This window comes from Lethenteron reissneri, chromosome 36, assembly GCF_015708825.2.
Source record: "Lethenteron reissneri isolate LAM-NWPU_2019-01 chromosome 36, ASM1570882v1, whole genome shotgun sequence".
Classification (NCBI taxonomy): domain Eukaryota; kingdom Metazoa; phylum Chordata; class Hyperoartia; order Petromyzontiformes; family Petromyzontidae; genus Lethenteron; species Lethenteron reissneri.
The window spans coordinates 12,789,308-13,076,412 of record NC_083814.1 but is presented as its reverse complement, the minus strand read 5'-3'; the positions used below and the strand labels follow the sequence as shown (position 1 = coordinate 13,076,412).

Here is a 287,105-nt window from a genome sequence, read left to right as displayed (position 1 = left end):
TAAACCGGTCATGGGCCTCCCCTAGTACGACTCAGCCTTAAACGAGTACCTGGTACGGTGCGGTGTTTAAAACATCAGAACCGGGGAGACAAAGGCGGCCGGGCGTGGTGTTGGCCACCCACCCCATCGTGTATCGTGGCAGCTTTCATCGGTGCTCGCTAACAGCACTTGCCCCAACAGTTTGTGAAAGGCTACACGGTGTGTCTTTGTCCCTCTGGCTGGAGAATCCGTGATCACACAAACACGTGGGGCTCAATCATCCTCGACACCCGGGGGCTCCGTTCACGTGGAGTCTCAACGAGCATAAATCACCCTCCACACCGCGACCGCGAGGATGGTGTGGTCACAACTGTCACACCGAGTCACCGACTCTCATCGCTGGGAACAAAGTTGCTACCTCGCACCGGTCCCATGCAACTCAAATGCTGACGCAATAACATGTTGAGTAAAATACGTCACAATTATCAATTATAACAATAATAATAATTATTATTTACAGCCCGCTGTCAAGCCTCTCCAAAAAAACCCCTGTCGGTCACGTGGAGTTGTTTGACCATACTTCCCCACGATGGTCAGGGCGGGTTTATTGTGCAGTGTGCCAACCGCTGTGCCAGCGCTCCCTTGTAACGTATTACACAATAATGCAATTCCATATGTTTTCTAAATGTTGCTCCGACGAGCGGCCCATGCATGGTGTAGAGAGAGAGAGAGTACGTGCCAATGCATGCCGGTAAACCAGCGGATTTTATTTCGCACGCCTCACTACTGATGAGCCCCAGAAGAGGGGAACCCTGCCCGTGTTGAAAGGCGTGCTGCGAATCGCAGCGTGGAAGGCCGACGGCGGGTCGATGGAACTGAACATCGTTCGATTTCGGGTGGTGGGAGAGACGCACCGGGAGGTGATTTCACGGCGGTGTCAGCGCACCGAGACCGGAGAAGCCGCGCCGTGGGGGATGCGATGACATGCGCGCATGTCATCGCATGTATGTACGCATGTCATTGCATGCATGTATGTGTATACGCATGTCATTGCATGTATGTATGTATGTAGAGAGCGGTGGTGCAGTGGTTCGCGCACCCCGCTACAAATTGAGTTCGATTCCCGCTTACGGCCAACATCGGTGACGATTTTCTGAACCACTCCCCCAAGTCGACTCAGCCTTACGCGAATACTTGATGCGGTGTGTAAACATCAGAAACTGCGGGAAACAAAGGCGGCCAGGCGTGGTGTTGGCGCACCCAGCCCCGCGTGTGCCGTGCCGATCTTCAAAAGGTGTTCGCGAACAGCACTTGCCCCGACAGTCTGTTAAAGGCTACCCGGGGGATCTTTGTCTGTGTCGTACAACACTTGTGTTCCACGCGAATTACCGCGCCCACTCAGGGTGGCATGAGGATGTTGTACGCGAACGGCACCCACACCGGCACACACCAGCGGACCTCCATAGGCGCTCGCTTACAGCACTTGCCCCAGGAGCCGTAAGCAGCCTACACGGGGGATCTTTGTCTTTGTGACATGTATACGCGGTACGTGGTGTGATGGTTGATGAGCTCTGCGAGAGAGATGACGACGTTGCCGCCACCACCACCACAAAGATTCCACGCAGAGCCTCGCACAGACTGTTGGGGCACTACCATCATCATCAACAACAATTACGGCAAATCGCCGAGGGGGTGCGATGTGTGTCGGCTGTTGATGTGGCCGAACGCGCATGTGTACACATGCACCTGTACACATGCGTGTGCACGCGGGTGCACGTGTGTGTGTGTGTCACACGTGTTTCTTTTGCGATGCTGCTGCGTTGACAGCGGTGCATACACGCGGACACAACACTCAGCACGTAGGTTCGTAACATTGTCATCTTTTAAAGGGAGGGGTTAATATAAGTATATATACAATAGACGACGTTTCGGCCAACGGCCCATTTTTATTCGTAAGTAACGCGTAGCGAGTTTTTAAATGCAGAGTCTAACTTTGTGAACTTGACTCGTGTGGCTGTTTGTCCATACTTCGTCGCGCTGGTCAATGCGGCGAAGAGGGGAATATGCACCGATAATGCGTTTCTTCGCCGATGGGAAATGTGACATTGTAGGCGTGTGCACACGTGTGTACGCGTCTGTGTGTATTGTGTATGCAGGTATGTATGTATGCATAGGTGTATATATATGTGTGTGTACGTGTTTGTATTTAACAGCACTTGCCCCTACAGTCTGTTAGGCTAAATGGGGGATCTTTATCTTTGTGTTTGTGTATATGTTTGTCTATGTGTAGGTGTGTATATGCGTGTGAAACTGCGTATGTGTAAATGTGTGTAAATATGCAAGAGCATATGTTTTGTGTGTATGTTTTTATGTATGTTTATGTGTGTGTAAATGTGTAAGTGCACGTGTGTTTGTCTATGTATGGGTGTATGCGTGGTGTGAGCTTATAGTATGTGCATGCATGTGTGCACATAATACGTATCCGTCTTTATGTCTATGCATAAGTGTGTATATAGTTTGTGTATTATATGCCAAAGTGTGTATGCATGCTTGTGTGTATTTGGGTATATGTATATATGCGTATGGGCGTTGTGCTGGTCACCGACCCCCTCGTGTGCCGTTCCGGCCTTCATTAGGTGCTGCTCGCCAACAGCACTTGCCCCTGCGATCTGTGAAGGCTACGCAGGGGATCTTTATTTGTGTAAATATGATCACGCGTATTTCCCGCACAGGCTGTTGGGGCGAGTGCTGTTCACGAGCACCGATTGGGTACCATATTCTACGGCGCACGAGGGTGTGATGCGGCAGAGTTCATGCTCGGCCGCCTTTGTCTCCCCCAGTGCTGACGTCAGCATACCGCACCAGGTTTACTCGTCGAACCGGGGAAGGGCCAGGTCAAGATCTGAGACAACTCGCCACTGATGTGAGCCGTGGTCGGGGATCAAACTCAGGTGCTCGAGTTCGTTGCCGAGGTCGCGATCCACACGGTCTGTATCGCACGTGTGTGTGTGTACAGGTCACTAACAGCACTTGCCCCAACATCATGTGGAGGCTATACGGGGGGGGGGGGGGTCTTTGTCTTAATTATGTGTGCGCGTGTGCTGGAGCGGTTAGCGCACTGCGCTACAAATCCGGCTACCCGAGTTCAATTCCCGCTCATGGCCAACGCCAGTTGCGAAAATCTAAACCGGTTCTGGGCTTCCTCTAGGTCGATTCGGCCTCAAATGAGTACCTGGTGCGGTGTGTAGAAAACATCAGCACCGGGGAGACAAAGGCGGCCGGGCGTGGTGCTGGCCACCGACCCCTTCGTGTGCTGTGCCGGCCTTCATTAGGTGCTCGCGAACAGCGCTTACCCCAACAGTCTGTGAAGGCGACACGGAGGGGATCTTTGTCTGTGTGTTTTATCGTTGTAGACGCCGTCTCTCTCCCCGATGTTTGTAGACTCGGAAACTGAGAGCCTGAATCGGAGTCTCCGCTCCGCGCGATCATCGCGGAGAAGTGTGAATGGGAATGAAGGGGGCCGCGATTGGCGATTGCATCTGTAATCATCTTTGTTATGTTTTTTTGTTAACTTTCTAAAGCGATGATTCGCTATTTATTTATTTGTCTTAAACTTCCAACCGAACGGCGGGGAGGCGCTTCTTCTTCGCTATTAAAACCCCGCTTTTGTGGCGCGTTTAAATCGGCGTTTCGTTCAGGTCGCTATTAAAATAACAGCGTCTGCTAAATAAAGGTTACGCAGTTTTAGCTCACCGCTGGGACAATTAGCGACAATTCGAGATGCCCCGCAGTAATTTCTCACAATTATTTACCCATTTTTCGCTGACAAATTAAAAGGCGGGGAGGAGGAGGATGCGCGCGCGGGGTGAATTCTCAGATTTCACGAAAAAAAGTCTCTCCCCTCGATCCGCGTATTGCAGAGGACACCCCCCCCCTCGTCCCTCCACCCACCCACCACGGAACGAACACCAACAGCGCTACCCAGTGTGACTGTCACAGGCAGACTCACAGCCGCAGTGACACCCAGCGTGACTGTCACAGGCAGACTCACAGCCGCAGTGACACTCAGCGTGACTGTCACAGGCAGACTCAGAGCCGCAGTGACACTCAGCGTGACTGTCACAGGCAGACTCACAGCCGCACTGACACCCAGCGTGACTGTCACAGGCAGACTCACAACCGCAGTGACACCCAGCGTGACTGTCACAGGCAGACTCACAGCCGCAGAGACACCACTCAGCGTGACTGTCACAGGCAGACTCACAGCCGCAGAGACACCACTCAGCGTGACTGTCACAGGCAGACTCACAGCCGCAGAGACACCACTCAGCGTGACTGTCACAGGCAGACTCACAGCCGCAGAGACACCACTCAGCGTGACTGTCACAGGCAGACTCACAGCCGCAGAGACACCCAGCGTGACTGTCACAGGCAGACTCACAGCCGCAGAGACACCCAGCGTGACTGTCTGTCACAGGCAGACTCACAGCCGCAGAGACACCACTCAGCGTGACTGTCACAGGCAGACTCACAGCCGCAGAGACACCACTCAGCGTGACTGTCTCTGTCACAGGCAGACTCACAGCCGCTGTGACACTCAGCGTGACTGTCACAGGCAGACTCACAGCCGCTGTGACACTCAGCGTGACTGTCACAGGCAGACTCACAGCCGCAGAAACACCCAGAGTGACTGTCTCAGGCAGACTCACAGCCGCAGTGACACCACTCAGCGTGACTGTCACAGGCAGACTCACAGCCGCAGAGACACCACTCAGCGTGACTGTCACAGGCAGACTCACAGCCGCAGAGACACCACTCAGCGTGACTGTCACAGGCAGACTCACAGCCGCAGAGACACCACTCAGCGTGACTGTCACAGGCAGACTCACAGCCGCAGAGACACCACTCAGCGTGACTGTCTGTCACAGGCAGACTCACAGCCGCAGAGACACCACTCAGCGTGACTGTCACAGGCAGACTCACAGCCGCAGAGACACCACTCAGCGTGACTGTCACAGGCAGACTCACAGCCGCAGAGACACCACTCAGCGTGACTGTCACAGGCAGACTCACAGCCGCAGAGACACCCAGCGTGACTGTCTCTGTCACAGGCAGACTCACAGCCGCAGTGACACCCAGCGTGACTGTCTCTGTCACAGGCCGACTCACAGCCGCAGAGACACTCAGCGTGACTGTCTCTGTCACAGGCAGACTCACAGCCGCAGTGACACCCAGCGTGACTGTCTCTGTCACAGGCCGACTCACAGCCGCAGAGACACCCAGCGTGACTGTCACAGGCAGACTCACAGCCGCAGACACATCAAGGGGTCACCCACCCTGTGGGCTGGACACGTTGTTTGGGGCAAGTTCTGTTCGCGAGTAGCACCTGTAAAGGCCAACACCGCGGTACACGATGGGGTGGGTGGCCTCAACTACGCCCGGCCGCCTTTGTCTCCCCACTGCTCATATTTACCCCCCACCGGCCCCGCCCCTCCGCCGCTGCGTAAGCCGCGGCGTTGGGAACGCAGCGAGACTCCGACTCCAGCGCGCCCAGGGAGTGGTGTGATGCGTGATGTGGTGTGGTGCGTGATGTGGTGTGGTGCGGTGTGATGCGTGTGTTTTTATGTGACGCGTGGTGTGGTGAGTGATGTGACTTGACGCATGGCGTGATACGTGTTGATGGTGCGTAATGAGATACGTGCTGCGTGGGATGCAGTGTGTGTGTGATGCGGTGTGTGTGTGTGTGATGCGGTGTGCGTGTGGTGTGTGGGTGGTGTGTGTGATGCGGTGTGCGTGTGGTGTGTGGGTGGTGTGTGGGATGCGGTGTGTGTGTGTGTGTGATGCGGTGTGCGTGTGGTGTGTGGGATGCGGTGTGTGGGATGCGGTGTGTGTGTGGTGTGTGGTATGTGGTGCGTGGGATGCGGTGCGTGTGGTGTGTGTGTGTGGTGTGGTGTGTGTGTGGTGCGTGAGATGCGGTGTGTGTAGTGTGGTGTGGGATGCGGTGTGTGTGTGATGTGTGGGATGCGGCGTGTGTGTGGTGTGTGTGTGGTGTGTGGAATGCGGTGTGTGGAATGCGGTGTGTGGGATGCGGTGTGTGTGTGGTGTGTGGGATGCGGTGTGTGTGGTGTGTTGGATGCGGTGTGTGTGGTGTGGGATGCGGTGTGTGTGGTGTGGGATGCGGTGTGTGTGGTCCGTGGGATGCGGTGTGTGGTTGTTATACGGTACGTGTGGTGTGTGGTGTGATGGGAATTGTGCAGGGTGTGATCTGTGATGTGTCACGTGATGTATGGTGTGCCGTATGATTACAAAGACAAAGATCTCCCGTGTATCCTACATTGACTGTTGGGCCAAGTGCTGTTAGCAAACACCTTTGATGGTCAGCATGGTACACGCACGCACGGCTGCTGTGGTTGGGACTTCGCACGACGGCATTTGCCTCTTAAGTCTTTAGACACAGCAACATTATTCTTTGGTTCTTTCGGTAAAGTCACGTATAAAGATAAAATAATAAATTAAATACTAGCATACGACATGTTCATATGTAAGGCTGAGTAGACCTAGGGGAAGCCCAGTGCGAGTTGCGATACCACTTGCAACCGATTTTAGCCCTAGCCGAGAATTGAACTTTGTGTGCACTGGTGAACCCTGCGACCTGAGACACGCAAGGATAGGAATGGTTGAGATCCGAAATAGTTTGAGGACGATGTTGCACATGATGAATTACAATCGAGGCTCCACATCTCACTCAGTATTTTCCGGAACGCTGCTACGACTCGGCTTGTAGGAGGACAGACCGGCGTAAGGCACTACCACTGCGCTATAAAGGGGTGCCTCTCCATAACAATCATAAACGTATGTTCTTGCACCAGATATTCCTGCATCCCCGCCACCGCACAGCCCCACGGCGGCGTCACGGGGACAGAGCAAGTGTGGCTGTCCCGGCTGGGTCGGGCAGCACTGACGTCGCACGAAGCGCGGATGCGGTCACGCGGCGCGTTCCGACACCGCGGATACCGAGGGACGGGCAACGGCGGAACGGCGACACTTTCGCCGTCAGCACCGTGGGGCCATACAACGCACAATGGGATCGGCGACCTTGCTCGCAATGTCCCTTCTCTACCTCTCTCGCCTCTGTGTGTGCTGTGTGCGTTTGTGTGTGCTGTGTGCGTTTGTGTGTGCTGTGAAAAAGGGGCATTGCCCGAAACGTCGTCTCGAATATACGCTTTGTGTTAAGGCCTCAGGGCAATTGACGAATATAATATTAAGTTAGATTTTACAAGCATATGTCGGAGTTTTGTTCGGTTGTTGTATATATCGTATATTATATTGTGTGTATTTAATTATCATCATTTGTGAAGACGTTCTGTTTTTTATAACAATGTATTTGTATTATTAATATCAATTTGCGTATTGAGTGACCCAAAAGTCCGGGCACATTTAAAATAAATAAAAGCGTTCTTTTATTTATTTGAACTATTAAAAATGACTGCGATTAACATTAATGCACGATGCATGAATTATCTTTAGACATTATCGGACCTTTTAGATCACAGTCGGTGTAATCTTTGAACACTCATCAATTATTCATGAGAAAGGTTTTTGGGTAAGATGGCGTGAGTCGAAATGCGTCGTAGCCCGCCACCACCCGGCACAGCCAAGCGCTACAATATTGGTCGTGAGGCCTCCGTGTTAAACCGACTCGTCGATTCTGTTGTGTGGTCTCAATTCATTCAGGGGTCTTGGTCGAGTTTCGTAAGCGACGGGTTTGAGGTGAACCCCACATAGGACGCAGAAGATAAATAAATATTAATCATAGATAAAATATAAACTTAAAGAATAAACAATTAAACTGTTTTAATGCCAGTGTGAACATAAATTAAATAACCCTATGCGTCCTGAGTGTTGGACCACACTGTATTGCAATGGGTGTGCATGGAATAGTAGTGGAGCGGTAGCGTAGTGGTTATCGCGCCGTGCTACGAACCCGGCTACCCGAGTTCGATTCCCGCTCACGACCACCAACGACGATTTTCTCAACCGGTCCTTGGCCTCCTCTAGCTCGACTCAGCCTCAAATGAGTACCTGGTGCGATGTGTAAACTAGGGGAGACAAAGGCGGCCGGGAGTGATGCTGGCCACCCACCCCTCGTGTGCCGTGCCAACCTTCATAGGTGCTCGCCTTACAGCAGGGACAGCATTCATAGAGCCACAGCTCATTTGCCAACCACTGCTGGATGAAGGCTTCCCCATGCCATTTGGATCTTTGGCAATCATTCCTTACGCGCTAGTCAGTGCGGGTCAGTCAGTGCGTGTCAGTCAGTCAGTGCGGGGATGGGGGGGGGGGTGAGAGTCCAGATTTTGCACTCGCCAGGCGAGAGGGGGGAGAATTCAACTCTGGGCACTTGGGTTCATTGCGGCTGAGTGCGCCAACCGCTGCGCCACCGCTCCTCCGCGCCCGAAAATGTTGTCGTTGGAAAGGCACGTGCATCATGGCGCGATCTCGGTAATTAAGCGCAGCGTTTTTGTTGACACAACTAAAGAGCTGCGCGCATTATATCGGGCAAATATTAGCGTGCAGGCGTAGCGAGTGTGTAATCTGAGCTACACATCCTACATCTGATTACGTTTCAATTACATTTCAACACTCAGACGCGTGCATTCCTGCTCACGACTCGTGCCCAACACGGTCCTTGTGTACACATCTGGCAAGGGCGACGGCATCGCTTGAAACGCGAGCCTGACACTGCTGACGAGACCCGAAACGTCGAACCCGGTGCAGTCTGCTTGCTTACTGGCTTGAGGATACTTTGTCTGGCGAGGCCACTCACTGGGCTGGCGAACGCTGCTGCTGCTGCTGTCTGCGTGGAGACACGGAACGGAGCTCTGCTTGCATCGGATTCCACCCACAACTTATCCGCAGAAAAGCAGTGAGCTTGTGTTCAACACAACGCTGATGGTGAAGATCGTTTCGATGATGATGAGTATGATGATTCTTGTAATCATGACAATGATGCCTGTGATTGTGATGATGACATGTATCATTGTCGATGTTGATGATGTGATATAAATGAAGTTCATGGCGATAGTGTTGTGATGATGATTGTCACGTTAATGGGTGTTGTAGTGGCGACGATTATAAACATGACAGCGTCAACAATTGTAGCAGTGTCTAGTTTTAGAGTGAACGTCATCGGTCATGCAAATCCTCGTCATCACAGTCGCAGATGAACCACCGCGAACGAGCGGGAAGGCAGCATCAGCCAGCCGGCGAGGAGCCGGCGCTACCATCAATTGTCCAAGCTCTGGAGCCCTCGACGTGTCAAGATGGTTATTCAGAAAGTTCATCGAGCACGCGCACGCCGACTGAATTCATCGCTTCATCTCCTCCGTGGACGTCCTCGAGGACGCGTTCCGACCCGTGGCCGCGAGTCGTCTCGACGCCGCGTGGAGCCGCGGCGCTCACGTCCCTCGAGCGAGTGGACGGGCCACGGATCCCGCGTGCTCCTCTCCTCGTCTCCAGCACGGTGACGCGCACGCAACGAATCGCGAGCGGTTATCGTCGACGCTTCTATAATCCGTAGCATTGTTGCACGCGGTTTCCCGTACACGTAACGATGCCTCCATTAAATAAACCCGATTGCTATTCTCAAGAACAATTAATGGATCGATTGTGTACGTTGAACTTCTTTCGCACCGTACGTAGACAACCATGCGGGCGGGGAGGGAAGACAAACTAAAACACAACGAGACAGAGATCCCGAGACGAGACAGAGATCCCGAGAGATCCCAGAAGCACAACAGGGTCGAGCCTGGTGGTGGGGACCACGTGGATGGGCAGAGCGGCCCCCAGGGTACCGGCGAATCGGGGCGACCGCCCCGGGCCCCGCGCTTCGACGTTCCGGTGCGAGACGTCAGACTGCTGCTTAGTCTGAAGGCGTTGGGGGCAGGGGGGGGGCCCTGTGGATCGGTGACCACCACCACCGCCGGGGCTTGCCAGGTGTTGTAGGCTGCGAGGTGCGGCCAGGAGACGGCAATGCCAAGTGCCCCCCCCCCTCGCCGCTGGGGTCTCTCCCCACACGAACCAACACGCGTCTCACTATTCATGGCCAAACATCCCAACGCGTGGCAGGACCCGCCTGGGCTCGTGTCTTGAGACTCGTCGAGGCTTTCCCGAGTGAGTGAATGTTATTGTGGGCGCTGCGGGAGTCTACATCGTGGGGGGGGGGGGGGGAGGGGGCTCCTCCTGTGTGGTAGCGTGGGGGGCTGCGTGTGCGCGAGAATGCGGGGCCTCCTCTGCCCGCTCCGATTTATTAGCTCCGCTAAGCGATGCCCGATGCGGCGCTGCTCGCAGCTGTGCGCCGCGCACCCCCCATGGCCGTGTCTGTGTCCGTGGGGGGTTGGGGGGAGCGGTGGTGGAGTGGTTAGCGCACCGCGCTACGAACCCGACGAAGCGGAGTTCGAGTCCCGCTCGCGGTCATCACCAGACACGATTTTCTGAACCGGCTCTAGACCTCCCCTAGGTCGACTCGGCCTCAAATGATTGGTTTGGTGTGGAGTGTAAACATCGCTGCTAGGTTCATATTCTTAGGTTTTTTCGGTAAAGTCACGTAGGTAAAACATTAAAATCAATAAAAGTAAAATAAAATAAAAATCACGACGTTTCGGAGGCAACACAAGCTTCCGTCTTCAGGTGGAACCGTCACAGCCACGACAGCTGTATCAAGTAAATGAGAGATTGCAAGAGCTACCACTCCGTATATATATATTTTTTTATTTTATTTTACTTTTATTAATTTTAATGTTTTACCTACGTGACTTTACCGAAAAAACCTAAGAATATGAATCCTTGCAGTCAAGAAAGCTTCAAATCTAGAATCGCTGCTAGGAAGAAACACGAGGGCGGGCGTTGTGTTGTTTGGGCACCCCCTCGTGTGCCGTGCCGGCCTTCATGAGGCAAGTGCTGTTAGAGAGCGCCTAACAGCCTGCTAAGGCTATACGGGAGATCTTTGTCTTTACCAGGCATCGCCCTGATGAGGTGACGTCCATGCCCATAGCCAATCTCAGCGCAATTAGCGAGCATCAATTAGCGCGCATCTTATCAGCCACAGCCATCAGCATCATCCGCTCCAAGTGTCAGTTACCGTCAGCCCTTCATAACACTGTAGTTGCCAATCTACTGCTGGATGGAGGCCTCGTCCTGCTTGACGTCTGCCATTGGGTATTTTGACCATACTTCATCCTTTGGGTTAAACGGGGGGGTGGGGGGGAAAAAGCCCAGTCCGATTCAGAAACCACTCGTCACGCGTATTGGGTTTATAACGCAGCGGGCCAACCACAGTACCACCGCTCCAGCCCCCTGATTGGGACAAATAAAGTGAATAGTTAGACGTGTCACTATTCACGCCGTTGGAATAGAGCGTAGCGAGCGGAGTCGAGCGACTAACCCCGGCACCAGATTTATATTCCCGCTCACGTCCAACAAGTGGCGAATGTGTCGGCCCTGGGTCTCCCCTAGGTCGACTTAGCCTTAAATGAGGGCCTGGTGCGGTAACATCTGCACTGGAGAGACAAAGGCGGCCATGCATTGCCCCGGCCACCCAACCACTTCCCCAACACGTGCCCCGACAGTTGTGGACTCTACGCGAGGTCTCGGTGCGTGCATGAGTCTCAACCCACTCGCACGACGCGACTGCTGCTGCTGCTGCTGCCGCTGATGACCCTTCACCACAGCTTATTTTGAGATCCGTGCCTCCCGGCGTCCATCAGTGGCCACTGACGGACAATCCCGCACAATGACCCGCTATTGCTATTCCTCTCTTGGCATCAAAGTGGCACCTTACGGCTCCTCAATGGGAGCTATTGTGCCAAACCACCGCACCCCCCCTCTTCCTCCTCCTCCTCCTCCCCCCCTTGCTCACACAAACCTAGCCCCCAGCCACCCCCAATCAACCCCCCACACTACCCCTATACATCTTTAACCCCCCCCCCACCATCCACTCCTCCCCTCCTCATAGCCCACAAAGCGAAGCGTGTGACCGGGTGGGTGCGTGAGTCCATCACGTGGAGTCTGTGGCTGCAGGGAGAGTCGCGTGACTCTGATATCAACCTCAGACCCCCTCCCTCCAGCAGACCACAAACCCCTCAAACCCCCGCCCCTCCCATAGACAAAGATGCCCCGTATAGCCTTAACAGACTGTTGGGGCAAGTGCTGTTAGCGAGCACCTACGAAGGCTGGCACGGCACACGAGGGGATTGGTGGCTAGCACCACGCCCGGCCGACTGTCTTCCTAGTAACGCTGCTTACGGATCAGCTAATTAATCACTAAACAAACTTAACCCCGCTTATCATTGTGCTCTTCGATTACCACTGGATGTACTATACAGGACCCACCATTGCCACCTCCACTTCAAATCCAATCTCACGTCACTGGATGCAAGAATAAATCCACATTTGGCCCGGTTCATCCATAACATCTTTTTGACAAATCTGCGCTACTCGGCTAATTTATTATCCCCATTTTCAAACTTAAGAAAACTCAGGCGTCCATCCGATTGCCTCCAAGTATCTCAAGAACAAGATATTCCAATAGGTGGCAAAGCCTTTGCAGCACCAACTCTTTTGCCGAACTTCGTTTCCTCCCATACCATCGTAAAATTGCCTTTAAAATATATCCTGCAGCAGGACATTAGTGCCGGATACAACCACAGCCAATGTTTTTTTTGTAACTTTGATCCTTACCCGTCTATCTACAGCTCAGTTTTAATGTGCAGTTTTATTGAGGGACTGTTGCCTTGGTGTGGTCTGAGTTTTTGTCGTTTTGCTGCCTTGCCCCAAGCTTGCGTTCAGTGTTGACGAATCGCCATGAATTTATGTATTTGCACAAATTGTACTTCAGCATCGTTTTCGCGACTTGCGAACCATATTGCAGTCTTCGTCGTCTTCCTCTTCTTCCTCTTCCACGCGTTTCTCGCAGTCGTGTGGAGTCCCCGCCGTCTTCGCCAACCTGTGTCCCATCGCACCACATCCCCCCCCCCCCACCTCTTCTTCTGCCTTCTTCCTCTCTTTTTCCTTCCACTTGCACCTTCTAACCCACAATTGTACTTGCATTCGTTTTTTTGTGTTGTCTGTCAAAAATTCACCGACCTCACCCCTCCTGGACATCTGTGAGAGAGCGCTTCGTAACGCATCAGATTCCTACAGTCCATATCGTCGGATCAAGATTCGGATTACAAACTGCATCGGGTACGAAGACAACACCAGCCCCATGCCGAGCCCGTGTGGCTGGTGGGATGGTGTGCGCAACGATATGATAGTTTTTATTCCAAGCGAGAGGCCAGCTATGCCAAGGAGGCGAACTTGCCTGCCGATGAAACTGCTCGCAGTCATCACGACTCTGCGACCGGCTACTCCACCGCCACCGTCACCAGGGTCACCGATTCTGTGCGGCGTCTTGAAGATTCTCGTGGCTTTTACACGCCACGTGACCGCCCTTGTACGATAATGACCATCACGCCAGCGGGTGGGTGACGGGGGTTATTAAAGCATACTTCACCGCGCCCGTCAGTACGGGCTGCAAGTCCGGTGGAGCATCGTGCACAGTTCTAACGGCAATGTAGCCCCGAAGCAGCCGACGGCAACTCTGCGTAACAGACGGAGCCCAGCAAAGCGCTCACCAGGCTGAGCTTCGGAGATTGACATCGCGGGCGATTCGGGCGGCAGGGGTTGTTCTAAGTTGCAGAACCGTCCCCTACCCCGTTCCATCAGTCTTGACATTGCTCCCTAAAAACAACTTTGTATTCGTCGAGTGAACGGCGCCAAGTGCGGGGAGACGAAGTGGGGATCGTTCCACTCCGCCAGGAGACGGAGCGGATTGCCGCCCGGAGCAGGAGCGCCGCCTGGTGGCTCGAACCCGCACCACGCACCCACGCGCTCAGCCCACGTCCCTCGCGACTCGGCGAATAGTCACGGATTCGAATCCCGATCATCGTCTGGGCTCTCGTCTGGTGCAGTCTCCCCGACCATGCCATGGCCGCACCGGCACGCCGCTTTTCGTCATCGCGAACGGCGCAAATGCACGCGACGCAGCGCACAATAAAACGCCATCTTCCGTTTTGTTTGTGCCTAATATCGGTCCCATTCCTCCAGTCACGACGTCACGCACGCGTCTACGCCACGACCTCGCACGGTTACAGTTGAAGCATCGCGACCGCTGCACATTCACATTGAGGTGGTCAAGCCAGGCGACTGCGTTGGGAGCAGCGGCGTGGTAAACCATCGGTGGGAGGCTCATCCTTCGTACCTGTGAGTCGCGAAGAGAGTCGTCATGTTCCACGGCAACAAGTCTCCGGACACTCACCGGATGGATTCGTGTTTTGTTTCCCGCGTGTGCGTAACCATCATCATCATCAGCAGCAGCACGTGGTGGCAATGGAACAATGGATGGTCACGTGTCGCGTGTGGATTGATTGGCGCCGATGAGATGATGATGGGGGGGGGGGGGGTAGCACGTGGCGATATTAGATAACTAATATGCTGATGATGATTTACGGCGTACGATGACGGTAGCTCATGCAGCAATAGAAGATGATGTCGACGATCATGCAGAGCGTGTTACAATTACTTTTGTGGAAATCGTTTTTTTTACGAAGATGTCGGAAGAGGGTATACTGTTAATAGCTCATGCAAAAATCTCAAGATGATAATCGAGTAGATATGGTACTTAGTAACGTCAATCCACTGTTGCATGGATAATCGAGACTTAACTGTATCATCATCAGCCATGGTAAATCTACAACTGCATGGATATCCAGACTTAACTCTGTATGAAGAGATTACCCCCAGATACCGACACGAACACGCCATCTGAGACGTCACGCTCGCTCGGGTAGAGTGAGTTCACGTGAATGCCAACGTTCAGTTTCAGTTTCATGTATTAGGTATAACCTTGTGGGCCATGCGGCTCTTGACTCGGGTGCCACCACAACAAAACAAAAACATGAACAAGAAACATCTTAAAATGACTACACGCAACAGAAAAATCCTGGAAAAAACAGCAAAGTCTTCCAGAAAAAACACCGTATTTCAACGCTGAGTGCAAAAATCCCAGTGGGATGCAAGTCAAACAATAACAACTATAAGACAATTTAGATTAAAGTTATCAGGCTAACTCTGTACTACAACAAACACACATGGCTAAACCAATACGTTTTCAAAATCACTCAAATAAAGCTATAAAAACAATGTAACAGTGATCATAGGAACTGTGATTCAAATTTAACAATAAACGATCTACATAACATGTGCGAACAAAACACGTCCAAGCTCGCTTCGTGTAACCAGGTGGCGAGAACTCGAAAGAGACCAGGGAGGAGAGAAGTCGCATTTGCAAGGTGACCTGCGCCTTGAGTCTGCAGCCGGTAGAGGGCGCTGATTGCGACTACGCTGCGTGTGGCATCCCGAATGGAGTCGTTTTCGATGTCATTTTCTCACGTGGAAAATGTTGACCGTGACACCGACACGCAATGAGGTGCTCTTGCGAATGACGCCACGGGGGAGGGGGGGGGGCTGTGACGTGCACGGTGAGTGAAGCAGACGGCGTGGAGCAGTAGAATCGGTGCGCTACTGCACCCGCAGTGATAACCAGGGCGGCCACTGGGACATCGATCCGCGGCGAGATTCCTGCCACGCGCGAGACGAGAGGCGGCGCCAGCTGCCCACCTCGCCGTGCAACCATCGTGGAGGATGTTACAAAAGGCATCAAAAAGGTAAACGGATCATTCATCGCCTTCCCATAAAATCATATATGTGTCTCCAAGTCACGTGCCGTATTTCGCACCCATCCCATCAGCCGCACGCCCTCCTGGGAGCGCGCGGTGTCGGCAGAATTGACTCGGCACAAGCAAAACTCTCGACCGGTTTCGCCACTCAGTGTCTCAGCAGCAGAGTTCCAGGCTCTGCTTGAATCAATGCTGGCGAGCTGCCAGATGGCTATCGGCAAGGCCCTGCGCGACACGGGTGCTGCGCTTCGACGCTCCCTGCCTTCACCACCAACCCGCACACCGCCCAGCGTGGTGAAGTATGGTCAAATAACCCCCCGCGACGCGCACGTCATGGGGAGGGACCTCGTCCAGCAGTGGATTGACCAAGGGCCGTAGATGACGACACATGTGACAGCAGCAGCAGCACGATTGCAGCAGAGAACCGCGTGTTGTTGTTGTGTTGTTGTTTGTTGTTGTTGTTGTCCTTCCCCCGCACCTTCGAGTAGCACGGTTGACTACATACGGCACGAAAGAGGTTCTGCATATTCCACATACACACAGAGATGGCGAGAGAGACGAGTTTACAAATCGTGTATGATCTCCGTGCTGGTAATATACAAATTACCTGGGAGGATAAAACACTGTTTAGTTTTACTTGTATATGCATATTTAAGTGCTTTGTTTACCTCTCATATTCTTGCACTCCTGTTGTGTTTTGGTATTGTTTGTTGCTGTAACTTTCTGTCTCGTCTGTGAAAAACAAATATTTACAGCTCATGGGATTCCTCGTGCGGTATCAATCTTCTGCTCTGCGAGCCGCCAGGCCCTGACGGCACCGCGCGCTCCGAGTCGCCGCTAGGGGGCGGTGACGCTCCTCGGTGCGATGGCTGAGAGCCCAGGGCATTCCATTCTGTTTACAATAAAAAAAAATAACAACAACAATTATTATTAATTGATTATCCAGGAGAGCCACGCTTGAGGCGTAAGACTCTTTTCCAAAAGGGTTATGCTGCTGCTACATTGGGTTTGTATTTGAAAATTACTTTTTAAAGCCAACTAATGATGAGACGTGTCTATTATCAATATATACGTGGGGAGCAAACCGGAGCACCGGGAGAAAATCCAAGCATTGTGCGAGGGGGCAATACTGTATCCCCGTAAAAATAGAAACAGATGGCGATTTGTCCACTTTCTGTACTTGTGCGTGTGAAGGTCGATGATTTGTGCCACACACAAACGGGTTGTGTGGATGTTCTCCGGGTCCTCCGGCATTTCCCTCGACATTTAGAAACACGCGTTTCGAGTGTTTGGCTGCTAATACATTTCCTCATTATAATCCACTTCGCTGAGCTATCATGTATAGCCAGGTCGCTTCTTAAAACAGCTCCATGGCTCTGCGAGCCTTACCTGGTGAAATATTTGTTTTTAAGTGTTTAGTTTACTTAAGAGTCTCCAGCACGGCGCCAGCGGTTGATCTGCGTCGCTTTCACTGCACGGAGCCCACGGCTCTGCGGCCCCCCCCCCCCGCGACCCCTGGAGGCCAAGGCGCTCGCACTCGATAGAAACTTCAAGTCTCGACTGAAGACCCCACCGCCTGTGTGGGGAGACCCTCTCCTCTCTTCTCTCTTCTCTCGCTCTCTTGCTGCTCTCATGAGTCTCGCTCTCTCCCCGGTTACTTCTCACCCATTCCTTCCTGTTTTACACGCACGCCACTCTGACTGACATCCGTTTATTATGGGCGCCTTACAAATCGAATTTATTATGATTATCAGTTTAATTAAAATCATCCCGGAACTGCGTGCGATCTCGACAGCTAAGCAGGTGTGAGCCCGGGCAAGGCTCGGATGTGCGGCGATCACCGCCGTGCATAACAGGTGCTATAGGCTGCTGCAGGGACCGCGTGACGGTCGGCAAAGGGCAGTGCTGCGAATTCCATCGCTGAACTGAACTCATACGGCCATCGCCAGCCCATCTCCGCGAGAGGCCGCACCGGCGAGCGGAATGACTGCCGCATGGCCGAGTAACCCAGCGCGATGACTCGCACGGCGCGGGGCAAGCAAGTGGCCTGGCACAGAGCGAGAGGACTGCCCCAGCACGCGAGTGCAGTGTGGGGCCGTCCATAAATGACGTCACGCGATTTTGGACGATTTTTGACCCCCCCCCCCTCGTCACACGACGTCACAAAGTCAGACCCCCCCCCCTCAAATATGACGTCACGAAGCTCTGCCACCCCCCCCCCCCTTAAATAAAATAAAACATGCTTTAAATCGCTTTAAACTATTGTCATTGTAGTGCGTATTTAATGTGGCGCTGCACTCTGATGTTGTAGGAGAAAACATTTATTAAAAAGTCTATTTAATTAAGTAGAACGTGTTGCCTATATTTATTTAAAGTTGCGCATTTTGATGTAACGTCACATTTCACAACCCTCCCCCTCGTCACACATCGTCACAAATGTCTGACCCCCCCTCCCTAGGTGCGTGACGTCATTTATGGACGGCCCCTGTGTGTGCCCGTGCGGAATGTCTGACCCTTGCTCTGCGTCTCTGCCTCGCTGCAGCTCGTGGGCTTCGTGGGGGATGGTGGGGGGTGGAGGGAGGGGGTAGTGGGGGATGGTGGGGGGTGGAGGGAGGGGGTGGTGGGGGGTGGTGGGAGGGGGTGGTGGGGGGATGGAGGGAGGGAGTGGTGAGTCATGGCGGTGGGGGGAGAGTGAGTCATGGGGGTGGAGTGGTGGAGCGGGGGGGGGAGAGACACGTGACTGGACCGGTCTTAACTTCGGGTGACTTCACTCAGAGCAGGTGTGCTGCGGCGCTCTGCCCCAGTACAGGTGTGAGTGAGTTCGACACAGGTGTGAGGGTAGAAGTACAGGTGCGAGGGTAGAAGTACAGGTGCGAGGGTAGTGTCGGTGTAAAGCTTAGGACAGGTGTGTGTCTGTGTGTCCCGCGGTGTCGTTTGAACGGCTCTTGTGGTTTCCGACAGTTCACGCGTAGAGTTGAGCCAGGCCATCGTAGCCCTGTCGGGTGAAGCTGATTGGAGGCGATGCCGAGTTGGCTGTAAGAGGCCAGCGCTGTTCGACCTCGCTCGTCGCTCTTTGCTCGGCCAGGCAGTGACGGCGGCTCTCGCGCTCACGGCGGGACATGGGGAACTCCATCGCGCAGTGGCAGGACCCGCGACTCGTGGCGGACTTCCAACGCTTCTGCGGGCTGGAGGCGACCTGGGAATCATCTCCCAAGAACAACGGCACCCTGCATCATCACGGGATCACCAGTCATGGGACGCAGAATCATGGGATCGTCAATAATGGAATCGCCAATAATGGGATCTCGGATCATGGAATACAGAATAATGATAATGGAATCACGGATCATGCGATTACGAATCACGAGACGCAGAATAATGGAATCGCCCTTAATGGAATCACGAATCATGGCACACAGAGTAATGGGACTCAGAATAATGGGATCCAGAGTAATGGGGTCACCGCTCATGGAATCAACAATCATGGGATCGCAAATCACGCGGACGCGGGTCCTCGGCTGCGTTCCGGGCACCGAGGAAGGCGGCGACGGCGCGCGGTTGCAGAACGGGAGCGGCGAGCACAAGCCTGGGGTGGTGAGTAGGCGAGGTGTGTGTGTGTAGGCGAGGAGTGTGCACGGCTCCAGGCTCCAGGCGCAGCCCTGCAGCTGCCCGCTCACGCCATTGCCGGTGGAAGGGCCGATGCTCAAGGGAGCTCGAGAGAGAGTGGGGTGGTGGGGGAGGGTATTTGGCCTGCTCTTCCACGTTGACCAGACGTCTTGGAAGAGGTGGGAGTAACCCACACTTTACCACGCCGCAAGCGAGCGATCGGCTGGCTGTGGTTTGTGAAGCCACGAACTCTGCTGCTGCTGCTGGGTGGACAGAGGTGGCGGTGGGGAGGGGATAAGAAGTTCGCTCCCGTCGTTTCTTCTGCCGCGTCGGGAGGTTGAATCGAACCGGTGCCCTCTGCGTGGCGAGTGCAGCGTGCGGACCATCACACCGAGGCAGCAATGATGACTATTGATATGAATGTTTTAATTGTTTTCACTATTACAGTGTGTTGCGAATTACGATACTAAATTATGACGAATCAAAGGGCCATTGGTGGAAATGTCCCGTTCACACGACGGGACCCAGTACATCCCAAGAACGACTACTTCACGAATATTGATTCGTGTGCTGTGAAGAAGGCCCATTGCCCGAAACGTCGGCTATTATCATTCTTAATTTGAGGCCACGGTGTTATTGGACACGGAACCGTGTTGTCGTTGACCGCGCTTGTGCACCACCGCCTGTTGTGTGGAGAGAGGAGGGGAGATAGACATGTCTGTGGATGTGAGGTGGTGACGGGTGAGGAGCTAGGAGGTTGAGAGGAGAAGGCGGTGGGGGGGGGGGTGTCTAAGCCACCGCGCCTCACGTGGAGCGTCTCAGCCGCGCTCACGCCTCATTTCACTCACAGCCAGCGTCCCAGAATCCACTTCTCATTTTACAGCGCAGCTCAAAGACTCACGGTTCGCACAGAAACGCTTCTCTTAATGGCATATAATGTATGCGGCGATGGGATGTTTTATCTAATTACAATATTGCTCATCGAACGAGTTATGCTAATTAAACACACATTTAACAGCAGCAGCAACAACACGTGCAGTAGCTCATGGGCACATTGGGAAATCACGCGGCGCCGCGTGACGTGCGGAGAGATGCAGAGGAGGACACGGGAGAGCGCGAGCGTGAAGGAAGAGAAAGCGACTCTCCCACTCACTTGCTTCTCAATTACCCCCCCGCCGCCCACTCACCCACTTACCCACTCACTCACATACCCACTCACCCACTTACCCACTCACATACCCACTCACTCACGAACCCACTCACCCACTTACTCACTCACCCACTTACCCACTCACGAACCCACTCACCCACTTACCCACTCACCCACTTACCCACTCACTCACTTACCCACTCACTCACATACCCACTCGCATACCCACTCACTCACGAACCCACTCACCCACTTATCTACTTATTTACCTTCCCACTCACTCACCCTCTCGCTCACGAACCCACTCGCTCACCTGCCCACTCACTAACCCTCCCGCTTACCCATACACTCACCCCCTAATTTACTCACTAACTTTAAAACTAATTTACCCATTCACACACACACACACTTAGTCGCCCACTTATCCTGTCACTTACCCGTCCATTCACGAACGAACCCACTCAATTACCCACTCATTTAGTCACTCACGTTTTCAATCATTTACCCACTCACCCTGTCACTCACTTGCCCACTCACTCACTTGTCCACTCACTCACTTACCCACTGATTAATTTTCCCACGTCATTTACCAGCTCGTTCGCTCACACAAAGGAAGCACAATGCAGGGTGTGTAAAGGCGCGGGGTTGATAAAGCCGGGAGAGGATAAAGGAGACATTTAAATGCAGAGGGAGAAGGTGGGGTGGGGGTGCAGGCGGAGTGGCCCAGGAAGGGAGCTCTAGTGCTGAGATTATTCAGTGTGTTGTTATTAGCTGTTGTTGTTGTTTGCCTCTCAGCCCTCAAAACCTGAAGCATCTGATGAGGCCATGAAGGTATAAACCGGTCCTAGCCTTTGCCTCCTTAGACAAACACAGTACAGTGCTGCTGGATGGATGAAGACATTGCTCGGAAGGTCGTGGAACGCTTGCCAACACGAGCCTGTCCTGGCACGCGTTGGCGCATTTGCCAAGTACTTTATTCCTTTTAGCTCTGGATCTAGTCCCACGCATCTCGGGTATTGATTTGATCAATGTGGCCGGGTTTCTCCAAGTCGAGTTCCCAATAACAATGCCACTTTCCTGCAAAGTTTCGCTCGCATTGGACCAACTTGACGCCAGTGATGGTGACCCCACGATACGGGCGGACGGCGCTAGTGCACACACACGCGCACGCACGCGCGCACACACGCACACGCGCACGCACACACGCACGCACGCACACACGCGCACACACGCGCACGCACGCACGCACGCACACACGCGCGCACACACGCGCGCACACACGCACGCACACACGCGCACACACGCGCACGCACGCGCACGCACGCACACACGCACACACGCACGCACACACGTGCGCACACACGCACGCACACACGCGCACACACGCGCACGCACGCACACACACACGCGCACACACGCTTCCAAGCCTCGCCGGGGACAGCGTCCAAAACATTCTCTCTCTTTTCTCTCCGCGGTTTGAAGGAAGCAGCTAAACGTGTTTACTTAACCGGGTCTCAATATCCCAGTCGCCGTGGTTGCGCGGTGGCTGTGAGCGGCGGTTGGGCGCCGTGAGCGTTGCGGGGCTCCCTCGGGGCTCCCTCGAGGCTCCCTCGGGGCTCCCTCGGGGCTCCCTCGGGGCTCCCTCGGGACTCCCTCGGGACTCCCTCGGGGCCGAGAGGAGAAGCCGCGTCCACTGACGCCGAGCGCACCGCTCACCACCCCCCCCCCCCGGCTACGAGTCGCTCCATCTCCACGGCGGAACGACACGGACCCCCAAACAGCCAACTCCAGAGCTGTCAACCCCTTCTCGGTGCCCTACATTGTTGCAGACCATTTCAGGACATTATTAGTCACCCAGTGCCCTTTCAATCTCAACGTTCATCCTACAAAGTCCCATCGCAAAGTACAAACACAAACAAATAGCCAACAAAAACATGTTGCCGTATTGACACGGCTGCACGCCGTATGGACCTGGAAACGCAGTTTCCCTGTATAAGAATAGGGGGTAAACCGTGTGGGTTGACTGCTATGCAACTATGTTGCCCGACCCCCCACGTAGTTCCGTCTCCACAAACAGACACACAGACACACACTGTCACACACACAGACATACACACAGACACTGTCACACACACAGACATAGTCACACACATAGACATACAAAGATCCCCCGTATAGCCTTAACAGACTGTAGGGGCAAGTGCTATTAGCGAGCACCTATGAAGGCCAGAACGGTACACGAGGGGGTTGGGTGGCGAGCACCACTCCCGACCGCCTTTGTCTCCGCAGTGGTGATGTTTACACACCGCACCAGGTACTCATTTAAGGCTGAGTCGACCTAGGGGAGGCCCAGGACCGGTTCAGACAATCGTCACTGGTGTTGGCCGTGAGCGGGAATCGAACCCGGATCGCCAGGTTCATAGCGCAGCGTAGCGCTAACCGCTACACTACCGCTCCCCAACATACACACACACACAGACATAGTCACACACACAGACATACAACAACAACCGCCATTCGCCACTAAGTGGCGGTGACGTCACCACGATGCTTGTGCCAGGCCAAGTGCACCTTGAGGCCACGTGAAGTGTCGAAAGCCCGCTGGCAGGAGGTCACGGGGCAGACCCAGGTGCCACTGGTCGACTGACCGAGATGACCGAGATGACTGGCTGATGCACCACCTGTGCCCCCTACTGTGCCAACTTGCTGTGCTTTAGCCACCCGGCGCTCCGCTCGTTGTTGTGAGCGTCGCTCCTCCGCCCTCCGTTGTTGTTGGAGGGCGACTGCCTCCAACTGCCCAGTAGCATCCTTCACGAGCCTCCTCCACTGAGGCCAATCTTGACACCGCTGGTACCAGTCATCGGCAAGTCCACTCAGCTCCACGTCCTCCTGTACCACATCACTCCATCTCTTCTCCAGCCCGTGCCGCGCCCGTCTAGCCCCCTCGATCCGGCCGAACAAAAGCTGTTTAGGCATGCGGTGGCTGGGCATGCGGGCTACATGACCCAGCCAACGCAGCCTTGCCTGCCGGAGGAGCTCACTGATGGGACTTTGCCCAGATCTTTCAAGGATTTGTGAGCTCCTCACACAATCCAGCCTGGTTAAACCCAGGATGGATCGTAGGCAGGCCAGCCTAAATGTTTCCAACCGGCGAAGATGCTCCACCAGGGGGGTCCACGTCTCGCAAGCGTAGAGAAGGGAGGGAATGACCGTGGCCGAGAAGACCTGAAGCTTCGTGCGGAGCGACAGACCAGGTAGCTTCCACACAGCGTTACGCAACCGATGAAAAGATATTGCCGCTCGACTGATTCGGAGTGAGACCTCTGCTGATAGACTGGAGCCGGTCATAAGCACACTGCCCAGGTATGGGAAACTCTCCACTCTCTCCACAACTGCCCCATCACCAATTGGGAGTTGTGGGGGTGGAGTGTCCGATGGTACAAAATACCCAGGCAGGTGCTTGGTTTTGGTGGGGCTGATGGTAAGGCCCCACCTCTTAGTGGCACGCTCCAGTCTCAGCAGCAGCGCCTCCAACTCCTCTTCTGAATGAGCAGCTATTACCAAATCATCGGCATACATAACGTGGTTGACCAATAGGGAGCCATCCCTTGATCGCACCCGGGCGTCGATCAGCCTCCCATTATATCTGTACCAAACGGAAATTCCCCCGGTACAGCTATTGAAGGCTTCACGAACTACGCGGTCAAAATAGATGTTAAATAATGTGGGAGCCAGAGGACATCCCTGTCGCACCCCAAGGTGTACAGGGAAAGGCTCCGACTCCCGGCCACGTAGTTTTACCCGGGCCCGCTCACCATCATGAAGGTCCTTAATGATCGTGAGCAGAGGGTCAGGGACTCCGAAAGCACGAAGAACAACCCAGAGTCCAGTCCTACTGATGGTATCATAGGCCTTGACCAGGTCAATAAAGCAGAGATGTAGGTCTTTTTGGAATTCCCTACACCTCTGCTGTAGCAGACGGACAGAAAATATGGCATCTGTGCAGGACCGCCCTTTCCTGAAACCGCATTGGGGCTCCGCAAGCCCCTCCTCAGCGTGCCTAGCAAGGCGATGTTGAATAATCCTTGCCAGGACCTTACCCGGCACACTGAGGAGTGAGATGCCCCTGTAGTTGTTACAGTCTGTGCGGTCCCCCTTCTTAAAGAGGGGGACCACCAGGGCATCCTTCCAGTCCTGCGGAACCCGTCCAGTGGTCCAGACTGTTGTTATGATGTCATATAGGGCAGTCTGTGCACAAACGCCACCCTCCCTCAGCATTTCGCTTGGGAGATCATCTCTGCCCGGTGCCTTCCCTGGTCTCAGACTCCGGATCGCCCTCAGTACTTCCTCAACAGCTGGAACCTCAGCCAGCCACTCACAGGGGGTGACCTCTTCCAATATTTGAGGCACTGCAGCCTCAGCAGGGTTATCCCCACTTTGTGCCATGATGTTTTCCTGGCTGAGAGAATTTCCCTCCCCCAGGACCTCACAGAAATGCTCAGCAAATCTGCAAACCTGTTCCTGGGGGTCGGAGATTGGATCACCGTTTCCTGCACGCGACTACAGACTACAGACCCCCGGCCCCCGGCCCTTCTGTGGCTGTGACGCCGCCCGGCGCAGAGCCCCGTCGCTCTGCTGAGGGCGGTCGGTGTGAGGCCTCTGGCTGAGCCCCTCCGTGCTTCGTCTGCTGCGCGCTCGTCACGTTCACTGTCACTGTCGGCGTCACTCGCGGCCGCGTCTCTTCCCCCCCCCCCCCCCCCCCCCCATGGTGTGGCCAGCGAGGAGGAACTGCTGGGATTCGGGTCTCGGAGTCGTACGATTTTGTCACGCGGGGAGAATGCGATGAGCTATAAAGCTCTTTTTGACAAATGTCAAGAAGGGGCGGGTCAGAACGTTACAACAACAAGCAATGTAAAAACATACACAATAGGAGTGCAAAGCAAAAGTAAACAAATCACTTAAACAATAAACAACAAAATAATACAGCAGCACTGACGCGCACCCTGTGGGAGCGAGCAGGGTAAATCTCAGGAGGGTAAATTTCCAGTAGGGTAAATCTCAGGAGGGTAAATCTCAGGAGGGTAAATCTCAGGAGGGTAAATCTAAGGAGGGTAAATCTCAGGAGGGTAAATCACAGGAGGGTAAATCACAGTCGCAGGCAAAGTCGGCACCGTCGCAAGCGACCCCCCGCCACGGCGAGGAAAGCCGAGGAGGCTGCCCGCTGCTGTTTGCTGAGCTGTAATCCGCCGCCGTCGACACACAGCGCACACACACACACGGATACAGTCGCAGGCAAATATCCCCCCCCCCCCCCCCGTCTAGCCCGGCCACGCTTATGGGCCAAGCGCTGTGAGCGAGGAGCACCGATGAAGGCGGCACGGCACACGAGGGGGGGGGGGAGGGTGGCCAGCACCACGCCCGGCCGCCTTTGTCTCCCGAGTGGCGATGTTTTGCACATTGCAGCAGGTACTCGTTTGAGGTTGAGTCAACCTAGGGGAGGCCCAGGACCGGTTCAAATAATCGTGACTGGTGTAGACCGTGCTCGGGAATCGAAGCCGGGTCGCCAGGTTCATAGCGCAGCACGCTAACCACTACAATACCGCTACCACACACATACACACGTACACACACATGCACAAACATGCACACGTACACACATGCACACGTACACACATGCACACGCACACACATACACACATGCACACACACACATGCACACACGCACACACATGCACACATACACACATGCGTACACACGTACACACGTACACACATGCACACGTACACACACACACACGTACAAATAGCGAGACCCCGACAGCCGAGTGGGCTCTCTGGCGATACCAAGCCGTGAGCGAGCGTCGTGGTGTAAACCCAGCGCCGGTGTTTGCACAGCTCGCTGCGTTTATTCTTGCCAAGCCGAGTCCACCTCGAGCTGCGGTGGGTTTGGGGGTTGACGGGGGTCGAGCATTGCTGTGGAGAGCGACGCGGGTCCACCGCTTCGCTCTCCAGTGCAAGGCCCGCGGGCACATGACGGGCCCCTGGTGGCCTTCAGCGTGGCCCCCCACAAAACACGAATGGTGAACACACAACCCCATCGTCAGCGTCATCAGCGTCGTGGTGATGCCGTCACAAACCCCCAATGGTTTCAAATGGCGTGGCGGCCCTCGCCACACTGGTGACGTCTTAGCGGCGAAAATGGCCTTCCCCTCTAAAAATGAGTGAAGCACGCTGTTGCAGATGTTGTCGGTTTGAACTCGACGGGCCGCCCTGGTTCAATCCGCAGTGGCGCGTGTGCAGCACCAACAGTGAAATACTACCACGCGGCATCTGCTTCGCAGTGGACATTCAATATCCCGTGGCAGCACATGTCGACGGGTAGGCCATGGTGTTCCGGCTCCACGGTGACTATTTTCCAAATTCCCCGCAAATGATGACGTTGGGAAACATCGCGATCGTCACCCCTCCCCCCACTACCGCGACAACCTCGCAGGACCCTCCTGCGAGAAGAGGCCGGACTGTCGCCCGCCCCAGAGAGTAGATAAACGGGAGTACCCACCGTTTACTCCACCGCACACGCCACCCTCGCCTAAGGACTAACGGCGCACACGCGACGCGCTGCGCGAGCTGAGCAATCGACGTGAATCTGTTTTCTGTTCTCCCTTCATTTAAATCACCATTTGGGGGGGGGGGGTGAGGGCACGGGTGGGTGTCGAGGGGGGTGTCGTCTTCGTGGAAGCGCGAGGCCGGGATGCCGTCCCACCGTTGCGTCACCGTGGCCGGGGGGCCACCATCGGCCCGCTGGGTGTGCGACGCATCACGGCGGTGGGCCTCCTCCACGCTCTCCTCGTCTCGGCCCCGTGGCGGCTGTGGGACGTTTACACCGCTGCGTTCAAACTGACGATGTTGATTGTAGTCCTTCCCCCGCACCTTCGATTAGCACGGTTAGCTACGTACGGTGTGAAAGAAGTTCAACATGCGTACAGGCAGACATGGTTATTTTTGTTCTTCCCCGAAACCTGCACGAGTATTGTTGTTACAACAGATTATACCGGTGATGATGCTGCTGCTGCATTGGCAGTGGTGCATAAATAACAACAATAACACACTGAACACATTCCATGTCAACAACAACCTACTATGTGACCTTAAAATGATAACATAATAAGCAATGGTTTGTGCAACGGGCCTTCACTATGTATGCATGTATGTTGAACTTCTTTCGCACCATACATAGCCAACCGTGCCAATCAGAGGTGCGCTCTGAAGAACGGACTGTTGGCTGAAACGTCGCCCGCTATCTATATTTTGTTCCACTTGAGGAGCTGTTGACAGTCGCGACATTCTGTTATGAGGGTGGTTCCTTGGTTGTGATTCATGGGCTCGGCGCGATCGGCACCGTGGTTGAGCTGTTCGCTTTGTCGGCTCACAAATCCGTTCCCGGGTTCGCCACTCGACGAAGTCCGGAGCGGGGCGGTCGAGGCGTCTCTCCCGCCTCGATTCATGCGCCCGCCCGCTCGCAGCTCTCCCAGCACCGCAGTTGTCGGTTAACGGTGTGGGGGGGGGGGGGGTCTTTGTCGTCGCCCAGGTCCTCACCTACAAGGTGCGGAGCCGCTTCCTCTACTGGCTATTCCTGGCGGGCGCCACGCTGGGCCGCGAGGTCTTCTACATCACCTTCATGCCCTTCTGCTTCTGGAACTTCGACCCCTTCGTGGCGCGCAGACTGCTCGGCGTGTGGATGGTGGGTGTACCCCCCCCCCCTACCCCACGGCCTCTACTGCCCAGCGGATCTGAGCAGCCAGGCCCCCCTCCGCTCGTGAAGCCGACGTGGCCCCCATACCTCACCGGCCCCCGGCCATGAGAGGAGCACACAAGCACCCGTGACAAAATGTGTTTTAGTCCGTCGGCCGATTTATTGGTTTTAAAACCAAATAGGAACAACCGGCATTTGTTTCAGCAAGCAGACAAACTCTGGACCGGTTTTGAGTCTCTGGGTTGTCTCTCATCAGCCGAGTCGTGCTTGTCACCCACGCGCCGCTGGATTACCAGATGTCATTGGCGAGAGCGCTCCGTTCAAATTACGGCCCTCCCTACATTCAACGCAATTTGCGATACCGTGCCCTCAGCGGAAGCCCGCGGAGGGCATGTTGCAGAGGGGCAAGCTGGCGCAATCCGCGAACACGTGCGGTTCCAGTTAACGAGGCAGTGTCACGTTCAGAAACCAGGTCGTAAGGTCACCACGACCGCCGCCACCACCAGCAGTGGAGCGCCATAGACCGACGCGTCCGAGGGTTCACACATCGCGTCGGGTTGCTCGTGGTGGCAGCGTTCGCCTCTCGTTGCCGAGGTTCGTCGTTCAATCCACGGGGAGCACGGCCGTTGCGTTCCGGCGTCACCGTAATTTTTTTTCAAACATTACCCACGAATTACTCAATTGGGATCGCACACTGCAGTGGCAGCAGCGGCAGCAGCAGCATCACCCCCTTCCTGGTAAAGCTTGGCAGGACCCCTCCTGGCAGAGAGTCACGAGGCTCGGTGAGGCCTCCCCTCCTGGGTGAAACAACAGTGGTGGCGCCGCGAACCACCGCGTCTCCGAGAGCTTCCACTGCAGCGGCTGTGTTTCAATAAAGCAAGCGGCCTGTCAGCCTGAGCCAGCCACCGGCCAAGCTAATCTGAGCCACCCAGCACCTCGTATGTATGGTCTGAAAGAAGTTCAGCGTACATGAAACAGATGGTGGGTGGCTCTCGCTAATAGCATCTCGCAATCCAACAGCAGTTGTACAAGCCCGACTGCTGATGAGACCCAGAAGGTCTGGAGATCACTTGCCTAACAACATTCTGATGGACTAACACACACTGTGTTTTACTCAGAGGGACAAAATGGAGTTCTGCTTGGCCTGTGTCCACGGATGGATTTGGTCGTTATAAATCCAAGTTTAGAACCAGGCACTTATCGCGATGGGGCTCGGGGTGGGGGGACGCACGCCGGGTTCACGAGCGGTGGCCCGGGCGGGGCCCCATCGTGACGGAGAGCGCGGCCGCTCCGAGAGCACGGCACGTCGGGGCTCAAAGTCCGAAGGTTCGGTAGACGCGTCACGGCCGCTCGATATCGCGCGTCTCTCGCACGGTGGATGATCGGTCAATCTGTCACGGGCTGTGACCAGGTGAGCGGCGCGCTGCACGCGCCCCGTTTTACGAGAGAGAGGGGAGAGAGCGGACATAAAAAAATATGAGGAGAGTTAATGCGGTGCGAAAATTCACCGTGGCAAGGGTCGTGAGGGTGGCGAGGATGGTGCGGGAGTGTGGTGAGGATGGTGAGAGTGTGTGGTGAGGGTGGTGAGGGTGGTGGAGTGTGTGGTGAGGGAGTATGGTGAGAGTGTGTGGTGAGGGTGGTGAGGGTGGTGAGAGTATGTGGTGAGGGTGGTGAGGGAGTGTGGTGAGGGTGGTGAGAGTGTGTGGTGAGGGTGGCGAGGGTGGGGCCGGAGTGTGGTGAGGGAGTGTGGCGAGGGTGGTGAGAGTGTGTGGCGAGGGTGGTGAGGGAGTGTGACGAGAGTGGTGAGAGTGTGTGGTGAAGGTGGCGAGGGTGAGGTGGGAGTGTGGTGAGGGAGTGTGGCGAGGGTGGTGAGAGTGTGTGGCGAGGGTGGTGAGGGAGTGTGACGAGGGTGGTGAGAGTGTGTGGCGAGGGTGGTGAGAGTGTGTGGCGAGGGTTTGTTTAAGCCGAGATGTTCTGGGTTCACGCTCCCCACGCGCCGTGCGTGTCAGAGTGCAGCGTAGCACCCAAGCCGGAGCTGCCGCTTATGATCGCGTGAGAGCCCAGCACAAAAGGCACTTTCGCAAGGGGGAACTCGGGTGTTAATAAGTACTACGCAACAACAAAGACTTGGGCAGAGATCCATTAACTCATAGACACCATAAACGCACACGGAGAACCATTCATTCATAGAGAGACCTTAGACTCGCGTAGAGACCCATTAACAGGTTTTGAGTGTGCGTCTCTCTTCCCCTGGTCGCGTAGATTTTTCTCCATGTCCTACACTTTTTCCCTCCACGGTTAGAATCAACGTGCGTTTAGAGTATTTGGCTGCAATAAATGTCCACGTGACGATGATAAGCCACTTCGTTGAGCTATCATTTGTGTCCGTGTCGCTTTTTAAAAGAGCTGTATAACTCTGTGGGCCTTATCCGGTGAGATAAAATAAAAACACTGTTTCGTTTTAGTATAGAGGACCCATAACGCCTACGAAGAGAACTGAAGGTCAAACGCAAACGACCTTTATGGGCAGGTGAGATGAGAGTGAGAAGGAAGAGCTGGATCTTGCGGCGCATGCTGCCACAGACTGATAGGGGCAGGCGTAGACTGGCACGGACTTAACACGCGAGACCCACAGACCTGCGCAGTTTTTTATTTTTTGTTTTGCATAGACATCAGAACAGGTTGAGCACACGGCCCGTCAACGGGAAGTTTAAATCAGACAGTTAAATGTCATACACTTAGCCGAGACCGAGTTTACGATGTGGGGGTGAGGCCGTGCACGGATTCTGTCCCGCAAAGTACTACAGAGGCGTGGCTCGCCTCGACAGACGCCCTCCGTTCGTCCACGATCAGCCGCGATAATCGTTTGTGTCGCTTCACGTGAGAGGGCCTGAGAAAGCAGCCCACACTTTACCCCACCACACGCGGTCCCGCCGTGCCACAGACTGCGCTATGTCCATTCACACCGCTGAGTGGAACGTGGTAGAAATTAAGCGGTTGATAATTTAAACGAAAAAAATTGTATTATGTACGCATGTTGAGCTTCTTTCGCGCCGCCTACTCAGTGGCGAGGAACTTTGGAAGTCTGCGCCAAATTTGGGAAGCGTTTTGTTTGTGTTGTTTTGCTGGCGCCCACGAAGAGGTTAAAGATTAACAGCAGTGTTGCTCTGGAGCACAAAGTAATGGGGCCTAGGCTGCGGCCTCCACCTCGGCAACCACAAGCCGGGTCGCCGTGGTTACGGGGCCCACAGGCAGACACGAGAACTGAAGCCTGGCATTCTTCCATCTACAAGCGGCCTGCTAGGGTTGAGATAACAACGAAACACACACATAGGCATATAGACAACACGTCTCCTTCTCAAATGTGTCGCTGCACATAAAAGAAATATGTATAAAAGTGTTTTACACAACCCACCAACCGCCCAGAGCCTGACTGCTGTCGAGCCAATGATGCCGCAACCGGTCCAGAGTATGCGAGCTATCATCCCTTAATTCTAGATTTTAAGCTTTCGTGACTGCAAGGATTCATACGCTTAAGTTTTTTCGGTAAAGTCATCCCTTGCCACCCTTAACGGGCGATGGCCAACAGCACACGGACAGCTTCTGTAAGGGGACCTTTGCACTTGTCAAAGTGATTTCCCGCTCAAGTGAACATCGGGGCGTTGGTGCACTCATCTCTGGTGTACAACGCTAAGTAGCCGGTGGAAATCCCACCTTCCTATGGCAGGAGCGACTCTGTTCATTTGACAACCGATGTTGGCTTCCCCACAGAGTGGTTACTGATTTTATCGACCCCGGAGGGAAGATGGGTTGAGTCGACCCCTAACCAGGAATTTAACTCATGACCTTCTGATTGCTGCAAGCCACCAGCCCGGTGTACAATACATACAGTACAGACAACCCTACGCAGCAGTTAAAATTTAATAACTTCAATAGTTGGTGCACAGTTTCCATGAACGTAAAAAAACAGGAAGCCAATTATATCTCGATTTTGCAAGTGTCAAAACATGTACAGTAATCCTCCCGTACACATCCCACTGGGAGCTCCTGAGCAGCACGAGCTCGCATCAGAAGACGGCCCAGCAAGAGGACGTCACAGAACCGCTTCTGAAGCCACGCGAACAGCCTCTTCATGCCCACTCGCCAAACGACTTTTTACGTGCCTCACAGAATGTTGTAACACCAAGCGCCCGGAACTTGCCTCGCCAGGCCGATACGATCAGCTCGCGACACTGGGGGACCCGGTTTAGTCGTGGCCGCAACCTGGATTCGGACCCAGGATGCTGAGAGCTTCGCCTGCATCGGGCGGCGTGGCCTTGGGTCAAACAGGGCTCAGCCCCCTCGAGCCGGCTGACCCAAAATGACAACACCCCAGCAATCTGCTGCTGCTGCTTGTGACGGTGGTAGTGGTGGTAGAGTGATTGTGGTGCTGTTTGTGGTGATGATGATGGTGGTGGTAGAGTGATTGTGGCGCTTCTTGTGGTGGTGGTGGTGCTGCTGCTGTTTGTGGTGGTTTAGTGCACATAGCCTGGCACGAGCGCCGTGTTGACATCACCGCCACTAATTGGCGAATGGCAGTTGTTGTTGTTGCTGTTCGTGATTGTGATGGTTGTGATGGTTGTGATGATGATGATGATGATGTTACAAGACTAAACACGCACAGTGGCCGTCAGAATGGGTGCCCCGTCGAGCATCGCAAAACCAACCTCCTCAAGGGAAAGTCATTTAAAGTCCACTGCGCAACGAAGTGTTGAGTCTCAAAACAATGTCTGGGCCGCCCCGAGGGATATCACCAACGTGACCGCGGTAGCCGGCCGGCCGGTCGCCCGGGGTGACGCGGCGCGAGCGTCGTCCCGCGGGCTCTTGTTGCGCGTGGATCTCGCATCTCGGGTTTCGCGGGGCCTCCGTGTCCCACCGTGACCTGCACCCTCTCCCCACGCCATCTCCACCGCCACCTCCCTGCCAGGCGAGCCCGTCTTGAGTTTCCTTTCTCGTCGATTCACTTCGTGAGCTCGATTCGGTTGTCACATTTGTCCTGCCATCTCCCCGCGTCCCCAGGTGGTGATGTACGTGGGCCAGGCCTCCAAGGACGTGCTGCGCTGGCCCCGACCGCCCTCCCCGCCGGTGGTGAAGCTGGAGACGCGCGTGGACGCCGAGTACGGCATGCCCTCCACGCACGCCATGGCCGCCACCGCCATCCCCTTCTGCTTCCTGCTGGCCACCGTCGGTCGCTACCAGGTGGGAGGGGAGGGGGCGGGCAACTCGGCATCGCACTGCAGCACTGCCGGCATCACCTTCCTTGCACGACCGGCATCAATTTGCGCTACCGACGTTAATACACACTACACCAAATATTAATTTGAGGCTGAGAAGACCTAGGGCCATTCCTCGGACCGGTTCAGATATTAGTCACTGGTGGCCCTAAGCTGGAAAAATCAAACCGGGGTCTCCGGTTTCGTAGCGCAGCGCGTTAACCGCTACGCCACCGCACATAGTATCAGTGACAGCAGCACATGCACACGCACATACCTGTCTGTCTGTCTGCAGGTGCTTGCCCAGTTGGGCATGCCACATTCTGATACGTTATGCACCCCCCACCCCCCCACCCCATTCTCAGTACTCGTACGGATGGGGGCTGCTCGTGGCCGTTCTGGTGTGCGCGCTCGTGTCGCTGAGCCGGCTCTACACGGGCATGCACACGGTGCTGGTGAGGATCCCCGCACAACAGACAGAGGCACCAGGGTTAGCCGCCATCGGCCGACGGGGCCGTCTAGCGAGCACCCGGCGATGGCCATGGTTGCGATTCGCGCCATCCCCTCCCTCGCCGCGCTCTCCCGGGCGATCCAATCTCGTCGCTCCATCTCGTCGCGGCTGGACGTGCACCGATGAACCCGGCGCGACCCCCAGGTGGAGGTCGAACCCTTGGACGGGTCAAGCTCGACGGCTGCCACCTTTTTTTTTGGTTTAGCGCCGATTTTGGGTTTTCGTGTTGTTTCTTCTCACACCGTTTTGTATTTCTGGGCAGAAGGTACAGGTACAACTGGTTCTGGCGAGCACAGCCGCCGCTGCAGGTAACCGCGGAGCCAAGGGTTGGGCAATGGCGTTGTGCGGCTTCGTAATTCATTATTTATATAGCGCCCGGCCACGCACGGGCGCTGGCGAGACACAAGCAGGATAGGAAGGAGCGCAGGGGCGGGAGGGTGAGTAGGCATACTGGCTGAGGAAGGGAGGGTGAGTGTATAGTGAGGGTGAGTGTATAGGGAGGGTGAGTGTATAGAGGTGAGCAAGCGGGGAGGGTGAGCGAGGAGGAGCCATGTGCGAGGAGCTCGGTGGCTTCGGAGCGCCCAGGTTGAGTTCCCCCCCCCAGCGCATTCCCCCCTTTAGCCGACGCTCATTCCACTGCCAAGTACGAGTGTAGCTGGTTGCCAAGAATGACAACAAGGTGAGGTAGCCACGTGGGTCAGGGGTCAGAGCACTGAGCCGGCACCGCTGAGGACATGGGTTTGTATCATGGTCAAAGCCACCGCGAGATAAGCACCTCTGCCGGTCACCGTTGCCTGCAACGCAAAAAAAAACATTTGCGTGAAATTTGGTTCCGCGCATTATTTTACTTCCAGCTTCTTAGAGTTACAAATATCGGTTCTGTTTCCTGCTCGAATGAGCACTGAGGCATTGGTGTTCATGGCACCGCTTAAAACTCTGAGCCAGTGGTGGAAATTCCACATTTTTTTTATCAGAATCAGAAACGGTTTTAATCGCCATGTAAGTTGCACAAACAAGGAATTCACTATGGCGGGATGGTGTATACATTGAACAAGTAGGAATATTAACTTATATAAGGTTATCCAGCGAGACGACCGGCTATGTCAACCCCCATCCAAGATTTGATCTCGCACCCTTTCCAAGAGCGATAGAGAGAGAGATAGATACAGAAGGAGAATGCAATTATGCATGGGGGTGTAAGTCTGGCCCACTGCCTGGGAACGCCATGCGCCCTCAGGTGGAGTGAGATGACGTTCTCCGGGTAGAGAAGACACCTCCTGTCCACGATCGTGAGAGCTCCAAGGCCGGGTTGGCTCGGGGGGAGGAGGGGGGGGGGGCGACGGGGGTGACGGGGTTCAGCAGGGCGCCACCCGGCCCGGTGTTTCGGGTTGAACTGGGTGGACGAGAAAGCCGACGGGACACGTTCGCCGTGACGCAACTACTCCTGCGGGCATTGGGGAACGCGCCAGGCAGGTCGCAAGACGTCGTCCGGGCGGGCGGGCGAGGAGAGCGACCGATCGTGCCCATGGGAGTGGCGGCCCGGTCGGGGGGCGGGGCGGTGGCGCCCGGCACTGCGTCCGAGATGGAGTGGTGGGATCGTTACGCCGCGGGCCGTGAGCGATGGTGAACGATGCGGACAGTGAGGACGATGAGCGGTCCTCTGGGTGTCACAGTGTGATGGGGCGAGTGGTCACACAGTGGTCCGCGTGCCGCGCTGCGAACCGCAGCCGACCGCGGTTGTGAGTTGTATCTGATCCCGTCCCGGGTCCCCCAATCTATACTGACCGCAGTGGTGAAGTATGGTCAAGCAAACCCGACGGCTGACGTAATGTGGCGCATCCTTCATCTGTCGGTCTATCCTCTTGTCTGTTCATCTGCCCACCTGCTGACGTCAGTCCATCCAACCATTTATCAACCTGTCCGTCTGTCTGTCCAGCTATCCATCTGTTCATCTACCAGTATGTCCCCCTGTCCATCTACCCACCCACCCACCTATCCACCTACCCACCCACCCACCCACGGTGCTGCGTGTGCTGCGTGTGCTGCGTGTGCAGGACGTGGTGAGCGGCGTGACGATCACGGCGGTGATGATCGCCGTGTCCTACCCGCTGTGGGACGTGCTGGACGAGCTGGTGCTGTCGTCGCCGCTCTCCCCGGCCTTCGTGCTGCTGGCGCCCTTCCTGCTGTGCCTCTACTACCCCGAGCTGGACCACTGGAGCACGGCGCGCGGCGACACCACCATCATCATGGGCGCCGGCGCCGGCGGCCTCCTCGCCGGCTGGCTCACGCGGCGCCTGGGTTACGACGTGGAGCCGCACGGCCCGGTGGCGGCGCCGTTGGCGCTGCCCGACATCACGCCGCACGGCGTGGTGCGGGCACTCGCCAGGTTCGGCATCGGCATCGCCGTGGTGGTCGTCACGAGACAGGTAAAGCTCTGCGTCTTCGTCGTCGTCGTCGGCACCCATGATTGATGCTGTCGGTCTAAACGTGAGATTAAGGTGGACCCCCCTAGGGCCCCCGTGTAGATGGTGAAGTCTGTGTACCCCCCCCCCCGTGTCCCCCCCTCCCGTGTCCCCCCGCCCCCCCCCCGTGTAGGTTGTGAAGTCGGTGTGTCTCCGCGCCGTGTGCCGCGCGTGCCGCGTGTCCCCGCTGGATGGCGAGTCGCGCCGCCGCCTGCAGGTGGAGGTCCCCTACAAGTTTGTGACGTACGCCACCATCGGAGTCACCGCCGTGGGCGGCGTGCCCATCCTGCTGCAGAGCCTGGGGCTCGGGTAGACACGGGGCGGGCACCCTCACCACCCTCACCAGCCTCACCACCCTCACCAGCCTCGCCAGCCTCACCAGCCTCGCCACCCTCACCACCCTCACCATCCTCGCCACCCTCACCACCCTCACCAGCCTCGCCACCCTCACCAGCCTCGCCACCCTCACCAGCCTCGCCACCCTCACCAGCCTCGCCACCCTCACCAGCCTCGCCACCCTCGCCACCCTCACCAGCCTCGCCACCCTCACCATCCTCACCACCCTCACCAGCCTCGCCACCCTCACCAGCCTCGCCACCCTCACCAGCCTCGCCACCCTCACCAGCCTCGCCACCCTCACCAGCCTCGCCACCCTCACCAGCCTCGCCACCCTCGCCACCCTCGCCACCCTCGCCATCCTCGCCACCCTCACCATCCTCGCCACCCTCACCAGCCTCGCCACCCTCACCAGCCTCGCCACCCTCACCAGCCTCGCCACCCTCACCAGCCTCACCACCCTCGCCACCCTCACCACCCTCACCAGCCTCGCCACCCTCACCAGCCTCGCCACCCTCACCAGCCTCACCAGCCTCACCATCCTCACCACCCTTACCATCCTCACCACCCTCACTATCCTCATCACCCTCACCACCCTCACCACCCTCACCAGCCTCAACACCCTCACCACCCCCACCATCCCGAGTATCCTCACCACGATCACTCGCCATGTTCCCGAAGACCCTCATCCTCGCCACGACCCTCACCCTCACCATCCAGCCCTCCCCCTCATTAGACGCCTCACCCTCACTGCTCACATCTTATCCTCGCGCTCACCCTCATCCTCGCCCTCACCACAAACCCTCACCACAAACCCTCACCCTCACCACCCTCACCCTCACCACCCCCACCACCCTCACCCTCACCACCCTCACCCTCACCACCCTCACCACCCTCACCACTGGGCAAGACGGAAGGGCAGCGAGGGTCTCTGCTCGGACGTCACCGAGGGGCCGAGCGGACGGCGTCGGTGTGACGCGCCGAGTGGGTACCCCATCCTGGACACCGGACACGCTAAGGACACGCTAAGGACACGCTAAGGACATGCCGTGGATGTACCCCCGTGAAGGCTGCGTGTGCGGCACGTGGAGGTGGAGTTGGCGGCCGTGCTCTCCGCTCATGAAGCGTGTCCGCCATCACCGGCGATCGCTAGCCGAATGCTGCACCACTTTTACCAAATTGATATTTTGATTTTTTGAACAACAAAACTGTCAGTGTACACGTATGTATTTGTTGGCATATGTTAATGAGCACTAATTTATTGAATGGCATTTTTTTCTCTTATTAAAATGCAGGGAGTGGATGCGCCGTGCGTTGTGTGCGGGTTGTTTTGCGCGTAGCATCAACGATGTACCTGAATGCCGAACTTCTTTCGCGCCGTACGTAGCCAACCGCGCTAATCGGCGGTGCGACGGGGGATGGCCCCACGATGCACGCCCTCGCACCGGGGCCTGGCACGCGTCAACTGCACCGGCGCTGCCCTCGAGCACAGCGTTGTCTATCGGGCCGACGTTTCGGGCAACGGACCTCCTTTGGAGCGGACACGTCACGCTCCGTTTGCGCCACCAGGGAGCGCTGTGACCACGTGGGGTGACGGCCGCGCAGCTGCTGCTGCTCGCGGCTGCCCGTGAACCAACACGCCGTGTGGAGGCGGCAGCAGCAGCGAGGGTTGGTGGATCGCACGCAGGTGTTGTGAGATTCCCTTGCCGTGGGTGTCGGGGACGTGCCATACGCCTGGCTCGCCTGGAGAAGCCGGCAGAGACAAGACGTCGACTCCGCCTGCCCCGTCTTGTGCGGGATCGAGTGTTTCCCCCTCGTTCACACGCATAGGCTTTCTCCGGTTTCCTCCCACGTGAAAAGACCCGTTAATCGGCTGAAAACGCAATAATATATAGAGGTCCACAGAACTTGGGCAATTGTTGGCGCCGACTCTCTCCATTCGAGAGCGAGCGAACTTCTGTGCGGTGGCAGCGTGTGCCGAGTTGACAGTGATGATGGCGATGTACGTTGAACTTCTTTCACCCCGTAGGTTGCCAGCCGTGCTTATCGAAGGTGCGGATAAGTGGGGGGGGGGGTGAGATTTAAACAACGGTGAACGAGCAACCGGAATTGAGCCATGCCCTATCTGCTGCTGAGTGGAGGTCTCCGTTACGAGGGCAGTGGGGACACGGCCCATCGTCTCACTGCCCCCCCCCCCCCCACCGTGAGAGCGCCGTGCGGGTCTGGGTGAAGTTCCTCCGCTGGGTGAGGGCGCCCTCTGGTGGCGCTTCCTGGTGGCGCCTTCTAGTGGCGCGCCGCTCTCGTCCCTTTGATTCCTGTGTCCACAACTGTAGACTCACCTGTACACACACCTGTACACACACTTGTAGACTCACCTGTACACACCTGTATACTAACCTGCAGTTATAGCAGTGCACCCACCTGAACCCACTCACCTGTGCATATTCGTACACCCTCAGCTTTCTCACCTGCACACTCATCTCTACACGCTCACCTATTGCATGGCTCTGCTCCTCCGACACGTTGGGGTCTAGGTTCGAGTTCAGGTATCGGCTGCTTGCGCGTGTTAGTAGGGGCGTGTGCGTGGCGTCATTGCGTGTGTATGACGTCATCACGCACGCTACACCCACACACGGGACATGGCTCACGCCAGCGTGACGTCACCACGCACGTGACTTGGCGACGCTTATCCCTGGGTTGGGCAACATTGCAGCATAATCGGCATCGTTGTGGAGCATCTCAACCACAAGCAGACAATTCGACTCCTTCCTTCACAGGTCTGTCACTCCACACGGCCCTCTGGGAGTGAGTGCACGATTTCAGGCAGCACTGGTTCAACACGCAAAAACTCCAGATCGATTTCGACAATCGGTGTCTCATCAGCGGGGTGGGTTACCAGGCTTGTTTGAACCAATGCTGGCGAAATGTCAGCTGTTTATCGGCAAGGACCCTCTCGGTTGGATATGGGTACAAGTTCAATGTAAACTCATACAATCATTAACAATGATGAATTACAGCACTCCGTGCCATCCACACTGCACCCTCCCAAGGGGTCCCCCCTTACCCCCCCCCTACCCCCCCCTCCTCGTGAAGAGAAACCCCCTCGCAGGGTCCCACTGGTTCGCGTCCAGCTCCCCTGTTGAGTGATGTCCAAGACCAACAAGGGAATTGTACAGAGCCACGGACAACACAACTCCACTACTCTTCATCCTTAAGAAGCAAATCCATTTTATTTGAAAAGTCTTAAATGTATACAGTTCCACAAAAATATATTCCACATCTCAATTCCGCACGTCACTCCAAAATAAGAATTCCAGTGAAAAACTCGGTGACGCGACATACGTGGGCGAGTGGCAGTGTTGGTCCGTCACAGTTGCTGCTTCAGCAGTGCACGCGATCACGGATCTTTGTTTTTTTTACCAATTATGAACGAGTAAAAGTGGATTGACAATTACAAATAGGTAACAATGGCATTGGCTAATTGTGGCAGACTTAAAGCCCACTTACAAATCATCACCGCCAGCAGTCCAACCATCCTTGGGTTACAACCCGCACACAACTTCCATCCTTGGGTTATCCACGATCCGTGAGCGCGTCCAAAGCTGGCATCATCATAACAGCTGTGCAAGTTCACCGTCGCGTTCACGTATTTCTCTGCGATGTAAACACAACGATAGGAACATCACACAGCACTTGCCCCGACAGTCTACGAGGCTACAGGGCAATCTTTTACTTTGTTACATGGCAAGACCGTGAGAGATGAAAGGCCTCCATCCAGCAGCGTTTAGACCACGGCCGGCGGCGATGTTCTCGGCCGAGTGCGAGAGTCACGGCACAGTAACGTGGACAAGCGCTCGACGGATGGCGGCGCCGCCACCGTCCCCACCCCCCCGCCCCCCGTGCCGTCGAGGCCACCTCCCGCGCGCTTGCCAGGCCTCAGGCTTGCGCCAGCAGCACGATGTCCACGTGGTCGTGAGCGCCCTGCAGCAGCACCTCGCCATCGTAGGTCACCAGCTTGCGGCGCTTGGCGGCGCGCAGCGTCCCCACCAGCGCCTCGAACAGGTTGGCGCAGCGGTCGTCCGCAAACAGCGTCCCGAACTTCACCCGCACGAGGCCGTCCTGGCCTGGGGAGCGGCGGCGTGGGGGGGGGGGTGGAGGAGAGACGGTGAGGGTGAGGTGAGGTGGAGGACGGGGTGAGTAGAGAGGTGGGGAGAGCGTGGGGTGGTGATGAGGTGTCGGTGAGGTTGGATAAGGTGACGAGGGAGGAGGTGCAGGTGATGTCAGGATGGGGTGATGTCAGGTGGAGGACGGTGTATGGGATGCGGTGAGGAACGTGAGGTGATGAGGTGGAGTGGAGGTGCTCTCGGTGCCGTTGATCAACGGCTGCACACAAAACGACCTTACACATTGAATTTGCTTCTGTACTTCAATTGGATTAAGTCCTAGCTCTGATTATCCAATTTCTGTACAAACTGCCACACCATGAGCAGAGCTCTCGGTGGCAGGGTGCGTGGGGGCGGTGAGTGGGGGCGGTGAGTGGGGCAGTGCTGCCCTCTACTGGGCGGGCTGAGTGGGGGCAGTGAGTGAGGGGGTGAGTGAGGGGGGTGAGTGGGGGCAGTGAGTGAGGGGGTGAGTAGGGGTAGTGAGTGAGTGGGGGCAGTGAGTGTGGAGGGTGAGTGGGGGCAGTGAATGAGGGGGCTGAGTGGGGGGAAGAGCGAGAGAGCGAGAGAGCGAGAGAGAGAGCGAGGGAGAGCGAGAGAGAGGTGTGGTGGTGGGATCGTGGCTCGTCTCGCGATACACAACCAGGGGAAGGGCCCCGTGAGAGCCACAGCGAGAGTCACAGCGAGAGCCACAGCGAGAGTCACAGCGAGAGCCACAGCGAGAGTCACAGCGGCAGCCGTACCGGGCGCTCCCAGCCGCCTGATCTCCTCCAGCAGCAGCGACACCTCGTGGTCCACGTTCATAGCGACGGCGCTAGCGCACACACACACAACACAAACGAGACAGAGATCCCCCGGCGTAGCCTTCGCGGACTGCTGGGGGCAAGTGCTGTGAGCGAGAGCATCAGCAGCAGCAGCAGCGATGGAGGGCGGCACGGCACGCCGAGCGGCTGGGTGGGTGACCACGTGCTGCTCTCTCTCTGCCGTGCCGGTGCTCGGCGTTCTCACGTCGTGCTGCCCTCTAGGGGTGATCAAAGCGAAGCACATCGGGGTCAGCACACGCCTTGTGACTCCCCCCTGCCAGAGGTCACAGCACCTTGACCACAACAAGGCGGAGCGTAGCGATGGATCCACTGTTACCATCTCGTTCCTTGTGGTCCATTAAAGCGGTTACCGTTCCATCGCTTGGACATATCCGTGTTAATACAATACGTTTGTATTTCATGGCAATATTTGATGAGATACATACACGTGCTGTTATGAATGTGCAAATACTGTAGCTCTGTATCACCCAAAGCAATGAGGCCTTGCCAGAATGTGCTTGCAAGGTACATCAGCGGTTTAATGCATTGGCTACCTCCAGTGTGCCGGACGGCACGCTCGGATTGTGTGAGATTCACTAAAGCAGCGTGGTGATGTTCACTACGCCAGTTTGACTGTAAATACAAATCAGTCGATCTTTGTGACCCAGTTTGCAAAAGTATACATTGTTGTAGGCGCATGTGTTCAAGTGTTCAAGAGCGGAATGAATGCTCTCATCTCTTTCCTTTCATTCCAACCGGAGTCCAACTCATTCCAACTTTGACCTCATTCATTTCTACCAATCGTTACCAAACCTAATTCACTACGGACCGATGCAAGGGCGGTTCTTTCAATCCAACATCACGGTGTTCAGATCATCCTGACGCTGCCGTACGTTGCTGCACCGTTGTGTTCAACTGTTTAGTCGGATAGTGGCGCGCGCGACAATGGCAGAACACCCTGCCCGGCCGCCTTTGTCTCCCAAGTGCTGATGTTATTTATACACCGCACCAGTGCAGTACTCACTTGTGGCCCAATCGAAGTAGGGGAGACCCCGGCAACGACTCAGATCACCGTCACTGCTATTGGCCGTGAGCGGGAATCTAACTCGGGTGGCCAGGTTCGTGAGCGTAGTGCGCTAACCACTGCGCCACCGCTCCCCGCTGTTGACACGCGCGCACACGGAGAGGATTTTGTCCTCTCGCGGAGCCTCCTGCCGGGTTCTCGCGGCAGGGGGCGATGCTGCTGCGCGTGAGAGCAGCAGCTTCGAGATGGCAACCAGGAACCAGCTTTGGCCGGGGGAGGGAGGACGGCCTTCATCCAGCAGTGGATTGACAATGGAGGGAGGGGGGTGAACGCATTTTAACCTCCACCAGCCACCCCCGTAGACCTGGTTTGCCTCCATCTTCTCCTGGCACACGCCGTCCAGTCTCCCGTGGCTGCTGCTGCCGCTCCACAGCCGTGCGAGCGTCTCGCCCAGCTTAGCGGCGAGCCGGCGAATTACCCAAAAGTAACTTCCGCACGAGACACAACGCCACCTATCCAGGTAGTTTGTAGGCTTTCATCCAGCAGTGGATAAACCATGGCTGGCGGTGATGATGATGGGCGAACGGCGCTTGTGCCCCACGGTAACGTAAGAGTCGCTGCCCCCACTGCTGCTGCTGACGGTCATGGTGGTGGTGGTGGTTTCTATTCAACGAATTGTTTGGGGCACAGGTTGGGTGACTCTTACACAACTCTGAGACCACGACCCTCTGGCGCAGCCTTCAGAGTTCTCTCTCTCTCTCTCTCACCTTGGGTCGCGCAAACAGAAACACACTCGCGAACGTGGAGTCTGGCTGCTGAGGTCCCGTGGGCGAGGTTCGCGTCCAGGCTGTGGTTGAGCAGGAAGAGGAGGAAGCTGCCGCGCCCAGTCACGAGGAGGAGGAGAGCCTCCTCCTCCTCCCCGTGAGCACGAGGGGGGAGGGGCAACTGGGAGGGTCTCCTCCCCCCTCCCACGCCATGGACAAGCCGGGCGGGGGGGGACGAGGTTGGTTCCTCTGAACCCCTGCCAGCCCGGTTAGATTCCCGCTCGCGGCCACCACCACCACCACCAGAGGCGATCATCTCAACCGGTTCTGGCGCCTCCCCTAGGTAGACTCAGCCTCAAACGAGTGCCTGGTGCGGTGGAGACAAAGGCGGCCGGGAGACGTGGTGCTGGTCAACCCACTTCACGCCCTCGCGTGCCGCGTGCCGACTCGTCACAGGAGTCTGCACGGTCCGAGCCGTCCTCTATCCACTGCTCGATGCGAGCGACCCCAGTCTGGCTGGCAGCAGCATCCTGCCCGCCACGCGCGGCCGTGGTTATGTAATCGAGGCAATGGTCCCCCCCCTCCCCCCGCTCACCCGCAGCAGACTGAAGGGGGCGACTCCACTTTTCGTCATCGGCAGCGGCAGCAGCAGCAGCATGAGGCCCATTGTCTCATACTGCTGGTGGAAGGCCATCTCAAGACCCTGGACGAGAATCAGTCACCGTACCAGCTAATCTCTTCTCCAGCACGTAGTGCAGCACGCAATCACAAGGGCCTTGCTCAATTCAAGGGCAGTTTTACAACTTTCATGTTACTGTACAACTTTCGTAAGTGTGTTGCTGGCCGCTGGTACACAAATACACGGATTCATATACGCGAATGGACAAAGACAAATGTCACCTAGATAGCCTTGACTGATTGTTGGGGCAAGTGGCGTTAGCGAGCACCTTTTAAGGCCGGCACGGTATATGAGCGGGTGGGGGACCAGTACCCCACGCCCAGCCGCCTTTGTCTCCCCAGTGGAAATGTTCTCATCGCACCAGGTACTAATTTCAGGCTGAGTCGACCTAGGGGAGGCCCAGGACCGGTTCGGGTTGCCGGGTTCGGAGCGCAGTGGCGCTAACGGCGGCACCACCGCTCCCCACAGACAGCACTCACAACCGTAACCCACAACAAGACAAAGTTCCCCCGTGTAGCCTCACAGGACCGTAGCAGCAAGTGCTGTTGTACCATTGTATAATACCGGCAAGGCACGCTAGTGGGCGGTGTGGTCAGTACCTCGCCCGGCCGCCTTTGTCTCCCCAACGCTTAAGGCGTCGCTGGTCATCTCTGAGCAGCGCTGTGCACGGCAGTAACGCGTTACTCTCGTCAAAGTAATCCCGTTACTCGGCACGACCGCTTCACTTTCACCAACTACAATGATCACGTCACCATTTCAAACCAGCGACGTGTAAACCTTGGTGTCCGACGCACAGGCTGCAGTCCGAGTAAGGAAATCGCAGCAAGCTAAATAAGTAATGGGATGATGTTACTTCGAGAAGAGATCCGACTGGAACGTGTCACATCGTGACGAGCCGGTACCCTTTGAGTGGTCTCCGAACCAGAAGTGTGCTCACACACGCGCGCGCACGTGTGCATGCATGCACACACAAGGCAAAGACTCCCCGGATAGCCTTACACAGACTGTTGGGGCAAGTGTTGTTAGCGAGCACCTATGAAGGCCCGGAACAGCACATGAGGGTGGCCAACACCACGCCGGGCCGCCTTTGTCTCCCCAGTGCTGATTTTTAATACACACTGCACCAGGTACTAATTTGAGGCTGAGTCGACCTAGGGGAGACCCGGGACTCGTTCAGATATTCTTAACTGGTGGTGGACGTGTGCTGGAGTCGAACTCGAGTCCACACGTGCACGCGTACACGTATATACACGCATACGTGTACGCAAACACGCCTGTGTGTACGTGTGCACACGTGTCTTTACACGCCATGTACGCACATACGTGTGCACACACCGTGTGCACACACACGGGCAGCAGGAATAACAGCAGCGCCCGGGGTTTATCGAGGCGAAGCCAAAGGAATGCCCGGAACGCAACAAGGCGGCGCATCTCTGGTGAGAGACAGAGACACGCGGAGAGAGGCAGAGAGACAGAGAACGCCTCACGAATATACCGGCAGAGACACGGAGAGACAGGCATAGAGACAGAGAGACAGAAAGACAGAGAGACAGAGACAATCAGACAGAGATTCAGACGGACAGACAGAGACAGACGGATACGCATCAAACGCAGACGTACAGATAGACAGACACCATCACCTCCATACAAAGATTGCCCCAATAGACTGTTGGGGCAAGTGCTGTCCGCGTCATGCTCGACCGCCTTTGTCTCCCAGTGCTGATGTTTACACACCGCCCTGGGCACTCGTTTAAGGCTGAGTCAACTTAGGGACACGCACCTGAACATACAAACCGGGTTCTGATGAGAAAGAGATGTGGGAAGGGGTGTGTGGAGGGTGGGAGAGAAGGCGGCGTGGATCGAGGGATGGGTAGAGGAAAGGAGCGAGCGATGGAGGGAAGACGGTGGGAGGGGAGACGGTGGGGGGGAGACTGAGGGAGGGAGATGGAGAGAGGGAGGGAGTGAAGGAGGGGAGCGAGGCGAGGGTTATTTATCCGGAGGAGTGAAGGAGGGGAGGAGTGAAGGAGGGGAGGAGTGGGTGGTGGGCCGTGTGGACACACACACGCACGCACGTGGTGTCTCTTCTCGAGCCCGGGCACGGGCTGGAGGAGAGATGGAGCCGACGTGGTACAGTCCGATGTAGAGTGGACTTGCCGATGACTGGTACCAGCGGCGTCAAGGTCGACTTCTGTGGAGGAGGCTCGTGAAGGACGCTGCTACTGGGCAGTTGGAGGCAGTCGCCCTCCAACAAAAGCGGAAGGCGGAGGAGCGACACTCACAACAACGAGCGAAGCGCCGGACGGATTAAACGCAGCAAATTGGCGCAGTGGGGAGCACAGGTGATGCATCGGCCAATCATCCCATTCAGCCCATGGCACCTGGGTCTGTCCCGTTACCTCTGCCAGCGAGCTTTGGACGATTCACGTGGCCTCAAAGTGCACGTGGCCTGGCACAGGCGCCGTGGTGACGTCACCGCCACTTATGTGGCGAATGGGGTTGTTGTGTGTTGTCTTCGTTGTTGTGCGTTCGTGTTCATGCGTGGTGATAGAATGACCATCGTGAGTCTCCGCCTCCGCGTGGCGCGGGGCGATGTCCTGGACACTGTCCAGATGACGGCCCCGGAGCAGAGGGGGGGGGGGGGGCGGGGAGGCGGTTGTGGTTGTGCGTGTTTCGGGTGGAGTGGGGTGGTGGTGGTGGGTTTAGTCGGGTGGTGGTGGGTAGGTGGGTGGAGGTGGCTCTGAGCGGTGGGCTGGGATTAAGGAACCGTTATCTGAGTTTATAAAACGCCCGGGCGGCAGCATCGCGCGGCACATCACGCGAGCGGTCCCACCCAGGGGTCCCACCAAGGGGTCTCAGCGAGGGGTCTCACCGAGGGGATCTCAAGCGCGCCGCGGCCGTGCAAAGAGGGGGGAGGGTGCAGGGAGCTTCTGTCGGGGTCCCCTGGGCGAGGTCCAGCCAAAGCAGGTAACACCCCGCGCGGAGTGACCACTGGTTTTGGGGCAGCATAGAGAGGGGCTGGCCCTACAACTCGAATCACAATACCGCTAGACGCGCCCCTGCCCTCACCAGCCACTCACCAGCCACGCTCATCACCCTCCCCCCTCCTCCTCACGGCCACAACCTTCATCCGGCCAGCACCTCCTCCCCCACCCCAAACCTCCTCTGATCGTCCGTTTACGAGCCAGAATCTTCAGCCAGCACCTCCAGCCACCACCTCCTCCTCCTCCTCCGCGCATCCACTCTCAGCCAGGACCTTCAACCATCCAGCAACTCCTGTTCCATCTCGCCGACAGCACCAACTTGGTCTACCAGAGACGCCTTCCTCCAGCCAGCACACCTCCTTCTCGCCATCAATCTCCTTCACCAGTAGCTTTAGCCAGCAATCTCGTCCACGTACAGCCAGGACCTACCGCCCCACCTCCACCACCACCACCGCTTCATCCACCTCCGCTTGCTCCTCCATCTACCACCAGCCCACCGGCCCCCCTCCCACCACCCATCCCCCCTTGCTCCAGGCATGGGCGCCTCGTGCTTCCAGCTGCTGGGGGTGTCGCTGGGCCTACTGGGCTGGGTGGCCCTGGTGGTGGCCACGGCCACCAACGACTGGGTGTTGCTCTGCTCCTACGGCTTCACGGCGTGCGTGCGCTTCGAGGACATGGGCAGCAAGGGCCTCTGGGCTCAGTGCATCAGCAACAACGGCATCGACCACTGCAAGCCCTTCGCGGAGATATTATCCCTGCCAGGTACGTCCACGCATGTGCACCTCTGTGCGTGTGTGGGTTGCGGCGGTGGTGGCGGGGAGCGGTGGCGCAGTGGTTAGCGTATTGCGCTACGGAACCACCGAGCTGAGTTCGATTCCCGCTCACAGCCATCACCAGAAGCAACCATCTGATTCGATCTGGTACCTCCCCTAGGTTGACTCAGCCCTAAATGGATACCTGGTACGGTGTGAACTTAATCAATAGGGGAGACAAAGGCGGTAGGGTTGAGGCGCGCCGTGCCGACCTCAATAGGTGTCCGATAACGCCACTTGCCCTAAAAGTCGTAATGAGAATCTTTATTTTGACTGCAAGAGGAGGAATCCGATGAGCTATGAAGCTCTTCTACACAGATGTCCAGTAAGGGCGGGTCAGCAAGTTACAACAGCAAACAATACAAACACACGATAGGCGTGCAAAGTAGAGAGAGGGTGGTAGTAAGCAAGTTACTAAATAAAAATAATAAAGGGAAATGAAAATCATTATATAAGTCCAATTTATCAAGGCTGGGCAAGGCGGCTAAAACAACAACAGCAGTCCGAGGCAACGCCACACGGCATTAGTAGCCCCTCTCTAGACGGCGCATTAACAATATTGAACTATCGAAACCGCACAGGTCGTGATCAACTCTGTGCGCCTTTTGCGGGGGCTCTTTGCCGTTGTCGATCGGGAGCGGTGGCGCTGTGCTCCGCGCACTGCGATCCCCCATCCGCCGTGGTGGCTCGGAGATGTTGACTACCTCGCCTGGTATACAGGAGGTCGTGGGTTCGATGGTGAGATGTTAACTACCTCGCCTGGTATACAGGAAGTCGTGGGTTCGATGGTGAGATGTTGACTACCTCGCCTGGTATACAGGAGGTCGTGGGTTCGATGGTGAGATGTTAACTACCTCGCCTGGTATACAGGAAGTCGTGGGTTCGATGGTGAGATGTTGACTACCTCGCCTGGTATACAGGAGGTCGTGGGTTCGATGGTGAGATGTTAACTACCTCGCCTGGTATACAGGAAGTCGTGGGTTCGATGGTGAGATGTTGACTACCTCGCCTGGTATACAGGAGGTCTTGGGTTCGATGGCGAGATGCTAACTACTTCACCTGGTCTACATGAGGTCGTGGGTTCGATGGTGAGATGTTGACTACTTAGCCTGGTATACAGGAGGTCGTGGGTTCGATCCCCAACCTGACGCCTGCTGTATATTTGGAGTGTGCGTGCCTCTCTCCCCGTAGTCGCGTGGATTTTCTCCGAGGCCTCCGGTTTTTCCCTCCGCATTTGGAATTAACATCACGCGATTAAAGTATTTGCCAACTTTACCTTTCCACGTGACGACAAGCCACTTCATTGAGCTATCATTTATGGCCAGGTCGCTTCTGACCCGCGCCTACCAGGCATCTGTGAAGAAGAGCTTTATAGCTCTTCGGATTCCTCCGGCGGCGAGCGATGTGTACGAGCTGCCGCCGCCCCGCTCACAAACCCGCGTGGTCAAACAAGAGAAGCGAGAGACGAAACACGCCAGACACACACACACCATGCACACACCATGCATACACCATGCACACACCAGGCACACACACCATGTACACACACCATGCACACACCATGCACACACCATGCACACATCATGCACACACACCATGCACACACCATGCACACACCATGCACACACCATGCACACATCATGCACACACACCATGCACACACCATGCACACACATCATGCACACACCATGCACACACACCATGCACACACCATGCACACACACCATGCACACACCATGCACACACACCATGCACACACCATGCACACACCATGCACACATCATGCACACACCATGCACACACCATGCACACACCATGCACACACCATGCACACACCATGCACACACCATGCACACATCATGCACACACCATGCACACACACCATGCACACACCATGCACACACACCAATGCACACACCATGCACACACCATGCACACACACCATGCGCACACCATGCACACACACCATGCACACACCATCTCTCTCACTCCGTCTCCACATCGAAAACAACGACAACGGTTGCGTTAGAAAAAATAGGCGGTGGACTCGAGTGTTGTTTGTTGGGGGGAGGCGGGCGGGGGGGGAGGGATTCTACGCGACCCCCCCCCCCCCACCAAATCCTCTCTAGAGTGGTGTGTCGCAAATTGCCCCGATGTTGTCTAAAAACAAAAATCTAAACTTATAAATAACTTGGCTCCGTCGTTAAAAATTGCCCCGAAAACACGGGAAAAGCAATCGCATTACCCCCCCAAATTGCGGCGTTCCGCTGGAGCGTGCGTGGTAGCATTAAGCGGTGCCCCCCCCCCCCCCCCCCCGAGGAAGCGCACCCGCCCCCTGTTTGTTTTCGTTCCTCTGTGTGGGGAGCGGTGGGCGCAGTGGTTTTGGTTCGCCGCGCTGCGTACGAAGCCCGCGCCCTGGATTACACCCCACGGCTAACATCAGTGGCGAGTGCAAATCTGAACCGGCCCTGGACCCCATCGCCCCACAACCTTCCCCTGGTGCGGTGTTTCGGCATCGGCACTGGGAAGACAAAGGCGGTTTGGTGGTGCTGGCCACCCACCCCTTCTCGTGTGCCGTGCAGGCCTTCAGAGGTCCTGCTGCTGCTGCGACTCGCTGACATCGCTTGCCCCTGCATCCTATGAAAGGCTACTCGGGGATCTTTGTCTATCTTTGTGTTAGTGCATCATCCCTGGGGTGACGATGGGATGAGTTATTTGGCCGGAGCAGGGCGGATGATGTAATCGCGAGTTTAGATTGTTGCTCGGCCATCAACATTTTTAATTCCTTAATGAGATGTTAATCGTTTATTTATGCGGTCGCAATAAAACATCCAAACTATGTCCATGCACGATTACAGTATAGGTAACCGTCCTAGTTGCTGTGCTACCAGGCATTTCCCCGTGGCCACAAACCACGCAGCCCAGGCTGGGATTGGCAATTTACACGGTACGTCGCGATGATGATGCTGCTGCTGCTGCTGTTGTTGTTGATGATGATTAGGATGATGATGATGATTACCAAAACCGTTACGTGGTTTATAATGGCCACCTCCTGTGTACCTGTGTGGAATGCCGCACGTGCAACCAATGAGGATTGGAATGCGCGGCTGCTGCTGCGAGTGTGGGGAGGGGTGGGATGAGTGAGTGTGGATTTGAGGGACGCGACGTGCGTGTGAGCGAGTGAGTGTGTGCCTGAGTGTTTGATCTCTCACCTGCTCCGAATTAGAACCGCTGCACTACCGCACCCCACGCCCTGTCGGGAGCGGTGGCGCAGCGGTTAGGGCTATGCTGCGCTACGAACCCGGCCACCCGGGTTCGATTCTCGCTCACGGCCAATACCAATTACGATTATCTGAAGCGGTCCTAGGCTTCCCCTAGGTCGACTCAGCCTCAAAGGAGTACCTGGTGCGGTGTGTAAACATCACCACTGGGGCGACAAAGGCGGCCGGGCGTGGTGCTGGCCACCCACCTCCTCGTGTTTCGTGCCGGCCTTCATAGGTGCTCGCTAACCGCACTTGCCCCTACAGTCTGTTAAAGGCTATATGGGGGATCTTTGTCTTTGTGAGTGTGTGATCTCTCACCTGCTCCGTATTATAGAGGTGCGCGCCCTCGTTATAGCGCGCGCCTGTCACTGAGTGGGGTTGGTGGATCGCACAGAGATCACGTGCCGTCACGTGCCGTCACGTGCAGTCACGTGCTGTCACGTGCTGTCCGAGTGGAGCCAGTGTGAGCGTGAGAGGGGGTAGGCGGATGGTCGTACTGGCCCAGAGAGGGGGGGAGGGGTGATCGTGAACCCGTCTGTGTGCAACTCCGCGTGTTAATCGGAGGTGAGGTTTTCTCCCGGGGTGTTCCCCACGCGGGAGACAAGCTGCTTCAGAATTGGCCAAGCATCCCAATGTAGGAGCCTCGTGATGACGAATCTGGAAGATCATTCTCGACAGCGAGACCCGGTGGCTCGTTTCATTATACAAATATAAACGCCGGCACTCTCAGGCGGCCACTTTGCAAGAGTCCACGAGATCAACAACAATCAACAATAAAAACAACAACTTCAATACCAACACCAATCAACAACAATAAACAACAACAACCCACATCAATCAACATCAATTGACGGCGACGTCTCAGCGAGGCGACACGCTCGCAGGGGGACACGTGTGGTGTGCAGGGTGGTGGTGATAGTGGAGGTAGTAATAGTTGTGGTGGTGATAGGGGTGGTGGTGATAATGGTGGTGGTGGTAGGCCTTCATAGGTGCTCGCTAACAGCACTTGCCCCTCCAGTCTGTGAAGGCTACACGGGGCACATTTGTCTTTGGTGGAGAGACTTACGAGGTATTTGGCGCCATCAATGGCATCGCCGGTTGACGTCGCCGCAATCTCCCTATCTATGAGTTTGTATACTCTGTCGAGTATTTGAGTTTGTTTTTACTGCAGAGTATTTCAGTTTGTTTTTACTGTAGAGTATTTCTATGAGTCTCGATGCATATCTATGTGTCGTTATGATCCGCTAGCCCACAAGCTGCATAGCCATAATCACACACGGCGGCGGCTTTGTAAAGAAACGTTTATCGAGCATTTTGACCTGTTCTCAGAAACCATGATTTTTAAAAATATATATACAGTGTACAAAGTATATAGAAGTCTGAGCCCCCCAGGGGCAAGGCGGAATGGTTTTGGGGGTGAATGTTTACGCGGTAATTGCTCAAATTAATGTCTCGCGTTATCGTAGTCATCGCTAGAGACCCAGGCGCGTGAGTCAATGCGATTTGTGGGATTAGTTGCGCCCACTCACTCACTCCTCACTCACTCACTCACTTGCCCACTAACTCCTCACTCACTCCTCACTCACTCACTCCCCACTCACTCACTCCTCACTCACTCACTCACTCCTCACTCACTCACTCCTCACTCACTTACTCCTCACTCACTCACTCCTCACTCACTCCTCACTCACTCACTTGCCCACTAACTCCTCACTCACTCCTCACTCACTTACTCACTCCACTCACTCACTCACTCCCCACTCACTCGCTCGCTCGTCCACTCACTCCTCACTCACTCCTCACTCACTCCTCACTCACTTACTTGCCCACTAACTCCTAACTCACTCCTCACTCACTCCTCACTCCACTCACTCGCTCGCTCGTCCACTTATTCCTCACTCACTCCTCACTCCACTCACTCACTCCTCAGTCACTCACTCGCTCTTCCACTCACTCCTCACTCACTCACTTGCGCACTCACTCATCACTCGCGCACTCACTCCTCAATCGCGCACTCACTCGCTCGCCCACTCGCTCGCCCACTCCACTCACTCACTCCTCACTCCACTCACTCGCCCACTCACTCACTCGCTTGCCCGCTCACTCACTCCTCACTCGCCCACTCACTCGCCCACTCACTCACTGGCTTTCCCGCTCGCCCACTCACTCCTAATTCACTCACTCGCCCACTCACTCCTCACTCACTCACTCGCTCGCCCGCCCACTCACTCATTCGCCCGCTCGCTCACTCCTCACTCGCGAGCACAGCAGTCGCAGCAGCAACAGCCCCCGGTTGTTATTGTGTGTGTGTACAAGTGTGTTTGCGTGTGTGGGGCCTTTCCAATCAGCCCCCCTAAATCTAAGCACCTGCCTGGGTATTTTGTACCATCGGACACTCCACCCCCATAACTCCCAATCGGTAATGTGGCAGTTGCGGAGAGAGTGGACAGTTTTCCATACCTGGGCAGTGTGCTCATGCCCGGCTCCGATTTGACAGCAGAGGTCTCACTCCGAATCAGTCGAACGGCATTATATTTTCATCGGTCGCGTAACACTGTGTGGAAGCTACTTGGTCTGTCGCTCCGCACGAAGCTTCAGGTCTTCTCGGCCACGGTCATTCCCTCCCTTCTCTACGCTTGCGAAACGTGGACCCCCCTAATGGAACATTTTCGCCGGTTAGAAACATTTAGGCTGGCCTGCCTACGATCCATCCTGGGTTTAACCAGGCTGGATTGTGTGAGGAGCTCACAAATCCTTGAAAGATCTGGGCAAAGTCCCATCGGTGAGCTCCTCCGGCAGGCAAGGCTGCGTTGGCTGGGTCATGTAGCCCGCATGCCCAGCCACCGCATGCCTTAACAGCTTTTGTTCGGCCGGATCGAGGGGGCTAAACGGGCGCGGCACGGGTTAGAGAAGAGATGGAGTGATGTGGTACAGGAGGACGTGGAGCTGAGTGGACTTGCCAATGACTGGTACCAGCGGTGTCAAGATCGGCCTCTGTGGAGGAGGCTCGTGAAGGACGCTACCGGGCAGTTGGAGGCAGTCGCCCTCCAACAACAACGGAGGGCGGAGGAGCGACGCTCACAACAACGAGCGGAGCGCCGGGTGGCTAAAGCACAGCAAGTTGGCACAGTAGGGGGCACAGGTGGTGCATCAGCCAGTCATCTCGGTCATCTCGGTCAGTCGACCCGTGGCACCTGCTGGGTCTGCCTCTTGACCTCCTGCCAGCGGGCGTTCAACACTTCACGTGGCCTCAAGGTGCACTTGGCCTGGCACAAACGTCGTGGTGACGTCACCGCCACTTAGTGGCGAATGGCGGTTGTTGTTATACAGGTTTGTGGGTGTCAGTGTACATACAGGTGTGTGTGTGTCAGTGTACATACAGGTGTGTGTGTGTCAGTGTACATACAGGTGTGTGTGTGTCAGTGTACATACAGGTGTGTGAGTGTCAGTGTACATACAAGTGTGTGTGTGTATCAGTGTACATACAAGTGTGTGTGTGTCAGTGTACATACAGGTGTGTGTGTGTCAGTGTACATACAGGTGTGTGTGTGTCAGTGTACATACCGGTGTGTGTGTGTCAGTGTACATACAGGTGTGTGTGTGTGTGTGTCAGTGTACATACAGGTGTGTGTGTGTATCAGTGTACATACAGGTGTGCCGGGCACTCATGGTGGTGGCCTGCGTGCTGGGCCTGCCGGCCATCCTGCTCGCCAGCACGGGCCTCAAGTGCATCCGCCTGGGCGAAGAGACGGCCTCCGAGAAGGCGCAGAGGGTGGTGGCCGGCGGAGTGATGCTCATCCTCGTGGGTGAGTGCGTTGATGCTCGTTGCTGCTCATCCTCGTGGATGAGTGCGTTGATGCTCACCCGCGTGCCGCGCGCTCGCCCAGTGAAATCAACACGGTGCGAGTCGCAAGGTTCTTGATTCAGGAGGGTCCTGGCCACGTTTGCCGCGCACGGGGTGTTGGGGGGTGGGCGACGGCGATGTCGCTGCGCTCGCAGTGCAGGAGTCAGTGGCAGTCGAGGTCGGCTGGGCAGCAAGTACTGAATGATGATGATGATGATCGATCGGGACGCGCAGTGACACAGACACCCATCGATTCACGTGGAGATCCATAGACTCGCAGGAAGACACATAGACTCGCACAGAGACACAGATATAGAGAACCCCCCGAAGAGCCGCACAGAGACTCACATAGAGACCAAGACGACTCATAGAGAGAGCCATCGACTCACATAGAACCCTGGTGGCATTCCAAGGTCGTGACTGCTGCTACGTTTCTTCACAGCTGCTTTGTGTGTTTAGTTTGTTATCCTTCCCCCGCACCTCCGATGAGCACGGTTGGCTACGTACGGTGCGAAAGAAGTTCAACACACATACAGACGTGTGCGAGTGGCGATATCACGCGAGACTTTACGAAGACGACGATGGTGGATGATGATGATGATTATGATGGGATTGCGAGCGACGGCCTAATGACCTATACTAACCTCACGACCGTAACCCTGCAGGCCTGTGCACCCTGGTGGCCACCACGTGGTTCCCCGTGGGCACGCACAAGGAGAGCCTCAAGGGGGTGGTGAACTTTGGCTACTCGCTCTTCGCGGGCTGGGTGGGCACTGCGCTGGCCATCGTGAGCGGCGCGCTGCTCTGCTGCTGCTCGGGCGGCAAGGAGGAGCGCTACTACGCCTACCCGGCCACCGCCACCGCCACCGCCGCCGTCGCCGCCACCGCCAGCAACAACGTCGGCCCGGCCAGCCACGCCAAAAGCTCCCACGTGTGAGCCCGGCGCGTCGGAGAGGAAAGCGACTGTGGCGCGACCCGGAGAGGCGCTCGCTTCTCTCTCTCTCTCGGTTTCTGAGTTCGTGGCCCCGTGTTCCCGAAGCCACGCGAGAGCCACATTTGTGAAGTGTACCCCAAACATGTATCCATCTCGCCCACCTGCCCAGTGTTGTTTTGTACCCAAGCGAGAGGCACATTTATACAGTGAAATTTTTGCAAAGTGTACCCCAAACAACCCAACCCAGTGGCATTTTTCCAAAACGTACATAATTTGTACACGACCCAAGGGAACCTTTCGTTGAATGTTCCCCATATCAATGCGGTGTGTCCCTTAGCATAGGGGACTCAAAAAGAGAAACCGACCCAACCGCGCCTTGACAAAGAGTCTCCTTTGTGCCTGGGCGACTCAGCGTGGACAACGTCTCGCAGCTTCATTGTGGAACGGCCCTGTTCTCCAGCTTGTAGGACGCGACGCGGTGTCAAAGGAGCTCCGCATATCCCGTCTCACTCGCACGCTCGTGTTAAAATGCAGCGGAATAAAGTGCGTCTTACAATCCGGAGAATACGGCAATGCGCGGATGTAACGCTGCAGCTCTCCGTTGCTCAGATCTACCGCCAACCATAAAACCGGTTCCGCTTCGCACAGCGCGTCGCGTTCTACGGGGCCAGCACCGGCGCGTTGCAGACGCTGCAGCGATAACGATAATCGATAACGATAATCGATAATGATCATCGATAATGAGCATCAATGATCGTTGGCGCCGGCGTTGAGAATACAAAATAACGAGCAGAGAATTCGCCTCCTTCGCGTCTGTACCCTCCACCCTCCACATTTTTTATTGAAATACAAATTTTAAATTTAAAAAAATTAGATTTTTTTATTGGGCCAATAATAAGTGTTTTAGAAATCCCGTAAGCCACTTCGTCTTCTGGGAGTGCATAACTCAATCGGCCATTGATTGGTTCAACACAATCAGAGTGGATTAGTAGCGATTGGTTCCACTGGATGTTTAAACCGGTTCGGAGTTTTGCTTGCGTTGAACCGCAATCTACTTTATTATATATACAATGTGTGTGTGTTGTTTATGGAGGGGAATGTGTTTGGGTCGTAATGTCTGCTTATTTGTGTTGTTCGGTTAGGGCGACTGTTGCCAGCAACTCGCAATCCGCGGCCCCCCATCCCACACCCTACAGGGTAACGGGGCCTCTCTTAGCACAGTGTTAGGGTTTGAGTCCGGGTTAGGGTCTGACTGCATTGGGGACACCAGTCGACCAATCATGAATCGACGAGCCCAGCGGGTGTCCAAACTGTGGTTGCGCGAAGGGCGCTCGAGAAATCGTCCGTGGAACTGTGGCAGATGCCACGACGTTCAGTCGCTCTCACTTGGAAAACATCATTTTGTTGTTGTTGTTGGTGGTGGTGGTGGTGGTCCATTGTGGGATTACGGTTGACCCGCCCACACGGACAGGTCCATCAAGGTTTGGAAACCCCTTCGGTGAGACTGTAACGGTTCGAATCGGGGCTGAGATCAGAGTTGATTGATTGGGCCAATACAAGCTTGGCAATTTTAGTTGCGCGCGCGTGTATATATATATAATGTGTGTCATATAAACTAGCAAAGACCGTGATAGTGCTGTTAGCGAGCACCTATTATTAAGGCCGACACGGCACACCCGAGGGGTTGGTGTGGTCAGAACCAAGCTCGGCTACCATTGCCCCCCTGTGCCGAGGTTCACGGCGCACGTCGGAATGTTTCTTTGTGTCCCAGTCGAGCCTAGGGAGTGTCAGGAAATGTTTGTTCAGTTAATTGGCCACCACTGATGTTAGCCGTGGCCGGGATTTGAACTCGGGTCGCCGATTTTGAAGCGCATAGCGCTAACCGCTACACTACCGCTCCCCACGTACACGCACAGACTAACACTAACACACTAACACACACACACGTCACCCCACTGCACACACAGCTCTGTCTCTAACAGTTGCGCAAACAAACATACACACACGTGTTCACTCGTACACACACACGTGTACACACACACACGTGTACACACACACATTTGTACACGCACACGTGTGCACTCGTACACACACGTGTACACACACACGTGTACACTCGTACACACACGTGTGCACTCGTACACACACACGTGTACACACACACACGTGTACACACACACACGTGTACACACACACGTGTACACACATTTTTACACACACACGTGTGCACTCGTACACACACGTGTACACACACACGTGTACACTCGTACACACACGTGTGCACTCGTACACACACACTCGTACACACACACGTGTACACACACACACACGTGTACACACACACACGTGTACACACACACACGTGTACACAAATACACGTGTACACACACACACGTCATCCCCGCCTGTACCCGCCGGCCCTCTCGGAGTCACGGCGGCGGCTGTCGTCTCGTCGCGCGCACCTCGTCACCACCTCGTCGTCATCACCTCGTCGCACTCGTCAATAAACGGCCTCGTCACGTTACCTCCTCGCTCTGTTGCCTCCTTGTCCGTTGCCTTTGGCCACACTTCGGAGGTGCTCCGACGAGGCGGCCCCTGCGTGGTGGGCGCTCTGCCCGGGGCCACGCCGGATCCACCACCCGGGGGACGTGCACGGCAAGGCGCTCCCTCGGGCGGCGCGCTCATTGTGTGCGCTGCCGAGACGAAGAAACCTCTGGGCTGCGTTGTCGCCAGCAGCGCTCGACTCGTCAACAAGTCCACCCCGACCCAATTGTCTCATCAGCTTCAGCGCCTAAATGAGCTCATTCGCTTCATGGCCCTCGACGTTTTCTATGGGTCTCTGTGTACTGTGTCTCTGTGTCTCTGTGTGTCTCTATGGTTCTCTAAGGGTCTCTGTTTACTGTGTTTCTATGTGTCTCTATGGTTCTCTATGGGTCTCTGTGTGTCTCTATGTGTCTCTATGGGTATCTGTGTGTCTCTGTGTGTCTCTATGGTTCTCTATGGGTCTCTGTGTACTGTGTCTCTGTGTGTCTCTATGTGTCTCCATGGGTCTCTGTGTGTCTCTATGTGTCTCTATGGAGTCACGATAGGGTCCGTAGTGTTGGGGCGTATGGCCACAATCGCACGACTGCGGCTGTGTCTTTAAGGTGTCCGTGATCCTGTGGAGGTGCGGGTTGGTGGATCACGCGGGGAGTTCTGCAGTTGCCTCGAACTCGCCCAGTGAGCTGCTGGGGATGGTGGGGTCAGGAGGAGTGGCGTGGTGAGGTGAGGCGTGGTGAGGTGTTGCGGGGTGAGGAGTGAGTGTGAGCCAGGCGGCCGAGTTGACGAGATATCCGTTTATTGAGTTCTGCAGTGCAGGTTACATCAGCAAGAAGACCCGCGAGTAGAAACAGGTACAAAATTAGTAGAACGCCACAATATACACACCTTGAGCTCTCTGGGATTACAAAACGCTCCCAAATATAGGGGGGGGGGCAGGGAGGGAGTGGCGCAGGGCCCCCGCCCCGACACTCACCTGCCCAGCCCGACCCTCACCTGCCCAGCCCGACCCTCACCTGCCCAACACTCACCTGCCCAGCCTCCAGCCCGACACTCACCTCCCAGCCCGACCCTCACCTGCCCGACACTCACCTCCCAGCCCGACCCTCACCTGCCCAGCCTCCAGTCCGACCCTCACCTGCCCGACACTCACCTCCCAGCCCGACCCTCACCTGCCCGACACTCACCTGCCCAGCCCCCAGCCCGTCACTCACCTGCCCAGCCCGACCCTCACCTGCCCGACACTCACCTGCCCAGCCCGACCCTCACCTGCCCGACACTCAGTGCTCCCCCGACTCACAACGACGACGGTCAATGGCAAACGCGCTCGCGGCAACAACAACAACACAACAATAATAATACAAATAATAATAACGACGACGACGACGATCACGACGATAACGCAGTGTTAACAGGCAGGCGCGTTCCCTGGCGACGGTGTAGGTTAGGCGATGATTAGGAGCCGATTCGTGGTGACTTGGTGGTGGTGGTGGCGAGGGGGGATGGATGAGTGAATTTGGGGGGCTGTCCCAAGCCCCCCCCTCCAACCTCAACACCCTCGCGTGGCTAGCGACGGGCAGAGGGGGGAGGCTGCTTGGGACAGACTCTCGATGAAGAACGGCCCGGACATGGCGTCATCCCGGCTGGGTCGTGCCGGGCGCCTCGACTCCCAAGGTGGACGGCGCGGCAGTGGCGGCAGGGACAGCCCCACGGCTACAATCAGCTGGGCTCGATCCCCAACTACTCGGGATGCCCTCCCGTATGGAGGATGCACTCCCCCCCCCACCCTCCTGGTCTGCGCACGGCTTCCCTGCGGGTTCCTCGGGGAGTTTTTCTCCCACGGCCAAAAGTGACAGGACCCCCCCCACCCCCCACCGGACGACGACTGTCGAGACCGGGGTTGCTCATAATCCCCCCACCCCTCCCCCCCAACAGCGTCCCCCACGGCACCTCCGATCCGCTGTGTGCCAGAGGCGCCGAGCTCCTTGGAGGGGGACCGACTGCCCCCCCCCCCCCGAGCTCCAAACTGCCGCGCGTCCACTCGGAGCGACTTCTGCGGAGTGAACGCAGCTCCATAGACACCGCGTCGCATCTTACACTCCCCCCCGCGCGAGGAGCGGTGGCGTAGTGGTTAGCGCACTCGTGCCACGAACCCGGCGAAGCCGAGCTCGATTCCCGGCCACGGCTGACGTCAGTGGTGATTATCGCGACCGGTACGTGGGGTGTGTAACCATTGGCACTGGGAGAGACAAAGGCGGCCGGGCGTGGTGCTGGCCACCACACCACCCCCTCGTGTGCCGTCAGGACTTCACAGGTGCTTGCTAATGGCACTTGCCCCAAAGAGCCGTTTCGGCTTACAAAGGGGCTCTTTGTCCGCGTGTGCGCTGTGTGTGTGTGGAAATGAGTGCGTATCGGCGTGCGCGTCATTAAAGAATTAAAATTTAATCATCAGTGATTTAACGATTCAACCTCTCCACGATTCGATCGACCAATCGATCCTTTGCGGTGCGTGTAGAATCTACAGTGGTATGAATATATAATCTATAGTGGTATAAAAAACATGAGTAAAAAATAATCAACTCTTACGCAGACGATTCTATGAATGCACCGTGGGCATAAGAATCGATTTTAACCGATGAATCGATGCGTCCCTCCTGATGACAAATTTCCCCATCCGTCGTGCACGTCAATCATGCGCATCCGAGCTGCACATTTACAGAGCGTACCCAAAAAAACACGCGCATCACCCCCCCCACCTCACCCCCATTCCACTATGCACAGTGCACCTAGACGCTCGCTAACCAATAAAAACGCGCATGGGCCTGCCTGATTTTTATGGAGGGAAAAAAACATACAAGAGGCCAATTGTATATTTTTCTCCTTCCCTTTAAGGCGACAGTGTTGTTACCGACACGGAACGTGTTGAGTTTATTTTTTGTTAATTGTGCTTGTGCACCAATGCAGTGTCACAAAAAAATATCAATTACATTTTATTGGGTGCACTTTGTAAATGTGTAGCTGCTAAGAACACTGGATCAGCATTCACAATGAGGAATGGGTGGAGCCAGCTGGAGCCAGGTGGAGCTTGGAGTAATTGGGTGGAGCAGTTGGAGCTGAGAGGTCTCCGTGTGGCATCCAGGAACCCAAGGGGAGCGCTCCACGCATATGACCCTGCACCACCAGGCACCACGAGCAGAATCATCAGTGTGTGTGTGAGAATGTGTGTGTGCCAATATTTGTGTATGTGGTCATGCAGTCTGCATGCCCAGCCACCGCATGCCTAAACAGCTTTTGTTCGGCCGGAATAGAGGGGGCTAAACGGACGCAGCACGGACTAGAGAAGAGATGTAGTGATGTTGTACAGGAGGATGTGGAGCTGAGTGGAGTTGCCGATGGCTGGTACCAGCGGTGTCAAGATCGGCCTCTGTGGAAGAGGCTCATGAAGGACGCTACTGGGCAGTTGGAGGAAGTCGCCTTCCAGCAACAACAGAGGGCTACACTCACAACGAGCACCAGGCGACTAAAACACAGCAAGCTGGCATAGCAGGGGGCACAGGTGGTGCATCGGCCACTCATCTCAGTCAGTCAACCCATGGCACCTGGGTCTGTCCCGTGACCTTCTGCCAGTGGGCGTTCGATACTTCACGTGGCCTTAACATGCACACAGCCTGGGACAAGCGCCATGGTGACTTCACCACCACTCGGGGCGAATGGCGGCTGCTGTTGTGTGTGAACGTGCGTGTACGTGTGCGTACGCGAGCGTGTGTGTAGTTGAGCGTACGTGTGTACGTGAGCGTACCGGAGCGTCACAGTGGGGGTGGTCAGCGCGAGGAGGAGCAGTGGAGCAGCGGGGGCCGGTGGAGGGCGTCAGCGAGGAGGTCCACGGGGTGGCCCCCCACCTCGAGGTCGCGCACGCAGCCCACGAGGCCCACGGTGGAGCCGGGCGGCAGGCGCGGCGCACGGCGCCGCTCCGCCGTACCGCCTGCACGGCACACGGCACGCGTTATCACGTGGCACGCGTCACGTGGTACATTGTCACACGGCACGACGTCACACGGCATGAGTCATCACACGGCACATGGTCACACGGTACAACGTCACAAAGCACATCATCACACGACACAATCAGTGGACGAGTGAGTGAGTTGGCGGATGAGTGGATGACACGGTTGGTGAGTGAGACAGGTGGATGCCACGGTTGGTGAGTGCACGAGCCAGTGACCGAGTTGGTGAGTGAGTGGGGGGTGTGAGTGGGGTCGAGTGAACGGGCAGGAAAGTGGACGTGCCGTGTGTGTCACGCGGTGTGTGTCACGTGGTGTGTGTCGCGGTGTGTGTCGCGGTGTGTGTCACGCGGTGTGTGTCACGCGGTGTGTGTCACGCGGTGTGTGTCACGCGGTGTGTGTCGCGGTGTGTGTCACGCGGTGTGTGTCACGCGGTGTGTGTCACGCGGTGTGTGTCACGCGGTGTGTGTCACGGTGTGTGTCACGCGGTGTGTGTCACGTGGTGTGTGTCACGCGGTGTGTGTCACGCGGTGTGTGTCACGTGGTGTGTGTCACGCGGTGTGTGTCTGCGTGCGGGGCGTGCAACGTGCCGAGCCAGAGGGCCCCGTCCGTGTCGAGCTGCGTGGCTCCGCCCGCGGCCGTCCCCGTCACGGCCTCCGCGTCTCCGACCTGCAGCCACCCGTCCTGCTGGTGCCTGCAGCACAGTACAGTGCAATAAACAGCAATATAGACAAAGATCCCCCATGTAGCCTTAACAGACTGTTCTGGCAAGTACTGTCAGCGAGCATCAATGAAGGCAGGCACGGCACACAAGGAGGTGGGTGGCCAGCACCAAGCCCAGCCGCCTTTGTCTTCCCAGTGCTGATGTTTACACAACGCAGCAGGTACTGATTTTAGACTGAGTCGACCTCAGAGAAGCCGAGGACCGGTTGGCCATGAGCGCGAATCGAACTCGGGTCGCCGGGTTCGCAGTGCAGCGCGCTAACCGCTGCCTGACCGCTCCCTACAATTGCAACATGGACACACACGCAGACCCAGAGCGGTTCACCACCGCCACTACCACGGAGGCCGCACGCGCCACCACCGCGCCACGTACCTCCAGGCCTTGATGCGGACCCAGGCCTTGGAGTCGGCGGGCAGCGGGGCGGACAGCAGGCCCGGGCGGGAGCCCAGGTACCAGGTGAAGTGCACGCGGCCGCCGCTCAGCGCGAGGCCCAGGTAATCGGAGCCCTCGCGGGCCTTGCCCTGCCACAGCAGCAGGCCCGGCCTGCCGCCGGCGCGCACGCTCAGCGCCAGCGAGTTGTTCTGCTGCGACTTCACGCTGCGCACGCACGCACACACGTGGTGACGCACACACACACACGCACACACGTGGTGACACACGCACACGTGGTGACACACACGCACACACGTGGTGACACACACACACGTGGTGACACACACGCACACACGTGGTGACACACACGCACACACGTGGTAACACACACGTGGTGACACACACGCACGTGGTGACACACACACACACACGTGGTGACACACACACACACACGTGGTTACACACACGCACACACGTGGTAAAACACACGCACACACGTGGTGACACACATGCACGCGTGGCGACACACACGTGAATACGGGGTGATGCACGCGTACGCGTGGCGACATTCCACAGGTATGTAAAGCATCGTATGATTAAGTCGTACCTGTGCTTGATTGCGTTGTAAAACTCCACGTGAGTTTTCCCATCGAACGCAATCGCGACGCTGTCGCTCTGATCCCGCTGCTCCAGGGCTGTTGGCGTAACCACAACAACAACGACAATTAAACACAACAACAACAACAACAAACAAATCCGGCGATTATCCTGCCGGAATTTCCAGTTTTGTCCCTTCGAAGGTCATTACTCTGGGGGGGGGTCAAGGGGCAGATGCAGAAATTAAATGGTGGCCGCACAAACACCACCACCACCACCGCGTCCACGGGCCTCACCGTTTTCACAGGTGCGGCCGGAGAACCCGCGCGGACACAGGCACTCGTAGAGCTCCAGCTGGGGCCGGCACTGCCCGCCGTTGCGGCACGGGTTCTGGCCGGACGTGCACGGGTGCTGCACGAAGTTGGTGATGTCCACGGCGGCGCGGTGCCCCTCGGTGAGGCTCGGCACGACCGTGCCGCCGATCGAGAGCTGCGGGGGAGCGAGCGCAGCGGAGGGGGAGAGGAGGAGGAGGAAGGTTCCTTCGTTGTCTGTGACGGTCGGCGGTTAAACCCTCGCGGGAGGGGCGTGGGGGAGGATGTACGACGTGATGGTCCATCCAGAACGGCATTCCAAGTCGGTGTTCTGGAATTGGTTTTGGTAGCGGGCGGAACGCGTTTGCTTGATACAGTACCGGCGTGTCCGCCACTACGTAGGCGGACACGTAGGCGGCCAGGCGTGGTGCTAGCCACCACCCCCTCGTGTGCTGTGCCGGCCTTCATAAATGCTCGCTGACAGCTCTTGCCCCAACAGTCTGTTCAGGCTACATGGGGGATCTTTGTTGTAAACCAGGGCACGAGCATCCCTTTGGCAAGGGCTAACAAACAAATCAAATCTGGTGGAGAAATCTCACGAAACCAACACAAACATCAACAAACCATTCCAGGAAGATTTCCTGAAAAGTATTTTTTTCCACCCATCCACATCCCTGCCCCCTTCACGTCTCACAAACATACAAAGACAAAGATCCCCCATATAGCCCGAACAGACTTTTGTTGGGGCAAGTGTTGTTAGCGAGCACCTATGCAGACCGACACAGCACACGGGGGGAGGGTGGGGGTGTGGACAGTAGCTCGTCCGGCAGATATTCGTGACACTGGTGTTGGCCATGAGCGGAGTCGGTGTACGGTACGTCCAGTAGACGTACAACCACAACTTTCCACCGATGTTAGCCAAACGTTTCCCAGGTGCCGTAATCACTGCACTTTACCGCAGGGGAGACAAAGGTGGCCGAAAATTTGTTCTGACCAGGCGCTCGCTAACAGCACCATCACCATCATCGGTCACGGCCATTAGTTTCCTGCTCACGGCTAACATCAGTGGCGGGCCGATATGAGACACGGTCCCGGACCTCCCCTAGATCGACTCGGCCTTAAAGTCCCGGCGTGGCGGGTGCGGCGCACCTGCTGGATGGCGCCTGTGAGCCCCGTGGTGATGGCGGCCGCCCGTGCAAACTTCTTAAAGTCGGGCGCTCCCCCGACGTAGAATGGCTCCTTCACGTTGAGTGACGTGTGGGGGCTCTATGGGGGGGCGGGGGGGGGGGGAGAGACAGGGGCACAGCATGGTCCGTGCGGTATTTGTGGATGCTTTAAGGTTGAGAGTGTTAATGCGATAGTAACGGGGGAGGCGGGAGGCGGGGGGGGCACGGTGAAGGGTCGTGACGACGATCCGCCGGGGACGCCGATCGCCCCGGACGGCCACTCCTCGGCTTCCGTGGCGCAGATTAAAAACCTCCGACGACAAACGCGACGGAAAATCCGCGGGTGGTTGGTGAATCTGGACGCTGACGCGGTCGCGTGTGTGCGTGTGGACGTGTGTGCGTGTTTGCGTGTGGATGGGCCGCGTGTCTGTGAGTGCGAGTCCATCCGTGCGTGTGCGTTCGTGCTCACCGGGGATTCCCCGGTGAGCGGGCGGCCCTGGTTGATGGTCATGGAGCCGGAGCGGCCGCTGCGCTGCACACGCACCACGTGCCACACGCCCAGCGGGAGCCGCTCGGCGCTCCTGCTCGTCACACCACGGCACGTGCACACGCACGCGGGCACACACACACGCACCACGCACGCGCACACGCACACGGGCATACACACACCACGCACGTGCACAAGCGGGCACACGCGGGTACACACACGGGCATACATATACGTGAGTAGACACATACAGAAAGACAAAGATCCCCATATAGCCGCACCAGGTACTAATCTTAGACTGAGTCGACCTAGGAGAGGCCCTGGACCAGTACAGATGATCGTCACCGGTATTGGTGGTGGCCTTGAGCGAGACTCAAAGCCAGCTTCCCACGTACACACAAGCGCGTACACACAGGCGCGTACACACAGGCGCGTACTCGCACACGGCAACAGCGGCACGCTCTGCTTGGCATGGGAAGCCGCCGACCGCCCCCCCCCCCCCCCCCGGTGTCCCTCGAGGCGGCAGCACCCCGCACCTGATGACGGCGGGGCCCTTGCCCAGGTCGAACTTGAACTCCAGGAAGCCGTTGACGAGGTTGAGGGACACAAAGTCCCCGCGCCCGTCCGTCTGGTGGCCGTTGTAGAAGATCATGCCGTCCTTCTCCTGGCTCAGGAAGGACACATCCAGCGTCAGCTTGCTCCTGCGGTGGAAGGGGGGGCGGGGGAGGGAGGGGGATTCGTCACCGTCGAGAGAAGAGAAGACGGCCGGCGTGGTCGAGACTACCGACGGAGTTGCGGCCGATGGCGGGAACCGCACGGCCGCCGCCAATTCCAGAACGCCGTTTGCTGGAATATTCCTCCTCCTCTCCCCCTCCTCGCTCGCTCCCCCGCAGCTGTCACAGCCGTCCCGAGCCTCACCGAGGGACACCGCTCGCGCACAGGAGCCGGATGGATCGTGGCATCGCGAGGCCGTGAGAGATGACGACGGCTTGGCGAGGCCTTCACCCGACCACCACCACGACGACGACGACGACGATGATGATGTGTGCGGGATGACGTGGCGGCTGGGATGCGAGGGCGACGCTTCCCGATGGCACGCGGGCGGCGGAGTAGCGCGCGTGCCCCCCCCCAACCCAGCCCCACTCACTGGTGCGTGGAGCTGACGGATTCCAGGCTCTCGCGCTCGATGTACGACGTGAGGCCGTTGAAGGCCGGGATGAAGGCCGCGGTCTTGTCCACCGCCACGTCTGGGAGGAGGGGACAGGGCACGTGAGCTGCGGCTCGCTCGCCACGCAAGTTAACGCGGAGCTCGACCGTAACCTCGGCGCCAGGGCCTCGGCCTGACTCGGTGGCACAGCTAAAAAGACAAAAAACCCCGTCGAGTCTTCAACAGACTGTCGGGGCAAATTCTCTCAACACGAGGGAGTGGGTGGCCAACACCACGCCCGGCCGCTTTTGTTTCCCCAATGCTCATGTTATTTGTGCATCGCACCAGGTACTCATTTGAGGCTGAGTCGACCTAGTGGATGCCCAGGACCCCGATCAGGTATTCATCACCGATGTTGGCTATAAGTGGGAATCGAACACGGGTCGCCGGGTTCGTGGCGCAGCGCGCCAACCGCCACGCCACCGCTCCGCGGAGCGACACGCACACGCACACACGCGCACGCACACACGCGTCACACACACACACACACACGTGCATACGCACGACCCGTGTCACACGCACACACACGCACGCACGACCCGTGTCACACACACACGCACACACGACCCGCGTCACGCACACACATGGGCACACGCGCACACGCACGACCCGCGTGACGCACACGCGCACACACGCGCTGCCCGCCCCCACCGCCCCCCCCACGCCCCGCGCACCTCGGTCACAGAGCTTGCCCTCGCGCCCCAGCGGGCACTCGCACTTGAAGCCGCCCTGCGGCACAATGAGGCAGCGCGACGCCGGGTGGCACGGGCTGGGCTCACACGCGCTGCTCGCGTTGGCACACGTCGGGCCTGGGGGGATAAACAAGAGGCGGTGGACGTGGTGGTGGACGTGGTGGTGGTGGTGGTTGCGGTGGTAGAGGTGGTGGTGGAGAATGCATGTCCGTGCATGGGTACATTTGAGTGTGAGGTGCAGTGTGCACGTGTGTGCATGTGTGTGTGTGTGCATGTGTGCGTGCGTGTGTGTGCGTGTGTGCGTGCGTGCGTGTGTCTGCGTGTGTGTGTGCGCATGTGTGTGTGCGTGTGTGTGCGTGTGTGTACGTGTGTGTGCGCGTGTGTGTGTGTGTGTGTGCGTGTGTGTGCGTGTGTGGGCGCGTGTGTGTGTGTGCGTGTGTGTGCATGTGTGTGCGTGTGTGTGCGTGTGTATGCGCGTGTGTGTGCGCGTGCGTGTGTGTGTGCGTGTGCGCGTGTGTGCGTGTCTGTGCGTGTGCGTGCTCACCGGTGAACCCTTCGTGGCAGAAGCACTGGTACGCCTCGGCTTCCCTCATCCGGCACACGGCCTTGTTGCGGCACGGGTTGGGGCGGCACGGATTGTTGCCGCACTCCCCGATGCCCTGGCCGTACCGCACCTCGCCGCCCTGGATCTGCACAACGGCGCCAGCGTGAGCGCCGGCGACAACCGCCCCGTGGCTCGCAAGCGACGCGCAAGATCGCGAGGTCATATCCTGTTCAGGGGCGGTTGACTCAGCCAAACATCATCATCATCCCTCCGGGGTGGATAATACGAGTACTACTTTGTGGGGAAGTCAACAGCAGTTATCCTGTGGATATACTCAACCCCATCATAGGCATGTGGAATTTACACCACTGGCTTTGCAGGGCTGTAAACGGGAGATGAGCACGAATGTGTCAATGCTCATTTCAGCCAGGAACTCACTCCTGTCTTGTTTCCACACACACACACACCACACCACACGCACACGCACACACGCACACACATGCGTGTGTGCGCGTGTGTGTGCGTGTGGAACTTCTCTCCCACCGTAAATAGCCAACCGTGCTCATCGGAGGCGCGGGGAAGGGACGACAAACACATTCAGACGCATTCCCATCATGCACACACACAAAAGGCAAAGATCCCGCCCCGTTTCGCCTCAACACCCTGTTGGGGCAAGTGCTGTCAGCGAGCGCCTATTGATGCATACGCGAGAGGGCGGGCGGCGCGAGCGACGCTACCTGCAGGTTGTAGGCGACGTCGTTGACGAGCAGCTGAGTCAGGCAGCCCGTGAGTCCCCGCTGCACCAGCGCCTGCTGCTTTACACTGGTGGGGGGCAGCGATGGGTGGGGGGGGCAGTGATGCCGGGGGGGGGGCAGGGGACGCAGAGGGATTGGTGGGGCAGCGATCGGAGGTCTGTGCAGCCGTGACAATTTGTTTTGTATGCCACGGTTTGCCGGGTGCAAGGCCCGAAAAGGCGCAAGCTGTGAAAAGCGGCCAGCAACAATTGGTACCATCAGGGCTATTGTCACCATCGTTGTCGTTGTTGTTCTCAGAGCGAGGGGGAGGGAAGAACGCACCAGGGCTTCGCTTGAGCCGGCACACCACATCCGGCATGCCGCTCGCCTTGTGCACGTGGCTACTGGTTTACGACGCGGTGAGAAATTAAGGCGCAGTAACCACCCCTCCAGTCCACCAACCCACACCGCCCCCCCTCCCCGCCCCAGGCCCCCCGCCCCCCGCGGTTTGCGCTCACGTTTGCATGACGTTGGCGGGTGCCCCCCCTATGAAGAGGTCGCTGTCGAGGTTGAGACCCTCGGAGCCGGGGGGGCTCTCTCCCTCCACAGGGACCTCCTTCTCCACGGAGAGGGAGCCGGTGCGCCGGGTGCGCTGCACTTCCACGCGGAACCAGCGGCCCAGCTGCAGCCTCAAGCGGCTCGTGATCACCGCCATGCCCGAGCCCAGGTTGTACCTGAGAGAGGGGGGGGGGGGGGATGACGAAGATTGTCAGATGCGCTTCCGAGGCCGTCTGGAACGCTCTTTCCTTCCGATATTAGGAGGCCATTGGAGCTGTGCACTTTGAAATCGTCTAGAATCTAGATTGCCAAACTCGTTTCTTCACAGCTGCTTTGTGTGTTTAGTTTGTTGTCCTTCCCCCGCACTCGCGATTAGCACGGATGGCGACGTGCTGTGTGAAAGAAGTCAAATCTGCATACAAAAACATGTTCATAGTCAAAGCTGTTCATTCACAGATTTTACTTTCGCGAAATTCGATTATTCTCGGCGTTATCTTTATAATATCTCTCTCAGAGTGAGAATCTTTATTTGTTCTGGACGAGGAATCCGATGAGCTATGAAGCTCTTTCTCACAGATGTCCAGTAGAGGCGGGTCAATGAGTTAAAACAACAACAACACACACAACAACACAACAACACATATCAACGATATGAGTGCAAAGCAGATAAAAGGTAGGCAAGGCACTAAAAATAAGTGAATAAGTGACTACATAATTTGCTCCCGATTTTTCAACACTAAAAACGCGCCTTCTAAGTTGAAAATTAATGTCTTTATAAACCTTACCTCTGATTCACGCGGTTGGCTACGCATGGCGCGAGACAAGGTCTACACAGCACGTGCAAGCCTGGGCAAGGCGCCACGTGGCCTGCAACCGAGCACTGTGGAGGCGAGGGTTGGCGGGTCACCGTGCACATTTTAATTCATTTGCATCGAATAAAAGTTGTTTTTTTGCGGGGGGTGGGGGGTCAGGGGGGCTGGGTGGTCGCTGACCGCAGCTGGACGACTCCGTTGACGAGCGCAATCGAGAAGAAGTCGCGGACTTGCGCCTGGCCGCTGTAGAGCAGGAGGCCCGAGGGCCGCATCGAGCGGAACAGCAGGCTCACGCGCACCGTGTGGAAGGCCTCGATCGGTTCGAAGGCCAGGAAGGAATCTCCACCGAACGCCGGCTGGTGGTAGTGGACCTCTGCGGAGCACCGCCGACAGTGGGGTTGGAACGTCGCGTTCGCAACGCAAACGTACACAAACGTGAATCCAGCATCGGCTTGCGGGCGCCGCTCACTAAAGGCGCTGTTAAAAGCTATACGGGGAGTCTTTGTACGAGTGTAACGATCTGTGCATGTACAACTGTATCAGGCGATTGGGGCCACTGCCAGAAACGTCGCCTATGATTTTAATAATAATTTACTATCATTTTAATTGTAAGGCGACTGCCAATGCAGTATGACCTATGAACGCATCAACGAGGGGAACAGGGGGTGCTGGACCTGCCTTGTTCACAGACGGCGCCGCCACGCCCGACGGGGCAGATGCAGGTGTAACCCGAGGGCTTCTCGGGGCGGCACTGGCCCCAGTGGAGGCACGGGTTGGTGGCGCAGTCGTCGCTCTCCTGCGGCCCGGGCCGCCGCTGCTTCGGTGACGGAGCCGCGGACGGCGCCGCCGGAGGAGCGGCGGAAGGAGCGGGAGGAGCGGGAGGAGGAGCGCGCTGCCGAGTTACCGCGGAGACGGTCGCCGCCGCGGCCGGGAGCGAGGAGACGGTGGCGGCCGCAGGGGGCGGCGTCGCTGGGAGGGGGAGAGATGTCGCGCGTCGGTCGCGGGGATCTCCGTGTCTGACCTGGTGAGCGCTGGGCGCAAAATCCCATACGATCCCCCGCGATCCCCCGCGATCCCGCGCGATCTCCCACGATCCCGTGGCGTGCGGGCCGTACCGGGCGTGAGGAGCGAGACGTGTCCGTGCTCGGGCTTCGTCACGACGATGCCTCTCTTCCTCTGCGAGCGCAGCACCTTGAGCAGCGCCCTCCGCACCGCCTCCGCCGAGACGCGCGAGTCTGGGGGGTGTGGAGACGCGGGGCGCAGGGTCAGAGTGCGAGCGCTGCTACCGCTACCGCTGCTGCCACCACTACATAAAATCACCACTACTCTTACTACGACCGCTGGCAACGCTTATTCCCGCACCACCACCAACACCACCATTAACGCCACCACGAAAAACCACAACCACCATCGCAACGACCACCACCGCCAGTGGAGCATTCTCGCTGTGCTATCCTGTGCCGCGTCCGATTGGCTCTTACTGGGGTCAAAGTGCAACTCCACGTCGGCCTGGACGTGGCCGTTGGAAGGCGCAGACGCGAAGCGGAGCACGCGGGCGCTGCGGAACCATTTTTGCACCTCCGAGTGCAGCAGCATGTCGCTGAGCTGCACATGCAACACACAAAGACAAAGACCCCCGCCCACAGGGTAGCCTTGACAAACCGTCGGGGCAAGTGTTGTTCGCGAGTAGCACCTATGAAGGCTGGAACGGCACATGCGGGGGATTGGTGGCCGGCACCACGCCTGGCCGCCTTTGTCTCTCCATTGGCGATGTTTACACACCGCACCAGGTACTCGTTTAAGGCTGCATCGACCTGGAGGTAGGCCCAGGACCGGTTCAGATATTTGTCGGCAGTGTTAGGTGTAAGAGGGACTCAAACTTGCGTTGCTTGGTTCAACGCACAGTGCCCTGACCACACACGCACACGCACGCTCACACGCATGCTCACACGCGCGCACACACGTGCACGCGTGCTCACACACACGCAACGCTCACACGCATGCTCACACGCACACACGCACACGCACGCTCACACGCACACGCATGCTCACACGCACATGCACGCTCACACACGCGCGCACACACGCGCACGCGCGTGCACACTCACGCCGTTCTCGGTGCTGCTCCGCATCTCCGCGAACTGCTCGGACGTTGGGTCCGAGAGCCACGGTCCGAACGTCGTCTCGGTGCCCTCCAGCTCCTCGATGGACAGCTGGGCCAGCACGACGCGCGTCGCTGCACACGACCGCGCACGTGCACACACACACACATACGCGCACACACAGACACGCGCACACGCGTACACACACACACGCGCACACATACGCGCACACCGCCACGGCACACGTTCACGTGAAGACGTGCTCACTGACGCGGCAAGCAAGTATGCGAAACTGGTTCGCTCACTCGTTCGCACACTCACTCATCATCACCCTCTTACCTCTGCGCGTCGTCCCCAAGTTACCCCCAACACGTTGTCACGTCACCACCACGTGACCACCACCACGTCACCACCACGTGACCACCACGTCACAACCACGTCACCCCCACGTCACCACCACGTGACTAATACGTGACCCCCACGTCACCCCCACGTGACCCCCACGTCACCACCACGTGACCCCCACGTCACCCCCACGTGACCTCCACGTCACCACCACGTCACCCCCACGTCACCCCTACGTGACCCCCACGTCACCACCACGTCACCACCACCACCACGTCACACCCACGTGACCCCCACGTCACACCCACGTCACCCCCACGTCACCACCACGTCACACTCACGTCACCACCACGTCACCACCACGTCATCCCCACGTCACCCCCACATCACCACCACGTGACCCCCACATTGCCGCGTGGCCCCCGGCACCTGGGCAGGTGGAGGCGGCGGGGTCGGTGGCCAGGGTGCGCCCATCGGGGCAGCAGCCGAAGGCGGAGTTCTCGCAGGAGGAGCGCTCCGCGATGGAGCCGTTGGCGGCCGGCACGGGGACCGGCTTCACCGCTCCTTCCCCGGTGGCTACCGGTGCGGCGCGGGGGGAGGGGGGCCGGTGCAGAGACAGAGAGAGATGCGAGCGGTGAACCACAAAAGTGGCCGTGTGAGATCGCATTTTGAGCCCGGTAGATAATCTATAATTAGTGTCCCTGTGATTATTGTTATGGTTGTGATCTGACGATGGCACAGAGGCAAGAACGATTACACAACACAAAGAGACCGGCACGGAGACACAATCACAACTGTGCCGACTGCCACCACTGTGCGGGACTGTCTGTGTGTGTGTGCGCCGCTGTGTGTGCGCCGCCGTGTGTGCGGCGCTGTGTGTGTGCCGCCGTGTGCGGTCGCACGCCGGGACGCGCTGTCTCACCCGTGCCGCTGGCTGTGCCGCCACCGCCGCCACTGCCCTCCTGGTCCGAGCCATCGCCGCTGTTCGAGCCACTGCCCTCCTCCTCCGGTGGGGGCAGCGCCTCCACCTCGTCCTGGCACACGGCGCCGGTGACACCATCAGTATCGCCGACGTGCGTCTCTGTATGTGCGTGTGTCTCTGTATGTGTGTTTCCGTGTGCGTGTGTCTCTGTATGTGTGTTTCCGAGTGCGTGTCTTCATGTGTCTCCATGTGTCTGCGCATGTGTGCCTACGTACGTGTCTCCGCGTGCGTCTCCGTGTATCTCCGTATGTCTTTGTCTCCGTGTGTGCGTGTGTCTGTGCGCGTGCATCTTTGTGTCTCTGTGCATCTCCGTGTGTCGTTCTCACCTCTTTCTGCTGCCCTATGGCCGCGGTGCTGGCGCCGTGCGGGGAGGCGGTGTGGGAGGCCCTGGCCGCCGGGGTGGTGGGGGTCCAGGGCGCCTGCTTGGGCAGCGTCACCACCGCGGAGTGGGGGGGGCGGCCCGTGGTGGGGGGAGGCAGCAGCGGCCCCACGTGGGGGTCCCCCACTTGGAACGGGGGGACGGGCTCTGCGGACGACGACAGGGAGACGCTCACTGTGACAACGACGGTGGCGGCGAACGTGATGGCGACGGTGGAGCGAGCGAGTGTTTTTTAGTGAGCAAGTGTTTTTGAGCGAGCGAGTGTTTTTGTGAGAGAGTGTTTTTAGTGAGAGAGTGTTTTTAGTGAGAGAGTGTTTTTAGTGAGAGAGTGTTTTAGTGAGAGAGTGTTTTTAGTGAGCGCGTATTTTGAGTGCTTTTGAGCGAGTGTTTTTAGTGAGCGAGCGAGTGTTTTTAGTGAGCGAGCGAGTGCTTTTAGTGAGAGAGTGTTTTTAGTGAGAGAGTGTTTTTGAGCGAGTGTTTTTAGTGAGCGCGTATTTTGAGTGCTTTTGAGCAAGCGAATGTTTTTAGCGAGCGAGTGTTTTTAGTGAGAGTGTGTTTTTTGAGCAAGCGAGTGTTTTTAGCGAGCGAGTGTTTTTTGAGCGAGCGAGTGTTTTTAGCGAGCGAGTGTTTTTGACGGAGCACGCCGCCTGCGAGACCTGGGCAGGGCCCGTGGGACGCGATGGAAATGGCTGTGCCCTGGCGGCATGCGATGGTGAAGAGCTGGCACCGATCGGCGTACGTCACCCCGTCCGTGCCGCACACCTACACGCATGCACGCACACGCGTGACTGCAGGCGCGCGCACGACAGAGCGTGGCTTGACGACGACATGACAGGTTGCTGCCAGAAAGAAGCGGCCACTACTTGAGCACATTGGCACTGCAAGGCAACTGACGAAACGCCCAGCGGACACCTACGGGGCTATCTGCCCACGGATTGTGATGACGACGGCAATCACGCGAGCAAGCGGGGGTCGGGGGGTCGAGGGGTTGGGGGGTGGCGGCGGCTCACCCTGGTGAGGTTTCGCTCGGAGCACGCGGTGGGGCACTCGCAGCGAGCGGCGCCGCCCTCCTCCACGCACACGGCGCCGAAGCGGCACGACAGCAGCCCGCAGGAGGCCGGGGTCGGCTCTGCGGGTCACGCGCACGGTCGTGGACACCCACGTAGTCACTTAAACAACTACACAGAATTACTTGAGACAGCACAGACGAGGCAGAGGCGTATACACTGGGAGACGCACAATAATCAGGTCTAGAATCGTGACCTCGAATCGCTACAAGTCACCGGACTATGGAACGCCAGAATCGTCACGGGTGTTCCCGCACACGCGTGCCTCACACAGACGGTGGCTGCTGCCCTTGAGGGCCCTGCCCCAACTCCGACCACCCCCCCCCCCCCCCCCCCCCACCGCTGCTGCCCCCCTCCCCGTACCTTCCCGGCAGCCCGCGGGCCCCATGGCTTCCCCGGGCGGGCACTGGCTGCATTTGGGCCCCAGGATGCCGTCCTTGCAGGAGCAGCGTCCGGTCATCTGCTCGCAGTCGTCCCGCACGGAGCCGGCTGGGTCGCACTTGCACGCTGGGCAGCAACGGGGGCAGCAGAGCAACCGCATCATCATCGTCACCTCCATCATCATCATCGTCGTCACCTCCACCAACACCATCATCATCATCATCATCAGATCCACCGCCTACACCACTATCACCACCTTAACGACCACCATCATCACCTCCACTACAATCACCATCATCACCACCACCACCATTACCACTTCAACAACCACCATCATCGACTCCACCACCATCATCACCTCCACAATCATCATCATCAACACCACCACCACATCACCGCATCACCGCATCACCGCATCACCACCACCACGCCTCCGTACGTATGCATCCGGGCTGCTCCTCCACCACGATGCCGCGGAAGTTCCAGAAGCTGGGCTCGCAGCGGTCGCACTTGAGGCCCCCGACGCCCGGCTTGCAGGAGCACTGGGCCGTCGCCGCGTCGCAGCTCGCGCCGTACGCGCCGTGCCGGTTACACGCGCACGTGCCTGAGTGGCCACACGCGAGGGACACGTGCGAGGGCGTGTGCGTGAGCGTGCAGCGTGGCACGAGTAAAATTTCACAAAACGATTTGGATTCACTAAATACAACCGTCACGTACAACACGTCCCGCGTGACAGCTCGAGCGTGACGCCCCGTGCGTCGCGTCGTGTGCGCGTCACGTCGCGTGCGCGTCACCGCGAGCCCCCACTCACTGGGGCAGCCAGCGAGCCCCACGCCGAGGGCAGCTGTCTGGTTGTCGGGGCAGCAGCCGTACACCGATTGGCTGCAGTGGGCCACGGGGTCGGCGGAGGTCGTGGGAACGGGGGCAGGCTCTGTGGGGGGGTATGGGGGAGGAGTTTCGCGTGCGTCAACGTGCGTGAACACGCGCACACAAACCCATACGCACGCACACTCACACGTGCACCCAAACCCATACGCACGCACACTCACACGTGCACACAAACCCATACGCACGCACACTCACACACTCACACGTGTGCAGCACAGCTTCGCGCAACGGGGCACTATTCCATGTTGAGTCTGGAGAGATGAAGGTTTGTTTGGTAATTTGTTCCCCACAATCCTCTGCAATGACAAATACAAAGACTCCGAGTATAGCATTGAACAGATTGTTGGGCAAGTGCTGTTAGCGAGTACCTATAAAGGTCGGCACGGCACACGAGGGGGTGGGTGGCCAGCACCACGCCCGGCCGCCTGTGTCTCCCCAGTGATGATGTTGTAGACTGAAACAGGTACTTAAGGCTAACACTACCTAGAAGAGGCCCAGGACTGGTTAAAATATTCGCCATTTGTTGATCGTGAGCAGAAAGCCTGATTCGCCGGGTTCAAAGTTTAAGCGCGCTAACCGCTGCGCCACCACTCCGCATGTGCATTTACAGTACACGCACACGCATGTGCATATACAGTACACGCACACGCATGTGCATATACAGTACACGCACACGCATGTGCATATACAGTGCACGCACACGCATGTGTGTATACCGTACATGCACACGCATGTGCGTATACAGTACACGCACACGCATGCGCATATACAGTACACGCACACGCATGTGCGTATACAGTACCCGCACACGCACGCACTCACCCCTGATGCAGAGTCCGAGCCGTGCTAAGGTGAGGTCCGTCTGCCGGTCGCAGCGCGCCTTCTTCAGCTCGCACTCACTGCCGTACGTCACCCCGTCCGAGCCGCACACCTGCAAGCACGCATGAAGACAAAGATCCCCCGTGTAGCCTCAACACACCGTCGGGGCAAGTGCTGTCAGCGAGCAGCACCCACGAAGGCCGACGCCGCAAACGACGGGGTGGGCGCCCAACACCAGCGGCGATGTTTACGCACTGGCTACTCATTTGAGGCTGAGTGCACCTAGGGGAGGCCCACGACCAGTTAAAATAGTCGTCACCGGGAATTGAACTCGGGTCGCCGGTTTCGTTGCGCGGCGTGGCGGGGGGGGGCCCTCACCGGGCTGAGCGCGACGCTGCGGCAGGCGAAGTCGCAGAGGCAGCGCGAGTCCTCCACGTCGTCGTCCCACTGGCCCCCGAAGCGCAGGCAGCGCTCCTCCAGGCACACGTCGCCCGACGAGCCCGAGCCCGACACGCCGCCCTCGCCCCCCTCCTCCTCACAGTCTGGGAACGCGCACGCAGCACACACGCAGCACGCACGCGCACGCAGCACGCATGCACGCACGCGCACGCAGGCACGAACAGACAGATCCGCACAGACACACATGCACGTACGGACGCACAGATGTACACACACGGACAAATGTACGTTGGGATATCGTCAGATTGATGGTGGCATGGACAGACAGACAGGAACCACTGGTTTTCGAAGAGAGAGCGCGACTGAGAGGCGCGAGATTAGCAGCGGCCACGCGGTGCTACCAACAATTGCCTCTATATATGAATGCGTTATCGGCCAATAGACGAGTGTTTACATGTTAGGAGGAAATCAGAGCACCCGGAGAAAACCCAGGCGTGTGAGGGAGAAACACTCTATCCCCGTACAACTGGAACAGGTGGAGTCCACATTTCTGCCACGGGGGCGATCCACCGACCCTTCATTGCCTCCACAGCGCTGCTGGATTATGGGCCAGGCAATTAAAATTGGCCAAGATAAATGAAGAACGCGACCCCCGGTGACCCCCGCCCCCCGTAGGACGAGGGCCTGCGGGGGGCGTACCGTCGCAGGCGCCGTCGTGGGTGACGTTGAGGGCCTCGCGCAGGCGGCAGGCTGTGGCGCGCAGCTCGCAGGCGCTGGGGTGCGTGCGCCCGTCGCTGCCGCACACGGGGGGGCCGCGCTCCCCCGGAGGGCACGGGGGGCACGAGCAGCGCCCCGACAGGCACACGGCGCCAAACGAGCACACCTCGCCGCCGCACGTCTCTGTCGGGGCGGGGGGAGGGGTGGGGGCGGGAGGGGCGTGCACGCATAGAGGCGTTGACGTGCGCGGACGCGCGGAGACACGGACACGCGGACACGCGGGAGTATACAAAAGCACGTACGCACACGCAGCGGACACGCGCCCTGACACATGGACGCCGCACACGCGCGCGCAGTCGCACAAGTGTGGACACGCAAATGAACATACAAACACGCGGGCACGCGTATCGACACATACACACGTGCTTGGGTTGGCTTTTGGACACGTGTACGCGTGGTGCCGGGGTCTTTGTTGCTCAACTGCATTGCAACTCGGAGCAACGTTGTGCATTCGCGAGACTCGGAGACTCGGCCGGTGAGGCCGCATCGAGCAGCTCCGTCAGAAGGACGACCACAGCCCAAGAGCATCGGCAGTGACGGCGGCTACAGCAGGGCATCGCGGGGAGGGAGGGGACGTGCCAACTAGCCAGCGCACGACGGGGCAGCGCATAGAAACCGCCCTCTGCCAGAGCAATGTGGAATTCCAGCACCGCGGGACACTTACTGCACTCGCCGCGCGACGCCACGGCGATGTGGCGCTGCTCCGCGCACGCGCGCACGTTCATGTCGCACTCGCTCGCGTACGTGCGCCCGTCCGTGCCGCACACGGGGCTGCGGGCGCCCGCGCACACGCCGGGGCACACGCAGCGCCCCGCCTCGCCGTCGCACACCGCGCCGAACCGGCAGCCCGAGCAGCGGTCTGCGCCGATCGGCGGTGCGGGGACGGCCGGGGTCGAGACGACAGGCCGGGTGGGCCGGGCGGGCCGGGCGGGCGAGGGAGGCGGGCGGGCGGGCGCGGTCCAGCGGGGGGTGGGGGGGGTCACAGCCGTGCAGCGTCACCGCCAAGGAGGGTCGGTCGTAACGGTGTCACGGAGTCGGGCAAACGGCCACACGCACGCACGCACGGACAGACAGACGAGCGGACGGGCAGTTAGACAGGCAGTTAAATAGGCAGTTAGACAGGCATGTAAGCAAGTCAGTCGTTCAGGCAGACGCGCAGACCCACAGTCAACGAGCTGGCCGCCTGGCCAAGCGGCCGGAATTGCATGGAAATTAAGAATCGCGAACTTGGCTGGAAATCAGGCAGGCGCTCTGCAGGTCATGTGCCTAACCAGGTGCCTAGTTAGGCAGGCACGCGGCTAGCCAGGCTCCCAGCCAGGCACCTTGCTAGTTCAGGCAGCCGGCCAGAGGCAAGGTTCATGGCACAGTTAGTACGGGAAACACAGCGGGAGCAGCAGTGCAACAGCTTAGGGTGTAAGCCGCGCCGTCGCGACGCGCAGAGAACAGAAAACAAAGCGGAGCGGCTCATGCGGAGACGCGCTGAGCTCAGGCCCACGATGGCATCTCCATCGCACCGGATCGCCGGCTCAGCCACTGGGTGAGATTTGCCAAAACACGGAGCGGACGCCGAGACCGCGGTTTAACGAGATGCGAACGGCGGGGACGTCACGGGAACACGCCGACGGGCACGAGCGAGCGGAGGCGCACCGTGGGGTGAGTGGGGGGGGGAGCGAAGGAGGAGCCGACGCCCCGCGCCGTATAATCGGGATTTACGGAGTAAACAAGCGCGGCCGGGCCGGGCCCCCGTCGGCTCGTAACTCACGGGGGTCGGGGGGAGACGACGTTTACGGTGCCTCCGCGCGGGCGCACCGGGGTCTGGTTTACGCGTCGCGGTCGGGCCGCCCGAGGGTCTGGCGACCGTGGCACCGGAGGCCTGAGCGCCGGGGGAAGGGCCGTCGCGTGCCGCCACCACCATCTCTGGCGGGCCACGCTTTGGGGGTTGCTTCAGGGGCCGCGTGGGCCGAGTCGCCGACGTCGAAACTCTGACTGAGGGGCCGTCGGTGGCCGAGCAGCGGCTTCTCACGCGACATTCGACAATCGTCGTTTGTCCATAATAGAGGTTTTCTCGTTTCTTGTTCCTAACCCGGTTTTTGACCGTGGAACCACGCGAGCCTTCGTGGGGAAGTCTATCTCGGAAGCGTTCCTGGGTACACCGCAATGAGTGAAACCCTCCTCGCGTGCCGTGCGTGCGGTGTGCCGCGTGCGTAGCTGCGAGCCGCGAGCTTGCCGCTCGTGCGCCAAGCGTGCCGCGTGAGCCCTCACCGCAGGCCCCGCGGTGGCGCACGCCGATGGTGCGCTGCATGGCGCAGGCCATGCTCTCGAGCTCGCAGGTGCTGGCGTAGGTGTGGTTGTCGGCGCCGCACACCGGCTCGTAAACGTGCGACGGGCACACGGCCTGGCACTCGCACACCGGCGCGCCGCCCTTGAGCACGCAGCGAGCGCCCGTCCCGCACCGCATGCCCTGGCACGGGCTCGCCAGCAGCGGCTCTGCGGGCGGGGGGGGGGGGGGCACGAGACGGTGGGGGCACCGCACACAGGATTGGCGGGGGTGAGCGTGCCTGGGGGGGACGCGGGCACATCTGGGGGTGCGGGGGGGGTGGCATCGCGAGGACGAGAGCAGAAGGATGTCGATGAGCACCAATGCATCGAGGCCTTGTGGCTCATTTCCCGTTTACAGCCTTGCAGAGATAGTGGTGGAAATTCCACATTCCCATGGCAGCAGCAAGTCCATCCATAGGACAACCACCGTTGACTCCCTAATAAAGTGGTGCCTATTTTATTGACCCCAAATGGATAATGATGGACGAGCCCACACGGCGGTTGTCAATACAGAATGAGAGCGTGCGTGTGAATAACGCCTGTGGCTACGCTTTGAGCCAGCACCATGCCTCTGAATCGTTTTCCGCGCCCTCCGATCCGAGGGCGGCGAACGAATACCCGTGGTGCGCTTTGCAATCTCTCAAGTCATTAATTTAAAACTCAACTATTTTTTATTTTTCCAGGTAAGGCCCCCTGCGCTGCTATGTAGCTCTTTTTCAGAAGCGATCTGGCTAGCATAAAAGATCGCTCAACGAAGTGGCTTATCACGTGGAAATTGATAGCAGCCAACTCTCATGTTCCTAAACATGGAGGGGAAAACCGGAGGGCCTGGAAAAAAATCCACGCGACCACGGGGAGAGAGACACGCGACTACTCGAAATATACAACAGGCGTCCGGGTCGCGATCGAACCCACGACGCGAGACCGCCCGCGTTGGCCGCCGCGGTACTCACTGCAGGGCCCGTCGTGTTCCACGGGGACGTCGGCCCCCTCCAGGCAGGCGGCGCGCTGCCGCTCGCATCCGTTGCCGAAGGTGCGCCCGTCGGCGGAGCACAACGGGCGGAAGGCGCCGTCGCACACAATGCGCTCGCACGAGCAGCGCGCCACCCCGCCAGAGACCGCGCAGAGAGCGCCGTGCTGGCACGGGTGTGGGCACCGCTCTGAGATGGCGGGGAAGAGGGAGGGGAGAGGTGGCGGGGGGGGGGGGGTTATCATCACCGGGCGATGCGGCCGCATCGCCCGGCGCTGTGGGGTTTTGGTGCGCGGGGTTCTGGGGGTCGTGCTCAGCGCGGCTCTGGCAGGTGGTCCCCGACCGCTGCCACTCTTCTATCAGGATAATTCCCGTCATCGTCGTCATCGCCACAACCGTCATCGCTATGATCGTCACAATCATCATCTACCTTGTCAACAGCATCATCATTATCATCGTCAACGACGCTGACAATTTTGTCACCGTAATCATGACCATCCCCATTATTATCAATCAGTCTCATCAACCTCGCCATCATCGTCGTCCACGCCAACCGTGCTGTTACATTGTCACCATTATCCATGCCGCCCGCGTCATCACCGCGTCGTTGCCGTGGCATGGGTACCGTGCTGGGCGCACTGCCCGCCGTGGAGCCTGCGCAGCCTCAGGCCGGCCCGCGCCCCCGCGCGCTCCAAGTGGCACTCGCTGGCGTAGGTGACGCCGTCGTCCCCGCACACGGCAGCCGCGTCGCCCTCGGGGCACGACTCCGGCGGCGGCAGCAGCACCGCCTCGCGGGACCGCGGTGCCACGCGGCACAGCTCGTCGGGGCCCGGCGTCACGGCCGCGCACGGGTCTACCGAGGGGGAGCGGAGAGGGTGGGTAGCATAACAAAGCTGTCTCTCTGGTGTGGACCAATCAGTTTCAAATATATTATCAGAATATGTGTTTTTTATTTGCATTTTGACCACAAGTATTGTGTTAATGCAGACATGATTCCTTGTAAAAGGTTTCAGTTTGGTGTTTTAACAACTTCACACCTGTTTTTTTGCCAGATAAAAGGGTAAAAACGTATTCTCATTAAAAATGTAATCTGCGAGGACACACGATGATCCAGACGAATTTGTGTCTTGGGTCGCATGGCCACCGTGGCTCCATTGGTAAAGGAGACGTGCGCAGTGGCGTGTTGATGTTCTGATGTGGTTGATGGTTCCACTAGTGGTGCGTGGGTGAGTGGGTGGGTGAGTTGATGGTTCCACCAGTGGTGCGTGGGTGAGTGGGTGGGTGGGTGAGTGGGTGGGTGGGTGAGTGGGTGGGTGGGTGAGTTGATGGTTCCACTAGCAGTGTCTACGAGGAGGAAAGTCGAAACTGAGAGGTGTGTGACGTGTGGATCTCCAACCAGGAGGTTATGTTGGACTTGGCAGCGCCCATCTCCGCGTGACCCACCAACCAGCCTTACGGCACTCACCGCATTCCCCGGCGAACTTGTAGCGGATGTCGGTGGCCGTCTCGCACGCGCGTTTGTTCATGTCGCACACGCTGCGGTACGTGGTGCCGTCCGTGCCGCACACGCTGGCGTTGGCAGCGCCGGCGCACGAGGAAGGGCACACGCAGCGTGGCGGCGAGCCGTCCGGCACCGACACGCAGGAGGCGCCCAGGCCGCAGGCCACGCCACTGCACGGCTCGCGTGCGCCTGCGAGAGACAGAAGATCCCCCGCGTGGCCTTCAGGATAAGCGCCGATCGTGAGCTGCGCCTACGAAGCCCGGCATGGCGCGCGAGGAGGTTGGGCGGTCAGTGCCGATGTTTTGTACATACCCCACCGGGCACTCGTCTAAGGTGGAGTCGACCTACGGGAGGCCCAAGATCGGTTCTAATATTCGTCACCATTATTGGTCGCGAGTGGGGAATCGAACTCGTGCCGTCGAGGTTCGCGGCGCGACGCGCTAACCGCCTCGCCCCACCGATCCTCGTACGCAAGCACAAAGACAAAGATCTGAGCGCCGTCCGAGCCGGGTCAGCGTGGGGTCGTGGCGACTCTGCAGGCCGGGCAGTCCCCATTGCGGTGTCTCTGTAAACACGGAGCGGGGCGCTTGACGACTCCCTCCTGGGCGACCTCGTCTAGGACGGGTGCCGCTCGCCCAGCTGTGATTGCTTCCTTCGCCCTCGGCTAAGCGACGGCCTCCGCTAACACGCACGCCCCCCCCCCTCCCCCGCCGATGGGGCCGGGGTCCGGGCCCACTCAGGGTGGCACAGCGACAGCTGGGAGGCCGCTCAAGGACAGCACGGTGATACCCGGTGCCCACCGCTGCCGCCACCGCCGCTGTGGCTGCTGGGGAATCGCGAGGAGAGGTGAGCGTGGGATGGCGGGTCGGAGGGGGGGGGAGGAGGAGGGAGTGAGGAGGTTGCCAGCTCTGACTGAAGCTATGCCCGGGAGATTTTATTGTTTTCAACATCACGAAATGTGATTAAGTGTACTGTTCGACCCGTTCGCAATATCAAGCCGTTCTTTTATTGTGTGTGGGAGTCAGGAGTGTCATTGATTAAAGTGAACTTCTTTATAAAGTATGTGCATTCATTGTAGGATTTATATTTCCTGATATCTTGCAAGGTGCACTGAGATCCCTGGATGAATTGCGCCTTAGATATGTAAATTATGACAATCATTTATTTGATTAAAGTATCCTCCTCGGCCCAGCGGCGGAGCCGTTTGCTGGAGAGGCTCGAGGGTGGAAAACTCGTGGAATAAAAAAAAAATAACCAAAAACAGACAGACGGACGGACAGACGGACGGATGGACGGACGTGACATCCCCCAACACGGACCGGCGAACGGCGACGCCACTCACCGCAGGGCCCGCGGCTGCTGACGCGGATGCGGCGCTGCTGCGTGCACTGGGCGCGCTCCAGCTCGCACTCGTTGGCGTAGGTGGCGCCGTCCGAGCCGCACACGGGCGCCACCACGGCCAGGCAGTCGGCGCGGCGGCACGCGCACACCCCGCGGGCCGGTTCCTCGGGGTCGCGCTCGCACACCGCGCCAAACCCGCACAGCACGGGGCGGCACACTGCGGCGGGTCGGGGGGGGGGTCGGAGGTCGGGGGGCAGGGGTCAGGGGGCAGTGGTCGGGGGGGAGGGATGGGAGCAGGGGTCGGGGGGGCAGGGGTCAAATGGCAAGGGTCGAGGGGCAGGCCAAAGGAGGAGACAGTGTTAGTGGACACACGATACCATGAGGTGCCCAAGTTTGACTACTCCGGGCGGCAGGGTGGAGGCGGAGCGGCGGCGACTCCTCGTGCCTCGCAGTGAGGAGGGCCCTCATTGTGCTCAGGCTCAGTTGGTACGGTCCGGGTCTTGGAGTGGTCCGGTGGGGGGGCGAATCAAATCATAGGTGGGGTGAATTGTGACAAGCCTGGTCGCATTTGTATTCCCTGGTTCTGATCACAGCACCAGGTACTTAATTATGGCTGAATCCATCTAGGGGAGGCCCCAGGCAGGGTCAGACACCACTCGCCGCTGATGCTGTCCATGACGAAGAATGGAATCCAGGTCATTGGCTTCGTAGTGCAGTGAACGATTACACTACTGCTCCCCACACACACACACAAGGCAAAGATCCCCCATACAGCCCACAGGTTGCCCCGGCAAGTGTTGTTAGCGACCACCTATTAAGGACGGCAGGGCACACGAGTGGACTGCACCACGCCGGGCCGCCTTTGCCTTCCCAGTGCTGAAATTTGCACATTGCAACAGATATACATTTTAAGGCTGAGGCGACCTAGGAGAAGACCGAAACTTGGCAGTGTCTTTTTTTGGAGGAAGGAATGGGGGTCCGAAACCGGTTCAGATATCGCTCACACCTGATGTTAACCGTGGTCGGGTCTCCACGTTTGTGGTAGCGCAGCGCATGCTCTCTCTCTCTCTCTCACCGCTCCACACACATAAACACACAGCATCAAGGACAAAGACCTCCCGCAGAGCCTGGAACGAGTGCTGTTAGCGAGCACCTACGAAGGCCGCCTTTGTCTCATTTGAGGCTGAGTCGACCTAGGGGAGGCACAGGACCGGTTCATATGATCGTCACTGCTGTTAACCGTGAGCGGTAAACACCTCCACACACACGTGATACCCCCCCCCCCCCGCATCCCCCACAACGCCGTGATCCATGCTCCAGTCAGCACCGTTCCGCAAAAAATGCGGGGTTATCTGAAAACACAGAGACAACATCCGTCATGCAGACTGTGTGCAGGGCTCACGCCAGCGACGCAAACGCACACGCCGGCGGACACGCCAACGCGCACGCTAATGGACAAGCTAACGGACACGCCAACGCACGCGCTAACAGACACGCACACGCCGGCGGACACGCCAACGCGCACGCTAATGGACACGCTAACAGACACGCACACGCCGGCGGACACGCAAGCGGGACACGTCCCGCGAAGCCGTGCGCACAGCCCCCCCGCGTCCCCCGCCCGCAGAGGAGGAGTCAAGTGGTTAATGGACTCGCGCCGCCCGCTCTGTCGAGGAGACTCACAGCTGCACTCCTCTGTTTATGTTTCTACTATTTATTATGTTTTGTGTGGCCTTGCTTAAGCACTGCTATTTACTCCTTTAGCCGCAATGTGACATCATCGTATACTTTGGATGAATTATAAATAGTATTACGTTAATAATATTAAGCGAAAGAATCAGATCTCATTTGGGCAAGCGTTGAATGGGTGGGTGCCTCTGCACTCGGCAGAGTTGGGCTCGCTTGAGCCAAGGCTGGCGAACTGCCCATATGTTGAGTGTCAAGGGCTCTCTCTGTCAGATATGGGTCTGTGTTCGAGGAAAAACTGTATTGTACGCAACACAAAAACATGATTTGCATTGATGCGGACAATATCAGTCACATTACGGATATTATTCACAAGCACGCAAATTGATATATCGTGTTGCGGCACAGTACATGGTGTAAATCAATAGAATGGCGGTTATTTTACCCAGGAAAATCCCGCCGAGTCTCAAGACACATCTTCAGGAGGGTGCTGCTACATTGGGATGTTTGGCCAGCTCTGCGGCCTGGAACTCCCTTTCCACCCCAGCCGTCCGTAAGCCGCCGACTCCCTGCCACTGTTCAAGCCCAAGGCTCAAGGCCTCTCTCCTCATCTGCTCTTTCATTAAATAAATATCCCCACTGACATGCAGCCACATCTCGCAGTATAAATACACTCACTGCGATTGTAATTCAATAGAATATTCCTCACCAGCCGCTCTCCACCACTGTGCCCCCGCTGCCCTCTGCTCTGCTCACCCTTCACGCACGCCGCCCCCTCTCTCACGACCTCCCTGCCCAGCTCCCCCCCAACTCTCACCGCACGCCCCCCCCCCCCCACACCCAAAGATAACGCCCCGAGACGCAGGATCAGAGCGAGACGCCGGGGGATCAAAGGGAGACCCGACGGCTGAAAATGAAAACAAAAACAGAGAATAATCCCGACCCCCGACCCGCGGGGGCTTCTTCATCAGCGGCGCTGCGCTAAATCAATTGCAGGTGGCGCGCGGAGACGCGGGGAGAGCCATCTGCCCAGCGTTTTCCCAACTGCCGGGGAGAGGCGGAGGCACCTCTGTCTCGCGGGGACGTTGGCCGTGACGCAAGCTGGCAAAGGGGGGCCTCCGTTTCATGGTGGCCGAGATGTGAACTACCTCACCTGGTAAACAGGAATTACATTTTTTACCTACGTGACTTTAACCGAAAAAACCTAAGAATATGAATCCTTGCAGTCACGAAAGCTTCAGATCTAGAAGGATTTCGTGGGTTCGATCCCGACCCTGACGCCTGCTGCTGTATATTTGGAGTTTGCGTGTCTCTCTCTCTCCTCGTGGTCGTGTGGATTTTTTCTCCGGGTCCCCCGGTTTTACCCTCCACATTTAGAAACACGCGTTTAGAGTATTTGGCATGAGCCACTTGGTTGAGCTATCATTTGTGAAAGGCAGGTCGCTTCTGAAAAATAGCTTAAATAGCAGCTCAGTGGGCCTGACGTGGCAAAATAAAATTTTAAAAAGTTTAGTTTTCAGTTTCGGTGGAGGATTCGGCCTTGCGGAGAGGACATCGCTCGAGAAGAGAGGCTCAGGCAGAGACACGCACGGCGCCGGCCACGTGACTGCCCCACGACGGGCGTATGGATGGGAGTCGCACCTTTCCTGCCTATCCAGAGTAGAAGCTTCGCATGTGCCAGTCTGTTAAATGTTATTCACGCAATATTTTAACTGTGTAGTGATCTACTCAGGAAATCCACACTCCCCTTTTTTCAGGAAGGCCCCACTACTTTGGGATGCTTGGCCAACACCACCGACATCGCACGTTTCAGCTCGGGGAAGAAACCAGAGAACCCCGAGGAAACCAACGCGGAACAGTGGGGGAGAGGACCTGCAGACCCCACACAGTCAGCAATCGAACCCAGGCCCTTGTTGCTGTGGGGCACAGAGGTGTTACAAAGCGTCCCCACTGGGCTACCAACAGGCACGCATGCTCCCGCCGTGACGGGGGCTTCTCACCACCTACAGCAGCACAAAGCCTTTGGAGTTGAATCTCATGTCGAGGTTCAAACTGCCGAGGCTGCTGCTGAGGCTGTTGCGGCTGAGGTTGTTGTTGCTGCTGAGGCTGTTGCGGCTGCTGCTGCTGCCGAGGTTGTTGCTGGTGAGGCTGCTGCTGAGGCTGCTGCTGCTGCTGAGGTTGTTGCTGAGGTTGTTGCTACTGAGGCTGAGGTTGTTGTTGCTGCTGAGGTTGTTGTTGCTGCTGAGGCTGTTGCTGCCGAGGTTGTTGCTGCTGTTGCTGCTGTTGCTACTGAGGCTGAGGTTGTTTCTGCTGCTGAGGCTGCTGCTGCTGCTGTCGAGGCTGCAGCTGCTGGCGTTTAAGGCGCTGGAAGCTCTGCTTGCTCATCAAGTGCGATTATATATTTTTCCAAACGTCTCTGTTTATTTATCTCGGCGGCCGCGCGGGTTAATGACCTCCACCTGCGCGGAATAAGTCACGGCCGGTGTGTTTACGCGCCGTGTCTGCTTCTTTTTTCCCTTCCCGCGAGGAGCGCGTGGAGAACAGCGCCGCCTCCGCTGCTTCAGAGTTCGTTCCCGCTTGGCGGAATGTCGACCCCTGGCTCTCGACCCCTGCGGCCCCACGCCCGCATTGCGACGGCTCAGCCCCACGCAAATCGCTCGCGCGCCCAAGTCCCGCACGCACGCTCTGCCGCACTTAGCTCACCGATTAGGTCATTTGCGGGCGGACCGCGCGGTTGTGGTTGCTGGTGGTGGGGTAAAGTGCGGGTATCGCCGCGAACAAATGCTCCGAGGCCGCGTGAGTGGTGGGTGCGGGTGTGCGGGGACGAGGCCGCGGTGTTCCCCCGCAGAATGTGCGATGTGCCGTTGCTCTGTGGTGGAAATTTCTACATTGCGATTCCAGGGCCGAGCATGACAATGGAACGATGCCTGTTGACTTGGGAGTGATCAGTGGGTGTCTGACTGGAAGCGTCAGAACGACTTTTGGGCTGTGGTACGCACACCCCCCCCCTCCCCGTAGAGTCTCAACAGGCTGTTGGGTCAAATGCTGTTAGCGAGTAGCACCTATGAAGGCCGGCATAGCGCACGAGGGGGTGGGCGGCCAGCACCCCGCCCGGCCGCTTTTGTCTCCCCAGTGCTGATATTTACACACCGCACCAGGTACCCATTTAAGGCTGAGTCGGCCTCGGGCAGGTCCAGGATGAGTTCAAGTATAAACACACACAGAGAATACACACAGGCACATACAATACGCAGTGAATACACACACACACGAGCACGGTTGGCTACGAAAGGTGCGAAAGAAGTTCAATATACGTACACACACGGAGAACACATAGATATCCGCTACATCTAAAACAAGGTCAGTTCTGTGGTTAATTCAGCTATGCTGGGAAGTCAATCCAGACCTGCTAAGAAACTACGGCTGGCGGAGGAGGTGCTACAGCTTGCTGACAGGATGCAGGAGGCCCACTCCCACCGTCTCCAGCATCTCACTCCCGAGAATGAGGAGGCTTACCGCAGCCCATGTCCACAAGTTCGGAGCGTCCTTGGGGCGCCGTAAGGATGCACGCTGGCGGTCGCGGGTCGACCACCAGCGCAACTCCCACTAATGTGATCATGCCGGGGAAGAACAGCGATCCGATATCCGACGCCCACCCACAAGTCTGTAGATTTGCGGAGCAATTTTGTAAGGTCCCGGTGGAGGGGGAAACCCTCGGTCCAAACAACATCATCCGGGGGCAATGGGGAGTGCGATACTGCGACAGTTGTGGAGCCTCATAGATTGAGGGAAGTAGCCCAACCTCTGTGAGGTCAAGTTTATTTTGTTTAACCGGATGAGAACTACAGAGAATTTTCGTAACCGACCGGGGCATTAGTCCGTCCGGTGATGGTTGTCCCCTCTGCCGAGGAAGTGTGAAGAGTGATCCGGAGCATGAGAGCCGGTAAATCACGAGGCAGAGATGACCCCCAGAGCAAGTCAGTAGATAAGGGAGGCGACAGTGTGCAGGCTGCCTTGCGTGCCGTTATCGTACCTGTTTGTACCACAACACGATTGTAACAAGGACTGGGAAATATCCCTCCTCAGCGTGAGGGCAGAAAGGTCCTGGCACGGATTATCCAACATCGCCATGCCAGGCAGCACACGGAGAAGCTTGAGGAGCCCCGATGTGGTTTCAGGCCAGGGCGGTGCTGTACGAATGCCGTAATCTCTGTCCATCTCCTACAGCGGAGCTGCGGGCAATTCCAACTGGGCCGACATCTCCAACTAGCACGGTTGGCCACGGACGGTGCGAAAGAAGTTCAACCTCCAGACATACAAATGCACAGTTACACACAAAGACACGCGTACCGATGCACACATCGTCCCTTTTCCTCGGCTCGCGCAACTATTGTAACTATAACGGTGATGATTGTTGCTGGCCGCTTCACGTCTAAGGGAGATGTGGGTTGAGTGTAAACAAACACAGACACAAAGACAAAGGTCGCCCATATAGCCTGAAACAAATTGATGGGGCAAGTGCTGTTAGCGAGCACCTACGGAGGCCGGCATGGCACCCTAAGGGGTGGGTGGCCAGCACCACGCCCGGCCGCCTTTGTCTCCCCAGTGGCGATGCTTACACACCGCACTTGGTACTCACTTGAGGCTGATTCGACCTAGGAAAGGCCCAAGACCGGTTCAGATAATCGCCACTGGTGTTGGCCATGAGCGGGAATCGAACCTCTCTCACGGGCTTTGTAGTGGGGTGTGCTAACCACTGGGGCACCGCTCCCCAACGTGCACAGGAGCGCACGGCGCAGACGCACGGAGAGGGCTGGTCGCCAGCTCTCGGCGTGGAAGGCAAATGAAAGGGGCCTCGTTTGAAGTGCAGCCACAGGGAACAAAGTGTTTCTCTAATGCGAGTCGCATGGCGCACACACCTGCGGTGCCAGCGCGCCCACGTGCGCCCGCTACCTCAGAGGCAGGGGGCGTGGGGGCGGGGAGGCGGTACGAGCCAGACCGTCGTCCCGCACCTTGCCCTCTGACCCAAAGCGCACTCTGACCGCGGACGACGCTGCCAGCGAGCGCTCTCTCGACCTATCTTCGTCTCTCCCCCCTAGGTCGACTCGGCCTTAAGTGGGAACTTTGTTCGGCATGCGAACATCGGCCGGGGCGTGCGCTCCGGCCACAACGCCTCCCTTGTGTGCCACGCCGGCCTTAATAGGCGCTCCCCAACAGCGCTCGCCCCCATCGTTCTATTCTGGCCGGATGCGCCGGCGTCCCAGCAATCCGGCCTCAATTCCTGGCCACGCCACGTCAGAGTCAATTAGTGCCCGAGCCTCCCCTAGGTCGGCTCAGTGGAAATGTTTGGCTTTACGCAACGAGGCACGGTGAATGTGGAACCCGAGCGCCATCCTCGGTGATCGCGCCCTTCAAACAAATCGCTCGGTTGTTGGCCCTGAGCCAGCGGTGGAAATTCCACATTCCTATGGCAAGGTCGAGATGACGAACCAACAGCTGTGGACTTGGTGCCTATGAGGTGGCACTCCGTTAACCGACCCTCAGTGACGATGCCCACGACGAGTGTCAATTCTCGTGCGTCGCACTCAGGCCCCGCCGGCGAATGTGGGGGGGGGGGGTTCTCCTGAAAGAGTCCCGGGAGACTCGGCAAGGCTCTGGCGAATGGCGGACAACTTCAGCGTGCGATTACATCGTCCGGCCCGCGAGCTGGAGTCGAACTCGCAACCCCTGCGCTCGCGAGCCGGGTGCAGCCGCTCGCAGCTGCGCTTTACAAAAAAAAAGTGCACGCGTGAAAACAAATTTCTGAAAAATACCGAAGATGAGCAAAGATGAAAAGAAGCCATCCTGCAAGAACCAAAACATTCCTCTACCCAGCGCCCCCCCCCCCGCATCCCGCCCCCCCCTCCCTGCAACCCCCAGGGCAGCACTGCCCTCTGTTCCTGAGCCAGAGACATAGGAGAGGGGATTAAGATCACGTGACCATGCCCATCCCCCTCCACAACTCCACACACTCCCCCCCCCTCCGCCCCCCGAACCCCCCTCGACAAAATAAAAACCCCCCACAGAATGGGATTTACGACGGAAAACATTGCGAAGCGTCTAGCAGTGGTGGTGCGGTGGGGGTGAGGGTCTGGTTGAGATAAGGGGCTGGGGATAAGATATGGAACTCGCGCGGGGGGGGGGGGGTCAGGTTAGAGTTGAGATTTAGAGTTCGAGCTGGGGTTAGGGTTAAGGGGGGGGGGGTTAGGGTTAGAGTTGAGGTTAAGGTTAGAGATAGAGCTGGGGTTAGGGTTAGAGTTGAGGTTAAGGTTAGGGATAGAGTTGGGGTTAGGCTTCGAGCTGGGGTTGGGTAGGGTTAGAGTTGGGGTTTGGTGTAGAGTTGAGTTTAGGACTGAGTTTAGAACTGGAGCTGAGGTTCGAGACGGGGTTCAGGTGAAGGCTGATGCTGCTGCCTTCCTGCACCATACCGATGTCTGCCCCTCGGGCAACAGAAACTAAACCCTGGTGCTCTTGTTCCTGACAACCACGGAGATCTTCCTGTAGAGTCGCTCAAGCAGCAGCAGCAGCAGCAGCAGAGAGCGAGCAAGCGTGCTCCCGCCTGTAGCTGGCTCAAGGCTTCAGGGTGGAGCAGACTGCTACCCACGGTGGGTGGGAGCTGCAGGATAGAGTTGGCGGGGCACGGTAGGGTGGAGGGTCAGTGGTGGAGTGAGGGGGGCGGGTGAGGGTTTTCAACGGGGCAGTTGGATGAGCAAACCGTGAGTGATTGAGTGAGTGGTGCTGACTCTGAGTCACGATCTGGGTACAGATCGTCTCATACCAGAGATGACTTTTCGCGACAAAATCCAAAACACATTTCCTCTGTTGACCGCTGTCGCCCCCCCCCACCCACACCTCCGCCCCCCCCCCCAACTGAACTTTTTCACTCCATCACCCCCCCCCCCCCCGGCACACACGTGCGGCAATGATATTAGGGACGCTCGATTACACGAGCGATGAGACGCGAGTGATCAGCCCCCGGGGGCCTCGCCCCGCGGGCAAAATAACAGGAAGCTAATCCCGAGAGGTGGACACGGAGACCCCAGTGCCGGCCCACAGATTGCAAACTCGACTCTCAATTTCGTACGGAATTCGAAAAGCAACTGGCAAAACATTCGAGCCGTGCGTTGACTGCAGCCGTACCCCTAACTCTAACAACCACGGCCAAGCAGTCACTCGCCCTACGTGAGTGAGTTGGTTGGTGAGTGGGTTGATGAATGAGTGGCTGAGTGATTTAATAATCGATTGGGTGAGTGAATGCGTTGCTTGTTGGGTTGATTGTTGAGTGGGTGGCTCTCTGTGTGCGAGCGCGCGTAACTGTGTGACGGCCTCGCCAGGTGAGTGTAGGTAAGTGTGGTGGGTGAGTGTGGGTGAGTGAGTGTGGGTGAGTGAGTGTGGGTGAGTGAGTGAGTGAGGGTGAGTGGAGCTCACCTTCCACGACGCTGGGAGGGGTTTGAGGCAGATCCTTTACGGGTTTATCTGCAACAACAACAACAGCAGCAGCAGCAGCGGTCAGTGAGCATCGCAGGTACGGCAGGGCACACGGGTCGAGCGTTCTTTCATTGAAATCCTTCACCTGGGCAATCGCCTCTCGAGATGGGACCTCTCGTGTGAGATGGGACGTCTCGTGCGAGATGGGACGTCTCAATCTAGATTTGAGGTTTTCGTGACTGCAGGGATCCATACTCATTGGTTTTTTCGGTAAAGTCACGTAGGTAGAAAATAAAATAAATTAAATCACGACGTTTCGATTGCAACACAAGCAATCGTCATCAGGTGGGAAAACCACAGCAAGAAAATGTTCTCCCACTTCAGCAAAACATTTTCTTGCTGTGGTTTTCCCACCTGATGACGATTGCTTGTGTTGCAATCGAAACGTCGTGATTTAATTTATTTCATTTTCTACCTACGTGACTTTACCGAAAGAACCAAAGAGTATGGGACGTCTTGTTTGCAAGGGTGTCCCGGTGTCGTACACAGCAAACCCATAATGACACGTGTGTATGTTCACACTCTCATACAAATATATGAAAGATCCCTCGTTTTGTCTCAACAGACAATTGGGGCAAGTGCTGTTCGCGAGCGCCTATGAATAAGGCCAACCCGGCACACGAGGGGTGGGTGGCCAACCCCACGCCAGGCCGCCTTTGCCTGCCCAGTGCTGGTGTTTTCTCACTGCGCAAGGTAGTCATTTGAGGCTGAGTCGACTTTAGGGAAACCCAGGACAGGTTCACACATTCGCCACTGGTATTATGTGGCGTACACTCCTGGTTCGTGTAGAATGTTCTCCATCTCTAACGGCTGCAGCGTGTGTTGTGTGCGAGTGAGTTTTAAACGCAGTGCAGATGTCAATAAGCCAAAACTAACATGGCACATTACAGCGCGGCCAGCGAGCGGTGGGTGGGTGAGCGGCAGGAGACACGGGGCGTGCGTGGGGGATGAGTGGAGTGGGTGAGTGGGTGAGCAGTGGAGTGGGTGAGTGGGTGAGGAGTGGAGTGGGTGAGTGGGCGAGTGGGTGAGTGGGTGAGCAGTGGAGTGAGCGAGTGGGTGAGTGGGTGAGTGGGTGCATGGGTGAGCAGTGGAGTGGGTGAGTGGGTGAGCAGTGGAGTGGGTGAGTGGGTGAGCAGTGGAGTGGGTGAGTGGGTGCGTGGGTGAGTGGGTGAGCAGTGGAGTGGGTGAGTGGGTGAGCAGTGGAGTGGGTGAGTGGTGAGCAGTGGAGTGGGTGAGTGGGTGAGTGGGTGAGCAGTGTATTGGGTGAGTGCGTGCGTGGGTGAGTGACATGGTGGCCCGTGAGTGAGTGAGGTTTCGGTGATTTCAATTTTTCGGAAAAAGCGAGTTTTCAAACACGAATGTTCAAATCAATCGGGTGGTCGGGTGGCCTCAGAGCGCCGAGTCGGTACCAGAACATGCCAAGCTGTGTAAACAGGGTACTGCCTCAATATGTAAATATCTATTCAGCGCGGTGTATCTGGAAATATCAAAAACATACCAATTTTCGTGATGTTAAGGCGGGGGGTGGGGGGGGGTGCCATTGCCCCCTGCTTGGACCCACCCCTGATGAGTCAACACCCCACCAGCTCCCTGATGTGCTGAATGATGGTGAACAAACAATGCAGCACCGGCTAAGGGGTAAGAAGTACGGAATGACGCAGCCACGGCGGCGGTCGTGTCACCGGGTTCAGAGGAAGTGGCCGCATCCCGACCCCCCCGGGTTTCAGATCGAACCCCCGGTCGGGCGTTGCTGACCGCCACAGTGAGACGCGGGGCATTTAATGGCATCGCCGCTACGAGTGCGCAGATATCAGATCGTGTCCGTGCAACAAATTCGAGAGCGGGAACACAAACAGGAAGCATTTACAGAGCTCACGTGCGACGGGAGTAACGCGTGTGCGCGTTTTCCTTGACTCGTTGGAAAGGAACGCCGTGCGTCTTGCTCGTAAACACACAGCAAACACGCGCGATCCACGCACAACACGCGCACCCCACACACACCACGCACAACACACACAACACGCCCTCCACACACACCACGCGCGCTCCACGCACAACACGCGCACCCCACGCACACCACGCACAACACGCACAACACGCACAACACGCGCGCTCCACGCACACCACGCACAACATGCACACCACGCACACCACGCACACCACGCACAACACGCACAACACGCACACCACGCGCACCACGCGCACCACGCGCACAACACGCACGCTCCACGCACACCACGCACATCACGCACACCACGCACACCACGCGCACCACACGCACAACACGCACGCTCCACGCACGCAACACGCGCTCCACGCACACCACGCGCGCGCTTGCGCACGTCCTGGAACAAGACAACGCCCCGTGAGGGATGAGCCAAAACACTCACGAGCAAGAGCCACCTGAGGAGGAGCCTTGAGACTCTCAGCGAGGCTCGCAGGGTAAACAACGAATACCCATTACTGATTCGCGTTGGCATACAAGAGGTCGTGGGTTCAGTCCCGACCCTGGCACTTGCTGTATAGTTGGAGATGCGGTGTCTCTCTCGCCGTGGTCACGTGGACTTTTCTCCAGGTCCTCCGTTGTTCTTCCCCTCCACATTTAGAAACATAGGTTTAGAGTATTTGGCTTCTATAAATTTTCACATGATGGTAAGCCACTAAGTTGAGCTATCATTTGTGGCCAAATGATAGCTCAGTGGACCTCACCTGGTGAAATGAAAATAGTTTAATTGAGCTTCAGATTCACAGAATGTCTAAATCAGGAAATATTTCTATGTATGTGTGTGTCCGTGTGCCTGTGTGTGCGTCTGATTACGCGTTTATCTTTACGTCTGTGTGTCTGTACATCTGTCTTCGTCCTTCCTTTTTGCTTATCTGTCCATCTGCCCGTGTGGATGCCTGTCCCATGAATCAGCGACTGGCACAGCGAGCGAGAGAGAGAGAGCGGAGACGCCACGGTCACCGTGCCCTGGGCCTTGGACGCGGTGACCCACCGGAGCGGGTCACGGGGTTCGTTCGGCAACGAGCCGCGACGTGGGACATTTTGCTCCTCCGTCAAACCGCTCCTCTTCTCCAGAGTCTCACTTCCTCCCGGCCTGCATGCCCGAGGCGCCACGCGAACCTTGAACCCGCGCCAAGCACCGCTTTCATTTGCCAGATCCCAATGCCATGCCTCGCCGAGTCATGGCGTGGTGGGTGGTGGTCGTGGTGGTGGTGGAGGTGGTGGTGAGGGGCGAGTCGGGATGAGGCTGGAGGGGAGGGCAGTGCGATGGGAAGTGCGGCACGGAGACAGACGGAGCCTGGGAGGAGATGGACGGGCGAGGTACCTCAAGCTACGGGGATGACGCCCACGCAACGATCCGCTTGCCGCTGTAACCAAGTTGCAACTCACGCTGGCCTACAGGCGCAGCAGGCTTTCGTCTAAGAAATGAAACGGACCCCCCCCCCCCCCAAGCCTCCCGCCCTGTCCAAATTACCCCACCCCCATCCCCAACACTCTTTGTAGCGCGGTGCCTGGGCTCCTCCGGCCCATGGGCCCCCGGTGCAGTTGCACCGCCTGCGCGCTCGATCGTCTTAATGATGCGGCGGTCGTGGCCGGGCTGGCAGGGTGGCTAGGCCTGGAGCCGCCCGTGGCGTGGCTGCCGCTGGGCACGAGGTTGCGACCCTGCAGCGCCAACGCGGCGGACGAGGCGATGAGTTCCTGGCCCGGGGTGAGGGCCGCTACCACCTCCTGGCGGGGGGGGGGGGGGAGCCAATGCTGGCCGATCGTGGCTAATGGAATATGATGGCTGGGAGGTAAATGGCACGCGAGCCCATTAATTGGCAAAATAAGATGCTTCGCAGCTGCGCTTTGGCCTACATTGTTGAGGCGGGGGGAGGGGGGCAGGGGGAGATGCGCGCCACTACGTAAATGGTTGTGATTGTGTCGCTTTTGTTTATCGTTCGTGCAACTTCACGGCAAATTTAACCGCGTTACAGCCACGTCGTAGATATGGCACGAAGCTACGAATACGGCTCCTAACAACAGCAATTACCGATTGCAATCGCGTTCCAACCAGCGGCCACTGAAGCCAAACTCGCGTTACCGTCTCACAAACCCCACTCCCAACCCGACAACAACAAGCCCCCACACCTTGCCCCAGCACGGGCGACCTGCCAGGAACCCGCCTAGCGAGCTACCGCTCGCATCAAGGATGACAGTCGCAAGGAACGAGCTCGCGTATCCGGTATCGTTGATACCGGTATCGGCCAGACTCGCCGTTGAAACGTGGAACATTCATTGGCCGTAAGTTTCCACGGCGGTTCCATGCGGCCGAGCAGGCCCCATGGACCCTCCAAATCCACGCAAGAATAACCAAACTCCTAATACCCAAACTCCTAATACCAAAACTCCTAATACCCAAACTCCCAATACCCAAACTCCTATTACCCAAACACCTAATACCCAATCTCCTAATACCCAAACTCCAAATACCAAAACTCCTAATACCCAAACTCCTAATACCCAAAATCCAAATACCAAAAATCCAAATAGACAGCAGCAGGCATCAGGGTGGGGATCAATCCCACGACCTCCTGTAGACCAGGCGAGGAAGTTAACATCTCGCCTGAGCCTGGCCAGCGTGCTCGGATGGGTGATCCACCGCCTTGTCACGTGGCAACGTGGTGGACAGCAGAGGGGCAGTGCAGTAACATCAATTGTTAGACCATACTTCTGTGCTCCGCACTTGCTCCCCTTAAACAACAAAAAATTATTTTGGTACCATAGATCACAGCAGGCTTCCGTTTTGGGGTGGGGTGGTTCTTCCACCGAGTTATGAAGCCAGCGACCTGGGTTTGATTCGCAGCGACGGCTACCAATGGCAAGTGATATCTTATCTGCTCATGGACCTCCGTCCCCACCAAAACTTCACTGACCAGTGCGATTTACAGTAAGAAGAGTCATGGACAGGCCCTAATCCAGCAATAAAGTGACATACGTGGCGTACTGCGTGTGTGTATGTTTGTACTGCATACTCTACATACTTGTGTGGAGCGGTAGTCTAAGTGGTTAGCCCGATGAAAACGGCGACCCGAGTTCGATTCCCGCTCATGGCCAACATCAGGGACGAATATCTGAACTGGTCCTGGGCCTACCCGAGGCCGACTAGGCCGTAAATGAGTACCTGGTGCGGTGTGTAAACATCGCCACTCACAACCACCGGGCGTGGTGCTGGCCACCCTCCGCTCCTTGTGCACCATGCCAGCCTTCAAAGGTGCTTACGAATAGCACTTGCCCAAAGAGTTTGTTAAGGCTGTGCGGGGGATATTTGTATCAATAACATGCACATGAGCATTCACTGCGAAAACAAAACTGTCAATTCCAAAGGAAGAAAACACATGGCCAACGTTTTGGGTAACGGCCCTTCTTTATAGCACGTAAGAAAGGGCCATCGCCCCCAAAGTGTTTTTGTTGCACTGTTGCATCTGTGCCATCGCCCAGCATCGCCAAATCACGGGGCAGCTACAGACGGGAGCCGCCGGAGCGGCGAGCTACCCGGGCGGGCACCGTGCTGCCCTGGCCGCGCGGCCCGCGAGCGGCCGCGACCGGGCGCCGGGCGGCGGAGTGGCGGGAGGCGAGGGGGTGCGGGGGAGCCGTCCGCCTTACACTGCGTGAACATGATCACGGCGAAGCACAGCGTGGCGGCCGCCAGGCCGACGAGCAGCGCGTTGCAGCAGCTGAGAAGGCAGCGCCACCCGCGCCGCCTCCCGCCGGGCGGAGGCCTCCACGGCGCGACCGGCGTCTTTGTCGTCGTCGTCGTCATCATCGTCATCGCGTCTGCCTGGCCCCCCGCCCAGATCCCCGGGGCGCCCGGCCAGCCGACCCCCCGGCCCCCCCGGACCGCCCGTTTGCCCGCCACCTTGGCCGATCCCCGAGCGGCCATGCCCACGTCTGGCTCCCTGCGCAGATGCCAACACGGCCGTGTCCTCCTGGCCGAGTCTCGATGCCGCCTTTGGCCGTCTTTGGTTGTCTCTGCTGCCTCTTGCTGTCTCTGTTGTCTCGAAGGCGTCTGCTGTCTCGACGTTGTCTCTGGCCGGTGAACTCGGAGCAGGGCGAGGTTCCTGTGCCCAGGCCGTGTTCCCGAGCCAGTGGATGCGTGGACACGCGGCGTAGGCCTGGCGGTGTCACTTCACGGCCTCGAAGCGACAGGGGCGTCACGGAGTCACGTGCTTGCGCAGTGACACGTACAGTGACGCACAATTGCGCACGCGGTGACGCGCGCAGGCGAAACGTGACAGGTGTGCACGCTGACGCAGACGCACACAGTCTCACGCGACGACCCAGGTGTTCACGCACTCGCAAAATGACACGGACGCACACTCAACTGCACGCGCAGTTGAGTGTGCTTAAACCCGCCACGCGTCTTCGTGGAGTCTCCCTTCAGAAGGAGACGATGACATCAGCGACGGAGCAGAGCGCAGCTCTTAATTCCCCACGCTCCCCCCGTGTCCTCTTCAATCTCGTTACCGCCGCTCTCTCCCTCCCCTCCGTCAAGCCCCTCCGGCTAATCGCGTTATGGCCCAGGCTGCGCCCGGTCCCCTCCGCCGTCCACGCCCGCTGCTGCCGCCACCGCCGCTGCTGCTGACACCGCGACCTCGAGGCAGGGTTCGGATCGCGACACGGCCACCACCGTGTCGCCGACGCCGCGCCGCGGCCTTCCCAAGCTGCGGCTGCTGTTCCCCCGCGGGCTCGAATCGACGCGATCCCCAGGTCTTCTTGAGTCGCAGGACTACGAGCGACGAAGGCCACGGCTCGGGTTAGAAGACTCGGGCTGGGCAGGAAGCGTGGGCGCGGGGTCGACGAGTTTGAACGGCGCGGCAGGAATTCCCGAGTTCGAGTTTAGAAACGTGGCGGAGTTTTCATGAAGGAGTCACGGCCCACAACGGAGTCTCGCGCAACCTTCGGCTCGCTCCGCTTTGACCCCGCCAGGCCTCCCACGCGGACCCCGCGATCTCTGACACCATCGACGCCAACGTCACGGTCGCGGTGCTCTCCGAGTCGCGCGAGACGCGGCGAGTTTCAAACCTCGCGGGGCCAAAAAGACGCGGCCGACGACGTCACCGGCGACAGCGGCGCCCGGACGGAACGGGCCCCCCTCCCCCTCCTCGCGAAGTAGAGGAGAGGAAAAAAATTTACAAAAACAAAAACTCCCCGAGAAATTTAAACGAAACTAAAATCGCACCGAACAAACCCACGGACGGCTCAGCGGGCTCGAGACGCAGCCTCCGGTCGTGGCGCGTCGAGCGGCGAGTGCCGGAGGTGGCGGCCGGCCGGGAGAGGCCGCCGCTCACAAGGGGGGTCCCTGGGGGCCCCGCGCGGCGTGGGGGGAGGGGAGCCGGGTTGAGAGGGGGGGGGGTGCGCCTCGTTTGGCTTAACGAGGGGCCCCGGGTGGCGCGGTGCCGCTCGCGCAGCCGCGGCGACGGCGACGGACACGCGGCCCCACGTGTCGTCGCGACGACCGTCGACGCTCGCCCCTTTGCTTCGTTGCGCCACTCCGAACCGTGGCACGCCACGCCACGCCGTGCCACGCCACGCCACGCCACGTTAAAGCACGTGACATCAATCCCACACACCGCGTCGCTCTCGGGCATCACACCCCATCGGTGTGAACCTTCACCAGAATCTCTGCTGCCTAGCCGGGGGAAAAGGGGGGGGGGCAGGGGCTGCACCCCGTCGACAGAATACAAAACTCTAAACAAGCATCAGCATCGTCGTGGAGAATCTAAGTAACAAAATGAATAAGCAGGCAAACGCCTCCTTCTCATTTTACACCTCCCAGTAGCCACACACTCACACCCCCGCAAACCCTCACACACCCACACAACCCACAAACCCACACACCCACACACCCACACAACCCACAAACCCACAAATCTTCACAACCCACACCGCCACACCTCCACACACCCTCACACACCCACACACCCACACACTCACACACCCACTTCCTTTCTTCTGGGGGTGTTAAATTTCAGCAACGTCGGTTCAAAACAAGGGACATTCTGGACCGGTTTCGACATTCAGTGCCTCATCGGTAGAGTCTGGCTCGCTTGAACCAACGCTGGTGACCTGCCACGTGTGTATGGGCGAGGGCCCACTCTAAAGAAGAGATTCTCAGTTTGGGGATGTTTAGCATCGGTCGATCGCATGTCTCCCCTCCCTGCGGGAGGCTTCCTCCGGGGATACGAGCTGTAAGTGGGCAGTGTGGCAGGATGTAAGGGGAGGAAGACGGGGGTGGAGTGCTTGTTGATCTTTCTGGGGAAATTGCGAGGAGACGGCGGCGAGTGGGTGGTGGTGGTGGTGGTGTGTGGGGTTCGGCTCTCAACGCGAGCAGATACAATAATGCCACCAACGTGGTTATCGAATAAAGCATCGAATGGCTCTCCTGGAGGCTCCTCTGCAGACCCCCGACTGATGACGGACCATCAGACAAACACGGTGGAAATACAGACGGAGAGATGCGTTGAATAAATAATCAAAGTCAAATTGATTGAGGAATCATTGGTGTTCACAGCCACGAGTCAGTGATGGAGATTCCACATTGCTATGGCAGAGTATCTCCGCTGGACAACCTTGGAGGGAGGGGCTACTCGCCCCTCTCCCCAAACCCAACCCACGATGTTTAATTGCGCGGAATAAAAGGACCCCGTGGTGAGTGGAAGCAATTAAAGCTGCGCGGTTTCTCTGCTCCGTGTTTGTGTTTGGGAGTTTGCACGAATCGGGAGCCCGGGGAGGAAACGCAGCTCGCCCGCAGAGGGAGAGCCGAGTCTGAGTTTGTCCTTCAGATGGGCCATGTGGTCGTGAGGCTCCGTGCCGTTCGAAGTTTAAACAAGAACACACGCTCGCGTACACACTCCCAGACACGTGCAAACATGAAACCTCTACCAAAGCTTCCAAAAAAAAAAATCTCTGGCTGATCCATTTAAAGATAAAAAAAAATAACAAAAATAATAATCGTGCACTTTATTTACCCAGAAAAGCCTCACTGAGTGAGACGACTCTATTTCAGGTGGGCCCTGCCAATCCTTGGGATGTTTGGCCAATCCACTCATGAGTGTTTGGGAACGCCGATGTTAACTGAGAAAACCAAACACACATACAATGGGTGACACTCAAAACCTCCGCACAGATGGATTGAATAATTCACCGATGTACTGGCATCTCCTGGCCACCTGGGAGTTCGGACGCCTGTTTAGCTTTCGAGATCTGGGTGAGTATCTGCAAGACGGAGGAGGCGAGCAGAGCGACAGAGAAGCAGGGACACTGCCCCGGTGGGAGATGAGTTTCCTTCTCTCCCCGGCCCCAGTCGATTGCTGAAGTGAGTTCAGTTCTCAAAGTGGAGTTTACTAAATCGGGCACTAAGCCCTACAAGCTGGCCAACCAGACACGAACCCGAGCCAGCTAGCCAATCAGACACTGGCCCTAATCCCAACCCATAACAATCTGGCCAATCAGACACTAACCATAATCCTAACAAGCTAGCCATTCGCACAATCACCCTAACAAAGTAGCGAACCAGACCCAAGCACTCACCCGAACAAAACAGCCATCCACACCCCAGGGCTCATCGTAAACCACGACCCCCAACCCGAGCCCTCTACGTCGCTCCCACTCCACTCTCGGCCTTTCACCCGTGATGCTCACCGAGCGGCGCGGCATGATTCGATTTGAACGAATCCGCTCCTTAATTACGATCGCCATTCTCTCTGCGGAGGGGGTCGTGAGCACCGCGGTGGCGGTGGGGGGGGGGCAAGGCAGGGCGAGGATCACAGCTGTTGGGTTCTGAACAAATCACAGTAATGGCCTCTGTCCCTCTCCGGGCAGGGGGAGCAGCAGCAGCAGCAGGAGGAGGAGGAATGCGCCACTCGGAGTCACCCCGCGTGGCTGTCACGCGCCGCGCGCCCTCGGGACCGCGCGCTAATGCATTTAGGCATTCCGCGAGCGCCGCTCTCTCTCTCTGTGTAACTATCACTGTGTCTTTGTCTCTCTGTGTGTCTTTGTCTCTCTGTGTCTCTCTCTGTGTAACTATCTGTGTGTCTTTGTCTCTCTGTGTGTCTCTCTCTGTGTAACTCTGTGTGTCTCTCTGTGTGTCTGTGTCTCTCTATGTGTCTCTCAGTGTGTCTCTGTCTCGCTGTGTGTCTCTGTCTCTCTGTGTGTCTCTCTCTGTGTGTATCTGTCTCTCAGTGTGTCTGTGTCTCTCCGTGTATCTGTCTATCGTGCAACTGTCCCTCTGTGCAGCTGTGTATCTCTCTTCATCACGTGTGTCTCTGTGTGTGTCTTTGTCTCTCTTTGTGTCTCCCCAAGTCTCTGTCTATTGTGTATCTCTCTTACTCACGTGTGTCTCTCTGTCATCTCTGCCTCCTTCCCTCTCCGTGTCTCTGCGTCTCTCCACACATACTCAATTTCTCTCCACACACACTCAATGTCTCTCTGTGTGTCTCTGTCTCTCAATGTCTCTCTGTACATATCTGCGTTGCTCAGTGCCAGTATCTCTCCACGCGTCTCTCTCTCTCTCTCTGGTGATCTCGTTCATCCCGTCTCTCCATTTGTGTGCACGCCTCGATCAATATCTGTCTCTCTCCATGTCACCAGAGGCCACACCTCCCATCATCATCATCGTCGTTGCCCTCCGTGTATCACCAGGCGAGGTTGGTAAACTGCGCAACACGTGAGAGTCACTCTACACGTGTTAAGTGTCCATCTCTGACACAACAGCGCCGATCGCCGTGTCACCGCGTGCGTGTGTGCGTCACACGTGTGTGCGTGTGTGCGTCACACGTGTGTGCGTGTGTGCCTCCCACGTGTGTGCGTCACACGTGTGTGCGTCACACGTGTGTGCCTCACACGTGTGTGCGTGTGTGTGCGTCACACGTGTGTGCGTCACACGTGTGTGCGTGTGTGCGTCACACGTGTGTGCGTGTGTGACTCACACGTGTGTGCCTCACACGTGTGTGCGTGTGTGGGTCACACGTGTGTGCGTGTGTGACTCACACGTGTGTGCGTCACACGTGTGTGTGTGTGACTCACGCGTGTGTGCGTGTGTGCGTCACACGTGTGTGTGTGCGTCACACGTGTGTGCGTGTGTGCGTTACACGTGTGTGCGTCACACGTGTGTGCCTCACACGTGTGTGCGTCACACGTGTGTGCCTCACACGTGTGTGCGTCACACGTGTGTGCGTCACACGTGTGTGCTCACAGCCAACACGGCCAACGACAGTGACGGTTATCCGAACCGGTCAAAGGCCTCCGCTAGGTCGACTCAGCCTCAAATGAGTACTTGGTGCGATGTATAAACATCGCCACTGGGGAGACAAAGGCGGTCGGGCGTGGTTCTGGCCACCCACCCCCTCGTGTGCCGTGCCGGCCTTCATAGCTGCTACTCGCTCACATATAGCACTTGCCCCAGCAGTCTGCCACAGGCTATACGGGGGATCTTTGTATTTGTGCTCACAAACACAGAGCGCCCCGTGTGCGTTCCGTCCCGTGGCCACAGGCCGTGACGTCTGCGAGTTCAGAGGCCTCCCGATCGCCACGGTTCACTCGCACGCGTGAACGAGACCACGCCACGTCACCCCGACAGGCCGACTCCTCCACCGGCTCCCAATCCAATCCCCGATCAATGTCGCGATCGCACCACACGCCATGGACTCTCCCCTGCCTACCTCTGCCCTCTCATCTCACTCCACTCCCCTCCACGCACGCTCCTACGCTCCCCTCTCATCTCACTCCACTCCCCTCCACGCACGCTCCAACCTCTCCCCTCTCATCTCACTCCATTCCTCTCCACGCACTCTCCTACCTCCCCCCACTCATCTCGTACCTCTCCCTCTACTTTTACTCCACTCCACACATTCTCCACTCACCCCCGGCCATAGAAACGTGACATTTCCACGACTGGCTCAGGGATGTAAACAGTAGATACGCACCAATACCACAACGCTCACTTGAGCCAGGACATCACTTTGGCTGAATTAAATACTCAATGAATCTTCACAATTCAGGGCCACGTTACGATTTAGGATTTCGATTTTTTTTTCCGTCATTTTTTTTTTTTGCTCAGTTTTATTTGCTTCTTCTCGTCTGCACCGTCGACTCAAAAATGCCCTGACAGAGGCGCGTGCCACGATTCGGCAGCCGCACAGAGAGCACGCGGCACAGCCGTCTGTTGCCGAGCTGAGACAGCAGCAGCAGCAGCGGCCTTGCGTGTCGCTGCTGCTGCTGCTGCGACTGCTCCGCTCGGTTTTTTTTGGGAGCGTTCCGCGTTATTTTGAATAACCGCTCATGGGCAGCTGTCCACGGCGCGTCCGTCAGCGAGTGGCGGTCATGAGGGCGCGAGAACTTGACGCCTTGACGGTTTTGGCTCTGGCTGACGAAAGGGTGGCGGTTTAAAAAAAAAGTCTTCAAGGTTAAGGCGAAGAAAGCGCGGCTTATGCGAGTCTTGCGCGCGCGTCTATGTTTAAGCCACGTGTCTGTGTGCCGCACGTCTCCCTCTGCGCTTTCGAGCGAGGAGATTCTCATGGCTGGAATCGCAATTCCATTCAGAGAACCGAATACGATCCCACCCATCCCAGGATCATGACATCATGGAGGGGGTCGCCAGGCTGTGCGGAGTCTCGGTGTGGTGATTCACGCAGGAAGGGAGGACCCGTGTCGGGCTGGCCGGCCTAGTGGGATCACGATTGGCCGATGTGCCTCTGTAATACATTTAATTGGAGATGCAACTCGAAACCGTGACATCCAGGCCCCATGGACCCTCCCCTCTTGCCTACACGCCACTCTGGAATCGGGCCGGCGATACCATCACGAGCCCACGGCACCTGCTTGTTCTTCAGGCATTCAGAGTCCCGGTCCTTTTGGTGGAGATCATTCAGGGTCGTGGCGATGGTGGACAGACACAGGTAAAGATACGAAGCCAAAATCCAGAGCTATTCCCTGTTCATGTTGGGGTGCAACAGGGATGTGCTTTGGCTCTTATGCTGGGATTTAGTGGCGCAATTTCCATTTCGTACAATTCATCCTGAGTCTAAGCAGCCTGGCTTTGGGGAGCTCACAGATCCTTGTGAGATCTGGACACAGTCCCATCAGTGAGCCCCTCCGGCAGGAGAGACTGCATTGGCTGAGTCACGGAGCCCGCTTTCCCAGCCGCCGCATGCCAAAGCAGCTTTTGTTTGCCCAGACTTAGGGGGCTAAAGTGGCGGGGCACCGGCTAGAGAAGAGGCGGAGCTGATGCGGTACAGGAGGATGTCGAGCTCAGTGGACTTGCTGATGACTGGTACCAGCGATGTCAACATCGGCCTCTGTGGAGGAGGAGGTTCGTGAAGGACGCCACAACTGAGAGGTTGGAGGCAGCCGCTCTGCAGCAACAATAGAGTGTGGAGGAGCGTCGCTCACAACAACGAGCGGAGCGCCGGACGGCTAAAACGCAGCAACCTGTGTGGCCAAATAACCCTCGTGACGCACATGACGTGGGAAGATCCTCATCCAGCAGTGCAATGTACATGTGTGTATGCGAATATAATGTGTGTATATATGTATCTGTGTGTCTGTGTGTCTGTGCACACTTTTCAATCTCCGACCTCCTCCCAACCCCTGACCTTGGACCCCGCGCTCGCTCTCCCCAGTCCCTCTGCTCCCAACCCCCTGACTCGACTCGTGGTCCCCGGACTCCGCACCGCTCAGTCCCCTCGACCCCCTCTCAGCTGCGGCCTCCATCGCTCATCACGGCGTCACCCGCCCCGCCGCCACTTTGAAGTTGAGTGTGTGGGTGGGTGAGTGTATGGGTGGGTGGGTGGTTGGGTGAGTGGTTGGGTGCGTGAGTGTATGGGTGGGTGAGTGTATGGGTGTGTGGGTGGGTGGATGGGTGTCTGAGTGTGTGGGTGGGTGGATGGGTGGGTAAGTGTATGGGTGGGTTGGTGGGTGGATGGGTGTCTGAGTGTATGGGTGGCTGGATGGGTGGGTGAGTATATTGGTGGGTTTGTGGGTGGTTTGGTGTCTGAGTGTATGGGTGGGTGAGTGTATGGGTGGGTTGGTGGGTGGATGGGTGTCTGAGTGTATGGGCTGAGTGTATGGGTTGAGTGGATGGGTGCGTGGCTGAGTGGGTAATTGCATTGGTTGATGGTTGGATTGGTGTGCAAGATAGTGTTTGGGTGAGTGTGTGGATGCGCATACGTGTGCGAGTGTATGTGTGTGAGTGTATGTGTAAGTCAGCGCGTGTGCATGTCTTTGTGTTTGAGTAAGTGGCGAGTGTTCGTGTGGATGGGTGCATTCGGGCATTGTGCTGGCCACCCACCCCCTCGTGTGCCGTGCCGGCCTTCATAGGTGCTCGCTAACAGCACTTGCCCCAAAAGCCTGTTCAGGCTATAAGGGGGGATATTTATCTTTGTGTAGGTGAACATGTGTGTGTGTGGGTGGATGGGGTCACACTTTGATTCCCTGCCAAATGACTCGGCTATACTAACGCGCGCACACCAACACGTGCACACGCATGAAAGCCGGCATGAGCTGTAATAACACATGGTAGGTATGACTACCCGTGTATGTCTCTGTGTGTATGTATGTCCGTGTGGGAATGTAGCGGTTCGCGCGCAGCGCTACGAACCCGGCGAGTTCGACTCTCGTGCACGGCCAAGACCAATGACGATTATCTGAACCGGTCCTGGGCCTCACCTAGGTCTACTCAGCCTCAAATGAGTACCTGTTGCAGTGTGGACTTCGCCACTGGGGTGCTGGACACCCACCTCCTCGTGCGCCGATCCGGCCTTTATAGTTGCTCGCTAACAGCACTTGACCCAACAGTCTGTTAAAGCCTATTCGGGTGATCTTTGTATTTGTGTATGTTTGGTGGAGAGAGGTGGCACATTGTTCAACCCCCTGCACTACGAACTCGGTCACCTGAGTTCGATTCCCAGGCTCGGCTAACCTCAGTGGCGAGCGATATGAGTTCTGCACCGGTCCTGAACGACCAAGCTGGTATGGCGAGGCATTCATCCAGCAGTGGATTGACAAAGGGTTATCGGCGATTATTCTCGGATACCAGGGTACCCACAATTCTGCGTGCACGCACCCATTCAATCACGAACGGCCCAGATGATTGGTTTCATATCGTCTGGGGTGCTGACCTAAAATCACCATTCCTCGAAGACCCTGGCATAGCCATCAACCACCGCATCGAAACGTCGTCAGGCCGATGCGTACATCTCCTCCACGAATGTCAAATCAAAGACACAGGCCACGTGAGTGCGATCGTGGGCCCGTAGCCCAGACTACGGCGATAAAATAAACCCACTGCGCTCTGAGATCCTTCGACAGAAGAGGAGGAGGAGAAGTCCACCCACTCTGCTGAAGCCCTCTCGTCGTGGCCAGACATTGGCAACTGACTCCAGGACACGTTTCCATCACACGCAACAAGGATAGAATGGGTTTTTCTTTCTAAATCTAAAGTATTGTCTTTTAAAAATAAAATGTATTCCTCCCACACAGTTGGGGGGTGGGGTGGGGATAATACGAGTGAGGGGCGTTGGCACGAGCCCCTGCTGGACCCGGCTGACCACGTGGGGCACGGGGCCCGGGCGAACCGCGCCGCCACCCACGAGCCCACGGCGGGGAGTGCGCGCACGCGTGCGTGTGTGTGCCTGCGTGTGTGTCCGTATGTGTGCCTGCGTGTGTGAGCCTGCGTGTGTGTGGAGCGGTAGTGTAGCGGTTAGCGCGCTGCACTACGAACCTGGCGACCCGGGTTCGATTACCGCTCACGGCAAACACCAGTGACGATTATCTGAACCGATCCTGGGCCTCCCCTAGGTCGACTCAGCCTCAAATGAGGGAGACAAAGGCGGTCGGGCGTGGCGCTGGCCACCCCCCCCCCCCTCGTGTATCGTTGTGGCCTCCATAGGTGCTCGCTAACAGCACTTGCCCCTACAATCTGTTAAGGCTATATGGGGTGTCTGTGTCGTGTCTGTGTCGCGTCTGTGTCTGTGTCTAGGTGCTCGCTTACAACACTTGCCAAGCAAAGTCCGCAACGTTTGTCGTTGTGGGGTGTGGAGGTGTGTGCACGAATGTGTCTTTGTTGACGGGATGTATTATGGAGAGCGGTGGCGCAGTGGTTAGCACACTGCTGTACGAACACGGCAACCTGAGTTTGACATCCGGCCCCGACTAACATCGGCACAGCATAGCCAGTGATATCTGAACCGGTCCTGGACCTCCCTGAGGTTCACTCAGCCTTAAATCAGTACCTAGTGCGGTGTGTAAACTTAGACCCTGGAGAGACAAACAGGGCCTGGCGCGATCACTTGCCACACCGCCCCATCATGCGCCACACCGGACTTCACCGCTGCTCACGAACAACATCTTCCCCAGAAGTCTACACGGCTGCAGTGTTGACGTGCCGTGCGGTCACAGAGCCCATCGCGATGTCACCACGTCTCGCTGCAGCATCAATCCCTGCCACCTGAACACTGGTGGCAATTCCCGTACGGGCGGCAACCCTCGCTGCAAATGCACGTAGCCGGTGGCGCTCGCTGGTGGCTACGCTGCTGCGGCTGCTGCTGCTGCGGCTGCTGCTGCTGCGGCTGCTGCTGCTGCGGCTGCTGCTGCTGCGGCTGCTGCTGCTGCGGCTGCTGCTGCTGCTGTGATCCAGTAATGTGGAGGCAGCAGCGAGGGTTGGTGGATCACACACAGATGGGCGGCGAAACTCCCATTACCCAGGTTCGCCGCAGGATGCGGTACGTGCAGCGAAGAGTGGGATAAACTCCGCGTGGGGTTTCTCCGGGTGCTCTGCTTCCCACCACACGTATCGACACTCATTAATTGGCTGAAAACTATCCGACTATATTTTCACGATGCAGCTGAGGCTGCTGCATAAACAAACTGGCCATTGTGATGAAGCACGCTTCGTTGGAGGTAAACACACTTCCAGACCAGCACTTGCCTCCAGGTCTTCTCCAGGCGCTGGACTGATGGTGCTGCATTGCCCTCTAGTGGACAATCAAAGAGACCGCTCTCGGTCTCATGTTCTCTCCAGTCCCACTCATCTCCTGTCCCACTGATCTCCCGTCCCACTGATCTCCCGTCCCACTGATCTCCTGTCCCACTAATCTCCTGTCCCACTGATCTTCTGTCCCACTGATCACCTGTCCCACTAATCTCCTGTCCCACTGATCTTCTGTCCCACTGATCTCCTGTCCCACTAATCTCCTGTCCCACTGATCTTCTGTCCCACTGATCTTGTCCCACTGATCTCCTGTCACACTGATCTCCTGTCCTATCTATCTCCTGTGCCATCTGTCTCCTTCCCCACTGATCTCCCGTCCTTCTCCGCGTGTAATGATCCACACCACGCAACCCACGAGTCGATTCATTGTCACGATTCTGAAGGCGCAGGGCGGCTGTCATGGGGGGGTGGGTCCCCTCGGGGGCTCAGCAAGAGAAGCGCCGCCAGGGTGGCCACTGGGCCGAGTGGCACGAGACACGTGACGGCGGCAGGCGCTCCGAGATGCCGGGATATTGAAGCGTGCGCCACCCTTAGCACCGATCGTGTACGCTGTGCCGTCTGGCCTGTTGCTGGGCTGGCGACGTACGGTGCGAAAGAAGTTCACCGTGCGTACGTGCTGCAATGCCGTCATGTCGGTGCTGCCACTCACGTGTACTCGTTTGTACTGCCTGAACTGTCTAAAGTGTCCTCTGTCTCGTGTGTGCTGCGCGTACTCTGTGATTGTTACTGTCCGCTACAACGCAGCCTGAAGTCAAACATCCCCAGTGGAACACGCAGGAGGCTTTCGCGACCAATATTATCCATAAGAGGTGTTTGGGTTAGATCGCGTAGATATAAATCATCGTATCGTTAAACCCGCCACCACCCGACACAGCCGATTAGTAAGGGATGCGTCACGTCAACAGAACGTGCCAATTCGTTACTAGTTCACCACACCGGATGTGTGTTGGAGAGTAAAACCACAACTTTTACAATTCGAGTACGACGTTTCAAATATTCCCAACTGCTGAAATCCACATTCGTCCAGAAGGAGCCGATTCTGCAGCACGATTCCACATGCAGTAACATTGCCGTGTACTGGAGGTCTAAGAATCGATTATAATCGATACGAGCCCGGCACCGCCCCCATCCTCCCCAGCAGTGGTCACGTGCTGCTCCCTCGTGGACAGAGCGAGAACGTCAACGCCACGCCGCTCATTTCTGCCTCAAAGGAGTCACACTGAAGCTCATCACCTCCCACATTCCATACGAGTTCATCCATAGGGGCCAATTAATTGTGAGTCACAAGCCATCTGCAGCACCCTGTAGCATGGCAAAAGGCAATTGCGTGCAATATCCACGGATCTAAATAAACAAGAATCGCTGCTCACGAGCCGCCCTGAGTCCACGCGTGATGCGTGAGCGTGCGATCGCCATCGACGATCACACGAATCGCGAGATGCCGAGCTGAGCTGAGCGCATGTTTTAACGAGTGCTCTCGCTACGGCTCGTCCGCTCAACAACACGCGCCTCGGATCGCGCGCGCGAGGTCGACGATTGACGTTGGTGAACGGAGGTCACTCACGGGTTCACGTCACACACTGGCGGAGCGAGTTGGAGGGGTGGGGTGGGGTGGCACGTGCCCCCCCCCAATCGGATCATTGGGGTTTATTAGTAATAAATCGGCATTTTGCGACCCCCACTGCCACTGTGTAGCGTATTACTACGTGCCAGGGACTCTATGAGATGATAGGACAATAGTCTGAGTCCATAATTGTTAATAATTAACGGCAAAGCAGTTATAAGTGACTCACATAATTGTGCGCAGTTGCGTATACAGTCCACGACTTCCCTGAAGGCATCAACACCTTCAGCGAGCGCGAAGCCGATCACACGACGCGGTTCGAATTCGACCCTCGATCGATGGCTGCGCCATCGCCGCACACGCGTCGAGTAAAAAGCCAGAGACAAGTCCTTACTTACTAACAACTCCTTACTTACTAACAACTTCTTAGTTACTAACAACTCCTTACTAACAACTCCTTACTTACTAACAACTTCTTTGTTACTAACAACTCCTTACTTACTAACAACTCCTCTATCATTTTTCATTGCTGGAGGGGTTGCCCCCTCCCTGAAAATCCTGGCTCCACCATTGATCACGCCTGCATCCACAAGTGGCCGTTAACCTTCACGATCAGCCAGCCAGCGAGCAAACCGGTTTGGCCTGACACAGTTACGAAATTGTCGCCGACGTGTTCAGATTCAATCGCGATTCTCTCGGCATGGCTTGGGATCACGGGGATCACGGCTGCAGTCCGCAGCTTGGTCCGACGCAGGAGGTCGCGGCGGTGATGCGGTCGGACTGCGGCGCCTTCCCGCTGCGTTCACGGGGCTGGGGCGGCGAGAGAGGAGGGGGCGAGGGGAGGGGGCGAGGGGAAGGGGGTGTCCGCCCTTCTCTTACAAGACGGAGCGATCTCAATCATGGTCGCTGTCATTCTTGGGTCGCTTGAAAACGCAGCGACCGGTCGGGTCGGGTCGGGCGGTGGCGCCGTGGGCCTGCGGCAGCGCGTTCGCCACTGGTCTGCAGAGGTTCACGGTTCGAATCCAGAGGGCCGCCCTGGCCAATGCTGTGGGTGCAATGACCACGATAATAACGCGTGCCGTCCGCTTTGCTCAAAGTGGATGTTCGAGATCTCCTGACGGCACTCGCAAGAGGACGCCATTGTGTGCCGGCGTGAGGGCCCACATTTGCCAAATTCAAAAAATCACACCGCAGATGACCCACTCGAGGGTCACACACACACACACACACCCCCAGCAATCACCGTCCCATCGTGGCGGTAGCAGACTCACGCCCCAGCCCACTGTCGAGTTCTCGACTGGTTTAACGAAATAAACTTGAAACCTGAAGCGGCGCTGTGCTAAACAGTCACAACCCACAGATAACAATAAGAACTGTAATAATATAATTAAACATTTAAGGGACGCGCTATCGTGCCGGGACATCTCCAAGCGGCCCCGATGTCACGAGAGCAACACTTGAGTGTAACTCTCAAATCTCTTTCGTCTTCTTCTTCTCTTTAACTCAGCGTCAATCTCACGTGCGGGTCGGGGGGCTGGGGGCTCGTGGGGCTCGCCAGCTACAAGATAAGAGCCTCCGCGTCGACCGTCTCCTCGCTCTGTAATCGCCGCATCGGAGCGGGAGGAGAGCGAAACGCGTGGCTGAGCTCCCGGAATGGAGCCCCATCCGTGGCTGAACGCTTTCACCGCCGTGTGCTCGATCTCACACACGGAGGTGGAGGTGGTGGTGGGGGTGGTGCCGAGCCGCCACTGGCCCGTACCTGGGCTCGAATCCGGGTTCTTCAACCACTGCCCATGGTGATTAAAGCCGGGTTCTCTAGTGCGGCGAGCTGATCGTCTCACTCCGGAAAGCGTTGACTGCTCAAGAACGCCGTGCTATTAAAAACAAATCTCGTTTTCATTTTAGCTTCAGTAACCCCCCCCCCCCGCGAAGGGTTGGGCTTGATTGACGTGAGACGAACGCCACTTTGCAGAGCGTACAAAAAATGTGTCCCTACTGCAGATGGAGATATCTGTTGAAGTGGGCCTAGGATGTCGTTCTGCAAGGTCATGTCCCAGACAAGGCAATGCACTGCTCACTCTGAGTATTCCAAATGTAAATTCCTTCATCTCATCTTAAAAAAACACGACCCCAAAATCGCAATTACAAAAAACAACAACCAGAAACGAATTCTTCGCTTTCCTGCTGCCCGCCAATCCTCACGAACAGTGTTCCATCTAGAGGAATTCTGCAGCTAAAGGTATATTGCTCAAAATACAAAACAAATATATACACGTAGAAAAATAACAATCAAAGTTTTAAATGAATCAGAATCTTTATTTAGACTGGAGGAATCCTATGAGCTATAAAGCTCTTCATCACGGATGTCCGGTAGGGGCAGGTGGGTGAGCGACTTACAGAGGAGCCCCGCGCGTGTCCGGAGTGCGCGGCGAGAGGGCGACATTCACCACCACCTCTACCACCACCACCACCACCTCTATCACCTCCGCCACTACCACTACTATCACCACCACTATCACCTCCGCCACCACTACCACGACTATCACCACCACTACCACTACTATCACCACCACTATCATCGCCACCGCTACCACCTCCGCCGCCACCACCACTATCACCACCACTACCACCACAACTCCTAGCACTACCACCGCGAGAGGCAGATGCACCCCGAACACGGCACACAGCCGTGAAAACAGCGCCTCATAGCTCATCGGATTCTTCCAGAATAAATCAAGATCCTCACTCTGACTTGTCTCTAGGCCCAGCGACGTTGACGTCAGTGGAGCTGCGATGCGCGCGCCGCGCAGCTCGCAGATCTCGGCGTAAAGAAACATCAGCTGCCCCCGAATAATTGCTTCCCCTGGAATAAATGTCCGCTGGAATATTTGTACACCCCCGGGGAAATGAATGTTAGCTCCCACCAGTGCACATCTGCTCTGCTTTGTGGTAAATGCCATTAATGAGCGGCTGGGAGGCCACGAATCGATGACGAATAAATCCTCCGCCTCGGTGAACAGCGACGGAAGCGCCAGAGATCGCCACTCCACGAGCAGCGTGGGAACGATTTCCTGCTTTTGATAATACAAAGTTAAAGTCAAGAGTTAATGACTAACCCTCCGACATCCATCGCTTCCTTCCTCATGTCAGATGTCTTAGCGGTTCCACAGTCGACGCTTGACTGCTTCTCCAAGGTCTGCTCCTACAGCCGCATCTCCACCACCACCACCACGTGGCTTGAGATTCTCTCTCCTCCATGACCACCAACCTCTGGGTACGACTCCTGTGCCCTTCTCGGTGACATGCGCTCCCTCCACCCTGCACACGTGTCCCGCCCATCAAAGCCTCCTCTTCTGCGATGCTCTCCTGCCACGAACCTCCAAGTCGCTTGCTCTCACACAAGCCGAGTTCAAGTGTGTTGACCATACTTCACCACGCTGATCAGTGCGGGTTCGTGGATGGGAGGACCCAGAAGCAACTCAGATATCCCTGGCCCGGGGATTGAACTCGGGTAGCCGGTTCCACGCCCGGTGCTTTAGCCACCGCCCCAACACTTCCCATGTTGCTCAACTCTCAACAAAGGTAGAAGCGCAGCCCTGGCATCGATCGCTCACGCTCCTGCCGGCGAAAGCGCCTCCACGAGAGGGAGCCCCAGTCTCTCTAGACTGCTCGAGACTGCTCGTGGGGGTATTTGCTGACCAGCTGTCGTGGGGGTACCCCCACATTCTACCCAGCCACACGCGACCTGCCGATCGACTAACTCTGGTGGCACCCATCGACACCGCCGAGTGAACAGAGGCCGCGTAAGGAGATCGAATCGTCGAAGTGTGCTGGCCGTGACCCCACCGTGGCACGCTCGTCTCTGGCTCAAGCCAGTGAGCCGGCTCACACTCGTCTCTGGCTCAAGCCAGTGAGCCGGCTCACACTCGTCTCTGGCTCAAGCCAGTGAGCCGGCTCACACTCGTCTCTGGCTCAAGCCAGTGAGCCGGCTCACACTCGTCTCTGGCTCAAGCCAGTGAGCCGGCTCACACTCGTCTCTGGCTCAAGCCAGTGAGCCAACTCACACTCGTCTCTGGCTCAAGCCAGTGAGCCGGCTCACACTCGTCTCTGGCTCAAGCCAGTGAGCCGACTCACACTCGTCTCTGGCTCAAGCCAGTGAGCCGACTCACACTCGTCTCTGGCTCAAGCCAGTGAGCCGGCTCAGACTCGGCTCTGGCTCAAGCCAGTGAGCCGGCTCAAAGTCGTGCTGAACTCGATCCGGCTCGGAGGCCGTGGTCCCCAGGTACGGTCACGATTTCATTGCCCCCAACCTGAGCCTGAGCCGAGCCACGTTCTGCTCCGCTCACTGAACGTTGAAAGCCGAACCATCAAAGTCTCTCGTGGCCGGGTACCGCGTGTGTGGCGCGGACGACGAGGAGGGGGGAGGAGAGGTATGTGCGATGTTTTTGATGTACAGCCCATGCGGCGGCTATCACTGTTTAAATCTACACTCAAGCCCGACCTGTTCCACCAAAGCTCAAATATACATCTCAAATGTCTTCTCAGCTCAGCGTGCGCGTCACAAGTGTGGGTGGGAAGCGGCGGCGTGGTGGTTGGGGCACTGCGCTACGAAGCGCAGCGACATCGGTGGCGAGCGAGTGTTGTCTGAGACCAGTCCTGGGTCCCACCATTGGCACTGGGCGTTAAGCGAGTCACAGCGTCGCACGGCTGGCTGTGACGACGTCGCGCACACGGCTCCCTCCTACAGGCGTGCCGTGCCAGCCTTCATAGGTGTTTGCTCGCAGCGTCCCATGCCCCAAACAGTCCGCACGGCGACACGGGGAATCTTTGGTGTTGCTGGGTGCGTGGGGAGCAGAGAGCCGAGTTCAATTCCCGCTCATGGCCACCAACGCCAGTGACCAATATCTGAACCTGTGCTGGGCCTTCTCCTAGGTCGACTCAGCCACAAATGAGTGCCTGGTGCGGAGTGTAAACATCGCCACGAGAGAGACAAAGGCGGCTGTACGTGGTTCTGGCCACACACCCCTCGTGTGCCATGCCGCCCTTCATGATTTCTCGTCAACAGCACTTGCCCCAACAATCTATTAAAAAATACACGGGAGATCTTTCTTTGTGTATCCATGCAAACGTGGGTCTGTCCCGTGACCTTCTGCCAGCGAGATTTCGACACTTTACGTGACCTCAATGGTGCACCTAGCCTGGCACAAGCGCCGTGGAGACTTCACCGCACCTCCGATCAGCACTGTTCGCGACGCACGGTGCGAAAGAAGTTCAGCATGCAGTAAAGTGTTGTCTCTGCTGCGTAGCCCCGGCAGTGGCACCGGGGCGCTGCGATCGACAGAGACGCTCGGCGTGGTGGGGCCAGGCGAGGCGGGGCCCTCCCCTCACCTGCTTGAGCTCTCGGACTTTGAAGAATTCGCCGTCGCTCAGGTGCGGAGCGCAAACAGCCAATGGAAGAGAGGCACACCTGCTCAGCACACCTGGCTCCAAGGAACGCCCACATCCCCCCCGCACCTCCGTACCCCCACCCCCACTGTGACCCTGAGCCTGCCGATGTTTCGGCTGAGTGACCCGGAGAGGCGAAGTGGTCATCGGGAGGAGCGCGAAATGACGACTCGGGCTCCTGTGGTCGATTTCTCAACGCCAGCGGCGCTGCAACCAAATCTCGATCGGAATCAGAATCGTAATTTAGACTGCAGGAGGACGAATCCCCCATGAGCGAGGAAGTTATTTTGCGCAGATGTTCAGTATGGGCGGGTCAGCAGGTTACAACATCAAACAATACAACAACAGTCAGGAGTGCGAAGTCGAGACAAGTGTAAGCAAGCCACGTAATGTAAGTCAATAATACATTCATTCGTGATATAAGTCCGATTCATCAAGCTTACGCAAGGCAGCAAAAATAACAAATCCAACTCGTTGCGTCAGAATACTTTAACTACTTACAAATCACAGGCGGGAGAGGAATGCAAAGTGTCCCTTCAGGCTCGTGCGATGAACGAGACGGATCGGAACGGAGCGAGCGAACGCCGCAGACGCGGCAGAGGAGCCGGACACTTTGTTGCGTGTCCAACTCTCGAGCGGAGCCCGGCGACTCGTGGTCAACGACCTCGGCAGGCCGAGTCGGCACTGACCCCGTCACCCCGACTGCACGAGCCCGGGAGGAGGCGTCACTGTCGCGGTTGGCATTCTGTTTTGTTTTGTATCTGTGCGGCCAATGATTGGGTGAACGATGCGATGCCGACGTGACACGAGAGGCGGTCACCGAGTCACCTCCACTGCACGTGGCCGTGTGGGTGAAGCTTCGCCACCGCGGACGGCACCGACGTCTTGCCTCGACCCGTGGGCTACCTGCACCGCTGCTCTCCTCTCCCCTTCTCGCGTGCCCCACCTACCCCCCCCCCCCCCGCGTCCAGGTGCGGCTTCAAGGCCACGCGGCGGCGGCGGCGGTCGGCATCAAAGGGCGAGGCGAAGGCAGAGTGCCGTGACGCGGACGTCGCCGAGAGAGAGAGCGCACACAACACACACACACCACAGACAACACACACACACATCACACAGACAACACAAAACAGCAAGAGCCGCGAGAAGAAACAACGCGAGGAACGCGCCCAGACGAGGAGCCGGGCTCACGCACACGCCGCAAAGACAAAGAATCCCCAGCACTTGCCCCTAGCGAGTCGTTAGGGGCAAGTGCTGTTCACGAGTAGCACCTGTGCAAGGTCCCGCACGGCACACGAGGGGTGGCTGGGTGGCCAGGACCACGCCCGAACGCCTTTGTGTCCCAAGCGGCGATGTTTACACATCGGACCGGTTCAGATAATCGTCACTGATGGTGTTGGTGGCCGTGAGCGGGAATCGAACTCGGGGTTTGTGCCGGGTTCGTAGCGCTAACCCCGTCGCACACACACACACAACCTCTATATATACACAAGCAAGTACACTCGCTTGTGTATATATTTATCCGAGGCGTCCTGGCTAATGGCTGTGTCACATTCCTGTGCCAACTGTCCCAATATGTGTTCAGGACAGCTGCTCCCCGTGGCAGCGTGCACCTCGTGGCCGCGTGTGCAAGTCGGCTAATCACGCGCCGAACCAGCAGCGGACTAACCACACGCAACACCCACGAGCAGACATCACGCGCGCTGCCCGTATCTGTCTCGCCACGTTAAAACAACAAAACACACCGAACGCCACGCAACGCTCTGGAGTGAACTATTTCAGCAGCGTCCGTTCAACACAGGCGACATGGTTTCGATATTCAGTGTCTCGTCGGCAGCTTTCTGGCTCGCTTGAGCTCCCACAATATATATGGGTCTTAGTTGGACATAAAACTACGTAACGCGTAACACAACGTAATTTTTTGCGCCATTGTGGCGATTATAAACAGCAATATTAACATCAGTAGCACTGTTAATATGAGCACCAATATTGATACGAGTACAAATATGAGTGTTGAAGTAACAATATTACTTGGTGGGAAACCCGCAGAAAGGAAGTCATGGCAGCGAAACAGCAAGTTCTCATTTTAAGATCACTCTCATTTCATTGTTGGTATCATCCAGAATATATAACAGTATTTATTTTGTATGTATTCATCTTTAAAACACTTTTAAATAATCTCGATTGAGAGCGCGTTTCTTTAGAACTGCTTGTTGAGCTTAGTTTGTTGTCCTTCCCCCGGATCTCCGATTAGCACGGTTGGCTACGTACGGTGCGAAAGAAGTTCCACAGTACACCGTGACCAACAGCGGCACACCAGCTCGTGCGGAGCGGTGGTGCAGCGGTGAGCGCGCTGCGCTCCGCCACCCACGGCTCACGCGAGTTGCGAGTCACATCAGCACGCGGTCCACAGCCACACCGCTCCCGTGCTCAAGTGGGCCGAGCCTTCATAGGGGCTCGCCAACTGCACTTGCCCTAGCAGCTTGTTCAGGGCCATATGGGGGACCTTTGTCTGTGTTACGTCTTGCTAAATATATCGCTGTGTGTGTGTGTGTCTGTGTGTTCGCGAAGAGTTGTTCATTCTGCCGGGGCCTTGGCGGAGGCCACGGGGTCACGGGCCGGGCCGGGTTGCCGCGTCTGATCGCCGCAACTTGTCGAGCACACGCGATGCGCTCGGCAAACAGCCGCGGCAAGCGGCAGCCGCGGGGAGAGCACGCGGCGGGTTCACGCCGCGGTGTGGCGTAGCCCGGCACACACAGCGGGTACACCAAATACACAGGCATCGGTTACACCCCAACCACACCGCGCTCTCCACAACCACACCGCGCACTCCACAACCACACCACACACACCACAACCATACCACACACACCACAACCACACCACACACACCACAACCACTCCACACACACCACAACCACACCGCACACACCCCAACCACACCGCACACACCCCAACCACACCGCACACACCCCAACCACACCGCGCACTCCACAACCACACCACACACACCACAACCACACCACACACCCCAACCACACCACACACACCACAACCACACCACACACACCACAACCACTCCACACACACCACAACCACACACACCACAACCACACCGCACACACCCCAACCACACCGCACACACCCCAACCACACCGCGCACTCCACAACCACACCACACACACCACAACCACACCGCACACACCACAACCACACCACACACACCACAACCACACCACACACACCACAACCATACCACACACACCACAACCACACCACACACCCCAACCACACCGCACACACCACAACCACACCGCACACACCACAACCACACCACACACACCACAACCACACCACACACACCACAACCATACCACACACTCCACAACCACACCGCACACACCACAACCACACCGCACACACCACAACCACACCGCACACACCACAACCACACCGCACACACCACAACCACACCACACACACCACAACCATACCACACACACCACAACCACTCCACACACACCACAACCACACCACACACCCCAACCACACCGCACACACCAACCACACCGCACACACGCCAACCACACACACCACAACCACACCACACACACCCCAACCACACCACACACACCACAACCACACCACACACACCACAACCACACCACACACACCACAACCACACCACACACACCACAACCACACACCAGCACAGGTAGAGAGCCCTTCGCTCATTCTGTCATCAAGTCTGTGGACGCGGTCTCGCGGTCCAGCAGAAGAGAGGGAGAGAACACAAACTCCACACGCAGAGAGGCGCCCAGGTCGCGAATCGAACCCGGGTCCTTTGTCGCTGCGAGGCAAGGCTGCTACCACTGCGCTGCCGCGCGAGGTCGATCAGATCTGTACAGTATGCTGTACACAAACTATTCAACAACATCGTTGTGAAGAATGTAAACAAAACATAGATAAGCGGACCGTACCTCTCCATCACGTGCCTGCATCTCCGCATAAAAAACTGAAGGTATTTCTTGACCCATCCCATCAGCCCCACGGCCTTCTGGGACAAGTGGCTAATCGGAGCCGCCACTGGCTCCGAACAAGGAACGCTCCGGAGCGGTTTCCAAGCGGATTCAGGATCCAGTAGCCAGAGCCGTCCCTAGGCGATGGCGAATCGGAGCGACCGCCCCGGGCCCCGCGCTTGGGGGGCAGGCGCGCTTCGACGTCAACGGTCTCGGGTGTTAATCCTCCCGGCTTATTGTTCTGTATGTATGTCGTTAGCATGTTGAACTTCTTTCGCACCGCACGTAGCCAACCGCGGAGCCATTGCCCCCGCACCCCCTATGGACCGCCCTGCCGGTAGCAAAGGCGGACACAGCAGCTGCCACGCGGGCACGCGGGCTGGGTCCAGAGCCATCGCTGCGGCGACACGCGGCACGCAGGCGCCGGCTGCCGGGACAGGGGGCGACCCGGGCAGGGACGCCCGCGTCGGGCGAGGCTGAAGGGGGGGTGGGGGGTGGGGGGGGTCTGCGGAGTCGTCCGTGTGGGGGTCTCGGGCGGCACCGGGAGTCGCACGCGGTCACGCGGGCGGCGGCGAGGAATTCGTCTTCGCGCAGAGCGATGTTTGGGGAACGAAGTGGAGGATAGCGAACCAACACAAATGTAATATTTCACGACACCGGCGCGCCAGAGATTGACCGGTTACTGACATCTCTAGCAGCAGGTTCCGTGAACGAGCGTCTTGTGATGGAGAGAGATGGAGGTGAGGGACAGGGGGGAGAGATGTTGGTGAGGGACAGGGGGAGAGATGGAGGTGAGAGAGAGGGGGGAGAGATGGAGGTGAGAGAGAGGGGGGAGAGATGTTGGTGAGGGAGAGGGGTGAGAGATGTTTGTGAGGGAGAGGGGGGGAGAGATGTTGGTGAGGGAGAGGGGGGGGGATGTTGGTGAGGGAGAGGGGGGGGATGTTGGTGAGGGAGAGGGGGGGGATGGAGGTGAGGGAGAGGGGGGGGAGGGGGGGGAGATGGAGGTGAGGGAGAGGGGGGAGATGGAGGTGAGGGAGAGGGGGGGATGTTGGTGAGGGAGAGGGGGGGGATGTTGGTGAGGGAGAGGGGGGGGATGTTGGTGAGGGAGAGGGGGGGGATGGAGGTGAGGGAGAGGGGGGGGGATGTTGGTGAGGGAGAGGGGGGGGATGTTGGTGAGGGAGAGGGGGGGGGATGTTGGTGAGGGAGAGGGGGGGGGATGTTGGTGAGGGAGAGGGGGGGGATGTTGGTGAGGGAGAGGGGGGGGGATGGAGGTGAGGGAGAGGGGGGGGATGTTGGTGAGGGAGAGGGGGGGGGATGGAGGTGAGGGAGAGGGGGGGGATGTTGGTGAGGGAGAGGGGGGGGGATGGAGGTGAGGGAGAGGGGGGGGATGTTGGTGAGGGAGAGGGGGGGGAGGGGGGGGAGATGGAGGTGAGGGAGAGGGGGGAGATGGAGGTGAGGGAGAGGAGGGGGAGGGGGAGATGGAGGTGAGGGAGAGGGGGGGGGAGATGGAGGTGAGGGAGAGGGGTGAGAGATGTTGGTGAGGGAGAGGGGGGGAGAGATGTTGGTGAGGGAGAGGGGGGGGGATGTTGGTGAGAGAGAGGGGGGGGAGATGGAGGTGAGGGAGAGGGGGGGGAGATGGAGGTGAGGGAGAGGGGGAGGGAGCGAGGTTAGAGAGACGAGGGAGTGAGGTGAGGGAGGGAGGGAGGGGAGGTGAGAAGATGGGAGGTGAGAGATGTTAAAAGAGAAGGAGGAGAGAGGGGGTGAGAAGAGAGGGTGGGAGGGGAGGGAGGTTGTGGAGGGAGCGAGGGAGGGAGAGAGACGGCGTCAGGCATGAAAAGCGCAAAGCTCCGTGAAGCTGAACGACTTTTGACCCCCGACTCCCCTTCACCCCCCGCCCCGCCCCGCGCGATATCGCCCAGCGACTCATTAACATGGGAGACCGGCACAGCCCCGCACCCCCCACACAACAAGGTAAAGATCCCCCGTACAGCCTTCACAGACTTGTGGGGCAAGTGCTGCTAGCGAGCAGCACCTATGAAGGCCGTCACGGCACACGAGGGGGGCGGGTGGCCAGCACCACGCCCGACCGCCTTTGTCTCCCCAGTGGCGATGTTTTACACACCGCACCGAAAACTCATTTGAGGCCGAGTCGACCTAGGGGAGGCCCAGGACCGGTTCTGATATACTCGCTGTCACCGGTGTTGGAGGCCGTGAGCGGGAATCGAACTCGGGTGGCCGGGTTCGTGTCGCAGCGCGGCGCTAACCGCTGCGCCACCGCTCCCCAACACGCCGGCGCCGCCTCAAGTCAGACGTTTCGTGTCAGGCTGGAGGCGACGGCAGTCGACGACGAGGGAGGGAAACACAAACAGACGGGGCCCGCCACGAAAGCGCGCCAATCATTCACCCGGCGGCAGCGGCAGCAGCAGCACTGAATCACCACCACAACAACAACAACATCAGCAGCAACAACAACAACATCAGCAGGCGGCTTCAGGGGCCGAGATGGAGACGAGAACAGGAGGAGGAGGTCGACGAAGCGACCGCAAACTCTCCACGATGTACCATCGACAGCTCTCGTCGTGTCACTGCGTGTGTCACTGTGTGTGTCACTGTGTCACTGTGTGTTACTGTGTGTGTCACTGTGTCACTGCGTGTGTCACTGTGTGTGTCACTGCATGTGTCACTGTGTCACTGTGTGTCACTGTGTGTTACTGTGTGTGTCACTGTGTCACTGCGTGTGTCACTGTGTGTGTCACTGCGTGTATCACTGTGTCACTGTGTGACTGTGTGTGTGTCACTGTGTGTGTCACTGTGTGACTGTGTGTGTGTGTCACTGTGTGTCACTGCGTGTGTCACTGTGTGTGACTGCGTGTCACTGTATGTGTTTGTCACTGTGTGTGCCACTGTGTGTGTGTGTGTCACTGTGTGTCACTGTGTGTGTCACTGTGTGTGTGTCACTGTGTGTGTCACTGTGTGTCACTGTGTGTGTCACTGTGTGTGTCACTGTGTGTGTGTGTCACTGTGTGTGTCACTGCCTGTGTCACTGTGTGACTGTGTGTGTCAGTGTGACTGTGTGTGTCACTGTGTGTGTCACTGTGTGTGTCACTGCCTGTGTCACTGTGTGACTGTGTGTGTCACTGTGTGTGTCACTGTATGACTGTGTGTGTCACTGTGTGTGTGTGTCACTGTGTTTGTCACTGTGTGTGTGTCACTGTGTCTCACTGTGTGTGTCACTGCGTGTGTGTCACTGTGTGTCACTGTGTGTGTCACTGCGTGTTCCACTGTGTGTCACTGTGCGTGTCACTGTGTGTGTCAGTGTCACTGTGTGGGCAGCGGCAGTGTTCCGGTTTTAGCGCGCTGCGCTACGCACCCGAGTTGGATTCCCGCTCACGGCCAATACCCGTGACGTATATATTAACCGGCCCTGGGTCTCCCCTAGGTCGTCTCAGCCTCAAATGAGTACCCTGTGCGGCGTGTAAACATCGCCATTGGGGAGACAAAGGCGGCCCGGCGTGGTGCTGGCCACTCACCCCCTCGTGTGCCATGCCGGCCCTCATAGCTGCTCGCGAACAGCACTTGCCCCAACAGTCTGTTACAGGCTATACGGGGGATCTTTGTCTTTGTGTGTCACTCTGTGTTAATGTTTATCCTTATAGGTGCGCCGTGCACCTTCAAAGGTGCTCGCTAACAGCCCTTACCCCCAACAGTATGTAGTCTTCACAGGGTATGTTTATATGTGTGTCACGGTGTGTGTGTGTGTCAGGGTGTGTGTGTCAGGGTGTGTGTCACGTTGGGTGTGTGTCAGGGCGTGTGTGTCAGGGCGTGTGTCGTCCGGGTGTGTGTCAAGGTTTGTGTGTGCCAGGGTGTGTGTGTGTCACGGTGTGTGTGTGTCAGGGTATGTGTGTCAGGTTAGAAACATTTAGGTTGGCCTGCCTACGATCCATCCTGGGTTTAACCAGGCTGGATTGTGTGAGGAGCTCACAAATCCTTGAAAGATCTGGGCAAAGTCCCATCGGTGAGCTCCTCCGGCAGGCAAGGCTGCGTTGGCTGGGTCATGTAGCCCGCATGCCCAGCCACCGCATGCCTAAACAGCTTTTGTTCGGCCGGATCGAGGGGGCTAAGCGGGCGCGGCACGGGCTAGAGAAGAGATGGAGTGATGTGGTACAGGAGGACGTGGAGCTGAGTGGACTTGCCGATGACTGGTACCAGCGGTGTCAAGATCGGCCTCAGTGGAGGAGGCTCGTGAAGGACGCTACTGGGCATTTGGAGGCAGTCGCCCTCCAACAACAACGGAGGGCGGAGGAGCGACGCTCACAACAACGAGCGGAGCGCCGGGTGGCTAAAGCACAACAAGTTGGTACAGTAGGTGGCAAAGGTGGTGCATCAGCCAGTCATCTCGGTCATCTCGGTCAGTCTAACCGTGGCACCTGCTGGGTCTAACCCCGTCACCTCCTGCCAGCGGACGTTCGACACTTCACGTGGCCTCAAGGTGCACTTGGCCTGGCACAAGCGTCGTGGTGACGTCACCGCCACTTAGTGGCGAATGGCGGTTGTTGTTGTTGTTGTGTCAGGGTGTGTGTGTGTGTCAGGGCGTGTGTGTCAGGGTGTGTGCGTCAGGGTGTGTGTGTGTCAGGGCGTGTGTGTCAGGGTGTGTGTCAGGGCGTGTGTGTCACGGCGTGTGTGTCAGGGCGTATATGTCCAGGTACAGTATGTGTCGTTCGGGTGTGTGTCAAGGTGTGTGTGTCACGGTTTGTGTGTGTCAATGTGTGTGTGTGTGTGTCACGGTGTGTGTGTGTCAGGGTGTGTGTGTCGTGGGGGTGTGCGTCAGACACGAACGCCATAATCCACAGCACAGCTGAGCCGACACACAGCGGGACCCCCCCCACCTCTCCCCGCCCCCGCCTCCCCTCTCGCCCCCCGCCCCCCGCTTCTGATCTGGGCTCCGCTCTCCAACTCGTCCTACCAAGGGGCAGGAAGCAGAGCGGCGGCTCAGGGGGGGTGCAATCAGTCGGACAGCGACGGCCAGGCAGCCTCCAGCCACAACAAATAGTCACACACACAGACACACACAGACACACGCGCACACACACAAACACTAACCCCTACACTACACACACAAAAACACACATCATGCGAATTTGCATACTTGTAAATAGTTTTCGCGCTGGATTAAGTCTGTAAGCTTTGATCCATTTGACTGATTTTCAACAACGAGACAACTACATAATTTTGTGCTACGAAGAAGGGCAATTGCCCGAAACGTCGTACGATTATTTATTTTCTTTCAAGGCCACAACGTTGTCGGGTGGCACACCAACAGCCCCCACGCATCCAGGTCGCTCCACTGCTGGATGAAGGGCCTCCCCACGCCCGCGCCGGTCGCACGCGTTACGTGTCCAGACTCCACCGCGCCGGTCAACGCGGCTTGGCGAAGGCGGGGGGAGCATAGACGCGGTACAGTACAGCTGACCGAGCTGACCGAGCTGCACCGTCCACCACCACGTAGGCCCGCAGCAGCCTATAGCAACCTGCCGTGAGTTCGGACGTCGACCCATCCGAGCGCTGTCCAGGCTCGACACCTGCTTAGCTTCCGAGATCTGACGACCCCGGGGACGCGCATTACGGGAGGTTCGCTCGCAGGCTGCGCGGAGCCATTCACGGGCCGCTCACCTACACCGTGACCCCCCCGCCCCTCTCCCCCCACCACCTCCACCGTGACCCCCCCGCCCCTCTCCCCCCACCACCTCCACCGTGACTCCCCCGCCCCCCCCTCTCCCCCCACCACCTCCACCGTGACCCCCCCGCCCCTCTCCCCCCACCACCTCCACCGTGACCCCCCCGCCCCTCTCCCCCCACCACCTCCACCGTGACCCCCCCCCCGCCCCTCTCCCCCCACCACCTCCACCGTGACCCCCCCCGCCCCTCTCCCCCCACCACCTCCACCGAGACCCCCCCACCCCTCTCCCCCCACCACCTCCACCGAGACCCCCGAGGCCCGCCCGCTCGCCCCCTCCCCCTGCCGCCCCGGGGCCACGAGAAGTGAGAGGAGCCAGGCCCCGAGCGACGGAGGAGAAACAACAAAACAAGAGGGGCTCTTTGTGTCTTCCTCCTCCTCCCTTAAGCCCCGTGGCCGCTCGCTAATCGTAGCGGCGGTAAGTGTTTAAGAAGACTGGGGGGGAGGGGGAGGGGGGGATAGAGGGGGGGTGAGAGCCGCCTGGTTTGTCCCCCCCGCTACCCCCCGGAGGAAGCTCCACAACGACCCCGCCCGCACACCCGCGGGGTTCACAGTCGTTGGACGCGGGGGGCGGGGGGCACCGCTGGCAGCTCGCCACGGCCCGGAGGTGGTCACCCACTCGCCCGACGATCCGTGCGTCTCCCCGTGCGTCTCCGCGTGCGTCGCGAAACGCGTTCACCGCTCCCTCCTCTGCGGCGCTGGTTTGTTGACGCCGCGGCAAGTCGGATCTCCAGGCGCGGTAGTTGAAGCAACGTCCCCGTCCACTCCCCCCGCCGCCTCTGTCCGCCCAGCAGCGTCAACGGACGCACCGCGCCCCGCGACTCCGTCGCTCGGCGGCTCGCGTGTGTTGCGGTAACGTCCTGGGTATGCTCCCCCACGACGTTTCAAGCCGTCTGAGCGGGATGAAAAAGTCGCCCAAATACTCCCCAATGCTGCCTGTAGTGGGCAGGCCGCTATCCGCCAGCAGTGGCGTGATCGGGCAGTCGCGGGGCAGCGCCTTGGTATTGCACGCGAGAGGCCGCGGGGTCGCGTTGGGCCCTCGCTTGACCACGGCGAGAGGCCGTCTTCCCACGCGCCTCGCGACCTCGCCATTCCGACAAATCCGCACACGTGCGTGGGTGAACGCGTTTGTTTGGCGCTCGCGAACAGCACTTGCCCCCCCCCCCCCCATGGGGCTCTCTCACCACAGCATCACGACAGTGCCTCTCCCACAGAGGCAGCTGCTGCTCCCCGCCACAGGAATGTGCAATTTCCACTTATGCTTCCAGATCTCAAACGGAGTCGATGCCCGTTTGATGAGCACGTTGTGGTTAAACTCGTGACATCAACCACCATGACGGTGAGGTGGAGTGCATCGCCGTTACCCCCCCCCCCCACGCACACACCACTACCACCGGCGGCGGCAGCGTGGCACGGGTGGCCATCATCCAGCAGTGGAGATTGGGAAGGGCGCTGCGCGTACTCACGCACCCGCTTGCGATGTTGTGGGCGAGGAGAATAAACATCGCTGGGGGTCACGGACAAGGCGAGCGAGACACAATGGGGGCGGGGGGGGTGTCTCCGTGTGGCCTGATAAGGAAAAGTATAAGATAGAGGTGACGTTTCGGGCAATGAGGCTTATTCATAGCGAATTACGGAGGCCACAGAGGTGGTCGGAAGCCTCAGCTTTACGTGGCTGGGTGATGAATGTGAGTGATGTTATGAATACGTTTGTTGAGTCATAATACTTTGTGATTATTGAAGGGAATGACTGTGTCTCAGTAACTACTATGAGTGCAACTGTTCGTATGCCGATTAAAAAAATTGTTAATCAGAAAACATTTTCAAAACGTTATTAGCATCAGACCTCTATGTTTGTGTGCCGTGAAGAAGGGCAATCGCCCGAAACTTCACCTATCTTATAACTGTCAAAGGCCACTGACACAGAACGTGTTGAGTTGTTGTTTGTGCACCACTGCCACTGGAGCTCACAGCAGCAGCAGCAGCAGCAGCAACTCATTTGTGGTCTCAGCGGGAGTTCTGAGCTCGTGATATAACGCGTGATGACGACGACGATGATGGCGGTGATGATGATCATGACAGCATTTCCAGAAGAAGACAGCTGATGGTGATGACGATGATGGTGATGATGAACACACTAACGGGAGATTACTGCTTCTGCTGCTGATGCTGATGATGGTGGTGGTGGTGGCCATAACTGCTGGTGACGACTCCTTCGCTGGGAGCGCGCGTTAGGACTCACTCCGCGTGGTGTTTGTAGGACTCACTCCCCGTGGTGCTTGTGGGACTCACTCCCCGTGGTGTTTGTGGGACTCACCCCTCGTGGTGTTTGTGGGACTCACTCCCCGTGGTGTTTGTGGGACTCACTCCCCGTGGTGTTTGTGGGACTCACTCCCCGTGGTGCTTGTGGGACTCACTCCCCGTGGTGTTTGTGGGACTCACTCCCCGTGGTGTTTGTGGGACTCACTCCCCGTGGTGTTTGTGGGACTCACTCCCCGTGGTGCTTGTGGGACTCACTCCCCGTGGTGTTTGTGGGACTCACTCCCCGTGGTGTTTGTGGGACTCACTCCCCGTGGTGCTTGTGGGACCTACTCCGCGTGGTGTTTGTGGATATTCCCCGAGTGACTGAGCGCTTTCCAAGCTGTGCGTCGTCTCAACACCGGGGTTACGGCGGGGTCAGATCGGTCGTGATTGTCGGGAAGGGGGCGGGTGCGTGGAGAGGGGGATGGGGGGGGGGGGTCAGCGGCGGAGATCGCTGCGCTTGTCCCTTGTCCTCGATCGTAAATAGAACGTGGGGAGAGACCCAGAGAGAGAGGCACAGAGAGACAGAGAGAGACACAGAGAGAGAGAGACACACACAGAGAGAGACAGAGAGAGACACACAGAGAGACAGCGACAGATGAAGCCCCCGAGACGGCGCGGGCGAGCTGGGTGGAGTGGATGGTTTCACGCTCCCCACCCAACCCCAGAATTAGCGGCGGCTCCACGGCACCGAAGGGCCCCTTCGCTCTGCCACTCCAAGGGCTCTGCGCGGGGATTTCGGAAGAGCGTCCTTCACTCAGACTACACGAGTGGGCGCGCCGGGGATTTGTTGTGGGGGTGCTGGTGGGTGGGGGTGCTGGTGGGTGGGTGGTGGGGGTGCTGGTGGGTGGGTGGGAGTGCTGGTGGGTGGAGGTGCTGGTGGGTGGGGGTGCTGGTGGGCGGGTGGGTGGGTGGGTGCGGCAGAACAGTGCTGCTCTACGAATCCGGCGGCCGGAGTTCGATTCCCGCTCACGGCCAAAACCAGTGACGAATATCTTAACCGGTCCTGGGCCTCCCCTAGGTCGACTCAGCCTCAATTGATGACCTTGCATTGTGTTTAAAAGTATCGCCGCTGGGGGAGACAAAGGCGGCCGGGCGTGGTGCTGGCCACCCACCCACTCGCGTGCTGTGCCAGCCTTCGTAGATGCTCCTCGCTAACACATAGCCACTTGTCCCAACAAGGAGGCTCTTTGTGCTTTGGTTTTGGTGGGCGGGTTGGGTTGGGTGCGGGGAGTGGCGCCTGCCTCTGACCGGGGCTCTAATCCCGGTCACTCTCTCGGGGAAATCCCCGCGCACTTCGCGCTTCCTCCGCCTCCTCTCACTCCCTCCGGATTACGTCCCGCGGACGTAACGAGACGCGGATTAAAAGGCGATTCTCGCGTTACCCGGCGCGAGCCGCGGCGTCGGGGCCGCGTCTCGGATCGAGGCAAATGTCAAACTTTGGGGGGGAGGAGAGGGGGGAGTGAGCGAGCGTGAGCAGCGCAGGTGGCCGTGGTCGAGACCGGCTACGGAGTGGCAGTCAAAGGAGGGGAAAGTCTCCCGGGAGGACGCCCACTGCAGAAACGAAAGCAAATGACATGGGGCACGTATCGGGCGCCTCGGCAGAAGGCGCCAGAAACTGTGAGCGTTGGCGACGCAGGCGGTCTGTGGAGGCATTCATCCAGCAGCGGTGAATCATGGCCGGTGATGACGACGATGATCAATCGAATCGGAGTTGTTTGGGCGCGCAGCAGCAGCAGTAGCAGCAGCAGCGGCAGCGGCAGCGGCGGCAGCGGCAGCAGCAGTAGCAGCAGCAGCGGCTGCGGCAGCGGCAGCAGCAGCAGCAGCGGCAGCAGCAGCAGCAGCAGCAGCGGCAGCGGCAGCAGCAGCGGCAGCAGCGGCAGCAGCAGCAGCAGCGCTCGTAACATCGGGGATCCAGAGCCGGTGGTGACAATTCCACGTTCTCACAACGTGGTCAAGTTGATCCAAGGGACCGCTTGTCTGACTTCCCACAAAGTGTTGCTCATTTCACGACCCCTGGGGGCTGATGATGATAACAAAAGGAGACAAACAACTGCAGCATAAATAACGCTGCTGCTGCTGTTTGCTGCGTCGTGGGAAACACTCGGCTCGCAGGTGCCTCGCTAAGTAATCTCGCAGCCAGATCCGCCTCTGGGATCAGTAAAAGCGGCTTTAGAATCGTCTCGACGCGCGCCGCCTTCCCCCCACCACCACCACCGCCACCACCGCCGCCATCTCCCCCCGTCCAGCGATCGATCCATCCATCGATGCGGCGGCGGCGGTGACAGAGTCCTCTCCACGCGTCTGGGCCCAGAGAGTGTTTGGGGAATACCGCGCACCGTGTTCATCACGAGGGGCATGCCACGTGTTAATCTCGAGTGGCGTGCTGTGTTCATCACGAGTGGCGCTCACGGTGTTCATCACGAGTGGCGCTCACCGTGTTCATCACGAGTGGTGTTCACCGTGTTCATCACGAGTGGTGCACCGTGTTCATCACGAGTGGCGTGCATCGTGTTCATCACGAGGGGCGTGCACCGTGCTCATCACGAGTGGCGCGCACCGTGTTCATCACGAGTGGCGCCCACCGTGTTCATCACGAGTGGCGTGCACCGTGTTCATCACGAGTGGCGTGCACCGTGTTCATCACGAGTGGCGTGCACCGTGTTCATCACGAGTGGCGTGCACCGTGCTCATCACGAGGGGCGTGCACCGTGCTCATCACGAGTGGCGTGCACCGTGCTCATCACGAGGGGCGTGCACCGTGTTCATCACGAGTGGCGTGCACCGTGTTCATCACGAGTGGCGTGCACCGTGCTCATCACGAGTGGCGTGCACCGTGTTCATCACGAGTGGCGCGCACCGTGTTCATCACGAGTGGCGTGCACCGTGCTCATCACGAGTGGCGTGCACCGTGTTCATCACGAGTGGCGTGCACCGTGCTCATCACGAGTGGCGTGCACCGTGTTCATCACGAGTGGCGTGCACCGTGTTCATCACGAGTGGCGTGCACCGTGTTCATCACGAGTGGCGTGCACCGTGTTCATCACGAGTGGCGCCCACCGTGTTCATCACGAGTGGCGTGCACCGTGTTCATCACGAGTGGCGTGCACCGTGTTCATCACGAGTGGCGTGCACCGTGTTCATCACGAGGGGCGTGCACCGTGTTCATCACGAGGGGCGTGCACCGTGTTCATCACGAGTGGCGTGCACCGTGTTCATCACGAGTGGCGTGCACCGTGTTCATCACGAGGGGCGTGCACCGTGTTCATCACGAGTGGCGTGCACCGTGTTCATCACGAGGGGCGTGCACCGTGTTCATCACGAGTGGCGTGCACCGTGTTCATCACGAGTGGCGTGCACCGTGTTCATCACGAGTGGCGTGCACCGTGTTCATCACGAGGGGCGTGCACCGTGTTCATCACGAGGGGCGCGCGCCGTGCTCATCACGAGTGGCGCGCGCACGAAGATAAAGATCCCCCGTATAGTCTTAACAGACTGTTGGGGCAAGTGCTGTTAGCGAGCACCTATGAAGGCCGGAACGGCACACGAGGGGGTGGGTGGCCAGCACCACGCCCGACCGCCTTTGTCTCCCCAGTGGCGATGTTGACATCGCGCTATGTACTCCTTTGAGGCTGAGTCGACCGAGGGGATATTCATGACAGGTTCAGATAAACGTCACCGGTGTTGGCCGTGAGCGGAAATCGAACTCGGGTTGTCGGGTTCGTAGCGCAGCGCACTAACCGCTGCGCCACCGTTCCCCCCAGACACAACCACAGACTCGCACACGCACCGCCAGATCGAGTGGCTTTCCACTCTCACAACCTCAGCGATAAAGCACAAGCCCTCGCTGTTCCACGGAGACCCTTCGACGCTATCTCGGCGAGCGCTGCGCTCTGTCGAGATTGGGTAAATGTCGCAACACAGAGGGCGGCTGTTGTGGGAAGCGCCGCTGGAAGGTCCCCGCGGGACTGCGAGTTGAGTGCGAGTCGGCGGAGACGGCGGCCGCGTGGGAGGCAGAGCGTGAGGTTCGTGGTGAGATCATCCCGAATATCCCCGACACCAACACACACACAAACACACACAAAGACCCCCGTATAGCCTTAACAGACTGTAGGGGCAAGTGCTGTTAGCGAGCACTTAGAAATGCTGGCATAGCACACGTGGGGGTGGGTCGACAACACCACGTCCGACCGCCTTTGTCTCTCTAGTGACGATGTTTACTACACATCGCACCAGGTATTAAATTGAGGCTAATTCGACCGAGAGGAGGCCCAAGGACTGGTTCAGATTATCGGCACTGATGGTGTTTGCCGTGAGCGGGAATCGAACCTGGGTCGCCTAGTTCGTAGCGCAGCGTAGCGCTAACTGATACACTACACACAGACACACACCAACACCAACACTCACAAACTAACACACACACACACCAACACATACCAACACACACACACCGATACACTCACTAACACTCACACACACCAACACACCAACACTCACACACACCAACACTCACACACACACCGACACACTAACCAACACTCACACACACACCAACACTCACACACACCAACACTCACACACACCAACACTCACACACACCAACACACACACACAGACACGAACCAACTCCAACACTCATACACAAACACTCACACAAACCAACCCTCACACACAGACACGCACCAACACCAACACTCATACACAAACACTCACACAAACCAACACTCACAAACACCAACACTCACACACACCAACACTCACACAGACACACACCAATACCAACACTCACACACCAACACACACAGACACACACCGACACACACACCAACACTCACACACACCAACACTCACACACACCAACACTCACACACACCAACACTCACACACACCAACACTCACACACTCACACACACCAACACTCACACACATCAACACTCACACACACCAACACTCACACACACCAACACTCACACACACCAACACTCACACACACACACCAACACACACCAACACTCACACACACCAACACCAACACACACACACCGACACACTCACTAACACTCACACACACCAACACACCAACACTCACACACACCAACACTCACACACACACCGACACACTAACCAACACTCACACACACACCAACACTCACACACACCAACACTCACACACACCAACACTCACACACACCAACACACACACACAGACACGAACCAACTCCAACACTCATACACAAACACTCACACAAACCAACACTCACACACAGACACGCACCAATACCAACACTCATACACAAACACTCACACAAACCAACACTCACAAACACCAACACTCACACACACCAACACTCACACAGACACACACCAATACCAACACTCACACACCAACACACACAGACACACACCGACACACACACCAACACTCACACACACCAACACTCACACACACCAACACTCACACACACCAACACTCACACACACCAACACTCACACACTCACACACACCAACACTCACACACATCAACACTCACACACACCAACACTCACACACACCAACACTCACACACACCAACACTCACACACACACACCAACACACACCAACACTCACACACACCAACACTCACACACACACACCAACACACAACAACACTCACACACACCAACACTCACACACACCAACACTCACACACACACACCTGCTGCCCTCCCGGGCACCACGCGCTCAGCCACAGGGCACAACGAGACGCGCGGGGAGAGGGGAGAGACAGGGGAGTGATGGAGGGGGAGAGAGGAGAGAGAGGGCAGAGAGAGAGGAGAGAAATGGAGGGGGGGGGTGATGTACGGAGAGGGGTAGAGAGAGGGGGGTGATGTAGGGAAAGAGAGATAGAGAGAGGGCAGAGTGAGGCGAGAGCGAGGGAGAGGAGTTGGTAGAGAGATGGGGGAACGGCGTGGGGAGAGTGACAGAGATGAAAGAGAGACGTCAGAGAAAGAGCAAACGAGAAATGAGAGCGACGAGGGTGGAGGGGAGAGATAGGAGACAGCGGGGAGAGGGGGGGGAGAAGCAAGGGGAGAGTGGAATAAACTAAAGAGAGAAATGTGAGAAAGAGAGGGGGAAGAGAAGTGGGAGGGGGACACTGGGGGAGAGAGGAGGAGGGGGGGATTAGAGAGGGGGGGATAGATGACGGACATACGAGTAGAGAGACAGAGGAAGACTCAGATGCGCGGACAGACACACAGAGAGAGATAAGCTGACAGACAGAGACCGAGGTGACGAGAGAGAGGGGGGGTGTAGAGAGATAGAGGGATGGGGTAAGGAGAGCAGAGCGTGACATATATTGTGAAATCTTTCATTTAAAAAAAGGGGGGGGAGGGGTTTACTTAAGCAAAGCATTCAAAAAACAAATAAACTAAATGATGAACGAAGCAAAGTGCCGACAACACCGAGCATCTTCTTGTTTCCTCTGATCGTGAGAAAAGGGAGAGAGAGAAACGCCACGAAACTCCAGCGATGGGAGAGAAGAGAACCGAGGCAGTGGGGAGAGGGAGGAGAGGGGGGAGAGGGAGGAGAGAGCTCACAAAAGAGTGGGGGAGGGAGAGCGAAATCTGCCTCGCTGTTGCTTAGCGACCCCACGAAAGAGAGGTTTTGTGGCGACCGCTACTGCATGCCCCTGTCTCTCTCCCACTCTCCATCGCTCTCCCCCACTCTCTCTCCCACTCTCTCTCCCACTCTCTCCATCGCTCTCCCCCACTCTCTCCCCCACTCTCTCCCGCACTCTCTCCCACTCTCTCTTCCTCTCTCTCCCACTCGAGTGTTCCCTCCTTAGCGTCTCTCTCCCACTCTCCTTGCTCTCATTAATCCATGCCCATCTCCCCCCCTCCTCCTCACTCACCCCCCACTTGGCCTGGCACTCTCCCTGGCAAATGAACGTGAACCTGGAGCGGGATGCTTCGAGGTTAACTCGGCCTAAAACGATAGGTGCTCGCACTCACCACACACCCCACCAACAGCAACACTAAACTCACCACACCAATGCTGAGTTCTGCAAAGCTATTTTAGTAATATTCTCCCAGCTTGAATAATTATTCACACGAGTGCACACACACACACAAAGACAAAGATCCCCTGTATAGCCTGAACAGACTGTAGGGGCTCAGTGCTGTTAGCGAGCACCTATGAAGACCGGCACGACACGCGAGGGGGTGGGTTGGCAGCACCACGCCCGGCCGCCTTTATCTCCCCAGTGCTGATAATTATACAACATACCAGGTACGTTACTCATTTGAGGCTGAGTCGACTTAGGGAAGGCCCAGGACCCGTTGATAAAATCGTCACTGTATGTAGGTATGTTGAACTTCTTTCGCACCGTACGTAGCCGACCGTGCTCATTGGAGGTGCGGGGGAAAGACAAACATCTAAACACAAAAACTAATTTCTCAAGAAATTAGTTTTCAATCTCCATTCAAAAGGGCCCAAACTCCAGTGGCCGTGAGCGGGAATCGAACTCGGGCCACCGGGTTTCGCAACGCACACACATGGGTAACGGCACGCACGCACCAGCGCACGTCAACCCGAGCGTTCATCCATCGCAAACGCGTCATGACCTGTCTCTGTGACAGCCATAGTGACGGTCATCTCCACTCCCCCCCCCCCCCACACAAAATAAATAAATGGACAAAGCGACTCGTGGCTCCACAGGGCCACAAACCATGGCAGGAGATGAGGATGGTGCCCCATGACGCACGAATGGAAACTGAAAAAGTCTCCGGTAGTCGTGTGATGGTCATCCAGAACAGAGACCGCAGCACAACGCAGGAGAGCGCGAGAGCGAGAGAGACATCGCGGCGATGGTGACGCGACTGCTGCTCCGCTACTCCTGACGCGGGTGTCTGGGCTTGGCCACTTGCACGTGACATTGAGGTCGTCGTCTCTGCGGCGACATCAGCGGCCGCACCAAAGAACGAAAGAACGAAGACGCGGCCACGGCCACAAGACAGACGCTCGCTCACGACGTGCACCGCGTGGGACGCGGGGGACGACTCGCCGCACGCGTCTGTCCCACGTGACCCCTGCCAGCTTCTTGCACACTGCACGCGAAGCCCTCAAAGTGCACCTAGCCTGGCACAAGAGCTCTGCGGCGACATCACCGTCACTCATGGTGATGTGCTGAACGGCGGCGGCTGCTGTTGTTGTTGATGACGATGATGATGTGGTATCTGTATGTGCGGTGTGTCAGCATCAGCAGCTGGGGGAGACAAAGGCGGCCGGGGCGCCGTGTTGGCCACCCACCCCCTTCGTGTGCCGCGCCGACCTCAATAGGCGCTCGCTAACAGCACTTGCCCCAGCAGTCTGTACGTATGGCTGCACGAGGGTTGTCTGTGATTGTTACTTGTGTGTGTGTGTGTCTGCCGAGTGCGGTAACTTACCTGAACACAGGAACATGAGCAGCAGCAGCAGCAGCGGTGGTGTTCATGGGGGAGGAGAGAGGAGAGGGGAGAGGGAGACGGGGGGAGACACAAACACATTCATTAATTCATAATATGTATTTCAGAATCAGAATGTGTATTTACACGATAAATCCCTTTTTCACGGATGTCCAGTAGAGTAATTGAGACGTCACAGCGCACATGGCACCGCGCACGCGGCGTGGATTATCAACAACAGCAAACTCGTCATCGCTGTGACAGAGATGACCTATGACCTTTGCGTGCAGCCGCGTGCGCTGGGAGCCAGGGCATTCCACGGAGGGATAGGGTAAGCGACTTGTAGCTGTGGTTGTGATGAGGTGGAGGAGGTTGTGATGGGTGGGACACGTGGTGTGCAGGGTGAAGGATGGGCGGGTCACCGAGATGGGCATTGGAGTGGAACTCGGCCATTGGCGGCCAAGGGGAAGAAAATACCAAAAGGCACGTGGTGGTGGTGGTGTTGGTGATGATGATGATGACATCAAGAGCAGCGTTCTCAGTCGCCGGTCTGGCTCGGCATCTAACGCTCAGGTTCAGCTGTGGCTCAGCTCAGGCTCGAGCCGCTCAGATGCTTCCGCAGCCGCGTGACTGAACGCATCAGACGTGGTTCGACCCACGCTCAGTCCACAGAAATGCAACGCATGGCTTGGGGCCGTGGCTCAGAGCAGGCGGCTCAAGTTGACTGTTGGCCCTGGGCCGTGACTCTCAATACAGAGCCAAGAGCGGTCTTTGGATGGGGATGGGCTGACCTCTGCGACAAGCGTGCGATCTGGCAGAAGGAAGGGAGAGACGTCCTCTTGGCGTTGAGGACCTAACTTTGGCAACAAATTTTTTTTTTAAGCCACGTGCTTTACAAACGCATGTGGCGGCAGCGGCGTCGCGTGCGAGGGAGCGGGCACGAGATACAAAAAAAATGCGAACGATTTCGCTGGCGAGATGGCAGCGACTTTTCTGGCAATCGTCAACTCTGATGGTCGCGCTCGCGAAGCCCCCGGAGGGAGGGGGGGGGGCTACTTCCGTACCGACACGAGCGCCTCGACCAGTCTCAAGGCTCGTTGATAAGGAGGGTGCTGGATGGGGGTATTTGGCGGAACGATAATGCCCGGGACTCGGACGCACGGGACTATAACAGTGGCACTATAACGGAGGGGACTAGGATGGGCGCACGGCTATTTGCCCGCTCCTGCACCTCTAGACGGTCATCATCACCACTCCCACCACTCCCTTCCGTGGGCCTAGCCCCGAGTTGATCATTACGGGTCCCACCACAGCACCAGCTGCTGGGTTCAGAGGAAAACAATCATCATCATCATCATCACCACCATCATCACCACCATCACCACCATCACCACCATCACCACCACCATCATCACCACCATCACCACCATCACCACCACCATCATCACCACCATCACCACCATCACCACCACCATCATCACCACCATCATCACCATCATCACCATCATCACATCATCACCATCATCACCATCACCACCACCATCATCACCACCATCACCACCATCACCACGATCATCACATCATCACCATCATCTCATCATCACCATCACCACCATCACCACCACCATCATCATCACCACCATCATCACCATCATCACCATCACCACCATCATCACCATCACCACCATCATCACCACCATCACCACCACTATCACCACCATCATCACCACCACCACCATCATCATCATCACCACCATCATCACCACCACCATTACCACCATCATCACATCATCACCATCACCACCATCACCACCAACATCATCATCACCACCATCATCACCATCACCACCATCACCACCATCATCACCATCACCACCATCATCACCACCATCACCACCACTATCACCACCATCATCACCACCACCATCATCATCATCACCACCATCATCACCACCATCATCACCACCACCATCATCATCATCACCACCATCATCACCACCATCATCACCACCATCATCACCACCACCATCATCATCATCATCACCACCATCATCACCACCATCATCACCACCATCATCACCACCACCATCATCATCATCATCATCACCACCATCATCATCACCACCATCATCACCACCACCATCATCATCATCACCACCATCATCATCATCACCACCATCATCACCACCATCATCACCACCATCATCACCACCACCATCACCACCATCATCATCACCACCATCATCATCACCACCATCATCACCACCATCATCACCACCACCATCATCATCATCACCACCATCATCACCACCATCATCACCACCATCATCACCACCACCATCACCACCATCATCATCACCACCATCATCATCACCACCATCATCGCCACCATCATCACCACCATCATCACCACCATCATCGCCATCATCATCACCATCACCACCACCATCACCACCACCATCATCACCACCATCATCACCACCATCATCACCATCACCACCACCATCACCACCATCATCATCACCACCATCATCACCACCATCACCACCATCATCATCATCATCACCACCATCATCACCACCATCATCACCACCATCATCACCACCACCATCACCATCATCACCACCACCATCATCACCACCATCACCACCACCATCACCACCATCACCACCATCACCACCACCATCATCACAATCACCATCATCACCATCATCACCACCATCACCACCATCATCACCATCACCACCACCATCATCACCACCATCACCACCATCACCACCATCATCACCATCATCATCACCACCATCATCACCACCATCATCACCATCATCACCACCATCATCACCATCACCACATCTTCGAGCAATTATCCTGCCTGAGGGGTGGGGGTCTGGGGGGAGGGGCCGGGGTGTTTGAGCCCCTGCACAAACTTGTGTGCAAGGTGGCGAAGCCAACGCCGATCACTCGCGAGCAGCGCGACTCCAATTCGCACGGTTGGCTACGTACGGTGCCAACGAAGTTCAACATGCATCCATCTCAACGAGCGACAACGCAAGCGTCAGCAGCAGCAGCCGCCACTTCTCAAAGCAGATGCTGGCGGAGCACCAATCCCTGTCCACGGCAGCAGAAGCCGGCGGCTTCCTTGGCCGCCCCTCCGCCAACGCGAGGGGTGTCAGGAATCTGCCTCCCCTCTCTCTGGCGGGGCACGAGGCGCTCGCCGCGTTACCAATTTGTTCGCAGCCGCGATCTGGTTCGGGGTTGGGGGTTGGGGGGTGTGGATGGGGGGGGGTCTCAAGCCATCGGCCGCACAACGCCCGGGAGATGAACACATCTGTTGGCACTTTGTGGCGATGGTGGCGGTCGCGGTAGCGTGAACTTCTGTGAAACTACCACGGCACGAGGTGCCAGGCCCGGCGCGCACCCCCCCCCCCCGCTCCTCCTGCTGCTGCTGTCACGACGGTCAGAGGGGCCCGGAGGCGCAGGGCGTGTAGGTGGAGGGTGACGAGTCAATCATCGGTGACGGAGGTGCCCCCGCGTAGCCTGCACGGGCTGCCGGGGCGAGCGCTGCTCGCGAGCGCGTAACGAGCAGACACACGCGTGTCTGTGTGTGTGTGCACGTTAGACACGTGTGTGTGTGTGTGCACGCACGGAGGTGTGCCCCCCACTCTCCGCCGCCCACCCCCCCAAACGAGCCATCCCAGCACCACACGCTCCCCCACCTACCGCTCCCAACAATCCCACTTACCAACAATCCCCCCAGGCCCTGGCCCCGACACAAGGCTCTCTCTCCTTAGCGCTTAACCCTCCAGCGCCCCTTTCATTCTGTGACCCGCACCCCCGTCCATCACGGGATCGCGCGCGCCGTGAAGCAGAGGATTGTGGGGGTGGCGGAGGGGCTGGGGGGGGGGGTGCTGCATGGGTGGCCGTGCCGTCTGGTGGGTCCAGCCCCCCACCCGCACCCCCACGGCCGCACAAATGAATGCATCGATTAGCTCGGGCATCCTCGACCAATCCCTCGACTCATCACCCCTCCATCTCTCTGTCCGTCCGTCTATCTCGATGCATCTATGTATTCACCCTTTCATCTCTACATCCACCCCTCGCTCTCGACATCCTCTCGCATCTCTCTATCCTTCACTCTATCTCTCCATTCCTATGTACACCAAACCAGACTCCCTCTCCCCCTCCTCCCCGTGAATTGGCAACGATCGGTATCAGGCGGTGACCGCGCACGGGCGGAGACAAAACATCGCCCGAGTTGACTCGCCGCCACCGGAGGGCGGCGTGAGAGGGAGAACGCCGCCTGACCCCCCCGACCCCCCCCCGCCCCCCCCCCCCACCTCGCTTCCTGTTTTGCGGCGGGCGGGGGTCGCGTGCCGCGGGTGACGACGGCGGCGTCGCGATTGTGACGTCAGCGCCCCTCTTGCCCGCCACGTGGCCGAGCCTCTCGATCCGCGGCGAGTTACGTCCGCGAGACGTCGTGCGCGTTACGAATCGCGCCATCGTTTGTTGCTGTTGTTATTGCTGTTGTTTGTTTTGAGACGCGTGAGGGTGGAGAAGTGGGCGAGCGGGTCAATTGCATATCCTGTTTGCGTGAGAAGTCCACTGGCTCTAGGATGTTACACACACACAGAGTTGTTGTTACATCTGCCCCCTCTCAAGTTACCAAACAACTCCGTAATGGAATAAACAGCAGTGGATCTGCAGCAGGAAAGGAAACGAACGCCGGAAAGCTGAGCAGCTGACGGGATGAGTCGAAGCCCCGCCGCCGTGCGTGCGCTGACCGCAGAGAAATTCCGGAGTAAATTAATAAATAATATTTTCGAATTTTTCCCTGAAAGCTATCCAGATGTTGCTATCCACACCGCAGCGCGGGCGTTCGTGCTTGCGGACCAACGACGGCCCGTGGAAGTGGCTATCGCAGAACTACGTCTGATGAGGTCCATTCAAAGCGACCCTCTGGGTGTTGAGCCCTAAATGCTGCGCTTGGTAGTGGATGTGGGTGGGGGGGGCACACGGAAGCTGCCCCCCTCCTCAACTCTGCCCCCCCCCCCCACTCACCCCCCTCGTGAGTGGGGGGGGTGGCATACAGAGTAACAACTCGGGGCCTTCAGGTGCGCTCGTGTGACGCCCACGAGCTTTGTGTTGCGTGTGTGCAGTCATCGGTGTACTCGGTCATTGTGGGGAGCGGTGGTGCAGCGGTTAGCGCGCTGCGCTACGAGCCAGGCTACCCGCGTTCGATTCCCGCTCACAGCCAACACCAGTGACGATTACCTGAACCGGTCCTGGGCCTCCCCTAGGTCTGAGTCTTAAATGAGTGCCTGGCGCACCCCCTCGTGTGCCGTGTCGGCCTTCATAGGCGTTAGTGGCTAACAGCACTTGCCCCAACAGTCTGTTAAGGCTACACGGGGGAACTTTGTCTCTGTTGGTGTGCATGTTGGAGTGAGTGAGTGATGTTGTGTGTTGGAGTGAGTGATTGATGGTGTGTGTGTTGGAGTGAGTGATGGGGTGTGTGTGTGTGGTGGAGTGAGTGAGTGATAGTGTGTGTGGTGGAGTGAGGGAGTGATGGTGTGTGTGTTGGAGTGAGTGATGGTTTGTGTGTTGGAATGAGTGAGTGATGGTGTGTGTGTGGTGCAGTGAGTCAGTGAGCGATGGTGTGTGTGTGTTGGAGTGAGTGAGTGATGGTGTGTGTGTTGGAGTGAGTGATGGGGTGTGTGTGGTGGAGTGAGTGAGTGATGGTGTGTGTGTGTGTGGTGGAGTGAGTGATGGTGTGTGTGTTGGAGTGAGTGAGTGAGTGATGGTGTGTGTGTGTGTTGGAGTTAGTGATGGTGTGTGTGTATTGGTGTGAGTGAGTGATGGTGTGTGTGTGTTGGAGTGAGTGATGTTGTGTGTGTTGGAGTGAGTGTGTGAGTGATGTTGTGTGTGGTGGAGTGAGTGAGTGATGCTTTCTGGTGGTGGTCATCACGGGCACTGGGTCTACACAGCAGCTGCTGCTACTCGCGGTGGATTCCCCGTGAGCTCCGTGAACGCGCGCGATCATCATCAGCATCATCATCAGCACCAGGAGTGAGGAGCGTGAAGCAGCACGTGGCGCGAGACAAACGCCGCGTTTGTGCACGCGCCCGGTTCGCGCCTCGGTGGCTCGGAGTGGGGGGGGGAGCCTCATCCCCTCGCCCGCCGAGCGCTGAGCCAGCCCAGCTGAGATCCCCGGGTGTCAATCCCAGGCCCCTGGCTCATCTGGCTGCTCCAGGGCAAGCGAGTTGATGGTTTCAGCCTTCAGAGACTGTTGGCGTCCATAGGTGCTGTTCGCGAGCACCTATGAAGGCCGGAACGGCACACGAAGGGTTGGGTGGACAACACCACGCTCGGCGGCCTTTGTCTCCCTCATGGCGATGTTTATACACCACACCAGGTACTGATTTGAGGCTGAGTCGACCTTGGGGAGGCCCATGACCGGTGCAGATAATCGTCCTGGTGTTGGCCGTGAGCGAGAGGAGCAGTAGTGCACTGACCGCTACACTACCGCTCCCCACAACGACCTCGACACAGCAACCACACACCACCCAAGAACAACAACTGCCGGTTGCCACGAAGTGGTGACGTCATTACAGGGCTTGTGCCAGGCTAGGTGCACCTTGACACCACGTGAACCACCACCACTCACCACTACACAACCACCACACGTGAACCCATCACTGACAACACAACCGTGTGACAACATTATTCAGTTACTGCCGCTGTTACTCATAATCTCCATGAGTTAAGCGCTCCAGAGTCTCGTGTCGATCCCATGCTGCTGAAATGACGCCCTCCCAGAAGTACGGCGGCGTGGCTGACGTGATGTGTAGAATAACGCTGCTCAATATGTAAATACACAGTGCTAACGTTGAGCGACGGATGTGTGAATGAGGCGTACAGTCGGCTTATTTATTTTGAAACCCTTGGAAGGTACGAAGTGAAACGAAGCAGGAGAGAAAGGCCCTCGCTCCACTCGCCACTCATTCCCTCCCCCCCCTCACACATTCCTGTGTCCACATCGATGAACCGCAGCGCGGCACCGAGGCCCGGCGTGACCCCGACTGGGGTCGAACCTCGCCGGCCAAGGAGGAGGGAGATGGGGATGTGGGGAGGAGAAATCGGTGTGCAGCATCATCATCAGCACCACCAATACCACCATCATCATCATCATCCAAGTCAGCAAAATTAGCATCGGCATCATCGTCAATTCTATCAGCAGCAACAGCAGCAGCATCGGTATCGACGTCAAACTCAGCATGGGGATCCGCAACAGCGGTCAGTGCCGTCAGCAGCGGCAGCGACATTCGCCAGCATTGCCAACACGACAGCTCGCTCGTGAACCACGCCGTGACCCCCAACGGCAACAATCCGTTCCAGCAGAAGTAGCGTGGTTGGGGGCTGGCTCATGGATACGGCCCGAGTCCATTATATTATATTGTTACATTATTAATATATGATTATTATAGCGGGGCAGAGGGGGCTCTGTTTCAAAGCACAGCGCTGAGGACAGACAGGGTGGAGATGATGGTCGTGGGGGGCGTTAGAAACCTCGAGGCCAGGCCTCGCTGCGCTTGATGTCTCTATGGATGCAACCTGGGGGCAATTTACTTCGCATTAGCGCGTCAATTGACCCCGGGTTAGCCTCACCTGGGGGTCGTGTTATCACGTGGTCGTGTTATCACGTGGTCGTGTTATCACAGGGGGTCGTGTTCGTGCTCGAGTGATGGGACGGCGCTGTTGAGATAGCCCTTGAACTCGAGCGGCTGTGAGGATGATCTCATGGGTGGAGCAGCCAGTGTCCGTTCGTCTGTCTCTCTCTCTCTCTTGTCCGCCTGCTGCCTGTCTGGCTGTCTCTCTGTGTCCAGTGGCAGAGTGTGGATGCCACGGACTCTGATGCAAGGGATACAACACCCATCCCCCCCCCGCCTCGCTAACCCCCCCCCCCCCACGCGCTGCGGTCAAGGTGGCGAGGGGGGGTACAGACCCCCCCACACTCGGGAGTCGTGCGGCGTGGACGGGGTTAAGTCTCAGGAAGCACCCCCCCCCCCAGCCCATATATACCACAACTACCACCACCACCATGATACATAGCCGGTACACCGCCACTACCACCACTACCACCACCACCACCACAATACCAGGCCCGCTGTTGCTGGTAGGAGGGCACAGGACAGACCCAGGTGCTTTGGGTTGACTGACTGAGATGACTGACAGACGCACAAGCACCCACAAAGCCAAAGATCCCCCGTGTAGCCTTAACAGACTGTAGGGGCAATTGCTGTTAGCGAGCACCTATGAAGGCCGGAACGGTACACGAGGGGGTGGGTGGCCAGCACCACGCCCGACCGCCTTTGTCTCCCCAGTGGCGATGTTTACATACCGCACCAGGCACTAATTTGAGGCTGAGTCGACCTAAGGGAGGCCCAGGACCGGTTCAGATAATCGTCACTGGTGTTGGCCGTGAGCGGGAATCGAACCCGGGTCGCCAGGTACGTAGCGCAGCGCGCTAACCGCTACACTACCGCTCCCCACACACACACGCACACACACGCACACACACACACGCACACACACGCACACACACGCACACACACGCACACACGCACACACACACGCACGCACACACACGCACACACACGCACACACACGCACACACACGCACACACACGCACACACATGTGCTCGCGGAGTACACGGCCTCAACATATGGAAGCAATCGGCCTTTACATCTTAGCCCTGGGACTCTGATATTCCCTACACACAAAGGCAAAGATCCCCCGTATAGCCTTAACAGACTGTTGGGAGCAAGTGCTGTTAGCGAGTAGCACCTATGAAGGCCGGAACGGTACACGACGAAGTAAGTGACCAGAATCACGCCCGGCCGCCTTTGTCTCCCCAGTGGCGATGCGCAGCGTGCTAACCGACACACTCCCCCCCCCCCACACACACACAACGCAACATTGCCAGACGCACGCTCAGGGAATGAGCCCGTGTGTGCGGAACGAGCAGCGGAAGGCGTTGTTGGAGGCTCGGTATTGTTTAGCCCGACGCGTGTTTACACAAACTAGATATGAACAAAACAAACTGAACAGCGCTGGGATTAGGAAATCCTATTGTTCCCTTTGTGGGGGGCCACGACCCCCCCCCCCCGTCACTCCCTCCCCACCTCCGACATTCCTGCAGACGCCGGTAACTCAACAGCGAGGGCTGTAGATGCCGTGTACGCCTGCCAGTTGGCTACGTGCGATGCGAAAGAAGTGCAACGTACATAGCGACGTGGGTCCGTCCGTGCACAACGTGGGCCCCACGGCCATCTCCCGTGACGCGGGTTGGATAGGAACGACCCCGGGGCTCCGTGCGAGTCGTGGGCCCCGTCGCAAGGCGCCCGCGTCGACCCAGAGCGTGGCCCACAGACTTGGGGAGACCCAAAGCGCAGCAACGCGAACCAGCCGCCAATGAATTCTGTCCTGAAAGCTTCCCGTGCCGAGAGAGGGTTAACACGCTGCTGCTGCTACTGCTGCTACTACTACTGCTGCTACTGCTGCTGCTGCTACTGCCGATGCTGCTGCTGCTATTGCTGCTGCTACTGCTGCTACTGCTGCTACTGCTACTACTGCTACTACTGCTACTACTGCTGCTGCTGCTGCTACTACTGCTACTGCTGCTGCTACTGCTGCTGCTGCTATTGCTACTGCTGATACTGCTGCTACTGCTGCTACTACTGCTGCTGCTACAGTTGACATCGTAGAACTAGTTCCAAATCATAGCCAATAGATCCCAGTCTTGGTAGCTGGTGGCGCAGTCCGTCGCTCCGTTCCTCGTGGATCTCCCGGGGCTGTGCGCACCACTTCCCACGGTCACTCCTCATTTTCTCCACCTCCTCTCCGCAGCTGGGAATTGCCGCGAGGTTGCGGCTACTTCCAAGCGGCGGTTTTATCCCTGCTCTATAATCTTTGGTTCTTTCGGTAAAGTCACGGAGGTAGAAATAAAATAAAACAAATAACGACGTTTCGATTGTATCCCTGCTCGCGAACTCTGCCGATGAGCAACGCTCGAGCAGCGGCTGTCAACTTGAGATTGTTTTCTAATTTGTCTCAAAGCAGGAACCGTGCCAAATCATTTGAAGAACAACGCCACATTTAATCTGCTTTATTCGTGCACTCATTTGGTAAATGGGTCGAGGCCATGAACTCGCTACCACTTGAGAACCGGTAGGGTTTTTATACCGTTGGCGGCTGAAACCTGGATTTGAACCCAGGCTCCTCAGCGTCCGCGTGCGAGGGGAGGGCGGCGCGCGCGGTGTTTGCTCGCCTCTCGCTTGCGGCCAAAGGGCGAGAGGTCAAAAGAGCGACGAGCCGGGGGTTCGTCCGTGACGATTCCACGAGTTCAAGGTCGCTTCCCCGGCCCTCACCGCCAACCCCCAGCGTACGTCCCTACCCCCGAGCCAGCCAGGACCCTCCTCACTCGGGAGTCTTGAGACTCTCCTCGATAACCTGTCGGCGGTGGCTACGCAACGTGGTTCGTAATTTGCGAGGGTTGGTGGCTCACCGCACGCATGCGGCGTGAAACTCCCTCGCCGCGGGCAGGCGTCGAGGAGGAGCCGCGTCCCTGGACGGAGTTGGAGGCCACCCCTGGGGGCAAGTCGAGTCTTGCCCCGCCACAACAGAACGGGCGAATTCGCGCACGCAGGACTCTCGCGCTCAAGCAGAGGAACACGCTGGGCAAATACACAGGAGACAAAGCCCCCCCCCCCCCCCCCGTGGAGCTTTAACTGGCCGTTGGGGCTAAGTGCTGTTGGTTTCCGTCCTACACGAAGCAAAAAAATCCATCGGATGCAACTGGGCTGACATTCCAACGTGGCAGAAACCTCCTGAAAAGAGCCCGAAGGCCTTTGTCCGTCAATCAAAGCCATCATCATCATCATCAATCCACTGCTGGATGGCGGCCTCTCCACGCCGCGCCGGTCATGGGCGTTGATTGACCATACTTCACCACGCTGGTCAGTGGTGGTTGGTGACGTGGATTGCGGAGGGTAGTGTGCTAACCACTGCACCACCGCTCCATCGCTTTCATTATTATCATCGATCTAAAAGGCAGGTCAAGCCTCCCGTAAATCACGTGACTTCCATGTGGCCACCCCGACTTTAAGCCCCTCCCCTCTCCCCGCCCACTGTGAGAACAGACGCCGCTCCGTGCAGCAGCAATACGCCACTTCAGTGGGCTATCATTTGTGATTGCCAGGTCGCTTGTGAAATAGAGCTCTGTAGCTCAGTGGGCCTCACCTGGTAAAGTCAAAATAATTGTTGTTGTTGTCGGCAGCAGCGTCGAAGCCCTGACGCAGCCTCTCCCGCCCCTCTCCTCGTCTTTGATGACCCATGCGCTCCCGTTTCTCCGTTCCTACTCGATCCTTCCCCTCTCATTCCCCATTCGTTCCCTCATTCTCCTCTCTTCCTTCTCCTGTCCCTTGCTCTGTTCCCCACGCATCACATCTCCGGGCTCGACAGCCCTTCCCCGTGGTGTAGCCCCGTGCGACGGGCGGACAGCCTACAGGGATCTATGCGTGTCGTGTGTGTTGTGTGCGTGTTGCGGTGTTGTGTGTGTCGTGCGTGTATTGCGCGTGTGTGTTGTGTGTGCATGTGGCGTCTGTGTATGTTGTGTGTGTGTGTGTTTCATGTCTGTGTGTTGTGTGTGTTTTGTGTGGTATGTTGTGTACGTGTTGCGTGTGTTGTGTGTCACGTGTGTGTTGTGTGTGTGTGGTGTGCGCGTGTGTGTGTTGTATGTGTGCGCGTGTGTGTGTTGTGTGTGTGGTGTGCATGTGTGTGTGTTGTGTTGTGTGTGTGCGCGTGTGTGTGTTGTGTGTGTGTGGTGTGCATGTGTGTGTGTTGTGTGTGTGGCGTGTGTGTGTTGTGTGTGGCGTGTGTGTGTGTGTGTGTGGTGTGCGCGTGTGTGTGTTGCGCGTGTATGTGTTGTGTTGTGTGTGTGTTGTGTGGGTGTGTGGCGTGTGTGCGTGTTTTATTTTCCGGGAGCCGGTCCATCCGGGACTGAGCGAGACCTTCGGGGAGTTCGGGAGGAAGTTCTCGTTTTCTGCCCGACTTGGCTCTGCCGGGAGAGCCCCCCCCCCCCTAATTAATTTTAATTATGCGGCAGCCGTCATGTCTCCCTCGACGACCTGGGAGCAATGAGGCGAGAGGCGGGAGGGGGGTGAGGGGTGGGGGGTGTGGGGTGGAGGCGCTTCTCTTTTTCAATGGAATTTTTGCCGACTCCGCGTCCCGAGGTGCGGCAGCGAGATTCCCACCGAGCCGAAAGGGGCAACGACTTCCAGGGAGTAAAGCGCCGTGTAGCCTCAAGACACTTTGGGGGAAGGTTCCTGTTCGCGAGTTGTCCCTATGAAGGCCCGGAACGGCAAGCGAGCGGGGCGGCTGGTCAGCACCTCGGCCGACCGCCTTTGTCTCCACAGTGGCGATACGCACGCGCGCACGCAGAAGCACACACACACACACAGAGAAGACAAAGATTCCCCTGTAGCCTTAACAGACTGTTGGGGCAAGTGCTGTTAGCGACCACCTATGAAGGCCGGCACGGCACACGAGGGGATGGGTAGCTAGCACCACGCCGGGCCACCTTTGTCTCCCTAGTAGCGATGTTTACACACTGCACCAGGTACTTGAGGCAGAGTGGACATAGGGGATGCCCAGGTTTGGTTCAGATAATCGAACCCGGATGGCCAAGTTCGAAGGGCAGCGCGCTATCCGCCACACTACCGCTCCCCATAGTGCTGTTTACACACACCGACACACCGACACAGCGAGACACACACACACACAGCGAGACACACACACGCACACACAGCGAGACACACACACGCACACAGTGAGACACACGCGCGCACACGGCCGAGAGCGCACAGACGCTGCTGTCAGTCCGCACAGGAAGCCGCGTCCGGTGACAGAAGCCCCCCAGGGTCCCGCAAAAACCACGCAAGCCGCTCGAACGCCGCGCGGGCCGAGAGAGAGAGGGGGGGGGGTGAGGGGCACGGCCCGGCCCACGTGGGGCCAGGGTAGCACGGCCCCATGCATCAGAGTCAACGTTATGATCGTCATGATTTATCCACCGCTGGATGAAAGCTCCCCCACCGCCGCCCTCCCCCGAGCCCCCGAGTATGTCGCCATCTGTCACAATCTGGCATATGCGGCTCGCGGGCAGCCTGGCTGTGCGCGAGCCGATTCCGTCGCTCCGTCTCCGCGGCGGACGTCGTCTGCGGAGCGCTGCGGCTCCTTCGGCTGCCACCGCACCGCGAGCCGCAGGCAACGCGCCATTGACCCCTCCAGCGACGCGCCCTGCCCACGCTCGCTCTACTTGACAGCCATCACGATCTCCACCGTGTGTGTGTGTGTATGTACGGTGAACTTCTTTCGCACCGTACGTTGCCAACCGTGTTAATCATAACACGCATACGGTCACCGACCCACGTGCTCCTCTGCCTGCCTCGCAGCGTAATGCCAATCACGTGACACTCCGTGCTTCTTTGCGCACTCTCCAGCTGTTGTTCCATCCCCTGCGTCAATATCGAAGTTTCTGATGCGTGGATCGTGGCAGGCCACGTACCAGGGGCGCCGCCGTGGCGAGATGTTATCTCCCTCGCCTGGCATGGAGGAGGTCGTAGGTTCGATCTCAATCCTGATGCGGGAATCGAACTTGGGTCGCTAGGTTTGCAGCGTAGCACGCTGACCGCTCCACTCACTCACTCTCTGTCACTCATTCTCACTCACTCTGCAGAACAGGGGGATAATAGAATCCAGGCGCTTATTGGTGTGTGGCACGAACCTCACCACTGCGCAGCCACCGTGCCGCGGGCTGGCACCTCGTGCCGCAGGCTGCCACCTCTGCCTTCCTTCTTGGGACGTAAGCAAAATAAAAATAAGTAAAACCTCTTCTTAAAAGATGGAGCGCTAAGCAAGCGACTACGTCGGCAGCTACGGCGCGAGACGGAGCCGGGCGAGCGATGGGCGGCGAGTTGGACATCTGTGAAAAAAAGTGCTTGAGAGCTCATCGGATTCCTCCCGTGTAAATACAGATTCTGAATTGGCGGCTCCGCGAGCCCTGCTCGGGTGAGCCAGGGAGCGACCGCGCGCGGTGATGGTGGGGGCGCGGTGATGGAGGGGCGCGAGTGATGGTGATCACTTTCCCTGTGGGCACCCAACAACACGGCACCCAGGAGCTCGACCTCCCCCCCCACCCCCCGGGCTCCTCTCATCAGGAGCAGCAGCGACCAAAGAGAAACAAGGAACGTGGCCCGGAGTGAGAGAGAGAGGGAGAGAGAGAAAAACTTTTTTTTAAACCCCCAACCTGAGCAAGGCAATCTGTTAAAAGTATTTAGCCATAAATAAGCGGACCCGGGGGTGCGTGGCAAGCCTTCCCTCGGTGGTGCTCAGGGCACAGGTCACATCCGAGATGTGGGGAGGGGGTGGCGGTGAGGTGCGGGAGGGGGGGGGTGATTAGGGTTTCTGGGGTGAGTGATTTGTGGTTACGGGCGAGAAAGCCACCCGCTCCCACCACCCCCTCCCGCCCCGTCGCAGCACCAGGCCGCAGCGAACCGCGCCGAATGGATTGAGGCCACGCCGGTCCGCCGAGTGTGAAGCGACCACAAATCACTCGGCAGTCGACCGCGGCCATCCCCCAGCAGAGCGACGCCGCCGCAGGCCTCGCGAAGCTACCGTCGACCGTGCGAGGCCACGGGTGTAACGTCACGAGCCACTCAACCACGGCCACATTGTCTAGCCCCGCCCTCAAACAAGTGATTGTTTTGCTTAAATGGCCATTGAGGTGGTGCTAATTTCCCGTTTACAGTCCTGAACCGGTGGTGAAAATTCCACGTCCATATAACCGAGGGTTCGTCTGTCCACAGGGCAGCTGAGGTTAACTTCCACACGTAAGTGGTACTTTGCGTAATTGGCCCCTGATGGAGGAAAAGGAGGCTCAGTCCACCACCGGTCCGGATGCGAACTCGCAACTTTCTGGTGTCGAGGCTGCCCGGTGCGCTGTAACCCCCACCAAGAGGCAACACCACCACGCCGTCACCACCACGCCGTCACCACCACGCCGTCACCACCACGCCGTCACCACCGCCCGGCCACACCACGCTCACGATAACAAGCCACGAGTGGGGGGCACCTTAACACGTCGCCAGCCACAGTTGGGCCAACCCAGGCCAAGGTGTCGACAGGACACTCCACAGCGCCCCGAGCCACAACACCACAATCATCGAGCCACACCACCACAATCATCCTGCCACACCACCACCACCGTCGTCATCATCGGTCAAACGCGACGACCAACAACACCGCGACGAGACGGCGCGACGCTCCCGAAGGGCACTGCGTCTCAGGCCGCGGTTGTAGAAACTCCTGGAAACCCCGGGGAGAAGAAAGGAAAATCGTGAACATTAAACGAGACGATAGCCCACAGGCAGGAGGTCGCTCGTTTTATTACGGGACGCGCTCCGTTTGTTCTCGGGAGGGATTTTTGATTCCCCCCCCCGCCCCTCGACCCGAGAGTGCCGCTCAGAGGGCGAGAGGCTTCGTTTCGGATTCGCGAAGACGCCACCTCCAGCCACCTCCAGCCACCTCCAGTCACCTCCACCCACCTCCAGCGATGTTCCGGAGCAGCCCCCTTCGCTTCCCTCTCCCACCCCCCACTCGCCTCCAATCCCGCCGTCATACTTGACGGCTGTTTTAAGCTTTGTCTTCTTCGTTTATTGTCAAAAGCTTTTTGTCAGTCGCTGTCTGGCCGTGTTCGTGGGGGTGATAGCGGCTGGGTGAGGGGCGGGGTGGTGTGGGGGAAGGGGGGGGGCGTGGGAATGTGGTGGAGCCGCGCCCTCCCCTCCCACCTCCCCTCCCCCCCTGCCCCCCCCCCTGCCCCCCCTGCCCCCCCGTTCCTGACCCCAACTCATCCCCCGCGGCTCTGCGACCCCATTGTCTCGGGGGCTACGCTGGGGGGTATTGTCGCCCCATTGTTTGTCTTGTGTTGTGATTCCTTTGTATGGCTTGTGTGGACTCGGATCCACAAACACAGCTGCGGCCGAGAGGACGTTAAAGACCCCGAGGCAGAAGGGGCCGCGATTTGTAAACTCACGAAAGCGTCTGACTCGCGAAATGGGATCCCCGCATTCTCGACACGGAGGTCGATCACTCACTCACGCACACCCATCACTCACTCAGACACATCACACACTCACACCCATTAAATCGTATTTTCTTTCTCTATAATAATGCTTTAGTTATTTGCTCACATTTCCTATAGTCATCACTGCTTTGGTGGTTTTTTGTTTGTACCGATTTTTCTTGCAACTTTCTTACCCCGCCTCCCCCGACTTCTGTTCAAAAAGCGCTTCATAGCTCATCGGATTCCTCCTGCTGCAGTCCAAATAAAGAAATCTCACTCTGCCCGAGACCGCACAGAGGGGCCTCGTCAACCATCGCACGAGGCCGCCTCGGGCAGCCACCCCACCGAGCCGGCCAGCCGGAGGCGACTGTTTAGATGCACGGATGAATGCACTGTACGCTGAACTTCTTTCGCACCGTACGTCGCCCACCGCGCTAATCGGAGGTGCGCGGGAACGGCAACACAAGGAAAGGCACAGAGAGGCGTTCTCAAGAAATGAGATGTCAATGTCAAGAGGACGCCACTCCGTCGGTGGCGCTCGACGCAGGCGACGGAGCCACAGGGCGCTGGAATCGCGAGAGACCCCCAGGCTGCGGGGACTCGGGCGTGAGTTTTTGTTATTTTTATGTCACGAAACAAACTCCCGTCGCAAAAGCATTCTCGTGGTGACCACCACCCCTCACCATCGCCGTGTCCGCTCACCACCACGCCTGGTGACCACCACACGAGAAGGCCACCACCACCACCCGCACACCCGCCCCGAGTGTGCGCGCATCACAGATCTGATCGGGGCCGCCTCAAAGGCGCAGTGAGCGAGGCGGAGGCTGGCGGCGTGGGGGGCGATGCTATCGGCGCTGCTCGCCACTCTCACAGCTCCGTCGTCGACTCGGCCCCCGGACTCGCTCACCTTTGTTCCAGCATCTCAAAGGGCCCCGCTATTACTATTATTATCTAAAAACGATTATCACCACTACCACCACCGCGGTCGCACACCACCGCTACCACCACGACCACCATCGCCACGGACTCCAGACGCCCCCCCCCCCCCGTGCATCCCGCAGCCTCCCTCCCCCCGAGCATCGTGGCTCGCGTGGGTGGCCACGGCAGAGGCCGCGACGCAGCAGGCTTCGTGTGAGCAGGCCTGATAGTGATGGGCACGGGTGGCTATCAGGAATGGTGACCATACGTGTGAGCGTGTGTCGACTCAGCCTCAAATTAGTGCCTGGAGCGGTGTGTAAACATCGCCAACAGGGAGACAAAGGCTGCCGGGCGTGGTGCTGACCACCCGTGCGCTGTACCAGCCTTCATAGGTGCTGCTCGCTAACAGCACTTGACCCAACAGACTGGTAGAGGCTATACGGGGGGTCTTTGTCTTTCTTCTGTCAACGTGGGGAGTGGCAGTGGAGCGGTTCGCGCGCTGCCGCTACGAACCCGGCGACCCAAATTCGATTCCCGCTCACGGCAAACACCGGTGACGATTATATGAACCGGTCCCGGGTCTCCCCGAGGTCGACTCAGTCTTACATGAGTACCTCCCCTAGGTCGACTAATGAAACAAAGGCGGTCGAGCGTGGTGCTATCCACCCACACCCTCGTGCGCCATGCCGGCCTTCATTCGCTAACGGCACTCGCCCCAACAGACTGGTAGAGGCTATACGGGAAATTATCGTCTTTGTCGTTGTGTGTCCACGTATCTCGTCTATGTGTGTACACGCACACGGCAATGTACACCGCCCCTACACTACGGTCGTCACCTGTACTCACACACGCACACACGTAGAGGAGAGTATGTGCACTGTGTGTGTGTGTGTATTGCCGGAGTGTTGGGCTCACACAGAGGCGCGCACACCCACAGAGCTCTGTGCGTGTGGACACAGCCACCGCGCACAGCCCACTTCCTACAGCCCCCCCCCTCTCGACCGTGCCCCCAGAGACCGCTCCTCGCCACTCGCCACACCGCCAAGCCAATGCCAACACAAGCGACATTCGCCACGAAGTGACGGAGACGTCACCACGGCGCCTCTTTCATTTTTTCAGTTTTCACTTTCATGTATTAGGTGGGGCCCTGTAAGCCATTCGGATCTTGAATCGGGTGCAACCGCAACAAACAAAAACACGAACAAAAACATCTTAAAGTGACGGTGCGCAAACAGGAAAAGCCAGGAAAAAACAGCAAAGTCTTCCAGAAAAAGCACCGTGTATCAACGCAGAGTGCAAAAATCCCAGTGCGATGCAAGTCCAACAATAACAACCATAAGACAATTTAGATTAAAGATATCAGTCTAACTCTGTACTACAAAACACAAACATGGCTAATCCAAAAGTTTTCGAAATCACCAAAATAAAGCTATAAAAGCAATGTAACAGTGATCATAGGAACTGTGATTGAAATTTTACAATAAACGATATACATAACATGTGCCAGGCCAGGTGCACTTTGAGGCCACGTGAAGTGTCGAAGGCTCGCTGCTGACAGGAGGAGGTCTCGGGACAGACCCAGCAGGTGCCACAGGTTGGCTGAATGAGATGACTGGCAGATGCACCACCATATGTACCCCCTACTGTGCCAACTTTCTGTTGTGAGCGTCGCTCCTCTGCCCTCCGCTGTTGCTGGAGGGCGACTGCCTCCAATTGCATAGTAGCGGCAGCGTCCTTCACGATCCTCCTCCATAGACACCGTTTGACCATACTTCACCACGCTGGTCAATGCGGGTTGGTGAGGGCGAGGGAGGGGCTACCCAGGACCGGATCGGATATCACGCTCCACTGGAAGTCATACTCTTAGTTTTTTCGGTAAAGTCACGTAGGTAAAAAATGAAATTTAAATGAATAAAAATAAAATAATAATAAATTTAAATCACGACGTTTCGGAGGCAACACAAGTCTCCGTCATCAGGTGGGACCGTCACAGCCAGATTTGCTGTATCAAGATACGTCGTGATTTTTTTTTAATTTTTATTTCATTTTTTACCGACGTGACTTTACCGAAAAAAAAAAAGTATGAATCCTTGCAGTCACGAAAGCTTCAAATCTAGAATCCACTGGAAGTGTCTGGGAATCGAACTCAGGTGGCCGGGGATTGTGGCAGCCCCCCTCCCCCCTCCAACCCCCGGGCCCCCCAAACGCGTGGAGCTCCGTGGGGGGACGGGCGGCGCGCGGCATCTCGGGACGCGGCAATGGGAGCGCGGCGCGCGCCGAGTCGGGAAGCGCCACTTCACATTCCACTCACTCCGGTGGTGCCGGGGGTCACATTCCACTCACTCCGGGGACGCGAGCGGGGAGAGAGCCGGGCAGAGAGAGAGAGACGGGGGTGGGGTGGGGGGTAAGAGACGGAGGTGGCGTGGAGAGATAATGATTATCATTAACGCGTCGCCCACTCGCAGCGTCGCTTCGCGGCACTCCGCGCCACTTTGTGGAATCTCGCGGCTTAAAACAATAAAACGACCCCCGGGCACCTAAAAGCGCCGGACAAATTTGCCTTTTATTTAAAACCAAACAGGGCCCCGGCTGTTTGTTGATGCAAGGCGGCCGAGAGAGAGAGAGAGAGGAGGGAGGGAGGGAGGAGGGAGGGAGGGAGAGACGCCACCGCTCAGGGCTGACCTCTGAGCGGTAGGGCGATTTCTTCCCTTAAGGGCCCGGAGTGGGGGGCCCGGAGTGGGGGGCGGGCGATGGAGACGCTGCGCGAGACGGCGGCACGACCAGAAGGCTCGCGCAAGTTGATTTGCTGTCACCAAACGACCGCACAAATAAGATGCTGACAAGCTCACACTGTCGGCTGTTCGCTTCAGCTCACGACGGCGCCTCCCCGGGGTTCATCGTCGCTGTGTCTCGTCACTGCCACGCGAACGAAGCCGATCAGCAGGCGGGGGTTCGGTGGCCACCTTCAAGGAGGGGACATTCACAAGGTGATGCACTGCTCGCCGCGGGACGGACTCAGGGGCCATCCTCCCGTCGGCTCCGTGAGCCCAGGCCGGACGGGGCACTGCACTCGTCGGTGCCACCAGAGGCGGCATCGCTTTGACCCCCCCCCCCATTGCCAGCGCCTCTGTGCGGCCAACAAGCCGTGACCTCTGCGACCTCGGGCCGGTGTGAGCACCCCACGCCGCCAGTGGCTCGGGACGCAGCGCGAGGCGCCTCCGCGTGGACAACCTCCACGTCCCGTCGGGGGTCTTCACGACACCCCCACGCTGCAGCTGGGGGGGGGGGGGGGGCTCTGTACGAACCAAGTTCGGCGGGGGCCTCTCCGAGCGCTGCTCGTGGCTACCGCGTGGCTCGCTGCTGCCGCGTGAAAGTCCACGTGGCACGAGCGGATCATCAGGCGATGGCGCTCCCATTGGCCGGGTTAATGATGCACGGGGACGGCTAACGTTGAGCTGCTGCGTTAGATGAGGCTAGGGGGGGAGGGGGGGGACGTGGGGGGGGGGTCCCGGTGTCTGTTCTACTTCTCGTCACGTCATCACGCTCGCTGGCTACGCACGCGGCTAAGCGCGAGGGATGTCCGAGCGCCTGTCGCGGCCACGTTTCACTGCGCTGATCTGAAATGATCCCACTCTGAACCCCCCTCACCTCCCCCCTACAACGTTGTGGGGGGGGGGGGGGGTAGAGGGGGGTTTAGAAGGGAGGGGGGCTGCCTCCGCAGCCAAAACACGGGGCTCGCGTTATCAGTCGGGCGGATCACTGAGAACAAAAGACTCTGCCAGTGGGAGTGGGAAGATAAGGCAACACACGCGCACACACACGCTGATAGGGACTCACAAAGACAAAGGTCCCCATGTAGCCCACACCTGCTATCGAGGGCAAGTGTTGTTTGGCAGCAGATACGAAGGCGGCACCGCGAACGAGGTAGAGGTTTTGTGCTTAGCTCCACGCACAGCCGTCTTTGTCTCCCCATTGTCGATGATTACACACGACACCAAAGACTAATTTTTGTTACTGCCGAGTTGACCTAAGAGCGGCCCCAGGACCGGTTCAGATTTTCGTCACCGAAGTTGGCCGTGAGCGGGAATCGCCGGGTTATTGTGCAGTGCGCTAACCACTTCGCCACCGCTCCCCCAAGGGGACATACGTGCACACACACATACAAGCGAAGAGATATGTTTACATCGCGACGAGATGTACTCCGAGCGAACACCATCCATACATCATTCATCGTAGCCAAATGACCCCACCAGATCACGGAAGGCAAGCCGGGCTGAGCGTGGATGGTGCTTGACTGAGTCGCCGCGGTGCATGCCAGGCTGACATCGGTTGTGCTGATCAGCAGACGGGGGCAATGCTACAACATCCAATGCTGTGATGAATCAATGTCGGCTCACCGGGTTCGTGGCGCACTGCGGCGCCAACGCTCACCGCACATACAAAGATAAAGATCCCCCGTATAGCATCAATATACTTTTGGGGCAAGTGCTGTTAGCGAGTGTGCACCTATGAGTGCCGGCACGGCACACAAGGGGGTGGGTGGCTAGCACGACGCACGGACGCCTTTGTCTCTCTCGTGACCATGTTCGCACACCGTGCAAGGCACTCAGTTGAGGCCGAGTCGACCTAGTGGTGGCCCAGGATCGGTTCAGACAAATCGTTACTGGTGTTGGTGGCCGTGAGCGGGAATCGAACTCGGGTGGTCGGCTTCGTTGCGCAGCGCGCTAACCGCCACACTACCGCTCCGCATGCACATACAAAACTCATAGAAAGACAAAGATCCCCCGTATAGCCTCAACATAATGTTGGGGCAAGTGCTGTCAGCGAGTGCGCACCTATGAATGCGGGCTCGGCACACGAGGGGGTGGGTGGCCAGCACCACGTTAGCACATATACGCACACACACACACATATAAACACACGTATGTATGTGTGTATGTATGTGTGTGTATGTATGTGTGTGTATGTATGTGTATGTCAGTTCAGTCATCTCAGTCAGTCGACCCGTGGCACCTGGGTCTGCCCCGTGACCTCCTGCCAGCGGGCGTTCGACACTTCACGTGGCCTCAAGGTGCACATGGCCTGGCACAAGCGTCGTGGTGACGTCACCGCCACTTAGTGGCGAATGTACGCATGTGTGTGTATGTATGTGTGTGTGTATGTATGTGTATGTATGTGTGTGTATGTATGTGTGTGTATGTGTATGTATGTATGTGTATGTATGTGTGTGTAATGTAGTGCACGGGGTAGCCAGAAATCTCTCAACGCAAGAGCTGGAAACTGGAACTCCGCAGCAGCTGCCCTCACCTCCCTCGGTGTGCGTGTGATGGTGGTGATGGTGGTGATGGTGGTGCCGTGAGCTGGCGCGCGTTAGAGAGTGTGGACGTATGTGCCAGTGTGTACGTGAGTGTGAGAGCGTTCGTGCGTGTCAGTGAGTGTGTGAATTGATGTGTGTTTGTCAGTGAGTGTGTGAATTGATGTGTGTGTGTGTATGTCAGTGAGTGTGTGAATGGATGTGTGTGTGTCAGTGAGTGTGTGAATTGATGTGTGTGTCAGTGAGTGTGTGAATTTATGTGTGTGTGTGTGTGTCAGTGAGTGTGTGAATTGATGCGTGTGTATGTCAGTGAGTGTGTGAATTGATGTGTGTGTTCGGCCGGATCGAGGGGGCTAAACGGGCGGGGCACGAGCTAGAGAAGAGATGGAGTGATGTGGTACAGGAGGACGTGGAGCTGAGTGGACTTGCCGATGACTGGTACCAGCGGTGTCAAGATCGGCCTCAGTGGAGGAGGCTCGTGAAGGACGCTACTGGGCAGTTGGAGGCAGTCGCCCTACAACAACAACGGAGGGCGGAGGAGCAACGCTCACAACAACGAGCGGAGCGCCGGGTGGCTAAAGCACAGCAAGTTTGTACAGTAGGGGGCAAAGGTGGTGCATCAGCTAGTCATCTCGGTCATCTCGGTCAGTCGACCCGTGGCACCTGCTGGGTCTGCCCCGTGACCTCGTGCCAGCGGGCGTTCGACACTTCACGTGGCCTCAAGGTGCACTTGGCCTGGCACAAGCGTCGTGGTGACGTCACCGCCACTTAGTGGCGAATGGCGATTGTTGTTGTTGTTGTGTGAATTGATGTGTGTGTGTATGTCAGTGAGTGTGTGCATTGATGTGTGTGTGTCAGTGATTGTGTGAATTGATGTGTGTGCGTGTCAGTGAGTGTGTGAATTGATGTGTGTATGTCAGTGAGTGTGTGCATTGATGTGTGTATGTCAGTGAGTGTGTGCATTGATATGTGTGTGTATGTCAGTGAGTGTGTGAATTGATGTGTGTGTGTCAGTGATTATGTGAATTGATGTGTGCGCGTGTCAGTGAGTGTGTGAATTGATGTGTGTATGTCAGTGAGTGTGTGAATTGATGTGTGTATGTCAGTGAGTGTGTGAAAAGGAGGAGTGGTGGTGTAGCGGTTAGCGCGGCCAACCCCAGTGACGATTATCTGAACCTTATGTCGACTCATCCTGGTGTGGTGTGTAAACACCACTGGGAAGACAAAGGCGGCCGAGCGAGGTGCTGGCCACCCACCCCGTTGTGTGCCGTACCGACCTGAATAGGTGCTCGCTAACAGCGCTTGGAGCTACATCCTACAGGCTGGACATCTTTGTCACAACACACCAGTGGTGCCAATCAACGGCGTGATTGTGGCCAATAAAGTTAATTACGTGGCGACAGCCACTCAACTTAGCAGCGGAGCTCACAGCGCGACGATCCGCCACTCCCGTGCCTGCCACCACCCCCTCCCCAGCCGCCACGCTGCTGGTGGTGCTGCTGGTGGTGGTGCTGGTGGTGCTGGTGGTGCTGCTGGTGGTGGTGATGCTGGTGGTGCTGGTGGTGCTGGTGGTGGTGCTGCTGGTGGTGCTGGTGGTGCTGCTGGTGGTGGTGGTGCTGGTGGTGGTGGTGCTGGTGTTGGTGGTGCTGCTGGTGGTGGTGCTGGTGGTGCTGCTGGTGGTGGTGCTGGTGGTGGTGCTGCTGGTGGTGCTGGTGGTGTTGCTGCTGGTGCTGCTGCTGGTGCTGCTGCTGGTGCTGCTGGTGGTATTGCTGGTGGTGCTGGTGGTGCTGCTGGTGGTGGTGCTGGTGGTGCTGGTGGTGCTGCTGGTGGTGGTGCTGGTGGTGGTGCTGGTGGTGCTGCTGGTGGTGGTGGTGGTGCTGGTGGTGGTGCTGCTGGTGCTGGTGGTAGTGGTTCTGGTGCTGGTGGTAGTGGTTCTGGTGGTAGTGCTGGTAGTGGTTCTGGTGGTAGTGCTGGTAGTGGTTCTGCTGGTAGTGCTGGTAGTGGTTCTGCTGGTGGTGGTGCTGGTGGTGGTGCCGAGGAGTTTTTGATGTCCACTCCGCCTCGCACCCCAGCGCCCCCCGGCACGGCTCGGTTAAAGTTCCGCTTTTGTTCTTGGGGGAATTTGGTAATCGCCGACAAACCCCGCGCAGAGGAGCCACGCCGACTCCTCCACACAAAGCGAACACGTGGTGACAATGCCCCCCCTCCCTCCCTCCTCCTCCCCCCTCTATCTGTGGTCTAGAATAGCTGCCCCGAGGCCTCATTACAAGCTGGGCAGGGGCAGCGACTGGTTAATGGGAACGCGGTTCTGAGACGTTCCCCCCGGCCCACCGGCACATAGCGAGGGTGGACACGCGGACTCGAGGAGACACGTGGACTTTTATCAGAATCTTAATTGAGCCTGGAGGAATCCGATGAGCCATGAAGCTTTCTTTCACACGCGTCCAGTCGGTTTCACAGATGCTCAGATGTCCAATAGGACATCTGAAGAGGCACGAGGGGACGCACAGAGAGACCCAAGGAGACACGGGAGCGGGTGGGTGGCATGGACTGAGACAGACTCGAGGAGAAGGGATGGCACTCGTGGACACGGGGAGACATGACGGACTTCTGGAGCGACTTCAACTGGACTCAAACCGTCACGTCTACGAGTGAGTGGCCGAACCCGCAAGCAGAGGGCTGTGGGACGGGGGAGGGGAGCTGCACACCGCGGGACGTCGCCTCCCTGCCGGCTGCCCCCCCCCCCCCCCCCCACTGCGCGGGGTTGATGATTGGAGGGAGAGGATGGCCTGGGGAGCGGGCGGATCAGAGCGATCGCCATCGCCTCCTGCACCCCCCGCGGGGCGAGGGGGCCGCGCGGGCGGGGTGAGCAGGGGAGATGAAGGAGAGAGCTGCTGGGGTGGAGACATCAACACCAACACCACCACTACCATCACCACCACCAACACCACCAACACCACCACTACCAACATCACCACCATCATCACCAACAACACCACCACCACTACCAACATCACCACCACCACCACCAACATCACCATCACCACCATCACCACCACTACCAACATCACCACCACTACCAACATCACAACCACCACTACCAACATCACCACCATCATCATCACCACCATCACCACCACTACCAACATCACCACCATCATCACCAACAACACCACCATCACTACCATCACTACCACTATCAACATCACCACCACTACCAACATCACCACCATCATCATCACTACCATCACCACCACCAATAACCGCCATTCGCCACTAAGTGACGGTGACGTCACCACGACGCCTGTGCCAGGCTAGGTGCACTTTGAAGCCACGTGAAGTGTCGAAGGCTCGCTGACAGGAGTGGGTCTCGGGGCAGACCCAGCAGGTGCCATGAGTTGGCTGACCGAGATGACCGGCAGATGCACTACCAGCTGTGACCCCTACCGTGCCAACTTGCTGCGTTTCAGCCGCCCGGCGCCACCGCCACCACCAACGAGCGACACGGCCACGATGGAGACCAGCATCAGCAGACCTCACATCGGCTTTCACGATCATGACTCTGTTACTATTGCTGCTGCTGCTGTTGTTATTATTGATATCTGCCAGTCATCTCAGTAAGTCCACGCATGGCACCTGGGTCTGCCCCGTGACCTCCGCCTGCCAGCGAGCCTTCGACACTCCACGTGGCCTCAACGTGCACCTAGCCTGGCACAGGCGCCGTGGTGACGCCTCTGTCACTTGGTGGCGATTGGCGCGGGTGTTGGTGCTGATATTTGGGAAAGAGCTGTTTAGCTCAGTCGGCTCTACTCGGGTATTCAAGTTCGCCCAATGCTGCTGCAGACGATGATGATTACGCTGCTGTTGATGATGATGATGTTGCTTCTGCTGATGATAATGACGGGACTACTTTTCTTGCCGTTGTTGATGTCGATCACGATGCTGTGAAATCCTTGCTGCTGTCATTGATCAACAGTTCAACATACATGACGCTGACGCTGCTGCTGCTGATTATACTGCAGCTATTACTTGCATTACCAAAAGTGCCGCGAACCCAAACCGCCGCAGGTCGCCTGGGAGAAGCTGAGAAAGGAGGGCGCGTGTGAGAGGAGGAGGAGGAGGAGGGAGGGAGTGTATTTGTCTAATCCCAGCACGAGGAGGATGAGGAGTGGGCGAAGTTTGATGGATGGGGAACCCCTCCACCCCTCCCCCTCTAGCCCCCCTCCACACCCCCCACGCAGATGCGACCCGCGATGCTGGAACACTATGCGCGCACTGCAGACGGAAGCGACTCCCCCTGCCTCTGGCTATTGCTGCATGCGCTGTTTTGATCCCGCGAGGCACCTCCATTGCTGCATCCCCGGATGCTGCGGCCGTCTGGAACCCCGGGCACGGCACGCGGCACGCACGGAGCCCCGCGGAGTCACCGGGCGGATTCCTCCTGCACCTCTTCACCGCCCAACCTCTTCATCTCCCTGTCCACTCCTCTTCCTGTCCATTTATCGCTCAACTCTCCATCTCTCTGTACCTCTTCATATATCTATTCACCTCCTCATCGATCCAACCACCTTCACATATCACCTTGCCAGTCGATCTCTCCACCGACTCGTTGGTTCTTTCGGTAAAGTCACGTGGGTAGAAAACTAAATAGATCACGACGTTTCGGTCGCAACACAAGCGACCGTCATCAGGTGAGACAATCACAGCAGGGGAACCGCTGAAACAATTTATATCCTCTCTATTTTAACACGGAGTCGGCTTTCGCGTGAAACAGTTTCAGCAGTTTACCGGCTGTGATTGTCTCGCCTGATGACGGTCGCTTGTGTTGAGATCGAAACGTCGTGATCTATTTTATTTCTACCCACGTGACTTTACCGAAAGAACCAAAGAGTATAGATTCCTGCAGTCACGAAAGCTTACATTCCAGATTATATCTCCGTTTGTTATTTCAATTCACCTTTTCATCGACCTAACCACCTGTTCATCCATCTCTCAACTTATCTCATCTTTTTTTCTCTCAACGTCATCGTCTGTCTCACCATCTCTCTCTATCCCCTCTGTTTTAACACGTAGTAGGCTTTCGCGACCAATATCATCGATAATAGAGGTTTTTGGGTTAGATCGCGTAAATATATAATTGTGTCGTTAAACCCGCAACCACCCGACACAGCCAACTAGTAAGGGTTGTCACGTAAACAGAACGTGCCAATTCGTCACGAGTACAGCACACCGGTGTGTTGGAGAGCCAAGCCACAACATTTACAATCAGAGTACGACGTTTCGCCAGTAATTACAACTAGCTTCATCAGGCGACAGCCAGATTTGTCTGTCGCCCGATTAATCCATATTTGCATTTTCTTCCACAAGCATGATGTTTGGTTAATGCAGACATGATGATGCCTTGCAATAGATGTCTATTTGGTGTTTGAACGTCTTCACACCTCCTCTATTATTGCCGGCAAGGGTGAAGCCCATTCTTCTCAATCAATCCATGTTCATCACGTCCAGAGGCACTATGAGAATGATGTTGACTATGACGCCGATTCATCTCTCACTTAGGGCGCGACACGAGGCTCAGAGCATGCGCTGCTGCATCCGGCCTCTGCGTTATTCCTTCTCCTGCTGCTGCTGCTGCTCCTCTCGCTCAAGCCAGAACAATTCTCGACTCGGGCAGAACGCGGCTTCGTCACCCACACGCGCACATAGTACAACACCCGTGGCAGCTCCTCCGGCCCCGTGCTGTCGTCTCGCGCTACCCTGGGCTCTGCGGAGTGACTCCCACGGCGTTGACTGCCAACGAGTTCAAGGCCTCCCTTTGGTTTGGCAGTGGTCAGCAATCGGGGCCATCGACTGCTTCTTTTACACGCGGCCTTGAACCTACAAAGTGGAGTTCGGCTCCGGACCCAGGATAATTACGCTGATCATTTGGGCGGTTGCCACCTCTGGCAGATGAAAGTGACGCAATGCAAGAAGGGCGGGGTTACGACACGTGAATGCATCGTCTTGAGCCGTGAACGATTTAATAATTATTGTTGTTATAATTGCACGACAGTTCTGCCAAAAAAAACAGAACTGCGAATGCCCTGGGAGAGATTAGCTCGGAAAGCTGCTGCCTTCACCACAAGTGGAGGATTCCGGGATAACCAGGACTGGTGGCAACTCGAGTGGCCATGCATATTGGTAAAACATAAATAAGCCATACATGTCCCTGTACATCAAACAAATATGAAGTTGACGTTGCCTGCAGCTGCCATTGGTTCAACGCAAGCAAACTCCGGCCTCCGTGTCACAGGTTCAGCGTCTCGTCAGCAGAGACAATTGCCATTTGTGCAGAGGCGAGGACGCTCCCTCTCTCTCTGCCATGGCTCCCAGGTACACAGTCGTACATAGCACGCCTCCTGTCACCGCCTTGGGACACTCCGAGGCGGACTCAGCCCGAAACGTGGTACCTGTTAACCTCGGGGAGGGGGGGGGGGCACAAGCGCTGTCGAGATCGCTGCGTGGGCTGTAAAACGACCTTAATAGGTGCTCGCTAACTGTGCTAATGCCTTGATGCTCTAACCGCAAGCCTAGCCCCGCATAGAGGGATCTTTGTGCGGCCCCAGTGGGGGTCTGGGGACTTTGTGAGGCTCGGAGCATTCCTCAGTGATTCCGACACTAACACCCCCCCCCTCATCCCGCCCCTGCAGAGCTGATGGAGGTGAGGGGTGTGGGGGCAGGGTGTGGCGTGTGTGTATGTGAGTGTGTGTGTATGTGAGTGTGTGTATGTGGGGAGCGGTGGGGTAGCGGTTAGCGCACTTTGCTGCAAACCCGGCGAACCCAGTTCGATTCCCGCCACAGTGACGATTATCTGAACCGGTTCAGGGTCTCCCCTAGGTCGACTCAGTCTCAAATGAGTACCTGGTGCGGTGCATGCACATCGCCACCGGGGAGACAAAGGCGGCCGGGCGTGGTGTTGGCCACCCACCCCCTCGTGTCCAGTTTCGGCCTTCATAGGTGCTCGCTAAAAGCACTTGCCCCAACAGTCTGTTAAGGCTACACGGGGGATCTTTGTCTTTGTATGTGAGTGTGTGTATGTCGACTCAGCCTCAAAATGAGTATCTGGTTGCAGCAGTGTATGTAAACATCACCACGAGGGGATACAAAGGCGAACCCGGCGACACGAGTTCGATTCCTGCTCACGGCCAACACCAGTGACGATTGTCTGACCAAGTCCTGGACTTCCCCTAGGTGGACTCAGCCTCAAATGAGTACCTCCCCTAGGTCGACTAGGGAAATAAAGGCGGCCGAGCGTGGTGCTGTCCACCAAGACTCTCAAGTGCCGTGGCGACCTTCATCAGTGCTAGCTAACGGCACTTGCCCCAACAGTCTGGCAGAGGCAATACGGGGGATCTTTGTCTTTGTGAGTGCGTGAATGTGGCTGTGTGTGTGTTTCTGTGTGTAAGTTAGGGCTCTAAGTGGGACTGCGGGAACGCTGTCTCAGCGTGCGTGTCTGTACATAAGTGTGCCCCTGCACACGCGTGTGTGTGTACATGTGTCAGTGTGTGTGTGTATCACGGCTTCCTAACAGCACTTGCTTCAATTGTTTATGTAGGCTACACAGGGACCTTTGTCACTGTAAATGTGTTATGTGTGTGTGTGTGCCAGTGTATGCAAGTCTGTGTATGTATTTGTGGGCATGCGTGCCTCCTTTGTGATGGCGTGCGTCTGTACAGAATGTGCGTATGAGTGAGAATCTGTCTTTGCAAATGTGTGTCTGTACCACGCGTTTGTGTGTGTGTCTGTATCGTATTAAATGTGGTTGCATACGAGTGTGGGTATGCTCGTCTTGGGGAGCGGTAGTGTAGTGGCTAGCGCACTGCTATCACCACGAGTTCGATTCACGCTCACGGCCGACACCAGTGGCGATTATCTCAACCGCTCCTGGACCTCCCCCCTAGGTCGGCTCAGCCTCGAATGAGTACCCGGTGCGGTGTGCAGTAGGTGATACTAAACAGCACTTGCCCCAAAGGCTACACGAGGGATATTTGTCTTTATATGTGTGTGTGTGTGTTTAGACTATTAGTTGGCAAAAGCAATGAATGTACCTTCATAATGAGTTTTTCCCAGCGGCAGAACGGTGTCCCTGACTCTTAAACGGTTCCGTTTCAGACAAATATTAACTAACGACTCTGCGACTCAAGTGAGGGCAGGTTTATAGCGTCTGTGTGTGTATGTACGCCTTGTGTGTGTGTGTACGCCTTGTGTGTGTATGTACGCCTTGTGTGTGTGTGTGTGCACGTCTCGTGTGTGTGTGTGTGTACGCCTTGTGTGTGTGTGTGTACGTATTGTGTGTGTGTACGCCTTGTGTGTGTATGTACGCCTTGTGTGTGTGTACGCCTTGTATGTGTGTACGTCTTGTGTATGTGTGTACGTATTGTGTGTGTGTGTACGCCTTGTTTGTGTATGTATGCCTTGTGTGTGTGTGTACGCCTTGTGTGTGTGTACGTCTTGTGTGTGTGTGTGTACGCCTTATGTGTGTGTACGCCTTGTGTGTGTATCTATGTGTGTATCTATGTATGTATCTATGTATGTATGTATCTATGTATGTGTCTATGTATGTGTCTGTGGCGTAACGGTGGCGTAGTGGTTAGCGCACTGCCTCTACGAACCCGGTGCCCCGAGTTAGAATCCCGGCCACGGCTAACATCAGTGGCGAGCGATGTCTGGATGTCTTCTGGGCGTTCCGTAAGTTTACTCGGCCACAATACACACAGCACACAGCACACACCACGCAGCACACACCACACAGCACACACCACGCAGCACACACCACACAATACACACCACACAGCACACACCACACAGCACACACCACGCAGCACACACCACACAATACACACCACACAGCACACACCACGCAGCACACACCACACAGCACACACCACGCAGCACACACCACACAATACACACCACACAGCACACACCACACAGCACACACCACGCAGCACACACCACACAATACACACCACACAGCACACACCACGCAGCACACACCACACAGCACACACCACGCAGCACACACCACACAATACACACCACACAGCACACACCACACAGCACACACCACACAGCACACACCACGCAGCACACAGAACACACCACGCAGCACACACCACGCAGCACACACCACACAGCACACACCACACAGCACACACCACACAGCACACACCACGCAGCACACAGCACACACCACGCAGCACACACCACACAATACACACAGCACACAGCACACATCACACAGCACACACCACGCAGCACACACCACGCAGCACACACCACGCAGCACACACCACACAGCACACACCACACAGCACACACCACACAGCACACACCACGCAGCACACAGAACACACCACGCAGCACACACCACACAGCACACACCACACAGCACACACCACGCAGCACACACCACGCAGCACACACCACGCAGCACACACCACGCAGCACACACCACGCAGCACACACCACGCAGCACACACCACGCAGCACACAACACACAGCACACAGCACACACCACGCAGCACACAGAACACACCAGGCAGAACACACGGACACAGAACACCCCTCGACCAAAAACAAAGATCCCCCGTGTGGCCTTAGCCGGCTGTTGGGGCAAGTGCTGTCACACGCCGTGCAGAGCCCAGCAGAGACGCCGCAGGAGGGAGCGACAGAGAGGAGAGCGGCGAGAGCGGCGGGGGCCGCAGTCTCCCGGCACGACTCCGCCAGCAAGCGGGCGGCCTCCTGCAGTGAAGAGGAGGAGGATGACGACGAGGAGGATGACGAGGACCAAGAACGAGGAACCGCAGGAAAGAGAAGTGCCACTTGTGCGGGAATGACAACATTGTAGGAAGCCACCAGACTCGCCCCGTCCATAGGAATGTGGAGTTCCCACCACTGTCTCAATGGCTGTAAATTGACAAAATACCCCCCCCCCCCCCCACTGTATTCTCCACATCAATGGCGATCACCGTGCGCGTGAAATGCGAGGCCTGGCGCCGCGTTGCCACCCGTCCCGGTGTGGCCGGTACAGCGGGACAAGGCGCAGTGACGATGGTGGTGGTGGTGGTGATGGTAGCCCGAGTGGCGACTGAGGAATGCGTCCGGGTTTGGTTCGCAGTGGCAAGGGTGGCAACCCTAGGATGAGTGTGGGGAGGAACAGCCGGAGTGTGGAGGATGCACGTGGGTGGGTGGGTGCGGGTGGGTGGGTCCAGGTGGGTGCACGTGGTGCAGGTGGGTGCACGTGGTGCACGTGGGTGCACGTGGGTCCAGGTGGGTGCACGTGGTGGGGGTAGGTGGGTCCAGGTGGTTGCAGGTGGGTGCAGGTGGGTGCACGTGGTGCAGGTGGGTGCACGTGGGTGCAGGTGGGTGCAGGTCGGGGTGGGGCACGAGGGGGTAGCAAGGGGGAGGGGGCCGCTGGGACGAGAGGGGGATGTGGGGAGGAGCGAGGGAATGTGAACCCGACCACAGCATTCCAGTGACAGCGAGCCAGACATAACAGGGGGATGAGGGGTGCTCAGGTGAGTGAGACTCTCCAGTGAGTGTGAGACACATTCAGGTGAGACAGGTGATACACAGGTACGTTTGAAACATAGGTGAGTCATAGGTGAGTGTGAGACACAGATGTGAACCTATCCTTAGACAGGCATGCCACCACCACCGCCAACATCACTGCAACCGCTACCACCGTGGTGGTGGTCGTCGTTGTGGTCATAGTAGTGGTCATAGTGGTGGTCATAGTGGTGGTGGTGGTCGTGGTGGTCGTGGTGGTGGTGAGGCTTGCTACTTGGCCTGGCACCGGGTGGCGAGCCCTCGCTCCGGGCTGAGCAGGGTACACAGGGCACGCTTTGGGCTTTACATTCCTCGGTGATTGTGAGTGTAGGGGAACTAATTGATCATTATGATCATTATAGATAGATACGGACCGCACAGTGCTGTACACTCCTTCAACTGAGGAGGAGCGACACGACACGAACTCTCTCTCTATCTCTCTGTCTCTCTCTGCTGAAGCCCTCTCGTCGTGTCCAGCAGCAGCACACCTAGACGTTTAGCTCCTGAACCACATCGCTGCTGCCATCACACGCAATCATAAATTGGTAAATGGCACACAGAAGCAAAGGGTAGTAATTCCAGTTTCTAAATCTCCTTGTGAGTCCCTGGATCTCTGCGTGAGTTAATATAGATGCAGAGCAACACCTGCAGTGTCACATGCACGTGGTCAAGCCACACAACCGCATCTGGGGACAGCCGAGTAGTGTGTCGCTGGATGGATGACGATGATGGATGGATGATGGTGGATGATGAAGATGGTGGTGGATGATGGTGGATGGATGCTGATGGATGATGATGATGGTGGATGATGTTGATGATGATGATGTCCGATGATGATGATGATGATGGTTGATGATGATGATGATGATGGTGGATGATGGTGATGTGTGCAGGCGGTGCAACTGCAACGGGGCCCAGGCGCCGCGTTACAAAATACAGGGAGGAATTTGGACAATGGGGGTGGGTTACGTACGTCGAACTTCCTTCGCATCGTACGTAGCCAACCATGCTAATTGGAGGTGCGGGGTTAGGGGCAGAAGGACCCATCCCGCACCTCGCAACACGTGCCGCGTCAACCACCCCGACCACGCCACTCACTGCCCCCCCACCCACCCCACCGCTGAAGAAAGAAAAATTCTCAGAAAAAAATGTCGACACCAAAAACTGAAATCCCCTTTCAAGTTGCGACGGCGCGGAGACGACTCCCGTCCCGCCACGAACTTTTGTCGCTCCCTCGACTCCCTCGCGACTCGCTGCAGCGGCGGCGGTGGCAGCGAAGATCATCAAAGAGGGAGTGGGCGGGGGGGGCGCGGGGGAGGGGAGGGGCTCTCAACCCACGAGCCGCGCATCTCACAAACCTCGCGATTGTGTCCCGGGGGGGGGGGCGAGAGAGGGGGGGGGGGTCCCCGCGAATAATGAAGGGCGAATCGAACGTTTTGCATTCCGCGTAGGCCGCGGCGCGGAAAACGGCGGTCCGTTCCAAACGCTGCCGCTGCATCGGCGACCTCCTCTCTCTCTCATTCTCTCTCATTCCCTCTCTCATTCTCTCTCCCACTCTCTCTCTCTCTCATTCTCTCTCTCATTCTCTCTCTCCCATTCTTTCTCTCATTCTCTCTCCCACTCTCTCTCTCTCCCCGCGCTGTCAGATTAGCGAGTGACGTCTCACGTCAATAATCGCCGGCGCCCGGCGTGGCGATGCCACCACGACGCGTGGAGGCGTTCGCCAAGTGCCCCCTCGGCCGCGGCGAGCTCACACCACCGAGACCCTCCCTCCCCGCCCTGCAGCAGGGGCCTCCTCCGAAACGTTAGGTCATGGCGGATGTACGGACAGACAGATCAGATTGGAATGGAAGAGTGTGGGCTGGGGGAAGTTAGGAGGCATGAGTGGGTGAGTAGACTTACTGTTAGATATCAGGGATGGAGAAGCCGTGAGCACGCTATGTGCACGCTATGTGCACGCTATGTGCACGCTATGCGCACGCTATGCGCACGCTATGCGCACGCTATGTGCACGCTATGCGCACGCTATGTGCACGCTATGCGCACGCTATGTGCACGCTATGTGCACGCTATGCACCGTGCTATGACTGTGGCTGCGTGCAGCTATGAGCAGAGGGCATAATTGGCCACGCGCATTGAAGTTGGCGATGATGGAACAGCTCAGATTCCGGACATTCCTCCTCACTCTATCGCCACGGAAACCTGTCCTGGGTGGGGGCCACCGCCTCCCCCCCCCCACCGACTGTAGAATCTCCCCCTCGTCTCCTGCCCCCTCTGACCCCGCACAGGCACCGAGCGCGGTGAGACATCCCACCCCACCCATCCCACCCGCGGTGCCCGCGACGATTCGAATCTTTACTCGCCCCACACCCCCAACTCCCGCTCCATCGCTCTCCGCCGCTGCCACCACCATCACCACGACCACAACCACCACCACCATCACGACGACGACCACCACCACCACCACGACCACCACCACGACCACCACCACGACCACCACCACGACCACCACCACGACCACCACCACGACCACGACCACCACCACGACCACCACGACCACCACGACCACTACGACGACGACCCCGGCGTGTCGCTCTCCGCGATGATGCCGCCTGAACGGGCGCGGCAGCGGCGCCCAACGCTGTCCACGATGCCGCGGCGGACATCACGGTTGGGGTTGCCACCTTCAACGCTGAGCGCAGTGTAGAGCAAAGCCCGGACGCATTCCTCGGTCAGCGCGAAGGTCTATCAGCACCCACTGCGCATTGTCCTGGAGTAGAGTTCGACACAGCGACACCCGCGGGTATCACAGATCTCGGCCACTGGAACACAGCCGCTAAGTCCCGGGATGTACCGGTCAAACCCGGACAGGTGGCAACCCGAGTGCCAGGCCTTGCGTTGCATTAGTACTGTGGTCGTTATTAATGGAGAGAAAACAGCGAGGAGAGGTTTTGCCACTTGACCGTCCCGAGTGGTGGAAATTCCACATTCTTTTGACGGGAGCGAGTGCGATGGCTTCCGACAATGCAAAGGAGAGTCATGTCATCTCTGGACGTTTGGTAAATTTTATTCATGAATTTCATTCATGAATTTCATTCATTGGCCGCGTAGCTTCGTGTTGGAGGGAGCCGGAGGAAGCCCACGTGGGGCGGGGGGGGGAGGCACGACTCAACCCACGACACCCAGGGGCGTCTCTCGGCAGACTCCCGCCTCGACCCTGCATAGCTCGGGAGATCGCATGAGATCGGATGAGATCGCATAAGACCTGATAGTGCGTTATCTTTCTTCTGTTCACCTTTTGGCGTCCTCTGACACTGTGTGAGACTAGGCTCTAAAGAAAGCTGTCTCTGGTGTGGACCAATCGGTTTCAAATACAACGCATCATCATCTACTCTCAGAGCATGTGTTTTTCTGTTTACATGTTCACCACAAGCACTGCGTGTGGTTAATGCAGACTTTGCCCCTTGCAAAAAGGTTTCTGTTTGGTGTTTGAACATCTGAACACAGCTGCTTTATTGCCAGAATGGGTAAAACCTGTTCTTATCGTTTGATATTGGCAAGGGAGGTCCCGTGATGAGATTGGACGCGATTGAATTGGGACGAGGTTGGTCGATATCGGACGAGATCGAACGCATTCAGGATGATTTGGCCATTAGCAGCACAGGACCGGGTCCCTTGGGACCAGGACCCGGGGGCCCGTGGAATCCAGAACCCGAAGTCCCCAGGGCCCATCGGGACTGGGACCCCCCACGAAGCCGTCGCCTGGGCCTCGTGACCCTCGAGTAACCCCAGGGGCCCGTGCATCGGCCCTCACGCTTCTAGCCCCTGCGATGATTTTTTTTTTATCAAAGAGAGGGAAGATGGGGGGGGGGGGGCAAGTGGAGAAACAAGGCGACACAGGGAGAGATACAAAAAAACCAGAGCTACCCCACAGATGCGGCGGAGTGATTGAGTACATGATGTATTGCGTGGGATTGTGTTAACTCATGCAGTCGTCATTCAATCAATCAATCTGCATTCAACTCTTGACCATTTCACTAATTTATTGTCCAATTCGAGTATTGATTAATTCAACTGTTCACCATTTCACTCATTCACTTGCTAAACCCTTGACTAACTCCACTCATTAAGTCACTAATTTGCTCCTTCATTTGACCAGCTGTCAGCTGGGTGTGGTGGCACAAGTATGTGAGCTGGTGCCTTGGAGGCAAGGGTTGGTGGATTCCGTAGAGATTTGGGAAACTGACAACCCCGCTGAGTTGTGCGGTGGAAAAGTAGATGGCAGTACAGCAAGTGGGTTAATGAACCTGTCAATACATAGTTTGCCCAGCACATCACCTTTTTGCAACTGGGCCACATATTGGCCAGTCAGTGTGTGTCCGAGTGTGGGCAGCGGTGGCGCAGCGATAAGCGCACTGCACTGCAAACCCTGCGACCAGAGTTCCCAGTCTTGCTTCTGCCCAACATCAGTGACACGTGGTTCCTGAACCTGTCCTGGGGTTCTCCTACATCGGCGTATGGAGGTGCCTTGGTGGCCGAGACTTCGCGTGCGAATTAATAAAACAATGTAGAGAATGTGGGGTAAATAAATGATAAAAAGCAAAATTGTTACAAAACCACCGGGCCTGGTACGGGGAGGCAACTTTCCCCGAGACAGCAGATGGCACCGTCCATGCAGCCAACGTCGACAGACGCATCATCGGCACGAGCAACTCGTCACCGGCAACTTGTCACTGGCAACTTGTCACCAGCAACTCGTCACCGGCAACTCGACACTAGCAACTTGACACGAGCACACGAGCAGCTCGTTGCCAGAAACTCATCACCAGCAACTTGAACAAGGTGTTTACTAACCCTCCCCACCCTGGGCAAAATAGACAAAAAGGTAAGCAGGTCACTATAATTAAACAGAGCTATGTTAAAATTTCAAAAGTACTAAAATTCCTGCCGATTGGTCAACACCAAATGCAAGCTTTGGCAAGGCAACAACAACAGTCCCAGACTGCACCAAGACAACAACACACAGTCCCTGAATAAAACTGCACATTCAAATTGATCAATCGATCTAATTGAACTATACACAGGGCACGGGCCAGTAGATTAGCGTGGGTGGCAGGGGATGAGATCGAGGCCCATCTCTACATAGCCCGGCAGCTGGACACCCCCCCCCCCCCCTCCCACGGGGCACGGCTGTGGAGCGCGCGGCTCTCGGTTCCCATCTGCGGCGTTGACTCGAGAGCGTCCGCGGCGGAGACATTCCCCTGGCTCCGGATCTGCAGCCGTGAGCACGAAACGCTCCCTAGAAATTAATGCCCCACCGCAGTCGGATTTTTGTTGTTTTTTCATTTTATATTTTACGATCAGTGTTGGCGCCGGCTGCTGCTGCCGCCGCCGCTGCTTCGCGCCGTCACGTGGCCCAGCTGGACCGCTGTGACGGCACGTGGCCCTCGGCTCACGATGTCGAGAATCGAAAATCCCGGTTGGAGGATCCACTCATCATCAACCTCAATACCATCATCATCACCACTACCATCGTTCGTATGGGGTGAATACATTGAAAGCCACTTCATGGGAGGTCCGCAGTGATGGTGCGAGCGAGAGAGAGACTGGCCCCTGACACACTAATGTGGATATTATTACATTTGTCTCAGGGCCATCAAGAGCGATGAACACCACCCCCACGCTCCTCGGAGCCGAGAGAGGCCCGTTGACCGTCTCCTTCGTTTCTCCCAATCGCGTTTGTCCCGGAGTAAAGATCGACGCACGGCGCGCAGCGGCAGCGTCATCACCACCGCGTGTGGGAAAATGGTCCCCGGAAATGACGTCACAAAGCTTCTTCTGAGGTCTCTGCAATTCCGTACTTAGCCACGCGTTTTTAAACGTCCCGCAAACGAAGCGATTCAACTCTCCCGAGCTGGAACTGTTCAACGTAAAGTGGTGTTTTACTTTTGTGCAGCCATCGACAACCGGGCTGAGACCATCAACTCGTGACGACCGAGAAACCAGTTTAAACACGGACGGTTGAAACCTGGATTCCAACCCAGGCCCTCGGCGTTGCCGGTTCTGGCAAGTGTTCACTCGCTCTGGATGCCAGAGAGCGAAGGGATGACTCAGAGACACGAGGAGGGGGAGGAGGAACCACAGTCCGAGCGTGAAGGCAGCAGCCACTTTCTAAGAAGCCGGTGCTACCAACAATTGCCCAAGTTCTGCGATCCTCTATGAATTCGGATATTTGGGTTCCGGATCACGGATCGAAGGTCACGTCAATCCGAATACCCCCGTCAGGTGAAGCGAGCGAGCGAGCAAGGTGATCGAGGTGATCGAAATGTGCGTGGAGGTGATTGACTTGCCCGGCGCTGCCTGCTCGGCACTCGGCCTCCAACACATTCCACCCCCGTCAACTCCGCACCGCTCTTTCCAAAATAAAATTAATCCACGCACTACGTACCGCGCGTCGCGCACGTTGCCGCACACATTTTTCAAATTCCCAGCACAGCAGCGCCAGCTGTCCGCTGAGAAGTGACCCACGGCGTCTGTGCTGCGGAACACGCGCGGGGGGACGGGGCCGAGGATGCGAGCGAGAGAGCGAGCGCATCTCCTGGTGGTGTGGGTGGTGGATCTCCTGGTGGTGTGTGTGCTGGATCTCCTGGTGGAGTGGGTGGTGGATCTCCTGGTGGTGGGGGTGGTGGATCTCCTGGTGGTGTGGGTGGTGGATCTCCTGGTGGTGTGGGTGGTGGATCTCCTGGTGGTGTGGCTGCTGGATCTCCTGGTGGTGTGTGTGGTGAATTTCCTGGTGGTGTGGGTGGTGGATCTCCTGGTGGTGTGGGTGCTGGATCTCCTGGTGGTGTGGGTGCTGGATCTCCTGATGGTGTGTGTGGTGAATCTCCTGGTGGTATGGGTGCTGGATCTCCTGGTGGTGTGTGTGGTGGATCTCCTGGTGGTGGGGGTGGTGGATCTCCTGGTGGTGTGGGTGGTGGATCACCTCGTGGTGGGGGTGGTGGATCTCCTGGTGGTGTGGGTAGTGGATCACCTAGTGGTGTGAGTCATGTAACTCTTGGTGGAACAGATGGTGGACCTCCCGAGTGGTGGAGATGATGGCACTCCTGGTAGTACAGGTGGTGGAACTCATGGTGGCCTCAAGTGATGAACCTCTGTGCGGTGCAGACGATGGAACTAATTCATGTTCACCATCGACGGTGGGCCTTGTGGCGGGGGAGCACCCGGCGGAACGCGCGGACGCCTGGGCGTCACTCACCTTGCACGGCGAGCTCCACCTTCTCGAGGTTGCGCAGGGAGATGCGGATGAGGCTCGAGTTGAGCTGGAGCAGCTCCTGGTGCTCGGGCCACAGCTCGTTGGCGGAGGGGTTGAGCAGGAAGATGCGCGTGTCGCCCGTCGACACCTGGTTGTCACAGATGCTCGGCTCACCGAAGCCGCCCACCATCACCTTGCGGCCGCCGTCCATGAGCGCGCTCGGGGACAGGATCTCGCGGCCCTTGAGGAAGCGCCACACGCGCACCTGGGGACGCACACACGCAGAGAGAGGCGAGATGTTAACTGCCTCGTCGGGTATGTAGAAGCTCGTTGGTTCGATCCCGACCCCTGATGCCTGCTGTATATATGGAGTTTGCGCGTATCTCGCTCTCTCTCCCAGTGGTCACATCGATTTTTCTGCGGGTTCTACAGCTTTTCCCTCCACATTTAGACTCAACGTCACATTTAGACTCAACGTCACTCAACGAGTATTTGGCCACCATACATTTCCCACACGATAAGCCCCTTCGTTAAGCCATCATTTGTGATAGCCAGGTTGCTTCTGAAAGAGAGCTGTGTAGCCTGAGTGGTGCGCCTTACCTGGTCAAATAAAGGAATAGTTTAATTGTTTAGATTACTCGCGGACTCGCCTCTCCAGTGCAGAGGGCCCCACTAGAGGTGAGCCTCGGGGAATGACACCGATGCCCCCACCGAGGGTGACGCAATCGGTCACCGTGAGCCAGAGCCCTTCTCACCTCTCAAGGTGCCTCGTGCCACCGCCAGCCGCTGACCGCACGCAAACGTCGCGGGCTGCCATCGAGGAGTGTGGGTGAGCGACGACAAACCGGACACCACGGAGTCGTGTTCTCCAATAAAATAAAAACGCACTCGCATGTTTATTTACTTACTTGCCCCTGGTCCGGCGGGGCCTCCTGAACGTGAAGCATCTCAACAGCCAAGGCTCGGGCGCCACGGTATATTGAGCGTGATAGATGTTGACTCTGTTTATAACAGCGCCAGTGTTACGTCGCCATGTATAGAGCGAGGAGAGTACATTGTGGTAGAGTGTGGGGAGCGGTCGTGCTCACAGTCAACACCGGTGACGATTATCTGCACCGGTCCTGGGCCTCCCCAAGGTCGACTCGGCGTCAAATCGGTACCTGGTGTGGTGTGTAAACATCGCCACTAGGGAGACAAAGGCGACCGGGCGTTGTGTTGACCATCCACCCCTCGTGTGCCATGCTCGCTAACAGCACTTGCCCCAACAGCCTGTTTGGGGTTGGAGAAAAGATGGATTGATGCGGCACAGACAGATGTCGAGCTGATGGGACTTGCTGATGCTTGGTTCTAGTAGTGCACGATCGGCCTCTGTGGAGGAGACTCGTGAAGGACGCTGCTGCTGCTGGGCAGTTGGAGGCAGTCGCCCTCCAACAAGAACGGAGGTCAGAGGAGCGACGCTCACAACAACGAGCGGAGCGCCGGGTGGCTAAATCGCAACAAGTTTGCACAATGCGGTGCACAGGTGGTGGGAGCATCATCTGCCAGTCATCGCAGTCGACCCATGACACCTGCGTCTGTTACGTGACCTTCCTGTTCAGCCAGCAGCGAGAGCCTTCGACACTTGGCGGCAACGCCTCCTCGTGGTGCACCTAGCCTGGCACAAGCGCCGTGGTGGCGTCACCGCAGCTGAGTGGTTGTTGTTGTTGTTGGTGTGTACGTGTGTGTGCTCCCACACTGGGCTGGCGGGACACTGTACGGAGTTTAGAGCCTCTTGCCTCCTCCTCCGCCTCCTCCGCTCCGAGCGAAGGTTGCGCGAGCCGCGCGTCACGCGGGGATGGATTTTTTGGGGTTAAAATCCGCGAGTGGCAACTTGGAGTTACCCGTTGGTTCTTTCGGTAAAGTGACTGTAGAAAGAAAATAAATTAAATAATAGAATACGACCTTTCGATTGCAACACAAGCAACCGTCATCAGGTAGAACTAAATTTGAGAGAGGGACAAAACACAGACACGGAGACACACAGACAGACACACACGCAGACAGAGACAATACAGAGACACACAGAGAGAGACACACACAACATAGACACACAGAGACAACACAGAGACACAGAGAGAGACACACAGACAACACACAGAGAGACACACAAAACATAGATACACAGAGACAATACAGAGACACACAGAGATAGACACACACAACATAGACACACAGAGACAGAGAGAGAGAGACACAACATAGACACACAGAGACAACACAGAGACACAAGCAGAGAGACACACAACATAGACACACAGAGACACACAGAGAGAGACACACAACATAGAGACACACAGAGCCAACACAGAGACACAGAGAGAGAGAGACACACAACATAGACACACAGAGAACCAATGCTTCTGTCGAAACCAAAGAGTAATTCCTGCAGTCACGAAAGCTTCAAATCAACTTGGGGTTGTTAAAAGTCGCTTAGTTTGCTTTTACTGCCTATGACCGCAAGACGGGGGAACAAACCGGTTAATTCCGGGTTTGCCCCAACGTATGAAACAAAAGTGTTTAGAAGTCAACATCGGACTGGAGAAGTCCGATGAGCTATGAAGCTCTTATTTCACAGATGTCCAAGAGGACATCACCATTGTCGCCTCTTGAGCCGTGAAACGAATGGAGGAGGCTGCTGCTGCTGCCGCTGGCCCGACAGGGGCTCGCAGCGTGCCGTGCGTCGGTTCCATTCGACCTCTCGGCGCGGCAGCTTGAAGAGTGAAGCAAGTTCCTTAAACCCACTGCTCCCTCTCTCTCTCTTTGCCGGTAGTTGTTTCATGGGGCACAGTACAAGCACGGCTCCATTCTCTTCCAAGACGTCTGCTGCGCGTGGAAGATTAGGCCAAACGTCGCCCTCCACTCGGTGCATTCATCACCAACATTCCACTGGAATCGATTGCCGGGCCCTGCCGTTTTGGATGGATTTCAAAAAACGGTTACCGGTTTTGTTGTTGTTGTTGTGTTTGTTTGTCGATCATCGTTATGAAGAATCAAACTTCGCGTCGAGGGAGACCGGGCGCAGCCGCGTGACCAGAGACGGCTTCCCTCTCATCCCGGAGCGTGGCCACGTGGGAGTTTGAATTGGTGGTCGAGTCGTCACCATAACGACAGCCACGTGGGGGGGGGCACGTGACTGTCGTCACCATGACGACAGCCACGTGGGGGGGGAGCACATGGCCTGCACCGCTCACACGCCGTGGCTGCCCTGCGCGCGACCTCGTCGCGATCGACGCTGCAAATTTTGTTGCTCCTGCTTGGAACACAGTTTTCGTCAACGTCATCATCATTATCATCAGCCATTAATGATCTATCCACTGCTGGATGAAGGATTTCCTGCCCCCCCCCCACCCCAAGCTACTGCGATCTCTCACTGTCGAGGCTGCGACGCAACAGCGAGCGTGACAGCGAGCGTGACAGCGATCGTGACAGCGAGCGCGCGTGAACGTGACACTCCGCTCCATGTCCGCGGGCTGCACGTCCTCTCTCGGGCGTATTTAGCTCCTCGTGGGTGCCACTCCGTGGTCGCCAGCAACCTCCGAGTTCATCAGCGCGACATCCCTCTTCACGGACGCGTTCCATTCGTTTGGCTGCCACTCGGTTGTTCGTCTCGACCACAGGACCACCACCACCACCATTCCCTCGTCTCGCCATGACGCGTCCTGCCAAATCCCACGAGCCTCTTGACGGTCACTGCGTCGCTTTCAGATGCGCTTCCGCGGCCGTCTGGAACGCTCTTCGCTTGGAGCTGTGCACTTTTAAATCATCACTTAGATTGACAAACTCGTTTCTTTAGTTTTCGATTTAAAGCTTTCGTGACTGCAGGGATTCATATTCTTGGTTCTTTCGGTAAAGTGACTTAGAAGGGAAATAATAAAATAATAAAAATAAAACAATACAATTCTCACGACGTTTCGATTGCAACACAAGCAATCATCATCAGGTGTGAAAACCACGGCAAGAAAATTTGAAAAAAGTGGCGGTTCAAATTTCCTTGCTGTGGTTTTCACACCTGATGATGATTGCTTGTGTTGCAATCGAAACGTGAGAATTTTATTGTTTTCTTTTATTCTTTCCCTTCTACGTGACTTTACCGAAAGAACCAAGAACATAGCTTCTTTAGAACGACGTTTTAGTGTTTAGTTCGTCGTCCTTCCCCCGCTCCTTCGATCAGCGCGGTTGGCTACGTACATACTCAACCCACGCGTGTCTGCGCTCTGATGCACGCGATGGCACACCTGGACAAATCTCTTCCGTGACTGCCGATATCTTTAATAAATAAATAAACATTGGCGAGGCGGTGCAGGGACAGGCGCTCGTTTGGACCGTCAAAAAAAGAGTTGCCGGAAACATTTTTTTCAATAATTATTATTATACCGGAACATGCATCTCAACTCAATATGGAAGCATGTCACTTTGCCTGCGGGGAGTGAGATTGATCTGTCACGCATCGACGACTTCTCCACGCCGGAGAATTCCACGTTTCCACGACGATCGACGCTCTGAAGAAGGGCCCATTGCCCGGAACGTCGCCTATTAAATTTAGCAGCGTTCCTTGAAAGGCCACACACGGACACACACAGAGAGGCGTTGTCCTTCTGTCAATCTACTGCTGGATAAGGACCTCCCCACGCCGTGCGGGAGGCAGGGGAGGGTGGGGGGGTGGGGCATTTGACCATACTTCGCCACGCTGGTCAGTGCGGCTTGGTGATGGTGGGGGGAGCACGGACAGACCCAGGCCGCGCAGAAGTACAGTACAACTACGGAGTCTGCTGCACCACCCTCTGCTGCCCGCCAAGAGGGAGCAAAATAAAAACGTTGCGGCTCCATCGTTCGGTCCCCCACTGCTGGGTCTCCGTGACCCCCCACTCCTGGTTCTCCGTGCCCCCCGCCACCAAGATCCCCGCTGTGTCCACGTGAGTCCACGTGTGTGTGCCCCCCCCCCCCGTGTGTGCCCCCCCCCCCGTGTGTGCCCCCCCGCGTCTCACCATGCCCGCGTAGGTGTGCAGCACGGGGTCCCTGTGGAGGATCTCCTCCACGGTCCCCGTGAGGACCACGTTGGCCGCCTCCTCGCGCAGCTCGAGGGCCGCGTCCCCGCGCACGCAGTCGGCGCTGGCGAACCAGCGGAGCCGCGCCGCGTGGCTCCCCCCGCTCAGCGCCAGCAGCACCAACAGCAGCAGCAGCGGTGCTGGCAAGGGGCACCCCCAGCGGCAGTAGCGGGAAGGCGACATGGTGCCCACACCGCCCACGTCTGCGCGTGTCTCTCTCTCTCCGTGTCCGCGCGCCTCTCGTCCCCCACGTCTCCGCGTGGCTGTCGATCTGCGTGTCCGTTTGCGTGTCTACGAATCGGCGTCCGTAACGTCCCGTCTGTGATCACCGTGTGTGTCTCCCTGACTCCGTGTGTGTCTCCGTGTGTCTCCCTGTCTGTTTCCCTGTCTCCCTGTCTGTCTCCCTGTCTCTGTGTGTGTCTCCCCCCTGTCTCCGTGGGTGTCTCCCTGTCTCCGTGTGCCCGCCCGCGTCTCCGCTCACCCCTCGCCTCTTTACCTGAGCGCTGTCTCAGACAGTACCCCCACCCCACCCTACCTGTCCCCGTGTCCCCGCGTCTCACTCGGACTCCCTCTCTCTCTCCCTGCCGTCTCGCGGTGTCTCTCCCCCACCGCTCCACTCAACTGGCAGCGTCTCCCGCTCCGTCTCCCCGCGTCTCTCGTCGCATCCGCAACTTCTCCCCGCACGCAGTTCCCGGGTCTCGGACGCGACTCCGACGCGCAGGGTGATGCAGGGTGATGCAGGGCGGTGCAGGCTGCGCCACTTTCTCAACTCGCGGCACCAGCGCCTCGCCTGCGAGTGGAAGGGTCCCGTGCGGAGCCCCGATGTAGCTGGGGAGGGCTCAGGAGGAGGCGGCGGGCTGGGGGAGCCCGCGGTGTCCGCAGCGGCGACTCGAGCTCTCGGGAGCCGGCAGAGCGGGGACGCGGAGAGTGAAGCGATGGGGGCTTCGCTTCATTTGCATAACTTATGCGGCTCTCCAGCGGGCAACGGGCACGCCCAGCCTCGCCGCCTCCTCCTCCTCCTCTCTTTGACCTCTCTCTCTCTCGCTTCTCCTTCTCTCCCTTCGCTCTCTCTCTCTCGCCTCTCCTGCCGTCTCTCCCTTCCCTCTCCTCCTGCTCTCTGCGCGTACTACCTATCCCTTCTCTCTGTCTCACTTACCTCTCTCCCCCCGCTCCCCCCTCTCTCTCTCTGCCTTCTGGTCCTCGCTTCGCCTCTTCTTCCTCATCCACGCTCTCTCTCCGTGTTCTTTTCGTGTAAACATAGGTACCCCTACCTCAACCACACACACAAACTACAATCACACCTGTAACACACAGACACACACTCCCACCACCATCACACCTGTAACACACACACAGACACACACCCCCACCATCATAACACCTGTAGCACACACAGACACACACTCCCACCATCATCACACCTGTAACACACACACAGACACACACCCCCACCATCATAACACCTGTAGCACACACAGACACACACTCCCACCATCATCACACCTGTAACACACACACAGCCACATACTCCCACCATCATTACACCTGTAACACACACACAGACACACACTCCCACCATCATCACACTTGTAACACACACACAGACACACACTCCCACCATCATAACACCTGTAGCACACACAGACACACACTCCCACCATCATCACACCTGTAACACACACACAGCCACACACTCCCACCATCATTACACCTGTAACACACACACACACTCCCACCATCATCGCACCTGGAACACACACACAGACACACTCCCACCATCATCACACCTGTAACACACACACAGACACACACTTCCACCATCATCACACCTGTAACACAGACACACACTCCCACCATCATCACACCTGCAGCACACACACAGACACACACTCCCACCATCATCACACCTGTAACACACACACTCCCACCATCATCACACCTGTAGCACACACAGCCACACACTCCCACCATCATCACACCTGTAACACACACAGACACGCACTCCCACCATCATCACACCTGTAGCACACACACACACTCCCACCATCATCACACCTGTAACACACACACAGACACACACTCCCACCATCATCACACCTGTAACACACACACACAGACACACACTCCCACCATCATCACACCTGTAACACACACAGACACACACTCCCACCATCATCACACCTGTAACACACACACACAGACACACACTCCCACCATCATCACATCTGTAACACACACACAGACACACACTCCCACCATCATCACACCTGTAACACACACACACACACACTCCCACCATCATCACACCTGTAACACACACACACAGACACACACTCCCACCATCATCACACCTGTAACACACACACACAATCTCAAACCCACACACAGTGCTCCACCACAACCATGTTTCCTCGCCTCCCTTGTGTATGTTGAACTTCTTTCACACTCTACGTAGCCAACCATGCTGATCTGAGGTGTGGGAAAGGACAAGATGCCTTTACACGGGCTTTACAATGAACGACTCGAGTGCATGAACGATGAATGCATTTCTAAGCCATCTGCTCTGTAATTCGTTCATCAGCCCCGAATCCATCACCCCCCCCGCCCCAAGCGGCACCCTTCCACTTCTCACCGCCAGGCGGAGCTGCGTCTCACAAGCGATGGGTCGATTCCTCAATCGATTATTCGATCCATGAATCGATTACGTTAAAATAAACCCATTGCGTTGAATGCAGCGCCCTCTAGCGGCTGTAGAAGTCACGTGAGCCCATTACGTACACGACCATCACCACCGGAACATGCTCAATCCACTGCTTGACAAGCTCTTCCCCGAGCCGTCGCAATCATCTCTCACGGCCCCGACTGGACGTCTGTGAAAGAGCTTTGTAGCTCACCGGATTCCTCCTGCAGTAACAAGTCTGATCCCGGCGTGCACACGAGCCGATCCCATCGCTCAATCTCCCTTCCTGAACGTTAATCTCGGACGCGTGCCATTCCTTGGCTGCTACTCCGTTGTTAGTCTCGCCACGCGTCCTGTCAAAGCCCACTCACGCTTCCTAACAACGCAATTAGACTCGACTACGGCCTATATTTAAACTTAACATTGCAGTGGGTATGAAGGGCGAATGGAAAAAAACGCAGGTCAGGCCTGTGAACAGAGTGCTTTGGAATGTACTAGAACTTTAAACACGAGCGTGTATTTGAAATACCAATGTGTCTGTTCCGTTCCTGAAAGCAAATCGAGATGAATGTACCCCGTGCCACTATGGACGCCAAAGTGGCGGTGGCAACGCCTGTGCCTCACACCACGTGACTGAGTTCGATTACCGACCCGGGTGGCTGTGTGGAACTCGTGAACTCTCCCTCGCTCCGCGCGAGTTTATTCCAGATTCTCTGCAGTCTCCCCAAGGCCAAAACAAGCAGGCAACGTAAACTGTGCTCGCCAGGCATAGAAACGCACAAGAACTCGATTGGGATCACGCTGCGGCAACGGCGATCCTCCCTTCAAGTCTTAGAACTCGAAGGCAAATGTGGGGATACATTTGGACGCCGCATGTGGAGGAAACTGGAGCGTTGCAAGTCCCACTGGGGATGCTGGACGTGAATTTCAATCTATCGCGAAGCCAAACAGACCAGCCTAAAAATTAGGGTTGGTGGAAACATGCGTCGGCAAATTCCACCCACCAGGCAGTGCGCGCAATGTCAGGTGTTGTTCTGGTTCATCGTTCACGCGTTCCCATTGCACCTCTCCCGAGGGTAACATTGACAAATCTTTGATTCAATGGGGTTATCGTCTTGCCTGAAAACCTCCCAACGGATTCGGAAAATATATAAAATGCGCCTAGACATTTTCGCCATTTAAGGATTCATTAAGTGATGGCCATTGCGATTCAAGTCACCGTACACAATAATCCAAATTACCAAAAATCGGAATGCAATTGGAACAAGAATATTATTTAAGACCGACTACCTTGGGCGGGCTGCACATTAACAAATCTCGGTCACCTGCAGCAGCTAAGCAGGAGACCCTCAGTGACAGACGCGACTGAGTACAGCACTGAAGTTAGAAAGCATCGCAAAGTCAAAACCATCCCCCCTAAAGCCCTCGATTAGTGTGGCCAAGATGCCTGCAGTGACATGGGGAAATTTTCTAGTTAAAGACTCTTCTATGTGGCAGGCCTGATGTGGTGCAGGCTGTCGATCGACCACCCGATGCAAAGACAATGCCCACGTACGGCAGCACAACAGGCCAACAGGTGATGGCAACACGTGGCGCCACACCCAGCGCTGTGGCGTCATTCCACGGCCACCCCGTTGATGTGAATTAAGGCCGAGTTGACCTATGGAGGCCCAGGATCAATCATGTTACCACTTGCAACTGACGGCAATATTTCCAGCTTCGCGGCGCATGAACCACTGCACGTTGAACTTCTTTCGCACCATACATAGCCAACTGCGCTAAATCGTAGGTGCGGGCAAGGAAAACTAAACCGTATGTACTTAATAAACATCTTTCGCACCGTGGACAACCTCGCCCGATCAGGCAATCACAACACAAGACGGCTCCGTCTCAAACTCCACGAGTCATTTTTATTGGCATTGCGCGGCCAACAACCGGACAGCGAGCAGAACGAGGGGGGCACGCCCAGTGCTTAGTCCTCTTCGTCTTCCTCCTCCTCGTCCTGGTTGATCTGGAAGTAGCGCAGCTCGTAAGAGTCCTTGCTGGCGGCGACCACACGCAGCCAGTCCCGCAGGTTGTTCTTCTTCAGGTACTTCTTCGTCAGGTACTTGAGGTACCTGCAAGGTGTCGAGGGGCAGGATTGGGTACGTCACACATGCTGCCGGCGCCAAACAAACACAACGGACAACGCCGTGGGGACCTCGCGCACCGCGGTCGACCCATCGTGCACGCCTGGCTGTCAGACTGCTGCGCGGCTGTGCTACGATGTGGGCAAAGGAGGAGGGCCGTGCATCGAAGGTAATTGTATTTTAAGCTTCATACGCTCCACGTCTTCACCAACCAGTGCAGGTCAACTAACCCGCACGGTCACCCGCGTAGCGTGGCCCTCAGCCAGTGGTGGAATGACCAAACATGGCTTCATCTATATATATGAAAAAGGGAAACTTGTGAATGTGTCTGTTCAAAATGTTTACATACTTCCCAACATACAACAAACTTAAAATGTGGCATGTGGGGGCGCAATAATAGATCTATTTTGCACGGCAGGTGAGCGGTGACTTCACATCCGTGATGTCACCCGTATGTGGCAGCGTCACAGTGTGCCTGCTGATTCACGGCCTCCGTTTAGGCCGTGAATTAATCCAAAACAAGAATCCAAGTCTCGGGCGAAGCTGGGTAGTAAGGCTAGTGTTACTTATTTTAGGCAGTGACGGCACAAAGGCTATTGCCACTTGGCAAGGCCAGTGCTCTGAAATGGTAATTGATCCCCATAGAATTAAAACCCTGGGGTTAGACAATTATTTACAACTCCTCCCAGAGTAATTTAACTAACCAGCCTAATTCTGACCCTGTCGGGGAGGGGGGTAATTTCTATAGTAATATTTGTATCCTAGGGTTCAACAAATAAAGTATTCTAAGCCCAGGGTGCGAATGTCCATGTGGGTGTAAGTGGACAGTGCGCGCCCTCCTCACCGCTTGGAGAAGGGGATCTCGGAGGAGACGGTGATCTTGCTCTTGCTGCGCTCCACCGTCACGGCCGAGTGCTCGCTCACTTTGCCCGTCTTGCCGTCCACCTTGATGCGCTCCTTCAGGAACTGCTCCTGTTGCCCGTGACACAGCGCACCATGGGTGCTAGGGAAGAGCACCCTAGACTGGACTAGGGAAGGTGGCCCTAGTCCCACAGCCACGTTCAGTGCCGTGCGAATGACCCGCAACACACCAGGCCACCTCCACACCGCCATGCCAGGTCACCATGCAACGCCACACCAGGTCACCATGCAACGCCACACCAGGCCACTCCGCAACGCCACGCCAGGCCACTCCGCAACACCACACCACACCAGGCCACCCGCAACGCCACACCAGGCCACTCCGCAACGCCACACCAGGTCACACGCAACGCCACACCAGGTCACACGCAACGCCACACCAGGTCACACGCAACGCCACACCAGGTCACACGCAACGCCACACCAGGCCACTCCGCAACGCCACACCAGGTCACACGCAACGCCACACCAGGCCACTCCGCAACGCCACACCAGGTCACACGCAACGCCACACCAGGCCACTCCGCAACGCCACACCAGTTCACACGCAACGCCACACCAGGCCACTCCGCAACGCCACACCAGGCCACTCCGCAACGCCACACCAGGTCACACGCAACGCCACACCAGGTCACACGCAACGCCACACCAGGTCACACGCAACGCCACACCAGGCCACTCCGCAACACCACACCACACCAGGCCCCCCGCAACGCCACACCAGGCCACTCCGCAACGCCACACCAGGTCACACGCAACGCCACACCAGGCCACTCCGCAACGCCACACCAGGCCACCCGCAACGCCACACCAGGCCACTCCGCAACGCCACACCAGGTCACACGCAACGCCACACCAGGTCACACGCAACGCCACACCAGGTCACACGCAACGCCACACCAGGCCACTCCGCAACGCCACACCAGGCCACACGCAACGCCACACCAGGCCACTCCGCAACGCCACACCAGGCCACTCCGCAACGCCACACCAGGCCACTCCGCAACGCCACACCAGGCCACTCCGCAACTACACACCAGGCCACTCCGCAACGCCACACCACACCAGGCCACCCGCAACGCCACCCCAGGCCACTCCGCAACGCCACACCAGGTCACACGCAATGCCACACCAGGCCACTCCACAACGCCACACCAGGTCACACGCAACGCCACACCAGGCCACACGCAACGCCACACCAGGCCACTCCACAACGCCACACCAGGCCACCACGCACCGCCACACCAGGTCACACGCAACGCCACACCAGGCCACTCTACAACGCCACACCAGGTCACCACGCAACGCCACACCAGGCCACCCCGCAACCCTGGCAGCTGCTATAACTACTACACAAGGAACCCCCCCCAACAAAATTGATCTCTTTACATAATTTTATTGCAATTGTGCTACCAGTGACATCAAACTCAGCGGAACTTGCAGAACAGTATCACTGCGTGGTCGAGCATGGACCACAGGTGACAGAAATAGGTCTGAGATCTCTTCAAATCTCCACTTATCTACAGGAGAGAGCTGCTGCTGCACTCTGTTATGGATCTGTTCCATCACACATGGAAGGAAATAAAATAAAAATTCTCTCAGCTGAAATCGGCCCGACTAAATAGAAATCAAATGTAATTGAGTTTTTTACCGCAGTATTTTTTTTTACGAAACCGAGGTCATCAAATCATTACACAACCCGGTTTAATAACTGGCACTGAAATCCCGATTTTTAACCCAGGATTTTAGTGGAGTCTGCTCATTGCTCCGACCCAAACCAATCAACCACTTCAGGAGAAGTGTAATTTAATGTGGAGAGCCTTCAGCAAAGTTGAACTCAGCTATGAAAGTGTCTTAAAATGTTACTTAATCTAAATTACAAACATTAACACTTTATTATGGAGAATAACATTTATAGAAATGAATTTACTTTACTGTTTAGGTAAAGATTGTGTAATAACGTGAACCTCTTTGGGCTTTATTATGTTGTACAAAATTAAGATGCTTTTGTGCATTAGTTTGTTCGAGAAATAACCATGTTTCCTGTCCCCCTCTCTACCTTTAGTGTAACACACTACATGGGGTATGAATCTATGGAATGAACGAATATGCAGTAGCCCACAACCACCAATCAAGCAGCATGAACGTATATATGGTGCGCTTTAGAATCATCAATGAACGTGTACGTTCCGAATGTGTACGATGTAGATGGTGAACGTTCGTGGTTTAACAATAATTCCAATTTATAACTTGTACAGTATTCAATCACTCTCGAAGAGGACTCAGACGTGGAAGGAACCATTGGCAAGCAGGAAGGCAGCCATGCAATAGCCGGCACAATTAAAGTGTTTTACATGCGGGAGGAAACAGGAGTGCCCGGTGAGAATCCATGCGTGCGAGGGGGAAACGCTCTATCCCATAGAGATCGAAAAGGTGGAGTCCACGTTTTTGCTGTCACGCCTTCTCCTGGCGAGCCAGGGTCACGATTCCTCCACGCCAATGGGACGGAAGTTTCGCAACACGTGCGAGCCACCAAACCTTGCCCCCCCTCACCCAGTGTTGGATTACAGGCGTGAGCCGCCACCACCACCACTAGCCACCCGGCTGCCTGCGTGGAGGAGAGCAGTGTTCGGACTTACAAAGTTGGCCGAGTCCATGATGCCATCCTCCACGGGGTGTGTGCAGTCCAGCGTAAATTTCAGCACCAGCTTCTTCTTCTTGCCACCCTTGGTTTTCTGCACCCCTGGCTTCTTGTGAGAGCGCTGAATCAGAGGACCGAACGAGCATACACGTTAGGCACGTAATTATGAAAGGCCAAAAATTACTGTATTTAAAACATCAAGCCGTGTTAGGATTTAATCGAAATGCCCTTGCATCGACCACAAGACACATTATCAGTTTCCACGTGAACAATATCATGGCTGCACCGTGGGCCCATATACCTTATCAACTGCGATTTAATCGATTGCTTCGTTATTAGTCACATAAGAATGGCCCAAGTACTCTCTTCGTGAGGCAGAAGTGGGATAAAGTAAAGACTAAACACGATGCAGGGTGCCCGTGCCTCGGTCTTGCCTCGATACTCCACGGGCCTCGATGGCACCGGGACCATTTGGCCCGAAAAAAAAGGTTCAAAGCCACGTGGGTAAGCCGACACCACGAACTCGTCCAACTTAACTAGCACTTAGTTCAGCGACCGCACCTCCGATTAGCGCAGTTGGCTACGTACGGTGCGAGAGAAATTCAACATACTGTACATACAAAAAGTTTCCCTCAACTTAAAATGTCCATAACCAAACTCCGCCAAGCAATGTAAAGCAGCGTCACCTTCAAACGATCACTCAAGGCGCGCTGTACATGCGTAAGCACGGCCCTTAATCCACTGCTGCATGAGGGCCTTCCCGAGTCGCGCGGGTTATTCACAAGGCTTCGCCGGATTGGTACCTCGCGGACATAGAAGTACAGTACAGCGCAATGCGAGCTGCTGCATTGCCCTCTGCTGCCCTAAAACTTAACACGAAAGCGCGCCATCACAATCCGGTTGTGCGTGGTGGCATAGTGCCTCCATCGAGGCATTAACCATGCTCTGAGGCTTGGCGAGACCACCCGATTTAGTCAGCGGCCGCGTTGCCAATAAGCGGCTCCCAAATTACAAAGCGAAACTAATTCGAAGCCCCACATCGGAGAGCCTCGAAGGGCCCCGCGTCCACTGCCCGCGGAGCAGAGTGGAGCAACCTCGCCACACCGCGGTGCCACGCGGCCTACAGCCTGGGCCTACCACCTCCACTCGCATCAACCCCACGAGACGGGTCCCCCGCCGCCAACTCGCCCGGCCGCCTGCCCGGCCGCGTGAGGAATACTCTCCCGCTGGCTGTGCGAGCGAGTGCCGGGAGAGGCGGACGCGGGGGAAGAGAGAGGGAGACGACGCGAATTCTGGGACACCGCGGAGCGAGGAGACTCACTGCTGGCGCCATCTTCACCGGAGAGAGAGGGAGAGGGGAGGGGTGAGGGGGGTTCAGTGCGCATGCGCAGCGATCTGCCCCGGGTGGTTTAGCCCCTCCCCCCCCCAACATTCACTGGGAATGACGTCACGTCAGTGGGCGGATGACGTCACGCAGGTGAAGTCGGGTGGAATGACGTCATGTTTTAATTTGGTCGTGATTCTGTTGAGTTGGCAATTAACAAAATAACTCAGCACCCACGGTTTAAACCACACTGTGTGTGTCTTGAACGATAAAAAAACTTTATGATAGGCGACGTTTTGGGCAATGGCCCTTTACATTAAACTGTTGCTTTCCACAATGCCATAGATATGGAGTGTGAACTCAACCACAGCATTGCAATGGGGACCATTAAAAGGAGGAATGTAAAACATTTAATGGAATCTAAATGATTGGGCCCAGGAATTAATCACTTAATTAATTCCCCCCCCCCACCCGTTCCCCCTCCCCGAAGCTCCCTGGAGGTGAGTGAGTGACGTCACACAACCTCCACTTCTCGCGAGACTTTGCCTTCGGATAACAACGCAAAGACTCTCCCGAATCTCGCGAGAGTTGGAGGTTTGGTCGTAGTGGGGCTCAAGATACTCCCAAGATGGCGGAACGCGGAGGACGTTGAGACGAAGCGGCGGTTAAACAACAACAACATCAACAACTATCGGCAGCAGCAACAACAACAACAAACACGTACAGAGCAACGACAATCGTAAAGAACGTGGAGGTGAGGATAGGACTGACGAGGCGGGGAGAAAGGAGACATCGCGAATTGTGAGAGCGGCGACTCGGCTTGCCAGGTGAGGCCTACTCAAGGGCCGCGTCACTCAGCGCAACCGCCGACTAAGCTTAGACCCAGCAACAATATTGTAAACTTACACACAAGAACAACAACAATAACAGGCGCGATAAACTACTCATAACAGTGCGTAAAGTGGCCGCGCAATGCAGCAGTCGTGCTGCGTGAGTCAATGCATTAACTGTTAAGAAAATAACGTGTGTGCATCGTTATGTTATCATACGACACATTAATATCACTGTGTAACAACAAATATAAAAAAAATTTCGAAAGAACCAAAGAGTATAACAAAAATTGTTTCCTTTTCAATTGCTTATGCCTCAACAGTATAGAAAATGGTTAGTATTATTCACCACAAACTTTGCTTTTGTGTCCAGGACATAAAAGCAAAGTTAATCCGCTCCATTCATAACACTGTAACAAATGTATTATTGTATTGTTCCTGGGTAGTTAGTGTTATTTCCTCATTTATTATGCCTCAAAAGTACAGAAAATTGATATTATTCCCCACAAACTTTGCTTTTGTGACCAGGACAGTGATGTGAAATTTACCTATTTTAAATGAGAAAACGTGGCGTGCATTTGTGTCATTCCTTCACAATGTCCTGGTCACAAAAGCAAAGTTTGTGGGGAATAATAGCCATTTTCTATACTTTTGAGGCATAAGCAATTATAAAATAACACTCACTTCCCAGGAACAAAAATCGTGTTACATAGTGGAGTCGCGTTTGGTTTTTGTTTGTGTTTAAGATCGTTAACGATGACGAGCAGAGGGAGAAGGCCAGAAGGCAATGCCGGGGTTGCAAAGACATCTTGACCACCGGGAACGCGTTCAGTGATACGCGTTGGGAGTATTTGGCTGCTATAAATTTCCACATGATGATGATGATGAGCCAACTTCGTTGAGGCCAGGTCGCTTTCTTAAAAAGCGAATAGCTCATGGGCTTTACCTGGTGAAATTAAAAAAAAAGTTGTTTAGTCATTTGCTTATCTTTCCTATGCTTTGCACTCCTATCGTGTTTTAGTATTGGACATCTGAAAAGGAGCTTTAAATCTAATCGTTTTCCTCCAGTATAAATATTCTTATTCTGATATAGCTCAGAGTTAGTTGGCCCAGATAAAGCATTGATTTCACACCGAGTTATTTTGCGATGCAGCCTTGGCTTCCCTGAGCTGTGTTGGCTTCAAATCTGCTTACAATGATGACCTTTTGCCTAACGTGTAATCTGATTACTTTGAGATACGCGAACACAAATTGCAATCGGTTGACTTTGCATCATGCTCGCTCACGTGTATTCAAATTATTTTGAGCTGTGGGGGTAAACATGCAATACAATTACGTTGAGTTGTGCGTGACATGTCATCGGGTAACGATTGAGTTGTGCCGGCTAACACGTAACCTGTTTACCCCGTGCTATGTTACCTCATATGCTGTCTAATTCTGTTGATGTGTGCGTGTTTTACGTGCGAAATTATGCAGTTGAATCATGCTGGCAGACGTATATTGATTACTTTGAGCAATTATTGTTTGACATACATTTTAATTGCATTTAACGAAAGTATCTTTTTTATGCAATCGTATTTCTTTGATCATTACTAAACTTGTAATATATTTTGTTGATTTTAATTGCTTTGAGCTTTCGTAATTTTATATTTTTATCAGTCAATATGATAACATTGTGTATGCATGCATTTTGACTTGCATCTTGATTCAACTGAGCTATGCTTTACATGTAATCTGATTCACTGGAACTACGCTTGCAATATTAAAGAGGTGTTTGGCTTAACTTTCTATCTAACTTCATGGAGCTATGCTTGATTATCATTAAAATATGTTTGGAAGTCAGTCGTTGACGGTCATAGTGACGACAGAGAGACCTTACGATCATCAAGTGCCTGATGTGTTGGCTTTGCCACTTGTATTTTGGACATGGTGTGATGGTGAAACGAGCTACAGGAGTGTAGTTGCATTTAGCAGCTGCTTCTACCTGTGGTGGTGTTCACGTATACAATACGCGGGATTTCCCCATGGCGTGGCAGGACCCACACGGAGCCACGTACACCACTTCCAAGATGCCGGCCCTCCTGGAACGACCCAAGATGACCAAGACGATGGCCGTGGCGCTGCACAGGCACATCATGCGCGAACGGGAGCGCAAGCGCCAAGGTGAGTCATCACCCCTGCACCCTCCCACCCACCCCTGCACCCTCCCACCCACCCCTGCACCCTCCCACCCACCCCTGCACCCTCCCACCCACCCCTGCACCCTCCCACCCACCCCTGCACCCTCCCACCCACCCCTGCACCCTCCCACCCACCCCTGCACCCTCCCACCCACCCCTGCACCCTCCCACCCACCCCTGCACCCTCCCACCCACCCCTGCACCCTCCCACCCACCCCTGCACCCTCCCACCCACCCCTGCACCCTCCCACCCACCCCTGCACCCTCCCACCCACCCCTGCACCCTCCCACCCACCCCTGCACCCTCCCACCCACCCCTGCACCCTCCCACCCACCCCTGCACCCTCCCACCCACCCCTGCACCCTCCTACCCACCCACCACTGCACCCTTCCACCCACCACTCCTCGCCTCAAAAGCTAGAGCCCGGTGCCTTTCACCAAGTGGCTGACACCAGCACATGCATGCTTCCTTGTGCCTCCGCACCAATGTACCACTGGCGCCCAGTGCCAGCGCCCATTCCCAGGAACGTGTTGTGTGGTTTTTCAGAGGAAGAGGAGGCTGACAAGATCATGGAGCAGAAGATGAAGGAAGAGCAGCAGAGGCGGCGGAAGAAAGAGGAGGAAGAGCGCATGTCCCTGGAGGAGACGAGAGAGCAGGTGTGTGTCTGGCACGAGAGAGAGCGGGATGAGAGTTAGCGAATGAGCGGGCGAGTGAGCGAATGAGAGCGGGATGAGAGTTAGCGAATGAGAGGGGGAGTGAGCGAATGAGAGCGGGATGAGAGTTAGCGAATGAGAGGGGGAGTGAGCGAATGAGAGCGGAATGAGAGTTAGCGAATGAGAGGGAGAGTGAGCGAATGAGAGCGGGATGAGAGTTAGCGAATGAGAGCGGGATGAGAGTTAGCGAATGAGAGCGGGATGAGAGTTAGCGAATGAGAGGGGGAGTGAGCGTCCTGAAAGAGTGTTGATTCAGCCACAGTCAACTGGACTCGTTGTGCCCTGACCAAATGCATTTAATGCTTTAAAAATGTGTAAATCCTCTAATGTTATGCTATTGGCGTCGTGTAATAAGGTGAATAATCCATTTAGATAATCTAGCAGAGCAGTGCATGCAAGCTTTTGAGCGACTCGCTGAAATGGACATCACTGAACTACTTCTAAGATCCCTGTAAGTGGCCCTTGGTCCACATAGAGGGCAGCACCTTCCTTGCACGCTGCTGTGTGTTAGTTGCATGACTGACAAACTGATCGTTTTCATTTTCAGAGGTGTCATTCAGTCGGATTTAAAGTGTTTTTTTTTTCAGTCGATGACTGGCCCAAGATCATCAGCTCTCCACTTGAGAACCTAGTTTAATCTCATGGCTGCTGCCTGAATTGCATCCCAGGTCAAAGCAGTACCAGCTTGGTGTTCTGACCTCTAAGCCGCATGGCCACCTATGCATGTTTTTCATCATCACGCCGTTGTGAGTTGCTGGGTAACGTGAACGCCACGTTACACTGCACAGCATGAAACAGCAATGGGTGCATGCCACGTGATGCATGACATCACTTCTATTTTCACTGACGCATGATATGAGGGGTGCATGAGGCAGCTGCAATCTGTGCAGCAGAGAGGCATGCAACAATGTTACCTTTTATATGACCTCTTATGGATTGCGATAGTATGCTATCAAGCAATTTATTCAGTTAAATTTGGGTCGGCAGCTATTGAATCTCAAATACTGATACGCATGTGTCAGTGTATTAATGACTCGTTAAGCTCATGAAATAAGTTTTGAATCGCTTGTGTAAATTTTTTTCTTCGATTCATGAATTTTGGAAGGGATTCACGTGAACTGTTCAGCCACTAGAGGACATTACTATTCATCACAATATAAAAATAAACAATTGATTCCTGAATAAAATCGTGACCTGAATTGCGATGCGGGGAGTAAATTGTTACACCGCTACAACAATGTAAGCTGCCTGTTGTAATGGAGAGACTGACCAGATTTGTGAAACCGCACCTCCACAATGAGACTCACTCCCAAATAGAGCTGGGACAGTTGATTAATCGACTAAAATTGTAATCGACTACTTGTTTTGTGGTCGATTACCCGGGCTCCATTAAAACTGGCGGTCGCCCTGACATCCTGCCTCCCGAAGGAGGGAAACCCCCTACAAGCCACGCCCAGCGTGACACTGCTGATGATGCTGATGACGTCCCAAGCCCCGCCCACCACCTCCCGTCCAGCAGTACACGTGGGAACAGAGGTGATACTTTTCATTCAATTGTTTTCATTGTTACCTGATTGGTCGAGTGACTCAAACCGATAATCGGTAGAGTAATCAATTACTTAGATAATCAGAGAGCCCAGCTCTATACTCCAAATATATGCCTTAATGTGACGATGTTTTATCTGGGCCTCCCTTGTAACAGAGGAGATGGATCAGTGTTCTTTCAACCGATTGATGCTTGACACTGCTGACATACCACTAAGTGTTATGTAAGTGTTGGTGTAATAATGTTCTAAATATATCTGGGAGAACACCAATGTCTGGCCTGTTCCATATTATAATTAGTGTTGTGTATGTGGGAGGAATCTGGGGTGGGGAATAAAAACTCAAATGCCACGGGTTTAGCAACCCACTTTCTATAATGCCATATCCTGGCCACATTACGGGCCTAGCAGCTTTGGAAGTTTCACAAATCTGTGTGAGCCATGAGCCCTTGCCGCGGCCAAGGTGCTGGATTTCCTGTGTGCACCACCGTCCCCGGCTGTTGGTGTTAACACGATTAGCGTTAGGGCATGTAACGATTCACCCCTTCCCCAATTAAACAAATTCTCACCACTGGGACTCGCAATTCGATAATTTTGTGTGTTTTTGTGACTTCTACTTTATATCGTTTGTCTCATTTCTTGCGTCTTGTTCATAAAATATTTTTTAAATATAATTTCTATATAAATACATAAACAATCGATAATTATACGCACAATTTGATGCACGTACAGCGAGCACAACATTCAAGTTTATTGAGGTAATATGCGAATCGTGAGATGCCTAACGTCACGTCATTGCGGGAATTGTAGATCGCCAAACTGGAGGAGAAGCTGCAGGCCCTGCAGGATGAGAAGCACCAGCTCTTCCTGCAGCTCAAGAAGGTGCTCAATGAGGAGGACAAGCGGCGAGCCAAGATCAAGGAACAGAAGTGAGGGCCGCCCCTCCTGCCACAGCCTACACGCTGCGCACTATAAACTATATTTTATTTTAGCAGCTAAGCCCCATTGAGCTATATAGCTCCTTGTCAGAAGCGACCTTGCCACAAATGATCACTCAACGAAGTGGCTTATCACATGGAAATTTATAGCAGCCAAAAACTCTAAATGTGTGTCGTTCTAAACGTGGAGGGAAAAACCGGAGTACCTGGAGAAAAATCCACGCGATTACAGGGAGAACATGCAAACTCCAAATCCACAACAGGCATCAGGGCCGGGATCGAACCCATGACCTGTATACCAGGCGAGGTAGTTAATATCTCGCCACCGTGGCACACACACCACAGCATTAGTCCGTTGTTCACACGAGAAGAGTCCCAACTCTTCTCAAGAGGATTCTGCTTCGGATTCTGGGTCAATCCTGCACAAGGAAGCGGGCGACAATTCCATTGCGAGTTACATCTCGCTGCGTATTTACCAGCTGTCTGTGACTCGGCGGCAGAGCCAGCAGGTTGTGAGCTCATATCCTGGTTGTATGTATTTGTGTTTTGAACTTCTTTCGCACCGTACGTAGCCAAACTGTGCTAATCGGTAGGCGGGTTCACTGGGCCCATCGTCTCTCGGGGTTCGATGAAATGACCACTCCGGGGAAACCTCCGTGGCACTGTCTGTCGGCATTGCGCTTTTCTCACCGCGCCTCGTTCCCCCATTCCGCAGCGAGCTGGCGGCACTGAGCCAGCAGCCGTACCCAGCGGGCATGACGGTTCACCCTGGCTCGCACCTCATCATGCACGGTGAGTGGAACCAGCGACGCGACGTGGGATGCGCAGCTGTACGCGTTGTACCATCGCTGCAGTGAGCTGTTGTCGTGTGCAAGTGGAGAGCAGCAAGTGCATGAGCGCACGTGGTAGTCTGTTTGCACGTTTGTTTTGCATGACACGTGTTCCCGTTTGCATGTGTGTTTACACGTTCTTGTGTGTGTGCATGTGCTTGCGTATGCTTCTGTGCGTGTGTCCCCACGTTTGTGTGTGTGTTAAGTGCTCACTAACGGCACTTGACCCAACAGTCAGTACAGGCTATGGGGAGATCTTTGTGTGTTTTAATGTGTGTTTGCATGCGTACATGTGTTTTGTGTGGTTGTGTATTTGTTTGCACGTGTTTTTGCTTATGCGCTTGTGTTTACTTATGCACGCGTGTCTGTTTGCCTGCGAATTGCGTGTGTGTTGGCGCGTCTGTGCAGGAAGCCACATCTCACCAAGCCGAGCGCACGGGCTGCTGGGAGATCGGCCAAAGAACCAACTTTACAGCCACACCACCATCCCGGTACGGTACGGGCCGAGGAAGGTGCGCAACCCAAAAACTAAAGGGCTTTTATCCTGTATACACATGCCTTGGGTCGCCGAGGCTGTGCGTTCCAGGCTGTAAGACGCCGGGCTTCTCTTCACGAGCCATCACAGTCCAGCGTCGTTATTATGCTTTTCTATTGGACGCTAAACAATTTAAAGCGCGCGTCAATTTATCCGTTACCGTACATTCAAAACACCCGCACTCGGGGAGCCTAATTTACAGCATGAGACTGCTTGTGCTTTGCGAAGTGGCATTTGAGACGTTAAGTTTAAGTTATTGTTTTCCCCCAATGCAGGGAAGGGCCTACCCAAGCCAGACAACGTTTACGTCAAGCCAGCCCGAACACGCACATTTTCAAACGAGCCAATCGGGGCACAGCTCCTACGCCAGCAGCCAATCACAGCACAGCGTGCCCTACACGGGTGGGCAGGCTGTCCCTGCCACCTACCCAGCCGGCTCCCAGCCAATCAGAGGTGAGCGTGCGTGTGTTGTTACGCGTGTAATTGCAACAGTGTGTGTGCCTGTTACATCGGAGTGCAGTGTTGCCAATGTACGAAAGTACTCACGTTTGTACAATCATTTCGACCCTTGTCGTGTAATTGTGAGGGGCCAAAATATACGATATTTACTCATCGTACATTCCAACACACCCGCCCAGAGCATTCCTGCATTGGTTGCCTTGTGTTATGTAGAGGATATTGATTCTTGTTTGGAACTTAGCTTGAAGTAAAAAAAAATATTTGCCATTTGCGGCAAAATAATTGTATATTAAGGATGCATTGGCGTGGTTTTTTTCGTATGATAATTTTTCCAAGAAATACGATATAATCCTGGAGCTGAGAAACGACAATGAAATCTCCAGATGTGGCAACACTGCCGTTTCGCAAAGACCCCTTTCCTACCCATCCTGCCCTAACCCTTAAATCCTGGTTCATGAACAACTCAAGTAAAGCTCATTGTTTTGTTCGCTGGTAAACCTGTGCCTGAGCAAGGAAGGACCCGAGTTCGATTGCCTACTCTTGACACCTTTCTGTGTGGAGTTTGTACATTCTCCCCGTGTTCTATATGGGTTTACTCCGCATGCTCCGGTTTATTCCCAACGCTAAAAAGAACATCTACAATCACCTGCAAATTAGTAAATTGGCATCGCACAGCGGCAACATCGCTCTCGACTGTGCAAAATTATCGGGGAGGCTTTCCAAGGTAAACGCAGTCGTAAAACGAGAAGTAATAATGAGCGCACTTAACAGTGAGTGGAAGTTGCGATGGTCACGATAATATGAATGCTGAGCATCGAGCAAAAGTATTATTTTCCCTTCCCCCCCCCCCCCCATTGCAGGGGCGTCTGCCTTCCAGTCCTACCCTCCCTACGTGTCCCACCAGCAGACGGGATATACCGTGCACACCCAGTTCCCTCCCCAGCAAGGTGTGACCCTGCCTGCGCCTCTCGTAGCCACGCATGGGCGCACTCACTCGTTCGCTCATTCGCGCGCGGACTCAAGTACAGACACGCACAAACATCCCACGCACACTCGCACGCTCCACGACGAAGAGACTGCCCGTTGAGGTTTAACGGGGTGGCACGTTGGTAACGCTCGTGGCTCACATCGAGCAGGACCTGGGTTCAATTCCAGACTCGGTCGCATCTTCGCGTGTGGAGTTTGCATGTTCTCACCCGATTCTGCACGGGTTTCCTTGAGGTTCTCTGGTTTCCTCCCATGGCTAAAACAAAACATTCAATACAACTGGTATGGGGCAAACATCCCATTGCTGAGAAATGTACCTTCACATTTCTTAATTGGGTCTACACATAGCAGCAACATCGCCCTGTACTTGACAGGAACTTCCTGAAATGTCTTGAGACTTGGTGGTTTATGTTTTATCCCCGCCACTATTACCCTGGATAATGGAGAGTTGACTTGGTCGCGAGCGTAAGAAGCGATGCAACAGTACAGGCCGAGTGCCCAGTGCCTACACCGCGCACCCGACGCGCAAACGCCAGTGGCGATCATGACAACAGCGCCCCTGTGGCTGAGCCGTGTGTGCGTGTGTACGTGTGCGATGGGCAGGGTACCTAGCGCCAGCGACAAGCATGCCCCTGCAGAAGCAGCTGGAGCACGCCAACCAGCAGTCGGGATTCTCAGACGCGGTGAGCCAGCGCCAGCCACGTCCCCTTCTCGCCCATTTCCCATTTACCCGCGTTTGTGAGCGCACGTTCTCACGCGACTCCCCCCCCCCCCCCCCCCCCCGTCTGTGCGTAGGCGTCGCTGCGATCGCTGCACCCGCAGTCGATGCACGCAGGACAGACGCTGCTGCAGCCGACCCAGCTGCAGGTGTCCCTGCCGCCCGCCAAGGTGCAGTGCGCCCGTGAACACGCGCAAAAACTGCCGCTCTTGCATGAGGCGAGCTGCTTGCCCGTAAGAGGTGGTAATGAATGCGTGTGTGCGCGCATTGCTTTTTGTAATTTCCAGTCCGGCATGATTTACCCCCATCAGACGAGGCCCGCCTCTCCCGGGGCCTTCCAGCACAGCAGCACACCCCCACAGCCGTCGCACTCGGTGAGTCTCGGCATTGTGTACGCACACTAAGAGTTTGGCGGGATTGTGTTCATCGCATACACGAACATTCCACAATCTGACAGTCATATCAGGGCAACCCATAGCACCTGGGCCTGTCCCGTGACCTCCTGTTGGCAGCAAGCGTGAAAGCACACCTAGCCTGGCACGAGCGCTGTGGTAACACCACCGTCAGTTTGTAGTGAATGATGGCTGTTGCATGCACGAGAGAGCCTGCATGTGTGTGGGGAGTCGTGCAGTTAGAAGTCGTGCAGTTGTTCGCGCACTTTGCTACTCAGAAACCCGAGTTCGATTCCCGTCCGTGGCCATCACCAGTAACTGTTATATTGACCGGGTCTGGGTCTCCCCGAGCTGGAGACCTGGGTGTGGTGTGTAAACAGCACCACCAGGGAGATGGGCAGCCGGGCATGGTGCTGGCAACCTACAACGGCGTGTGCTGTGCTGGCTCTCACCAGTGCTCGCGAGCAGCACTTGCTTCTATCGTCTGTTAAGGCTATGGGGGGGGGGGGAATGTTTGTCTCGGTATGTTGGGCAGGCCACGTTCTCTCCGGCATCCCAGCAGCAACAACAACAGCAGCAGCAACAACAGCAGCAACAACAACAGCAGCAGCAGACCCAACGGCACCACTTCATCCAGCACGGCCAGACTCACCGCTACTACAAGTGAGCCACCAATCAACAAGCAGCAGCAGCAACCTCGAGAAACCGCTCCTCTCCGCCGACGGCCCCACCACAAGCTACGCCATCGGACCAGGGGGAAGGGGGGACAGTCATCGTCGCCAAAAATCCCACTCAATTTGCAAACGGATAAGTTAGGGGGTCGTTTTGTCTTTGGAAATGTGCGATTGCCAACCTTGCCCTGTAATTGACACCGACCCATCCCATGATGCAATCTTCAGTTTTTCTTTCGTAAGCAATTGTAAAAAACATTTTTACAGAAACTTTTTCAGGCTTTGGCAGCCGTTTACACAGTGGCTAAACTATGATTTTTACTGCATTAAAAATTTTAGTATTAAAGAGAACCTGTAAGATAGTGATGGCTTAGTTTGTAGCATTACCTTAGAAAGTACTTTTCTCTTAAGTTAATTTGAATCAATTTCCGTTTTGCTTTGTTGCAGAGCTGATTATATATCACCCACTTTATTGTGGACAAAAAATAAAACGTGCACAAGCTGTCCGTGGTTGACTCGTTTATTACACCTACAGTAATTCCCCCCCACCCACGTCATCGAGACAAACGTTTTGTAAACCCACAGGACACACCAACACCCAGCAGCGATGAAGCCATCGTGGTCAACCCCCCCCCCCCCCAAAACGCACCCTATGTCCCACACCTATCAGCCAGGCAGGCCCTGAGCAGCTGGACAGTGGGTGGGGGGTGGGGGTTGGGGGGGGAACCTGACCAGGCGAAGCAGCACAATCCCTGACACGTGGTCGCTATTGCTCTTTCCATCCGTGTCCCCCCCCTCCCGGTGAAACAGCGTGGGATGGGGGGGGGGGGGAGACATTCAGCAGAGGTGGCAATTGGTTAGCCACTTGACAATGCAACACTTAATATTAAAGTCAATTCGTTGTACTACACACAAGTGCTTCATGGACATCGCACGCACAACGACTAAGTCACAAAATAAATTCTCGAATAGTGTTGCCAAGATGAATTGTTCAATGCCTGGTAGGTTAACCAGCCGCCAACCAATTACCAATGGGTCCGGCCCACCTCGTGAGCTCATTAGCAGCATATTTCCACAACACCACTGCAAATAAGTAATTGGACAGCACCGATTAATTAAGAGTAATCAGGTATTTTAAAATAAATTATGAAATGCTTTAGTTTGTCACAGTTCCCTTGCTTGTGGCTCAGACATGATCAGACGTTAAACACAAAACAGCAGCGACTTTTGGGGTAGGTAGCAGCTTTCAATACGCATAGGGCCGGGAGCAATGCGGCCCTCAAACCAAGATCTCAGCCAAAATTCCACCTTGGTGACTTGCCCATGAGTGCTGGCACACGTTAATTAAAGTCACAGCCTCTCTGGGTGCAGGCACGCAGGAATTCCAACCTGTAGTTCGCCCATCCCACCTTTGAACGTTTAATTGCATTTCCACCATTTATATCCCGACCGTGTAATTGTTGCAATGTCATTAGACTCGGTTCTCCATTTGGATCTGTTGCAGAGATGGCGCAACCAATGTGGACTTTCAAGAATGGCCCCATAGAAGTGGACAGTGCAGCCCTCCCTGGCCCACAGTGGAGGGCAGCACTTTCCCACCCGCTCTGCCATGAGAGTCATTTTGGTCGCACGAGTCAAAAATATGTTTTTTTTTATTCAATAGAGCTGGAATTTCGCCAAATTACGTGCAGAACCAAATGTAATGCAATGGGGTTTTTTCTGTCCAGTCATAGGTGACCGGACATCAACTCGCGATACATCCAATAATGTAGGGCGGTCTTAAATCTAGAAACCCAGTGAGTATTCCTCCTGCCAGGGCTGCAGACAGAAAATCCATGACTGACAGACCGCGGCAATATCAACACAGCAGACTTGACCAGCCAATCACACAGTCCCCCACGTGACCCGCGGGGGGGGGGGGGGGGGGGGCAAATCAAAGTGCAGCTTTGCAGCGCCGCCTCCCTTGTGACGTGCAATGGGACAATTGGCGCGCAGACACACGCACGCAGACACGTGAACACCGCAATACAGCGCAATAGAGACGCAACGCTCAAGCGAAAGGGGGCCATGACAGTGCAGGAGGTAGGGGATAATAAGAGCTGGATAATGGGTAGCTGGGTGTCAAATTGGATTCGATGAAGATCAGCAAGAGGCCTTGTACTGGTGGCTAGTTACTAAGGAGGGGCTGGTACTACGAAGGACACGAGGTGAGTCGGGGGTTGAGAATCATCGTTTTTCAATACCCCCCCCCCCCGCCTGCACCTCAATTCACTTCCTCTTCGTTGAATTGTTACGTGGATAGATTAATGGGTGCTAGGTCTGGGCAGCGAACGCTTTAACTGCCCAAGAGTCCCACACTCCATACTCGGCTATTTAACTTAACCTAGTGTCCGTCGTAGTTTCTGGTTAACTCGTTGGGTAGGTTGGGTTCATGGCCAGTGGGAGGACAGTCGGAGTGGGTGGCTGGTTGGCAAGTTTGCTAATTAGGATTCGGACCAGTGGGATGGCCGGTACTGGTGGACTTATTGGCGAATTTGGGTTCGGGCAGGACTGGAACTTGGTTGCACCGTGTGCCCTGCATCCTCTTCGCCCCACCTCCCCACCACCCGTCTCCTGCCACCCCTTCGACTACCGATCGCTTTCCCATTGCGGGTGTGGTGGGGGCTGGCGACGTCACAGCAGGCCGGCGTCGCGCAGCTCGGTGGTGATCTCGAGCGCCAGGGCACGTGCGTACACGCGCAGTGTCCAGAACACGGTGAGAAAGTCCTGCGTGCTGAAGAGCGTGTCGGTGAGCGCAAAGCCCAGCGTGGACGGGATGAAGCCGCGGCCGTACTCCACCATCCATGTGCCGGCCGTCCACTGCACGGACGTTGCCTCGCCCGCGCTGTGCACGATCGTGTCGCCTGGGGGCAGGCGCAACGTGGGGGGGGAGGGCACGTGACGACAGTTGATAGGGCATGCAACAAAATAAATGTGGGCAAGAGGACTCCCTTCACATTTCTCACAACCGGAGATTTTTTTCCAGCACAATGCAAGCCTTCGTGGTAGAGAATGGTCCAGAAGCGGATATCACCTAACTAGTCGTGAGATCGCTTTAAATCCCTTCCAGTGCGCACTGACACCTGCCGACTCACGCCTCCTGCTGCAGAATAATGTGTTGTTGCATGACAACCAAACTGATCATTTTCATCCCTAGAGCTGCACTTCAGCCAAATTGAGTGCAGAAACAAATTTAATCCGACGATTTCCGTGTGTGTAGTCATTGGTGACCGTGACCGTTAAATTCTCCGCCGCACTTGAGAACACGGCTTAATCAGTGGATGTGAACCTCGGGGATGACGGCGTGGGGGGGGGGGCGACGATTGGCTCACCTGGGTAGAACACCTCGCTCTTCGTGGTGCCCTCCTTCCACTGGCGGAAGGTCCCTGATATGATCGTGTCAGAGATGTTCGCCCAGTAGCGGCCTGCACCACCACCACACACCGAGACGGAGCGTTTTCCGCGAGCAGCAACAAGCGATACAAACGACACAGATTCTTATTTCACCAGGTAAGGCCCACTGAGCTGTGTAGCTCTTTGTCACAAGCGACCTGGCTGTCACAAATGATAGCCCAATGAATTGGCTTATGTGGAAATATATAGCAGCCAAACAATCTCAACGCATATTCTCGTGACGCCCAGAGGCACGGTGACGGCGCAAGGAGAGGGGGGGCACTGTATGGCTGGGGCAGAGCTCGTGACCAGATGTAAAGCGATTAGTCGATTAAAATCGATTGTTGTACTCGTGATACATGCACAGATTCCTGTCTGTACAAACAAATTATATATAAATTGGGATGGTGTGGTGGAGTAGCGGTTAGTGCGACGATTCCTGGCCATGGTTAACATTGGTGGCAAATGATATCAGAACCAGTTCTGAGCAGTATGGTGCATACGCAGATGACATGCAAAGGATAAGTTGAAGACAATGAATCAAATAACAGAAATAAGACAATACAACGACACGAACGAGACGATTCAAATGGGAAGCGATCCCAATGAATCGGATGGAATCCTATGGGGTACCATGCCGAGTGTCACTCGAAATTTCTAATCGAAATTAAACCAATTGGCTGACCACTACGTTGTCCACTCCGTCAGCGCCCCCAGTGAGACACGGTGGGGTCCGCTGAAGGACAGGGACAGGCGCGCTCCGAGTGACGCGGGGGACGCCACGTGCCGTGCGTTAAGACGTGGACGGTGATTTATCGGTGTCATTTTTGTCTCTGGGCTGCCTCATTCATCCCGCACGACAGGCGACCTCGACTCGGGTTGCGTGGGGGGGGGATGAAGCGGGGGGGTATGGGGGATGTCGTCGCTGGAGGAGGTGGTGATGAAGGTCACGGAAGCAGCAAGAAACGATCTTGTTAGACATGTCTAAACATGTTTCTTTTGTTACTTGTCTTTGGCCGGCTTGGTGATCGAGGTCACTCTTTGGAAATAAGACTGCCCTGTACTCGTGTGTTCTTACCTGGGTCAAAAAAATTACCTTGAAACTTGTACCCCTGTCTGTGCTGTCACCTGTCCTGTCCCCTTCGTATTGTGTCCTATCTGTATAGTTTGTCTCGTCCCGAGTGTCTCATTTTATAATCGTCTCACCTGCATTGTCTGTCTCGTCAACATCATCTGTTCCGCTCGTTTGTTCAGGTATAATCGGCCTCGACAAGACGTGACCGATAGTCGCAAGCATGCAAAACAACGTACGGGTTGGGGGGGGGGATGGAGGTGGCACGTTGGCGATCTGGGAGGGTTGAGAGTCGTACCGGAGTGCCCGGAAGTATCGACCGCCGTGCCGAAGAGCAGCACGTACTCGGTGAGGGATGCGTGCAGGAGGTACATGGCGCCCATCCAACCGCCCGCGTTTACAAACACCCACTGCATCTCGCTGTCGGGCAGCACGTGCCCCGGATGCGTCCGCCGCAGCTCCGCCACAACCTTTCCGAACGCCGCGTCGTGGTCCAGTCCTGCCGGAGGGGTGGGGGAGGTCATGGGTCACCGCACTTCCTTCTGCTGCACTCCTCGCAACGCCGTGCCAAGGACGTCCCCGACGAGCCCCGGTGGTCACCCACCCAGGTACTCGCCAGGCTCGCACGCCGCTTTGCTTCCCAGCTGCGATGACATCCGGCGCATTCGGAGCAATTTGGATGTCTCATTATTGTTGATACTATTAAACTGAAGCCAGACTGGGGAAATAGAGTCGATGTACTCTATTGCACGGGATCATCAGAATTTTGCTGAAGTCACTGCCTATGTCTGTCATGAACGCGGTTGTCTCCAAACATCTGGTAGTCGACCAGCCGCGACGTAGGAACAGTCCCGCACCGCACGCGTATATAATCATGTACAGCAAGTCCTCATTTAAAACAGAAGATGCATTCCTAAAAAGTGCCTCGTGAAGCGAAAAACGCATTCAGCAAAAACTATTTCCCCATGAACAATGTAACGATAATGTTTGGCGAGATACAAAGTACTACGCACACAAAGTAAGATGGTGGGACAAATAAGTGAGGGTATGCCACCGCGTTACTGTATCGTACCGCTCAGCCGCGCAGCCCAAGAAAGATCGTCGTTGACCACTCGGAAACCGCGTTATAACGGTCCACGTTCCTCGTTAGAATGGTGCGTGGCCTGCGTTATAACGAGGTGTGCATTCTGCGTAAAGTGTTCCCAAATGGGAAAAATGCGTTGGAGCGAAAACGCGTTGCAGTGTGTACACCACGCGTTAAGCGAGGACTTTGTTCATTCAGCCAATTCACCCGTGGTGTCTAAAGCCAGCGGCTGGATTTACAACTTAGACATCGATTTGTAGTTTCTACTCAATGCATATCCGTACAAGAAATGAAGGAGCGTGTTAAAGGAAATTAAACCTTGCTGGCGAAGGCGTGTGGCTTTCACGTATAAATGTCATCTATATTTAAACGTATCGATTGCACCATAATAATCGGTAGTAATCCATGTATAACAATGACATTCAGTTGTGTAGTGTTGTCATAACTCACCAAGGCAATTTTGCAAATTAGGCAACCTCACAGTCAACATTTAAAAATTTACGTTATAATCCACACGGTGTCATTGTCGTTTGTAAAAAAAGATATGATGGAATAAATCAGAAATTATTGAATGGCTTGACACAGCCGTGACAATGACGACACAATCACCACCATCATTCCAGCATGGAAGGGGAAGTCATTTTGTCAGAGTACATTCGACAAACATTGAATTGCATTCCCAAATGGCCAAATAAATAAGCCACTTCAGGATTACATTAAAGCTTTCCCGCCCACATAATAGTGTCTGAGATGTTCGTCTAACGTCGTGAAAGGGGCCGTCCATAAATGACGTCACGCACCTGGGGGGGGGTCAGGCATTTGTGACGATGTGTGACGGGGGGGGGGGTTGAGAAATGTGACGTCACATCAAAATGCGCAACTTTAAATAAATATAGACAACATGTTCTACTTAATTAAATAAGACTTTTTTTTATAAATGTTTTCTCCTACATCAGAGTGCAGCGCCACATTAAATACGCACTACAATGGCAATAGTTTAAAGCGATTTGAAGCATGTTTTATTTTCTTTGGGGGGGGGGGCAGAGCTTTGTGACGCCATATTTAAGGGGGGGTCTGACTTTTTGTGACGCCGTGTGACGAGGGGGGGGGGGGTCAAAAATCGTCCAAAATCGCGTGACGTCATTTACGAACGGCCCCAAAGTGCCTTTCAAGCAAAAGTACAATCAACGGAACAAGAAACGGTGCGTTACACATCCGATCTCTGCAACAATCCCCTGCAACAGAACAAATTCGCCTTGGCGCACACGCATCAAGGCGCACTCCTGGCTGAGATTGATGCACCCCGCGTGTTCGCAGATTCCGTGGACCAAGGTCAACCTCCCCGGCTGTTTGAGTCGTCGGCTCCTCCACGAATGAAGCTCGCAATTCTACACGGGTGATCTGGTGGATCATTAACCAACAGCTTTCAAGAGGCAACGTGGCACTGCACATGGGGTTCAAGGGCAGGTGTTCAAAACAGAGCGCAGTCGGGTGGCCGAGTGGCTCACGGGTCTCAAGCATTGAGAGCTCGCACCGCTTAGAGCTGGGGTCGAATCCAGATTAAACCGGCTTCTCAAGTGCAGCGAGTTTGATAATCTCAGTCTGAGTCACAGAAGACCGAGTACAAAAACACACCCATCACATCGCACTCGGTTCCACCAAATTGAATAATTACCTACTGTGTGAGAGAGAATTACAAATGTTGGCTTAGCAGAGAGAGTGGGTAAGTACTGCCACCCGATTGTGTAAATCAGAGAACAATGGAAGGGGGACACGAGGAGTCGACTATAAACAATTTATTTCTAGATTTGAAGCTCTCGTGACTGCAAGGATTCATATTCTTAGGTTTTTTCGGTAAAGTCACGTAGGTAAAACATCAAAATTAATAAAAATAAAATAAAGATCACGACGTTTCGGAGGCAACACAAGTCTCCGTCATCAGGTGGGACCGTCACAGCCAGATTAGCTGCATCAAGTGAGGCAATGATTCAAGATGTAATCCCTTAACAAGCAAGTTGAGGGGGAGGAGAGGGGGGGGGGGGAGCTCATCATATAAACAATTTTTCAGAAGCGACTTGGCCACAAATGATAGCCCAATTAAGTGGCTTATCGCGAGTAAATGTATCGCTGCTAAATACTCTAAACGCGTGAACAAACCGGAGGATCCGAGAACAATCCACGCGACCACGGGGGAGATGCATGCAGCATCCAAATACCAAATATACAGCAGCAACAGGCGTCAGGGTCAGGATCGAACCCACAACCTCCTGTATACCAGGCGAGGTAGTTAACATCTCACCAACGTGGCCCCGCTTTTGTTGGGTCCTCGCAACTGCTCATCAAGATTTCCGAATGGATTCTTCATCTCGTGAGATGACAACACAAGACGGGATGCCGCCACTAAAAACGTGAACGCACTCTGCAGTTAATTCAACACACGCGCATTGTGCCCTTTGCGTTGAACCGGGATCTTGCGAAAACAAACGCAAGGGCATTGCCTTCCAAATATATTTACAAGATCATTTAGACGCTGGGCTTATTAACCCCTAAGTGAAACAAAGGTCCGCAACCCCCGAGACACTGGAGGTATGGATGGGGGGGTCCAAACCCCGGGCGGAGTGACCCCGTGCCGGGCCTCGCGGCTCCGCCGCTCCCGGTGCCGCCCTGTCCGGCAGAGAATCTAAGCGAGGTCGAGGCTGAGAGAGCGGCCTACCCTCCCGCCCGCTCTCGGGAGTCGCGCCCGCGCCGCCGCTCACCCGCATATTTCTTTGCCACCCTCGCCACCTCTTCGGGCTCGAAGACGTAGCGCTTCGTGCGCAGCCACGAGCCGACGAGGGGCACGGAGAGGGCGACGAGGAGCACGGAACCGGCGAGCAGCCACGGCAGCGCCCTCACCAAGGCGCCCATCGTCACTCGAGTCTCTGTCTCTCTCTGCTCGCTCCAGTCTCTTCCTCTTCCGGAAGATCGCCACCGTTCATTCATTCGCGGCCTGCTCAGCCGCACCAATCGAACGCGGCCCACGTCTTCTGGAAGATTCTTCCGGAAGACAACTTCCGTCGTGTTCGCCTGTCGCTTCCAATCTTCTGGAAGATTCTTCCGGAAGACAACTTCCGTCGAGTTCGTCTGTCGCTTCTAATCTTCCGGAAGAGTCTTCCGGAAGACAACTTCTGTCGTGTTCGCCTGACGCTTCCCATCTTCCGGAAGACTCTTCCGGAAGACAACTTCCGTCGTGTTCGCCTGACGCTTCCAATCTTCCGGAAGATTCTTCCGGAAGACAACTTCCGTCGTGTTCGCCTGTCGCTTCCAATCTTCCGGAAGAGTCTTCCGGAAGACAACTTCCGTCGTGTTCGCCTGTCGCTTCCAATCTTCCGGAAGAGTCTTCCGGAAGACAACTTCCGTCGTGTTCGCCTGTCGCTTCCAATCTTCCGGAAGAGTCTTCCGGAAGACAACTTCCGTCGTGTTCGCCTGTCGCTTCCAATCTTCCGGAAGAGTCTTCCGGAAGACAACTTCCGTCGTGTTCGCCTGTCGCTTCCAATCTTCCGGAAGAGTCTTCCGGAAGACAACTTCCGTCGTGTTCGCCTGTCGCTTCCAATCTTCCGGAAGAGTCTTCCGGAAGACAACTTCCGTCGTGTTCGCCTGACGCTTCCAATCTTCCGGAAGAGTCTTCCGGAAGACAACTTCCGCCGTGTTCGCCTGACGCTTCCAATCTTCCGGAAGAGTCTTCCGGAAGACAACTTCCGCCGTGTTCGCCTGACGCTTCCAATCTTCCGGAAGAGTCTTCCGGAAGACAACTTCCGCCGTGTTCGCCTGTCGCTTCCAATCTTCCGGAAGAGTCTTCCGGAAGACAACTTCTGTCGTGTTCGCCTGACGCTTCCAATCTTCCGGAAGAGTCTTCCGGAAGACAACTTCCGCCGTGTTCGCCTGACGCTTCCAATCTTCCGGAAGAGTCTTCCGGAAGACAACTTCCGCCGTGTTCGCCTGACGCTTCCAATCTTCCGGAAGAGTCTTCCGGAAGACAACTTCCGCCGTGTTCGCCTGTCGCTTCCAATCTTCCGGAAGAGTCTTCCGGAAGACAACTTCCGTCGTGTTCGCCTGACGCTTCCAATCTTCCGGAAGAGTCTTCCGGAAGACAACTTCTGTCGTGTTCGCCTGACGCTTCCAATCTTCCGGAAGAGTCTTCCGGAAGACAACTTCCGTCGTGTTCGCCTGTCGCTTCCAATCTTCCGGAAGAGTCTTCCGGAAGACAACTTCCGCCGTGTTCGCCTGACGCTTCCAATCTTCCGGAAGAGTCTTCCGGAAGACGACTTCTGTCGTGTTCGCCTGACGCTTCCAATCTTCCGGAAGAGTCTTCCGGCCTGTTCAGTTGCCGCTACCAGAAGCCGCCGGCAAGCGGACGACGGTGGCCATGGCATCAACCAGAGTGGACATCTTCTTGGGTTACACCATTGGAACCTCATTTGCCAGTAGCAAAATATGATAATTGGTTTTTTTACCCTTTTATCTGGCAACAAAACTGACACCTTTTCTGAGTTGTGCGCCTTTTGGCGTCATCTGGTCCAACACCAGGGTGAGACTAGGCTCTAAGAAAAGCTGTCTCGGGTGTGGACCAATCAACTTCAAGGACAGTGCATATCATTATTGCTGCGTGAAAGCGAATCATCAAATAATACATTGTTTAAATGCATGTCTATATAGGCCACCATACTTCAATAGAGATTACCGTTGGTACGGCTATTTTAATACACACAATGGACAGGAAGGACAAGATCAAAGGGCCTGCATAATGCGCATGCATCATCATGTGCGTTGACTCCGTAATCCCCCCCCCCCCCCCCACGTGGCGCAAGAGCGCAGAAGGGTGGTCACCACATCTACTACGCCTCTATAGAAGGAACGAAACAGGTGGACTTCTCCACAAAGCTGGATGTCGCCTGATGAAGCTAGTTGTAATTACTGGCGAAACGTCGTACTCAGATTGTAAATGTAACTTGGCTTTCCAACACACCGGTTAGTGCTGTACTCGTGACGAATTGGCACGTTCTGTTTACGTGACAACCCTTACTAGCTGACTGTCGGGTGGTGGCGGGTTTTAACGACACATTTATATATTTACGCGATCTAACCCAAACAACCTCTATTACGGTTCCCCTTCTTCAAGAGGGGGACCACCAGGGAATCCTTTGATGCAAGTGCTGTTTGTTGCTGGCCATTTGACGTCTTGGGCCTGTGCTCAGCAACTATTTAAATCAATAAATGCCCACGACGCTTCAGGTGACTGGGAGTTTATTTTACTGCACCGAAATTACGAGCGACACAGAGGACGTACAGGAGACAGGAACGGGTGGAATTGAACCCCTCACTTGACCCAGATAAGCCACCCACACACCACTCACCGCTGGCTCTTTAATACAAACCCTCATTGCTCAACAGCAGCTGAAGCACAAAAACACTACGAACAAAAACAAATCAAGTGCTGCCCGCGGTGAGGGCCCTTATCCCGGCCACGTGGCCAATGCCGGTTCGTCTCTGGCCAGTTTTTGGCCGATCGCAGCAGCAGCAGAGAACCTTTTCCCTGCGCAGGGCCAAACAGGACGTTCAAATACCTTTAGCAGGCAAAACGTACATCGACACAAAGCTTAGCTTCATATATATATAAAAAAGAATGCAAAGATTAGCGTGCGAGTGTCGAGCGAGTATAAAGGGAGGCCCGTGCAGCGACACAAATGACCGAGCGTCGCTAAAGTTACAAACACGGCGTTATTGCAAGGTTGAGCGAGTCGCTGCTCTGGAGACCGGGAAGATCGCCGCTCGATGTTCAGTCACCGGGTTTGAGGGCATTCGTGGCGATTCCTCACTCAATAGAGCGAGCCGCGTGGAGGCTGCCATCTCCCCGACTTCACAAATACCAAGGAGGCATCCTCCCAGTGGCGATGCACGACTCTGCTGACTCCTCGACGCAATTATCCGACTCAATCGTGTCAATGTAAAAACGATAGCCTGTTGCGCTACATGAACATCAGCGAGCCAACGAGGATTGCCAGGTTGAAAATATTCCCCAAGATGTTTGCAGTGACAGATGAATGTCAATTTGCAGGCCGATTTGTAAGTGGTGGCCTTCACGTGGCCACCATCCATATAAAAAGATGTCACGGCCCGCGGGCTAAATGTTTCCCACTGCTGGATATGATTTGTGTGGATTGTAGAATGCACAGCCCTGGCTGGGCGGTGTTGGTTTTGCGAGGCCGATCTACGTTCGTGCAGCATTAGCCACTCAGGCTGCCCGCTCAGAAGCGGCTCGCGCTTGCTACGAAGCGAGTCACATGGCCCATCGGCGTAGGTGTGTCGAGAACGTTGGCCAGGGGTGGCCAACCTGTAACAGACCAAGAGCCAAGACGTACCCATGAGTTCTGCACAGAGTCAAGTGTATATATATATACAGTTTTGAGCACAGCACGGGAGACGATGATTAATCTTTACTACTGTGACAGCACGTTCTACGTTACGCCCCTTCGATAGAGCTGCATGTCGTGGATTAAAGAGTCGCAATCCGGCTCGGGAGATGCCAGTTGGCCCCCGCCCCAATTACATTTGTAGGATACTGTACATGGCAAGGGTTATCCTGGGGTGAGTGGAGATGGGTGTAAACAGGTGCAGCATCCTGTATGAGGGAAGGTTCGAGAAGGGAAGTAGAAGACCGGTGGAGTCTGCTGGAGGAATCTACCGGAGGAAAGTGCTGGAAGTCACCAGAGCGTGGCCGAGTGGGGATAGAAGGGGGGGCGAGGTCCGCTCTCGAGGACGCCTGCAGGTGGACGACATCGCGGCCGACTGTTGGCGATCTACATGGTGGAAACCCATCAAGAAGGAATGTTCGAGATTAATCTGGCGGAAACCACCGGGGCTGCAGATAGTCATAGCCTTGTGAAACTTGTGAGTCGTACGCCTTGTAAATGTTATCGTGAAACAAATCATCTAGAAAATGGAACCTGCGATGGAGTTTCTTCACATTCTTTCCACCGGGGGACCCATTTCCAGGCATGCGACACCACCGACGCGGCCTGACTACAGTTCACAGGCGGCTGCGGTGGGAAAACTGGGCAGGGCCCTCTCGCTGGGTTCACAAACCTCGCGACGACTCACTCAGTGGCCGTAGGAGAACCGCACAAGGCAGTGACAGAAAGAAATCGTCGCCCGCCTGGTCGGTACAGCGCAGGTGAACGGCCTCTCAGTCCGCAGCGTGCCAGAGCTGTGCGGGTGAGCACGTGCCGTCGTGATCGCCATGAGGGATGGGGAAAGGCGACGCTAATTCAGCCGGATATGGTTTCGAGGCCCTCTTTCATTGCAAAAATGTCAACGTCATCCAAGGCCATCGTTATTGGTCGGACTACGGGTCGGGTAGTGGAAATTGCTGGTGGCCGTTGATTTAGTTCGGGTGACTTGCGTTTAGGACTTTATGTGTGGGTTAGTGTTATTGTAGCGGTCGGGGTTTCAACTAACGTTTGGGTTATGTCGGTGACCCGGGTGTCACTTGCATATGAGACGATGCTGGTCTCTTACAAGTTCTCACCTGGTTTACAAAATACACGGGTTCGGATTAGGATAGTAAGGTAAGCGCGAAGTTGAATGTGACGGCAGAGCAATGGAAAATGATTCATTCATTAGGGCTAGCTCTTGACTTACGGTTAAAAAGTGAGCACTCGCGTTAAGGCTGGAGTTACGATTGCGGTGTGGCAATCTCCGTGCGCCGCTCAAGTGCGTAGCACTCAGACGTTTCAACACTGTTGCCTGCCAACCTACGTGCGCTCACAGCGGCGACTGCAGGCCATCGTCTGCCAAGTTAAGGCCTAAGGGCGGCAAAAAGGCCTACATGGGGCCAGAGTCCGGTCGTGGCACCACAGCGTCCACTCAGCGGCGTGGCACTCGAGCGGCGACTGTGGTAGAGACAGCCGGTCCCTCGACAAGCTCGGCAAGCCAAGACCATTGAGACGAGACGAAGCCAAGACACGGCAAAACACTCCGACATACGCTTGATACCTTAACAAATATAAGTGCGTGTTAATGTTAACTATTGTCGTAATTAATTTCTAAGCTAAAATCGGAGAGGGAAAAACATATTCCTATTTTGTCCCGTCATTATCAATGTCTTTGAGCGGCGTTTCGTCCGCGACTCAAACTTGGTCCGGGATGCGTGGAGGGTGGCACCCGGGCAGAGAGTGGCTCCACAGGTGCCCACAGGTGCCCACAGGGACACGAGCTCACGAGACCACGCGGAAGAGACCCCCGTCCAGCCAACAAAGTGCCCACCGAGGCCATTGGCCTTACACAGCAGCCTGTAGCGTCACGGCGAAATAGTTAAGGCTTTTGTTTAAGAAAGCACTCCGTTGCATGTTTGTTGTCGCTAATGACCACTCCATACTCAATATATATTTCTCTTAAAGTTGCAACTCTAAGCGACACTGAAAATATGAAGCGCGGCTATTGACGACGATGACGACGATAACGACGCGGAGCGGATGCGTTTGCCTGGACGTGAGAGTCTAGCCTTTCTTCCTGGGATATTACCCATCACATTTGCTGATGACACTCAAATTATCTTCTCCTTCATATCATTCACCCCCGATCTTTCCCTCCGCATCTCATCCTGCCTGACACCCATACAAGCCTGGATGACCCAAAAATTCCTTTCCCTAAACCCTTCCAAAACCTCGGTGCTTTTCTTTTCATCCTCTCACTCACCCCCCCCTCCTTCACCCCCCTCCTTAGCCTCTTCCCAAACTCTTCCACCCTTACTCGCGTTACCTTCGAGTCCACTCTTTCCTTCACTTCCCACATTGCCAACACCACTCGCACATGCCCCTACCAGCTGTACAACATCAGGGAAATCCGCCCCCTCAATACCACCACCGCTGCCAAACTCATCGTACACTCCCCCTTGTCTTCACTCGCCTCGATTGCTGCGACTCACTCCTGGTCGGTCTCCCTGCTTACGCCTTTATCCCTCTCCAACACATCCAAAAGGCAGCTACACACACTGTACTCAACCTTCCATACACATTTCACTCCACCTCGACCGGTTCCTTCCCCCGCCTCTAACCCACTCCCAGCCTCCCGGTTCTCTCCCTCCTACGACCCGAATTCCTGACCCGGCTCTCACGTCTCGCTTTCTCTACGTGCACCTAACCACATCGCTCCCTCAGCCCTCCGCTGTGCTCCTCAATCAGCTCAACTATCCGGCCACCACACCTCTGCCCCTACCACCCTTCACCTGCTCTCATCCATGCCCAGCCATAGCACCTATCTCACCACTTCACGCCTGTGCCCCACACCCTGCTGCCTCTGATCCACGATGCACCCATCTGTCACCCTCATTCACCATCACACTTCACCTTATTCCCACTGACAGCCACTCCACTCCACTCGTTGCTCCTCTTCTGCCCCTTGTGTACCGCCGTCGGCTTGTGTTGTAAGGTGCCATGGAAAGGGCGTTGTATACATCCTAAATAGAATAGAATCCAACGTGAGCGGTGTCCTGTACAGGAGAGGCACGAGTCTCAAATGCGCGCTGTCAGCTCAAAATCTTCCGTGCAGTTTTAGTTTTTTTCTTGTCATCGTTGTTGTTGTTGACATAAAACACGGCCATCTCGTAAACAAAAAACACTGCAATCCAGGTCCCCCGAGATCCTGGGGGGGACAACAGCAGCGGCGCTGGAATTGGCAGCGCCAAGTCGACCAAACCACGGTTTGTGGCGACCAAGGTCCCTGGCGGTATTGGAATGTCAAAGGAGGCCGCTTCCGGTCAACGCCGTTAAGTCCACCCGCATCTGCGGCGTCGCTTCCTCCCCGTTGCCGTGATGGCCCCAGAGGAGAAGGCGGCGAGATGTTTGAGGCCGATCGTCGCCAGGCAGCACAGACACAAGCTCCAATGTGCAACCGCAAGCATGGTGGATGACACAGTGCGAAGCGAAGCTGAAACGATATCATTCATCGTTCTCAGGCATATCGACCGCATACGTATAAAACTACTTTTGTAATTGTTACTTTTTGCTACATGAACGTAATTGCGCCGAGTACATGGATGAACATGGGCATCCTCCACCCCTTCCCTCCCACCCCCTCATTCTCGCCCACACCCCCCACACTGTCGGGTCAGGTCGCTCTCTAATCTCTTCCATTTTCGCGTTCGTCCGGTAAAAATCTCAGCCCAGACGCAGCTCCAGCCCGGGCGTCCGATTCTTGACAAGGCCGAAAAACCTCCCTCGTCTCTTTAACCCCCTCGCAGCCGCGGCACCAAAACCCCACGGAGGCCGTGGGTCCGAGCGTAAGGAGAACCTCTCAAGCCTCGGGTCTGTGAAGCCGACAAGCCGGGGGACCGAGAGGCTCGGAGGCCGAGTGGCCCGGGGAGGGTGGATCTCAGGCGTCCTTCAGCAGGTTGATGCGAGCGCAGATCTTGAGCGCCGGGCCCAGCTTCAGGTTCATGGCCGACATGAGGTGGTCCTCCTTGAGCAGCAGCAGGGCCTGGCCGTCGATCTCCTGCGCTCGGAACTCGTCTGCGACCTCCTGGCAGCCTGGAACGCGTGACAGGCAGAGCGGTGTGACCGCACACAGTGTTACAACAACAACAAGACATCAACACAACAACAACAAGACGTCAACACAACAACAACAAGACATCAACACAACAACACAACAACACACAACAACACAACAACAAGACATCAACACAACAACAAGACATCAACACAACAAGACATCAACACAACAACAACGCAGCAATAGAGGAGAATTAGCCACATCCTGAGTTACGGCTGACTGGGGGCTTCAATAATAAGAAAGCCTTGGTTGCTGGAGAGTGCAAGGAGGGGAGGAGAGTGAAACAAGAGGGGAGAGGTGGGAGAGGTAAGAGAGTGGATGGAGTGCAGTAGAGAGCTCTGAGGGCAGGTTTGGTAGATTGAGAGCATAAATGTCTGGTAGATGATATAATGGTCAGACTGGGGTAAAGCCTCTGGGAATTGCAGGATCCATCGATTAACATCTCTTCTTAATATCTGTCCCCAACACACGCGTAAAATCACACCTGGAAGAACAGATGCTTTTAAACGAATACATGTTGTATATAATGGATAGAAATGACTCATCCAGCCACTTAAAGGCCACTAATTTCAAGTCCATGGAGGATCTTGAAATGTATGAACCGGGAGCCAGTTTGGGGGATCGGAGGACCGGTGACCCCCACGCTCACCGGGCAGCGAGTGGATGAACCCCCACACTTGCTCGACGCTCCAGCGGCTGGGACTCTCGTGCGAGAACCTCTCCCCGTGCGGCTCCGACGGATCGGTCATCGCCAGGTCGCGCATCTCGCGCTCGCGCTCGCTCTGCCGCCGCCGCGTCGTCATGGCGACGGTGGCGCAGGGAGACGAGGCGCGGTCCGCGTGCGGCTGCTCGCCCCCTGGCCGGTCATCGCCGCCGCCGCTGCCGCTGCCGCCGCCGCCGACACCACCGCCCGCCACAGGCTGCCGGTACCAGGGAAGACAAAGACAAAGGTCACCCGTATAGCCTTTAACAGACTGTTGTTGGGGCAAGTGCTGTTAGCGAGCAGCACCTATGGAGGCCGGCACGGCACACGAGGGGGTAGGTGGCTGGCACCACGCCCGGCCGCCTTTGTCTCCCTCAGTGGTGATGTTTACACATTGCACCAGGTACTTATTTGAGGCCGAGTCGTTCTAGGACAGGCCCAAGACCGGTTCGGAAAATCGTCGCTGGTGTCGGCCGTGAGCAGGCTGCACGGTGACAAGGAGATGGTGGTTTAATCTCTCTGTAATGAGGCTATCCTGGATAAAGGGTATCACTCGCGTTATCAATACTCAATGACTCCAGCAATGGTGGTGGTGGACAATGATAGCGGTGATGATTGTAGTGATGGAGCGTGATAGCGATAATGATGGTGCTGATAATTGCCATGGTAATGATGATGATAATTACACTAGCTATCATAATCAGGGTGATGGCGGTGATGGTAGTGATGATGACACTGGCTATCATGATCATGGAAGTGATGACTTATAGCATTGATGATGACGATGATGACGATGGCAGGAATGATGATGGTGGTGGTGACGATGGTGATTTTTGTGGTAATGATAATGATGGTGGCAGTGATACGATTATGATAGTTATGTTGATGAAAGCAGTGAATATAATGATTATGGTGGCGATAATGATGGCAATGATGATGGCGATGGTGGTGATAATGGTAGCAATGATGATGATGGCGATAACGATGACAATGAAGATGGCGATGATGATGATGGTCGCACCTGTCGCATGGAGTGCGTGCGAGCGAGTGGGTGGATGGCGCTGCGGCGCTGCCGCCCGCGCTGCCCCGCGCGCTCCCGGCGCTGCGAGACGTGCTCGTGCTGCGCGGGGCCGAAGAGCCCCACGTGCTTACTGCAGCCCACGTTGTAGCTTCGCGCACACAAACACAAAGACCCACACACCCCGTGTTGTAGCCTTCGGCAGACTCGTGAGCGAAGTGCTGTTCGTGAGTAGCACCTACGAAGGCTCGGTACGGCACACGAGGGGGATGGGTGGACAGCAACAGGCTCCGGCTCCCAAAGAGTGATATCGACGTCTTTTTTGTGTTGTTGTTGTAACTTCTAGATTCTAGATTTGTTGTAACTTGCTGACATCTGTGAAAAAGAGCTTCACAGCTCGTCGGATTACTATAAATAAAGACTCTGATTCTGATATTTTAACCACACCGTAGCAAGTACTCATTTTAAAGTTGAGTCAACCTCGGGAGGAACCGGGACCAGTTCAGATATTTGTCACCGATGTTGACCGTCATCGGGAATCAAATTCGGGTCGCCGCGTTCGTAGCGCAGTGTGCTAACCTCTGGACTACTTCTCCGCAGTGCTGATGCTTACACATTGCTGCAGGTGTATACATTTTGAAGGCTCAACTCAACTTAAAGGAGGTTCAGATATGTCGTCACTGATGTAAGTTAGTTCGGGCTGTGGATCGAATCCAGGTATGCTGGGTTCGTAGCTGAGCGCATGAACCACCTGACACCACTCTTCACACACAAGGGTGCAAGCATGCAGACTTACAGACGTGCAGACACACACACAGAAGCGTCAACAAAAATGTGCATGCGCACTTCGCTTTGTCTGTCTCACTTGTTGAAGTGAGCGAGTCTAAGCGAGGCCGCGTCTCTATACGAGGCTGCGTACCAAGTCCGCGTCTCCACGTGAGCCCACGAGTCTGCGTCTCCGTGTTAGTCCGCGTACTGAGTCTGCCGTGTAACGAGTCCGTGTCTCCGTGTTAGTCCGCGTACTGAGTCTGCCGTGTAACGAGTCCGTGTCTCCGTGTTAGTCCTCGTACTGAGTCTGCCGTGTAACGAGTCCGCGTCTCCACGTGAGCCCACGAGTCTGCGTCTCCGTGTTAGTCCGCGTACTGAGTCTGCCGTGTAACGAGTCCGTGTCTCCGTGTTAGTCCTCGTACTGAGTCTGCCGCGTACCGAGTCCGCGTCTCCACGTGAGCCCATGAGTCTGCATCTCCGTGTTAGTCTGCGTACTGAGTCCGCCGTGTACCAAGTCCGCGTCTCCCTGTGAGCCTCACCGCTTGGCGCACGCCATGGAGCAGAAGCGCTTGGAGCGGCGGAAGCGGAAAGCAAAGTCGATCTTCCGGCAAAACTCGCACTGGATCATGTCGACCTCGCGGCCCGGCTCCCCTCCTGACGGCACACGCAGATGGCCAGGGTCACGCCGTCACGCGGGGTCACACCGTCACGCGGGGTCACGCGGGGTCACACCGTTACGCGGGGTCACACCGACTCGCCCACCTCACGACCCCCGCTCACCCATCTCTCTCAGCCCCTCCATGTCCGAGTCGGACGAGTCGGGTCCCGGCGGAGGCGACTTGTCGTCCGAGGGGAACGGCGTGGAGCCCGGCGGCGCCGGCTGCCGGCCCTTGTCGGATTTCTCCACCAGCAGCGAGGAGCGGCCCACCTGCGCAGGAAACGCAACGGCATTACCCGCCAGGCTTTTGACGCAGGCCAATGGCAACTTTAGGCGCGGGCTGGTGAGCCGCTGCCACGGGACGGCCTCCGTTAAATTTATCACTTTTTGTTCTCCGAGGTCACACGGCATTGGTAAATGAAAACAAACGCATCGGGTTGTGCTGCTGTTGTTTGCGCACCACTACCAATGCAGTAGCAGCATTAAATTATTTGTTCCGTGAACTGCGAGCATGTGGTGCACTGTGTGGTGTGCGTGGTGGCACTGTGCGGTGTGTATGTTGGCACTGTGGTGCACTGTGCACAGTAAAAGCCGAGCGAGCCTGACTCATACAGATTAGCTCTGGTGTGGCTGCTAAATAGTCTTGCTAGCTAGCTGCTAAAAGCAACGTAATTAATAACAATAGCCCCGTGCTTACGTATTACTGTGAACGTATTAGTGTATGTGTTATTGTAGACCTCAAAGTGCATCTAGCATGGCACAAGCTACAGAGTGATATCACTGCCACCTAGTGGTGAATGGCAAATACAAAGTGCCTGTGGTATGGCATGTGCCCTGTACTGCGCTGAAATGTGTTCGTGTCTGTTGGACTGAGGATGTGCAAGGTCCCGCCACCCTCCCCCACCATAACGCAAGCGCCTCTGGCCTTGGAGCTCACGGGGAAGGGTTCGGCTCCCTCCTGGATGACGAAACCCTCGATGACGTGCGTCAGGATGTGCGGCTTCACGATCGCCTGGGGCGGCCGCGGCGTCTCGCTTCGGCCCGCGGAGACGCTCTCGGGGCCCGCGCCGCCGGGCGCCGGGGCCTCCTCGGTGGTGTCCATCGACTCGTCTGCCAGGTGCGCCGTCGTGGTTGTCACGCCGGGGCTCTTCGCCGAGGGCGAGATGGAGGGGGCCGCGTCGTCGCCCGTGTCCATCTCCTTGTCTGCGGGGTCACGGGAAGGCAGCGGAGTCCGCGTTGGTCAATGTCTACCGCTTCAAGCACGGGGCCACAAGCATCACTACTATCATCATCATCACCATCGCCACGGGCCACCGCTCGTGGTCTTGTAATGCATCGATCCATCTGGCAAGCGAGGTGAATTCATCGACCTCGACCTCATCACTCCTTCAAGTGGACGTCTGTAAAAAAGAGCTTCACAGCTCATTAAATTCCTTCCGTATAAATACAAATTATGATTCTGATAAGTGACATGTTCTGTCTAAACCCGCTTTTTCTTTAACCTCTGGGAGTTCTCTATGCCGAGTAGCTACCAAACATTCCATGGTTGCCATATGTGCTGTGAGGCTATACGGTGACCAGCAGAGATAGTAGTAAAGCAACTCTATTGTTGTACAGCTACTACACTTCTATGTGTGTAGGGACGCATGCTGACTGAGTGTTTGTACATTATGAGGATGGGGAGTGAGCGAGTGAATGTGTGAATTGGTGAGTGAGTGTATTGTTGTGGGGAGCGGTAGCGTAGTGGTCAGCGCATTGTGCTATGAACCCGGCGGCCCGAGTTTGATTCCCGCTCACGGCCAACACCGATGACAATTATTTGAACCAATCCTGTGCCTCCCCTAGGTCGACTCAGCCTCAAATAAGTACCTGGTGTGGTGTGTAAACATCGCCACTAGGGAGACAAAGGCGGCCGGACGTGGTGCTGGCCACCCACCCCCTCGTGTGCCTTCATAGGATGTTCGCTCACAGCACTTGCCCTATCAGTCTGTGAAGGCTATACGGGGGATCTTTGTCTGTCCCCCCCGTGTGCGCGTGCGTGTGAGTGCGTGCTTGTGTGTGTGTGCTGACCGTGCGTGTGCGAGTCAGGCCGGTAGTCGGGCTGCTGCACGGGGGAGAGGGGCGGAGGGGGCGGCGTGGGGCTGCGCGTCACCGAGCGCTTCTCTCCCGGGCTCCCCGTCGCCGTGGTGACGCGACCTTCCTCCCGCCCTCCACGAGACTGCAACGAGCGCAAAGCACACACGTGTACTGGCGTGCGCAAGCAAAGATCCCCCGATAGCCTTGACATACTGTTGGGGAAAGCGCCATTGGCGAGCACCTATTAAGGCCGGCACAGTGGCCGCGTCTCCCCGGTGCCGATGTTTAAACACCGCACCGGTACTCATTTAACGCCGAGTCGACCTAGGGGAGGCCCGGGACCGGCTCAGATATTCACCGCCGACGTTGTCCGTGGCTGAGAATAGAACTCGGTTATCGCAATGCGCTAACCGAGTTGTTAGCGCAATGCGCTAACCGCTGCGCCGCCACCGCCGCCGCCCCCACCCCCACACATATTTACACGCGCGCACACAGACGGGCGCACATGCTTGCGCACGCACACGTTATGCAACGGCACAGCTACGGACCATTTCACTTTGATTTCCATTCACGTATTTACAAGCGTGACAGTGCTACAGGAACCGCACGGGGGAGGCTCACATTGGCCCCAAGACGACTCTACCAAGCGAACGGCTCGCGAGCAATGCGGAAGGTCGTGAGTTCAACTCCGAGTTGGGGTGCTCGACTCAGCTCATCATCATCATCTCTCCGGGGTGGATAACATAAGTACCACTTTTTGGGAAACTCAACAGCGGATGCCCGATGGACAGATTTATCCCTGTCATAGGAATTTCCACCACCGGCTCTGCAGGGCTGTAAAGCGGCGATGTGAGCACCAATGCACCAATGCTCATATGAGCCGGAAATCAATTTTTTAACGCCACTCAACAACGGTGAAAACCAACGCCCAGTGCAGCAACACTGGGACACTGGGGGTGACGAACGAAGCTGGCGCACTTGAATAGTTATAGAGGAATGAGCGGCAGTATTTCCTTCATAATTCAACTGCTAATGAATCAAGTACTCCCCATGCCAAGTCAATTATGTGCGTAGTTTGAACTGGAGTTCACCTTGCTGGTCAGCACAGGTTGCCGAAGAAGGGTGGACCAGGAAGAGTTCAGATCGGGTTTCGTTCATTTTAATATTCAATAATTTTGCCAAAAAAATCGAGCGCGTTCCACGTAGGAAAATCACCCTAACGTGCCTCCTGGTGTAACTGGATCTCGGTTGGAAGACTTCCTCGGCTTGCCAGGAGTTGTGGGCTTGGGCTTTGAGGCGGCCAGGTGATAATGGATACCTCAATCTATCTTTGAGTGTCTGGCCTGCACGTGTGTGGGTTTCCCTCGGGTGTTACAGCATACTTCGGCATGCCAAAATCTCATTTTTGGAAGATGCCAGACATTCCAATTTAGGACTCTCCTGTAAACAGTCTTCAGACTCTCTCCAAAGTAAATCAATGTAAATGTTTATATGCAGGCTTTCATGATCAATATTGATATCAATTTGACGTTATGCCTACACGATCTAACCCGACGGAAACCATGAATCTTAAACAGAAATACATCTATTCACTATGTACATTTAATTCGTTTTGCCTCCCTCCCTCAGGTTATGCGCGCCCCGTACAGTGCGTGCCCCGCACGCCCCATACAGTGCACGTGTGTCCCCCATGCTCACCGATCCGGCCTGCGTCTGCGTCGTCGACTGCACCTGCAGGTTCATGGCGACCGTCTGCGGCGGCGGCAGCAGCGCGTAGCCGCCCTGCTGCGCGAGCTGCCCCAGGGGCTGCTCCCGCACCAGCGTGGGCAGCACGTCCCTGGCCTTCCCGTCCGTCGGCGCCGACGTAGGCAGCGTCTGGTGCGAGCAGGGGCCGTGCACGGGACGCGGCGCCGGCTGGCCCTGCCTGGCCGCACCCTGCTGAGCTTGCGGCTGCACCTGCGCCTGCCTCACCTGGCCCTGCACCATCCCCTGCTGTGGCTGCGGCGCCGGCCGGCCCGGCGCCGCCGGCGACTGGGGAGCGGACGGCGGGAGCGAAGGCTGCGCCAGCCTGCCGCCCTGCACCTGCAGAGAAGCCGAGGAGGAGGAGGAGGCCGCCGGTGCCACCGCCTGCCGGCAAGCGCCGCCCGACAGCGGCGGCGCGGCCTGGTGGCCACCCTGACGGCCCTGAGCGGTGGCCATGCTTTGCTCGGCCTTGTGGCCTTGCAGCAGGGCCTGCGGTGCTGACGAGTGCTGCTGCTGCAGCTGCTGCTGCTGCTGGTGGTGGTGATGGTGGTGGTGATGGTGGTGGTGGTGGGCGTCGCAGGTGCTGGGAGGCGAGCGCGACGCCTGGCTCTGGCTCAGGGCCACGTGCGGTTGCACCAGTGCGAGGGGCTGCGGCATCACCTGTGGCGGACGCGCGCCCGCGCGTTACCGCGACCGTGCCGTCGCGACGCAACCGTGCAAAAGCACGCTCGGAAAGCAACGGTAACATTCAGCGAAGCACAAAAGGTTCAACCTTGAGCTTCAGCTTTTTGTGCCATCGACAAATGTGGCGTGTTAAGAATTCCCGCAGCCGAGCTGGTATAATGGGAAAACGATGACCAAGGCAAGAGAGCGGGCATCATCCCGGTCAGCATCGCGCGCCCGAGCGCTGGTGTGAGATGCATAAAGGAGGCAGCCTTGCCAAGGTCGTGACTTCACGCCGACGGCTGGCTTAGCGGACACAGTGGGACCGACAAATCTATTTCCTACGTTCAGAGGTCAAGCCTCCTGCGCCCTCTGCGGTGCTGAACACAGCAAATCGGTAAGCGTATAAAGAACATCAGGCAAAATGCAACGACATCACAATACGTACAGCGATGCACATTCTAACCGTGTTCTAGAGGGACTAGAAAGCCAACAATCCCAAAACGAAACCGGATTTTGACTTTGCGTAGCCAAAAATAACGGCCTGGAAATTAACCCACTGCACTCCTAGGGCCGGCTCAGTCTACCTTGCCTTCAGTCTCCTGCTAAGCACTTGCAATCATATAATCCCCACCATTGGTGAACCAAGTAATTTGCTTCCGATGAAGTGAGATGCCCAAGCCGATAGAACATGGTCCAAAGCTGACTGCTGGTCACGAGTGTGGCACAAAGAGAATTCTCACTCACAGCAGCATGAAGAGAGAGGTGCTCATTATTCTAAAGTCATTGGAATTGACGCCGGTGCTGTTGTTTAACTCACAGTAGAGAGCGAGTCAGCCGGTCATCGGCAGTGGAAAACAGGAAGGTGTGGAGCCTGGACCGACCAGCTGGGGAAGGAGAGCTACTTGCTGTACTGCCGCCCCCAGGCGACAGGGGCAGGTGGTTCCGTACCCAGTCGGCACGACTGTCCGATCCCGCTCACAACGCACTTGCGTATTCTCAGATTAACGTAATCCATTGTTTGTTAATTAACCACGACTAACCAAACCGGTAATAGGTACTGCATGTTCTCAGATTAACATAACCCATTGTAATTCATATCATCACAATAACCCCCCTCTGATCTTTGCAGCTTGCTTATTTAAGATCGGAAACAGGAAGACTTCTTCACACAATTGGCACGTTTGTTGTTAACGTGACAAACCTTACTAACTGGCTCTGCCAGGTGGTGGCAGGGTTAATCGACACATTTGTATTTATGCGATCTCACCCAAGACAAAAATAAACCTTGATTGTGAGCTCACTGGAGCGTGCGACCGCGACCCCCCCCCCCGCTCGCCCCACGTACCGCGTGCTGGGCCTGCGCGTTGCCCTGCCCGGTCACCGACGACGACGCCGACGGCGGCGGCGGGAGGGCCTGGGCCCCGCCGGGCGAGCCCTGCAGCTGCGGCGTGGGCGACCGCGCCACGGCCTGCGGCGTGGGCGACCGCGCCACGGCCTGCGGCGTGGGCGACCGCGTGGGCGCCTGCGGCCCCGAAGCCGACCCCGCGCCGTGCGGCGTCGCCGGCCGGCCCTGGGACGCGGGCGACGCCGGCGGCGGCGGCGGCGGAGGCGGCGGCGGCGGAGGCTGGCCGGGGCACGCGGGCCGGTGCTGCTGCGGTGCGACGTGCAGCTGGCAGTGCAGCGACGGCTTGGGCTGGGGGTGCGGGATCTGCTGCGAGGAAATCAGGTGCTGGGCGGCCCCGATCATGCCGGCTGGAACGGAGGTCATTGGCAAAGATCGTTAGAGAGGATAATTTGCTCAATTAGGGACGTTTAAACACCGGCGGTGGTTACCGACCACGCGCTGCAGGGTGGCCCTGTGCCTCACAGCAATATGGCCTGGGTTCGATGCCCTACTTGGGCACATTTCTGTGTGGAGGTTGTATGTTCTGCCCATGTTCTGCATGGCTAAAAACAACAAACAATATAACGCGTGTTGGCCAAATATTTCAAAACTGAAAAATTATCTGCAAATCACTCAATTGATCGCAGAATATACAGCGACACCATCGTCAACGCCACAAGGGTATTATATGACTTGTTCGTAAAGTTTTCAAATTTTCAAGCCCAATATTATTTGCATCAGTTTTGCCGTCACATTTGTGCTGCCTCCATTAGGCTCAGCACAACAGTCGCATGTCACCTGCACGCGATTTGCATCTGTCGGGTAGGACCGACAATGAGCGCATCGTCGAGCTTAGCAATGGGCTTCAACTAATATGCCGCTAATGACGCGACCCCAAAGCGCCCCCGCGCGCGTTCCCGCAACCCGCTCGCTCACCCGGCGCGGCGACGGGCAACGAGGCGACGGGGGTCGGAGTTCGCGTGGCGCCGGCCATGTTCCCCGACGACGGGCTGCCCGTGTCGCCCCTCCGCCAGCCGCCCTCGTCCGCCGCTCCACTCTTGGGCGACGTGGCGGCCTGGCCGGATGGCTTCGTCAGGCCTGGGGCCTTGGGCTGGCCGGCCGCGGTCGGCTTAAGCGGCACGCTCTGGGGTGGCTGCGGGCCACCGGCCCCCACCGCAGCGGACGCCCCCACCGCCGCCGCTGACGACGACGCAGCCGCCGATGACGACGACACAGCCGCCTGCTGACTTCGTAGAGCCAGGTTCTGCACCTGGCACAGGCAGTGGCACACCCAGCTAAGTATGCATGTTGAGCTTCTTTTGCACCGTGCTACGGAGGTGCAATCAGAACCTAATTAGAACAAAAGCAGGATACAAACGTGCGTGCCGAACGTGACCCACTCAGTATACGTCAAACAACCCCTATGAGGCATGCGGAGGCCTCCATCCAGCAGTGGATTGATGAAGGTCCATAAATTATTGTTATCATGACAGCATCTAAATGCTGCTGAGATTGACATTGATGTCAGGTGAACCTGCATGTACTTTGTATTTCACCCAATGGGGCTTTGCGAACAGACGGACAGATGGACAGGACAGACGAACACACAAGAGGGTACACTCAAACGGACGGACGGACGGAGCGCAAGCTACCCCGTGCATCGCTGGGGTTACCTGCGCCGCAGCGGAGCCCGCGGTTGCCATGGTGACCTCGGGCTGCAGCGTGGCGACGGCGGGCGTGAAGATGAGCTGCAGCGAGAGCGGAACGGGGCTGCCCAGCGTGCGGCCGGCCTGCACGGGTGTGCTCTGCTGGGCCTTGAGTCGCGAGGGCAGGGACAGGGACCATTCTGACATGAGACAATTTGGCCTCGCAACTCTTCCAGCTAGCGGTGTGCCACCTCGCGTCAGAGCACAGCCGCTGAGGGCGACGTCAAGACACTTATTTCGGTCTCTTTATCCGCAAAGTATTTGGTGCTGCTGCTGCTGCCTTGGCAGAGGTGCACAAAATGTTTTTTGAAAAACTCCACGCATTCATCAATAAAACTTTAGCCTTAAAAAATATAAATATGTAATAAAATATATTATCAAAGTTACATAACTGGTTCTCAAAGTTTGAATAAATCAATTTGAGGGAAACATTTTAGTTCGCATGTTTGTTTCTGCACTTATTGAAGACCAATCAGCACCACCCACTTCATCTTCATGCCAGTCAAACGAATGTGAATTCTCTGAAGGAAAAACAACATTCCGGGTAATGCACGCTAACCCGTACCTTCTTAGAGCGTGTGGCTTCCATCATTAGCTACTCCTCACTCGTAACTGACAAATTACTTACAAAATCTAAAAACGAAACACATCGTCAATAACACCGTGGGTTAAAAACGAAGTGTGGTGCAGGTGCGCCATGAAGAAGGGCCAATGCCCGAAACGTCACCTCTCTTATATTCACTGGTTACAGTAAATCTAGCTGTGACGGTCCCACCTGATGACGGAGACTTGTGTTGCCTCCGAAACGTCGTAATTTACAATTTTCATTTCTATTATTATTTCTATTATTTTTATTTTTAATTTTTACCTACGTGACTTTACCGAAAAAACCTAAGAGTATTAATCCTTGCAGTCACGAAAGCTTCAAATCTAAAACTCTCTTATATTTTTCCTTTTGAAGCTGCAGTGTTATTGGCATTCGTGAGGAGTTTTTTTGTCGTTACAATATCTCGTCAATAAGTGCATTGTAATTAGAGATGACGGTTACGGTTACTACGACAAGAGTGAATGACGATGATACCGAATAAGTACAGAGCTCTCTCTTGATCGATACAAGGCAGCAGTGAAAGAAAACGCCATTCTAAAAAACAGCGATGCTGCAAGTTCAGAATTAGTTTTTGGTGCCCAGGGGGCGGTGTGGTGATGACGAGCGTGTTAATGGGTGTGACAACAACCACGTAGGTCAAAGGGGGGGAGGGGGGGGTAAGGTTTTGACTCAGAATAGAATCAGTACTTCTGATTGGCTGCCTAATGATTTGTCAGTGTTCCTGTGGGGTGCTCAACCTCACCATCTGCGTGGCCTGCAGGTACATGTGATTGGCCGTGTGCGACGAGGGGGCTGTGCTCCCAAGCAGCACGGCCTGCTGGGTAATCCCTGCTGCCGATGTCACCGCTTGGGGCCGTCCAATCAGCTGCAGGGTCACAGAGAGGTCAAGTTCACGGTCACAGCGATAATAAAAAAACACGACTGCAACACTCACGATGGTTCATGTGACAAGAAGGTCCTGCAGCCAATGTTAAGATTCTCAATTGAATGTTGAGTTGCATTTGTTTGGTGATGTAGGGTGGTGGAGGATCTTGTGGCAGAAACGTGGCCAGATCATTACCTGGTCTAACCCAACAATGTATTGGGGCTCACACACAACAAACATCCTCAGCAGTCTTGAGACTCAATGAAAATGTTGAAGGGTAGGATAATACTATAGCATTTGTAAATAAACAGGGAGGCATGTGTGGTGTATGGATATTAGCGGAGATTTAAATGAACAGTAGAAATTCATTCTTGCAACACTCAACATCACCCGGCGTGCCTCTGCCTGATCATTAACAGCGGTGAGAGAGAAGGGTTCGTTTTCACAGTGACCTTGCCAACGAGACCCCGACTGACACCGCCACGGTGCCCTGTAGGCTGGGACTAATTTCAGAGTCAAATGCTCCCAGGTATCTGGTGCTGTAGTAGAATGGAATGGGCACGTGACTACGAGCAGCCTTCAGGGGTAGGTCAGTTCACCACGACGCCCCCCCCCCCCCCAGGGATTCTATAATTTGTTGAGTTCCATCTGATAATCGAGGTATTAAATTCACATTGCGGCTAAACGACAGCCCGCGTCATGATGAGATTTCCAGGGTGGCATGAGGCCACCGCCGTAATGTCCGCACTGCTCGGCATTGACGTTCGCCGTGGGGGCGAGAGTGGGACTCGGCAGGGAGCCGGGTTCACAATGCCACCGCTCCCCCCCCCCCACCACCTCATCACCATCATCATCCACCACCTGTGTCTCACACAGTGCAATGACACCGCATTATACTGGTAGGAACCTCCTGGTTACACCAGCCCACAGGGAATTATTGTGTCCATCCGTCAGTCGTGCAGAGAGGGGAAGGTGGGTAGGGGAGGGTGGGGAGGGGCTGGGTGGGGAGGGGCTGGGTGGGTGGGGAGGGAGGGGCTGGGTGGGTGGGGAGGGAGGGGCTGGGGGAGGTGGGGGAGGGGCTGGGTGGGAGGGTGGGAGGGGCTGGGTGGGGAGGGTGGGGAGGGGCTGGGTGGGTGGGGAGGGTGGGGAGGGTGGGAGGGGCTGGGTGGGGAGGGGCTGGGTGGGGAGGGTGGGGAGGGGCTGGGTGGGGAGGGTGGGGAGGGGCTGGGTGGGTGGGGAGGGAGGGGCTGGGTGGGGAGGGTGGGGAGGGGCTGGGTGGGGAGGGTGGGGAGGGGCTGGGTGGGGAGGGCTGGGTGGGGAGGGGCTGACTGTGTATGTGTAAGTAGTGAACACGTGGTATATTGGTAAGTAAGTCAACGCAAGTAATAACGCCACATCGCATGTTCACTGATGACTTCCTGCCACGTACAGTGCCTGCTGCATGGGTCGGGTAACCGTGTCCTTGTGTCCTATTATAATCGCGAGTCCCATCGTTACAACAATACTCACTAACACCACCACCGTCAAACTAATCATCAACGTCGTCGGTACTGCCAATAACATCGTCAACGCCTTCATAACAACATTCACGACCATTATACTCCCAACCGTAATGATACATCAGTCATCACCACCAACAGCATCATCATCATCTTCTTCGTCATAACCATCATCACTACCATCATCACAACCACCAACAGCTTGATCACAACCATCATCCGTGTTACCTCCATAACCCCAACCAGCAGCAATAATCCTCATCAACATCATCATCATCACCATCATCATTACCATCAGTATTACCATCATCATCACCATCATTATTACCATCATCACCATCACACACGGCAAGTCGTCACATGTTACACTCACGAGACGATCGATCGCTGCCGGTGATGATGGTGATTCGATTACTTTCCGCGATTCAAAGTTGATTGCAGAATCGATTCTTTTGGTTTATTATTTTCTACCTACGTGACTCTACCGAAAATAACCTAAGAGTATGCATCCTTGCAGTCACGAAAGATTCAAATCTAGAATTGCACAGGCAAGTACTGTATGTTCAGTCTTACTGTTTGTGCTGCCTTGTATACACTGTCTCATGTACACTGTCTGTACTGCCTTGTATACTGTCTCATGTACACTGCACTGCCTTGTATACACTGTCTCATGCACACTGTCTGTACTGTATACACTGTCTCATGTACACTGTCTGTACTGTATACACTGTCTCATGTACACTGTCTGTACTGTATACACTGTCTCATGTACACTGTGTGTACTGCCTTGTATACACTGTCTCATGTACACTGTCTGTGCTTCCTTGTATACACTGTCTCATGTACACTGTCTGTGCTGCCTTGTATGCACTGTCTCATGTACACAGTCTGTGCTGCCTTGTATACACTGTCTCATGTGCACTGTCTGTACTGCCTTGTATACACTGTCTCATGTACACTGTCTGTACTGCCTTGTATACACTGTCTCATGTACACTGTCTGTGCTGCCTTGTATACACTGTCTCATGTGCACTGTCTGTGCTGCCTTGTATACACTGTCTCATGTGCACTGTCTGTACTGCCTTGTATACACTGTCTCATGTGCACTGTCTGTACTGTACAGTCTCATGTACACTATCTGTGCTTGTGTTCGTCTCTGGCGAGTTGGGTGTTGACTGTCCGGGATGTTGCCGACTGCCTCGTGTCTAACAGAGAGGGCCCTTGCCCATAGCGAGCCGGACTGCTGATGAGACACCCCCAATGTCGATCCCGGGTCTCAGCGTTGTTCTTGTGTTGGAACCGATGCTGTTCAAATAGCGCAACACTTAAAAGTCAGTGTGGCTGATGGGATTTGTAAACAAGATAAAACATCACACATATATAAATAATAACGTGTCTATGTCATTGCATTTTAATTCAAGGCACTCCAAGAACGCATCTCGGGTGTACTTCGCTGTTCAGTATCAGCGGCAATTAGGTGTTCTGCCCTCTAGCGGTGCAATTGTAGACCAGAATTAAGTTTACGTGTTAAAAAAATACAATTATGAATGTGCATTCTAGAGCATTTAAACCAGCTGCATTCCCAAGTGCAGCTTACTCAGCGCAGTGTATCGTGCCCATGCGTCGCCACCTTGTGGATGTAACTCTTTCATCCCCTTTAGACTACAACAGACACAGAGCTGCCCTTTTGTTATGCCACGTTAACCGTGGATCGGTCCCATCAGGAACACGACAAGAGCTCGTTGCTGATCTACAGTCGTGCTGGTGTGTTGTCGTCACGGACCCGTGACTTTGGCTGGAATCGCAACCATGAATCTACATTTCCGAATCTACATTTCCGAAGCGTACGTCGACAAAAAAAGCATTTTGACTAAAGAACTCTGAATGATCTTGTGAGCTCTCAGAAAGGCAAGCCGGCTTCAGCCTGGCCACCACCACGCTGCTACGCCGTGGTCAGCGCAGCAAAGTCCACTGTTGTACTGCGGTTCTATGCTCCCACAACCCACGCTTGAGGGACCCATCCAACCGCGTGTTTGTGGTCGATGTAAAGTTATCGGAGCAACGATCGTCAAATGTGTATATAGCACTGATACTATGTACGGCTTTATAGATATACGATTTAATTTAAAAGTGTTTCTTCGACTCACGATGCATGCATTGCATTGCGCGTGTCGGATTCCTTTTTTTCTTACGTACAATTTACGCAAGTTATGAATAAATATGACACTTTCGATCTTGATTTGATGACTACACTTGCGCTAACACAACCCGGGGCAAGAATAGACTCCTCGACGGAACTGTGACGAGATTGATCAGATCGTGGCGAGGGTGAATTATTTACACAACTCTTATGTGTATCCTGGTATGAGCATAAATGTTTAATAATAATGGCTATGCTGTGGGTGAGCAAGTTGGGGCTACCGTGAACCTGACGGACTGTTGGGGCGAGTGCTGTTAGCGAGCGCCTATCAAGGCCTCCTGATGTAGCCAGCACCACGCCCGGCCGGCCGGCCGGCCGCCCTGGGCTTCCCCAGTGCTGATGTTTAAATACACACCGCTGTTACCAAGTACTCATTTAAAGGCCGAGTCGACCCAGGGGAAGCCCAGGTCCGGTTCAGATATTCGTCAGCGTTGTTGGGGACTGTGGGAGGAAATCGAACTCAGGTTTGCTGGGTGTCAAGAGTGCAATGCGCTAACCGCTGCGCCACCGCTCCCCCACAACGATGAATCTATCTCAAATACCTGGTTTGGGTTCGTGATCACAGAGCTTGGTGGTACGTTCTGGATCTTCTCCAGTTCTACTCGGGCTAAAGCTGAGTGGGTGACTGGGTCTCACGTCAGCTTTAACACATTCCTGCTGCGGAGGGAGCTGGTAGGAACGTTGGGTTGCTCGGTCAATGGCCGGGGTCAATATGCCCGACTGTGAGGGCGGGCACAAGCCGGCGTATGTTAAACGTTGAGTTTTATAAGGGCACCACGGGGTGACCAGCTTCTCCCCACCAGCCCCACCCTCCCCACCCAGCCCCTCCCCACCCAGCCCCTTCCCCACCCAGCCCCACCCTCCCCACCCAGCCCCTCCCCTCCCCACCCAGCCCCTCACTCCCCACCCAGCCCCTCCCTGCACGACGGACGGACGGACACAATAATCCCCTGTGGGCTGGTGTAACCAGGAGGTTCCTACCAGTGTTAAGCCTGTCTGAAGCGATACAACAGACGGCCAGGTCACGTTATACACTGCAGCGAGGTTATGTAACCTCAGCCAAAGATGCTGCATGGGCTTGTACAAGCAGCAACAAAAAACAACTAACGTTGCTTCATAACAACTGTATATGCTGTAGTACACACGTGCGCTCACACAACACACTCGCGAGCACACAGTGAAATGCAGGCTGACTGACACGCATCGACGCTGACACACGCGTTCATGTTGACACAATGGCACATCAATGACACGCACACACAGCCACCAGCAATGTCTCATACAACGACACACAGACATGCGCACAAGACATTCACAGTGGGGCAAGTGCTGTTAGCGAGCACCTATGAAGACCGGCACGGCATACGAAGGGGGTAGATGGCCAGCACCACGCCCGACCGCCTTTGTCTCCCGAGTGGCGACGTTTGTACACAGCACCAGGTACTCATTTGAGGCTAAGTCGGCCTAGGGGAGGCCCACAGTATTCGACACTGTTACTGGTCGCGAGCGGGGACTGCATTGAGGCATGGTGTACCGTATTTAGCGGAACACCGTGCGGCAGGACTGATGTCACATGAATGCGTCTAGCACGTGCAGTGGCAGTCAGGACACGTTATGTAATGTTCAGTACATGGCAGTGCGCTGTCAGTCTACGCAACACGCGCGCACTATTTGCCATTTCCCAATGCAATCCTGAACGTGTTAATAATTACCCAGGAAAGCCTCCAGACTTGTTTTTTTTTGTATCAGGGCTCTCTGCATTGGGATGTTTTGCCAATTCCTTTGAAATAAACGTTCTGGACACAGAGGGCATCTATCGGCTCCTCGTGTAACGAGACGAAAGCCCATTGACTCGTGCCGCATTTACAACACAGCCAGGACAAGTTCCGTTAGCGAGCACCCAGTAAGACTGGCAAAGCACACGAGCTGGTGGTGTGGCGAGTACCATGCCCATGATGTTTACTACACACCTCACAGAGGGTGCTACTCGATTTAAAGCTTTCGTTACTGCAGGGATTCATCTTCTTGGTTCTTTCGGTAAAGTCACGTAGAAGGGAAGTAATAAAATAATAAAAATAAAACATAATAAAATAATTCTCACGACGTTTCGGCCACAACGCAAGCAGCCGTCCTCAGGTGAAGACCAGGTCTGTCGGGGAGACGGCTGCTTGCGTTGTGGCCGAAACGTCGTGAGAATTATTTTATTATGTTTTATTTGTATTATTTTATTACTTCCCTTCTACGTGACTTTACCGAAAGAACCAAGAAGAGGGTGCTACTCGTTTACGACTGAGTCGATCTAGCGGAGGCCCAGAACCGAATCAGATAATCACCACTGATGTTGGCTGTGAGGGGAATCGAATTCAGGCCACCGGGAACCACGACCCACATTCTCACACAAACAGTATGGAATTATAATTTCTGGCAGGTGTTAGTGGTCACACACGTGCGTAGACAACGCTTAACCACCACCAGCATTCGCCACAAAGTGGTGGTAATGCCATTCTATTTGGTTCTTGTAGCTCTTTTCGCACACTAGGTGCACTTGGAGGCCACAGGAAGTGTCAAAGGCTGGTTGGCAGACCATCAATTGTTATAAATTCACTGACATGACTGGCAGATGCAACACCATCACTCCCCACTGTGCCACCTCGCTGTGTTCTCGCCACCCGGCGCTTCGCTCGTTGGTCTGAGCGTTGCTCCTCCACCTGCCTCCAACTGTCCGGTAGCATCCTCCAATAAGTACGGATGGCTACGTCCAGTCTGACAGGGTCCTCCGTACCTCGAGACGTCGCAGGACTGTCACAGACCTGCCCATGGGGGTCAACAGATGAGATTGGCACTCTTCTCCATATGGATGGGGAAAGGACTGTATGCTGCAGGTTATCTTTTTATTCACGGAACTACAGAGTTCATTAGTGATGTTGTGCCACTAAGGTAGTTTCCATGTCCTCAGCACCACTCAAACTTGCGGTGCCAAACAGCAACTTGGAACCTTGGAGCTGGACTGGATACCCGGTGCAGCCAAAGCAGCTGTGCTAGCCATGGGCCTGGACCTCACCAATTCCTGCTCGGCAGCAGGAGGCACGGGCCAAAGATGGCAACTCTAGTTGCAAGCAATGACTGAATTCCCACGTGTAAATTTCATCAGATATCCTTTGAGTCCAGATCCTTTGAGTTTGAACGGAGACCTCGGTGGACACCCACCACCATAGTATGAATGTTGAACTTCTTTCGCAACCTTACATAGCCAACTACGCTAATCGAAGGTGTAATGGAATGATCTTACAGATGACAAGCCGATGGTCAGTGGAGAGATCAGGTTCCATGGTAGATCCTGGAGTCAAGATTATGGGTACGCATTAGTTGGTCATTACATCATCCGACTGATGTTATTTTTTGGACCCAGCATGCATCTAAGATGTGGGAATGCACCAATGACGAAACAGCGTGTTGGTAACTACAAGCCCATGGGGTGCACAGCAATCTATCAGCCTCCTATTATTGTTGTGTTCATCTGACCCATGCGTTCCTAATACTCCCACCCACGTGCTCGCTTCACAACCCATTCGGGCATTAAATTCAGATGACTATCCCGAGGGGCCACTTTGGCCAGCGCCTGGGAGACGAGGCCACAGAAGGCATCCGACTCATCATCGGCCTTGCCTGCGTCTCTTCCCGCAGATGTTCATCTTCGGCGGGGGTGTAATCCAACCGCCAACCACCATCCCTAGCCTCCTGTTGACAGGAAGACGAGCCCACAACAGTCTGGCAAAACAATCACCAGCTCCTCTTGGAGGAGTCGGACAGTAACACTGCGTGTAGTACGTTGCGAGCCGCGCCATTGGGGAGAAAGGCTGAGAGTGAATTTACCAATAACCCTCAAAGCTCACATTCACCAGTGGGAAACGGGTGCTCTGATGTGCCGAGAGAGGTATGTAACCCCTCCGCTAGCAAAGGTTAAAGACCAAAGCACCACAGAAGCAAAAATAAAACTGCACACTCACTGCGTCTATCTCGACCTCGACCACACGCACGAACGCACGAACGCACACACAGGGACACGTGCTGACACAAAGGTCCCCCGTATAGCCTCGAACAGACTGTTGGGGCGGGCACGGCACACTGAGAGGGTGGGTGGCTTGCACCATGCCAGGTCGCCTTCGTCTCCCCAGTGGCGATGTTTAGACACCGCACAATATACTCATTTGAGGCCGAGTTGACTTAGGGGAGGCCCAGGACCGGTTCAAATAATCGTCACCGGTGTTCGACGTGAGCGGCACTCGAACGCTGGTCGCCGGGTTCGTAGCGCAGCGCGATAACCGCTGGGCCACTGCTCCCCAGAGTACTCACAAAGATAAAGATCCCCCGTATAGCCTTCACGGACTGTTGGGGCAAGTGCTGTTAGCGAGCACCTATGAAGGAAGGCTGGCATGGTATACGAGGGGGTGGAGTGGCCAGCACCACACCCGGCCGCCTTTGTCTCTCCAGCGGCGATGTTTAGAACACACCGCACGAGATAATCATTTGAGGCTGAGCGAGTTTGAGAATCGAACTCGGGTGGCCGGGTTAGCGCAGCGCGCTAACCGCTACACTTACCCATCCCCACCCGCACACACACCGCCCCACGCCGTAGCACATAAACACACACGCATGCGCCCCCCCAGCCGCACACACTACATTACTGTACAGGACTCATACCCCGCGCACATACCACAGCACACCCTGACACACACAGCACAGTAGACACACATATCCCTACACCCACACCACAGTTCACATATCCCTACACCCACACCGCAGTACACACATGCCCCTGCACCACGGTACACACCCATACACCCACACCACAGTACACATACCCACCTCATAGTACACACACATGCCCGCACACACAGCACAGTATACACCAATATCCATACACCCACACCACAGTACACATACCCACACCACAGTACACACACATGCCCCTGCACCACGGTACACACACCCATACCCCCGCACCCACACCACGGTACACACACCCACACCCCCGTCGCACCACCGTATCCGTGTGTGCAGTGCCCGGCACGAGCAATAGGAACCTGCTGAGCCGACGCGTGCAGCGAGCGGTAGGAGAGGCACGGAGCGCCCACCGATTCGTCCCCGCTGATGACGACCTGGCATTCGCCCTCCGTCAGTGTTACACGCACCTCCATCGCATCCTCGCTACCCCCCTCACCCCACCACCCACTATCCCTAACCCCCCCCCACCCCACCAGCAACGGAGAGTCGAACCCAGGCAGGGCACGGGTCGGAAGGGAACGTCCGCCGGCTTGGTTCAATGGCTTGATAGCCCGCGCGATGCCTCTATCCCTCTCCGCCTCCCCCCCTCTCTCTCATCCAGCTCTGTCTCCTCCCTCCTCTCGCTCGCCCCTCTCTCCTCTCTCTCCCTGTCGACCCTCTCGCTTTACCCCCTCTCTCCCCGAGCTCTCGCTCCCTCCTCTCTCTCTCTCCCTGCCTACCCTGGCACGCTCTCTCTCCCCTCCCTCTCTGCTCTCCCCTCCCTCTCACCGTCGACTTTCCCTTCTCTCTCTTTTTTTTACGATCGGAGGAAACAAGAAGATGCTCGGTGTAGTCGGCACTTTGCTTCGTTTATCATTTAGTTTTTTTCAATACTTAGCTTTATGTGCCCCCCCCCCCCTTCTTAAACGAAAGATCCCACAAAAGATCCTCTCCCCGTGCGCTTATGAGCATCTCGCCTCGATACATCGATACATCGATTCATCCGCTCGGAGTTGATTCCCCACGCTGCTCACGGCAATTCCCACCCTCGCGTGAGAAATGGCTCGCTTTCAATTCGGGCAAACTCCACGTACTCCTTTCCTCTGGGCTAATGACTGCAACGGACTCGGGCAGGCAACAACGCAGCCTCAACATCCACCGCTACAGACGCCGGAGAGACGACACAAGGCACGAGTTACAAATGAGACGTGTGTCAAAAGAAATCGCACCTGAGGCAGGCAGTGGCAGAGAAGACAGCTTGCAGCCTAGACAAGCAGGTCAGACGAGGTGGGCAGTACGGAAGAAACAGCCAGTATCCAAGAGACAGGGCAGTACAGACGAGGCGAGCAGTACGAGTGGGCCCGTACAAACGAGCCACAAAGAACACATTCTTGAATAGAATCGTGACAATTGAGTGAATCACGCAGCGAGCGGGGTGATGACTCATTGCGTGCCTGTGCCTGGAAGCGCCGCTCGACGGCTGCGCTCTCGGTATCCCACGAATGAATGAATGAATCACGAACGAAAATTACTTTCACGGCCAATGACCAAACCGCTGGGAATGCGCCCCCATTCCATCAGACCCAGGAAGCTAAGCGGAGTCTGAGCCTGGCGCTTGCTTGGATGGTTGCCCATTGTGCACAAGCAGGTTGATATAGGCCGCTCCAGGGAGGAGTGCAACGGCACCCATGGTTGTACTGTATTATGCTGCCCTGTCTATGCTCCGCGCATTCACCGTCCCCGCCTGGTGAAGTATGGTCATTTCACCCTCACGACCCGCACGGCGTGCAGAGGCTTTCAGCTAGCAGCGAGTTTACAAAGAGCTGTACATGTGCATGAAGCCACCAATATGAAGTATAAAGTGGCCGCTTCAGTGCCACCTGGTACAACTGATTAACACCGTAATGACAGAGGCCGAGGGGTTTTCTTTTGACAGTCACCGAGAGGAGATAAGGACTGACATTTTGGCGTGGTGTATTCCGCAAATATGCCCGACTGTGAGGGCGGGCACAAGCCGGCGTGAGTAGGTTAAACATTGAGTTTTATAAGGGCACCACGGGGTGACCAGCCCCTCCCCACCCAGCCACTCCCCTCCCAGCCCCTCCTCACCCTCCCCACCCAGCCCCTCTCCACCCAGCCCCTCCCCACCCTCCCCTCCCTCCCCACCCAGCCCCTCCCCACCCTCCCCACCAGCCCCTCCCTCCCCACCCAGCCCCTCCCCTCTCCACCCAGCCCCACCCCTCCCATGTTTGGATGCACGACGGACGGACGGACACAATAATCCCCTGTGGGCTGGTGTAACCAGGAAGTTCCTACCAGTATTATCTTTTCCTTGTCTTGAACCAATGCTGCTCAAATGATTCACTCCCGTGATGGCCGTGTGGCCGATGGGACAAGTGTAGAACATGTCTTTCGTACAGGGAGGGCGGGTGTGCGAAAGCGGAGGGAGAACTGCCCCTTGTATACTCTTTAGATCGTGAGACGCACGAGCATGATGGGTTCGCTTCAGCCGATGCCGTTAACGGGACACTAATCGTCAGCGGAGAGCGGTGGCGGCTGTTACACGGGGTGGAGATGATACCCCCGTCTGAAGGAGCGACACATCCTCGCAATTCAATTTAACATAGTGGCAATTATATAATTAATCACGTACAGCCCCTTCTCAACGTCACTGCTCGACGAAGGCCTTCCCATGATGCTGTGTTGGTCAGAGTAGAGTGAGATGGGAGGGGAGAGGTAGGGGAGTGTGTGGAGGGGAGTGGAGTGAGATGGGAGGGGAGAGGCAGGAGAGTGCGTGGAGGGCAATAGAGGTGAGAGGTAGGAGAGTGCGTGGAGGGGAGTGGAGCGAGGTGAGAGGGGAGAGGTAGGAGAGTGTGGGGAGGTGAGTAGAGCGAGATGAGAGGGGAGAGGTAGGAGAGTGCGTGGAGGGGAGTGGAGTGAGGTGAGAGGGGAGAGGTAGGAGAGTGTGGGGAGGTGAGTAGAGCGAGGTGAGAGGGGAGAGGTAGGAGAGTGCGTGGAGGGGAGTGGAGCGAGGTGAGAGGGGAGAGGTAGGAGAGTGTGTGGAGGGGAGTAGAGTGAGATGAGAGGTAGGAGAGTGCGTGGATGGAAATAAGAATCCACCGTGATACAGAAGCCGTGTAACGGAGGACATGCTGATCAGCGTCTCGGTCACCTCCTGGGGGTTGATAACTGATGACCAGCACAGGAGGTGCAGGTCAGGCCCCAGCGTTTGCAACACGGGAGTCCACTCAGAGTATGGAGTCCAGAATTATTTCCAAAACGCCGGTATTCCCGCACCATCACAACTCAGGTTTCCATTTTGAAGGGCGTTCATAAACCTCCGTAACATCCTATCACCCTGTGTGTGTGGGGAGGGGGGGGGGGGGGTTGGCGGCACAGTGGTTAGCAGACTGTGCTGATAACTCGGTCACTTGAGTTCAAATCCCAGCCATGGCTAACATCAGCAGCGAGTGATATCGGAACACGTCCTGGGCCTTCCATAGGTCGATTGGATTTTAAATGATAACAACAGTCTGCAAAAGGCGATGTGTGTAAACTGTCTGTGTGTGGGGGGGGCCTTGTGTGATATGGGAGCTGTGCAGGGAGTGAGCCCTAACAGGAGCTCGATGTCCACAATTGCCACCAAATTCCTTCAGGCTGAGTGGAGTCTCTTGGTATTTTATTGCAGTCTCTGAGCCTTGCAAAAAAAGTACGAGTCACACCACACGCTCGCTGCCGAGGCCACAGTCTAGCAGCCTGTTTTTAGGCACCATTCTCATCAAAGTGACGTAAAATAATCTCATCAAAAGCTTGCTTTATGCCTGCAAAGGGTGTAGGCGCAGCTCTGCAATTGCCTGCTCACGCCACCGCTGGTGGAAGGGCCTCAACTGTAGAGCGAACTCAAGAGGCTCTCTGGTCGACTCTGACACGTTGACCAGACGTGTCGGAAGAGGTGGACGTACCCACATTGTACCCCACCACGCAAGACCTGCCGACCATTGACTAACCCTGGTGAACCCATGAATACCACTGGGTGGACAGAGGCACCAGGAGACGGAATCCAACCGGCGATCTCCGGATTGCAAGTCCAGCGCACTTAGCCGTTACACCACGGCAGCAACCCTTCACACACCGCGGAATGAAAAAGTTATCTTTTCTGCAGGAGGCGCATTGCCCGAAACGTCTCCTATTATGTACTCGTCCTCTTTAGGCCACATTGTTATTGACGAAAGTGTTGAGTTTTTTTGATTTACGTAATAAAAAAGAGAAGGCCACATTAGCCATCGAGAGTACGGGATCTAACCTCTCAAGGCAGCCTGTGACGGCGTCTGTTACTTAGCAACGAGGGCTCAGGTGACCACGGCAGGCCCAGCGGACCGCACTGTAAATGGAAACGGTGGCAAGACTCTAAATCAGCTCGCTTCAAATCTCTTCTATTTGCAAAATCGGTAACCGCATGGAAAATAAAACAACAAAAAACGCCGGTAAAACCGGTGATCGGGCATTACCGCACGCGTGTCTCGCAATAACGGTTACATTGTCACTTTTTTTTTAAAGGAGAAGTAAAGGGAGCTGCAGATTAGATGATTCAGCGTGAAATGCCTCTGGTGAGGCAATGGGAGGGCTGAGGTGGATATTTCAACCCCTGATTGCATTAATGAGGCACTGACAACGACGTCACCATTCAGGAGGTCGTGGTTTCAATCCCAACCTTGATGCATGCTATACATTTGGAGTTTGCGTGTTTCTCCCCGTGGTCGCGTGGATTTTTCACCTGCTCCTCCAGTTTTCCCCTCCACATTTAGAATGAACATGCGTTGTGAGTATTTGGCTGCTGTAAATTTCCACGTGATAAGCCACTTTGTTGAGCTATAATTTGTGGCCAGGTCGCTTCTGAAAAAGATCTGCATAGCTCAGTGGGCCTTACCTGGAAAATTGAAAAGGAAAATGTAGTTTTAATTTCCTGTTTTTTGGGGGGAGTCACCCACATATTTTGAGTGGTAATTTTGCCAAAGGGTAGAGCATTCGCCGTTAGTTGCAGAGGTTCACGGTTCGAATCCAGCACCCGCCCTGATAAATACTGTGCTGTGTGTATTAACCCAAGTAGTAATAGTAGTAGTAATACCACGAATGGTCTGCTTTGCTCGCAGTGATGTAGTTGGCAAGAGGAACCCCTTGCATGCCGGCGTCGGGGTTCACGTTTCAGGATCCTCCTGAAATAGAGTCTCAAGACTCAGTGAGGCTTTCTTGGGTAAACAAGCGACAAATATCCCTAATAAAGGTTTTTTTGGACGAGATCGTGTAAGTATATATGTGTCGTTAACGCACCACCACCCGACACACCCAATTAGTAAGGCTTGTGCCAATTTGTTACCACTTCAGCACACCTGTGTGTTGGAGAGTAAACCCCACGACAATTACAAATCGAGTACGACGTTTCGCTCGTGATTACAACCAGCTTCATCAAGACATTAACCAGAATTGTGAAGAAGCCCTCCTGTTTCGGTCTTAAATATTACGTCTATATCCAGAGCCCAAACTGTAAATGGCCACCTAAGTAGTATGATGCTGTAAAACAGGAGAGGTGAACCTCCAGCCCATGCCCGCATGAGACGCGACACCTTGACACGGTCCGCAAGCAACACACATCATCCGTCACTACAAGCAACTTACAGCTGCACTCATCGGGGATTGGAAGGGAATATTTTAAATTTGGCAACAACGCTTCATTTCTAATACTAGCCGCACTTGGTCACCTGCGAAGGCGAGCTCTAATTATCGTTCACCTTATTGATGGATAACGCCAAGGTATGCGCTAATGCTTGGACAGCCAAAGGGTATTTGAATGTCTGACTCGGCCCTCATTAAGGAAAAGGTTTCCCACCCCTGCTGTGAGAACATTCAAGCACCACGCAGCAGGTCACGACGCACTCGCTCACCCGCTTGCTCACTCGCTCACTTGCCCGCTCGCTCACTACACTGCAGGTCACGACGATACGCCCGCTCGCTCAATCACCCGTTTGCTCATCCACTCGCTCACCCGCTCGCCCAGTCGCTCACCCACTCGCTCACCCGCTCGCCCAGTCGCTCGCCCAGTCGCTCACTGGCTCACCCGCTCACCCACTCGCTCACCCGCTCGCCCACCCAATCGCTCACTCGCTCACCCGCTCACCCACCCGCTCACCCACTCGCCACACTTCAGGTGACCTCGCTTCTCTCTCTGCATCTTCCTTCACAGTGCTCCACTTTGGAATTCCCTTCCATCGCTCTCGTCTCTTTTCCCAAACTCTCATAATAACCGTGCTCAATTCAAGAAACACATGTACTCTGACAATAAATTAACTATTATCGATTACAACTTTCAGAGTGCTGCCTGTTGCTGGCTGCTTGACGTTTGTGTTTCCAAGTGTAGGGTAACGCTTCGATCAACTTGACTGGTTTTCAACCAAGCGAGTACATAACAGCAACGAGAGTTATCATAGCCGCCACTCGCTGCCCCTCCTCCCTCCCACCCCTCCCCCAAGTTACTGGACGGACCAAGAAACAACCGGACAGGCAGAGGACAGAGGAGGGCCAATTTGGCCGATAAGACATCGTCGGTGTGAGGGCCGCCACGCCGCCTGCAAGGGCTGTTTTCACCATTTGTGTACTGTCGGGGGCCACACGTCAGGGGCCGCACTAAAGGCCACCAGGGGCCGCAGTGGCCCTCTGGCCTTGCAATAAAGAACACTGGCTTAGTCTGAACCTTCGTTTGAAAGAGTAAAAACAATTGATCGTTGTATTGAATCACAACCCCAAAATTGTTACAAGCATAGCTTTTGGGTTTGCACCTTTCTTGAATTGGACCTACCCAGCCATCTCAAGGGGTGGTGGGGGGGGGCACACGGGGGGCACGGCCGTTCATTAACGAGAGCGGCGTGCGGTTCACGAGTGACCCCACAAGAAATCACCAATGTGCCCACCCTCACCGGGGTGCGTTGCGACGGCCAGGTGTGACGCCTTACCTGCTGCACCGCAGCCAAACTCTGCAGCTGTGCGCTGCTCAGGTGCTGCTGCTGCTGCTGTTGCTGCTGCTGCTGCAGGGCGGCTGTTTGCAGCATGAGGTGCTGCTGCTGCGCCGCATACATCTGCTGCAGGTACTGCGCTGCGGTGCTGGGCTGCCGGTGCAGCGCCTGTTGTATGGCCTGTGTGGGTACACAAAGGTAGATGTGAGTACACGCTGACGCGAGGGTACGTATGTGTGTACACGCTGATGCGAGGGTACGTGTGCGTACATGGGAACACGAGGGTACTCGTACACTCTCATGTACTCTCGTGTTCCTGTGTACACACGTACTGTGGAGGGTGTTCCTAGCTTGGGACACCGTTGAAGGCCGTGTTTTTGTTTAGAAACCATGACAGAAAAGTAATCACAACAAGAGTAGAGCTTTCCGTGGCCTGGCCTGACCCGAGCCTGCTTTATGCGTCATCTGTGACTCCCTACCCCCTGCACACACGCAGCAGCATCCAGGCACCATCATCCACCTTCAGACAGCAGTTCAATGCTCACCTGGTTCAGGATCTCACCTGGTTCAGGATCTCACCTGGTACAGGATCTCACCTGGTACAGGATCTCACCTGGTTCAGGATCTCACCCATTCAGGGTGCTATACAAGGGGAAATTTAGCTCTGGCACCGCACTTCAGTTGTTAAAATGTTGCGTCCGATTTGCAAAATATGCATACACTATAAATCGTGTTTGTTCTTATTAATAAGAGTACTTGCCCACCGGCCACGGAGGGTCGGCTGTGAGTAGGGGTGGAGGGGATGGAGAGGGAGTATTCCGTGCCCGCACAGCTTGACAGCCCACGACGAGTCTGGGGCAAGATCCGGGCCTTGCTGGAAAGGACCAGGGACCATTAATGCTCTGAGCGCCGTGCTTGGCAGTGCCCATGGGGACACGGCATTGTTCGGAAGCACGCATTCAGTTTGAGCCAAACGGGCGCCCATGTAGCCGCCCGTGGACGGAGCGCGCTTGATTCTAACCACGTGCCCAGGGAGCCGCCGTTGGCCCAGCGAGCGGCGCTGGCCGTGGCGTTGGCCTCATTTCCTCCGGCACAGTGGGGCGCTGCATCAGAAATCCGCGTTTGGCGGGGAGGCGGATTATATGTCGGAGTGGTGTGTACATTGGTTTTTATGTATATTTGATGTTTGTCATTTGGCTTTTACCTTCTACACATATTCCGACTGTGCGATTAGCGTCACGTGTCGAAGAACGGACTCGTAATGACACCGCAGAACTAGTTTTGACGTCACGTCAATTGTCTCCTTGCCCAGGCTAAACAATTCATCTCTTAGCGTCCCACTGAGTGCTGATCGCATCCAGTAAAACCAACGTTTGCATGTATGTTGAACTTCTTCAAGATTCTCAACTTCCTATGCTTCAAAACGCGGTTTTAGTCACGGGCGAGTGGAACCCGGCATTGGACCCCCCGTGCGCCCCCACCTCACCTCTCCTCACTCCCCTCCTACCCCCCACCCCCGCTCGCCAGTTATTAATGACGCACGAGAGCGCGATGCCTCGTCCCCGCACCTCCGCTGACCGCAGAGCGAGCCCGCGACCCTCCGCGAGCGGACGTGACTCCACATAAAAGCCGACTCCCGGTGACTAACGGGGTTTTGGGGGGGGGCGACCTCGCGAACTCTGACCCTGAGTTTGTGGTTGGGGTGGGGGGGCGGTGGGGATAAAAGCACAAAAAGGGGAGGAGGGGGCACTGCGGACCGCAACAACGTAGTAGGGGCTGCAGCTGCCAACAAAAGGCTGCGATGCAGTGGATTGTTTCGCTTTTGAAATCGGCCAATGATGGAACGTTTCCACATACTTGAGCTGTGTTGTGTCCTATGTTGTTGTTGTTAGTGTTGTCGGTGATGCCATGAGAGTAACTTTGTAGAAGTGAAATCTGAGACGTGTCGGTTGCCGGGTGAGGGATTGGAGTGGAGTGATGATATTTTCCGTCAGTAAGACGTACGCATGATCTCCAGCTCCAACGAACAGCGACGCACCGGTGCTCGTCTCGCGTTTACAGCCCCGTCACAGCCAGTGGTGGCAACTCCACATTCCCATGGTGGGGGCCATTCTCTCCATAGGAAAACCATTGCTGACTTCTCCAACATGCGGTAAGCATTTTATTGGCCAAGCAAGAATGATGGGCTTAATCAACCCCATCCCCCAAACCAGGAGTTTAACTCGCAACCTTTTGTTTGCGAGCCGCTCGCTCTACCGCTGAGCCAGCTGGCCAGGTGAAATCAGTCGCTCTTCACACTGCAAGTTTTGCTGGCTGGAGGGATGGATGGCCAAGACCCAGAGACATGCGCGTTGCTCGTGTTATATTAAAAATGTATTTCAGTTCCTTGCATCGATTTACAAAGGCGTCATGTACTGACACGAAACCGTGGTGCCACACGCAGCGCCCTGACAGGGAATTAATTAAACCTCACGTGAATAATTATCAATTATAATTATTATTATCACGATGCTTTGCCACTCTTGAAACGTGCCTATTTCGGCCTCGTGCGTTACCACTGAACCCTGCAAATCATAGAGTCTGGTTCTCTGTGGCATATGATGTCACTCGTGAAATCGAAAATCCGTGGTGGCTCTACACGTCGATACGAACAAAACAACAAACACTTAAAATGCCATCTGGACAACGAACGTCCGCCGTTTGTCGCGACGTCACAGCATCCCACGCGCCGTTGACCGATAACACACACGCAAGTTGTTAAAACTACAGAGATTCGTATCACCGGTACGTACTTCAACAAACACGGCGTGCACGCCTTACACACGTTTAACGATGGGAATTCTAGCGCAGTTTGCAAACCTTGCTTGGAAGAAGTGCGCTGAGAGATCACGGCCGAGGCTTGCGGCGTCAGAGCGCGCTTACCCCGAATGCGGCTTTAACGTTGACCCCGCGAACGAACGATCGGCGTGGGAGGTGCTCACCCTCGACCCAGCTCGCCCCCGAGGCTACCGATGCCGGCCGGCCCCCGGTTTTTTTTCAGGCTCCACCACGAGAGCGCGGCGGCGCACGGAGCGATCGTGGCGGGATGCTCGCCGTCCACCCGCGCTCTCGCGACCTGCGACGCGAAACCCGCCGGCTTTTATCGTCCGCAAAGTGAGCGGCATGCTGGGAATGCCGGCCCTGCCCGGCCTAGCCCGGCCGCCCTTTAATCCCAAAAAAGTCCCGTGACCCCCGGCGACCCGGCGGCATAGAGCAGGGCCCCAATAAAAAGGCAGCGGGCGGGAAGCATCCGCCCCCTTTCACCCAGCGTCTTGCCGTCCCCCAAAATTGCGCGCCCTCCTCCCGTCTTTCTGTCCCCTTCTGTGCCCCCCCCCACCCCTCAGAACCGTCTCCCCACGTCCCCCCGCGCACTCGCCCTCTGTCCCCGCGTCTCGGCAACTTCCGTGGAGTGGAGAGAGAGGGGGCGGCGGAGGGCACGGCGAGGCGCGAGGCTGCTCCGGCGCACGCGCATTTATCAGCGCTTTCTTTTTTTTTTCTCATTTGCTTAACATCGCTTTTGTTGTCGACGCTGACCCCGAGAGCCTAAAGTCGCCACTTATTTAACATTTCCTTTCATTCCGCCGTCATCCGTTAGCCTATTCACTCGCCCCGCCGCGCCCGGCTGACTTGCCGGCGCGCACGTTGTATTGTCAGGACCCTAACTTTTTAGGCGCTGCTCAACGGCGCATCTTTGTTTCTCTCTCGCAGATTAGCAACGTGGGCTGTGACCTTGCCAAGAAACGAAGAACGTATTTTAAATGATAACGAAATTCCACACGACCTCAAGCGACAGCAGACAAGCACCCTATGAAATCATTCGCAAGTGTGGGCCATCATTTGTTCGTGTCAAAGTCCAATTGTTTAATCTACAAGGTATAATGATATCTCTCTAATCCTACAAAAATTACATACATAGTACCAATGGTCTAATGTGAGACAACGCAATGTTGTTTTATATATTAGTTTTAACATTTTCATTTTTATTCCTTCTAAATGTATTTCTAATTACGCCACTTGCTTCACGCCATGAAACGCAATTTCCAATTCGAATCCTACAGCTAGCAGTCCACCACCCTGTGCCAATACAAATAGCATCTGCATTTCCCAAAGGTGGGAAGAATGATTGTCTGGAAGATGACATGACAGAATGACTTCTGAAGTCCCTACAATTGCCCCTTGTCCACACGAGCTGGGGCACCTTGGACATGCCCTGCTCAGAGTGTTTGTCACGCGTCAATGAAACCGTTTAACTATGGGACCCTTTTTGCCGGCAACAAGATGATGAAAGAAGAACAGGCTTTTCCCATTTCCGGCAAGAATATAGGTGTTAACCTTTTATGCGAATTCACTCATCATCAGTCTACAGACTGAGTTCAAGATACCCATCCTCTGTCATCACCGCGCTCTCATCCATGATCCTCCACATGATCTGGCCGTCCTCCCCTGAAAAACGGGGAGACTCCACCAACCCTCGGCCACTCAGGACCTCGTCCCTCAGCTTTCTCGCGGTGCCCTCCCAAGCCAAGACTGCGCTGGCTGAGCGTCGCTTCTCTGCAGCTGCTCCAATCGCTGTGGAATCGCATCCCCGCTTCTTAGTACCCTGCTGCCGCACCAGCAGCACCAGCAGCAGCACCAGCAGCAGCATCACATCCAGCACCACGTGTAAGAAGATTCCTCTCACCTGCTTCGTCAGGCCTACGAGAGGAGGAAGCTGGAGCGTGGCTCCGTGGGGAAACTCTGAGCCGCAACTGGAAATTTGACCTTTTGTAAAAATGTGCGTATTATAAATAGTTTTATTTCAATATTATTATTCATTTTCAGAGCTGGAATAAGCCAAATTGCGGGAAATCCCATATTTCGCAAAATAGTTTTATTTATTTTACGTCTTTTGTGCAATTATTTCTTTCTGGACGAAGACCATCAAGTCGGTTGCATCACAGTGGGCAGTGACCCAGATTCGAAGCCAGAACCTCAGTGGTGCCGGCTCAGCACCTCTGAAAGGGAACTGTCCTCTCTCCCCCCAGAGCTGCCCAGCCACCACAGGCACGGACGCTGTCCACTGGGCCCTCTCCTGGATAAGCGAGGGCATTAATAACGCGCTGCCTTGTGCGTTGTGCGGGGTGACAGAGTCACCGTGTGGTGAGCTCGGTGTGGCGTGCGTCCCGTGGTTTAACCCAGGGCAACACAAACTCCATTCCTCGCGACCCAACACGGTACACGTCCCACTTTACCAATTTACACCCGTTAAATAAAATATGAAGTCGTATCGCACGCTGCAAGTGCCGGACGATTACTGAACAGCTCCCCAGGTGACGCGTTTAGAGCATGGATTAATTTGAATCGGCGCTCTGTACGTCACGTGGGACGCACGTGAACACACACACAGACAGTCGCCGTCTTAATCTGAGTTGGCGTTGTCTGTGTCAGGCAGCAAGAGATGAGCAATCATCAGGCATGTGCAACATGTAAAAACTTATTTATCATTTGAACAGCACGGCGCAGTGGTTAGCTCACTGCGCTATGAACCTGCTGGCCTGCGTTTTGGTTCCCGGCCGCGGCTAACATCGGTGGCGAGTGACACTTGCACCGGTCCTGAATACCCCGCTTCACCGACCTGCACCAATCAGTGCAGTGAGGGGACGGTCAAACAAAACAATGCCCATGATTGAAATGACAGAGGAAGACCTTTATCCAGCAGCAGATTGACAAATAAAATAGTCAACTCTGAAAGGCGTAGGAGGCGTTGGGTCACGAGGATTGGTGCTTTGGGAAACCCCGATCTAGCCCGATGGGCCCGTCGTGCGGGAGGACACGTTTGACTCGCCCACCTGGACCGTCTGTCGGTCGTAGACGGAGAGCGGAGGTCCTTGTCCGCCGCAGCTGCCGGTCACGCTGGTGACGGCGCCGGCGACGGCGCAGGCCACCGTGACGCCCGGCGGCCCCGCGGGGGGGCTGGCCGGCACGGCGCCGTTGCTCGCCGAGCGGGGCGCGGCCAGGGCTCCGCCGGTGCCCGCTCCGACCCCGACCGCCGCCGCGACCGCCGCCGCCACCGCCGCCGCCGCCGCGCCGGCACCACTGCCGCCGCCATTCCCACCCGGCGAGGACGTGACGGGCCCCGGCGAGAGCGAGGATGAAGAGGAAGAGGAGGATGAAGAGGAGGACGGAGACGAGTTGACGGAGGAGGCGGGCGGCGCTAGCTGCTCGCTGTCCATGCTGCCGGCACTGCGGAGCCTGTGGGAATGGTGCGCACGGAGACGGTGGCGCTCCGCTCACTGCTGGTGAATTCACGCGTTGTGAGTACGTTGAGGGTTGTGGAGCATTGGCGCAGTGGTTAGCACACTGCTTTACAAACCCCGCGACCCGACTTCGATCCCTGCTCACTATAAAATAAGTGGTGAATATTGGAAGCGGTTCTGGGCCTCCCCTAGGTTGACTTAGCCTTAATTGAGGAACTGGTGCAATGTGTAAACAACAGCAAGGGGAAAACAAAGGCGGCTGGGCGTGGTGCTGGCCACTCACCCCCTCGTGTGCCGTGCCTGCCTTAATAGGTGTTCGCTAACACCATTTGCCCCAACAGTCTGTTACGGCTATACGGGAGATCTTTGTATAAAGAGCGTGGTCCTGGTAGATTTGCCGTGATTTCATTTTTCACAATACAATATAAAATCCCACGACATTCCATAGCTGTGTCAATGGCATTTTACAATTGTATTGCATCGTTTGCCTTGCTACTAGTGTCGGTGTGCCGTCAGTGCAATTCCTGGCCACGGCTCGGAGTCGATGGGGAGACAGAGGAAATTGGGTGTGCGTCGTGCTGGCCACACCACCCAATGTAAACTAATCTGCTCTCAATTAGGGCTCACTGCCTATAGTGCTACATGGGATACCTTTGTCTTTAATGCATGCTATGTTCATGTAAAGAAAGAAGTTCAACATAACGTACATGTAAATATATATTTATTTAGCTTGATAACTTGGCCACAAAAAAAAAAATTTGATGCCGGCAAACATCGGCATTTTCTAATGACTCTTCACTCTCTTCCCTTGTCGGCCAGGGGCAGATCTAAAACCCGAGCGTGGTGGAGGAGGAAGTGGTAGTGATGAGACTGTAACGGTGGATCTTGTTATTAGAGTGTGAACTCTGCAAGAGATATGGGATCTCGGTAGCTATAATGGAGTAGGTGGCACACGCTACTAGGAGTAGCCAAAGCTCGTCGTGAGAAGTGGTATTCTGGATGTGGTGTGCCAGGTGCAGATCAATTTTCACAAGACCCGGCTGAAATTAAACCCCGGCTCAACGTGCGGTAGCAAGAGGGACGGCAGTGTCTGTGTGTGCGGGCGTGCCAATATCTCGCGGCTGTCAAGTTATTAGATGACCCACCTCTACGATAAGTCAGCCGCCCAGCACCTAAACGCCAAGGGCTATAGCCGCGGAGGTGGCGGCGGCGCTGGTGGCGCTTGCGAGGTCGTGGAGACGCAGCCAGTCCTGGAGGCGCAGGCCCTTGACGCGGTCAGGATGAGCGCGACTCCACTGCCATCCAGAGCTCGGGCGCCCACGCGGCTCCTCCAGCATCACCTGCGAGCGACGTTGACAATGCCGTGACTCTCCCTCCCGACAGATATCAATTGAGTAGCAGCTATATCATTGGGTCGATGTTATATACGCAAGGCTTTCACGGCTCATAATTGGTTTATTTTGGATCAGACCGTCGTGTAGATACGATATAATGGCAATGTTTAATTATCACCCTCAAACACCTGACAGCCAATCAAACCAAGCGATTGCGTCATGGGCAAATGCGCCCATAGATTCGGTTCGTTCGCAAGACCGAATGAGTAATGTTTAACAAGAGCCGGGCTCTTGTTAGAGATCTGATGATGCTGGGAATCATCTGCAGTGAAACGTCGTTAAAAAACCTTCGGTTTTGCTGAAAAACTCAACTCGACTGGCACGTTTGCCTGTGACGTGGCAACCCGATTGGCTCTGTCGGGTGGTGGAGGGTTATTGTACAAAACAAAATGCATCAACACCGACACGGCAATCAAACCCAGGGGCCGGAAAACCTGCGGCTCCTCCAGGAGCTGTTTCGCGTGCCGTTATTTATTAAGGACCCACGGTCTCAACGTGTTCACGTGGGTTTTATCCCACCAAATTCGAAGATAATTTCCTATTCTTGTTATTTTAATTGGCGTTCTATGATCTAAGCCATAAGGCAGTCCTCGATACAACGATGTCAAGGTTGGAATCCAGCCGCTGGCTTCAAGAATCGCAATGAGCGTCACCCACGCGCGGCCACACGCGGCCACACGCTCGCGTTGGCAGCGGCGGCCGTCAGCTGCTAACGCACAATGCACACACACACACACACGTGCATGTTCAACTTCTTTCGCACCGTACGTAGCCCACATTGCATGTTTACGCGCCGTTCCAGCTACTCGTTTAAGACCGAGTCCACCTCGAGGAAGATCCAAAACCAGTTCTAATTTTTTTTTAAAAACGCCAACTTAAGAACTGGGATCTCCACAACACTTTAATGTCTCTTTTGCAAGGACACTACTCACGTGTTAATGACAATAATTGCATTTGTATGAATCGCACGAGAGTTAATCGCTAAAGCATTGCACACAGCAGCAGCAGCAGCAGCATAGACCAGCAGGCACTGTACAGAAATATTCCGAATAGCGGACTTGTGAAAGAGCCGTCACTTTTACATACAACACGCGCACGTGACACGCGCCTACATAACCACGACTGCGATCGTATTGTTGTGTGAATGACGACAATTAAAGGAACGATATGAAGACAAAGTGTACCGAGATGCGCCCTACATTACAGCCGACAGGACGAGCGAGCGAGCGAGCGGCAGGTACAGTAGCGCCTGTCGCAGGCCGCCTCCAGGGCCAGGGAGCAAGCGGGAGGGCTCAGCACACACACACACGCAGGCCCCTGTGTGCGTGTGTGTGTGCACCTGACTCAGCCAGACACTGCAGCAGCAGCAGTAACAACAGCAGCAGCAGCAACAACAAACAACAACAACGGCTGCTTGACTAAACGTCAAGGCGAATGCCAAATTCTCACCCAAGCGGCGCAGGCGGCATCTGTCAAAGCGGACCGTTGATTGGTCGATTCTGGAGGCCTCCACTAGCCCCGCCCCTCTGGCCACACGCCCCGCCCCTCTGGCCACACGCCCCGCCCCTCATCACCACACGCCCCGCCCCCCTGGCCACACGCCCCGCCCCTCTGACCACTCGCCCCGCCCCTCTGGCCACACGCCCCGCCCCTCTGGCCACACGCCCCGCCCCTCTGACCACTCGCCCCGCCCCTCTGGCCACACGCCCCGCCCCTCATCACCACACGCCCCGCCCCCCTGGCCACACGCCCCGCCCCTCTGACCACTCGCCCCGCCCCTCTGGCCACACGCCCCGCCCCTCAGGCCACACGCCCCGCCCCTCTGGCCACACGCCCCGCCCCTCTGACCACTCGCCCCGCCCCTCTGGCCACACGCCCCGCCCCTCAGGCCACACGCCCCGCCCCTCTGGCCACACGCCCCGCCCCTCTGACCACTCGCCCCGCCCCTCTGGCCACACGCCCCGCCCCTCTGGCCACACGCCCCGCCCCTCTGGCCACACGCCCCGCCCCTCTGACCACACGACCCCCACCCCCCGTGTCGCCTGTTCAATAGACTTTCTGGGGGCAAGTTGCTGTGGGAGAGCAACCCGTGAAGGCCGCCACGGCACACGAGCGGGTGGGGTGGCCAAGCAACCAACCGCGCCCGGCCGCTTTTGTCTCCCTCGTGGTTGATGTTTACAGATCGCAGCAGGTAGTCATTTCAGGCCGAGTCGACCTAGGGGAGGCCCAGCAGCGGTGCAGAGATATTCGCCGCCGGGTTTGTTGGTGGACGTGAGCGGGAGTCGAACTTGGCTTCTACGCCGGGTTCGCACCGCCCCCCAGCCCCGCCCCTCAGACCCCCCGCCCCTCACTCACAAGCCCAGCCCCCTCAATCGGCTCTTCTCGCCCCTAAGCCCCTCCCCTCAGGCCCCCAGCCCCGCCCCTCAGGACCCCAGCCCCGCCCCTCAGGCCCTCACCCCCTCCCCTCAAGCCCCCAGCCCCACCCCTCAGGCCCCCACCCCCTCCCCTCAGGCCCCCGCCCCTCAGGCCCCCAGCCCCTCCCCTCAGGCCCCCAGCCCCTCCCCTCAGGCCCCCAGCCCCGCCCCTCAGGCCCCCACCCCTCAGGCCCCTAGCCCCGCCCCTCAGGCCCCCAGCCCCTCCCCTCAGGCCCCCACCCCCTCCCCTCAGGCCCCTAGCCCCTCCCCTCAGGCCCCCAGCCCCGCCCCTCACCTATCGTCTGTGCCAGGGCGAGGGGGGGGGCAAGGCTGTACAGTACTGGGCGGGTCGCTGTGGTCACGTGACGCGCGAGCGCACGCGCCATTGGTCGGTGCTGCTACGAGACGAACTCTGCCGACCTCCCCGAAGCGAGGCAACCCACAATGCAATGTGCCACTGACATTTGATAGTTTACATTCTAATTAAATTGAGTTTATTTAGTAATAGAGCAATTGCTTTGATTAGTAAAAGGTGTATCTGTTACTCAATAGCTATATGTAACTATTCACACGCCAATTTAAAATGTCAGATCTTTTAATCTCTTTATCAGGCCCAATTGTATAAATTGCAGTCACCAACTCTTATCCACCCTCTCTATGGTATTGTTCGTTTTAATATTAGCTTATAAACACTCGGTCTGTGCTGCTCTACATTTACCTGGGTAAACAAGTGGGCAAAGTATTTTCTTAACCCTGGCTCAGCTGGCTCTAAAACGAATTAACTTAGAAACTCTTTAGAAATACACAGAGATGCATATCCACTCAGAGAGATACAGATAGACTGGGTGCAAAGTGGGTTAAGTTTTGATCAATCTTGGCCAGCTGGCTCAAGAGCTTAATAAACGAATGCCACGAAATCTCTGGATCTCCGCCAGGCACGCGCAAGCCATCACACTCAGCCACGACAGCGGTAGCACTACACATAACCTGGGCCCTGTCATAGAAATGTGGAATTGTTGTTCTCTCCACTGGCGCAGGATTGTTGTTACGGGAGCACGTGGGTCGCGAGGCTTGACCGAGAGATTTCAGTTCTAAGAATGTTCTGGAAGGGTTAGGCAATAGGAAATTCTAAAGCCTACAATTTTGGAATGTTGCCACCAAAAATTCCGTGACAAAAAACTTTTAGTTCTTTTGGGTTTAAACTTAGACATACGAATTCATAATAGACGGTTTTTTGGGGGGTTAACTCACGTAAATAAAAATGTGTCGTTAAACCCACCACCACCCGACACAGCCAATTAGTAAGGTTTGTCGTTTAAACAAAACATGCCGATTCGTTACTAGTACAGCACACCGGTGTGTTGGAGAGTGAACCCACTACAACATTTACAATTCGACATAGAAAGTTACTGGAACGTATGAAGGGTGCCGAATCCAAACGTGACAGTGTATTTTTGGCCAACTCAGTTGTTTGGGTAACTTTCTAAAGAGTGTGACGCTGAAGCTCATAGAACTGGTTAAGCAAATATCGATGAGCTGCGAGTCGGTGCGGTGCGTATTTGTCCAAGGGCCTAGTGCTACATGGAAAGACAAAGACCCCCCGTATAGCCGCACTAGGCTGTTGAGGCAAGTGCTGTTAGAGAGTAGCACCTATGAAGGGGGTGGGTGGCCAGCAACCACGCACTGCTGCCTTTGTCTCCCCGGCGGCAATGTTTACACATCGCACCAGTTACTGATTTGAGGCTGAGCCGACCTAGGGGAGACCCAGGTCCGGTTCAGATAATCGTGACTGGTGGTGGCCCTGAGTGGTAATCGAGCTCGGGTCGCAGTGCGCTAACCGCTACACCACCGCCCCCCACACACACGAATTCCTGAGCAGCCACTGTGGGTGTCTGCTGCGAGAGGAGCGGGGTGTGGGGGGCTCACTACCAGCCACTGCCACGTGGACGTCACAAACCCTGTGATACGGTTCGCAAGAGTTGGGGGGGGGGGGCATTGTGACACGTCGCCTGCCCATGAACTCCTAACGCTGGCACCCAGACTGGCGCACCGCCATCTCACCCAAACCCCCACCAACAGGTACGCGACATGCCGTCAGCCCGTGGTCTCCAGAGGCCAAAGCCAGAATACAGCTCATTATTTGGTGATGCCGCCGCTGCTGTTGTGTTGGCAGTAGTGCACAAGCACAAACAACAACAAAGTCGACACGTTTGTCAATAACGCCGCGTGTGTGTGGCCTCAACAGGAAAGATATATCACACGCGGTGTTTCAGCTCATGGCAAATGTACGTCATGATGAAGGGTTATTGTCCGAAACGTTGGCTATTGTCAAATGTTTACCTTATAAGGTCGCAACATTGTTGACAGGCGTGTTGGGTTATTTAGCTATTTACACGAGACCAAATAACGTGTGCATAAAACCACATTTCCCGTGCTCCCCTACCAGTCACCAGTGTTCGTCTGGCGACGTGGGTCACCCACCCACTCCTCCACCCTCCCACCCAACCACCCACTCACTCCTCCACCCACCCACCCAACCACCCATCCAGGGTCACCCACCCACTCCTCCACCCTCCCACCCAACCACCCACTCACTCCTCCACCCACCCAGGGTCACCCACCCACCCCTCCCACCTAGGGTCACCCACCCACTCCTCCACCCACCCACCCAGGGTCACCCACCCACCCACTCCTCCACCCACCCACCCAGGGTCACCCACCCACCCACTCCTCCACCCACCCACCCAGGGTCACCCACTCCTCCACCCGCCCACCCAGGGTCACCCACCCACCCACTCCTCCACGCACCCACCCAGGGTCACCCACCCACCAACTCACTCCTCCACCCACCCACTCCTCCACCCAGGGTCACCCACCCATCCCTCTCGCTTGTACCTCCTGTAAACTTCAAGCGGCGTGTTCTCACCCCCCCACCGCCCCAAGCGATGATAATTCGTGCCGAGGTCTCACAGCCTGAGCGAGCCCAGCACCGCAACGAGAGCCCTCGGCCCCAACCCCAACCCGCCTCGTCTCAGGTGCCACCTGCCCGGGCCGGTCTCACCCCCCCCCCACCACTCACCTCCCCCACTCACCTCCCCCACTCACCCCCCCCACCACTCACCTCCCCCACGCCCCCACCCGTCTGACAGCAGCAGACCCCCACCCCCCACACTGCACGCGCCCTCCCCACGCTGTCCTCACGGCACCGAGCTCACAAGCTCCGACCCGTTCCGTTGGATGTTTTTTTCTTTTTCTCCAGCGCCGCTCGTGATTGTGGCATCACACCAAGAGGTCGAAGGGGACAGACGCGGGGCGCGCACACAGCCGCCTCGGTGCCTGCTCGGAGCGGGCTGTGGTCGGGCTGGTCGATACCCGCCGGTGGCTGGCGAGAAAGAGCGAGAGAGAGACGGGCGAGAGAGAGACGGGCGAGAGAGAGAGACGGGCGAGCGAGAGAGAGAGACGGGCGAGAGAGAGACGGGCGGATGAACGCGCGGCAGGGGGAATTCTCACGTGAGCTCCGTCGTCACGGACGGACGACGCAGATGGGGGTCTCGGCGTGGACTTGTGGGAGCGGCAGGAGGTCAGGCCGTCTGGCTCGCAGGTTGCAGGGAGAGCGGGCGGGCGGGAGTGTGGGGAGGGGTGCGGGAGAGGAGGAGGAGGAGAGAGAAAGCGCTTCCCGTGGCGGTGGTGCCTTGTTTCCTCTCGTGCCCCCCCGCCCCACCACCTCTCTCTCTCTCTCCTCACGGCGCTCATTCAGCCCCCCCCCCACCGTTCCCAGCACCTCCCCGTGCAGCGTGACGCCCAAAGCAGCCCTGCCCAGAGGAGTGCCGAGCCCTCTGCTGCCGCTGTCGAGGTGGCCCAGAGAGCCAGAGAGGGCTTCCTCGCGCACAGATATCACGCGCACCACGTCGCTCCTCCTTCACAGCTCCCTCCTTCACAGCTCCCTCCTTCCCCGCTAACTCATTCACAGCTCCCTCCTTCACCGCTAACTCATTCACTGCCCGTGTTTGGCTGGATTCAGAGCATTGGCCCCGCTGTTGTTTACCTGTCAATATAAAAAAAGAGAATTTAGTTTTTTATTTGAAAAATAAAACCGATATCATTCATACCTGTCAACCCCTTATCAGCGCCGACATTATTACAGCCCAATTCAGACCATGTTGGTCACCCCGTCCCCTTATGCATGTCAACGTTCATCCGACGAAGCCCCGTTTTGAAACGGCCGTACGCCATATGGACCTGGAAATTCAATTTCCCTGCAGAAGAATGCGGGTTAAACCGTAGGGGTTGACACGGTATGATAATTACAGCTTTTCAAAACAGGATTTATGAAAAATAAATTTGGTCTCGGCCCTCGTGTCGCTCACCTGGCGAGCGAGAGCGAGGCGGTGATTCGTTCTCACCACTCCCTGTAGCGATGACCCCGGGGTCACGATGCGATGGCCCAGCTTGGGTCAGATCGGGTGTTGCGCTGCCCGCCAATGCCCCTGCTCCACTCCCCCCTCCACTCCCCCCTCCACTCCCCCCTCCACTCCCCCCTCCACTCCCCCCTCCACCCCTCCACTCCCCCCTCCACTCCCCCCTCCACTCCCCCCTCCCCTCCCCCCTCCACTCTCCCCTCCACTCTCCCTTCCCCTCCCCCCTCCACTCTCCCCTCCACTCCCCCCTCCACCCCTCCACTCCCCCCTCCACTCCCCCCTCCACCCCTCCCCTCCCCCCTCCACTCCCCCCTTCACTCCCCCCTCCACACCCCCCTCCACTCCCGACCTCCACTCTCACCTCCCCTCCACCCCCCTCCACCCTCCTCTCCACTCCCCCCTCCACTCCCCCCTCCACACCCTCCTCCACTCCCCCCTCCACTCCCCCCTCCACCCCCTGCGCTCCTCTCGATGGGTTCTGTGCCTACCTCAGCCAATGGCAAACGGAGGGAACATTTCAGGCTGATGGTGATGATTATAATAATTTAGTACATTAGAGGTACTTGTCTCATATAGATGCATATAGCGCCTTAATCTAAGGCGCTTACAGAAATTATATAAAATTGCACTGAAGATGATAGTGGCTGAATTAAATAGTGGAGTTGTTATTAAAAGTGGTAGTGTCGTTATGGTGACAGGACAGGTTGCAGTGGTTAAGGAGGGTTTGGGGTAGTGATGTGGTAGGGGTAGTGATACCAGTAGTGATGTGGTAGGTGTAGTGATAGTAGTAGTGATAGGGGTAGTGATAGGAGTAGTGATAGGGGTAGTGATAGGGGTTGGGCTAGGCCTGCTCGTAGCTGGGGGCAGGCAGTAGCAGTGGCATGATGACGCTGGGCTACAGGAGAAGAGATGGGGGTTGTTTTAAGAGAGAGACGGAAGCAGGTGAGTGAAGATGATTGTTTTATGTGCAGTGGGAGTAGGTTCCAGAGCCACCACGAAGGAAGGCGATTCTGTGGTTCACAGTTGGATGTATGCTGCCGGTAGGGAGCGATGTTGCTGAGTGTTTCGCTGCGACGTTTAATTTCCAAATGTGCCCGGTTTGGAGCGTGGCGCCCGGCACACGATGGCCTACTCGTATCGAATGACGTCAGGGGGAGATGTCTAACGTCCGCTATGAAGCTATGTTCTGGTTAATAAACACCTCCAATATTAGCCAGCGTGGTCCGCCAGAACCAAGCCTATGGACTGGCCTTGACGTGCAGTGGTTCATCAGCAGAGCCAGGGTTGCTCGAAACCGGTCCAGAGTGTTGCCAGTGCTGAGTCGATGATGCCAATATTTCGCCCTCCCAGAAGGCCGTGGAACTGATGTATTATGTAAGAAATGCTTTTATGAACGTGGAGAGAAGCATTTGTGAATGAGACATTATCTGCCCGTCTGTTCTGTATATTATCCTCGCAGAATGACGCTCGTGATAATGTGGAGCTCGTGATTATGTTTGTGTGTTTGGAAGAGGGGAGGCGCATCAATTGTACAGGGCGCTCGGTGCGGACTAATTCCGTGTCTGTGATGCGAAACACAGTCTCACCCCGAGGTATCATCATCCATCACAAGGAGCCATCGAGGTAGGTTCCAAGCATATGCCGTGTAACCAGTGGAGAGAACTAAAAAGACCAGGAGGGTACAAGTCTAATTTGCCAGAGTGACTTGGGTCACCAAAATGATAAAGGCAAAAAAAAAGTACAACAAGGAAGCGACTGGAAATGTGTGTGAGTGGGGAGGTAGGTAGGTGAGTGAGTGAATGAATGGATGAGTGTGTGAGTGGGCCTGTGAGTGAGTTGAGTGAATAATTGAAGGTTTGAGTGTGTGAGTGGGTAGGTCGCTGAGTGAGTGAATGGATGCGTGGGTGAGTCGTGGGGTCAGTTCAAATTGATGTCGTGTAGCCAGGTGAGAGAACTCAAGAGACCATGATAGGAATCGAATTTGTGAGCGTGACCTGTTAGCAAAATGACAAAAGCAGCAGCTGGGAGAAGCCAAAACTACGCAGGGTGCTGCACTGCCGTCTGCTGCTCAAAAGTAAAAGCGTGGTCTCGCAGAAGCCGATGGCACTTACGAGGATTGTCCAGGCTCAACGCCTGCTTAGTTTCCGAGATCAAACGAGATCGGGCGCATTTATAAATTCTCAGGTAAGTTGGTCAAATGCTATATTTTTTTAAATTACAATATTTATCCTGGACAGTCCCTTGAGATGGGACCATCTCGTGTGCTCGGGTGTCTATTGACACATAGCAAAGACATATCCCCAGTGCAGCCTTTAACAAAGGGTTAGGCCAAGTACTGTTAGCGAGCGCATAAGAAGACCAGCACGTACTCTTTGGTTCTTTCGGTAAAGCCACGTAGGTAGAAATAAAATAAAATAAATCACGACGTTTCGATCGCAACACAAGCAATCCTCATCAGCAACACAAGCAATCCTCATCAGGGTTCCTTGTGATGCGATGGAAACGTCGTGATTTGTTTTTATTTAATTTCTACCTACGTGATTTTACCGAAAGATCCAAAGAGTATGGATTCCTGCAGTCACGAAAGCTTCAAATCAAGGTTAAGACCAGCACGGCGCATGAGGAGGAGGTGTGGCAAGGGCCACTCCCGACCGAAGTTTCCCCAGTGCTGATGTGTTATACACACCGCACAAGGTACTCATTTAAGGCTGAGTCGTCCTAGGAGGGATTCCCAGGACCGGCTCCGATATTGGCCACCGGCGTTTGGTGGTCGTGAGCGGGAAATCGACATTCGGGTCGCCGGGTGCGGTAGCGCAGTGGAGCGCTAACCGCTGCGCCACCGCTCTTCCTCTGCTGAAGGAGAGTGATTACAATATCGAGGCCCATAGTTCGCCGTGCCTGGCCACGATTGCACAACTGTGGCAGTCGTGAAGATGTGGCTTGTTTAAGAACGCCCTCGAGAGGGAGGGCGGGCGGGCGGGCGTTTGTTTATTTCAAGTGAGGCCCTTGAGGAAGGAGCCAGCAGAGGGAGTCCTCTGTCAAGAGATTGATGGCGATCTCACTCGCAGTAGCCCGGGGGGGGGGGGGGGGGGCACGCGAGAAGAGGGAGTTGCGCGTGCGGCCCTCTGAGTACGCACGATGATGCGTCACGTCTCAGAGATGGCCTGACAGAAACACGGGGGTGACCTTACTATTATTACTGTTTTACCAACTAAGCCGCATTGAACTATATAGCGCTTTTTCAGAAGCGACCTGCCCACAAATGATAGCCCAACGAAGTGGCTCATCGCGTGGAGATGTATAGCGGCCAAATCCTCTCAACGCGTGGAGATGTTGATTCTAAATGTGGAGGGAAATCCAGAGGACCCTGAGAAAAACCGACGCGACTACGGGGTGAAAGACACGCAAACTCCAAACATACAACATGCGTCAGTATCGGCATCGAACCCACGACCTCCTGTGTACCAGGCGGGGTAGTTAACATCTCCTAGCCACCGTGGCTACGATAACACGCCTACCCACAATGCGTCATGCCAGCAAGCACTTTATCATTTTACTTTGAACACACATTCGTTTATTGAGTGCAGTAGTTGCACGTTCCTGATTATTGAAGATGTTTGTCTGGTACTCAATAGCTACTATTCGTGTGACTATTCATACGCATATTTGAACAAAAATGCTGATCAGATAAACATTTAGTAAAATATAATTCCCATTAGTGCCCATGACGTTAATATTGTCTCCCAACTCCACGGATATCTCTGTTAATGGGTTATGAAGAAGGGCCAATACCAGTCCGACTGAAACGGCGCCTATTATATACTGTATATATTTTTTAAGCCCTCATGGTGTTAGTGGCTATTGGGTAACACTGTGCTGGGTGCCACATAAGGTCCTGGAGAGTGGGCCGTGGAACAATTGCAGATCGGGTTGTCAGCTTTCACACTGAAAACTAAACGTGGACATCAATCTCAGCAGGACTGTCCATATCGAAACTATCGCGGTCTACTCATCGACTGAAGCAAGGCTGAACGCAGTCCCACCGGTACTCGATCTCGATACAGTATACCTCAATCCTTGCCACCCAAACACACAAGTTGCAAACTCCCGGATGGTGAACGATGCGTGCAGGATGGTTTGACGACACCACTCGCAGCCGCCCTTTCACCAAGGGTCACGTGGCCCTTGAGAGGGAGAGCTGTTCATCACAATGGGCTCTTCTCGAGTAATCATCAACTTCTGACCTCTTCGATTGGGCAGTAGCAGCAGCAACAGTTACGATTGTGACCACAAGATTGGTCCTCCCAGCATGCCTTGCGTGCCACTCAACATCACCAAACCACAGGAGTGCGATAGTGGCCACGCAACCCAAACTATGGACCGTGCAGTGAACCCACTGTGGCTTCCTTCACGGAGAGGGAACAGAAACACGACACGAACTCTCTCTGCTGAAGCCCTCTCGCGGTGGCCAGCAGCAGACTTCGACAGTGAGCTCCTGAACGTGCTGCCACGTGCAAGAAGACAATAGAATATGAACAGAGCCCTATCTCAGATCGCCGAGACATAGACACAGGTCTGAATGTGTGTGACCATGTGGTGTGGCAATGCAAGGCATGCTGGGAGCACCAAGCCTGTGGTCACAATGGACCAAAATTGTGCTGCCCATTTAGGGGATGCCGCCGAATCATTTGCGATATTAAATTTCACGATGTGACAATTATCGCAGTCCTTATCAATTTCCAGTAAATTTGTACTGTAACTCGATTTCACATTACGGTATGATTTTTTCTTATCAACGGAAGGCAGAAGGTCAACTCTCACGTGACATGAAAGCCTAACCCTTAACCGGGGTGATGCGTGTACGTGTGTATGCATGCACGTGTGTACGTGTGAACGCGTGTACGAATGCACACGTGCATGAGTTGTGGGTTAATTCCCATGGCCGTCTGTTTCCGCAGGCCCATAACTGTACGCGTCTCTGCGTGCATCGCCTCAATTATCTTATCAACCGGTGATGCTGCTCTTGTGTGCGATGGTATAGCAACAGCGATGTGGTTCAGGAGTTAGATGCCGATGTCTGCTCGCCCCGACGATAAGGCTTCGTGTCGTGTCGCTGTTCCTCCTCCTCCTCCGGAGCGCAGACTGCCACAGTGGGGTCACTGTGCCGTCTAGAGGCTGCATGGCCACAGCCGCAATGCTGTGGCTTGTTTTTTTTATGTGTCTCTGAATGTATATATATGGGTCTCTATGTATCTCTGTGAGTTTGTATGTATCTCTGTGTGTCTCTCTGGATTTACAACTATGAGCCATCGTTGCTTGGCCAAAATTCCACAACGGTGGTTTTGCCATGAGTTTTCCATGGCGTTTAATGACATGAATGCATGACAGAGCCCTGTAGTAGGAGTTCACACTTCCTTAAAATAGGCCACGATGTCACCCACCACCATCGTCATCTTCATAGACCCCGTGGTTGGTGGTGCCTTACATTCACGATGTGTGATCTGAAAATCGTCTGGATTGGAGACACAAACTCAAAGGGACCGGGTCTTAAACACCTGCTCAGTGGAACGAGAAGCAAATCGATGTTTTTTGTTTTTTGTTCATGTTTTTGTTTTTTGTTTGTTGCGGTTGCACCCGATTCAAGAGCCGAATGGCTCACAGGGCTATACCTAATACATGAACTTGAACTTGAACCAGTCCAGCACTCTTGAACTCGCTACCTGCTAGGGGACTCACCTCGCTCCAAATTCGCCGGGATTTAGGAGAAGCAAAACGATGAACCTTTCTGCTGTTCGACCGAGCGCTCGAGGAGGGAAAAAGGCGCCGCATGAAGGCAGGCGTTGATCACGGCTTGGAAACGTGGGGGGCGGCGGCGGGGAGGGGGGGTGCAGGAAAGCTTTCGGAGGCATCTCGGCAGGCGAGCCGGACCCTGGCGCGGCTTGTTTTTGTCACGGCAGACCTCAAAAGAAAAGGGGGGCTAAACAAGTTTAATCATCATCAGAATAATAATCATAATAATAATTCTCTCTAATAACTTGTATTGGTTCCCCTGGGAGATTCGTTAAAGGCGCGATTGTGTGAACCGTCCAAATCCCCGCCGCGCGGTGTGCGTGCGTGTCACGCGGCACGGCTTCGTGCTGCACGGATTATAACCTCACGAGTGCATTAGCGCTGCCGTCCCATGCACATTCCGTGCACATACCGAAGAAAGATTATCACTTTCATTATTATTATTGTTTCCTTGTCAATTGGGGACAATTACTGGTGGCGGTGGTGGTGGCAGTGGTGGTGGCAGTGGTGGTGGTGATGGTGGTGGCAGTGATGGTGGTGGTGGCGGTGGTGGTAGTGGTAGCAGCGGTGGTGGCGGTGGTGGTGGCGGTGGCGGTGGAGCCAGTAGGAAAGATGGGTGGCGCTGTGGTTGGGGCTGTCTGTGTGTTTTGGGACCGGGCCACAGTTTGGCACGGTGACACAAATACCGCCGCGCCATCTCCGCGCGGGATTCCACCCGTTAGGGTTTTTGTTGCGAATTAACAGAACTTCATTCGGACCCGTGACTCCGTGTGAGTGTGTGTGTGCGCGCGTGTGTGTGTGTGTGCGTGTGTGTGCGCGTATGTGTAATTTTCCAGGGGGCGGATGAATACAAAGCCGCGGATCACGTTTTAATTCCTCCGGACGTTCCGCTTGCAGCCCGCTAGGCGACAGCGCCACAAACGCGACGGCGGCTTCCGCTCGTTACGAGACGCGGTGGTGGCGACGGGAAATCGCTCCAGCGAGAGGGAGCATTGGGCATGCGACATCCCGAGTTTACGTTGAGGTGGTGAGGTTGAGGTGGTGAAGTTGAGATGGTGAGGTTGAAGTGGTGAGGATGAGGTGGTGAGGTTGAAGTGGTGAGGTTGAAGTGGTGAGGTTGAAGTGGTGAGGTTGAAGTGGTGAGGTTGAAGTGGTGAGGTTGAAGTGGTGAGGTTGAGGTGGTGAGGTTGAGGTGGTGAGGTTGAAGTGGTGAGGTTGAAGTGGTGAGGTTGAAGTGGTGAGGTTGAAGTGGTGAGGTTGAAGTGGTGAGGTTGAGGTGGTGAGGTTGAGGTGGTGAGGTTGAAGTGGTGAGGTTGAAGTGGTGAGGTTGAAGTGGTGAGGTTGAAGTGGTGAGGTTGAGGTGGTGAGGTTGAGGTGGTGAGGTTGAGATGGTGAGGTTGAGATGGTGAGGATGAGGTGGTGAGGTTGAAGTGGTGAGGTTGAGGTGGTGAGGTTGAGGTGGTGAGGTTGAAGTGGTGAGGTTGAGGTGTTGAAGCTGGGGTGGTGAGGTTGCCGTGATTACGTTGAGGTGATGAGGTTCATATGATGACGTTGGCGTGGCGAGGCTGAGATGGTGAGGTTAAGGTGGTGAGGTTGAGGTGGTGAGGTTAAGGTGGTGAGGTTGAGGTGGTGAGGTTGAGGTGGTGAGGTTGAGGTGGTGAGGTTGAGGTGGTGAGGTTAAGGTGGTGAGGTTGAGGTGGTGAGGTTGAGGTGGTGAGGTTAAGGTGGTGAGGTTGAGGTGGTGAGGTTGAGGTGGTGAGGTTGAAGTGGTGAGGTTGAGGTGTTGAAGCTGGGGTGGTGAGGTTGCCGTGATTACGTTGAGGTGATGAGGTTCATATGATGACGTTGGCGTGGCGAGGCTGAGATGGTGAGGTTAAGGTGGTGAGGTTGAGGTGGTGAGGTTAAGGTGGTGAGGTTGAGGTGGTGAGGTTGAGGTGGTGAGGTTGAGGTGGTGAGGTTGAGGTGGTGAGGTTAAGGTGGTGAGGTTGAGGTGGTGAGGTTGAGGTGGTGAGGTTAAGGTGGTGAGGTTGAGGTGGTGAGGTTGAGGTGGTGAGGTTGAGGTGGTGAGGTTAAGGTGGTGAGGTTGAGGTGGTGAGGTTGAGGTGGTGAGGTTAAGGTGGTGAGGTTGAGGTGGTGAGGTTAAGGTGGTGAGGTTGAGGTGGTGAGGTTGAGGTGGTGAGGTTAAGGTGGTGAGGTTAAGGTGGTGAGGTTGAGGTGGTGAGGTTGAGGTGGTGAGGTTAAGGTGGTGAGGTTGAGGTGGTGAGGTTGAGGTGGTGAGGTTAAGGTGGTGAGGTTGAGGTGGTGAGGTTAAGGTGGTGAGGTTGAGGTGGTGAGGTTGAGGTGGTGAGGTTAAGGTGGTGAGGTTGAGGTGGTGAGGTTAAGGTGGTGAGGTTGAGGTAGTGAGGTTAAGGTGGTGAGGTTGAGGTAGTGAGGTCGCCTCTGCAGTGTTGGCGACAGGCCGAGTGCCAAGTGAGAAATTCGTCTGCGGTTCGGTCCACAGTGGAAAAGGTCGCGACCGCAGCCAGCCACGGGGAATTCCTTTATTCCAGCAACGACCTTGGAGTGAAGTCACTGTGGCAACAGTGTCGACAAGACGAGAGCCATTGAGGACGGGGGGCGAGGTGGAGGGCGGGGGGGGGCGATGTCTTTTGGGGTCCTTCCCTCGTGCCACGGCCCCTCGCAGTGTTCAGCCAAATAAACTCACACGAACCCGAGCTTGAACAAACACGCAACAGAGCTGCGTGCCACGTCCCCAGTCGTCGCTTCGTGGCGTCGTCAAGCCTCAAGTAACGAGCCCATTGTCCTGTGGTGGCATGGACGGGGCGGCGAGGGGGGGGGGCGAGGGGGGGTAGGAGGGGGGAAGGTGGGGTAGTTGGCCCCTGGTCCCACATCCCAAGGGGCCATAAGAAAGACCCAAGGGGACTTCAGAGAAGCCATCGGCTGGAATTTTGCCCCAGGCCTCCAAAAAATCCTTTCCACCACCGTAAGGTCACGAACAAAAGTGTCCCCTCACCTAGCCCTGAGAATCTGAATAAACAGAAGTGAACATTTCCCACACGCAAAAAAAAAACTACGGATAAGTGGCACGCAGTCCGTGGGTATGGCACACTCGCTCTGCATGCGCTATCCCAAGTTCTACTCAACGAGTCCTACCACTAACCCTAGTCAACTAGTACTAGTACTCGCCCTCCCTCTGACCCTAACCCTGGCCCTAACGTCAGCACCTCTGGAACTTTGCTGGGAACCCGTTTCATAATTCGTTGCATTTTTCAGGTTTGTTTTCTCTGTCTCTCTCTCTGTCTCTGTGTTCTCAGCAAATGCTTTGTTGTTCCCCACGGCTGGCCGCGCCAGTAACGGCGCGGAGCTGCTGATGAGGAGCGACGGGGCGGGCAGGCCCCAGCTTTGTGAGCGTGGTCATTGCCCACTCATCCGAGGGGCAGCCTCATTGCGCAGGGGGGCGGACAGGCCGTGGGAACTCCACCGGCACCCCCCCCCCTCTCCCCTCCCCTGTGCTCGTTAGCCGGAGAGCTTTGGCTCGTCATGAAGCAGACCGACTGCGACGTGATTAGCGAGTGGCGCGACTCGAGTGCGGGAGCGGGGCGGCTGTGGCCGTACGTGCGTGAGCTCGTGTGCGCGTGATGTTGTTGTTGTTGTTCTTGTTGTTGTTGTTCTTGTTGTTGTTGTTGTTGTACGGGGGAGCGGTAGTGAGTCGGTTTGCGCGTTGCGCCATGAACTGGGCCACCCGAGTTCGATCCCCGCTCACGGCCAACACCCGTGACGATTATTTGAACCGGCCCTGGGCCTCCCCTAGGTTGACTCAGCGTCAAATTTGTACCTAGTACGGTGTGTAAACATTGCCATTAGGGAGACAAAGGCGGTCGGGCGTGGTGCTGGCCCCCCGGCCCCCTCGTGTACCGTTCTGGCCTTCATAGGTGGTCGCTAACAGCACTTGCCCCGACAGTCTGTTAAGGCTATACGGGGGATCTTTGACCTTGTACCTGTGTGCATGATTGCGCGAGCTCTGCGCGTGTTGCACGCACGCGGTCGTTCTTCTCCTTGTCGTTCCGTACGGGCTGCTGATGTCGATGCAGAGACAACAACAATTCCACATTGAGGTGGCCAAGCCCAGGTCAGCGCGCGAGGAGCAAGCAGAGTCGTGTCTCGTCATCGCCGTCGCTGTGATGTCTCCTTCGTATCTGTGGATCGGGGCGTCGCGAAATGCGTCGCACGTTGTTACCGTCTGTTCTGCGTGACCACAGTCGCACCACTGCTTGAGAGTTGTTGTTTTCATTCAATTATCCAAAATGTGGTCGTTTAATCGGTGACTGATGGGAAACACGATTGGACGTAAATGCGCACTTTCATAAAATTGTTTAATTCGATTATTTCCCTCCACGTGAAAAGAGGAAACGAATCTGTGCCGCCCGGCTGCTCCGCTGGACTCGCGGCCACTTGGCAGAGGCCCCGCGGCTTTGAGGGCCCTGCCAGGCGAGGCGACGGGGAGCGCCGGGCGGTGTGGCGACCGCTACTTGGGCTGCCGGTCTCACGGGGGGGCAAGGCCTCCAGTGGGCCCTCTTGGAATGGGCCCAATCCGCTTAGAGGGCATTAACGAGAAATTAAAGCACTCGTGTTATTTTGTTTTCAACGGGGGTTTTTTTTCTTCGGGTGGCTGGGGGGAGGGTGTGGAGGTGAATTCCCATTGCTGTGACCTGAATCGTTCACTCCTTAAGAAGATGCTTGAGGATTTAAAAGATTTTCTCGCTGCTGCCGTTAAGCCGCGTGTCAAAACGTGCGCTGCTCCACGGAGTTATTTAAAAAAGAAATCGGCAATCGCAAGCAGGCAGGAAAAAAAAACACGTTGACGTCCGCCAACATTCGGGTCGTTGTGTGAGAATATGTTTCCTCCCACCAAATTTGTAAACATTTTATTTTATATGTTTTTTTATATATATGGAGGGACAGGTATGGCAACGTTGCAACTCGTCTGCGTATTCATTTTGTTACTCATGGTCTCCACACAACGATGCGAATGAATATTTCGTCTTGTTTGCTTGTAAAATTTTGCCTCGAGCTCAATTCAGCCGCATTGGTCCGGACGAACCGATGAGAGACTGAATGCCGAAGCCTCCCCAAAGCGTTCTTGTGCTGAACCAACGCTGATGAGATGATGCACTCACAGAAGGCTGTCTGGCTGATGGGATGTGTAAACACATTATTTTCGTGGAATAAACTTCCCTTGTGTATGAAGCAGTCCCACTCATTAACCTCCTTCAATTCCTCTCCTGAAGTCTCGCCTTTCCTCCATCATCCATTCCCTTCTCTCCTCTCGCCCCTCCACTCCTTCCCATCCCTCCCCTACCCTTTCGTGATCGCTGCTGTCACTCATTTCTCAATCCTTGTAGCACGCCCGTGCCATCTGCATCATTCCACTCCGCGTCACCGCTTTGCAAGCTATGTCATCAAGCGCCTTGTGCGAATACGCTCTCGAAATATACAATTAGATGAGATATGCGAAATGTGTGTGTTGTCAGATTCATGATCACGTTCCAAATATTGCATAACATACACACCTGTTGCAGAGGCACGTTGCATTCGGGCTACAAATTAGCAACGGAAGGAAATAACCTGCAGACCGAGAGTGCGATGAGATGACCGAGACCTGAGGAACAATAACAGTTGTCGTAATTGCCAGTGACGTCTCGGTGGCACTTGTGTCAGGCTCGGTTCAAAGTGAGGCCACGTGAAGCTGACCTGTGAATGGCTCGCTTGTAAAGTGTGGTGCTTTGGAGAAAATAAAAATCGGTGTAATCTGGTGGTGTTTACCAGGCCTTCGCACCATGATAGAGGCTCAGCCTGCCACTGCGGTGGGGGAGAACCCGTCAGCAGGGCAACCGGCCACCTCGCGGCAGCCTCTCCGCCAGCAGCACTCCTCACAACACACCCCAGTGTCACCGGCTGGCACCACGAGGGGTTGGGGGTTGTTGGGTTTTTTTTTGCCAGACAAGCGAGCGTTTGTGTGAGTTGAGACCTCAGGAACCGACACGCGCACGCACTCACGCCAAAAACAGCATCGTCACCTCCATCGTTACCACTGCCCAATAACGTGCGCGTGCACACGAACACCGTCGTGTGACAGTGGCCCCTTTCAGATAAGATGACTTTCACACTACTCTGAAGAAGGCCCATTGCCCAAAATATCGGACTGTTGTAGATTGTCTCCTGTTACAGAGGCAGTGGCAATGCATTAAAGTGGCGACGTTCAAAACTAAAATTGCTTGACTGCTCTACGTGGCATACATAATGAATCATTATTCGCATTTGTAGAGTGGCGCTTTTAATCCGTATGGAAAGCAGCAAAGAAACGGAACCTGCAGGGTAAACGGCCATCACTAGCGGGGCCAGGTGAAGGGAAATTTACAGAGGTGAGCGTTCAAGACAGACAGGACTTCAATCTACCTGACGACTCTGATTGTCTTTTTGGCAAAGGCGAAATGTTATTCCGAAGCTTCGTAGCTGTAGTGGCAAAATCGCGATCCCCCCGGGAACAGAGCCTTTACCTCGGAGTGCTGAGAAGAAGGCGAGTCCACGAAGATCTCAGGGGCTCGTTGGAGATCTCAGGGGCTCGTTGGAGATCTCAGGGGCTCGTTGGAGATCTCAGGGGCTCGTTGGAGATCTCAGGGGCTCGTTGGAGATCTCAGGGGCTCGTTGGAGATCTCAGGGGCTCGTTGGAGATCTCAGGGGCTCGTTGGAGATCTCAGGGGCTCGTTGGAGATCTCAGGGGCTCGTTGGAGATCTCAGGGGCTCGTTGGAGATCTCAGGGGCTCGTTGGAGATCTCAGGGGCTCGTTGGAGATCTCAGGGGCTCGTTGGAGATCTCAGGGGCTCGTTGGAGATCTCAGGGGCTCGTTGGAGATCTCAGGGGCTCGTTGGAGATCTCAGGGGCTCGTTGGAGATCTCAGGGGCTCGTTGGAGATCTCAGGGGCTCGTTGGAGATCTCAGGGGCTCGTTGGAGATCTCAGGGGCTCGTTGGAGATCTCAGGGGCTCGTTGGAGATCTCAGGGGCTCGTTGGAGATCTCAGGGGCTCGTTGGAGATCTCAGGGGCCGATTGGAGATCTCAGGGGCTCGTTGGAGATCTCAGGGGCTCGTTGGAGATCTCAGGGGCTCGTTGGAGATCTCAGGGGCTCGTTGGAGATCTCAGGGGCTCGTTGGAGATCTCAGGGGCTCGTTGGAGATCTCAGGGGCTCGTTGGAGATCTCAGGGGCTCGTTGGAGATCTCAGGGGCTCGTTGGAGATCTCAGGGGCTCGTTGGAGAGTATAAAGATGGATCGGTGACTACATGTTGCGTGGCCTCACCCATTGAGGTTTTCCCTCCTCAGCAGGAATTGGGATGCTGACCGCCATGGCTCCGGGCACGCCGGGCCTCCTGGCTGAGCGAGTTCACAATCGCAATCTTTATTTATCCTGCGGGAGGAATCCGATTAGCCAGAAAGCTCTTTTTCAAAACGTTACACCAACAGCAGCAACAGGCAATATAATAACACGAAAGCTGTGCAAAGTATAGCAAAGGTAAGGAAATCACTTCAAAATATACCGTATTAAAATAAAACGTAACAATTTTATTTTTTATTTCAAGGCAACTTTAAGTTACAAGTGGCTCGGAATAGCGGGAGCCTTGTCCAGGTCGCTCCGTGTCCCCCCCCCTCCACGCTCCGAGCGGCGCGCACCAACCTCTCGAGCCCGCGGCGTCGTCCGGTTTGAGGTCGCTTCACGCGGGCGGCTGCGGTGGTTGTGACCCCACGGCGCGGAGCGAGTGGACAACAACACAACAACAACACAACAACAACACAACAACAACAACACAACAACACAACAACACAACAACAACACAACAACAACAAGGGACACGAAACGAACGAAATGCGCAGACAGCGCTCGTTCGCACAAACGAAGTTGCGCACGAGTCTAGGGGACTCAGCGGAATCGGATGGGCGCTCGGGTGAGATTGATTGATCGATGGAACGACCCTGGGTCAGAGAACACAAAGAGGGGGAGATTGCGAGCCGTGTCGCCGTCAAGATGGATTTGAGTTTAAGTCGATGGTGTTTATTTGGGGGGAGCGGGGGGGGCACGCGTGCACCTCCATCACCGTTGCTCTAAGACCCTGGTGTAACCCTCAAGAGCCGCAGCAAAACATCGGCAGCCGATGCTGCCCCACATCTCCTCCTTCATACGTGGAGCTTTAAAGCCACAGCCACAACCGTCGTGCTATTGTGGCCATGCACCCCACACTACGGAGCGCACAGTGAACCCATAGAGACAGACATGGAGACCCATATAGACACACAGAGATACGTGGAGACCCATAGAGACACACAGACACACAGAGACACGTGGAGACCCATAGAAACACACAGACACATTGAGACACGTGGAGACCCATAGAGACACACAGACACATTGAGACACGTGGAGACCCATAGAGACACACAGACACACAGAGACACGTGGAGACCCATAGAGACACACAGATACATTGAGACAAGTTACAGGCAACCCGCAGTAGAGCGACTGTGGCCATGTAACGCACACTACGGACCGCGCAGTGAACTCGCCGTGGTCGACGGCTCCTTCAACGGAAGAGGAGGAGGAGCGACATGACACCAACTCTCTCTTCTTGCTTAAGCCCTCTCGTCGTGGCCAGAAGCCCCCTCTCATCTCACTCCACTCCCCTCCACGCACTCTCCTGCCTCTCCCCTCTCATCTCACTCCACTCCCCACCACTGCACTCTCCTGCCTCTCCCCTCTCATCTCACTCCACTCCCCACCACGCACTCTCCTGCCTCTCCCCTCTCATCTCACTCCACTCCCCTCCACGCACTCTCCTACCTCTCCCCTCTCATCTCACTCCACTCTCCTCCATGCACTCTCCTGCCTCTCCTACCTCTCATCTCACTCTACTCCCCTCCACGCAATCTCCTGCCTCTCCCCTCTCATCTCACTCCACTCCCCACCACGCACTCTCCTGCCTCTCCCCTCTCATCTCACTCTACTCCCTTCCACGCACTGTCCTACCTCTCCCCTCTCATCTCACTCTACTCCCCTCCACACACTCACCTACCTCTCTCCTCTCATCTCACTCTACTCCCCTCCACACACTCTCCTACCTCTCCCCTCTCATCTCACTCTACTCCCCTCCACGCACTCTCCTACCTCTCCCCTCTCATCTCACTCTACTCCCCTCCACACAATCACCTACCTCTCCCCTCTCATCTCACTCCACTCCCCTCCACGCACTCTCCTACCTCTCCCCTCTCATCTCACTCCACTCTCCTCCATGCACTCTCCTGCCTCTCCTACCTCTCATCTCACTCTACTCCCCTCCACGCAATCTCCTGCCTCTCCCCTCTCATCTCACTCCACTCCCCACCACGCACTCTCCTGCCTCTCCCCTCTCATCTCACTCTACTCCCTTCCACGCACTGTCCTACCTCTCCCCTCTCATCTCACTCTACTCCCCTCCACACACTCACCTACCTCTCTCCTCTCATCTCACTCTACTCCCCTCCACACACTCTCCTACCTCTCCCCTCTCATCTCACTCTACTCCCCTCCACGCACTCTCCTACCTCTCCCCTCTCATCTCACTCTACTCCCCTCCACACAATCACCTACCTCTCCCCTCTCATCTCACTCAACTCCACGCACTCTCCTCCCTCTCCCCTCTCATCTCACTCTACTCCCCTCCACGCACTCTCCTACCTCTCCCCTCTCATCTCACTCTACTCCCCTCCACGTACTCACCTACCTCTCCCCTCTCATCTCACTCCACTCCACTCCACGCACTCTCCTACCTCTCCCCTCTCATCTCACTCTACTCCCCTCCACGCACTCACCTACCTCTCCCCTCTCATCTCACTCTACTCCCCTCCACGCACTCTCCTCCCTCTCCTCTCTCATCCCACTCCACTCCCTTCCACGCACTCTCCTACCTCTCCCCTCTCATCTCACTCGATGCCACTCCATGTGCTCTGTACTGTCAGCTCCAACACGCAAGGTTTTATGTGAAAGCCTTCGGTCATGTTTTTGCTCAGTGGGAGGTCGCTCATTCTCTTCTGCTGACCCCCGTGTCTGGAACTCCCTTCCCCTAGCAACCTGTGCCATCGACTCCATGCCCCTGTTCATATCCAGAATCCAGACTTTGCTCTTTACCCATGTTTGTAACGGACTGCCTTTCTGTAAAATAAAATCAAGACATGCCCACTGTTTCCGGAAAGCGTCTTGCCACGCGGTCGCCTTCATACACTTCTATAAATCAATTATTTATGTTAATGGTATTGTTTGGCGTGAGGGAGGAAACTGAGGCGCTGCACCCTACTCAGATGGAACCCTTGCCTGTAGAGGATACAACTCAAATGTTTACACAAAATAGTCACCAGCGTCGTTGTGGAGAATACAAATAACAAAATGTCCACGCGCATTCAAGAAGCGCAGTTGCTGAATCCTCAGCAACTGCGCTGTGGTCATTCATCAAACGTCACCCGGCTCAGAGCACCACGCAGGCAGGACTGCCGACTGCTCCCCACAAACAATCACGGCGACATCAAAGAGCAGTGGGCCCGGACAGTCGCGGGGCGACCCGCCTCGCTCGCCACACGGCAAATGGTCGCGAGTTGTGTGAGTGGCCTCTCGTTAATTAAAAACACAAAGCACATTCTTGCTGGAGATCAAAGGAAGACATCAAACGCAGTGGTGGGTCGCATGCGAGGAGTGAGTTGATAATTTGATAGATTTCAACCGTGACAGGTGAGCTTAACCACATTTGGTGACAAATTAACTCAATCTTCATTTTTGTTTGTGTGTGCCGGCATTGGTAGCCTGGCTGAGATCATCTGCACAGAGGGGTAGATCAGCTGGGTTAGTCACAAGCGGCCACCTGGGGTTAGAACCCAGCATCTCAGTGATCAGCTGGGTTGGTCACAAGCGGCCACCTGGGGTTAGAACCCAGCATCTCAGTGATCAGCTGGGTTAGTCACAAGCGGCCACCTGGGGTTAGAACCCAGCATCTCAGTGATCAGCTGGGTTGGTCACAAGCGGCCACCTGGGGTTAGAACCCAGCATCTCAGTGATCAGCTGGGTTAGTCACAAGCGGCCACCTGGGGTTAGAACCCAGCATCTCAGTGATCAGCTGGGTTGGTCACAAGCGGCCACCTGGGGTTAGAACCCAGCATCTCAGTGATCAGCTGGGTTGGTCACAAGCGGCCACCTGGGGTTAGAACCCAGCATCTCAGTGATCAGCTGGGTTAATCACAAGCGGCCACCTGGGGTTAGAACCCAGCATCTCAGTGATCAGCTGGGTTAGTCACAAGCGGCCACCTGGGGTTAGAACCCAGCATCTCAGTGATCAGCTGGGTTAGTCACAAGCGGCCACCTGGGGTTAGAACCCAGCATCTCAGTGATCAGCTGGCTCAGTGACTCATACGTGGCCATTGTGGGGCCTGTAACCTATTCATTGAGCCACCTTTCCTGTGGTGCATGGGAACAAATACAACGAACCCTTAACACGTGTCGTCGCTCGAAAAGACAAAATAAAATATAAAAAGGTGACATTTCAGCCAATGGCCCATTTTTATAACACTTAGATCGTCCGTGAAAACAATACTTAAATATAATAGGTACATAGTCATTTACAATCTATGAAAGGGCACTGTCCGAAACGTCTATTACCTATACATATTTTCCTTTTTGGGCAGTATGTATGCACGTTGAAATTAGTTCGCATCGTACATAGCCAACCGTGGCAAATCGAATGTGTCATTGATGAATGTTCTGAGTTTGTTTTCAGTGAACAAGGCAGTGGCGAGTTTAAATTTCAGGCCGGAGAGAAGCGGTGTGAACGTCTGAGGGACGTGAGCCGCATTCAGAGCACGCACAGCGCTTTGCATGCTACGGAGCTCGCGACAAGGCCGCTAAGCAAACGAGACGGCACGCTGGGGAGGAAGACTACAGAGGCGTGGGGAGAATCACCGAGACGCAGGGAGAGTCGTGGGGACACTGAAGAAGCCGTCGATACGCAGATAGACACGGAGACATCGGCAAACACTGTGGAGGACATGGAGTCACGGAGACGCGGACATTGGCATGGAGGTGTGGATATTATTGTGCAGTCGTGGAGAGAGAGGGTGGTGGAGCGAGTGACGGAGCAGAGTCACTGACACGCACGGATAGCCACGGAGACACGGGGGGACTCATAGCGGCCATGGAAATTGGAGGCCCACAGCACAAACATAATCAGTAGCAGCATCCAATCCATTGCTGGATGAAATTCTCTCCTCGTCGGCGTCACCACTCTCGCTCGTGACATAAATCCCTCACTCCGCCTCTTCCTCCCAGTTCAGAATCAGAATTCTCCACGCAACCTCTCGGTCGCAGAGCCTCACAGCAACGAACACAGTCAGAAGCCGTCTGAAAAAACAACGCGATACGTTTTTGTAAGTTAAAATGTAGGTTTCCATAGCCAATAGAATGATCCCTATTTGTCTGTGTTTGTGTTCAGCCACGCATAGTGGGGGTTTATGCAACATTATTCTCACTGATTGCACACTGGCAAGAATGTTGCCAATAAGAAAGTTTATTTTGGTGTAAAAAAAGACATGGGCGCGCTCGGTGGGCATTTGTAAATCAGTCTCCATACGAAGTCTGGGTGGAGCCCTCACTTCCAGGCCCGGTCAGCGAGGGCTATGCACGCCGCCTCTAGTCCAGCACCGAGGAGGCGAGGCTTGGTGGATCGCACAAATGTTTTGAAAATCCCTTCCCTCGGGCGTAGCGAGTGGACTAATCTCCATCTGTTTCCATCTGCACGGGGATAGAGCGTTGCCTCCTTGCACGTGTGTGGGTTTTCTCCCTACCCCTTCGTATAATAAACACAACTCGTCACCATTAATTGGCTGAAAACATCTTTAAATAAAATAGAAACACAATGTAGCGACAGGATCCTCCTGAAAAAAAGAGCCATACGACTCTGCGTGGCTCTCTTGTGAGGAAGGTTGCCACCTCTGATGCGCATTATCTCACGACAAAGCAGTCGGTGTAACATGGGAGGAAGATGTATCGTGATACAAGGGGAGGGGATGGGACTTTGTCGGATGAACTTTGAGATTCCCGAGGGCACGGGGTGACCAATAAGGTCTGAACTGGTCTGTAATAAGGTAGGGCACTGATAAGGGGTTGACAAATATGGGACCAGTTTCCCAGCTTCGCCTGAGTCTCAGCGTCTCCTCCCGTATCTCGACTCTCCTCGTGTCTCCACAATCATCTCCACGTCTCCAACACGCTCCGTGGGTTTCCCTCAATGGCTCTCTCCGAGTCTCAATGCGTCAAGCAATGAAGGTTTGTTTTCATTTTGCTGGGAAAATCAGGACAGGTGCCAACCCCAGCTCTGAAGGTCACGGTGTCCTTGCGGCGGTCGGAATTGAGGGGGATTGGCCCATCCACTGCAACCACCACCACCAAAGATAAAGACCCCCCGTATAGCCTATAGGGGCAAGTGCGGTTAGCGAGCGGCTATGAAGGGGGTAGGGTGGCCAGCACCACGCCCGCCCGCCATCAACCACTACCACCGCACACCGCTGCAGGGGGAGGCTGATTTGGCTCGGAACAAATGGAGTCCTTATGGGGGGGGGGGAGGGGGGGTCGACTTTCGTCGGCTATTTGCAGAGAAGATGCGCGCGCACAAGGAGGCGTAGGAGGAGACACGTGTGCGTCAGTGGCGTGTGTCTCTGCGGTCTATTCATAGCGCAGCGCCGTGCGCGAGAAGACGTCACCGGCTCGAGATAATCTCCACTTCGTGCGGGGTGGGAGAAGGGGTTGCTGGAGGGGGGGGGCTAAGACCCCCCCGCGAATAAACCAATCGCTGTTTTGTGTTTAATGACCCCCTTCCCGCAAATAACGTGATACGGCGTTGAGGGCTATGCGCAAGGACAAATTAGGTCGGTTTTGCGCAAAATGTGTGCGCGTTATTTATATTTTATTAAATCATTCTTATTGTTATTATACATTCAGCCACGATCTCACTCTCATCCATTTGCTATGCAAAAGGATAATTGTCAGAAATGTCTCCGATTATGTATTTGTCCTTTTGACGCCATATCGTTATTAACGAATGCGTTCAAGGTTTAAATGTATTTGTATATTTGTGCCACAACTGCCAAACGCAGTATCACCAAACAATATGCCTTATTTACGCGAGGTCATGATTTACGAGAGTTTTCATAACCGTGGCCTCGTAGACGACACCGCTCATCGATTAGCTGTCTCAACATTCTGTGAAAAGCCCCAAAGATGCTCGAGGTGATGACGACCTTCACGTCTCGACACGCGCGGTGCCTGGGCCGACAATCCCCGTGCGGGGTCCCCCTGCCCCGCACAGCAGACACGGACACAGCGGCTTCGTATGCACGTGTGTGCACGTGTGTGTGTACGTTGAACTTCGTTTGCACCGTACGTAGCCGACAGTGCAAATCGCAGGTGCGGGGGAAGGACAACAAACTAAAGGTCTCTGTGTGAGTCTATGGGTCTCTGTGTGAGTATGGGTCTCTGTGTGAGTCTATGAGTCTGTGTGTGAGTATGGGTCTCTGTGTGAGTTTATGGGTCTTTGTGTGAGTCTATAAGTATGTGTGTGAGTCTATGGGTCTCTGTGTGAGTCTATGGCTCTCTGTGTGAGTCTATGGGTCTCTGTGTGAGTCTATGGGTCTTTGCGTGAGTCTATGGGTCTCTGTGTAAGTCTATGGGTCTCTGTGTGAGTCTATGAGTCTGTGTGTGTGAGCATGGGTCTCTGTGTGAGTATATGGGTCTCTGCGTGAGTCTATGGGTCTCTGTGTGAGTCTATGGGTCTCTGTGTAAGTCTATGGGTCTCTGTGTGAGTCTATGAGTCTGTGTGTGTGAGCATGGGTCTCTGTGTAAGTATATGGGTCTCTGCGTGAGTCTATGGGTCTCTGTGTGAGTCTATGGGTCGGTGTGAGTCTATGGATCTCTGTGTAAGTCTATGGGTCTCTGTGTGAGTCTATGGGTCTCTGTGTGAGTCTATGGGTCTCTGTGTGAGTCTGTGTATGAATGTTGAACTTATTTTTCACCCTACGTACCCAACCGTGCTAATCGGAGGTGCGGAAGGACAACCAACTAAACGTTGATTTGTTTGGATAGTGGTGTAATACAAATTACGCTAAATTTGCTCTCCATGTGAATAACGGGGATTGGTTAAGAAAATGGATTTACCGGCCCGCCCCACCCACCCCTGATGTCGATGTTATTGTGGAGGTTAGCCTGCAATTTGTGTTACATTTTAAATATTTCACGACGGTGTTCAGTTGCCACGTGTACATCCACATAGAATGTAAGAAGTGTCAACAATGTTGAGTGTGTTTATATGGTTTGGCAACGAAAGATGTATTTAAAGTATATGTATAAAGGTGTGGTAACTTTACCCTGCGCAGGCTGTCGGGAGCGGCCGTCGTGTTGAATGGAAAGTAAACAGTGGCATCGTCCATGTTCGCCGGGTGTTTTAAAATCGAAGGCGTGAAATGGAAAGTTCAGAAGCGCTTTCTGCGTTATTACTTGATGAGAGTCACGCATCAGTCCCGGTGACGTGCGGCGCTGGGAGATTTGCGAGGGAGTTCGGAGGAGGTGGTGGCACAAGGGTGGAGCCACGAGGGTGGAACCACGAGGGTGGAGCCACTAGGATGGAGCCACGAGGGTGGAACCACGAGGGTGGAGCCACGAGGATGGAGCTACGAGGGTGGAGCCACAAGGGTGGAGCCACGAGGGTGGAACCACGAGGGTGGAGCCACTAGGATGGAGCCACGATGGTGGAACCACGAGGGTGGAGCCACGAAGGTGGAGCCACGAGGTTGGAGTCACGAGGGTGGGGCCACGAAGGTGGAGCTACTAGGGTGGAGCCACGTTGTTCACACAACGCCCTCATCAAGGTGCCCTCGTTCCCCGGCGTCGCGCCCGAGGTAATCCCCCACAGCCTCTCCACTCCCGTCGCACGCGACGCCGACAACAACAACAACAGCAACACCCACGTGTTCCTCACGACCGCTGGCAAATTGTTGGGTTTCCAGTTACCCTTTGTGTGTGTGTGCGTGCGTGCTTTGTTCGTGTGCGGGCTTGGCTAAATCCTTTATTTCAACCAGGTAAGCATGTGACAGGCCATTCAGACAAAACAGTGCCTTCCAAGAAATTATTCGGTTTGCGGAGGCAGACGCGTGAACGACAACAGCAAATGCACGTCAAGAATATTTCGCGTAACACTTCTTACGTAAACTCTTAACTTTATAAGGCAATCTAAATAACATAAGAAAAGTTTTTTTTTTTTTAACGTCGTTATGTTTGCACCGCTCGGGGAGATTTCTGAATGGACATTGCTTTTGAAGTGAATAAAATACAATTGGGAAAAATATATACAAGCAACAACGTTCACATATTGTGCATCCTTTAATTTAAAAAAATTCTCACGGACAAGGTAAAGATATCTGAACAGTATTCACATATTTAGAATGCATTGAATGAGCAATAGCAGGTAGTAAGCTATACATAATCAGGAAGGCAGCGTGAAAACAGGGCTTAATTTCAACCGGGTCTGTCTGGGTTGGCGATCGAGAATAAATATCCGGCACCTGCGCACCACAAGCAGAGTCCGTCTCGCTATGGCCGCGAGCCGCGTGCCTGGTCCAGTCTGCCAGCGACACAGAAACTGATCCGGTGAGGAGCTAATCTCTGCGTGCACACAACGCGAATGGGCCACGTTCTGCCCCGTGGCTCTTAAGCTGAAACATTTTCCGTTTTGTAAACTGGTAAGTTATGCATGCATCTTACACAAATAAAATGGGATGATTTCGATTCAAATTAACATTGCATTGTTTCTCTGACTGCGTTTAGAAGTTTCGTTGCGTGCTCATTGCAGACCCATCGTGTCGGGTCAGGGTCCAGTGGTACAGGGCCCCTGGGTTCCACACTGGACATCTGTCAAGAGGAGCTTCATAGCTCATCGGATTCCTCCTCCAGTCTAAATAAAGATTCTGATTTTTAAAAAATTTCTCATTCTGACACAGGAGCCCTGGAGGAGGTCATTAGGACGGGACCCAAGGCCCAGGGTAACTTTAAACCGCGTGCGTCTGCCATCTGCGTAATGGAACAGGGATGGTTTTGTATATAGAAACATGCGACAGCAACAACTTTAATTTATATAGCATCTAAACTAAATAAGAGAGAGAGAGAGCAATACCACGGCATAGGCCGAGACGAATAATAACCACGACCCAGCACCATCGATAAGCGCCGGGGGCAGCCGGGAGAGGATCGCACGTCACAGGTCAACCTCGGGGGGACGCTTCTCCCGCAAGCTGCAGAGGGTCTGGCGAGGGCAGAGCCCATTCGTGCCCGAGGGGGAGGGATGGGGGGGGGGGCAGCTGGGACTCTCCAGCAAAGAGTTCCAGGGGCAGCCGGGGCAGCAGCAGCACCGACGACTCGGTGACGGACGAGGCGCGGGGTGGATGGAGAAGCGAGGGGCGAGGAGGAGGGCTCGGGCACGGGTCGGGAGGCAGAAAGGGGACGAGCAAAAGCAAAGGGGGTTGAGGGTTACAACCTGACAGGTGGTGGCAGGGAGGCAGAGGGGGGGTGGTGGCGGCGAGGGAAACGTGTGCTTGGACAGCGGCAACGTCATCGGTCGCGTCAGTCGGAGCGGTGGTTGTGGGCGGTCGAGATAGGAAGAGCCGGGAGGTGGCCATCGCACCCACGCGCTCGTGAGACGGCTCATGCAGAAACCGCCTCATGATGAACCATCACCGCGCGGACGTCGCTCATCCTCGCAGCGGCGGCTTCTCGCTGCTGGCTATCGAACAAAGGCGGCGGTCACCGCATCGCGTGGCGCTTTCAGATGCGCTGCTTCTGCGGTCGTCTGGAACGCTCTTGCCTGCGATATGAGGGAGCCACTGGAGCTGTGCACTTTTAAATCAGCTCCATTGAAAACTCATTTCCATGGAACTGCGTTTAGTGTTGAGTTTGTTGTACTTCCCCCGCACCTCCGATTAGCACGGTTGGCTAGGTACGGTGCGAAAAAAGTTCAACATACACACAGATTTGGCGATTCGACTCACGCGTTGCTATATTCTACACGACAGTCTTCCATCGCATCATCATCGTCGCATCATCGTCGTCGTCGTGGTCACATGCGTGGTCTGATTCGTGCGCTGTGAAGAGGCTTCAGGACTCTTCACGAGGATGCGACCCTCCTCTGCTGCAGCGTCTCTCGTTCGCGTAGCT

At 55.9% G+C, this 287,105-nt stretch overlaps 8 protein-coding genes across 19 annotated transcripts; 3 read left to right on the top strand and 5 right to left on the bottom strand.

Moving 5' to 3' along the window:
- The first annotated feature begins 19,137 nt into the window (after positions 1–19,137).
- Positions 19,138–38,128, top strand: SGPP2 (sphingosine-1-phosphate phosphatase 2). Its single transcript, XM_061566305.1, has 6 exons — positions 19,138–19,349; positions 28,100–28,252; positions 33,323–33,502; positions 33,882–33,971; positions 36,082–36,453; positions 36,623–38,128. The coding sequence occupies exons 1-6, from the start codon at positions 19,149–19,151 to the stop codon at positions 36,800–36,802; spliced, it is 1,176 nt and encodes a 391-aa protein (XP_061422289.1). The 5' UTR covers positions 19,138–19,148; the 3' UTR covers positions 36,803–38,128.
- Positions 38,129–40,029: 1,901 nt separating this feature from the next.
- Positions 40,030–43,732, bottom strand: ABRACL (ABRA C-terminal like). The gene is made up of 3 exons (XM_061566290.1): positions 43,580–43,732; positions 41,729–41,799; positions 40,030–40,949 (listed from the first exon to the last, which is right to left on the bottom strand). Exons 2-3 carry the CDS (start codon positions 41,787–41,789, stop codon positions 40,762–40,764), a joined length of 249 nt encoding a protein of 82 aa, XP_061422274.1. The 5' UTR covers positions 41,790–41,799; positions 43,580–43,732; the 3' UTR covers positions 40,030–40,761.
- A 3,358-nt stretch (positions 43,733–47,090) lies between these two features.
- LOC133351186 (claudin-11-like) lies at positions 47,091–58,613 on the top strand. Its single transcript, XM_061566210.1, has 4 exons — positions 47,091–47,219; positions 47,771–47,998; positions 54,953–55,117; positions 55,821–58,613. Exons 2-4 carry the CDS (start codon positions 47,773–47,775, stop codon positions 56,090–56,092), a joined length of 663 nt encoding a protein of 220 aa, XP_061422194.1. The 5' UTR covers positions 47,091–47,219; positions 47,771–47,772; the 3' UTR covers positions 56,093–58,613.
- Positions 58,614–59,409: 796 nt separating this feature from the next.
- On the bottom strand, positions 59,410–185,209 carry LOC133351170 (agrin-like). Its single transcript, XM_061566165.1, has 40 exons — positions 184,108–185,209; positions 179,087–179,348; positions 94,256–94,303; positions 85,104–85,319; positions 83,726–83,950; positions 82,886–83,113; positions 82,244–82,450; positions 81,234–81,458; positions 79,636–79,830; positions 78,894–79,094; positions 78,174–78,337; positions 77,799–77,907; positions 76,900–77,019; positions 76,528–76,692; positions 76,071–76,214; positions 75,651–75,769; positions 75,297–75,402; positions 74,588–74,787; positions 74,202–74,313; positions 73,709–73,855; positions 72,941–73,068; positions 72,314–72,437; positions 71,948–72,067; positions 71,511–71,801; positions 71,013–71,205; positions 69,981–70,196; positions 69,466–69,550; positions 68,729–68,873; positions 68,167–68,301; positions 67,433–67,532; positions 66,822–66,986; positions 66,268–66,379; positions 65,782–65,898; positions 64,618–64,810; positions 64,332–64,419; positions 63,725–63,949; positions 63,219–63,322; positions 62,427–62,609; positions 59,815–61,798; positions 59,410–59,603 (listed from the first exon to the last, which is right to left on the bottom strand). Exons 1-38 carry the CDS (start codon positions 184,348–184,350, stop codon positions 62,449–62,451), a joined length of 6,138 nt encoding a protein of 2,045 aa, XP_061422149.1. The 5' UTR covers positions 184,351–185,209; the 3' UTR covers positions 59,410–59,603; positions 59,815–61,798; positions 62,427–62,448.
- A 3,528-nt stretch (positions 185,210–188,737) lies between these two features.
- On the bottom strand, positions 188,738–193,969 carry RPL22 (ribosomal protein L22). 2 transcript variants are annotated; one of them, XM_061566207.1, is made up of 4 exons: positions 193,860–193,969; positions 192,537–192,659; positions 189,821–190,019; positions 188,738–188,964 (listed from the first exon to the last, which is right to left on the bottom strand). In XM_061566207.1, the coding sequence occupies exons 1-4, from the start codon at positions 193,921–193,923 to the stop codon at positions 188,820–188,822; spliced, it is 531 nt and encodes a 176-aa protein (XP_061422191.1). In that variant the 5' UTR covers positions 193,924–193,969; the 3' UTR covers positions 188,738–188,819. The 2 variants fall into 2 exon arrangements, with proteins under 2 accessions (XP_061422191.1, XP_061422192.1); XM_061566208.1 differs by having other exon boundaries at positions 189,821–189,948; positions 193,860–193,946.
- Positions 193,970–194,456: 487 nt separating this feature from the next.
- Positions 194,457–205,163, top strand: GPS2 (G protein pathway suppressor 2). Of its 4 annotated transcripts, none has more exons than XM_061566197.1 (13): positions 194,457–194,689; positions 196,729–196,855; positions 197,420–197,529; positions 199,015–199,122; positions 199,941–200,059; positions 200,784–200,860; positions 201,307–201,389; positions 201,709–201,886; positions 202,753–202,839; positions 203,483–203,562; positions 203,675–203,767; positions 203,909–203,971; positions 204,525–205,163. In XM_061566197.1, exons 2-13 carry the CDS (start codon positions 196,762–196,764, stop codon positions 204,654–204,656), a joined length of 1,224 nt encoding a protein of 407 aa, XP_061422181.1. In that variant the 5' UTR covers positions 194,457–194,689; positions 196,729–196,761; the 3' UTR covers positions 204,657–205,163. The 4 variants fall into 4 exon arrangements, with proteins under 4 accessions (XP_061422181.1, XP_061422179.1, XP_061422182.1 ...); XM_061566195.1 differs by having other exon boundaries at positions 203,885–203,971; XM_061566196.1 differs by having other exon boundaries at positions 194,461–194,616; positions 203,885–203,971.
- Position 205,164: 1 nt separating this feature from the next.
- SIGMAR1 (sigma non-opioid intracellular receptor 1) lies at positions 205,165–213,213 on the bottom strand. Its single transcript, XM_061566206.1, has 4 exons — positions 213,005–213,213; positions 209,463–209,663; positions 208,032–208,124; positions 205,165–207,563 (listed from the first exon to the last, which is right to left on the bottom strand). Exons 1-4 carry the CDS (start codon positions 213,153–213,155, stop codon positions 207,334–207,336), a joined length of 675 nt encoding a protein of 224 aa, XP_061422190.1. The 5' UTR covers positions 213,156–213,213; the 3' UTR covers positions 205,165–207,333.
- Positions 213,214–215,514: 2,301 nt separating this feature from the next.
- LOC133351171 (polyhomeotic-like protein 2) lies at positions 215,515–262,237 on the bottom strand. Of its 8 annotated transcripts, none has more exons than XM_061566168.1 (16): positions 262,090–262,237; positions 255,917–256,111; positions 254,364–254,766; positions 248,497–248,676; positions 232,907–233,029; positions 231,525–231,665; positions 230,788–231,121; positions 229,813–230,219; positions 227,757–228,461; positions 226,053–226,200; positions 224,887–225,185; positions 224,105–224,252; positions 223,864–223,978; positions 222,560–222,707; positions 221,485–221,755; positions 215,515–220,810 (listed from the first exon to the last, which is right to left on the bottom strand). In XM_061566168.1, the coding sequence occupies exons 3-16, from the start codon at positions 254,745–254,747 to the stop codon at positions 220,656–220,658; spliced, it is 3,558 nt and encodes a 1,185-aa protein (XP_061422152.1). In that variant the 5' UTR covers positions 254,748–254,766; positions 255,917–256,111; positions 262,090–262,237; the 3' UTR covers positions 215,515–220,655. The 8 variants fall into 8 exon arrangements, with proteins under 8 accessions (XP_061422152.1, XP_061422156.1, XP_061422153.1 ...); XM_061566172.1 differs by having other exon boundaries at positions 224,920–225,185; XM_061566169.1 differs by lacking the exon at positions 262,090–262,237 and adding an exon at positions 257,615–257,653.
- Positions 262,238–287,105: the final 24,868 nt, after the last annotated feature.

Excerpts from the sequence above, each read along its gene's own strand:
- SGPP2 (XM_061566305.1), top strand. The coding sequence starts at position 19,149 with ATGGAATCACGAATCATGGCACACAGAGTAATGGGACTCAGAATAATG. Across the intron at positions 19,350-28,099 it reads GCGAGCACAAGCCTGGGGTG|GTCCTCACCTACAAGGTGCG; the intron begins GTGAGTAGGCGA and ends GTCGTCGCCCAG. Across the intron at positions 28,253-33,322 it reads GACTGCTCGGCGTGTGGATG|GTGGTGATGTACGTGGGCCA; the intron begins GTGGGTGTACCC and ends CCGCGTCCCCAG.
- ABRACL (XM_061566290.1), bottom strand. The coding sequence starts at position 41,789 with ATGAACGTGGACCACGAGGTGTCGCTGCTGCTGGAGGAGATCAGGCGG. Across the intron at positions 40,950-41,728 it reads CAGGCGGCTGGGAGCGCCCG|GCCAGGACGGCCTCGTGCGG; the intron begins GTACGGCTGCCG and ends GCCGCTCCCCAG.
- LOC133351186 (XM_061566210.1), top strand. The coding sequence starts at position 47,773 with ATGGGCGCCTCGTGCTTCCAGCTGCTGGGGGTGTCGCTGGGCCTACTG. Across the intron at positions 47,999-54,952 it reads GGAGATATTATCCCTGCCAG|TGTACATACAGGTGTGCCGG; the intron begins GTACGTCCACGC and ends TGTGTGTATCAG. Across the intron at positions 55,118-55,820 it reads AGTGATGCTCATCCTCGTGG|GCCTGTGCACCCTGGTGGCC; the intron begins GTGAGTGCGTTG and ends GTAACCCTGCAG.
- LOC133351170 (XM_061566165.1), bottom strand. The coding sequence starts at position 184,350 with ATGTCGCCTTCCCGCTACTGCCGCTGGGGGTGCCCCTTGCCAGCACCG. Across the intron at positions 79,095-79,635 it reads GGCGTCGCGCGGCGAGTGCA|AGACGTGCGGCGGCGAGGTG; the intron begins GTAAGTGTCCCG and ends CCGCCCCGACAG. Across the intron at positions 72,068-72,313 it reads GGAGTTGCACTTTGACCCCA|ACTCGCGCGTCTCGGCGGAG; the intron begins GTAAGAGCCAAT and ends CACACCCCCCAG.
- RPL22 (XM_061566207.1), bottom strand. The coding sequence starts at position 193,923 with ATGCGCACTGAACCCCCCTCACCCCTCCCCTCTCCCTCTCTCTCCGGT. Across the intron at positions 190,020-192,536 it reads TCATGGACTCGGCCAACTTT|GGCCACCTTCCCTAGTCCAG; the intron begins GTAAGTCCGAAC and ends CTGTGGGACTAG. Across the intron at positions 188,965-189,820 it reads GAGATCCCCTTCTCCAAGCG|GTACCTCAAGTACCTGACGA; the intron begins GTGAGGAGGGCG and ends GACACCTTGCAG.
- GPS2 (XM_061566195.1), top strand. The coding sequence starts at position 196,762 with ATGCCGGCCCTCCTGGAACGACCCAAGATGACCAAGACGATGGCCGTG. Across the intron at positions 201,390-201,708 it reads ACAGCCACACCACCATCCCG|GGAAGGGCCTACCCAAGCCA; the intron begins GTACGGTACGGG and ends CCCCCAATGCAG. Across the intron at positions 203,972-204,524 it reads CCCCACAGCCGTCGCACTCG|GCCACGTTCTCTCCGGCATC; the intron begins GTGAGTCTCGGC and ends TATGTTGGGCAG.
- SIGMAR1 (XM_061566206.1), bottom strand. The coding sequence starts at position 213,155 with ATGGGCGCCTTGGTGAGGGCGCTGCCGTGGCTGCTCGCCGGTTCCGTG. Across the intron at positions 209,664-213,004 it reads GGTGGCAAAGAAATATGCGG|GACTGGACCACGACGCGGCG; the intron begins GTGAGCGGCGGC and ends CCCCTCCGGCAG. Across the intron at positions 207,564-208,031 it reads GAGCGAGGTGTTCTACCCAG|GCGACACGATCGTGCACAGC; the intron begins GTGAGCCAATCG and ends GCCTGCCCCCAG.
- LOC133351171 (XM_061566168.1), bottom strand. The coding sequence starts at position 254,747 with ATGGACAGCGAGCAGCTAGCGCCGCCCGCCTCCTCCGTCAACTCGTCT. Across the intron at positions 233,030-248,496 it reads GTTTGGCTGCGGTGCAGCAG|CTGATTGGACGGCCCCAAGC; the intron begins GTAAGGCGTCAC and ends GTGACCCTGCAG. Across the intron at positions 222,708-223,863 it reads TCCATGGCGTGCGCCAAGCG|CTACAACGTGGGCTGCAGTA; the intron begins GTGAGGCTCACA and ends GTGTGCGCGAAG.